The sequence below is a fragment of the Salmo salar genome, chromosome ssa26 (genome assembly GCF_905237065.1).
Source record: "Salmo salar chromosome ssa26, Ssal_v3.1, whole genome shotgun sequence".
Lineage (NCBI taxonomy): Eukaryota > Metazoa > Chordata > Actinopteri > Salmoniformes > Salmonidae > Salmo > Salmo salar.
The window spans coordinates 21,184,317-21,395,482 of NC_059467.1; the positions used below are offsets into that span (position 1 = coordinate 21,184,317).

Consider the following 211,166-nt stretch of genomic DNA (forward strand, 5'->3'; position numbering starts at 1 on the left):
GACTATAAGGAGTAAGGTTAGGCTCCTTTTGTTCATTATTGGGCTAGTGTCAGTGGTTTGTAAAATTATGCAACATTACAATATTTTAAATGGGTACATTATTTGTCCTGGTCTGCAATGGAAGTGAAGATTGACAACTATTCGTTACAACCATATGCACCAACTACCGGATTTTATGTTGATAGCTACTTTGTATCTACCTTGTTGATACATTGTACTTCATGTTCTCGTGAAATTACTACGTAGGGGGTGAGGCGTGGTAGCAGAGGGGGGAGAAGAGTCAGGATCCTGTTGGTGGAGAACGACGCACGACACACTTGAACATTTAACTAGCTATTGTGTCTGGTACAGTTCATTAGTTAGTGAAAGGTGAATTGGTGGAAGAGCACCTACAGCGTTATCATTCGGTACATTTTACTTGAATCGACCTACATAGGCTACGGCGCTGAGGATATGAGTATGGCGGCACTTCTCGAGGTCCGCGGACTTCAGACTGATGAGGTAAATATTTAGCTAACGTTAGCTAACTAGCTAGCCAATTAACTAACTGGCTACCTGGGCAGACAAATGCCGTTATATCCAAGTGTTTTAGCTAAAGTGTCATTACATTTCTTTGGGTATTGTCAACCAAGCTTTCAGTTGGACAGTAAAGTCCCACCATACCTATATCCATTTTATCAAAGCAACGTTAGCTAGCTAGCTAGTTAGCATGTGTAACAGTTGATGATCACTGAGTACGTCATCAGCAATCTGGTAGCTGTCATCGTTGAATAGGCCTACTGTTGATTAATTAGCTAGCTAACACACACTTTTTTTGACAACCACTAGATAATACAATACATTAATTGAAGGATTATTAACTAACCATGTCATTTGGCTATAAACTCAGAGCATTGCCCAAAGGAGTCATGTGAGTTATCACGTCGTTATTAATGTGGCCTAAATTGATCTTGAATGTATGAGATCAAAATAGTATCCACGTGGAAAAACACACTTTATTTCCCTGTGAGTCATTTACAGTAAGTGACATTCATGTAGCTAATATCATTAACCTGATATTTACAGTTTTGCATTTGGGAAGTATTCAGACCCCTTGACTTTTTCCACATTTTGTTATGTTAAGCCATATTCTAAAATGGATTAAATAAAAATAAATCCTCAGCAATCTACACGCAGTACCCCATAATGACAAAGCCAAAACAATTTTAGACATTTTTGCAAATGAATTAAAATAAAAAACAGAAACCTTATTTACATATGTATTAAAACCCTTTGAGCTCGAAATCAAGCTCAGGTGCATCCTGTTTCCATTGATCATCCTTGATCTTTCTACAACTTCATTGGAGTCCACCTGTGGTAAATTCAATTGATTAGACATGATTTGGAAAGGCATATACCTGTCTATATAAGGTCCCACAGTTGACAGTGCTTGTCAGAGCAAAAACCAAGCCATGAGGTCCAAGGAATTGTCCGTAGAGTTCCGAGACAGGATTGTGTCGAGGCATAGATCTGGGCAAGGGTACCAAAAAATGTCTCCCCGAGAACACAATGGCCTCCCTCATTCTTAAAAGGAAGAAGTTTGGAACCATCAAGACTTGTCCTAGAGCTGGCCCCCCTGCCAAACTGAGTAATCGGGGGAGAAGGGTCTTGTTGAGGGAGGTGACCAAGAACCCGATGGTCTCTCTGAAAGAGCTCCAGAGTTCCTCTGTGGAGATGGGAGAACCTTTCAGATGGACAACCGTCTCTGCAGCACTCCACCAATCAGGTCTTTATGGTAGAGTGGCCAGACAGAAGCCACTCCTCAGTAAAAGGCACATGACGGCTCGCTTGGAATTTGCCAAAAGGCACCTAAAGGAGTCAGACTTTGAGAAACAAGATTCTCTGGTCTGATGATACCAAGATTGAACTGTTTGCCCTAAATGCCAAGCGTCACATCTGGAGAACCTGGCACCATCCCTATGGTGAAGCTTGGTGGTGAAAGCATTCTGTGGGGATGTTTTTCTGCGGCAGGGACTGGGAGACTAGTCGAGTGCAAGGGAAAGATGAATGGCGCAAAATACAGTGAGATCCTTGATGAAAACCTGCTCAGGACCTCAGATTGGGGTGAAGGTTCACCTTCCAACAGGACAACGACCCTAAGCACACAGCCAAGATATCACAGGAGTGGCTTCGGGACAATTCTCTGAGTGGCCCGGACTTGAACCCGATCGAACATCTCTGGAGAGACCTGAAAATAGCTGCGCAGCGACACTCCCCATCCAACCGGACAGAGCTTGAGAGGATCTGCAGAGAAGAAGGGGAGAAACTCTCCAAATACAGGTGTGCCAAGCATGTAGCGTCATACCCAAGAAGACTCAAGTCTGTAATCGCTGTCAATGGTGCTTCAACATAGTCCTGAGTAAAGGGTCTGAATACCTAAGTAAATGTGATATTTCCGTTTTTTTTAATACCTTTGCAGAAATGTCTAAACCTGCTTTTGCTTTGACATTATGGGGTGTTGTGTGTAGATTGATGAGGGGGAAAAAACTATTTAATTCATTTTAGAGTAAGACTAACATAACAATGTGAAAAAAGTCAAGGGGTCTGAATACTTTCCGAATGCACTGTAAGTAGCTAATAATGTGATTTATGTCCTTATTGTGTTTTTTTTTCTTCCAGAATGAGGCTAGAATTCTGAGAGTGAAAGTCATAGCTGGAATTGGTTTGGCCAAGAAAGATATCCTTGGAGCCAGGTCAGTCTTGATTTTGAGGAAAATATGTCTTAAAATGGATAATCCAATCTATCAGTATCACTTAAACAAATTCAGGAGATTATTTTCTTATGGTATTATAGCGAACGGTGTGACAGAAGTGACCCTCATATTAGCGAGGATCGCTTCACTGCCCCCTCCGAACGCAAAATCACATCCCCGTGCTTTGACCACTCACACGTCCGGCCTTACAGTCGGATGCAATCCCAATTCTGACACCAATCTAACGAACAGCGGTACAGGGAAGCAAACCCAGGTCATTGGTGTCAAAGAAAAAACCCTATGCATCGCACCCATAGGGTTAACCCACTTGGTTGGAATTGTAACCAGGCTCATGTTGGCGAGCTTTGCTTCAGTATCTTTGTATAATTCTGGTTACCAAAATGTTAGTGTCCTGTTACAGTGTCCTGTCTTTGGTATACTCCCTTTTTAGGAAACATGCTTTTGCCCATAAAATACTCAATTCTGATTCTACATGATCCTTAGTGGGGACTGTGGACCCTTCCTAACTTATTGGACTCCTAAATCATCTATTACAGTTCTGTGTGCTGTTTTGCCCAAAACACATCTAGAGTTCATAAGCAGGTCTATTGCCCCAATCATTTTACACATCTACCCACTTCATTATAAACAGCAAACTGATTGTCAGTTTATACTGTAAACACTTGGTAATGAGCCCATGTGTGTGGAAAGTTTTTTTAATTTAGTCAACATTGTGGATCTAGTGGTGTGCATGTGTACTATACTATATGGTTGTTGAAGGCCCTGTGCATTTAGAAATACAAACTTATTTGCCTAATACTTATTGAATACTATTTATCAAACTTGAGGGCAAAAACCTCATACTTGCAAAATCATCTTCAAAATGTGCTGTTCCACTGACAGAAAATAGTTGCTGTGGTCCTGTTTTGCATTGTTGAATGGAAGGTTCAGCACCATAGCAGTGGGTTGAAAGACAGCTTTGCGTTGTCCTGCTTTGAAGATATATTCTTATTCATATTAAGTAGGCTTGCGTCATCTTCCATGCGTTCCTTAAATTGTCCACTCGCCGTAGACCGTACTGTAACTGTCCTGTGCAACCTTAAGATGGTGCTATAATCAGGAGTTCTGTGCCCTTGTATACAGTAGATGCTTCAGAATCTCCAGGCTCTTTTCCCCTAAATAGCCCACCATCATTTCCCCTCAAGTCAGCAGTGCCGAATGAACACTATTTTTCGACACATGTCTATTGTATTGGGGCGGCAGGTAACCTAGTGGTTAGAGCATTGGACTTGTAACCGAAAGGTTGCAAGATCGAATCCCTGAGCTGACAAGGTAAAAAATCTGTCGTTCTGCCCCTGAACAAGGCAGTTAACGCACTGTTCCTAGGCCGTCATTGAAAATAAGAATTTGCTCTTAACTGACTTGCCTAGTTAAATAAAGGTAAATTAAAAAATTGTAAAAGATCAGTGGTTTTTTTTCAGTGCAACTATTTATAGTTCTGATGACATCATTGGTTTGTGCTCCATATGGCCTGTGGGATAAAACTGTTACATGCTGAGATGTTCCCTCGTTTGATCTTTGTGCACACCAAGGGACAGAGACATCAAGTTGAGTTTTGTATTTTCATTTTCTACCACAGTGATCCATATACAAGAGTGTCCCTTTACGACCCTGTCAATGGAGAACTAACAAGTCTTCAGACTAAAACAATTAAAAAGGTGAGCAACTGCGACAGCAGAATAAGTACAGAGCATTTATTTATTTGTTTTGTAAGTATCCTATTTACAGTTAAATACATTGTCTTTTCCAGACATTGGACCCGAAGTGGAATGAGGAATTATTTTTCAGGGTAAGTAAAATGTATTTTAAAAGGAGCATTGTTTGTGTGTGTGTAGTTGCTGTTTTACCCAAGGCTCTTTGGACATTTAAGACTCAACCTTTCTATTTCTTTATTTGTCTCTTGATCTCATCTCTTTTTGCTGCATGCCTCCATGTCGTATGGACAATTAACTGGAGCTGTATTTCCTAGCCCTAATGGCCCAGTATATGTTCCCTATTAGTGTTTGAAGCTGCTCCAGATTCTCACTCGGAGGTTAACATTTCACAAACAGCAAGTTAAAAGTCAGAACGCGAAACTTTATGTTCATGTCTGCAGATGTGTCGTTATTTTTTTTACAATGTTTTTATGGGTGTCTGTACATAATCAGCACCAACAGGAAGTCCTCCACTGTGTTGGGCATTGTGATTGGTCAGTAAGACCCACCCAGCATCCTGTGAGTATTGTTGCCCCTGGCTCCTATCTTGGGCATGTAAACACAGCTTGATTAAATGTTGAACTGAGGCCTCAGTGAGTCAGTTGGTGTTAGCGTGAGTCCTTGCTCTGAGGTTTTTGTGTGGAAAGCTGCGTATGCCAAGGTCCTTCTGTCCTGATTGTTTTTCATTAGGTTGATCCTTTACATTGGAGGAGCAGACATAAATATTCACAACCCTTCTTTAGTAGCTATGGGAGCACAGATATGAATTTGAATTGTACGTTTACCTTGAGACCTGAAGTTCAAGGGCACAATTCAAAAGCTGGAACTTTTACTGGCGGAGGTTGAATTCTCTTTTTCAAAGTATTTTTGTTGAAATAACGTAGTTTGTTAGGGTGGTGGTTTCCTAAGCTTATTGTGGTTGCAAAAATGTAGTCTTGATGGAGAAAACCACATTTTCTGCATGTGGAGAAAAAGCATAGAGCTGGGTAACTTCTACCTGCATCTGGTTGTACAACATAGCAGGAGACTTGGCCTGTCTCGCCAGTAGACCGAGGGAGATATTTGAAATGTTTTCATTCCTCTGGCCAAGGATATTGAGCAGGAAGCTTTTGTGTGTGTTTGTATATAGTTGCACACATTCAGTAAAATATCCACTATGTTTAAGCCTTAAATGTATTAGCCATATCTAGAAATGATGGCAGTGTTGCACAATGTCTCATTGCCCTGGACAATGATTCAACACTCTCCCAGTCATATGACATTTAAAAAAAAATCACATCACCATGCCAGTTGAGATTTCTCCATCTCCTACAGTCTATTCAGGGCTTTTCTCTATCATGGTGTCTTGGTACTGTAAATCAGTACTCAGTGGATTCTCCTTAGACAGATACAGCTGTTGTAACACTAACAGCTCCCTGTACTTTGTTTTACTTGTCCCTATTGTGAATATTGTTATATTTATACCTGCCCTGGAAATCTTTAGAACCTTTTTGATAAAATAACGTGCGTTCAAACCAATATCAAAATATATTTTAAAACACCTGACTCCCTAGCCCATCTCTTATCTGTATCTTTTGATTGTTCTTTTGAAGTTAATCATATATTATAAAGTAAACAAGTTATATTTGCTGAACGCACTCTCCCATATATTCTACAGGAGTTGCGGCCCATTTGGCCCACCTTACCAATGTGGCAGTGTCAATAATGGCTTTACTTAGCAAGCGGGCCCATTTTAACAGAAACACATTTCATTTCCCAGTGGTCATGAAATTACCAGGGGGCGGTGCGCCCCTTCCCAGCTCTGTCAGGTGGTTTTCTGACGTATTTTAGTTATAGATCATTATCACTCTGTTTTAAGCATTGAGAAGAAATACACCTATATTTGAAAATATTTCAGAGTAATATTTATGTAAAATAAAAAAAGGTGTATTCTGTGTCAAATGGGATGGGTTTTGTAATTAAAGCTGGGTGTCAGCAGATAGAGGATCCAGCTAGCTTTCATTAGCCCAGTTAGCGATGGATTGAAATAATAGCCATGTTTGGTGCGAAACCTACTAGTTTTCAAGGACCTTTTTGTGTTTTGTGTTAGCACTGTTGTGTTCTGGCTGGCTGGCTGGCTGACTATCTTTGCTTATGAGTGGAGCTTGATTTTAGCTTCACAGCTGACATTGGTCACCAGCCATTTGTGGTGCTGAGGACTGTGCTATTGGGGAATGGGCTTCCTCCAAATAGAAATCAAAATATTGAAGCTAGCCTGAGTTTATCTGCGTAGACGACTCATTGTTTTACAGACCCTTCAAATCATGGGTGGGCTTGTTCTTGCTGAAATCTGATCATGACTCAGTGCACAAATACTCACCTTATTTACAGTAGGAAGTGCTTGGGATGTTTTCGCTAGTACAAATACATTTTCTGGTCCTCCTTTGCCATTTAAAAAATAATTAATGCAAAGAAGCTCCATATGCAGTCTGGTCCACTGAGCTTTTCCCTTTGTCCTATTGTACCTTCATTTTGTCTAGACCAGGTATTCCCAAACTGGGGTATGCGTAATGCCATCGGGGGTACGCCAAATAATATTTTTTCCGAAGAGTCCATTTATATTTTCCAATGAGGCTATACATTTGGATGAGGTTTTTTTTTCTCGCCTGAGTAGCCTCGTTTCACTGCCAAAAACAAAATGAAACCATCTAGTGTTCAACGAAATAACAACACAATGTCAAATACAGGTAGCCTAGTCAAATAATTAACATCCAATCACATTAACCATTACTCTCTCGTGGGAATTACACTAACGGTCCATATGTAGCCAAACGTAGCTGCTGCTCATTCTGGTTTCTCGAAAATGGTTAAAAAAAAGTAAGGCCCGCGTCCATAGAAACACATAACAGCTCTACTGATAGTACTGCTACTAACCAGCAGTACTGCACCTGTCGACAACACAAGTTCTTCTGCTTCCACAAGCACATCCAATGCTAGCATCAGTAATTCTACATTTGTTGTTAGCCCAGCTAGCATGGACACTGACAGTTGTGAATCTGATGCAGCCGAAGACCTACTGCCCCCTTACCCGGGAAAGCACAGACGAAGAAGTGCAAATATGATGAACTACATTGATTTGGGGTTCACTTATATTGGGAGTAGTGCCTGTTATATGTGCAAAAGTACTATCTCACAACTCGGTGAAACTTTCACTCTTGCGCAGACATTTAGAAACAAAACATGCCAATTTGAAAAATAAGCCACAGGAGTTTTTGGAGTGAAAATTAAGATGACTTTCGAGTAGTAAGACATGTATAAAAGCAACAGATACCATTTAATAAGAAGGGGCTAGAAGTGTCTTATATGCTGAGCTAACGAGTGGCTAGGACAGGCAAGCCCCATACTATTGTGGAGGATTTAATTCTTCCTGCTGCCACTGGGGGATAGCTGGGACAATGCTGGGGGGAAAAGGTAAAAAAAACTATACAGACAATTCCTTCATCAAACAACAGTTTCACGACGCATCAGTGACATGGCAGGAGATGTTTTGAAACAATTACTGCTTCGCATACAAGCCAGTGAATTATATGCATTACAGCTGGATGAGTCAACAGACGTGGCCTGACACAGCTCCTGGTATATGTCCGTTACGTTTATGGGGGGTCAATTAAGGAAGACATCCTCTTATGGAAACCAGGACAACAGAAGAGGATATTTTTAAAGTACTGGACAGCTTTGTGACATCAAATGAACTTTGGTGGTCAAGAAGTGTTGGTATCTGTACTGATGGTGCAAAAGCCATGACAGGGAGACATAGTGGAGTGCAAGCAGTTGCTCCCGACACCGCTTGGGTACACTGCAGCATCCTCCGAGAGGCTCTTGTTGCCAAGGGAATGCCTGACAGCTTGAAAGACGTTTTGGACACTACAGTGAAAATGGTTAACTTTGTTAAAGCAAGGCCTCTGAACTCTCGTGTATTTTCTGCACTATGCAATGATATGGGCAGTGATCATGTAGCGCTTTTACAACATACAGAAGTGCGCTGGTTATCAAGGGGCAAAGTAATGACACGTTTTTTTTATTTTTATTGATAGACGAGCTTAAAGTTTTCTATACTGACTATAATTTTCACTTGTCTGACCACTTGCATGATGACGTTTCTCACACGACTGGCCTTTCTGGGTGATGTTTTTTCTCGCCTGAATGATCTGAATCTAGGATTACAGGGACTCTCCGCAACTATATTCAATGTGCGGGACAGAATTGAGGCTCTGATTAAGAAGTTGGAGCTCTTCTCTGTCTGCATTATCCCTTTCATGCCCTGCCTCCAGTCCACTTACCGATATCTGAACGAGAGAGCCTCATCGAAATTGCAACAAGCGGTTCTGTGAAAATGTAATTTATTCCAAAGCCTCTGCCAGATTTATGGATTGGGCTGCACTCAGACTATCCTGCCTTGACAAATTGTGCTGTTAAGACACTGATGCCCTTTGCTACCACGTACCTATGTGAGAGTGGATTCTCGGCCCTAACTAGCATGAAAACTAAATACAGGCACAGGCTGTGTGTGGAAAATGATTTAAGACTGAGACTCCAATGCATCCTTTCAAGCACACCCTTCTTGTTAACCTGTGGTGAGTTAGTCACAATTTTTAATTAACAAATAAGGTTTTATATTTAAGATGGTTAAATAAAGAGCAAAATGATTATAATTTGTGCCCTGGTCCTATAAGAGCTCTGTCACTTCCCACGAGCCGGGTTGTGACACTAACTCACTCATTCTTATGTTTAATAACTGTATCGTGTGTGTGTGTGTGTGTGGGTGTTTGGCAGGCTTACAATGATGGCAAAAAACATTTGACATTGCGCTGTCCCTGGTGCTAGAGGGGGGTACTCAGATGGAGGTTGAATGTTTGAAGGGGTACGGGACTATAGAACGTTTGGGAACCACTGGTATAGACAATGTCGCTGGTGTTGATGTTCTTATTTCTATGTGGATTTCCTTTTGACTTTGTAATCACTTTGCTTTGAATGTCATCTTCACCTAGTTGTGAGACCTCTTAGGAAATTGCTCAGGGGAAGTTTCCACTACCTCTCTGTGGGTGTTTGTGACAGAACTTGCTATGCTGTGTAGCCTGACTGTTTTCATGGTATGTGAGCTCTGAGCAACATGAGGTCAAATGTCATGTTTCCACACACCAACGCTTTGTGTTGGCCACGAAAGAGATGTTTAGAAGGTACACCCAATTTTTAAAGAAAAATTCAGTTTGAACTTAGAAACCAATAGTAAACTGGTCGAGTTCTATACCTAATGAAGGTTAAGGATTTGTTGTGATTGACAGATACTGGGGGTCGACAGATACTTGATCTTCCGACTATAACATTTTGGGGAGATTTATGACCGGTCGTTGTTGATTCAATTTGTTGATGTTTTTGGACTCATTTATTGAATTCGATCTTTTCTCTTTCAGGTTCATCCCAGGAAGCATCGGCTGTTGCTGGAGGTGTTTGATGAGAATCGTCTGGTAAGTCATTACGATATTCCTTCAGTATGTCCAGGCCTGTGGCTTTGACACTGCCACAACTACTGCTGACTCACTTTACTAAAAGTGGAAATGACCTTGAAGGCACAGACATAGTGATAGTTATTATAATCCTGTACATATGTTTTACCAGTTAGAACTTTATGTATCTAGTCCCCACATTTTGGAGGTTCATAAGTATTTGGACAAATTCACTTATGTGTATTAAACTAGTCCGAAGTTAAGTATTTGGTCACATATTCCTAGCACGCAATGACTACATCAAGCTTGTGACTCTACAAACTTGTTGGCTGCATTTGCAGTTTGTTTTGGTTGGGTTTCAGATGTTGTGCCCAAAAGAAATTAATGGTAAATAATGTATTGTCATTTTGTAGATAAGAATAGAATATGTTTCTGAACACTTCTACATTAACCCCTTACACTCGTGGAAATTGTCCTATATGGATAGGGCCAAATTTAAATGAAGAACAATGAAAGCATATGCATGACCATGTTAGCAATTGAAAGAACACTTTTGGAGATTATGGGGAAATTATCAAGCCAAAGGTGAGGACACAACAGTTCACCTGACACAAGACTGAATCCAAACATTACACTTTTGATTTTATGTGCGTTTTATATTTACTGTACTTTTCTCTGGATACATTCAGTAACATAATAAGAATATTCATTGGCATTTTGGAATAGGTGCAAGATATTAAAAAACAATTACACTGGTTGGAGTGAGAGGTCATACTGGTGTTTCCAAGTGGCCACACACCTCTCCAAACTGTGCTACAGTTCCTAAGCAATTTCAATGCAGTTTTATGATATAGTTGAAGGAAAGAGCCCTCAACTATAAGGTCCTTTTTTGAGCTCTCATGGCTTTGCCATTGAGGAACTGAAGCAAGCACACTTGTAGTTTTTTGTTTGGAACACAGCCCTGTGTCCCAACCATCACACATTACTGTTGTATACGCAATCCAAAAACGTTCCATTTATAAATCGCAATCTGGGTCAGAGGGGCATCATTTGAAAGCTGATTCTGTTGCCAACATGGCTAGCTTAGTTATAAAATATGATATTAGTGTTAGGCTTTCAAAAGGCACTTCAGATGTTGTAATTTTGGTGCACAGAATGGAGTCATGAGTGCATTCAAGTGTGTGTTCTGCGGAAAATGTTCTTTACAATACGACAAACCGGCTCATTGTGTCCAGGACAACCCAGGGTATAACACATGTCATCCTTGTAACTGTGGATCAAACATAGCGATCATAAATGTTGATAATGTAAATGACATGAGTTTTCAAATATGGACATGTGAAGTGCACATTTGAACTGTTGAGTGTGTAGTTTGCTTGTATAACATCAAAAGCGGTATTCATTATAATTCTCAACAGTTCAACTTTCAGAACACTTAAACTCCTCCTGATTTACAGCATTATCCTCACTCAGACAACAAATGTGCAAAAGTAGCCCAATTAACGGGAGGGACAGGGGCATCCTCTTGTCTGTGCGGTGCTCAAGTTTATAATGTCTGTCAGTCCAAACCCATACAGCCCTGTGAACTGGAAAACCTGAGCTCTGATGTCACGTGTAGCATTGTTACTGTACAGCCACTGGTTTCCAATTTCGGCACTTATCAATTACAAAATCTGCCATTTTCAACGAGTGGAAAGGGTTAATGTGGATGAATGATGAGTGAGAAAGTTACAAAGGCTTAAATATAATATCCCCCCAAGTATGTCTTGGGGGTGTGATGTTTGTGCATCTAATGTTCTCACTAATCATTATTCATGATTCATTCATAATTATCCATAATCATGGTAGCATCCACATTAATGTTGACGTGTTCGGAAACATATTCTATTCTTACATTTACATTTAAGTCATTTAGCAGACGCTCTTATCCAGAGCGACTTACAAATTGGTGCATTCACCTTACGATATCCAGTGGAACAACCACTTTACAATAGTGCATCTAAATCTTTTAAGGGGGGGGGGACTCCAGAATGACACAATACATTATTTACCTTTTTAATTTCTATTGGGAACAACATAATCTGAAACACAACCAAAACAAATTACAAATGCATCCAACAAGTTTGAAGAGTCACAAGTGTGATGTAGTCATTGCGTGCTAGGAATATGGGACCAAATATTACACTTTTCACAAATTTAATACAGAAGTGAATTTGTCGAAATACTTGACACCTTCAAATGTGGGGACTAGATGCATAAAGTGTTTTAATTTCTAAACGGTAAAACGGATATGTATGAAGATAACCTCAAATGAAAGGTGACATTTTGTACTGTTGCCTCATATTAAACATTTGATCTCAAATCCAAAATGCTGGACTATAGAGCCAAATTTAAAAGTTTTAGCTTCACTGTCCAAATAAGTACGTAGGGGAGTGTAAATGTGCTGTGTTATCACTTGATTCATTCTGACAATGGTCAGAATAAAATTTACTCCATGAATAGGCCTAGTTTGTATTCAAGTACACCAACACTGAGTAGGCCTACCTGTTTGTATAGGCCTAATGGCTTTCATTTTAGAGGTCGACCGATTTTTTTTAAAATTTTTTTTAATGATTTTTCAATACTAATTATTGGAGGACCAAAAAAAGCCGATACCGATTAATCGTCCGATTTGTGTGTGTATATATTTGTAATAATGACAATTACAACATTACTGAATGAACACTTTTATTTTATCTTAATATAATACATCAATAAAATCAATTCAGTCTCAAATAAATAATGAAACATGTTCAATTTGGTTTAAATAATGCAAAAACAAAGTGTTGGAGAAGAAAGTAAAAGTGCAATATGTGCCATGTAAAAAAGCTAACGTTTAAGTTCCTTGCTCAGAACATATGAAGCTGGTGGTTCCTTTTAACATGAGTCTTCAATATTCCCAGATAAGAAGTTTTAGGTTGTAGTTATTATAGGACTATTTCTCTCTCTATGCCATTTGTATTTCATATACCTTTGACTATTGGATGTTCTAATAGGTACTTTAGTATTTCCAGCCTAATCTCGGGAGTTGATAGGCTTGAAGTCATAAACAGCGCAATGCTTGAAGCATTGCGAAGAGCTGCTGGCAAACGCAGTAAAGTGCTGTTTGAATGAATGCTTACGAGTGGCATCCATGAGGCATCCATGAGTCTAAATATTGCTGTTACATTGCACAACCTTCAATGTTATGTCATAATTATGTAAAATTCTGGCAAATTAGTTCGCAACGAGCCAGGCGGCCCAAACTGTTTCATATACCCTGACTCTGCATGCAATGAACGCAAGAGAAGTGACACAATTTCCCTAGTTTAATATTGCCTGCTAACATTAATTTCTTTTAACTAAATATGCAGGTTTAAAAAAATATACTTCTGTGTATTGATTTTAAGAAAGGCATTGATGTTTATGGTTAGGTACATTCATGCAACGATTGTGCTTTTTTTGCAAATGCGCTTTTGTTAACTTCTCTAGGGCCGGCGGGACGAAATTGTCCCACCTACGTAACAGCCAGTGGAATCCTGTGGCGCGTTATTCAAATACCTTACTTCAATTTCTCAAACATATGACTATTTTACACAATTTTAAAGACAAGACTCTCGTTAATCTAACCACACTGTCCGATTTCAAAAAGGCTTTACAACGAAAGCAAAACATTAGATTATGTCAGCAGAGTACCCAGCCAGAAATAATCAGACACCCATTTTTCAAGCTAGCATATAATGTCACAAAAACCCAGAAGACAGCTAAATGCAGCACTAACCTTTGATGATCTTCATCAGATGACACACCTAGGACATTATGTTATACAATACATGCATGTTTTGTTCAATCAAGTTCATATTTATATCAAAAACCAGCTTTTTACATTAGCATGTGACGTTCAGAACTAGCATACCCCCCGCAAACTTCCGGTGAATTTACTAAATTACTCACGATAAACGTTCACAAAAAGCATAACAATTATTTTAAGAATTATAGATACAGAACTCCTCTATGCACTCGATATGTCCGATTTTAAAATAGCTTTTCGGTGAAAGCACATTTTGCAATATTCTCAGTAGATAGCCCGGCATCACAGGGCTAGCTATTTAGACACCCAGCAAGTTTAGCACTCACCAAAGTCAGATTTACTATAAGAAAAATGTTATTACCTTTGGTGTTCTTCATCAGAATGCACTCCCAGGACTTCTACTTCAATAACAAATGTTGGTTTGGTCCCAAATAATCCATTGTTATATCCAAATAGCGGCGTTTTGTTCGTGCGTTCAAGACACTATCCGAAAGGGTAAAGAAGGGTGACGAGCATGGCGCATTTCGTGACAAAACAATTCTAAATATTCCATTACCGTACTTCGAAGCATGTCAACCGCTGTTTAAAATCCATTTTTATGCAATTTTTCTAATAAAAAAGCGATAATATTCCGACCGGGAATCTGCATTTAGGTAAACAGACGAAAGAAAATAAAGCATGGGGTCGACTCGGGCACGCGCCTAAGCCTATTGTCCTCTGATCGGCCACTTGCCAAAAGCGATAATGTGTTTCAGCCAGAGGCTGCCTCGATATCATTCAGCTTTTTCAAGGGCTCTGAGAGCCTATGGGAGCCGTGGAGAGTGTCACGTTACAGCAAAGATCCTCAGTCTTCAATAAAAAGAGCCAAGAAGAACAACAACTTGTCAGACAGGCCACTTCCCATATAGAATCTTCTCAGGGTTTTGCCTGCCATATGAGTTCTGTTATACTCACAGACACCATTCAAACAGTTTTAGAAACGTTAGGGTGTTTTCTATCCAAAGCCAATAATTATATGCATATTCTAGTTACTGGGCAGGAGTAGTAACCAGATTAAATCGGGTACGTTTTTTATCCGGCCGTGTAAATACTGCCCCCTATCCCCAACAGGTTAAATCATCCCCGTTTGGTGAAGTTGGCTGTGTTTGTTATGAAGAAATAGTCTTCACACAGTTCGCAACGAGCCAGGCGGCCCAAACTGCTACATATACCCTGACTCTGTTGCACAGAATGCTAGAGAAGTGACACAATTTCCCTAGTTAAAAGAAATTCATGTTAGCAGGCAATATTAACTAAATATGCAGGTTTAAAAATGTATACTTGTGTATTGATTTTAAGGAAGGTGTTTATGGTTAGGTACACATTGGTGCAACGACAGTGCTTTTTTCACGAATGCGCTTGTTAAATCACCCATTTGGCGATGTAGGCTGTGATTCAATGAGCACCGCATCGATTATATGCAACGCAGGACAAGCCAGATAAACTAGTAATATCATCAACCATGTGTAGTTAACTAGTGATTATGTTAAGATTTAATTGTTTTTTTATAAGATACGTTTAATGCTAGCAAGCAACTTACCTTGGCTCCTTGCTGCACTCGCATAACAGGTAGTCAGCCTGCCACGCAGTCTCCTCGTGGAGTGCAATGTAATCGGCCATGATCGGTGTCCAAAAATGCTGATTACCGATTGTTATGAAAACTTGAAATCGGCCATTCCGATTAATCGGTCGACCTCTATTTCATTTGTTTATTTCTGGTCTCTGTAATTGTCACATACACATATTTTGAATGACCCAGTTACCTCTATTTCATGAGGTCTACTGACCAGTATTAAGCAGTGAATGCCAGTTGCACATATGACCTACAATACATAAAGGTATGTTTGTGTGTATGTCACTGCCTCAGTAACATTTTAGTCTAGACCTAGGTTGTTAACACTGGTGTTTTGTCCAAAAGCACAGACCTATGTTTTAATTTGTCATGAATACTAGTATACCTTTTTCATAGCAATTTGTCTCCATTAAATCCAGGTATTGGAAATAGAATATCCCATTGGGTCTTATTAAGAGTGAAAGGTAGGCTATTTGGTTCTGAACACATTAAACTAACTCAAGTATGACCAAGCAGTGATTGTTTTAGTAGCGTTATTGTTTTGCCAACGGCCACATAGCTGAATACTTATGTGGGGCTAACTAGCCACGGCTCTGGCCTAGCTGCTGTTGATGGCATGGAGTGACAGGAGTACTGCTGACTGATACCCAGGATAGTCTCACATCTAAGTGTGTAAAGTTGTGCAAACACGGAGCCTCATCCAAACTTAAGACACGCCATGTAGGCCTGACTCAGACTTTCATGTAAATTATAATTAATTGATATCAATAGAAGATTTGCGCAGATCTTAACCTACTGTACATGTACACAATATATCAGTGTTGATACTTTAGTGGCTCCTGAGATTTCCTGATATGCCCATCATGGGTTGTTGTGGGAATAATCACTATGTGGCACGTGGTGTGACGTGGGCGCCCTGACTGCGTCAGTCTTAACTGGTGAGTCATTATCACATCCAGCCTGTGCCACTTTCATAGCATTACAGTATGGAACTGACCTGCTGCAGGCCAGGCTGACAGTAATGCCCCAGAATAGCCCCAGCCTCACACAATAGCTTTTGGTTGATATGGAGTGGAATGTCAATGACGCATAGCGGGAATTAAACCAACTACTGGCTGTTACATGAGGTGTCGAATGACAGGTGATTGTCACATATATCCCTTTGTTTTTCATAGCTGCTTTATACATCAAATTAAGCTCTCTATAGTTGCCTACTTATGTGCCGAGCTACTGTAGGAGTGAAGTTTGTTTGTAGTAGGTGTGAATGTTTAAACGTGAAAACGAACCTGGGATCTAACCGCTATTTCCCCCCCCCCAAAATTCAAATCACAGTGCAGTTACCACAAAACATATTATTTTTTGTAGGCTATAAAGGCCTGGGGAAAGTTAGGAAGAGTCGAGCTTTATGAATTTTGTTATCGTTTTAATGGAAAGTGACATGTTTTCCATCCCTAGTTTGTAGATAATTCTTTATTACAATTTCCAGCCCTTTGTTCTTTTTCAATTCTTCGTTTTTGTACAGTGCCATTAGCTGAAGCTTTCATGTCTTTATCTGCGCTTCAAAGTGCTGCCGAGGGACTCAAGCATTCAGTTTATGAGTTTTCTGACTTGCAGTTTGTAATAACAACCAGTATCTTCCCTACATATTTCCCCGGCCACGGTGGTTTCCCAGTATGGATGCTATTCATTTTTCTGCACCTTACATGTGGAACAATCTCCAAAACACCCTGAAATTGGGGGAATTGGTGCCTCTAGGATTTTTCAGACTGCTGTTAGGGGACCCTTGAACTTATTTGTTTTTTATGATTGCATTGGGTGTATGATTGTGTGGATTTGTTTTTTATGATGAACGTGTATATTGTGCTTTTTTTGTATAGGTATATTTTTTTATCTACAGGGCTCACCTGCCAAAATATTAATACAAAAAAAGTGTGTGTGTATTAGGACACCCATTCCTCAGTTTCATATAGAATTTGCTGAAACTCATTCCTCTTGATTTCCTGTAATTCAATACCAGTGGGTAAAAATATGTGTGGGGGCACAGCGCAGGAGAAACATTAGAAGCATAGCTGCTGCTGGGAGCCAGTAGCGCCAGAGTCTTGAGTGAGTGGCCTGAAACCGAAATGAACATTTCTCCATGCCGAAGAGACTCCTGTGTTCTTGTTTCTAGTGAGGTGACCAGGAGGAGTGGGGCTTTTGGAAGAGGCAGGGGGGTGTCGGAAACGGTCTGTCTATATTTCAGAAGGCACAGTTGCGACAAGGCTGAGGTTTGGCTGGAATGGGAGTTCTGCCCTTTAAAGCCTTTGTGCAGCTCTCTGTGACTGGGTTGAGTTCAGCTCCTTAAAGAGGCAGACCACTGGGGTTACTTCAGTCTGAGGGGCTTGTGCGTTTGGGTCGTGGCTCCACAGAAGAGCACCTGACCTCCCCTGACTGCTAGCCTTACAGAGCAGCCCTGAGAGGAATGTAGGTTGTCACCAGAGCTATTTTGGCTATGTGCAGCCGCTAATGATTGTAATCACAGAGCAGAACGGGACTCTGAGAAGTTGCCGCCGTTCGTTTTTCCTCCCCAGCAGGTCTCTTGCCATGCTCACTACTGGCTCCCAGGGATTAGAGCGTTAGACGAATGGCACGTCGGCTCCGCTTGCACTTTGCGTCGAGGAGAAGCAACACGGATCCTCTGTCAGAGAGCCTGAGCAGCCATGGTGAGGAGAGTGGTCTCTGTGTGTCAACCCGCAGCCCCACAGAGAGCCTAGCACACAGCTCTGTCCACATGAAGATGATTCCAGGGCAGCTAGCCTTGGCTTTGCCTCCCCTGTCACCGGAGTACGGTAATTTACAGCGCTATTCATCAGTATTTATACCCAAGGTGAACACCGGCAGCGGCAGCAAGAAGAGTACTCTGCAGATCTCCCTGCAGCCCCGTGGCAAGCTGAATGGAGAGCTGGAGAACAGCACTGAGGGCGGGGAGCCAGGGGTCGGTGAGGTGGGAGCGGGCAGTGGCTCAGATGGGGGCTCCTGTAGAAGCAGCACGGCCAGCGACGCAGGCTACTGCAGCAGCAGCAGCATCTTTGAGCCAGAGCTCCCAGATCAGCGTAGGGCAGCCCAGGAGAGGAGTCTGCCCCGTAGGAAAGCCAGGGTCCCCCTGAGACGCTGCTCCTCCCTAGTTATATTTCCACGGAGCCCCTGTAATACACCACCAGCCTCCCCGGTCAGCCCTGTGGCTCTACCCTCCCTGCCTCCAGTCAGGGGCTCCTACCAGACTTCTCACCAGCTCCAGTTGTCCCCCAGTGAGCCCCTGCAGGAGGACGAGACGGGTACCTCGAAAGCGTCCATCGCCACGGCGATGAACGGCCTGCGACTCTCTAAGAGCAGCTTTCCGTCAGTGGAGTTCAGAGACGCCAGGCCCATGGTGCATTTTAACGTTCTCCTTCCGGATAAACCTAAAGACAAAATGGAGGAGTGTGAGAAGACTGACCGCTCGGAAAATTTAGACCGACACTCCAGTGTGCTACTGCACTTTGCCCACCAGCGACTAATGTCTGGGAAGGCATCTACAAACAGAACAACAGTCAATGTTGAATGTCCTGAATCTCCAACCCAGACCCCTCAATCGGAGGGTGAATGTGGCCCTCGCCACATTAAGCTGTTTCGCAGCACCTCGGCTTGCTTGCTCCCCTCAGCTAAACTTTCAGAGAGGAGCCACAGTGCCGGTCGCGCAGACAATGGAAATGGACAGGAAATGCCTGAGGAAAACCATTGTCATCATGCCTTACAAAGGAGCTTTTCTCTGGAAGTCCCCTACCATAAAACTGGTATTTCATGTCACGTTTCCAACCAAAAACTAGGTAACTCTCCACATGTGCACATCCATGTGTCCCATGGCTCTGGGGCAAGGGTCTCTAGCCCTGTCATTGATGTAAACACTAACCACAAAAGGGATCACATACAAAAGAGCCCTGCAAGAAAGACCACGGTGAGTTTTTTTCCTTCACTGGGTGGGGTAGGATAGGAGCTTAGCAGGGCTGAGAATAGAGAGAAATTAGGCCTATGCTTTGGCAAAATGTAGTAGAACGGGTGGTCCGTTTATTGGTTAACTTATGGAATTGATGTTTTCAGCTGTGTAGTGTGATAGTGTATTGGCTCATTGTGGTTGGTCTGTATTTGTACCGTTCACTTCTAACCTCAATAAATAGAGATAGTGAACACCACAAAGTGGGGTATTTATGTTTTACTTGTTATGTCCGTCACCCATAAGATGGCGTATATGAAATGCTCCGTTAGTTTCCATTTTAAATATATTGTGCTGTTTAGGTCCCGTGTGGCTCAGTTGGTAGAGCATGGTGTTTGCAACGCCAGGGTTGTGGGTTCGATTCCCACGGGGGACCAGTACAGAAAGAAATGTATGCATTCACTACTGTAAGTCGCTCTGCATAAGAGCGTCTGCTAAATGACTAAAATGTAGTAAAGCACTAAACCTACTCTCTAAGAGAGATGGCTGAGAGTTTGTGTGTAACTTTCAGTGATGTCCATTTGATAATGCCTCCTCCTTAATTTCTCAACGCTACCTCTCTTAATTTCTGATGCCATATGTAGTCTGTACCCTACATGTTGCTCTGTTTACTCAACCTTTGGGCTCCCTGCGAGCAAGCAGAAGCTAAGTTCAGTAACTGAGAAGACAGCTACAGCTAAGTCATGCGATTAACAAGCCCAATGTGGACGAACATTCAAAGGTATTCAGTTGTATAACAGTAAACCATTAACATACTTGAACCCAGGAAAATGCTAAAAGAGAGAGAAAAGAAAGCCTCCCTCATGTGATACTTGTCTGCGGCGGCCTTGTGAGTGCGTGTGTTTGTGTACACACGTGCTTTGGTTAAGAGGGGTTCTCCGTTTTTATTATTCTATTAACGCTTTGAGTAATCAGTTTAAGTATTTACCCCTGGCTAAATTTAGTTGCGAGAAAATCAGCCCCCCCTCGCTATAAATAAAGCTCCTCTGAAATATTCCCCCCGACTCCAGATAGTCTGGCCCGCTGTTGCACTGACCAGTCCTATGAATTCAAATTGAACAATGTGATACTAGAGTAGCGCTCAGTTATGCCAGCTATCCGCAGGCCTGGGGATCATGTTATGTAGGTAGTGGGTGTTTGGCGACGGAGCCTTTTACAGTAAAAGGATGGTGTGTTCCCTTCCTCGTGGGTCCCCCTGCTAGACCGTGTTTGTAAAGCATCATGTGTCAGTCCTCCCCCTCTATCACTCATGCAACCCTCGCTCCATCTCCCTCTTTGCATTTACCAGCTTGTCAAGTAAGACCTGCACCAGCAATTAGCCAGAGCTGTAACCTTTTATAACAGCTGAACTCTTATATAATCTCATTTAGGACATGAGATCCCCTCCGCTCCATACCTTTTGCTTAAGCCCAGCAGGTCATAAGCATCAGTGCTCCTGTTTTTATGACTTATTTTAATCCAGTGATGGCCTCTTAGAGAAGCTCCTCTGGAAACATAATCTGAATAACAGTTGCAAAACATGTTTATTACATTTATTCCACAGGACACTTTTGACATTTTTGACTGGTATATTCAACTTTAATTAGCTCCAATCAGTACTGTTGCCTGGCAATGGCTTGTGCCATTTCAAGAGGGCTGACTGATGCCATATGTTCCTGTATTTTGACTCTGTCTCAAAGTAAGAGTTATCTCTGATGTAGGGAAAAGTAGATACTCAAAACGCTGGTGTATGTGTAGCCTGTCAGTGGAGCGTGAAGAGAAGGAAGACAAAGGCGTGCTGCCAGAATTGTGCCAGTGTGGTTTAGCCACGTGGAGAGAGCTTTGTTGTTGGAATCAGAGGCGAGCCCACATGGCCTCCACTGTGGCTACATCTCCTCCCTCCTTACTTTGTCTCTCTCGTTCTGTCTTTCCCACTCTCTTCTTCCCTCTGCCTCTGTGTCCCTTTCCCATCTCTCGTGAGCTGACCATATGCCTTTTGGACATTGACAAGGCTAAGCACCATCTTGATCTGAGCCCTGATACCTCACTGAGCCTGATAAGTGACTGATTTCTCCTGGTCAATCGATACACCTTAATCCCTATTTGGTTGTTTAAAGAGTAGCAGCCCCAGGATCAGCTCAGTGTTGTGGCCAAACACAGAGGATAAACAAGACACCAAGCACAATAATGAAGAAAAGGAGAATGAGATGAATGACAGTCTCATAATGTAAACATTGAATCTCCCTAATCATGACGATCAGTCCCCAGGCAGTGAATTTCAAGAGTTCAAAGGTCATGCTCGTTATATGCATCCCATCTGAGTGTTGTCCTGGATGATGCAAGAATTACCTGCTTTTCCTTTCGATGTCATGTGTACAGATACTCTACAGTAGCATAGCTGTTGGCAAACACTTTTCCAGGACCAAGCTGGGTTAACTACAGTAATCGGACTCCACTGAAAATGAATAGCAGGTGACCGCATGCGTTGTTCCCTCTAATTTTTGCGGCACTGAGCAAATTTCAGGTCTGATGAGCACAAACTTCAACGTTGTGAAAATTCTCTGCAACTTCCGTTGTGAACACTTAGGTTGTACCCCCTTTAATTTACTGTTTTAACAGTGACCAGGTAGGCTACTGTGACTATTTGATCATAATCTAGGCCTACCATAAACAAACCTATAGAGAAAATGCATCAGATAACATTTTAACATGGAAACAGAGGTTCTATCATTCAGCCTACAGAAGGCCTACATTCCATGAGACTTTTGGAAAAAAACATGCAGGGCTTGACATTAACCTGTTTATCCACTTGTCCTTCAAATGAGGTGGTGACTGAACATTTTGTTTGTTGCAAGAAACCACTTTACAAAATAAATGCATTATTATTCCCATACCATTATTACAGAGAATCAGACACATTATGCTACCCTCTGCCTATTGGCTACTTAGCTTATTCAAGCCTGTCTCAAAATACAACGCTGGCCCTTTAAGACATAAAAAAAAAAGCTCTTTACCTGACTTGCTTTTCAAAGATGGCTATAAATGTTCACATTTTGTGCTCTTGTAGGAAGCAATCACTTCCACATTTCTGACTACAAATTAGCTATAACTGGGCTAATAAATCACTAACTAGCAAAGAATATGAACAAATGTACACACGTGGCTACACACGTGGCTCGCTTTGATCTCAAAACAAGCGCATAATAATCGTTCATGCTGTAAAACAGTCCAGTTCAAAGTGAATGGCACAAATCCAAATATGGCAATGGTCGATTTGCATATAGGTCTACTGCAGCTCTGATTGGTTATGGCGGACCGGTCTGTATAGAGTGCAGGCCTGAGTCGTGCCTGTCAATGCAATAGAAATCCTACTCCGATGTGCTCTGCCAACAAAATCTCTTGCATAGTTAGTTTTGCATACTAATTCTTTTTGTTTTGTTATGTTGCATTGAAAGTGGCTCTTGCATTGATTCGATCACAATTCCCACAGTAAAGGGACATGTTGATATTGTTAAATAATGGGGAGAACTCTAGAAAGTTGAGTGAAGTTCAATCTCGTGCTTCTCTGCGCAGGCTGATATTTCTTCTGCTTGGCAGTTCTGGGGGCGAACGTTAGAGGGAACATTGACAACATGTATGTTTTTGTTCTTTTTTTGATGCATCAGAGCACCAGAACAGGTTTTTTTCTAAATTGCCTTAGATCACTATCAAGGTCACAAGGTTTACTATCAAAATTGTGTAATTTGTTCCCCCTGAACTCTTACCTTTTTTATCTGGCCTGTGATCTTATCGAGATCTGAGGCAAAAATACAAATGTGTATAAGACCTCTTGTCTTGATGGATTTAGCTTCAGTAGAGAGAATAAATACAAAGTGAGTAGAGCGTATGGAAACAGTTTTTAAGATGAGAAAAGATTATGTGATTCGTCTTGTTTTCCATGTTGAGAGGCACACTTAATGTCCATGGATACGTGTATGGACGTTTGAGCAGAACAGTATGCCTGGCTGACCCAGTTTTTCTGCAAGCTGAGGTTTTGGAAGCTGCTACAGGAAGGGGCTTTGTTTTGTGGCAGAGTGGCTGCAGAGCAGGTGCATCCAGACCAGAGGACCCCACATGCAGACCCAGCTTTGTCCCTCTCTGAGGTGGTTTGTTGGCAGGCAGACTCTCTCCATGGAGCAGAAAATTGTCCTCTTCTCCTGCACAGACCATTAACGAACTCCTTGCAGTTGAAACACTTGGCCAAGGCCATCCTTTCCCTTACATTACCATCACAACTGAGGCTTAAAAACAGAGGCTAATTGCAAAGCATTCTTGTACTTATAATTATTTTTTATACATACCGGTAAGTGGATGTTTTATCTGATAAACCTCATCAAAACAAATCACTCCAGCCTTTCTCTACCCTATAATGGGAAAGGTCTGTTTAGTAGGAGCTGCACTTATTCAGAATTCTACACAGCTTTTTCATTGTTTTCTATTTTCATTATTGAACTTTTCTTTTTTTTTTTGAAAGGACATTCTTTATGACAAGATAATATATCCACCACACCGGGGCTCCAGAGACCGAGAGAGAGAATTCCTCTACTTTGTGGTTTGACCTTAATTTTCAACATTTGATGTGTTTTCCTGAGAGAACCAGGGCATTGAAGAAGAGGAAGATAATGAGTAATATAGTCTAGTACTTTCACATTTTGGATGGACTGTTTACTGCTCTGTTTGTGTGGAGGCCTTCCGTACATTTGTTTTTGAAAACCAGTTCAGACATTGAGTCAGGCAAGAAATATACATTTAGAAACACTACCTTTTGAAGTGGACTAAATGTTTTAGTTTAGTTTATTAATTCGACCATTTTAGAAAAAAAGCACACACAGAACTTGAAAATGCCCTTCACAGTATGGCAGTGAAATAAAAAATAAAAAACAGAGGAACAACATCTATCTCATCATTCCAGTTACATCATAAATGTCATTCATATGGGCACAGAAGACATCAAACATATTTTTACTTTATTTTTAAAGCTGCCCAGAGAGGATGATGTTTTTATGGACAGAGGCAACTCATTCCATTCTGAGGCTCCAGTATACAAGAAAGTACCTTTCCCAGCATTACTTCTGAACCTGTATAAGCACACATCAGCTACACCTGATCTGGTGCTGTGATTGTGTACATCCCTAACACGAGGAAAGTAATCACTTAGATATCTGAGTGCAGGACCATAAATACTCCTGTATTTTTATTTTATTTCACCTTTATTTAACCAGGTAGGCTAGTTGAGAACAAGTTCTCATTTACAACTGCGACCTGGCCAAGATAAAGCATAGCAATTCGACACATACAACAGAGTTACACATGGAATAAACAAAACATAGTCATTAATACTGTAGAACCAAAATAAAACAAAAAGTCTATATACAGTGAGTGCAAATTAGGTAAGTTAAGGCAATAAATAGGCCATGGTGGCGAAGTAATTACAATATAGCAATTAAACACTGGAATGGTAGATGTGCAGAAGTTGAATGTGCAAGTAGAGATACTGGGGTGCAAAGGAGCAAGAAATAAATAAATACAGTATGGTGATGAGGTAGGTAGGTAGATGGGCTGTTTACAGATGGGCTATGTGCAGTGATCTGTGAGCTGCTCTGACAGCTGGTGCTTAAAGCTAGTGAGGGAGATATGAGTCTCCAGCTTCAGAGATTTTTGCAGTTCGTTCCAGTCATTGGCAGCAGAGAACTGGAAGGAAAGACGACCAAAGGACGAATTGGCTTTGGGCGTGACCAGTGAGATATACCTGCTGGAGCGCGTGCTACGAGTGGATGCTGTTATGGTGACCAGTGAGCTGAGATAAGGCGGGGCTTTACCTAGCAGAGACTTGTAGATAACCTGTAGCCAGTGGGTTTGGCGACGAGTATGAAGCGAGGGCCAACCAACGAGAGCGTACAGGTCGCAATGGTGGGTAGTGTATGGGGCTTTGGTGACAAAACAGATGGCACAGAGCCGTCCAGAGTAGTGATGCTGGAAGGGCAAGCAGGTGCGGGCAGTGATCGATTGAATAGCATGCATTTAGTTTTACTTGCGTTTTAAGAGCAGTTGGAGGCCACAGAAGGAGAGTTGTATGGCATTGAAGCTCGCCTGGAGGTTAGTTAACACAGTGGCCAAAGAGGGGCCAGAAGTATACAGAATGGTGTCATCTGCGTAGAGGTGGATCAGAGAATCACCAGCAGCAAGAGCAACATCATTGATGAAAACAGAGAAGAGAGTCGGCCCGAGAATTTAACCCTGTGGCACACCCATAGAGACTGCTAGAGGTCCGGACAACAGGCCCTCCGATTTGACACACTGAACTCGATGAGAGAAGTAGTTGGTAAACCAGGCGAGGCAATCATTTGAGAAACCAAGGCTGTCAACTCTGCCAATAAGAATGCGGTGATTGACAGAGTAGAAAGCCTTGGCCACGTCGATGAATGCGGCTGCACAGTAATCTCTCTTATCGATGGCGGTTATGATGTTGTTTAGGACCTTGAGCGTGGCTGAGGTGCACCCATGACCAGTTCTAAAACCAGATTGCATAGCGGAGAAGGTACGGTGGGATTCGAAATGGTCGGTAATCTGTTTTGTTAACTTGGCTTTTGAAGACCTTAGAAAGGCAGGGTAGGATAGATATAGGTCTGTAGCAGTTTGGGTCTAGAGTGTCACCCCCTTTGAAGAGGGGGATGACCGCAGCAGCTTTCCAATCTTTGGGAATCTCAGACGATACGAAAGAGAGGTTGAACAGGCTAGTAATAGGGGTTGCAACAATTTCGGCAGATCATTTTAGAAAGGGAAGGTCCAGATTGTCTAGCCCGGCTGATTTGTATGGGTCCAGATTTTGCAGCTCTTTCAGAACATCAGCTATCTGGATTTGGGTGAAGGAGAAATGGTGGGGGCTTTGGCGGGTTGCTGTGGAGGGTGCCGGGCAGTTGACCGGGGTAGCCAGGTGGAAAGCATGGCCAGCCGTAGAGAAATGCTTATTGAAATTCTCAATTATAGTGGATTTATCGGTGGTAAGTATTTCCTAGCCTCAGTGCAGTGGGCAGCTGGGAGGAGGTGCTCTTCTTCTCCATGGACTTTACAGTGTCCCAGAACTTTTTTGAGTTAGTACTACAGGATGCAAATTTCTGTTTGAAAAGGCTAGCCTTAGCTTTTCCAACTACCTGTGTATATTTGTTCCTGACTTCCCTGAAAAGTTGCATATCACGGAGGCTATTCGATGCTAATGCAGAACGCCACAGGATGTTTTTTTGTGCTGGTCAAGGGCAGACAGGTCTGGAGTGAACCAAGGACTATATCTATTCTTAGTTCTACATTTTTTTTGCGTGGGGCATGCTTATTTAAGATGGTGAGGAAGGCACTTTTAAAGAATAGCCAGGCATCATCTACTGACGGGATGTGGTCAATGTCATTCCAGGATACCCTGGCCAGGTCGATTAGAAAGGCCTGCTCGCAGAAGTGTTTTTAGGGAGCGTTTGACAGTGAAGGGTGGTCGTTTGGTCGCAGACCCATTACGGATGCAGGCAATGAGGCAGTGATCGCTGAGATCTTGATTGAAAACAGCAGAGGTGTATTTGGAGGGCGAGTTAGTTAGGATGACATCTGAGGGTGCCCGTTTTTACGGATTTGGGGTTGTACCTGGTAGGTTCATTGATAATTTGTGTGAGATTGAAGGCATCAAGCTTAGATTGTAGGATGGCCGGGGTGTTAAGCATGTCCCAGTTTAGGTCACTTAGTAGCTCAGAAGATAGATGGGGGCAATCAATTCACATATGGTATCGAGGGCACAGCTGGGGGCAGAGGGAGGTCTATAGCAAGCAGCAACAGTGAGAGACTTGTTTCTGGAAAGGTGCATTTTTAGAAGTAGAAGCTCGAATTGTTTGGGCACAGACTTGGATAGTAATACAGAACTCTGCAGACTGTCTTTGCAGTAGATTGCAACACCGCCCCCTTTGGCAGTTCTATCTTGGCGGAAGATGTTATAGTTAGTGATGGAGATTTCAGGGTTTTTGGTGGTTTTCCTAAGCCAGGATTCAGACACGGCTAAGACATCAGGGTTGGCAGAGTGTGCTAAAGCAGTGAGTAAAACAAACTTATGGAGTAGGCTTCTAATGTTAACATTCATGAAACCAAGGCTTTTACGGTTACAGAAGTCAACAAATGAGAGCACCTGGGGAGTGGGAGTGGAGCTAGGCACTGCAGTACCTGGATTAATCTCCACATCACCAGAGGAACAGAGGAGAAGTAGGATAAGGGTACGGCTAAAGGCTATACGAACTGGTCGTCTAGCACGTTCGGAACAGAGAGTAAAAGGAGCAGGTTTCTGGGCACGATAACATAGATTCAAGGCATAGTGTACAGACAAAGGTAAGGTAGGATGTGAGTACATTGGAGGCAAACCTAGGCATTGAGTAATGATGAGAGAGATATAGTCTCTAGAGACGTTTAAACCAGGTGATGTCATCGCATATGTAGGAGGTGGAACGTTCATGGTTGGTTAAGGCACATTGAGCAGGGCTAGAGGCTCTACAGTGAAATAAGACAGTAATCACTAACCAGGACAGTAATGGACGAGGCATATTGATATTAGAGAGAGGCATGTGTAGCCAAGTGAACATATGGGTCCAGTGAGTGGTTGGGCTGACTGGGGACACGGCGATTCTGACAGTTAGCTGGCCGACGCTAACAGTTAGTAGGCCGGGGCTAAACAAGCTAGCAGTTAGCAGACCCGGGGCTGGCAAGCTAGCAGTTAGCAGACCGGGTTAGCAAGCAAGCAGATGGCAGACCGGGGCTCGCGGTTGGCAGACCGGGGCTCGCGGTTGGCAGACCGGGGCTCGCAAGTTAGCCTTTGGGGGACGTTGCGATGGGGGTAAGTCTGTTTTTGCCTCTTCGTGCGGTGACGTCGATAGACCAGTCATGGAATTAGTAGGGTTCCAAGTAGCTCTAGGTAGCTAGTAGGCCGCGGTTAGCAGAATGGGCCTTCAGCGGACGTCGCGCCTGAAGGGCCTGTTGGAATCCTCGGGCAGATTGTCGGTATTGCAGTCGTAGAGGATCGGCGGGGTTCCGTGCCCCGTACCGGCAGGAGAAGGGGTCCGGATATTGTAGCCCAGGAGTGGGCTTCGGTGGTAGCACAGGAGCCCTGGCCGGGCTAGCTTCAGGCTAATTGGTGGTTGCTTCGGGATGGAAACGCTAGCCAGGAGTAGTCACCCGGGATTGCGGTTAGCTAGTTGCTTAGATTCAGATGAAAATGTTCAGAGTTTGCGGTAGGAATCCGGGGATATGGGGGGGAAAAAATAATAATAATATGTCCGTTATGCTCTGGTTTGAGTCACGTTGTTCGAACTGGCGAGAGCTTTCCGAGCTAAAGGTTGGCTGATGACTGCTAGCAATGGTTTGCTGACTGATAGCTGCTAGGTAGTTAGCTGGCTAGCTTCAGTTGAGGGATTCCAGATCCGAAGTAAATAGAAATACTTTAGAAAAAAACAGACCACGCCACATTGGGTGAGGCGGGTTGCAGGAGAGTATTTAGAAGCTGAGGTTTAGGAAAATATTTTAAAAAGATATGCGAAGAAAAAGATGTAAAAAGATATATACAAGGGGCACGAAAAGACAGACGTCTGACTGCTATGCCATCTTCGATCTGTAAACCAAACCTAGTCTAATCTGGGACACCCTAGCCTCAACAGGCAGCCAGTTTAGTTCCTGAAAGCAGCTCCTGCCTATGTGAGTATGTGGACTCACCTTCAATACTACCCTGATCAGCTTATTCTGGGCTATCTGGAGCTTCCCCTTCATAAGTTTAGATAAGCCCCCAAACAAGGAAGTACTAGCATAGTCAAAATGGCATTGAATAAGGGCAGTAGCTAGCACTTTCATGGAGTCCTTATCAAGCAGCTTGGACTTTCTAGCCAAAAACTTAGTCCTGGCATTAACCTTCCCTAGCACTTTATTGGCCATGCTCACACCTCCCAAGCTTCCATCAAGGATACATACCAAGTAGCTAACAGAGGTTTTAGTAGTCAGCACCTCACCCCCTAACTCCACTCTGATTTCAGACGACCTACACAATTTAGGTCTGGATCCAAAAATAATTTCTTCAGTTTTCCCCAAGTGCAGAGAGAGCGTATTATCTCCAAGCCATTTGCTAATGTTAGAAAGCTCTGTGCTAAGTATGCTCTCCAACATAGTTTTACTTTTGTGAGACACAAGAAGTGTAGAGTCATCCGCATAAAAAAAAAGACTGCAAGAACAAGCATCTTTCATATCATTAATATACAATAAAAACAGCAGAGGCCCAAGCACGCTCCCCTGCGCAACGCCACAAATCATTGGTTTTGCCTGAGACAGTGAACCATTAACCTCTACTACTTGCTCCCTTCCTGATAAATAGGACTTTACCCAGCCTAGAGGGATACTGCTTAACCCCATGCCTCCAGTTTGGAGATTAGGAGACAGTGGTTAACTGTATCAAAGGCCTTCTGTAGGTCAAGCAGTACCATTCCACACAGATTTCCCTCATCAATCTCTTTCCTGATGAAGTCAGTTAAGTAAAGTAGACATGAATCGGTGGAGTATGTTTTTCTAAAACCTGACTGAAAATCATACATTAGACCCTGTTTGTTAACATATTCATACATTTGCTCATGTACAACTCTCTCCAGGATTTTTGACGTTACAGAGGATAGATACAGGCCTATAATTCCCAGGGTCAGATTTGGGAAAGGTACCTTGTTCATGAGAGAGATTAACGATATGCGTAGTACAAGGGCCAATTTGCTCAGCAGAATCTATAAGAAACCTTGCAGGAATATTATCCAGGCCTGTGGCTTTGGAGCGTTTTAAACTCTGCCAGCATACTGACTATTTTGGCTGTTTCTACCTTTGCAAAAGAAAAAGAGTTTTGCTGAACCCCTACCTCTACATTATACTTCTTGACTTGGTTGCTTCCATACAAACCAGAACTGGTGGGCACCTTGCTAACCAGCTTGCTGGCAACAGAAGTAAAAAAAAAAAAAAAAAAAGAGTTGAATTAATTGTCAACCTCTGCTTTTTCATATACCATCTCCCACTTGATGTTCAGTCCAATACTGTTTTAGTTTGTTTTTGGTAGTACTACTACAGCCTAGTTCCTTAAATGATTTCCAAAGCTTTTTAGGGTATTTTTTGTTCTCAATTATTTTCTCAGCGAAGTAACCCCTCTTCGCTTCATCCATCCTGCTCTGTGCTTAATTTCTGTGACGTTTATATAGGACAAAATCATGCTGCTCTTGAGAGTTCTTACATTTTTTAATGACCTTATTCCTTGCTTGGATAGATTCTAGAATTTCATGATTAAACCAAGGGCAGATCTCTGCTTTACCCTGACCCGTCTAATGGGAGCCATCACATTCACCAGATCAAGGAATCTACATTTAAAGACTTCCCAGGCACTGTCTACCCCTACACTATCTTGCACAGGTGACCAGTCAATTTTACCCACTTCCTCCCTAAACTTTTCAACACAGTATTTTTTGAGTCCTCTGATTCAAACGGTTTTGTGACACTTAAATATATCTTTAAAAATCCTCCTTGTGCAAAATGTAATAAAATGTTCACTGATTCCATATACTATTACTCTACTGCGATATTTTAGATTTTTCAGACACCAATATTAAGTCAATCGTACTTTGCACTGTTTCACATGTCCCGTTGGGATCTTTTAGAATTTGGTAATCTACAAAAGTGCATAAATACATTGTGGGTTGGGCTATTCTTTTCGTAAACATCAGTATTGAAATCCCCTAACAAAATTATTTCCTTCAACAGAAGGAAATATGAACTTTGTTTCATCTCGTCAGTTGTAATTGTTTTATCCTTTATGTATACCATTAAATGCTGAGATATTTTAATGACTGGTCAATTGGAGTGTATTTGAGCCTAGCTCGGTAATAGCAATAACAAACGTTCATGTTTTATATTTTAGAGTGAAGAAATCCGAGCTCTTACTTGACAGTTTTAAAGTTACCCATTTTAAAATCCAGACTTATTTCACCAGCTGGAAACTGTTTTTTAAAAAAAATGGTTTTATTCCAACAACAAAACCTCTAAGTTGGCCTACTTTTGCCTGCCTTTTTGTCTGGTGGCTTTGAATCCATCATACACATACACTTCCTCTCTTTTTGAATACAATCACAATGCCGTATATCCAATATTTGGAAATAGAAATAATGATGATGACTTCGTAAAGATTCGCAAACTTGAGAAAATAACATTATCATTGCTATGACCTAGTCAGAAATACACAATATGTACAAAAGTATGTGGACATGCCTTCAAATTACTGGATTCGGCTATTTCAGCCACATCCATTACTGACAGGTGTATTAAATCGAGCACACAGCCATGCAATCTCCAGAGACAAACATTGGAAGTATATGGCCTTATTGAAGAGCTCAGTGACTTTCAACGTGGCACCGTCATAGGATGCCACCTTTCCAACAAGTCAGGACGTCAAATTTCTGCCCTGCTAGAGCTTCCCCAGTCAATTGTAAGTGCTTTTATTGTGAAGTGGAAACATCTGGGAGCAACAACGGCTCAGCCGCGAATTGGTAGGCCACACAAGCTCATAGAACGTGAATGCTGAAGCGCACAGCGCAGAAAATTGTCTGTCCTCGGTTGCAACACTCACTAACCGAGTTCCAAACTGCCTCTGGAAGCAACGTCAGCACAAGAACTGTTTGTCGGGAGCTTCATGAAATGGGTTTTCATGGCCGAGCAGCCGGAAACGAGCCTAAGATCACCATGAGCAATGCGAAGCGTCGATTGGAATGGTGTCAAGCTCACCACCATTGAACTCTGGAGCAGTGGAAATGCGTTCTCATGTGGAAATCTCGTTCTCAAGTTCTTATTTACAACTGCGACCTGGCCAAGATAAAGAAAAGCAGTGCGACAAAAACAACAGTTACACATAAACAAACGTACAGTCAATAACACAATAGATCAATCTATGTACGGTGTGTACAAATGTAGGGAGGTAAGCAATAAATAGGCTATAGAGGGGAAATAATTACAATTTAGCATTAACACTGGAGTGAAAGATGTGCAGATGATGATGTGCAAGTAGAGATACTGGGTGGAAAAGAGCAAGAGGATAAATAACAATATGGGGTTGAGGTAGTTGGGTGTGCTATTTACAGATTGGCTGTGTACAGGTACGGTGATCGGTAAGCTGCACTGACAGCTGATGCTTAAAGTTAGAGGGGGGGTTCCAGTCATTGGCAGCAGAGACCTGGAAGGAAAGGCGGCCAAAGGAAGTGTTGGCTTTGGGGATGACCAGTGGAATATTCCTGCTGGAGTGCGTGCTACGGGTGGGTGTTGCTATGGTGATCAGTGAGCTGAGATAAGGCAGGGCTTACCCTAGCAAAGACTTATAGATGACCTGGAGCCAGTGGGTTTGGCGACGAGTATGTAGTAAGGACAAGCCAACGAGAGCATACAGGTCGCAGTGGTGGGTAGTACATGGGGCTTTGGTGACAAAACGGATGGCACTGTGATAGACTACATCCAGTTTGCTGAGTAGAGTGTTGGAGGCTGTTTTGTAAATGACATCGCCGAAGTCAAGGATCGGTAGGATAGTCAGTTTTACAAGGGTATGTTTGGCAGCATGCGTGAAGGAGGCTTTGTTTGTAGTCCACATATTCTAAGTCAGAACCGTCCAGAGTAGTGATGCTAGTCGGACGGGCGGGTGCGGGCAACAATCGGTTGAAGAGCATGAATTTAGTTTTACTAGCATTTAAAAGCAGTTGGAGGCCACGGAAGGAGAGTTGTATGGCATTGAAGCTCGTTTGGAGGTTTGTTAACACAGTGTCCAAGGAAGGGCCAGATGTATACAGAATGGTGTCCTCTGCGTAGAGGTGGATCAGAGAATCGCCTGCAGCAAGAGCGACACCATTGACATCATACAAAGAAAAGAGTCAGCCCTAGAATTGAACCCTGTGGCTCCACCATAGAGACTGTCAGAGGTCCGGACAACAGGCCCTCTGATTTGACACACTGAACTCTGTCTGAGAAGTAGTTGGTGAACCAGGCGAGGCAGTCATTTGAGAAGCCAAGGCTATTGAGTCTGCCGATAAGAATGCGGTGATTGACAGAGTCGAAAGCCTTGGCCACGTCGATGAAGATGGCTGCACAGTACTGTCTTTTATCGATGGCGGTTATGATATCATTTAGGACCTTGAGCGTGGCTGAGGTGCACCGCTGACCAGCTCGGAAACCAGATTGCATAGTGGAGAAGGTACGGTGGGATTCGAAGTGGTCGGTGATCTGTTTGTTTACTTGGCTTTCGAAGATTTTAGAAAGGCCGGGCAGGATGGATATAGGTCTATAACAGTTTGGATCTAGAGTGTCTCCCTTTGAAGAGGGGGATGACCGCGGAAGCTTTCCGATCTTTGGGGATCTCAGACCATACGAAAGAGAGGATGAACAAGCTAGTAATAGGGGTTACAAAAATTTCGGCGGATAATTTTAGAAAGAGATGGTCCAGATTGTCTGGCCCAGCTGATTTGTAGGGATCCAGATTTTGCAGCTCTTTCAGAACATCAGCTGTCATGATTTGGGTGAAGGAGAAGCGGGGGCGGGGGGTTCTTGGGCAAGTTGCTGCAGTGGGTGCTGAGCTGTTGGCCGGGGTAAGGGTAGTCAGATGGAAAGCATGGCCAGCTGTAGAAAAATGCTTATTGAAATGATTGATTATGTAGATTTATCGGTGGTGACAGAGTTTCCTAGCCTCAGTGCAGTGGGCAGCTGGGAGGAGGTGCTCTTATTCTCCATGGACTTTACAGTGTCCCAAAACTTTTAGGAATTTGTACTACAGGATGCAAATTTCTGTTAGGAAAGCTAAGGCTAGCTTTTTCAAACTGACTGAGTATGTTGGTTCCTGACTTCCCTGAAAAGTTGCATATCACGGGGGCTATTCGATGACACCACAGGATGTTTTTGTGCTAATCAAGGGCAGTTAAGTCTGGGGTGAACCAAGGTCTATATCTGTTCTTAGTTCTACGTTTTTTGAATGGGGCATGCTTATTTAATATGGCAAGGAAACCACTTTTTTAAAGAGCAACCAAGCATCCTCTACTTACGGGATGAGGTCAATATCCTTCCAGGATACCCGGACCAGGTCGATTAGAAAGGCCTGCTTGTAGAAGTGTTTTAGGGAGCGTTTGACAGTGATGAGGGGTGGTCGTTTGACCCCGGACCCATCATGCACGCAGGCAATGGTCGCTGAGATCCTGGTTGAAGACAAAGAGGTGTATTTAGAGGGCAAGTTGGTCAGGATGATATCTATGAGGGTGCCCATGGTTACGGATTTAGGGTTGTACCTGGTAGGTTCCATAATCATTTGTGTGAGATTGAGGGAATCTAGTTTAGATTGTAGGATGGCTGGGGTGTTAAGCATATCCCAGTTTAGGTCACCTAACAGTACGAACTCTGAAGATAGATGGGGGCAATCCATTCATATATGGTGTCCAGGGCACAGCTGGAGACTGAAGGGGGTCTATAGCAAGCGGCAACGGTGAGAGCCTTGTTTCTGGAATGGTGGATTTTTAAAAGTAGAACCTTGAATTGTTTGGGCACAGACCTGGATAGTATGACAGAACTCTGTAGGCTATCTCTGCAGTAGATTGCAACTCCGCCCCCTTTGGCAGTTTTATCTTGTCGGAAGATGTTATAGTTCGGGATGGAAATTTCAGGATTTTTGGTGGCCTTCCTAAGGCATGATTCAGACACGGCTAGGACATCAGGGTTGGTGGAGTATGCTAAAGCAGTGAATAAAACAAACTTAGGGAGGAGGCTTCTGATGTTAACATGTATGAAACCAAGGCTTTTACGGTTACAGAAGTCGACAAATGAGAGTGCCTGGGGAATGGGAGTGGTGCTGGGGGCTGCAGGGCCTGGGTTAACATCTACATCACCAGAGGAAGAGAGGAGGAGTAGGCTAAGGGTATGGCTAAAGGCTAAAAGAGCTGGTCGTCTGGTGCGTTCAGAACAGAGTAAAAGGAGCAGATTTCTGGGTGCGGAAGAATAGATTCAAGGTATAATTTACAGACAAGGGTATGGTAGGATGTGAGTACAGTGGAGGTAAACTAAAGGCATTGACTGACAAAGAGAGGTTTTGTCTCTAGAGGCACCAGTTAAGCCAGGTTAGGTCACCGCATGTGTGGGGGGTGGAACAGAAGGGATATCTAAGGCATATTGGGCAGGGCTAGGGCCTCTACAGTGAAATAAGACAATTACTAACCAAAACCGCAATAGACAAGGCATATTGACATTAGGGAGAGGCATGTGTAGCCGAGTGATCATAGGGTACAATGAGTAGCACTCTGAGTCAGGGAGCCAATTCCGTAGTCGCTGCTACGCTAGGCGAGCTGGAGACACGGCGATTCAGACTGCTAGCGGGCCGGGGATAACAGATGGGCATCCTGCGACGTCGCAACGGAAGAGCCTGTTGAAACCACCTCGGACAGTTACGACAGACCAGTCGTGATGGATCGGCAGGGCTCCGTGTCAGCAGTAAAGGGTCCAGGCCATTTGGCAAGAGGTTTTGTAGCCCAAGAATTGGCTGGTGGATCTCTTTGGCTAGCCGGGAGATGGGCCTAGCTCGAGGCTAGCTCCAGGCTAACTGGTGCTTGCTTCGGGACTGAATGGAAGCAAGTCCCCTCAGCGATGTTCCAACATCTGGTGGAAAACCTTCCCAGAAGAGTGGAGGCTATTGTAGCAGCAAAGGGGTGGGACCAACTCCATATTATCAAATGTTATTAGTCACATGCGCCAAGTACAACAGGTGTAGACCTTACAGTGAAATGCTTACTTGCGAGCCCCTAACCAACAATGCAGTTAATAAAAGTAACAAGTAATTAAAGAGCAGCAGTAAAATAACAATAGTGAGACTATATACGGGGGGTGGTAGTAGTACAGAGTCAATGTGCATGGGCACCAGTTAGTTGAGGTAATATGTCGGTGTGTATATGTATATTTTATTAAGTGACTATGCATAGATGATAACAGAGTAGCAGCGGTGTAATGCAAAAGATCTGCGTAGCCATTTGATTAGGTGTTCAGGAGTCTTATGGCTTGGGGGTAGAAGCTGTTTAGAAGCCTCTTGGACCTAGACTTGGCGCTCTGGTACCGCTTGCCGTGCGGTAGCAGAGAGAACAGTCTATGATTAGGGTGGCTTGTGTCTTCGATTTTTAGGGCCTTCATCTGACGCAGCCTGGTGTAGAGGTCCTGGATGGCAGGAAGCTTGGCCCTGGTGATGTACTGGGCCGTACGCTCTACCCTCTGTAATGCCTTGCGGTCAGAGGCCGAGCAGTTGCCCTACCAGGCAGTGATGCAACCTGTCAGGATACTCTCGATGGTGCAGCTGTAAAACCTTTTGAGGATCTGAGGACCCACGCCAAATCTTCTCAGTCTCCTGAAGGGGAATAGGTTTTGTTGTGCCCTGTTCACGACTGTCTTGGTGTGCTTGGACCGTGTTAGTTTGTTGGTATTGTGGACACCAAGGAACTTGAAGCTCTCAACCTGTTCCAGTGCAGCCCCGTTGATGAGAATGGGGACGTGCTCGGTTCTCTTTTTTTCCTGTAGTCCACAATCATTTCCTTTGTCTTGATCACATTGAGGGAGAGGTTGTTATCCTGGCACCACACGGCCAGGTCTCTGACCTCCTCCCTGTAGCCTGTCTCGTTGTTGTCGGTGATCAGGCGTACCACTGTTGTGTCATCGGCAAACTTAATGATGGTGTTGGATTTGTGCCTGGCCGTGCAGTCATGAGTGAACAGTGAGTACAGGAGGGGACTGGGCACGCACCCCTGAGGGGCCCCTGTGTTGAGGATCAGTGTGGCGGATGTGTTGTTACCTACACTTACCACCTGGGGGCGGCCCGTCAGGAAGTCCATGATCCAGTTGCAGAGGGAGGTATTTAGTCCCAGGATCCTTAGCTTATTGATGAGCTTTGAGGGCACTATGGTGTTGAATGCTGAGCTGTAGTCAATGAATAGCGTTCTCACATAGGTGTTCCTTTTGTTCAGGTGGGAAAGGGCAGTGTGGAGTGCAATAGAGATTGCATCATCTGTGGATCTGTTGGGGTGGTATGCAAATTGGAGTGGTTCTAGGGTTTCTGGGATAATGGTGTTGATGTGTGCCATGACCAGCCTTTCAAAGCACTTTATGACTTCAGACATGAGTGCTACGCGTTGGTAGTCATTTAGGCAGGTTACCTTAGTGTTCTTGGGCACGGGCACTATGGTGGTCTTCTTAAAGCATGTTGGTATTAAAGACTCGGACAGGGAGAGGTTGAAAATGTCAGTGAAGACACTTGCCAGTTGGTCAGCGCATGCTCGCAGTACACGTCCTGGTAATCCATCTGGCCCTGCGGCCTTGTGAATGTTGACCTGTTTAAAGGTCTTACTCACATCGGCTGCGGAGAGCGTGATCAGTCTTCTGGAACAGCTTGTGCTCTCATGTCAGTGTTATTTGCCTCGAAGCGAGCGTAGAAGTAGTTTAGCTCGTCTAGTAGGCTTATGTCACTGTGTAGATTTCAACTGTGCTTCCCTTTGTATTCTGTAATGGTTTGCAAGCCCTGCCACATCCGACGAGCGTCAGAGCCGGTGTAGTATGATTCGGTCTTAGTCCTGTATTGACGCTTTGTCTGTTTGATGGTTCGTCGGTGGGCATAGCAGGATTTCTTATAAGCTTCCAGGTTAGTGTCCCGCTCCTTGAAAGCGGCAGCTCTAGCCTTTAGCTCAATGTGGATGTTGCCTGTAATCCATGGCTTCTGGTTGGGGTATGTACGTACGGTCACTGTAGGGACAACGTCATCGATGCACTTACTGATGAAGCCAATGACTGATGTGGTGTACTCCTCAATGCCATCGGAGGAATCCTGGAACATATTCCAGTCTGTGCTAGCAAAACAGTCCTGTAGCTTAGCATCTGCTTCATCTGACCAGTTTTTTTTTAATTGATCTAGTAACCGGTGCTTCCTGCTTTAATTTTTGCTTGTAAGCAGGAATCAGGAGGATAGAATTATGGTCAGATTTGCCAAATGGATGGCGAGTAGGAGCTTTGTATGCATCTCTGTGTGTGGAGTAAAGGTGGTCCAGAGGTTTTTTTCCCTCTGGTTGCACATTTAACATGCCGAAAGAAATTTGGTAAAACTGATTCAAGTTTCCCTGCATTAAAGTCATCGATTTTATTCTCCAAAGATTGCACATTTGCTAGCAGAATGGAAGGAAGTGGGGGTTTATTCTATCGCCTACGAATTCTCAGAAGGCAGCCCGCTCTCTGGCCCCTTTTTCTCCGCCTCATCTTCACACAAATCACGGGGATCTGGGCCTGTTCCCGAGAAAGCAGTATATAGTCCCCGTCGGGCTCGTCAGACTCGTTAAAGGGGATAAAAGGATTCTGCCAGTCCGTGGTGAGTAATCGCAGTCCTGATGTTCAGAAGTTATTTTCGGTCATAAGAGACGGTAGCAGCATCGTTATGTACAAAATAAGTTACAAATAAATGAACAAAAAAACACAATTGGTTGGGGACACGTAAAACGTCTGCCTTCTTCTCCGGCACCATTTTACGCAATTAATGCCCATTATTTTGGAATGAGATCTTCCACGAGCAGGTGTCCACATACTTTTGGTCTGTAGTGCAGTTAAAACCTTTTTGGGATTGGGTTGATAGATTTACATGGAAATTAAGTTTATTTTCACCAGAAACCATTCTTGCTCCCATACACCTCTGACTTGATCAATCACACACTCCACTCTTGGTCATTTTGATATGGCTGGTTTGACAGGTCTTTGAGTGATGTTAGTAAGCATGTGATTAATCCCTTAATAAGTCCCCTCTGTGATGTTCCTGAGAGAATGTCACAGAGCTCAGAGTAGCACCTTCACAGGCTGTACATTGTCCCTCAACCTGGACTCTCCAAAGCCTGCTTGTCTTGGCTTCACTGCCAAGGAAAGGCATGGGGAAGGAATGAGAGGAGGGGAACAGTCTATATCCGTTCAATTGAACCGTCTCCATACCACTGCTGGGCAGTTTGATATGCCGAGGGTGTTTATTTGGTCATGAAGCCGACCCACACAACACTGTGTTTTCAGTTGTTGATGATGTTGGGAGGTGGGTGATGTATGTTGCATAGGAACATGTTACAGTAACTGCATTATAGCAGTGGTCACGTTGGAGCCTCTCTAGAGACGTACTCAGTCAGAATCACCTTTCCTAGAAAGGACACTGCTCCACAACTACATATTAAGACATCTACTGCTCTAGCTATACTGTGGGCTGATAACCCCTGAATTATTCAATCCACATGTCTAATACAGTGGTTTCAAACCTTGGGGTGGGATCCCCTGAAATTGAAATGGGGTCCCCTGAGAAAATCTGCAATCTTATCAAACAAATAAATAACCTTTTTTCTCTTCAAATGGGTGTAAAATACAACCTTTTAGTGTCAGCCTCTTACAATAACCTTTTACACTATGTTGGGACAGCCTGCGGGATGTAAAATTGAGTGAATATGAATACACAGCATTAAAGGGCTACTTTGTGATTTTGGCAATGAAGCCCTTTATCTTTTATTTTATTGAACCTTTATTTAGCTAGGCAAGTCAGTTAAGAACAAATTTTTATTTACAATGACGGCCTAGGAACAGTGGGTTAACTGCCTTGTTCAGAAGCAGAACAACAGATTGTTACCTTGTCAGCTCGGGGATTCGATCTAGCAACCTTTCGGTTACTGGCCCAACGCTCTAACCACCAGGCTACCTGCCGCCCCTTTGTATCTGTATCCAGTATAAAGGAAGTTAGAGGTACTTTCATGAGCCAATGCCAACTAGCGTTAGCGCAATGACTGGAAGTCTTATGGTATATGCTAGCACTGCAGTTACATAGACTTCCAGTCATTGCGCAAACACTAGTTAGCAATTGCACTAACGTTAGTCAGCAACTTCCTTCAAACTGCACGCAGAGACATACAAATGCTATCCATGAGTTCATCTGACTCTGAGGAAGTAGATAAAGGGTTTCATTGCCAGAATCCTGACGTTTCGCTTTAACTAGATATCATTTTCCCAAGTGGGGTCATCTGCATTTTCTAATGTCAATTTGGGGTTGTGTGCAGTGCCATTTTTGGAACGGCTTGTCTAATAGAACTATGTGTATAATGTGCCAATGAATACATTTACAACTAAATCATCCATGAGGGCTGATGGAACATACTGTAGTGGTGCCGTAAAGGTGACTGTCATGGAAAATGATTATCTATCTAGGCCAGTCATGTGGTATAATCTGTGTGTGTGTGTGTGTGACTCATATCTTTTGCGCTTGAGCGGTGTGTGTGTGTGTGTGTGTGTGTGTGTGTGTGTGCGTGCGAGTCCACAAACATGCCAGATACATTGTAACCACTCCCTTTTTTGATGGACTCTCATGAATGACTACTGTACATGACTCCCCATTGCAATCTCTTATATCCTTCCACAGACACGTGATGACTTTCTGGGGCAGGTGGATGTACCATTACACCAGATACCGGTGAGCCTAGTGCAAGGAAATTGTTTATTTAGCACTTGTATAATGTATGTGGAAACCAATTCTCCTAAATCAACATGTTTCCAATCCCACGTCTAAAGGAGTAGGATAGTCTCTGCTGTTTGGTGTTCCATGTTCTCCTTTAGATATCATTTGTTGGAGATCTTTACATAGTTACTTATCTTCACCAATGAACTGTCATAGGCACACTCATGTAAACATAAACACCCTCATGTCAGAGTCCTTTCCACAACGTTGTCCATAGTTATGGAATTACAGTCCTCCATGTTTGTTACTTTTGCCTTCCTTTTCATAGCATTTACAGCAGACCTACCTTACATCTGTCCACTGTCTATACAGGACTTGTTTACTGTTGATATACAGTTACTGCATGCGTAGATGTTATACAGCAAATATCTTTATAGAGAATTTCAACTGTTTAAATACTTTTTATTTCAGACAGAAAATCCTAACATTGAAAGGCCATACACATTCAAGGATTTTCTACTTCACCCGAGAAGGTTTGCATTATTTCATGATTATTCAAGCCGCTTATCCTACCTGGTTGAACATGGATTTACTTTGTGACATTTTCCTTGACATTTTTATCACATTCAGTCTCTTGGCATTGCATAAATTAATTTGAATTATATCTTGAGTTCCATTCCAGTGAGTTTACCTTTCTTTCCTGAGGTGTATAAATTAAGCTCAAATAGCTACATAAAGTACATATTGATTTTTTCCTTGGAGAAAGCTCAATTTCATATTTGAGTCGGTCACAATGATATATTGTTGGAATGACATTTATTGTGTGTCTGATATTTGATACACCTAAGAGGCTCACATTACTGTTATTTAGAGAGTGCACTGTTTTCCATGTATATTTTTTGTTAAGTGTTTACTTTTTGTTTTGATGCAGTCACAAATCCAGGGTCAAAGGTCATCTCCGTCTGAAGATGACCTACCTACCCAAAAACAACTCAGAGGATGCTGCAGAACAGACTGAAGACATGGATGTAAGACCGCCACCCAACCTGCCTCCTGCCCTCTTTGCCCCCTGACCCCCTGATATTGAATATTCCCACGCCGTCACCCCCCCTTCTTTGATTATGTCTAATCTACGTGCCTTGGCTGTTGCTCAGCCGGCGTGCTTCAGTATATACATGTAACAGCATATTGGTGCTCAGAGCCAGGAGAAAAGACACCAGGCTCGTTTTACCAGTGTCAAGCCAAGATGGCTGATTGCCTGCCATCTCCATCCTGATGTAGTTATTGATAAAACCAGCCAGTCATCATTCTTGAACATGCTTAATGTAAGCAGTGGCTAGGAACACCATGTCCAAAAGGCCAATCTATATTTGTCTCACCATGGGTCCAGGGCCTTTAATGAATATGCTGACATCTTCCTTAGAATGATTTGAAGCCAAACTTCAGTAAAGTATGGGTCCCTATGCTTGCCACTGAATTTTCTGAGTAGTGGCCAAGACATTGTTTGACTTGAACAAACATGTAGAGGATTTGGGCAATGTTGACATCTGCATGTGCCATGTTGTGTAACAGTTTTTTGTTGTTGTGCAGCCTAGCTGGGAGTTTTTAGAGGGCCAGGACATGTCCGGTCCCAGGCACAACCACCTGCTGCCTGCAATGCCCCCTGGCTGGGAGGAGAGGCAGGACAACCTGGGCAGGACCTACTATGTCAACCACGAAACCAGGACCACACAGTGGCACAGGCCCATTGTACAGTAAGTCTGGGGTTCTCCTGTCATGTCTTTATTCTGACAGCTTGAACTCAATCTAGCGTTATTTTAACACATTGGTAGTATTGGAATACAGTAACACCTGGTTGGTCAAGAGATGAAAAGTTGAGTGTGTGTGTGTTTCCCTATGTAGAGACAGTCAGGTAGAGGCAGAGCAGAGGCAGAACATCCACATGGAGGCGCAGCACGCCTTCACCGCCCGCAGGCAGATCTCTGACCAAGAGGACTCCAACGACAGACAACAAGAGTCAACTGAGGTTATTTTCAAGTCAATCGAAATTCAATTAATGTATTGAAAAATTCACATTTAAAGTTAAGTCACTTTAAATTCAAATGTAATTACAGTTATTCTCCTGAATTTGATATTGAAATGGAGACGGTGTTCTGTTATATCCTTTTGCGGTCTCTGGTATATTATGAAACAACCGTATGTGGTGTGCGGTCCAACTATACGACCTACGTAAGATATATAGGTCCAGACCTATAAGGACCATATCTTACAACCATGTTTTCTGGTCCTAGCCCCTCTTTAGAGGCTGCTAACTGAGCAAATTACTAAATGTCAGAATAGTCCAGAGTGGCCCTTAACAGGATCAGGGTGTTCCTGGAAGTGTGCCCCCCCCCCCCAAAAAAAAAGATTGCCCTACTGAAATCATATCACATGTCAGTTTTATGTAATAACGTCACTCCGTGGCAGAATAAGCAGGCCAGAACTGTTTTCTTAGCTCACAACCAGATGAGAAGACAATGACTTAACACCATCAAGACATCCTTCAGAACAGATGGTAAACTCTTCATGTGTCTTGTTTCCTGTCTGCTCCAGAGCTGGGAAATCATAACAGAGGATGAGTCCACCTTCTACAACAGCCAGCGCTCCCCCCCTCCACCCCACTCCCCCCTGGAGTTTCACTCCTTCTGTGACGAGCTCAGTCGCCTCCAGGCCTCGGGTGTCACATCCGGCAACCGACGTACCTCCCTCCAGGTGAATAATTTACTGGCCAGCGCTGACTGGGCTCCCGTTACCAATCGGCCGACACCCAAAGCCAGACTGGGGATACGCTTCCTTAACAGGGTCCTTCCACAGTTCCAAGAAGGGACTGAAACACACTGTGTTAAAACAACACACTGTGTTAAAACAACACACTGTGTTAAAACAACACAGCTGTAATCAGTCCCTCCAGTATTTCGCAGGGATTTTTGGTGATATTCAAAAATGATAGATTTTGCTACGACAATTCTAACATTTTACATGGCAATATGCAAATGTTTTATCTGTGTGGCTTGATTGAACCATATTATGCAGTAAATGGGCACTGCTGATTGGTTGAAATTGCAAGCCCTTGCATAATATTAAAGAAATTTAATGCAATTACGGAATCCTTGAGGGACTGTACTATTTTAGTATTAGGCGGGTATTAGTGCCTGTCTAGAGCTGGAGAATATGTGCCTATTAACACGTGTATGGGTAATGACTGTGGTTTCTGTTGTCTTGCTCTCTTCAGCTACAGGGCCCTTCCAGTCATTCAAGTCACTCCAGTCGGAGAGGCAGTGCCCAGACTCTGACAGTAGAGGAGCACCCTGTTCATCCTGTGGTCAGTCATTCAAGTCACTCCAGTCGGAGAGGCAGTGCCCAGACTCTGACAGTAGAGGAGCACCCTGTTCATCCTGTGGTGTGTGTTACGTTCTCTGAATCCCCTGTGCCCGCCCACACACACACACACACACACACCGCATCACAGGGAAGCACAGCACTCCTGTATTACAGTAGTATTTGTGGGATAGGGTCATCTGAGCTCAGCTTCAGCATGTAAGTCTGGCTTCCATAGTTTTCCCAGGTGATATAAGAACAGTGAGAATGCAGTCATCAGGTTTGAACATGTAGCTCAGTGATTCAGAGGAAGTTATTGTTCTATTCACTTGAGGTATTGTATGGATTGTTTGATGCCTCTCTCTTTTTATGTTGTTCAATAGTTGTTAGCAACCTCAGCGGGGCTGCCTCCAGGCTGGGAGGAGAAGCAGGATAGTAAGAGCAGACCCTACTACGTCAATCACAACAGCAGGATAACCACTTGGACACGGCCACTCATCCAGGTAGGCTGCATTCCTCCTTTTGCTCTCACTTTCTCTCAAACCACAGTGCACTAAAGAAGTATTCAAAGTCATGTGAAAAGCCAATCAGGACCCACTTAACTTGTGTAGATACAGTGCCATTGGAAAGTATTCAGACCCCTTGACTTTCCACATTTTGTTACGTTACAGCCCTATTCTTCAAATGATTCGTTTTTTTCCCTCATCAATCGACACAATACCCCATAATGACGAAGCAAAAACAGGTTTCTAGAAAGTTTTGCTAATTTATAAAAAAAAAAACATATTACATTTACATAAGTATTCAGACCCCTTACTCAGTACTTTGTTGAAGCACCTTTGGCAGCGATTACAGCATTGAATACTCTTGGGTAGGACGCGACAAGCTTGGCACACCTGTATTTGGGAGGTTTCTCCCATTCTTCTCTGCAGATGCTTTCAAGCTCTGTCAGGTTGGATGGGGAGTGTCGCTGCACAGCTATTTTCAGGTCTTTCCAGATATGTTCGATCGGGTTCAAGTCCAGGCTCTGGCTGTTCCACTCAAGGACATTCAGAAACTTGTCCTGAAGCCCTATGTTGTCTTGCCTGTGTTCTTAGGGTCGTTGTTCCAGTCTGAGGTCCTGTCATGTGCCTTTTACTGAGGAGTGGCTTCTGTCTGGCCACTCTACAATAAAGGCCTGATTGGTGGAGAGATGGTTGTCCGTCTGGAAGTTTCTCCCATCTCCACAGAGGAACTCTAGAGCTCTGTCAGTGACAATCAAGGCCCTTCTCCTCTGACTGTTCAATTTGGCCTGGCGACCAGCTCTAGGAAGAGTCTTGGTGGTTCAAAACATCTTCCTTTTAAGAATGATGGAGGCCACTGTGTTCTTGGACCTTCAATGCTGTAGAAATGTTTTGGTATCCTTCCCCAAATCTGTGCCTCAATACAATCCTGTCTCTGTACTCTACGGACAATTCCTTCAACCTCATGGCTTGGTTTTTGCTTTGACATGCACTGTCAACTGTGGAGCCTTTTATATAGACAGGTGTGTGCCTTTCCAAATCATGTCCATTCAATTGAATTTACCACAGGTGGACTCCAAGTTGTAGAAACTTGAGGTCAAGGATGATCAATGGAAATGGGATGCACCTGCGCTCAATTTCGAGTCTCATAGCAAAGGGTCGAAATACTTATGTAAAAAAAGGTATTTCTGTTTTCACTTCGTCATTATGGGGTATTGTGTGTAGATTGCTGAGGATAATTTGGTATTTAATCCATTTTAGAATACGGCTGTAACGTAACAAAATGTGGAAAAAGTCAAGGGGTCTGAATACTTTCCGAAAGCACTGTAGATAATGTTGATGTAGGATCCAGTTCACCCTCCTTTCAGTATATCAATAGTGTTAATCTTCGTCTCTCCTTCCATGGTCCAGATAACCTCAGACGCAGCAGCCCAGGCTGTTCTGTCCCAGAACACCACTGTGTACCAGCCCCCCATGCTCTCTCCTGAGGGCTCCCCCCAGCACTCCCCCGGCTCACAGAGGGAGTGTGGCTTCATGCCGGCGGGCTGGGAGGTCCGCAATGCCCCCAACGGAAAACCCTTCTTCATCGACCACAACACTAAGACCACTTCCTGGGTGAGAGAGCAAGCACCTGCATACCACCACTCTTAAAAGGACATGCAGTACCAGTCAAAAGTTTGGACACACCTACTCATTAAAGGGTTTTTCTTTATTTGTATTATTTTCTACATTGTAGAATAATAATGATGTCAAAACTACGAAATAACACATATGGAATCATGTAGTGACCAAAAAAGTGTTAAACCAATCAAAATATATTTCATATTAGAGATTCTTCAAAGTATCCACCTTTGCCTTGATGAGGCACAGTCTTGGCATTCTCTCAACCAGCTTCATGAGGAATGATTTTCCAACAGTCTTGAAGGAGTTGGCGCATATGCTGAGCACTTGTTGACTACTTTTTCCTTTACTCTGCGGTCCAACTCATCCCAAACCATCTCAATTGGGTTGAGGTCGGGTGATTGTGGATGCCAGGTCATCTGATGCAGCACTTCATCACTCTCCTTCTTGGTTAAATAACCCTTACACAGCCTGGAGGTGTGTTTGGGTCATTGTCCTGTTGAAAAACAAATGATAATCCCACTAAGAGCAAACCAGATGGGATGGCGAATTGTTCCAGAATGCTGTGGTAGCCATGGTAGCCTTGAATTCTAAATAAATCACTGACAGTGTCACCAGCAAAGCACCCCCACACCATCACACCTCCTCCATGCTTCACGGTGGGAACCACACATCCGGAGATCATCCGTTCACCTATTCTGCGTCTCACAAAGACACGGAGGTTGGATCCAAAAATCTCACATTTGGACTCATCAGACTAAAGGACAGATTTCCACCGGTCTAATGTCCATTGCTCGTGTTTCTTGGCCCAAGCAAGTCTCTTCTTCTTATTGGTGTCCTTGAGTAGTAGTTTCTTTGCAGCAATTCGACCAGGAAGCTCTGATTCACACATTCTCCTCTGAACAGTTGATGTTGAGGATGTGTCTGTTACTTGAACTCTGTGAAGCATTTGTTTGGGCTGCAATTTCTGAGGGTGTTAACTCTAATGACCTTTTCTGCAGCAGAGGTAACTCTGGTTCTTTCTTTCCTGTGGCGGTCTTCATGAGAGCCAGTTTTATCATAGCGCTTGATGGTTTTTGTGACTGCACTTGAATTAGCTTTCAAAGTTCTTGACATTTTCTGTATTGACTGACCTTCATGTCTTAAATTAATGATGGCGTGTCGTTTCTCTTTGTTTATTTGAGCTGTTCTTGCTCTTGAATTTGACCAAATAGGGCTATCTTCTGTAACCACCCCTACCTTGTCACAACACAACTGATTGTCTCAAACGCATTAAGAAGTTCCACAAATTAACTTTTACCAAGGCACACCTGTTAATTGAAATGCATTCCAGGTGACTACATCATGGAGCTGGTTGAGAGAATGCCAAGAGTGTGCAAAGCTGTCATCAAGGCAAAGGGTGGCTACTTTGAAGAATCTCAAATATAAATAATATATATATATATATATATATATACTGCTCAAAAAAATAAAGGGAACACTTAAAAAACACATCCAAGATCTGAATGAAATAAATAATCTTATTAAATACTTTTTTCTTTACATAGTTGAATGTGCTGACAACAAAATCACACAAAAATAATCAATGGAAATCCAATGTATCAACCCACGGAGGTCTGGATTTGGAGTCACACTCAAAATTAAAGTGGAAAACCACACTACAGGCTGATCCAACTTTGATGTAATGTCCTTAAAACAAGTCAAAATGAGGCTCAGTAGTGTGTGTGGCCTCCACGTGCCTGTATGACCTCCCTACAATGCCTGGGCATGCTCCTGATGAGGTGGCGGATGGTCTCCTGAGGGATCTCCTCCCAGACCTGGACTAAAGCATCCGCCAACTCCTGGACAGTCTGTGGTGCAACGTGGCGTTGGTGGATGGAGCGAGACATGATGTCCCAGATGTGCTCAATTGGATTCAGGTCTGGGGAACGGGCGGGCCAGTCCATAGCATCAATGCCTTCCTCTTGCAGGAACTGCTGACACACTCCAGCCACATGAGGTCTAGCATTGTCTTGCATTAGGAGGAACCCAGGGCCAACCGCACCAGCATATGGTCTCACAAGGGGTCTGAGGATCTCATCTCGGTACCTAATGGCAGTCAGGCTACCTCTGGCGAGCACATGGAGGGCTGTGCGGCCCCCCAAAGAAATGCCACCCCACACCATGACTGACCCACCGCCAAACCGGTCATGCTGGAGGATGTTGCAGGCAGCGGAACGTTCTCCACGGCGTCTCCAGACTCTGTCACGTCTGTCACATGTACTCAGTGTGAACCTGCTTTCATCTGTGAAGAGCACAGGGCGCCAGTGGTGAATTTGCCGATCTTGGTGTTCTCTGGCAAATGCCAAACGTCCTGCATGGTGTTGGGCTGTAAGCACAACCCCCACCTGTGGACGTCGGGCCCTCATACCACCCTTATGGAGTCTGTTTCTGACCGTTTGAGCAGACACATGCACATTTGTGGCCTGCTGGAGGTCATTTTGCAGGGCTCTGGCAGTGCTTCTCCTTGCACAAAGGCGGAGGTAGCGGTCCTGCTGCTGGGTTGTTGCCCTCCTACGGCCTCCTCCACGTCTCCTGGTAGCGCCTCCATGCTCTGGACACTACGCTGACAGACACAGCAAACCTTCTTGCCACAGCTCGCATTGATGTGCCATCCTGGATGAGCTGCACTACCTGAGCCACTTGTGTGGGTTGTAGACTCCGTCTCATGCTACCACTAGAGTGAAAGCACCGCCAGCATTCAAAAGTGACCAAAACATCAGCCAGGAAGCATAGGAACTGAGAAGTGGTCTGTGGTCTCCACCTGCAGAACCACTCCTTTATTGGGGGTGTCTTGCTTATTGCCTATAATTTCCACCTGTTGTCTATTCCATTTGCACAACAGCACGTGAAATTTATTGTCAATCAGTGTTGCTTCCTAAGTGGACAGTTTGATTTCACAGAAGTGTGATTGACTTGGAGTTACATTGTGTTGTTTAAGTGTTCCCTTTATTTTTTTGAGCAGTGTAAAACATATATATATATTTTTTTTATTTTTTTTTAAATGTTTTACACTTTGTTACTACATGATTCCATATGTGTTATTTCATAGTTGTGTTGTCTTTACTATTATTCTACAATGTAGAAAATAGTACAAATAAAGAAAAACCTTGAATGATTAGGTGTGTCCAAACTTTTGACTGGTACTATATATGTAGTTTTTCTTGATCAGGTCACATGATCAAGAAATACCCCCAGGTCCTACCTATAGGGTCTAGTCACGCATCATCATGGCCAGAATGACCAATTATCCACTGGACAATACTGCCATTCTCACTGCTCCTTCCTGTTTGTGTGACTTATTTCATGTTTATCTGGCTGATAACAGGAAGACCCCAGGTTGAAGATTCCTGTGCACATGAGGAGGAGACCTTCGCTAGACCCAACTGACCTCGGGCCAATGCCGGTAAGCTTTACAATGATATCATACCCAATAATAGCATTCAAAGAAGGCAATCAGCAGCCCAGTTTCATGAGCCTCTTAAAGTTGAAAGTTGCTGAGTGAATGGTTGATTTTAAGGGAAAAAATTATGTGAGTAATGTTTGTGCTACCCTTATCTTAGCCTGGCTGGGAGGAGAGGGTCCACAGTGATGGGAGGATATTCTACATAGATCACAGTATGTATGACATGTACTACAATTTGTCAAAATGAGTGAAAAATGCATACGCCTACTACCAATGCTGAATAAATCTGATGTATTTTCAGACACGAAGAACACACAATGGGATGACCCCAGACTGCAGAATTCAGCCATAACTGGACCAGTAAGTATAGACGATATTTAAAAAAGTTATAGTTAGAGATTTTTATTTATTAGATTCCGGTAGAGTAATTTTAGGGATGCAATATGGCCCATTCTCTTTTTGGAGTCAGGTTTTCCAGGTTGGCCATAAAACCAAATAATTCATCATGTTTTCATAATTGATTTCCAGTCATTGGATCTCCCCATCCTTGTCTATTCTAGGCTGTGCCTTACTCCAGAGACTATAAACAGAAGTATGAATACTTCCGGAAGAAGCTGAAGAAACCGGTAAGCATTGTTTTTCCGAAGACAGGGAATCATTGTAATTACTGAAGGCCCTATGCTCTTAATGTTCTGTTATTACAGCTAAACCTCACAAATAGGTCAGATATACAGCATATTCACACTGTAAAAGCCTATCTTGTCTTTCTCTCAATCATCCTCAAAATATCTTCTATGACATTTAGTCCAGCTACATCCCCTGACCTGATGTCCACTCATTCAGCATGCTCTATTTCCAATTCCAGGCTGACATCCCCAACCGCTTTGAGATGAAGCTCAGGCGGAACACCGTGCTAGAGGACTCCTACAGACGAATCCTGTCAATCAAGAGGGCCGACTTCCTGAAGGCGCAGCTATGGGTGGAGTTTGAGGGAGGGAAGGGCTTGGATTACGGGGGCGTGGCCAGGGAGTGGTTCTTCCTAATCTCCAAGGAGATGTTCAACCCCTATTATGGGCTGTTTGAGTATTCTGCAACGTGAGTCTCGATTTGAATGTGTTAGAATTCCATTTTCAGGCAAGGAAAAATGGAACAGGCCCTCAATGGGGCTGTTAGTGAATAACATCTCTGACAGAATTATGAATCATTTTAATTAGGGGATATGTTCTGGAATGGATCAGAGAAGGATTTGGATGGCTTTAGAGCTGTGTTAAGTTTCTCCTCTGCATGTTCTGGGGCAGGGACAACTACACTCTGCAGATCAACCCAAACTCAGGCCTCTGCAATGAGGACCACCTGTCCTACTTCAAGTTCATTGGCCGTGTGGCAGGCATGGCTGTCTACCATGGAAAGCTGCTGGACGGTGAGTCTCACTGCTGGTGATTTCACTCATGAACTTTGTCTGTTAAAAGTTCATTAATTCGTATAATAGTAGTGTGACACGAGTGGGTGTGTGTAGAGAAACTAAGAGCTGAGGACAGCTCTATGCTAGGGCCACAAGGATTAGGTGTGTTGAACAGATCCTGACATGTTATTTTTTTTTAGCCTTCTTCATCAGGCCTTTCTACAAGATGATGTTGCAGAAGCCCATTACTCTACAGGACATGGAGTCTGTGGTAGGTACCTAATACTATCTAGATTACTCTCACATCTTCCCATCACCTAATCCGATAGTAGAGACAAGATAAATCAGACGCCTAAAACAGCAGTGTTTCACCATAAGTGGTAATGGTGTTTGTGTGTTGTTATTTCAGGACAGTGAGTACTTCAACTCTCTGAAGTGGATATTGGAGAATGACCCGATAGACCTGGATCTGAGGTTCACCATAGACGAAGAGCTCTTTGGACAGGTGGGGCCTGCTTCCTATTTGTTGATTGGCACAAGTATTTTCTATCTTGTGCCTATTGAGTGAAGGGGTTAAAATCAATGCTAAGTGGTACTCGGGTATCAGTCATGCTGACATCACATTTCCTCCTATTTAGACACACCAGCATGAGCTGAAACCCGGAGGATCTGAAATGGTAGTCACCGATGACAACAAGAAGGAATACATCCAGTAAGCACCAGAGCCCTCTGCTGGTAGAAAGAGGAAACATGCCACATACACACTGCCATGTAGTGCTGGTTACTTGTAGGTGACCCACAAGTCACATATTTGGCCTTAGAAGGGTTTGCAAATGGACAATTAAACAACCACCCACCACATAATGTCTGCATCATTAGATAAATTAGAAATTATTAGGGCTTTTGAATGCTTCCATTTAAAAATAAACATTTTCTTTCAGTCTTGTCATGCAGTGGAGGTTCGTGAACAGGATACTGAAGCAGATGACCGCATTCAAGGAGGTAAACACTAGGTTTTATTGAGATGTTGTGATAAGATTGAAAGAAATGGTTGACTTACTGCATGTTCCTCTCTCTTGTCTTAGGGATTCTATGAGTTGATACCCCAGGATCTCATCAAGATCTTTGACGAGAATGAGCTGGAGGTGGGTGTCATTCCTATCACTAAGAGATGTATAGATGACTGAGAGCCTGTCTTTCCAGATCGTTGAGTGATGTTCTGTCTGTTTTTTTCCCTCTCTAGCTCCTGATGTGTGGCCTGGGAGACGTGGATGTGAACGACTGGAGGGAGAACACCAAGTACAAGAATGGCTACTGTCCCAACCAGCCTGTCATCCTGTGGTTCTGGAAGGTAAGAGGAAACTCCACCACTAGAGCAGAAGCCTCTTGATTCTAGAGTGTTTTTGTTAGGGATGCACGGTTTATTGGTGACCATATCGGTATCGGACGATAATTGGTTAAAAATATTATGTCGATCTCTGTCTGATGTGGAGACAAAGTATCCGCAATTAGTGGCGGTGACAAACTGAGCGGTCTGTGGCATATTTTTTTAGTTGGGTGACGCAACTTGAAGAAAAACTCTTCCTTTGAATTTGGCTTTAGCGTCCAAATAGTTTGAGCTATTAGCTATTATTAGCTCATTCCTGAAAGCGAAACTCCCAGGAACACATTGGATATCAGTAAATATCTGATATCGGCCCAGAATTTCCACATCGGTGCATCCTTAGTTTTGGGGTGAATTCTCAATATTCATTCCAACTATTTGAATGATATTTTGTCATTCTCAGACTGTTCTGCTGATGGATGCAGAGAAGCGTATCCGCCTGTTGCAGTTTGTGACTGGCACCTCCAGGGTCCCAATGAATGGCTTTGCAGAGCTCTACGGTGAGTCCTCTTCTCTACTTCTCTGTATTAAGACTCATTTGTATAATACAGGGTACATTCTAGGTATGTTTTTAACCATTTCGTCATTACATAGATTGATATGAACTTTGAAACATGGATTCTGAGTTGTAACCAGAGGTGTTTGTATATGATTCTCTCCTCCTAATCTTGTTTTATGTTATGACATCACAGGGTCTAACGGACCACAGCTGTTTACCATTGAGCAGTGGGGAACACGAGACAAAATACCTAGAGCCCACACATGGTGAGTAACTAACAATACAGCAGTTTGGCTAATAGTCCTACCTGATTACTGCAACAAATGTGCATTTGAATTTGGTTCTATTTTACCGTCTTCAGCTTCAACCGGCTGGACCTGCCTCCCTATGAGTCGTTTGAGGAGCTGAGGGAGAAGCTACACATCGCCATAGAGAATGCACAAGGCTTTGATGGAGTGGATTAGGGGAGTGTGTGGCCTATGGCACAGATGTTAAAATGGCAGTTACTGCCAGTGAACTGAGGGCTAGCACCAAGTTTTGTGCCGTAGTTTTGTTTAATGCTGATAAAACACATAATATTCAGGTCCAGACCTGACCTGCCAACCGCCTGAGAAGATGGAGAACAATCACAGACAGCAAAGTCTTTGGTGCTCCTCTCTCCTGCACAGTGGAAGGGATGGATGATGAGTGAATAACTTCTTAAATCACTCTTGGTCTGTGAAGTTTACAAATAGTTTTTGTGTCTCGTAAATATGTATGTATACTTAAACCAGATCTATATACAATTTATCAAATGCATTATATCATACAGATATTATTGTTCATCTATGATAAACATTCTATCATGAGGAGATTGACATTGGACTTCGATATACATTACCGTATATACACTGGTGTCGAAAGGGTTCCACAGGGATGCTGGCCCATTACTCCAATGCTTCCCACAGTTGTGTCAAGTTGGCTGGATGTCTTTTGAGTGGTGGACCACGGGAAACTTGAGCGTGAAAAAGCAAGCAGTGTTGCAGTTCTTGACACAAACCGGTGTGCCTGGCACCTACAACAATACCACGTTCAAAGGCACATAAATCTTTTGTTTTGCCCATTCACCCTCTGAATGGCACACAGACACAATCCATGTATCAAGGCTTAAAAATCCCTCTTTTACCTGTCTCCTCCTCTTCATCTACACTGATTTGAAGTGGATTTAACAAGTGACATCAATAAGGGATAATAGCTTTCAGCTGGATTCACCTGGTCAGTCTATGTAATGGAAAGAGCAGGTGTTCCTAATGTTTTTTTTTACAATCACAGAGTATGTGTCTGAGAAATGGACAGTGAATGCACCTTTGTATAGCTTACTGGGGATATCATAGAACTGATGACTCCACATTAGACTCCATTGAAAAACCATGTTGCCATTGCGCTCTCATTCTTACACACACACTTGCAAAATATGTTTCCTCTGCTGTTTTTTTAATTCAGTGATGGATGTATCATTTTTTTTATTCCGCTATTCCAGGGCTCTCAACCCTGTTCCTGGAGCACTACCATTCTGGAGGTTTTCACCTCCAACCCCAGTTGTAACTAATTAATATAATCAGGAGCGCTAGATTAGGGTTGGACTGAACCTACAGGACAGTAGGTCTCCAGAAACAGGGTTGGAGAGCCCTGCTCTATTCATGGGTGTTATAGAGCAGTATAATACTCTATTTTTAGGAGTACATTTATTTTTTTCAAATTGCTCTATGTAATAATAACTCTATTGAATTAATATCAAGAAATTGATACTATCAATTCTCAAAGATTTCTGGGAAAAAAATTGCCTTTGATTTTCTTGAGGGAATTGACTGTACATATGCAGTGGTGTGCTCTATCAAAGAATGTATTGTATGAATGGTACAAAACATGTTTACACTATCTGGTATGTTTACAGATTGTTGATGAAGGAAAATATGGTATTTTTCATTTCTCTTAAATCAAAATGTTATACTTGTGTTTTTGTAAGGTAAAGCACTTTGTTAAAATAGTTATAAAAGTCTTAGTGTCTTGATCTTTGCCAAACTATCAATTTCAGAATGCATACGTTGAGTATGATTTCATGCTAAAAATCCTCTGCTTTTAAGTGCACATTTGACATGAGTACATTTTACTTGCCATGGAAGAAAAAATCACATTTCATTTCACTGGTAATTAAGACTTACATTACAAATGAAGGCATTGTAATTTATCATAGAATTTGATCATCCAAATCTTTGACATGCTCTTATCCTTTAGTTGAATGGATATATTGTTAACATCCGTTACTCTGTCATTCATTATTTTAAGAGATACTTAGTTTATGTATTGTGTCAGAAACGTAATTCTGACAACTAAGTGGATTTTCTATCAATGCTTTAATGAAATAAAACTTCTGTATCTTGTTGAAAACAACATGTTTTGATTGCATGCCAAAGTAAATGGCAACATATTTAGAAAAACGAATAAATGGAAAATGCCACCTAATCTTCTCCTTTCATATTATTCTGAACAAAAATATAAACACAACATGTAAAATGTTGGTCCCATGATCCATGAGCTGAAATAAAAGATCCCAAGCTTATTTCTCTCAAATCTTGGGCACAAATTAATGAGCATTTCTCCTTTGCCAAGATAATCCATCCACCTGACAGGTGTGGCATATCAAGAAGACGATTAAACAGCTTGATCACTACACAGGTGCACCTTGTGCTGGGGACAAAAGGGCACTCTAAAATGTAAAGTTTTGTCACAACACATTGCCACAGATGTCTCAAGTTTTGAGGGACCGTGCAATTGGCATGCTGACTGTAGGAATGTCCACCAGAGTTGTTGCCAGAGAATGTAATGTTAATTTCTCTACTGCCTCCAACGCCATTTTAGAGAATTTGGCAGTAGGTCCAACTGGCCTCACCACGTGTAACCCATGCCAGCCCAGGACTTCCATATCCGGCTTCTTCACCTGCGGGATCATCTGAGACTAGTCACCTGGACAGTTGATGGAACTGAGGAGTATGTATGTCCAATAAAGCCCTTTTGTGGGAAAAAACATTCTGATTGGCTGCGCCCCTGCCCAGTTGTAAAATCCATTGATTAGGGCCTAATGAATTTATTTCAATTGACAGTTTTCCTTATATGAACTGTAACTCAGTAAAATCGTTGAAATTGTTGCATGGTGCGTTTATATTTTTGTTCAGTATAGTTGTTCGATATTTGCAAGCCAGAGGATTACTTTTATTCTGCACTTTTTGATGACAGAATTTGTCTATTTTAAGACTAGTTAATTTCTCAAGACATGCAGCTCTTTTACTATTCAGTATGTGTCAGTATGTGTATTCAGTATGTCATATGCTCTTTAAGTCAACTGTGCAATAAGCACTTTTTTTTGTTATATACTTTTAAAAATAGCTTTTACCCGTCGTCACCGGGATACAGAGGTTTTGTTTGACCACAATGAACACTGCTTACATATTGGCTGTGTTCGCGCGCATCAAATCAGTGATGTAGTGTTAGTAAATTCGGACTGATTCTAACCCTAACTTCATGCACACATCCCAGTTCAACCCTAACCGTAGCTTCATGTCCACCATCCAGGTCATCCCTCAACCAAAACCCTAACACTAACCCTAGCTTCATGTCCACATCCCCAAATAAGTGAATGGAAGGCTTCCCCTCTAAAGCAGGCAGGGCTCATTCATATGATTCATCTTAACCACAACTGTCCTGTTTTCCCCCAAGCCCCAAAGTGCTGGCTAAAGACCAACCCCCCCAGACTGAAGGGTCAGGTGGTAGGTCACACAATTCAGGCCAGCCTTTTGGACGCTGCTGGGGTCAGTGAGGATGGGTCTGTATGGAAGCAGGATGACACTGGGCTTGTCCAGTAGCAGAAGGCCTTGGATGTGCCGGATACCCCCCACCCCCCTTTTAACCTATTGATCTGGCCCCAGAGCTCGACCTCCATCCATGTGCAGTTATATCTTCACTCCACCCCCTAACAGTGTCGTGTTGGCAGGTGCCCAAAACCAATTCCTAATTGAACATCCTCAAGAGACCCCCCCCCCCCCTTCCCCCGTGAGGGGTCACCATAAATGAGGCTGCATCTTCACTTTCACATTTTATGTAAGCGCAGGTTAGCCTGGGTCACAAACAAACATATTTTAATACAATGATTTGTCAGGACAGTACTGTAGTATATCTCTACGCAGCCTACTGGATGTTCAGTTTTCGTGATGGATCACATGGTTGTAGTAATATTACATAAGAGGATCATAATGTGTCCACAATGATTGTTCAGACCAACAAACAATATTAGGCTAAGTGATTTTAGAGTTATTGCAGTCATAAGGCACTATACATTGTAAATCAATGTGAGTTCAAAATTAGCAGATCATACATTTTAAAAAAACACTCGTGTCACAAAGATTTTTTTTCCAATGAAGAATCATAAGTCCTTGCACTTGCATTTTAACTTGAAATATTTCACGAGTTCAGTTATATTTCCTAAAATAGTTTTGTATCACCACTTTTACACCTTAGCTTTCATTCATTTTCTCATTGTTGAAGTACACACCTTGATCCTTGACTGTGAGAATCGACTTTTGGTTTGGTTATATTTTGGGCTGGGGACACTCAAGGACACAACAGCTGGGCCTCGAGGCCCTGTTGCTGAATGAGAGTCCGGAGCGGGGAGGAAGGTCAAACTCACTCCATAATAAAACATGGACACTGGATCAATATCTGTATTTAAGCAGCAGCTGTCCTGCTCCTACCAATGCTTCCTGGTAATTGCTGAGCCCAGTTCTCAGTGGTGGAGAGAGTGCCTCATTTCCATGAACAGTTTTTTCTCCTCCAGAGTGACCATTTGCCGGTGAAGTTGCCCTGTTTGACATGGAGTGACTTTTACTGGCCCATGTTGAAACAAACACAAATGTATCTATCTTTACCCATATGCTTTAATAAAGGTCTATGTGACCGAAACATTTTAATTTGTCAGTTATGTTTAATTATGCAAGTATACACAATGAGTTCTTCTACCAGTTCTCTATATCCATGTCGTCACTTTCAAAGTGGGAACATTAGTCAAGATGTTATATGGACCAAATTTTTCAACACCTTCTTTCCGTTGGTCAAGTGTCCCTGAGTTGTCTTAAAACGCATCATACTGGTGTTGGAATACAGCCGTGTCCTTGAGAGCCATTAAAAATAAATGCATGGTGTAAATAGTATATGGCATTGGCAACTGATAGTGTGTAAGGCCAATATGCCAAGAGCTTTTAAATGTTTTAAGATGTAAGTGTCTGAGCATTATGCAATGGAGGTTGCTATTTTAATGACACTTCAGAGTTATGTTGTGGGATATTTCACTAAGAAAGTTACTGAATTATTGAGACTAACTGGGAAGTGTTATGATGCTCTGTCAACCTAAACACTTATGATAGGTAATTATCACCACCCTCTTTATTTTCCTCTTGTTCTCTAACTGTGGCTATTAGCAGTCTTAACTGCAACTCATTTGTGTTAGAATACAGACTCGTCATTGAGGGGCATTACAAATAAATGCAGGCTTGGAAGACAACATGATAACCAGTGGTGGAAAAAGTACCCAATTGTCATACTTGAGTAAAAGTAAAGATAGCTTAATAGAAAATGACTCAAGTAAAAGTGAAAGTCATCTGGTAAAATACTACTTGAGTAAAAGTCTAAGTATTTGTTTTTCGATATACTTAAATATGAAAAGTAAATGTAATTGCTAAAATATACTTAAGTATTAAAAGTAAAAGTATCAATAATTAAAAAATCTTTATATTAAGCAAACCAGATGGCCCGATTTTTTTATTTTTTTTATTTTTTTCATTTACTGATAGCCAGGGGGACACTCCAACACTCAGACATAATGTCACGTTCTGACCAGTAAAAGGGTTATTTGTTATTGTAGTTTGGTCAGGACGTGGCAGGGGGGTATTTGTTTTATGTGGTTCGGGGTTTGTTAGTATATGTGTTTATGTAGAGGGGTGTTTGGTTAGAGCATTCCGGGGTGTTTGGGTTATGTTCTTTATTTCGTATTTCTATGCTCTGTCTATGTTGTGTTTTTCTTTGTTGGCCTGGTATGGCTCTCAATCAGGAACAGCTGTACATCATTGTTGCTGATTGAGAGTCATACTTAGGTAGCCTGTTTTCGCCTGTCCCTTTGTGGGAAGTTGTTGTTGCACTGCTGTGTTAGCCTGCAATACTGTTCGTTCGTACGTTTTCTTGTTTTGTTAATTAAGTGTTCTAAATAAAAGAGAAAATGAGCACTTAACCCGCCGCGCCTTGGTCCACTATATACGACGACCGTTACACATAATTTACAAACAAAGCATTTATGTTTAGTGAGTCCACCAGATGAGGCCGTAGGATAACCAGGTCGGTTCTCTTGATAAGTGTGTGAATTGGAACATATTCCTGTGCTGCTAAGCATTCAAAATGTAACAAGTACTTTTTGGGTGTCAGGGAAAATGTATGCTAGAGGATGGTTCTAAGTAAATCTGAATGTACTTTTGAACAGAATTGTTGATAACCTAATATGAATAAGTGCACACACACACATAAATATTAGGCACAGAATATAACACATTGCCCTGGTTCTTCTAACAGACAACATGATAAATGATTTATTGCATATCCAAACTATCCACATGAACTACAACTCCAAAGCCATTTCCACACAAACACACTTTTCCTGAGGAACTGATGCTTACCAGGAATTAAATTCTGAGTAAGCAATAGACCATAGTCACACCTTGCACATTAACAACTGAGTTTCATGGTGGGTTTCCTCTAGTCATCATTCAGCACTGCACTCAGGGCATGATAGCTGTGCATAATGCTCCCCAGATCTGAGGGCATGTGGATCATATTCTCTCAATGATACTCAATCACGTTCCATGGTTGAAACTCTATATCCTTGTTTATTTAGGTATGTGTATGTCCAGGTGAATTATCATTCTAATTCCCAGGCCTCTTATCATTGATCCTGATGAGTCATCAAAGTAAAGGTCTGCTCCAGGTTTTCAAAAGGCATACGGGAAATTAACAAACCATATGCATTAATCACACATGTGTTGTATGCATTAACTTTCGTGTAACTTTACACTAATACCAGTAACACCTGACCAAAGTATACCTATGTCACTCATAAAAAAAATAGAAGTGATCAAGATGTTGGCCTGTGTATTGATTCGCCGACTGATGGTGGCAGAGGAACTCTCCCATACATCTCCCCCATGAATTACTCAACCGTAGAACGCAGCACTGGGTGGGTGGGGTGATGTCCATCTGCTCCGAGGAAAAAGTAATCCCTGCTGCGATCAGGAGCGCAGTCACTTTCCTCTTGGATTAGCACGTAGTTCGACTGGAGGTAGTGACTGAGAGAGTTAGTATGCGAGAACAATTTGAATAAATGGAGTCTTTTAAAAGGAAATTATATCAGCGCTTCCTGTTTTTTGCGTTTTTTCTTCCAATCTCAGGTAAAACAGTTAATATTGTGTTTGAGTTTGTCAAATTGAAATTATAGTGACTGATTTAGTGGTGGGAAAATGCCGAACTGGACATTGGAAGTGTGTCCATACTCATAACGTTACTCCTATCCTAATAGGGGTTGCTATTTACACTGATAAAGAAGTTAGTTGAAGTGTTCTGTACTAACGAATATTCAACATTGAAGAGTTCAGCCTTAGTTGCGATTTCTATAGATGAATGGACGCACTGCCACTGCCCGGAGTTTAGGGGGCAATGAAATGGCCACGCTGACCACTGACTGCTTCGTCTATTGCCCTATGTAGGCTATACATTTAGATAAACACAGAACCTATACACGTTTATGCTTGGTTTTTGCTTGTGTCTTGAGTTACATGATAACCCGGGTTTCTGCATAAAATTGTATACGTGCAGCACAACACAGTAATCAGATACACGTGGATTGTGCAATATTACCAGCCCTGGTTTGAGATATTGATAAACGCAAACGACATATAGGTTAGCTATTCCCAACTCATGTTATGTTCATTCAGTACATACAAATGAATTATTATATCAATATAAAAACTGGCTACTGATTTTCTCTCCATAAATAATCCACTTTGACGTTTGACGCAGTCAATTAAAATAGGCAATTAACAATTAATATAATGTGTAAATTGCTGTGGGAAGTAGCTGTCCCCCGAACATGGTGATCAGCTCAATGTTTAATATATATATATTGAAATTGATATCCAACAATTTAATTAGTGAATGGTGTTGGATTTTTTTCTTCTTCTAGTAGCCTACATCAAACCTTTTTGACAGCTTGTATTTTCCCCCTTAAGCAAATGTGTAGGCCAATTTGATTATCAAAGTGCATGTGGTATTTCTGAAATATATATAGTAGGCTATACTGGCCTATCATTTAAATAGGACATGCTTTCATCTATTCATTTATCTAATCTCCGGTGTTGGACCATAGAGACATGGGATGGGGTCCCACAGCTCAGATGGAACTTGGCCAGATCAAGTATAGTGTTTGTTTATTAGAGAATATGTGTTATAGAAAGTATTCAAGTGTTCTAAAGTGTTATGTGAAGTCTTATACTGTTGAACATGGCTCAAAACATGTTGCCTGGGTTTATTTAGCACTAGGGAATTCTGATAAACCAAAGGTAGGCTACAAGGTTTACTGTGCTAAAGTGTTAAATTAAATGGTTACAAGCTATTTGCATACAAAAGGCATGTAAAAGGATGTGTGAAGGTAGTGTGAATCCCATAGTTATCTCAGAATGGTTCAGAATAAATTAGGAATTGTTTAACATGAAACTATTAGTAGCCAACAGAGCAATTAACATTTCCATTAGGACGTTAGATGGTTGAAGCCATCACATTTGATTTGGAAAATTATAAAGGCTTTTGCTTCCTGCCTGGATTGTTACTTTATTACAGCTGGCAGTCTTATCATTCAAAGGGGAGCTACTTATGAATTTAATGCTGGGGAGTGCAGTAAAACATTTGTGACTGAATGGAGCCATGAAATCAGTGACTTCACAGCTTTATGAGACATGAGTAATAGGATTCAATTGGAGCAGAAAGAAATGAAATAGGAGTGCTGTACCTCAGTACACCGAGACCTGCTTGCTGTTGGATGGGCTCCAAGCCCTTGCCTGCAGGCACTATGATGTTAACATGCTTTCAAGTGTAGATCCTACCAATGCAATATGCCTGTGGACAAAGTAGAGTAGTTGTAGGTCCTGGCCTAGAAATGTCGCTAATTTCATCACATTGTGTCTTCTCCCACTCCAGCCAGGCACTGACTCTGTTCTCTTCTCTTCCCCACAGGTGTTTTGTGTTTTAGTGAGTTATTTTTTATCAAAGAGCCCCAAGATGTTACTGTCATGCGGAAGGATGCCGTTATATTGGACTGTCAGGCGCACGGAGAGTCGCCTATTGCCATCAGGTGGCTTAAAAATGGAGTAAAAGTTGTAGAGAACGAGCGCGTCTATATTCTCTCCAACGGCTCACTTTCTATTTCGGAGGTGGAGAGCAGGAGAGGAGACAAATCAGATGAAGGGTTTTACCAGTGCCTCGCTCAGAACAAGTATGGAGCCATCCTGAGCCAGAAAGTCTGTCTTACAATTGCAAGTAAGTATCATACTGGAGTTGTGTATAAGCATCACATGGAATAATGGAGAAGTTATGCAGGGCCTCCAACCTTTGGGCCACAGAAGATGTACATCATTGGTCATGTTTGTGCCTGGTCATGGGGAACTTCATAAACACAGTAGAAAAGTAGACAACAGTTTACATTGGATGTACATTGTACACTTACTTACTTAAGATAAGTAACATAAACCGTCCACATTCTCTTTCGAATCTCTTAGTTACTGTGTAGTTACATATAATTACCATTTGATGTAACTGAATAGGATCTGTGTGACTTATTTTAATGTGTTTAATACTTTGAAAGGTTAACCAATCCTTACTCTGAGGATGTTATGTCATAGCATGTCATAATAACATTTACTTGATGAACAAAGGAAGTCATGAGTCACAATTGTGTTTTCATCTTGAAAGCATGGTAATGATATCCACTTTAGAGGTGAGCTTAGTACAAGCCCCACACTATCAGCACAAGTTCTTAACTTCTTAGCAGGTATACAACTGAACAAAAGGTTTCATGTACACTCTTAGAAAAAAGGGTTCCAAAAGGGTTCTTCTGCTGTGCCCATAGGAGAACCCTTTTGGGTTCCATGTAGAACCCTCTGTGGAAAGAGTTATACATGGAATCCAAAAGGATCTACCTGGAAACAAAAAAGATTCTTCAAAGGGTTCTCCTATAGGGATAGCCGAATAACCCTTTTAGGTTCTAGATAGCACCTTATTTTCTGAGTGTAGAGCAACAATCCTCTGTGTTGAAATGATGATTTAACAGAGTGAGAGATCTTGCTTGTAGTTATCTGCTAAAATGTTTCAAGCTGACATAGTCATTGGGGAGTAGATGGAGACTTTACACTCTTAACAGGCATAAAATAGGCATTTCCCAGCTCCGAAACTGAGGAAAGGGGGTATTTCTCTCATCACCAGCAGGGTGCTATCATTTTCTATGTAGTCTGGTGCATCTAATCTCTCTTCTTTCTTCACCAGTGTAATGCCCAATGTTGCGTTTTGGGCATTCCGGTTATCTAATCCACCTAATAGCTGAGGAAAGGAAGGCATTGGAGGCTTCAGTGGTGGCATTGGGGGGAAGGGGGGTTACAGCCTTCAAAGTTCGAGGGCCTTAAGCCAAAAAGATACTCTGAGTGGAGGAGAATATGTCCATTGGTGTGCAAATGAGGGAGCTGCAGGTTTGAAAGGTTAGGAGCTGTCCAGGATGCCGGTTACACCAGTGCTAAAGAGCAGATGACCCCTATTCACTGGACTGGGCTTTCATGTCGTTGCTCCACGATCACTGGGAATTGTTCTTTTGGAATGCTTTTTTTCTCTTCCAGTAGCACATATATGAGCCTGCTGCCTATTCTTGTAAAGGGCCAGTGGAGTAGCTTTAGCCAGAGCTGCTCTTTAGGGACCCTGTTCCCGGGTGTCACCACCCCCCAGGCCATGTTTCTTGCTGTGCTTCTTTTGCACAAAAGAATTTGCCTTTTTTTCCCTCCCTTGCATTCCCTTTCACAGGAAAACCTGAGCTTTTACGTGGCACTTAAGACATGCACCCGTCCAAGAATTTTGTGATGGTTACTAATTCTAATTGTACATGGAAAAGTTAAGTCCTGATCCATGTAAAATTGGGCAGGATTGTTGTGAAATGATTTAGTTGTTAAAATTGTTAAAATGATTTACCGCATGGTTCCTGAAGAGCCCACTAGTTGGAATACTATTCTTTAGGAGCACATCTCCTGTCTGATACTGTATGATCCTGACAATCCACTGACAAGTAGATGTTGAGAGACAAGAATGTGTCAGTCCTGGATCAGTTCCTGATAAAATGTTTGCTTTCCAGATAGGCCTAGATTTATATGTAAAAGAGAAAAAGTTACTATTTTTGTATTTTTGGGCCTTTACAAGCACTTTTGAAATTACTCTCAGGGTAATCTCTCATGGACAGATCTACGTAAACATAACCGGTACCATCTCATCCGTTGGGAAGTAATGGGAATTGCTGGATAATGAGCAGCAGTAGTTACAGTGTTTGGGTTTTTCGCCACTGCTTATTTGGACAAATCACGATTGTGCAAGTGTAAGCATCTTTCGTATTCCGGAAGGGGAGGGAACATTTGGCCCGTAACTTGCGAAGAGAGAGGGTGAAGCTCCTCGTTCCGGTTCCGCTCCTCGTTGTAGCATCTCTTGATCCCTTCTCTTAACTTCTATGGGCTACGTGGGACACTAGCGTCTGCGGGACACACTATTCAACAGCCAGTGAAATAGAATGGCATGAAATACAAAACAGCAAAAATCTCATCATCTCATTTTCTCAAACAATCAACTATTTTACACCATTTTAAAGATAAACTTCTCGTTAATCTAACCACATTGTCCGATTTCAAAAAGGCTTTACGGCGAAAGCATACAATTAGATTATGTTAGGACATAAACTTCACAAGAAAAACCACACAGCCATTTTCCAAGCAAGGACATGCATCACAAAAACCAAAAATACAGCTAAAATATTCACTAACCTTTGATGATCTTCATCAGATGGCACTCATAGGACTTCATGTTACACAATACATGTATGTTTTGCTCGATAAAGTTAATATTTATATCCAAAAACTCAATTTTACATTGGTGCGTGATGTTCAGAAAATGTAGTCCCACCAAAACTTCCGGTGAATGAGCACATCAATTTACAAAAATACAAGACGTTGATAAAATTTACAACAGTTATTGAAAGAATTATAGATCTACTTCTCCTTAATGCAACCGCTGTGTCAGATTTTAAAATAGCTTTACGGGGAAAGCACATTTTTCAATATTCTAAGTACATAGCTCAGCCATCAAAGCAAGCTATACAGATACCCGCCAAGTTCTAAACTCAGAATTAGTATTATAAATATTCTCTTACCTTTGCTGATCTTCGTCAGAATGCACTCCCAGGACTCCTACTTCCACAAGAAATGTTATTTTTGTTCGAAATACTCAATTTTTATGTCCAATTACCTCCGTTTTGTTCGTGCGTTAAGATCACTATCCAAAGGCATAACGCGCGAGGGTAAATCCAGACACGAAAAGTCAAATAGTTCCATTAGCATTCGTAGAAACATGTCAAATGTTGTTTACAATCAATCCTTAGGGTCTTTTTAACATAAAACGTTGATAATATTCCAACCAGACAATAGCGTATTCATTACAGAGGAAAAAGAAGGAGCGGCGCGCCAAACGTGCCCGCGCAGTAAACAACTCACTGGTCCCAGGCAGTCCACTCATTGACTGAGCTCCTATTTTCTGCCCAGTAACAGGAGAAGGATGAAACACGTTTCTAAAGGCTGTTGACAGCCAATGGAAGCCTTAGGAAGTGCAACGTGACCCCACAGACACTGTAGTTTCGATAGGGATTCAGAAGAAGAACTACAATTCTCAGATTTCCCAATTCCTGGTTGGATTTTTCTCAGGTTTTTGCCTGCCATATGAGTTCTGTTATACTCACAGACATCATTCAAACAGTTTTAGAAACTTCAGAGTGTTTTCTATCCAAATCTACTAATAATATGCAAATATTTGACTCTGGGCCCGAGTATTAGGCAGTTTACTCTGGGCACGCTTTTCATCCGAAAATGAAAATACTGCCCCCTATACCTTAAAAAGTTAACATGTATGGACCCAAAACTTAATCGAGCACCTGAACAATTACTATCAGGACAATTGAGTGCAATACAACCTCAATCTTTTTTTGTTTTGGAAGATGCCACATAGACTTGTAGATGCTACACCAATAAAATACAGAGTTAAAGAGTCTTGATTTGCATGAGGTACATGAAAATAGTGACTGCCTTAAAGCCACTTAAACGACTCTGACCCTCTCACATGCTATACAGCGAGTTTCAGTCCGGTATTACAGTGGCCTGTGTCCTTACTGTGATTTTTACAGGACACTATGTGTTTGTAGTTTTATTAATTGAGAGGGTTTGCGCTTTTATATTATGAACTTAAGAGGTGATAAAGGCTGCCAGCGGAGTTTATAGGCTTGTTTTAAAGGGACACTTAGAGACCTGCTTGACAGTCTATCTGGAAGCTCATAAAATTTGCACGTACCTGAGAAATGCTCAATGGTAGAAAACAAAGGTGGCAGTGGGGGTTGTCGAGAATCACACACACACACACACATACAGTACACACACACACAATTTTGAATTTGCCGTTCCCTCATACCACAGCCTTTCCTTGAGTGTCTAAATGGCCAAACTTTATTGCATGGCCAGCCAGTGAGGCAGAGGCTAGTGGTCTCCTCACTATGGTTTTCTGCTCTGCTACTCTGAAGAATTAATGAAAAGCTTTTCACTCTGGCCTTCTTTGTCCACCTTGCCCCCAACTGCCCCCTGACTAAAATTAGTTATTTGGGGGCATTTGTTTGTCCAGAGATCAATGGTTAGGACAGCTGGGCCTATTCACTGCTGAAAGGGTAATTATGACAATGGCACGGCAGAGTGTGATTAAACTTTTTAAATTTAGATTTTGTTTTTGGAAATCTAAAATCAAATTTGATTATCCTAACTTCAATTATGCTTTTTCAATCAACTCTTTTTAAGTTGAGAAAGTGACTTTTTGTAAATGATATGACTTTCCGACATGGCCTATTTTTTTTGTATCCTTAGGTCTTAAGATGCTTTTTATTGATGTTACTGTGCCCTAGGTGTCGTTTATGACGCCCCTGTTTGCATTGAAAAACACTCCTCATTGAATGCTGTGAAAAGATTTCAGAGTGAGCGTTACTGTGGCTCTGAGCTTTTCATGTGTTTGCATCCTTCACCAGGAAGATTGTTTGTGCAACATGTGGGGACCTTTTGTACCTTCTGCCCAGAGGCTCTTCTCACCTCTGGCCTTAATAGATATCCCTCACTATCAGTCATGCTGCCAAGTCCTTTCTGACTCTGGCCTTTAGAAAGACTGTGGCATTATTTAACAAAAAATAACACCAAATTCCGTTCATAGTTTTTTAATTGTATTTATTTCACCTTCATTTAACCAGGTAGGCCAGTTGAGAACAAGTTCTCATTTACAACTGCGACCTGGCCAAGATAAAGCAAAGCAGTGTGACAAAAACAACAACACAGAATTACACATAAGGAAACGTACAGTCAATAACACAAAAGAAAAATAGAAAAATCTATTTACAGTGTGTGCAAATGTGGAAGAGTAGGGAGGTAGACAATAAATAGGCCTTAGAGGCGAAAATAATTACAATTTAGCATTAGTACTGGAGTGATAGATGTGCAGATGATGTGCAAGTAGAGATACTGGGGTGCAAAAGAGCAAGAGGGTAAGTAATAATATGGGGATGAGGTAGTCGGGTGTGCTATTTACAGATTGGTTATGTACAGGTACAGGATCGGTAAGCTGCTCTAACAGCTGATGTTTAAAGTTAGAGAGGGAGATATAAGACTCAAGCTTCAGAGATTTTTGCAATTCGTTCCAGTCATTGGCAGCAGAGAACTGGAAGGAAAGGCGGCCAAAGGAAGTGTTGGCTTTGGGGATGACCAGTGCAATATACCTGCCGGAGTGTGTGCTACAGGTGGGTGTTGCTATGGTGACCAGTGAGCTGAGATAAGGCGGGGCTTTACCTAGCAAAGACTTATAGATGACCTGGAGCCAGTGGGTTTGGCGACGGATATGTAGTGAGGGCCAGCCAACGAGAGCATACAGGTCACAGTGGTGGGTAGTATATGGGGCTTTGGTGATAAAACAAATGGCACTGTGATAGACTACATCCAGTTTGCTGAGTAGAGTGTTGGGGACTATTTTGTAAATGACATCGCCGAAGTCAAGGATCGGTAGGATAGTCAGTTTTACGAGGGTATGTTTGGCGGCATGAGTGAAGGAGGTTTTGTTGTGAAATAGGAAGCCGATTCTGCATTTAATTTTGGATTGGAGATGCTTAATGTGAGTCTGAAAGGAGAGTTTACAGTCTAACCAGACACCTAGGTATTTGTTGTTGTCCACATATTCTAGGTCAGAACCGTCCAGAGTAGTGATGCTAGTCGGGTGGGAGGGTGCGGGCAGCAATCGGTTGAAGAGCATGAACTTAGTTTTACTAGCATTTAAAAGCAGTTGGAGGCCACGGAAGAAATGTTGTATGGCGTTAAAGCTTGTTTGGAGGTTTGTTAGCACAGTGTCCAAAGAAGGGCCAGATGTATACAGAATGGTGTCGTCTGCGTAGAGGTGGATCAGAGAATCACCAGCAGCAAGAGCGACATCATTGATATATACAGAGAAAAGAGTCGGCCCGAGAATTGAACCCTGTGGCTCCCCCATAGAGCCTGCCAGAGGTCCGGACAACAGGCCCTCCGATTTGACACACTGAACTCTATCTGAGAAGTAGTTGGTGAACCAGGCGAGGCAGTCATTTGAGAAGCCAAGGCTATTGAGTCTGCCGATAAGAATGCGGTGATTGACAGAGTCGAAAGCCTTGGCCACGTCAATGAAGACGGCTGCACAGTACGGTCTTTTATCGATGGCGGTTAGGATATCGTTTAGGACCTTGAGCGTGGCTGAGGTGCACCCATGACCATCTCGGAAACCAGATTGCATATTGGAGAAGGTACGGTGGGATTTGAAATGGTCGGTGAGATGTTTATTAACTTGGCTTTCGAAGATTTTAGAAAGGCTTTTACGTTATAAAGATTTTCGAAGATTTTTGTTTGACGATTTTAAAAAGGTTTTATGTTATAAATGTGGGAAGACCATCCCTAACACCATCTTAGGCTAGTTCTGTTTTCAGATCTGGTTTCTACTCTTTGAAAATCCCTTTGTCCTCGGAGCAGACGCTCCCACTTTGAAGCCGGGCCTCCTTTTTTTACCTGGTATTTTTCTGAACAAGTAAATGTTACAGTGTTGAGTCAGAGATAATGATTTAAGTCGACCATTACAGGCAGGAAATGGAGGGTTTGAGAAACGTTAAATGTGAGTTGCCCTGAGGGAAACGATGAGAGGGGATTGTGTCTTGATGAACGGCCATGTGACTTAGTAGCTAACCACGTGAGTGCTGTCAATAGGCCTCCTCAGATTGATGGGGTTCTCCGTAGAGACATAGTCTCATGAGTATGATCCCTCCAGGCATCCTAAACCATGTTTCCAGAGGTTCACAGGGCATTACGCAATACACAGACATTGTAAAACCATATCAGTGTCATTACTCATATCCTTATCCATCGGTTCCGATGCAAGGTCTTACTGTGAGTGTGCTGGGATGTTTTTAGTTGATTAGAAAATTAGCTCCCAGTTGTGTTTTTTCGAGGTTACAAAACCAGTGTAGAGAATATATCTCGCTCATTGATGTCATAAGAGAGAATAGATAGGAGGCATAAAATATATAACGAATCACACACACATCCCTGATGAAAAGCATAGACCAGCATAGGTTGGTTCAGCACAGGTGCTGGTTTTGTTGTGTTTTCGTGGTGCCTTCGCTGTGTTTTTGTGGTGACGAGCCTTCGCTATGTTTTTGCTGGTGACCAACTTTACCTGTATTTTTGCTGGTGACCTGCATAATCAATTAATGTACATGCAAAAAAACACAACAAACAATTCTAAAAATCAACTGCAATAGAGCATGCCGGGAAATATGATAATGATGGGCATGGTCAGACCAGCTTGACCAGCTAAAACCAGCTTGGTCACTATTATACTACACCAACATAAGCTGTTATAAGTCCAAAACACAGTGAAGGCTGGTCACCAGTGTCCAAAATACCTCGAAGGCTGATCATCAGCAAAACCTGCTAGACCATACTGGCCAACCAGCATAGCCAGCTAGACCATGCTGGCCAACCAGCATAACCAGCTATAACATGCTGGTCAAACCAGCTTGACCAACATCTGACCAGCATAGACCAACATGGACTAGCAAATACCAGCATGAACCAGCTTGAAATGTATGCTGGTCTATGTCGTTTTTTTTCAGCAGGGATTTGGGACCATTTTTGACTACCCCGAAAAATGACACGCATGTAGTGCAAAGACACTTGGTCTCTGGAGTAAGCATACAGAATACAGGTAAAAAAAAACAGAGTACATGGTTGTAAGGATTCCTAATGCTGAACAGTTTACTAACTTCATATTGTGGTCCACAATAAAGCACCCGAATGACTATTCCACAGCAGACTTCGTGACTCCCACAAAATGGTTGTTTGACCCCACCAGCTCTCTCCGTGTGTGACCACAGCCCCAATGTTTATTTTGGTTGCTAAGGAATGTATTAGACCTGCAAAGGCTCTGCAGCATTAGGACCACAATAAAGGAAAAGCAAGCCTAAAGGCACAGTAATGGATTGAAGTGAATGTTTGAAATAATTATTTAAGAGAAATAAGTCTCTGAGCCTGGCTTCTTTTCTCCCTCATCAGCATCTGGAATGGTTTCCATGGTTTCCTTGGACTGAAGTTCCAGAGGTCCAAGGTTTCTTTAGATTGCCCAATAGATGTTAGGTACTTAGAGTACTCACGATTTAAATCCTCCCTGCAATAATGCTAGACATTCCTTCTCATTTATCAATTACTTCAACAGTCCCCTATCAGTGCCCACTCAATCTACAGGTATGTCTACCCCAAAAATGTGTTATGTTTTCAAGATTTATTCCATTGGCATCATCTCCTATTGGATTTTGAGCACAAAGCCTTATTTTGTGGTGACTTGTTTTCATTTTAGAGAAACAAAGCATGACACAATAATTGATTCAGAGGGGTTGGGTTAAATGCTTAAGACACATTTCAGTTGAATGCATTCAGTTGTACAACTGACTAGGTATCCCCCTTTCCCCTATCCCCTTAATTAAGTAGAAGACTGTACTGATTTGAAAATTGACTGTTTAAAACCAGCACTCTGATGAAGAGATTAGACACAATGAAAGCACTGTCTCTGGTGGGTGAAGGGCTGATGTTGAATGATTGGAGAACTTTGACACCAGATAAGAGATGGGAGGAGGGGGCAAGTGTCCCTGTCTTAACCCCACTCCCCCACTGGCCAGGGGACTGAGAGGTCACAGTGCTCATGGGATATGTGCTTTGTTTGGCCTGGGCCAATGACCATTGGGCTGTTCTGCAGGCTCTATGGAGCTACCTCCAGTAGCCTGCTTCCCGGCCCAGCCCAGCCAAGCCCAGGTCGCCCGGCCAATGATTGATTTGTGGGGCTTTTCAGCATTGCATTCTTCCCCGCAGTTGCCAGGCTGAGCATTCTTTTTCAGGAACCCTTATTATTTATTAAAGGGGGAAAAGACAAACGCGGTGTGGGGTCTTTGCACATTATGAAGGAACTCATCACTCAAGAGTTTCTTGGGTTCTGTTCCATTGGAGGCATTTAATTTGAAACTCATTAAATAGCCTCCTTTAAAGCAACACAAGGAAACAAAGCAAAGGATCGATTGGTCAACAAGCTCCTTTTGTTTCCACTCAGAGTTAAGGTTGGAGGGAGAGAGACTAGCCTGAGCTATTCTTGTTACATTGTGTGGAATACCTAGAACTCATTCCGATGTGTGACGCTGTCACGCCCTGACCTTAGAGATGTTTCTTTTCCTCTAGTTTGGTTAGGGTCAGGGTGTGATATGGGGTGGGCAATCTAGTTTTTCTATTTCTTTGTTTTGGCTGAGTGTGGTTTCCAATCAGAGGCAGCTGTCCATCGTTGTCTCTGATTGGGAACCATACTTAGGCAGCCCTTTTTCCCTCCTTGAGTTGTGGGATCTTGTTTATGTGTAGGTGCAGGTTATGCACTCCATGACGTCACGGTTCGTTTTGTTTGTTCTGTATTGTTTTGGTGAGTTTCCTTTATTAAACATGTGGAATTTTCTGGGATTCTCAGTTCTTTGCCACCCTTTGACCTTTCATAAAATGTGAGCAGCAAGCCAAGGCAGTGCCCATTTACATGAAACCTCAACAGTTTAATATTTACTGCTTGCTTGCTAAACTGTTTCCTCTCAATCCAAGCATTAGGCCATTCATGTGTCATTTGCGTATGACGTCAGGAAAGGAGCGTTCCTCCCCACCCACTCACCCTCCCATACTGAACCCTTCCCTGCCCAGCTCTGTCCACAGCCCACAACACAGATCTGCTGTCCCTCATTTGAATGAATTGCACAAATCAATATTACCATGTCAAACATTTGTCAGATCATAGTAATTATCACTGAAAAAAATGTTTCTAGAAATTGGTTGAAATCAAAACCAAATGCTTAACAGCTTTAATTGTGTTGTCTCTCTCTGACAGGTCTGATGACGTTGAATGCTAAAGTGGTTAAATGTTCTATTGGGTTCAGTACAGAACTGTCAATATTTGGACCTTGAGGATGAGGCCAAGGATTTTTGTTGAAGTCATAAATAGCTGTTCGCTTCTTCCTCTCTCTTGTAATGCTGTCCAAAGGAATCATCCTTCAGTCCTACTGTTTAACACTTACAGTAATGTTATTTGTCCTGTCACTTATGACTCATAAGGGTGGGAGGAATCAATACTCCTTTATACTTTCACTGATTATGAGTAGGGCCCAGAGGGTTTCCTGACCACATGACCTGACCAGGACCAACTCCAGTCCCTACCTAGTCATGCGTAGTGAAGCTGCAGGCCTGGCCCAGGTCATCTGCAGGATTAGGGCCAGTGTTTCCACTCAATTGCGCTGCAGATCGCTTTTGACAAAGCTGCCAGAGCAGATCCCCCGACCAGCCACTCTGGATCTGGCCTCAGTGCTCATCCACCTTGTTCCAATCAGGAGCGAGGAGAAGCCACACACATAGCCAGGGCCTTGAAGTAGATAGAAAGCTCCAGTTCTGTCCCCTGCTTGACCACTTACTGTGTTTGTCTACTGCTAGGAACCGAGAGGCCTGGAGGAAATTAGTGCTGCAGAGCAGAGCTCAGAGCAGAGCTCAGAGCAGCCATTGACCTGTTGACAGATGCCCTGGCTAAACTCTGAGCTCCGATGCCCCTCCAAAAAAAACGTAGGAATGTTTCTGAGTTACAGCTCAGAGAACAACAAAGTAAACCCCTGACCACAGAGGGATGCATCTGAATGCACACATATTCTGACTGTGCACACTATGAACATTTGCTTTATGGTTTGCTTTGCTGTGAAGATATTCTTTGCTTTTTATTATTAGTGGATTATTCATGCTCATTGGGCATGCTCAGTGGCTGTGTTGAACATTTCCATAACAAAACCTCTCCATACAGCCCGTATAGAACACATTCTTTCCACCTCATTACAAGTATTTTTTTTACCTACACAGTAGTGAGGTAGAATTTGTGCCTGTAGTGTGATCCTTCAAGCTATAGTAATTAGAAGAGAGCAAATAGCTGCTCTGAATATTGGATTCCCATTTGTTAAAGAGCATGTCCACTGGTGGGCTGGGATGGGGAGATTTGGGTTGATAGAGCACCCCTGTACTGTGGAGAGATCAGGGGGAAGGGGGACAGAGCTGGCCCCTGAAGTTTCTAAGGGAACCTTTGTCCGGGCTTGACCTGTCCACTGATCTGCTGTTTACTGAGCTTCTGGCTTCAGCAGACCTCTCGAAAACAAAGAGATCGGCCAGCTGGGAGGCAGGGCACGGAATAATTATATAGTTTAGTTCGGACATTGGTGAATGTGTTTTCAGTGTTCACTCACAGATTTTTTTTGTTGCTGTCAAATTTGTTTCTGTTTCTTAAGATAAGGGTGCAAAGTCTGCATGCCGCAAAACCTTAGAGGTTTAAATGGTCATTACTAATAATGGAACACCCATCATTATGTTTTGTGTTAGAGATTTGATTTATTGTGAATCCCCACTTTGTTCATGATCAATAGCAACAGATTTGTTTTGCAACTCGGCACCATCATCTTCACAGTAAAGCAAACCAACATCTCCCATCTGCACAGTGACTAAATGAAGAAAAGCATTATGCAAAGCGTTGTTCTACTGTAGTATGGAATGGCAGTGGACAGGGTTTAAGAGAAAGAGCACGTTAGCGGGGGCATTTCGTATCTGTAGGAAGGCAGAGTACTACCCTCCCAGTTTTAGGAGGCTCTGAGTGATTGATTGGCAGTTTGCAGAGAGCCAGCAGGGGAACGTCAGGCCACCCCAGCAGTGCTGGTCAGGATTTGTGGAGGTTGGAGGTCAGAGGTGGGGTCACTGCAAGGGGCAGATGGCCAGATCCTCTTTTTGTGTTTCTTGGCACAGGCATTCACCCCATCATTAGAAACAAGCTGGACAAAACATCCGGGTAAACAATAAATTATTTTACAATTTAGCTAGGTGGGTTTGGTAGTTATATATTCTCCATGTGGTTGAATGAAATCTTTAAGTAACATAAACACATTGTGAAAGGTGGAGAAAAGTCAAGTCACCTTTTCATTTATGGAGGCCTTGCTCAATAACTGGACACCCAAAGCTCCAGGGGGGAGGTGCATATGATGAGCATTTGCTGGCAATGCGTTTCAAAAGTCATCTGTAAGGTGACTGGAGGAAGTAAATGGTAAATGGGCGCACAGAGATAGTTGAAGGTATAATCTAGTCATTGTAGTGTGAGCCTCAGCTCATCTGCTTTATATTTCATTTAGGAGCATTAGGTGCCGCCTCTGGCGACCATCATCACTCAAAGGAGATGGTCAATCGCATATTTTGAGCAGCCATGGCAGTGACCACAGCTCGACAAACCCTAGCAGAATAGATTTTAGACTGAGGCTTAGTATTTAATCAATAAGGATCTCTCTGTTTGTCAATCCAGCATTTTTTGTATCTGGGAAGCTCATCCTCTCATGCCCCCAGGCCCCGGGCTACTGGGATGGATGCCTCAATGTTGCATTGCTGCTGTTGTGCAACACTTAGGAATGTGTTTGATGTTGATTAGAGGTTCCACATTTTGTTCCTCCATGGGAGCGTGTTGCTGAGGGATGGGCCCCTGTATCCGTTCAAAGATGGTCCCAATCCAATGCCTGCCTGCACTTATCTCCACAGCAAATATTCCTCTGCAGAGGGCTGCACTGGGCCTGATGCACAAGAGGCCTTACAGCTCAGAACTAATTCAATTAAAAATGCCCAAAGCAAAGTGGCCAGGGGCTCAGTGAAAGGATCAGCCCCCTTGTCTTCAAAAGAACTTTACACAAATAAATGGGCCTCTACAACAACTGGTGGGACACAACCCATTAGATAAGTTAGCATTCCATTTGAAAGTCAAATACTAGAAGTAAAGCGCTCTGCAAATTAAAGTTCAATGCAAAGTGGCGCAGCTCTCTAAAACTGGTCAGGATAGACAATGTAGGTTATGGATCCCAAAATGAATTGGGTTCATTCTGGCTTTGCTCATGAACGGTACATGCTCTGTCCGTGGCCAGTGGAAAAAACAAGGAGGTCTTTACCTTGAAATGTCAGAGGGTCAGCTGCGTTAAGGAGGGACAGAATTCCCCTTGCCGCCTTCCTGAAGACGACACGGAGAAGTTGTCAGAGTGCAGTGCGCTGATCAGGATTCACAGAGAGCCCAGTCTGGCAGTTAGGGCTTTCCCGCTGTTCAACACCACGACACCTGGAAACCCAGGTTACGTCCAGCTATCCATATCGGCCGTTATAGAGGCCAGGACCCAATCCAGTGTGTTTATGACGGGGTGGAGTTTACCTTTAGGCAAGGTTTCTCGAGAGCAGTGCTTGAGATTTACGTTGATTTTAAGTAGTACTCTAAGAAAGGTTTGTTAAGGATACAGCTAGAAGCGTGTGCTGTGTGCTGATTATCAGTGAACTTTGATGAGTGGTAATAGTTCAATTATTCAGACTTAAGGTGCAAGAAGATGTTGATTGGGGTCCTCTCTGATGTCAGTGGCAACAGCTGTTTAATCAGAAACGATGAACCATGCACCTAGTGAGGATTTGCCTCGCTTTAAACCTGAGCTCCTTGTAATCTTTTTGCACAGCTCCTCGTATGTTTTCTTCATCTGTTGGCTCCCCCCCCCTCTTTTCTCCCCTAGCAAGCCTGCTGTGTTTGATGTGCGTTCAGGGTTTTTTGTGTGCAGAATTTAGAGAAGAGGGGTCATTTCTGTGATAAAGTTAGTGGGGGAGCCTCCGAAGGCAAACACTGGCTAGAGTATCTCATTGTTACACTGGGCTAGCGAGATAACTGAGCCTGGGGGGGGGGGGGGAGTTGGATGGAGAGAGAGAGAGCCCAGGAGAGGTACTCTGATGCCCCTCTCCCCTCCCCTCCCCTCAGACTACCTCTTCATCTGTGAGTGCTGATGGCTGCTCGCCCCTGCAGCACAAACAGCATCGGATGTGTGCAGAGGTCAAAGAGCACTGCAGTCTTTTGTTAATCCATTACTTAAGTGGTGCGCATTGCATTCTGAAAACATGCAGCTGTTTTGAATCTGAAGACACATGTCACGTGTATCTTTGAATTATCTGATTCCTTTTTCTCAGAGTAGTAAATGGGTGAAGAGGATTTTGTTTTGTGGTACTTGTTTTGGGTATTTCTGATGTAGTCTTCTTTATATAGTCCTTCACTGATGTAGCCTAGTACGTTGTTTGCACTGGGTCCCAGTTGTACCAGGGGTGGTTTGATTTGTTTATGATAATTATGTTGATGTTATCCAACCCTGGGGCTTTTTGGTAAATATTTGATTTATCCCAGTCCTTCCAAAAATGTGATTTAAATTGAGGTCTGTATCAAGAGCAGCACACCATCATTTATTTTAAAGTAACTGTCCAGCGTTTCCAGATTTCTATGAAATATGATGTATTATTAATTACAATATGAGTGAAATAGTTTTCTTTCCAAAATTTTTAATTAAGTGTGTTACAATACGGCTTTTCTGTGTTGGAATGGTGTGGGCGTGGGACACACTCTTTTCAAGCCACTTCGATACAAAGTGATTTTCGTAGCAGGTTTGGAGAGCATTTTCACTAACCCTAACCTTAACCCTTTTCCTAACCGTAACCTCAGTGTCCTAACATTGTTTCTTATTCAGGAGTGGCGTTTTTAAAAAAAAGTGGAAAACCCCTAAATTATCACATGATGAAAATCATGAAATCACAACCAATAACACTTTCACGTGTGTGTGTGTGTGTGTGTGTGTGTGTGTGTGTGTGTGTGTGTGTGTGTGTGTGTGTGTGTGTGTGTGTGTGTATGCGCACGTTTGGAGAGAGCAAAAGGGAGACAAAAAGGAGGAAGGAAATATGTGGTTTATAGGTTACTGAAGAGTTCATTCCTCTTGCGCCAGTCCATGGCAGGGACTTTCTTGGCTGAACGTTTCTGTTAAGTCTCCTAACCTGCTATGAAAAAGTCATTTCGGTATCGAAGTGGCATGAAAAGAGTGTTTCCAGTGTGGGCGTACCCCAACAACAGAGTAGAATTGACTGGTCATATCATCCTCCTCAGGAGGATGACATCATCCTCCATGAGGAAATAGCAAGCATTTTTGAAACAGTCTGTTTGAGATACAAATTTTATGTGGGGTTTTTTAAGTGTTTTTTCTCCAATTTATGCTTTGGCCACAAATACGAGTATAGGATCGTGAGTCAACACAATTATTTGGGTATAAATTAACATATTATTAACTTTTAAAAGTAATATTTTCACTGGACAGTAACTTTAACAAACTATTGACCTGAGGTGTCATTAGTTGAAAAGGGGGATGGGAGTGGATGACCTTAATGGCTTTTGGGTTTTTTATTGCTTAGTGACTGAAAAAGGGGTTGGGCATAATGTTCTAGATTATTTTGTATAACTTTTTTGAAACGATAAACAATTTATTCTAGACATTGAACTACTTGCAACATCATTCTTAACGGTGGATAAGGTTTAGGTGAAATCAGTAATGGGACACACGCTGTGTACATGAGGGTTCTCATGGAGTTTAGTTTCCATACAGTTCAGGTGGTGTCTGAACTGTATGGATTCCAAGCAGGATGTTGCCAGACCTCTCTACCAATCATCACCGTTCGGCTGCACTAATCCCCCTCTTTATCTCAGGGGGATTAAAGTATAAAATCAGTGGCAAATAATATGTTGGTAACAGTTATAATGATGTATTAATTGCTATAAGCATATGAGACATATTATATCTGTTGTCTCTCTAGGAATAGACCTAGAGGTAGGCTGAATTAGGAATTAGATGCTGTGTGTCTGTGAGGACTGGGTGTCTGTGAGGACTGTGTGTCTGTGAGGACTGTGTGTCTGTGAGGACTGGGTGTCTGTGAGGACTGTGTGTCTGTGAGGACTGGGTGTCTGTGAGGACTGTGTGTCTGTGAGGGTTGGTTACATGTGATGTTGTCCTTTTAGGTTCCCACTGGCTGGCCATTCATCTGGCCTGTCAAAGGCCTCACTTTCAGTATCATCTTTCACTGACTGATCTTCCCAAACTCTGCTGCTCCGTGAGCGGGAAATGAATCAATGATCTCAAACAAAATGGATCAAGCTTCCCATCTTCCTCCACATGGTCTCGTCACCAGCTTTGGGCTTAATGACTCTGTGTTCAAATATAAAGAGTTTTATAGCAAGCTTATGAGGAATTTTATTTCAGTTAAAGTATTAGCAGTAGTCATTAGGTGGGCCACTAAAAGTTTGTGTGCATGGCACACATTTGACTGATTGACCTCTGCTCATGTGCGTAGATGTGCATATTAGAGGAGCTAATTAATAAGATGAGCCTAGCAGAGATTTCCTCTGCTCTCTGATCTCCTCAGGGTTTAATGTGCTCCAGCCAGGATGAGCTGACAGGTACATGTAACATGCTGGTTTGTTTAGGTTAGTTAGGGCCTCGGGATCCCCGTCTGATATCCGATGTCTGGTGCTTGTATAACACCTCATTTGAGGGAGAACTGGAGCTTATGCATTTTCAAAGAGAAGGTGAGAGACAGGGCAAGGAGAAAAAAACAACAGCTGATTTCAATAGCGGACTAACTTACATCTCAGGGCAAAAGGGTCTTCCTGTGACTGTCTTGATTAGACGGCAATGCATCAACACATGAACTCTGTCTAGGCTGTAAGGAGAGGAGGTCAGGGAGAGAATTTGTCTTGGAGGGGTAAGGTTGGATGGATTGTGGGGCTCTTCAGATCTTGCTGTCAACAGCCCTTGTGATTATTCTTGGCAAATGTTCAATCTCAGTGCTAATGTACAGAATTTAGGTTGATTTGAATAGGATAGAGATTTCTTGTTGGGACATGGCAGCTCCATGGCAAGTAGTTTCATGGACAAATAAATGAATAAAGGGGATGGCAGTTGGGGTAGTGATCATTTCAGTATAATTGTGCACATAGATTTACCTATTTTCAATGAAAATTGTAAGAATGAGATTCAGCTTCACAGCGCAACTGTCTCACTATCAGGCAGATACTGAAGTGGGTTGGCCTTTGCTGGGTATGGGCTTTAGTGAGATGGTAACCTGAAAGTGAAGTACTGTATATTTTTAAGATATGCCTGGCAGCTCAATATATTCCCTTATTTCCATAAATGTCATTGATTTCCATTTTAACTGAACAGTTCTAAGATACAGAGGCTTAGTTTTACTGATAGAAAGACATGTAACCTTATCCACCAAGATGAGCTGCCGAGCAAGAGAGGATATTGGGCCATGAACATACATTTTTGTGATGATTGGTCTTATAGATCCAAATGGGGGAAAATACAATACTAGAAAAACATAATTTCATAGTTCTTGCTTTCTAATGGCTGCATTACTAGTAATCATCTCTTCGCAAACATGTACTGTACATTAGAGAATGTGTCTACTCTTGTGGTACACAGTGTCTCACCATTCCTTGTTTTGTTCTGTAGGTATCTCCCCCTTTACAAATCAGCCAACTTCCATTGTGGTGACAGAAGGATCAGTCGCCCGTTTCACCTGCAAAGTCACTGCAAGCCCTCCTCCCATCATCACCTGGGAGTTCAATCGGGTCATGTTACCCCTGGCAACTAAAAGGTATGCATTCTCATTATTTCATTATCATGCCATGTCATTAACTTTATCTGTAGATGGCATTTGAGAGTATTGTAGAAGTCTATTACGATTTTAAACTGTACATGTCAGAGTGATAGAAATATCAGAGCTGTGTGCTCATCCACCATTATATATGATGTCAGTTGTATTGATTGTCTTTGTGTTCTTGTCTGTCCCAGAATCACAGTCTTGCCCAGCGGCGTTTTGCAGATCCACGGGGTGGAAAAAGGGGATGCTGGGAACTATCGTTGTGTGGCGACCAACATCGCCAACCGTCGCCGGAGTACAGAGGCAACCCTCACTGTCACTCCAGGTGGGAGATAGTGGAGAATTAGCACTCTTTTCAGATTTAAACATAATATATTCACAAGCATTGCATCAAACGTTATAAGCCCAATAAAAGCCAAGTTATATTTATGTTGAGTAGTGAAGTGGGCACCCTGGTCAAATCCTGTCTCCCCTCCACAGCTCCAAGCCCCAAACTGCCTCAGAGGCCTCGTATCATCGCCGGGCCCCAGAATGCCACTGTGTCCCTGCACCAAAGCACCATCCTGGAATGCATGGCTACAGGGAACCCCCGACCCCTCATCTCCTGGAGCCGAGCCGACAGCAAGTCCATCGATGTTTTCAACACCAAGGTGCTGGGCAATGGCAACCTCATCATCTCTGACATCAAACCCCAACACGGAGGAGTGTACATGTGCAGAGCCACTACCCCTGGCACGCGCAACTATACCATCGCCACAGCCAACATCACTGTGCTAGGTAAACACATGTTAGTCGTCTGTGTAGAGCTCCTATAAGTGTCAGTTGTTATTACAGACATCATTGTTGGTGTTTGTTACATCTAAGACGTTTCCCTTATTCAGCGCCTCCGTCCTTGGTGGAGTGGCCGGAGAGCCTGACCCGTCCGCGTGCGGGCACGGCCCGCTTTGTGTGCCAGGCTGAGGGGGTTCCCCTGCCCCACATCACTTGGCTGAAGAACGGAGAGAAGGTCCACTCCAACGGACGCATCAAGATGTACAACAGGTCTGAGCTCTAACAACAGATCAACTGTAGCTAATAACTCTCTGTTCCTGTTTGTCTCCCTCTCAATTCTTTATTTATATGATCATCCCATTGTTTTATAAATCCCTGCCTCCTAAACACCAACCATATTGTATGTTCTGCTGTATGTTAATTGAAACAGAATCCCTAATTCCTTTACCCCCCAGGTAAGTTGTCTTTGTTGATTGGAAACTCAGTCCCAATTAAAAATTCATCAGCCCTTCCCTACAGAAGAAAGGAAGCTGAATAATTTACTAACGTGCTAATGGCATTTCAGTGGATTTCCCACTAATTTGCTTCCTCTGCCTTGGCTTGTTAATGGTTTCTGATTTGAAAGAGAATGATAGAGCTGGTAAGCGACTGGTTAAGTATTGGTAGGGGAAACTGGAGGAGGGACAGAAGTCTAATATGGCCATGTGTGTTTTGTCCCACAGTAAACTGGTGATCAACCAGATCATCCCTGAGGATGATGCCATCTACCAGTGCCAGGTAGAGAATGAGCAGGGCTCTGTGCTGTCCATGGCCCGGCTCATAGTGGTGATGTCAGAGGACCGGCCCAGCGCGCCCAGGAACATCCGGGCTGACACTGTATCCAGCTCCGCCATCTTGCTGGCCTGGGAGAGACCACTGTACAACTCAGACAAAGTGATCGCCTACTCTGTGCACTACATGAAGGCTGAAGGTGAGATATGATAGCCAATTCAGGGGGAGCCTCTTCTATGTCTTGTACCTTTTCAAGCAGAAACTCTTTTTGATGTTGGCAGAAAATAGTTCATGTCATATGTATTAGGGCATTCCATATTAATGGCCTTGGTAGCCCCAGGAGTTAACAGTTAACACTGTTTAGAGTCCTGAATGCTCCGCTTCCTCCTTGCCCCCAGAACGGAATGTGGGAGATTGACCATCTGTTGTTAATAGTTGGTTGCTGGGCAGAGGTCAAGGAAAAAAATGATTACTGCACCAAAGAAAGAACAGCAGCTTGCTCTGTACAAACAGGACAGGCCTTCCATAGGCGATCTCAAGCCCTGTGCATGGGTTTTAAAGGTGCAGGAGCACCCTACACTAGATGAGATGCAGGATAGACAGGAACCGATCACAAGAATACAAGGGCTGCACTGTTGTCACTAGTCACCCCAGTCATTGACTGCTGGACCTTTAGCTTTCCTGGGAACCTGTATTGTTGATGAAGAGGCACCAAGAGTCACATTCAAACAATGTAACAGTTCAGCACAAATTTTATCCAGTTCATTCAGGCACTGTTGTTCATCGCCGGCTATGGAATACCATTGTATAGGCCAAATGTACGAATTCCATGCAGCAAAAGAAACACCTGCTAGGCTATGTAAGGATAAGGACGTTAACGGAAGTAAGTTCGAAAATCTGCCCCTTTCTCCTTAAATAACTGGCGTCTGTATAGGATTTGGTGCACTTGATTAAGATTACATGAAACATTCTGTCCGGTCTCAGAGAATGGCTGGCCGTTGAGATTGACAGGAGTGGTAGCACCGAAGAATTCTGCACCTGAGGTCTCAGACACAGAGCCTTGGCACTAAATGGAGGTTCTAATGAAAGAAGGAACTAATTAGTCTGTGTGTCAGAGTGTGCTAATCCAACAGAGGAGATTCTGTCAAGGCACTGGGACAGTATGAGCTGGACTGGGAGGGAGGCTTTGTGTGTCTTTTCAGGGAGGTTTCCTGGGCCTTTCAGGCCCCTGGACAAGGCCTTTTCTGTTTACTCTCAAGGATCTTGTTTACCAGGTCAGACTTCAGGCTGGACGATTCAATACGTCCTGGCTACAAGTGAGTCTTTTGTGGGACCTTCCTAATCTGTGCTAATTAAACTGCTATTAGGCTCAGCCAGCAATGTGGGAAAATTGAATGCTGGAAATTGGCTTGAGCAATGTTGATGAAATTGTCTATAAAAGGGGAAGGAACCAGTTTGATTGAGTTGACACTTTTTGTATATTGTCCATAGTGAATGGACCAGAAGCCCACCGTTAGAGACAGATGTACACCGTAACTTTGTAAGAATCAGGTGCCTCAGACAAGGAGGTTCCTAAAGCCAAAGTGATTATGTTCTAATTGCTCTGTATACTGAGAGAAATCATTGAATGATGATTATGGACAGTTATCAAAAGTTGTCTTTGTACTCAGAATGTATGCAAATCTTCATAGACCCTTTTATGATTAGGTCCCCCTTTAGTGCCCTAAAGAGTTTGCATTGAAGGATCAGATCCCCTCTGAAATCCTTGCCTGTACATGCAGCTTACAACTCTCTGGGTGGTAATTGATTCATTGATTAAATGTGTGTCCTTTTCTTCCCTCAAACCAGGCTTGAACAACGAGGAATATCAGGTTGTCATTGGCAACGACACAACCCGGTACATTATTGATGACCTGGAGTCAGTGCGGAACTACACCTTCTACATCGTGGCCTACATGCCCATGGGAGCCAGCCGCATGTCCGACCATGTGTTCCAGCACACCCTGGAGGATGGTGAGGCCTTGTCGTTAGCTCCCACATACACAAACATACAGTCCACCCTGGCCTTTATCGAGCTGTAACCCAGGGAAACAGCCATAACTGTCACCCCAGGATGAATAAAAACACCCCCAGATGAATAGTAAAGAGAATGCTTCATATTGATCCTGTAGTCATTGTGTAAGGTCTTCTATCACTCTAATGGAGGACTCAGAGGATGTTTTCCAGTGTGTTTAAACTGTAATGAATAGGCTGTAGAGAGTGGGCAGTACTGTAGGTCCTGTAATGAATCTAGTGGGGCTGAACCCTAGCTGTCTAATTGGGGTCGTCTCTAAGAGGTGCGCCAGAGGAATAGAGGAGTCTAATAAGGAAGGATTATATGGTGGACCACTCGGCTGGTTAAACATTAGTCAGGCTGATATTTAGAGATCAGTAATGACCCTCTCTACTATAATCTAACTCTCCACAAGGGCCCTTCACAGTTCACACCCCTCCATTAAATGTTTCTGCACTGTGCAACCGTGACCACCACTTATGATCAAGGATAATTACATTTCTTTCATATTCCACAGAAAATTACTGGCCTATTGTCCTTGATTTAGGGAATATCTGTCACATGATTGCATACCAGTCTAAATCAGGTTCCATCTATTTATTGTGTACACTTGCAGACTTACTGAATTGATTTTCCAGTATGATTGAGTGTGACACACAGTGAGCTGATTTGTATCTCTGGGTTTGTTCATTATAGTCTCAGTAGTTAGCTGTTACTTTAGCAATCGCAACTCTTCCTTTGGTCCCCACCAAAACACGATACAAAACAACCATAAATATAGACAGAAACCAGAGACAGTAACACAGTAATGAACAAGTTGGTGACTGTATAAGCCTCTACATGACCACTCGGTCTCCCTCTCCACAGTGCCCCTGCGTGCCCCCGAGCTCAGCCTCACCAGCCGCAGCCCCACAGACATCCAGGTGTCCTGGCAGCCCCTTGCAGCCAAGCTAAGCCGCGGCCGGGTGTCGGCCTACCGCTTGTCCTATCGTACCAGCGCCGACCAGGCTGTCACCCAGCTGGAGCTTCCTGGGGAGAAGACCCAGTATCTCCTGGAGGGCCTGCAGCCCGACACCATCTACCTCCTCCGCATCGCTGCAGCCACTAGCGTGGGCTGGGGGGAACAGTCAGCCTGGACCTCCCACCGCACCCCTAAGGCATCCAGCGCCAAAGGTACTTACACATGCTCCTCAGTAGTAGCGATGAGTTACTGGCTGCTCCCTGATGGGCCGATGCTCCAGGCATTCAGGCATGCACATGGTATTTTTTCTAAAGTTAAACATGTGCTCTGTGTGTCCCAGTCTTATGACTAGGTTGCTGCGTGCACATATGATGTTTGTACAGATATGATTACAACTAATCACTTCCAGTCAATCAAAGTCAAAAGACATACGTAAGCCATAACATCTTTGATGAACCGGAATTTCAACCTTAGATTTGTAAAGCTACCACATCACAGAAATAAACATGTAAGGCCTTACTTCCTGCCTTACTTCCTGCACTGACTTATCATGCACACTAAAACCATCATGCCTTGCAGGCGCATAGTGAGAGCACACTTCCCTCTACACATAGTCAATATAGGAGCAAAGAGGCTGGATTATCTCTGAACCTTTCTTCTTCCCAGTCCTCTGCTGAATGTGTGAGAGAGAGCCATGAGAAGAGCTTGCTCTAATAATCTTGTTAAGGCATTGCGTTTGTTACTTCATGACCTTTGGCCCGCTCTGTCAGTAACATCGGAATGGCTTCAGTCATGGGTCATAAAAGAGAGGCCTCTGGGTGGGAGGAAGAATAGTTCTGTTTAGAGCTCCATCTGAGCCTCAGGGGTGGGGGAGGGGACTGCTGCCCTCTCTCTCTCTCTGTCCCTTTGGAAACAAACAGGATCTTTTCTAGAATTCTGCCAGGATCATGTCTGCTGAATAGGCATTCTGTCAGTAGAACTGAGGACCAGGCTCATCTCTGCTAGTGTGTGTTTGTGCCTGGCTGTGAATCTGTGTGCCAGGCTGGGGCATGGCATGGATGTGCCTCTGGTTGGGGGCTGAAGGCTGGGAGCCGGTTATTTCCATCAGATAAAGCCAGTGAGCCGCTGGGTGGAGAGCATTCCTGTTTTCAAGGAACAAGACAAGCTACAGAGTCAACTTGCTCCCAGCCTGCCACCCTGCATCTCTTACAATACAATACTTTTTGGTGACTTTGCCCCTATTTGTCCAGCAAATTATTTATGGGAAATCTAAATAAGCATGTTTCTGCCATGTTAAATGGTTTACTCTTAATAATTTGGGTATCCCAAACAAATGTGTTCCTGAACAAGTCCTTCATTTGTTGTTAAGGACTAGCTAACCTTTCTTTATAAATAGTTGTGGACTGTCAATAGTAACAAGGCTCTGAATGGTATCTGAATATGAAGCAAATTGACCTTTATGAACACATTGGTGTGGCCTGGCCATTGGGCTTAAGGTAAAGAAGGCCTGATTGGGTAGTGGGGGTTGGGAGTGGGTGAGTTTCATATACTCCCTTGACTTGGTACTATTTCAGATAAGCTGGTTAAAATAAAGACATCTGAATAAAAATGAATAGTCATGCAGGTTGAACTCTGTATATAAGTAGTACAGAGAGATTCTGTTTGAACCTTACATCCTCAGAACTGTACTCAATAAATCAAATTGTATTGGTCACATACACATATTTAGCAGATGTTATTGCAGGTGTAGCAAAATGCTTGTGATAAGAAATAACACACACACAAAAAAATATGGCAAAGTTGCTTAGGAGCTAGAAGCAGAACTGCCATCTCTTCACAAAACAATTACATTAAATAAATACTCAGATGTTTACTGTGACTCTAACCACAGATCTCTCTTTGTGTCTCCCCAAAGGGACTCAAACCACAGATCTCTCTCTCTTCGTGTCTCCCCACAGTGACTCTAACCACAGATCTCTCTCCATTTGCGTCTCCCCACAGTGACTCTAACCACAGATCTCTCTCTCTTCGTGTCTCCCCACAGTGACTCTAACCACAGATCTCTCTCTCTTCGTGTCTCCTCACAGTGCCTCTAACCACAGATCTCTCTCTCTTCGTGTCTCCTCACAGTGACTCTAACCACAGATCTCTCTCTCTTCGTGTCTCCCCACAGTGCCTCTAACCACAGATCTCTCTCTCTTCGTGTCTCCTCACATTGACTCTAACCACAGGTCTATTTCTCTTCGTGTCTCCTCACAGTGCCTCTAACCACAGATCTCTCTCTCTTCCTATCTCCTCACAGTGCCTCTGGCCCCTGAGCTTCAGTTGGAGCCTCTGAACTGCACCACCATCATAGTGCGCTGGCAGCTGGCACCAGGAAACTCTGTCAGCGTCCAGGGCTACAGGCTGTTCTACCACGAGGAGAGCCAGGCTGAGAGTTCCCCCATCCAGCTGCGTGTCCAGGACAACAGGCACACCATTGGAGGCCTGGGTGAGTAGACTCCACATATTACACCCGCCCTATGATCTCATTGTTGCTGATGACATTTGTCTTGATTTTGGATTTCAATTGCAAGATTAAGAATATGTTCTAGTCAATGCATGGTTACACAATGAAAGTTCTCCTTAAATTGGATTCGGATCAAAGATGCTCTTAAAAAACATTTTCCTTGTCCTCACCAGGCATGTTTAAGGTCTTTTTAAGATCAGAAAAGCCCATTAGTTTGGCAAGGACAAAGTCTTTTCATGTGAGTTGTGGGGGCTCATGTCCAGAGGTCCAGAAAGAAGCCAACCCCCCATGACCTTACGGACGTGGCCTGGTTTCCAATGTATGTCCCCCCAACAGATTTAGAAATAGCTGCTAGCTGGGACTGAGGAAGGGGTGTTGGGGGCATATGCTGGTTCTCTGGCCTCTGGGTCAAATTCATTTTGCCAAGTTGGAGAGTGTGGAAGGAAAGGGAGTCCCACACCACTGCAGTGGACAACTGACCATCTGTGGCCAGAGGAGGTCAGCCAGGTGGCCAGCAGCTGAATTTTGAATCAGGAAGCTCTGGCACTAGACCAGGATTAGAAAGCATAAGGGGTGGGGGTGGGGGGTTTAATACAGTATGTGTCCCCTTTTACCTTTTTGTTTTCTTGCTACAGTATGTGTTTTTGTTTTGTCATGGAGGGGTCTTACTGTGAAGGGGGCGATAAATATGACTGCAGAAACTTCCCCCATTTTGGCATCAGCTGTTGTTTAGAATGACACAAGGCTATAGTATTGAGTAGGTTTTAAAGTGCTGTACTTTATGAAATATTTGTTGTTTTGAATGGATAATTATTTTTCAATAGAGAGTATTTTTATAAAGCTTGAGGTAAAACCTATCGGAGAGATAAGAGAAAGAACATATGAAGTCTGGCTTTTTGTGTACATTCTCCTTTTCCTCATGAACCACATTTTCCTCCTGGAATAATGAACATAATGGACAAACAAGTTGTAGTAATGTGATATAGATAGATATCACTAAAACACACTTACTATGCCTTGGTTTTTCATTAGTTTCTCATTGTTTAATGTCCTCAAATGTGCTTGTTTGATAGAATAGCTGGCAGAGGTGTATTCCAGGGCTGTCTTTAGAGGAGAGGGAAGCTGTTATTGTGGAGCAGATTTATGGTGTGTTTTATGACTGCTGTGAGCAGAGCATTTGGAGGAGCATTCACATCAAAGGCTTTCATTGTGTTAGGCTTTAAGGGCCACAAAGAGACTTAATTGACCAAGAGTCAACCAAATTCAGCCCCTCACCACTGGTAACTGAGTCTTTCTGTAAATACATGTATGACATGTTGAAGAGAAGTATGCATCTCATTTATCTTCCCAAAGGTTTCCCCCCTCAAGGAAGAGCAGTTTAATTTGTCACGTATTACCGTCAGTGTGAGATAGGTTTTAGGTACGATTTCAGTGCCTGCCCATGGCACCACATTTTTACAACGTTGATTTCAGTAAGTGACGTGTTAAACAGAGAGACGGCTTCAGATAACAATACTGACTTGACTCAGTTTCCCCTTCGGATGTGCTTTGGTCATTTTGGTGTGACATTGATAATAAACCAATATGAGAAGTGTAACATTAAGTCATTTTTTTATTTTCGTGGACGTGACCCACATCTCCAAACAGGGTATTTTAATTAAAACGGGGTGTTCTCATCAATTTGAGTCTGCTTTAATGTCCATGTTTGCCCATAATTGAGTAGTCCCTGTTTCGATTTGACCTTCCAAGGACAGAACAGCAGTGGAAAAGGGCATTTCCCTATTGATTTTGTTCAATGTTGTTTGAGTGACAAACCATGACTTATGTCCTTTAATAAACTATACATATTGTTTTCTTACTGACTTTTAATCAGTCTACTTACTATTGAATTGATGAAGTGTTTTTCCATTAGAAAACACTCTGGATACTTCTAATAACAAGATTATTTACCCTCCATGGCATGTCTGAAGTAGAGAGCAAAATGGAGCTTCAATTAAAATGTTCATTGGATTTTATCCAGGATAAAGGATTACGCTGTAATGTGTCTGTTAGTAATGCAATTAATAGAGGCTTTAACTTTAACTCTTTACTTCACCCAAGGACACTTGTGACTTGTGACAGTCACACGGGTTTGGAAACATTTACATTTACATTTAAGTCATTTAGCAGACGCTCTTATCCAGAGCGACTTACAAATTGAAACCACAACCACACACAGACTAGAGAATGTGTTCGATCAGTCAGGGATTATGAACAACACCAATCTCACTGAGTGACTTGATAAGTATTTCAGATCCCTGGGACCTAAATTCACTTAGCTTTGATGTGGTAAAGACAACAAGCCAACCGTTACTGTATTATTGAGTCAATGTTGCTCTATTGTGCACAAATAACATACCTCTCTAACAGAAGAAAAGACATGAACATGGTGAGTTCTGAATCTGTAGTAGAAACAGACCAGCTCTGCTCTGGCCATTACTAAATGATCTCTTAAGACCATTCCACATGACTGAAAGGGCTCTCTAAGTTAGGAATGTGAGAGGTTGTAGCTCAGTGTATAAATGACATGGTGTTGAAATACTGAGGTCCTCCCATTCATGTTTATTCTTCCTGTGGCATAGTCACGGTTGAAATACCTCCCATACCTGTTGGTACCAGGACTGTGTGTACGGTAGTAGATTTATCTCATAGCTTGGGGCCACCTTGCCCATCGTGGAGTGGTCTTTTCTCTGGGAAAACATTAGTTATTGCATGCCTGGTGTCAGATAAAAGGTAGATGGGTATTAGTGAGCCCACTACATCAATAAACTGTGTGTGTGTGTGTGTGTGTGTGTGTGTGTGTGTGTGTGTGTGTGTGTGTGTGTGTGTGTGTGTGTGTGTGTGTGTGTGTGTGTGTGTGTGTGTGTGTGTGTGTGTGTGTGTGTGTGTGTGTGTGTGTCAGAGGGAGATATACGCTCCCCCTATGGTATATGCTGCTTTGTGGATCAGTGTGGGAGTTGACATTTATGGCCCTGGCTCAGACCCTTCTTGCTGTGGTCTGGGGGGCCATTCTCAGGGCAGAACAAAGCCTTAGGGGCCTGCAGGATCTGCAAAACGGCTGTAAAAAAAATCAGGTGACCACAAACAGCTCAAGAATTTCCCCACATATACAAACTGGCATCATAATTTATGGGGAGAGCAAAGCCTTGCAAGATTAACCCAACAGGCATGATGGGAAAATGAACCAGCTTCACTTTGGTGCATCTTTATGCAATGGCAGTAAGGGTTAGGCAGATTGTGTATTATTCTGAGGAAATTAGTTATGAACTTTTCTCAAGCAAAGTGAGTAAGGCACAATGAGTTTGAGGGATGTTAGTTTTTGTGATATCTAACAAGAAACATTTGGCCTTGAATCCACACACAGGGTGATTATTGCCCATTTTATATGTGGCAACTGAAGCATATCTTATCTTTGTGAGGGATTTGGTGTTGTTGAATGAACCAGGGCTAATACACATTTCCCTTTGACCAGGGTTTATTGTGAGTGGTGGTTAGTGCAAGCATGGTTGACTCCATACAGAGGGGGAGGTTTGTGTGGACACCTCTTATCTTCAACCATGGAGATCCCTGATAACCTTACCCAAACCATGTGTATTACTCACAGGTTTTAAATTAACACTTCAATACATTTCCATGAAGTAAAATTCCATATTTTCTCCTAAATTGCTTACAGAAAACTTTTGCAAGTTCTGAATTTATTCAGTTTTCTGAATTTATACAGAAAGCAAAGTATAACCTTAGGTCACTCCTATGTTTCAAAGAGCAGTTAAGCTGAACAATTGAGCTTGCCATATCTAATCACGTTTTCATTATATCGGCTATGAAATTGCCCATTGAAGAGTTTTGCTCTCTCGCTTCACCATTTCCTCCTATTGGCACTATTTATCATCACCTATTAAGTGACTTTTTATTTTTGTCTCTTGGTGTTTTTTCCCCCTTTTCTGCTCAGTTCCCCTGCTTGACCCTCCCCCCTAAGAGCAGTGTCCATAACCCTTCCTTTGGCAGGATTTAGCTTGCCCAGATTCCATGTCAAAGGTCATGGCCCAGATGTCAAAGCCTGCCCCCTCTCGCAGCCCCTCTCCTGCATAATTACTGCAGGCCCATTGTGCTGTGGGGCTGGGCAAGGGTGGGACTGTGAGACCCTGACTGCTCCTCTTCAGAGATTGGGGCCGAACAAAAGCCCCTGGGACTGTCCAAAGCCCGGCCAGCCTGACTGTGGACACCAGAGTGGACATGGGACAGGAGGGACAGAAGAGAGCTATGCTAGTGTATACTAATTCATTGTCTTTTCCTAGAGAAAGTAAAGATATAGGAACCTCACAAATATGTGCAATTAATTTCCTATTATTGTTTTCATCAAACAATAGCTAATTAGCATAACTAAATGTTTTCTGTAGCAAATGACAACAGTAGCCTAGTCATTGACCCATCTATAATGAAGAAATATAAAGAGAGAAGCTTCATATTTTTATGCAATCATATTATCAGTAATATTTTCTTTGATCGAAATTCTAAGTTGATGTATCTAATCTTTAGACGATACCACAGATTAAGACACTTTTAAGTATTTTTTTCTCCCCTCCTGCAAGTCACTTCTTTATCTTTCCCAATTAAGGCTTAGGGAACAGAGAAAGGGCAAGGATTCTGAGGGAGAAAAAAAGAGGCTCAACTCGTATTCCACACCCATGACCTCAGATTCCTTCTGAGTTGTATCTATGCCTGACCTGCTGGCTCCATTGAAACTCCTCAGGGCTAGGGGTCTTAGTGGCTCAAACCATACCCCTCGGACTCTACTACTGCCCATCCCCCTGCCTCCCATTGCCCTGACTCCACCCCCTGGACCCTCCCTGAGCCTCAAGGCCCTCAGATTGATCCTAGAAAAAACACAGTTGTTTTAGCTCTTGGAGCATAGTAAACCTGATGAGATGGTTGTTCAACAAAGTGGTTGGATTTTTCACAATGACTGTAATTGCTTTTTGATATGTTCAACTCTTTTGAAGACATAGAGCCTGCTCATCATTACAACATATATTTTCACACACATGCAGTGAATATGATCCTCTAGCTGTTTGTCAGATGATCAACATGGGTTACCCTTGGGTTTAGATCATCTAATTTAAGGTTTCCCAAACTCGGTCCTGGGGCCCCTCCTGGGTGCACGTTTTGGTTTTGCCCTAGCACTACACAGCTGATTCAAATAATCAAAGCTTGATGTTAAGTTGGAATAAGCTGTGTTTAAAAAAAATATATATTTCACCGTTATTTAACCAGGTAGGCCAGTTGAGAACAAGTTCTCATTTACAACTGTGTAGTGCTAGAGCAAAAAACTAAACGGGGGGCAGGTCCAAGTTTGGGAAACCCTGATCTAACTGTCTACATTTTATTTGTCTCTGAGACATGATCACAGAAACTGTTAGTAACGTAGAACTCATAAATGACTGCTTCTGTGACTGGAACTGAGGATAGGCATGACTTCAGTTTGTATCCACACTCCTGTGCTCCTCTCAACGTATGTGTCCTGGAGCACAGCCTAGTGGTCATGTTGTACACTGCATTACTGTTCCATGGCGAAAGGGAAGGGGGATACCTAGTCAGTTGTACAACTGAATACATTCAACTGAAATGTCTTCCGCATTTAACCCAACCCCTCTGAATCAGAGAGGTGCGGGGGGCTGCCTTAATCGACATCCACGTCTTCGGCGCCCGGGGAACAGTGGATTAACTGCCTTGCTCAGGGACAGAACGACAGATTTTTTACTTGTCAGCTCGGTGATTCGATCCAGCAACCTTTCGGTTACTGGTGCTCACTATTCCACTGATACTAGTGATGTTATTAGTACCTGTACATCTTCCCATGAAGTACTGCGATCTAGCTGTATAATTCTGTAAAGCATAGATGACGTTCTACACAGCCTATTACACTTACCCCTCTCTTCGGTTGGATAATGACGTGTCATCCCACAGCCTTTTACGTAGGCCTATGATGTGCTGTAAGATCTCATGTCAGGCCGTGCAGCACTTCAGTTTCCTCTAGACTAGACTGTATTTCAGTGCTATTTCGACAACTGATGACTGAAATGCAAATCAATATGTCCCAGTGTTTTCAAAAATAAACGTATTGAATTAACACTCACAGATTGAAGCTAATTTGCTTAGATTCCTCTGCTTACTCTGTGTGTAATGATGGGTGACATATTTTGAAATATTGAAGAACCTTGGAATTCCTAGGAGGCGGTAAGTCATTAGTTTGATAGATCCTCAGCTATTTCAGCAAGGTCCTCATGGTTGCAGCAGGAGCTTCCTGTAATTGCCTGTGTACTGATATTTTAATACACTGCAGCCGGTTCACCCAATACAGCTTATACTCTAGCTCAGCCAATTTTTCTGGAATGAGTTATACTATTGTTACGCACAAGACAGGGTAATAACACATTAATATGATGAAGAATTACCTTTCCAACCCAATCCTCCTTATCAGAATATGTCATGCACAGTAACCTGGTTATTCCAGGATGACAAGAGATCGTAGTCTAGGAGACAAATTAACCAATCAAAGCAGATATGAAGTGAAACATTTGGATAGTGTTTGGCCTGAACTTTTTATCAGTGGCCTGTTGGGTACAGAGAGGACATTTAACTTAGCAGCGTTTGTTCTACCTGGGGTCTGTAAGGCCACTGACTCTGGCCATGTGATTGACCGCTCTGTCTTTCCTAGGGGGGGGCATTGTCCTGTGGTTTAACCCCCACATCCTGGAGCTGAATAGGACTGACCACTGGCCAGCAGCTCTGGGTGGGGGAAGGTCTCTCCTACTCTCCCTGAAAAGGCAGAGTGATGGATAGAGGAGGCCTCTATTGTGTGCCTCAGTGCCCTGAGCAGGGCAGGAACTGACCTAGGGACTGGCCTCCCAGCACTCAGCATCTGTCGCAGAGCTCCACAGCCAAGCCTCACTGACCTCTCAGCCATGCTCTTTCTGATCCAGCCCACTGGTTGGAGAAATCACACAGCCTCTGGTTCAGTGTAATGCCCCCCAGTGGACAGACACGCTCACTTCCACTGTAGGTCACATTGGTCAATTTGAGGTGAAAGTCTATATGATGTATGCAAAAAAGTATACTATATCCATAGGCCTACAGTGAAAGACATGTAAATGTTGTTATTTTTAGACCCAAGGAAGAAGTACCATGTGAAGCTCCTGGCGTTCAGTTTCATAGGAGATGGCTACCAGGCAGACCAGACTATCAGCACCCCTGGATGTGTCTGTAAGTTCTTCACTTAAAGCAAGCAACCATTGTCTATTGAGACAGATGATAGTTATCAATCCTTCAACGCATGAGTACCTCTAACATAAAAAAAATTCTGTGTGTATCAGCGGTTCGTGATCGTATGGTGCCCCCTCCGCCACCCCCTCACCACGTGTATGCCAAGGCCAACAGCTCGTCTGCCGTGTTCCTCCACTGGGGGCGTCCAGCCTTCACCTCCAGCCAGATCGTCAACTACACCATCCGCTGTAACCCTGTGGGCCTTCAGAACGCCTCCCTGGTACTCTACCTGCAGACGTGAGTGTCCAATATAATACCTTCCTCTTCATACCCCATAGCACATAGTCATTTAACTGGATAGAGGGCGCTTAGTATGGTCATATAAATCAGGTTAGCACTTAGTACGGATTTAAGAATTTGCAGGTCAATTGCCAAAGTATTGGATCTGATTAATAATCTCCATATACAGTATATGTTCTAAATCCATTTTTATCATTGTGGTTCTCCTCTACAGTGCTGAGAAGAACATCCTGGTCCCGGACTTAGAGCCCAACACCAGGTATGAGTTTGCTGTCCGCCTGCACCTTGACCAACTGTCCAGCCCCTGGAGCCCTGTGGTCTACCAGAGCACTCTGCCTGAAGGTGAGCACCAACATGGCTTCATACAGCAGCACATGCTGTATAGATTAATAGAATATACTCTCAACCTTTTTTGGCTCCGATGGTATTTCCTAGCCTACTGAAATAGAATACTTACTGGAATTATTGTGCCTGTCTTAAAACTGCGTATCTCCCCAGGACTCTCGCAGTCACGTATCCATAAGGCTCTGCATTCTGCAAACAAATAACAACTAGAGCGCAACCACTTGACAGCGCCTTGCCAATGAGCTCTCATTTTCCCTCTAATGGGGTTTTGCTCTTCTAAGGATTAGAAAAAGACACACAGGAGCAAATTCATTGAACTGCACAGTAGTCTATATGCTCACTCTCTCACTGCATTATTACACATATCTACACATCTCTAGGGAAAAAAGGGATCATAAGCAAGGGCCATAGCTTGTGAGATGTAGTAATCCTTTTGAGTGACATCAAAGAACCTTCTCTGATTAAAATGTCGCTTTGGTCTAGGCCCTGGTTCAGACATACATTTTCAGTGTTCCTCAAAACTCATTATCAGTTACGAAGAGCAATTTTTTTTATGGCAGTTGTACATCTTCATCAGCGATTTAGCCTCAGGGTTATTAAAACTGGCATTTTTTCTTCCCCAGCACCTACTCTGCCACCGTCAGGTGTGAAAGTGACTCTGATCGAGGACGACACAGCGCTGGTGTCATGGAAACTTCCAGATGAGCCCAACTTGGCGGTGACACGTTATACCATCCTCTACGCTTCCAGGAAGGCCTGGGTAGCTGGAGAGTGGAAGGTGCTGCAGAGGGAAGGTGAGAGAGAAGAGAGAGAGAAGAGAGAGAGAGAGAAGCTGCAGGCTAAACTGGGCTGCAAAGACAGAGCCCTGCCCCAGCTCCACACCATAAAGGCCATTGAAAATCATTGGATAATTGGCCATTGGATAACCCCCTCCTGTTGTCTTACCATTCAAAGGATGGATTCCATACTTGGAGCTTTGATTTAGCACTGGGGGGAAAGAGTATGATCTGTCTTTGTGGCTTTAGGTCCAATATTCTCATTCTCCTCTTTTAAGTGAGTGAAGGACTTCAATCACTCAAGATTGTAATCATTCAACATGAAACACACTGGTCAAGAGTGCTGTAGTTACTATGGACTACTACCATATAGTTAATGTGGCCATAGCAACACACACATATGTTTTGTGTACCCAAAGGCCTGACGTGTGGCAGTAAGTATTACTGGCCGGCTGTGAGAGTGTCCAGCTCCTGGGTAAAAACACAGATTCTGGGTAGCATAGGCGTAATTGAGAGCAGATGACTCCAGGAAATGTGAGGCATCTGATCTTTCCTTCTAAGCCACAGGTGAGGGGGTCAAAAGTGAGGCTGTTCACAAAGCCATCCTGCCTTGCTCCAGCCCCCCACCACTGGAAATCAACCCTGTCGCCCCAACCGTTACTGCAGGGGAGCTGGGTGGTATTGGGAGGGGGGTTAGAGCCCTCTGATCCCTGACCCTCCGTCCTTTGCCTGACAATCTGGTCACAAATATCCCCTCATATGCCTCAGGTTTTTGTGTTTTTTTTCCCACTGAGTTGTATGAACCCCTGTTCTTCATGGGTCAGTTGAAAATGTGAGAGAGGAGCAAAAAAAATCAGGCCTGACATATTTCCTCCAGTTAATTTATTTAGAGATGAATTTGAACAGCTATATTTATTACCAAGTGGTGAATGACAACACTGCAGCGTGTTAAAACAATATTCACATTACCATGTCCTTTTATTGCTGAGGCTCAAATGGGTTGACATAGGTCACTAATCACATATTTCTCGGTGATAGGGAGCATCACCATGGCTCTACTGGAGAACCTACAGCCGGGGAACATCTACCTGGTCAAGGTGTCTGCGTCCAACGATATGGGAGACGGGCCGTTTTCACACTCCGTGGAACTGGCCGTGCAGAACGATGGCTCCACCTCCGGTCACAACCCCAGGCACTCCCATGGCTCAGCTACAGGTTAGTGACTAATGTTGACTAATGTTGTGCATACTTGGTCTGTCTTTCATTGACTTTCATGACAGGATTCCTCTTGTTGTCGTCACTTGACCTACTAGATGTAATTCAAATTCAATAGCTTGGCCTGCAGCCTTGGTCTCCTGCTAAATTATTTACACTGTAATACATCTCTGTGAATGTCAGGGGAGGTGATTGCCAGCTGTATTGATTTTGATACACAGTGTGGAGATGTAGTACCCACACAGAGCCTTGATAGGAGTGTATGTCTCCTGTGGCTGTCTCATCACTTGTGACAACTGTCTTGCAGTGTTCTCTAGTGGCTTCTACCACCTGGACCAGAAGTCGATGACAGGGATCATCGTGGGGGTTTGCATTGCACTGATCTGCATCATCATCTGTGCCTTCATCCTTGTCTGCAGAGGCAAAAACAGGTAACCATTTTAACAGATTTAGTGTGTTGTTGTAACTTGATATGAGATTACTTTTCTGACTGCCCAGTTGGTTTGGATAGAACCTCTTCTGTTATTTCTATATTCATATTGTATGATTGTTTGACAGGAAATCGTCAGCTACTAAAGCCATCAGGCAGGAGGCTGGTCAGGTCCTCTCTGCTTCGGTCCACCTGGGCTCTGAGGGCCAGGCTGAGAATGCTGATGTTATGGTGCCAATGGTGAGAGCAGACCACTTCATTGATGCCAAGGTAAGGGGATATGGCTATGTTACGCCTCTAACATTTCCTCTTGCATTATGTCTCCGAAGTACATGGAAAATAACCAATGTAGACAGATTCAGAGCACTGCAAATTTCATTTCATTTCCAGGGTGGAACAAATCTGATGATCAATAGCCTCGGACCAGTTTATCCAATCACTGAGAAGAGAAATAAGTGGTTTTCCTTCATTAATCAGAAAAAAATGAATGCTAAGAAAAGCCAGGTAAGAAAGATAACAAACAAAAGTGTTCAAGTAAAATAACATTACTTAAATAGAACATAATCGGAGGTGAGACCAGCAGATATTCCTCCCTTTATCCATTTTAATTCCCTTCTTTGTTCACCCTTTCTTACTTACTCAGATCCAGAGGAAGAGCCATGGAATCTGCTCGTACCAGCCAGGAGTAACAGTGCTGTGCTACGAGGATGAGTCTCTGTCGTCACCCAACCAGCCCACCTCCCTGCAGGTCCTGTTTGGCCCACCTTTTGACACAGAGGGCTCCTCCAACAGCGAGGGCAGCCACGAGACAGGCGACTCGGGCCGTTACTCTCATGACGAGACAGAGATGACCAACCTGTCCTCTGGTCCCAGCAGCCACCCTACGTCTCTGAGAGAGGAGAGCGGGGGGTCATTCTGCAGTCCTGCCAAGGAGAGTGAGGGGGAGCTGGGGGAGCAGTCTCACCTCGACCTGGAGATTGGAGACTCCATGGAGAAACCGTGCAACCATCACCACTATCAGGCTACAGACAATTCCCAGCCTGCACTTTCCTCTAGCAGTCTGTGTGACCTCCCATTAATCCCCCAACCCTAAACTCACTCCACTGTTTTAAAAGACAATGAGCAGAAATCCAAAAATCCAGGTTTTTGGAAGAACTGGGCTCTGATTTGGATTCTGGTGATTTCTATCAAAGAATCTTCTTCTAGTGAATGTGTACTCATTTTATTTTGATTCAATGTTTGTGTGTATGTGTTTGAAAGAAAAATCTCACCCACCATGAATGTTTCAAGAGATCGTCAAAAATGTGAAATGTGACTTACATTTCTGACATTATTTAAGAGTTTATCACTGGAGCAAAGTGTAGAGTGAGCCCTTCTTTTGCTGATTATCTACCTCAGTTTACCTCTCGGTAAACTCCAACTATATATTTAATGATAACGACTTATACCTGAACTATGTAAGGGGTCTCTTCCTTTATGGAACAACTGATACTTCCTGATGGCAATAATTAGTTTTTGCTAGGTAAGATTCGTCCCGTATTCATTTTCCTCCTTGTTTATAATGAAGTACGGGATTGTAAGGGTACTGCAGATCTCAATTAAAGCTTTGTTATTTTCTTCTTTATCACAGGTTAATTGGACTATTTCTCAGGTTACTTTACAATAAGCTTTGAGTGTTTGCCTATGGTAGATTAAGGGCCAGTACAATTTACTACATAAGTTGCTGGAATTCAATAATAAGCCAGTATGACACAATGTACTTTTCAGGTTATCCATAGTTTGTTAGTTTGTTTTCTTTGTCAATGTGCAGTTGCCCTTGCAATTCCTGTTTTATACTACCTCTTTTTAAGCATTATTTTGTTGTGTTATTATTTTCCTAAACTCAGGGAACTAGGTTTAGTACATTTGAAAAGCCATGTGTAATGTTCCATGGTTGACTGACAGGGTATCTTCTTAGTCCTGAACTGCTCATTGTAGAGGGTAGTTGCCATAGATCTGTATTGAATGTATCTCTAGAACATTGTCAGTTACGGTTCAGAGCCTTGTGATGCCCCACTCACAGGTGGAAAAACTTCAGTTTGAATTCAGTGCCTGTGGTATGGCAGGCTATCATTTTGGTTATTTTGGGAAAGAACATACCAAAAATGCTTGTGTCGATGTGTTTCAATACAGCAGACCTTAAAAGCTTTATAAATGGCCTTAATGGGGAAAGAGACCCTCAGATGTCGGAGACAAGCAGAAAGGATCATATACCAAAGTCCGATCCATCTGAGGTCCAACTCTTTTACACATTGGGATGGGAGAAGTGTGAAGAATGATTGTTGAAAACCAAAAGCGTTAAATCAGTGCGATGGAAATGAATGGAATGAACACCAAAAAAACATTTTATCTCTAAAGATATCTATATTTTTGTCGACGTTTATGTACTACTGAGTACAGATTGTAGTTACTTTTGTTCTTTAAGTAGTTGATACTTTACCATAGAGTAGGACAATAAGTTTAGCACTTGTCAGATTAGTTTGATTTGTTGATCACAGCCAATGTGCAGCGGTGACTGATGCTATCATACAAAGTAATTGTTTGCTCCCTTCGTTTGTTTTTGATCTCTCAGCGGGTCCCTGGGAAAATTACAATGAGGTTTTTCTCATGTATTAGACCAAAAATCTAACGCAGATCAGCTGAAATGCTGCTTCTAAGACATAGCCTTGCACATGTGTGCCCCCGTTCTGCGACCAACTGAGTTGAGATGCGGGTCCTCTCTCAGAAAGTGCCCCCAGGATTTTGTGCCCTTGATAATGGTTAAAATGACAATTAGAATCAATGTCATGCACACTAACCAAATCACCCTATTATTGGTTTTCTTTAGAGCTTTACTGTTGCAACTAGATGTGTACATTGTAGGGGGAAATTATATTCCGGAGCTATATACAGTATATTATATTGATTCTCATCCTACATTGCAACAGTATTTTCAATCAACGGATTTCTAACTAATAGGATGACAGTTTGCATGAAGTGTGACACAATCAGTTTTACTTTCTTTTGAATGGCAAACAATGTATACCAAAGAATTCAGTTCACTGTTGCGCATTGGCAAGAGATCCATTTAGACATTTATCTCTGCATGATATTTTCTCATTCTTTTGGTTCCAAAAGCTTTATCCCCATTTAGGTTTTGATTACTACTTAATAAATGGGTGTCTATTAGACCACAAACCAAGATGTAAGTGGTACACAATTAGTGCTTTTAAACATGCATTGTTATTTGTCATTGAAGCAAAAAATAGACAGATTTTTCTACATTCTTTTTTACTTTTTCTCACTGGAGGAGAAATATATATTATTGTTATTTCAATGGGGTTTCATATACCCCAGTTTTGGGAAAGTACCAACTGAATTTAGTTTTTTCCTAGATGCCTAAAATGTATTAATCTTTGATACGAATGTGAATACTTTAAACTGTTGTAGATGATCATTAGTCTGAAAAGCTGTGTTAAAATGTCAAGTTCATATTGTATATGGAATATTTGAGTTGTTTTTGCTTTTTATTTACATGTGTAATCCTCTGCATTGTTATAATGCCCGGTGACTGCAATCCAACTCTGATAACTAAAAACTGGAATAGACAAGTTATTATTGAGCAGTAACAGTATTGTTTTTGTCTTTTCAATTGTGATAAAGAGTAACCATAGGGTTCTCATTCTTATATATGTTTTCAGAATGTTCGAGAGGGTTCTGCATTCTCGTATTGGTTGTGAATGTCCAATAAGTGATATACCGTTGTCTACCTCAGGTTCCTCTTCCAGTTTTTGATAGAGATGTGATGGATGCTATAGTCAGAGGGGGTCAGTGTTATTCAAGAGATGGAAGAACGAGTGATGCAGATCCAGTCCTGGGTCTCTTAAATTTCAAGAGTTGTGTTCTCTTTTTTTTCTGAACATGTGAATATAAAGGGGTGAAGTGGAGGACTTCATAAATCATAATTCTCTGATGCTCTGAGTCCCCTTTTCTTCTGCAGTCACGTTTTTCTGTGAAGGCTGTGCTGCTGGCTTTAGCTGCAGTGGTGGAGCGCTGTGGGTCATTTACAGTTAAACTCAGGGGAACCCACAGCTGCTCCACAGTTGTAGTGAGAGTAGCTTTGGGACACAACATTGGGAGTCTATGTAACCAATACACACTCTCGTTGTTGTGTTTCAAAATTATAGTGAGAGCAGGCACAGGCCTTGAAATCGAATGTACCTTTTGTCATTATTTTGTATAAATGTTTTGTTTTCCTTTTTTCTGTTTGCTCTTTGATCACAACACCAACAGCTTTTCTTCAAGGTATTCAAGCAAGCCTTGGTCCTTACAACTTTCTTCATGACAAAAATGTTATAGCCTACTTGTCCAATTAAAGTAAAAAATAATTTAAACAATAAATAATTCTGAGAATGACTGATTGAGTTTAAATAAAAATAAACAATGTGAACTTTCTTGCACGTATTGGTATGTCTGTCCTCACCAATATTAGAGTACTATTATAAAACTATTAGAGACTGTATTAGAGTAACTAGTACATTTAGTACACACACATCAGCACTGATTATAGGTTAATTTGATATTGTTGTAGGTGTATGCAATAGCTAAGTTAGCTATACAAAGTACCAGATAGGTAACCATTTACAGTAACTGCTGTTACTTTTTCCTGTCAATAAACACCATCAGTCAACAAAAGATGTAGCTAATCATACCTTTCTGCAGCAGGTAGCTCTGCCCAGGCAGCTTTATCTTGTAGCAGGTTTAGGGACTAACTTACACTAACCACTACTAGCTAGTATGACTATAGCATAGCCAGTAACCAGGTACAGCTAGCTAGTCAACTTTGTTCAGTTGTTGAGTTTGTTATATTGGCATGCAAACTTTAAGTGCTGCATCTTAGCTAACATTAGTAATTTTATCTTCCTGTCACACTCACACAATCAAATCCTTTCTTTGTGCTACCGACCTAGGCTGTAAACACCCCCCTAAACAATGAATATTCTAAGAGGGGGTGTGTACATCCGGGTATGAACAAAATAAGAAACAAAAATCCCCAAATGTAATAAATTTTTTTGTTATTTGTTTTCCATTATTCCATGTCCAACTTTGACACAATAAATTAGAAAATACATTGACTTTGTTTTTCCACTCGGAAATCAAAATAAACTGTCACGCTCATCATAAGAAGGAGACCACTTAGAGTTCCACATGTTTAATAAATTTGAAACTCACCAAAAACAACACAGAAGAAAACGAAGCGTGACGTTCTGGGCTGCTCACAGGCAGCTACACAAAAACAAGATCCCACAATCACAGGTGGGAAAAAGGGCTGCCTAAGTATCATCCCCAATCAGAGACAACGATAAACAGCTGCCTCTGATTGGGAACCATACTAGGCCAACAAAGAAATAGACACATAGATATGCCCACCCAAGTCACACCCTGACCTAACAAAATAGAGAATAAAACAGGCTCTCTAAGGTCAGGGCGTGACAATAACGAAATGTACACGGACCCTGAAGTGCACTTGTAAGTTCATGTCCTTTGGTCCATGTTGTGACAATGGTTGTCTTCCACACCGAACTTTGGGTCCAAAGACTGAAGGCTTCCTCTTGTAGTCAGTAAAGGCCCCTCTGGCATTATCTTCAGTTATTACAGTCCATCCAATCATTGGTCTTCCCTTATCTGAAAAAGCAGCAGTTAATTACTGTTAATGGATGAGAAACATCAATACATAGATTGTTTAACCCCATGTGTATGACAGTAGTGCCTCTGGAGAGATCTGTAACCTACAAAAAAATGGTGTGGTGTCCACAGATGGCTGTGGATAAGAAACAAAAAAAATCTATAATGTAGCCTATACAACAACTTTATTATTTTAGTACAACATTTAAGGTTTTTGTAAATAATGTAGCCTATTCCTACAATAAAAACAACTTTTGAAGTGTGTAGAGTAGTAGTTAAGCCTATTAGGCTGCAACTCCTTATCATGACTAAGCAGATATCACTTCAGAAAATAAATAGTGCAAAACTCAACCAAAGAGAGTGGTAAATATGTAGTAAACCTCAAATAAACAGCTCTTAGACAGACAGATATTGCCTCTAAATATCCAGACTGGATTTATTAGCTTCCGCCCCAGTCGCATCATTACAGTACACCCACACTTCTGACGGAGCGGCAGTGTAGACACATTCAACATGCCAATGTGGAGGGGGTTCTGTGCTGTCACACAAAGGTTCCGTTTGTCAAAATCTAATATTAACCGTGCTTTACAAGTGCCAAACATGTGCCACGTGGAGAAATAAGTGACAATGATACAATGTTAACAATAATTTCCCTGCGTGACACAATATATCATGAAGTTGAATTTGTCTGCTCCTCCCAAACTTTGCAAACGATTGCAGCTTTCCTCGTCACACAGATAGTTGTGATTGCTGTTGGGGGAAGAGAGCGGTTGGGTACTGTTACCTTTTCAGCACAATTATGCACGTTTAAGTAATGTAAGAAGCTCTGTAATGTCAAAAGAACAGGATAAAGATACCTTCTCGCTCAAAAGAAACAGAGGTAATGCGCGTTTTTGATATTTTTCCCTTCCTGCGCGTGGTATGTTGCTGTCTGTGGGGGCACGATACGCTGCACACAAGTCTCGAGCATAATTACGACGTTGAAGGAGCTTATCGGCCTACCTCAAGGCCTTTGAAGTATTGAATGAAACTCAAAATAAATAGACAGCGCTGGCATTTTCAATTGAAAAAAAATATTGTAAACTATTAAAATCTAATTGACCTTGCTGACGTGGAAAGTTCGTCAAAACTTTCACTATCGGAATGTGTTCGCAATTGTGGAACTGCCACGAACTTAAAAAAATGTTTTTTAATGTAGCCAGCTGACTTTTTCTTATTGCCGTGAACGATATGGGAAGTGCATTTAAGTGACATCTCAGCGGTCAAAATATGACGAATCTTTTAATTTAGTTAACCGACTGTCTGAGACTTGAGTTTTACCTCTGTGGGACAAATTATGTTGCATAAACTGTAGGCCCTATTTATTTATAGTAACAAGATATAGGCTACAGAAATTGAAAACATTGATGATAATTAATCACATGCGCCAGTAGACGACTGTAGGCTATCATACAAGAGCTAGCCTACTGTTTTGCAATTATTCTTTTTTTATAACAATTACACAAACTAGCCCAGCAATGGAGATGTGGGTGGCTTTAATAGCATTGAACAACTGTTACATGTTTGACATATTTACAGAGCTGTGTGTATAGGCTAATAGATTACCAGGCCAGTATGACCCCCAGACCCAGTAGATAATAGATACCAGGCCAGTATGACCCCCCAGACCCAGTAGATAATAGATACCAGGCCAGTATGACCCCACTCCCCCAGACCCAGTAGATAATAAATACCAGGCCAGTATGACCCCCCCCCAGATCCAGTAGATAATTGTAGTGGCATAACAATCCAACACGTCTTTGTGATTGAGCCTTTAATGTACCTTTGCATCCTTGAGGAGCCTTTAGGAGGATGTTGGTTATCGACCGTGTATGAGGACTGGGAGGCTGTCAGGAGATCTATAGACCAGGGTTAGGCCCCAAATGGCATCCTATTGCCTATTTAGTGCACTACTTTAAAAGGGTTAGGTCCAGAGTTCCACTGTATTGATCTATTGTGGTAATAGACCCTGGAGAGGAGAGGAGGGGAGGCTACAGCTGAGTACTGGTAACCATACTTAGGTTACATGAATTTACAGCTTGCCGCATATCATAGGTGCAACTTGGACAACGTGATGGGGCAGCAAGCTGCCAAACATTTTAGATTCTTCTCAATGGAGAAGATTGGACCATTGAAATTGGGTTAAACTCCAAGAAAACAGTGTGCAGCCAGCCTTTCTTATAATTTAATCCTGACACTGCTTGCACATGGACTTCACGAAGGTGTAGGCAATAAGCCATTCATGAGAAAATTAAACAAATTCTGTGTTGTTCAACGTATTGGCATGCCACAAAAAAGTTTTCTATACAATGTCTGTCAGAGTGAAAAGTGTGCCTTGTAGTTTAATGGGAAACCTGCATTTTATGTGGCTGTATAACATTTTGTGTGGTTTTCTTTCTCAGGTAGAGATGGTGGGCTTGATGATCTAGGAGGGCCGGGTGTTCTGCTGGATAGCCCAGACAAGAAAAAGTGCAAGTCGAACACACAGGTAAAATACCAGCACAATAGTCTGACTTTCTGAGATTCCCTTTCTTTGTTATAGGTCGAAAATCTTGTGGTTTCCGATATTGACCAACCTCATTCAGTCAAACAATGCTATATCAAGACAAAACGAATATGCTGCTCACTTATTCATCAAACTTTTGAGAAGTTCTCTGAATGGCTGTTGATAGTCAAGTGTTTGACGCTGCTTGCATAGTTCTGTATCAACTACCTTTATCATTGCCTTTTCATGCTTGTCCCCAGGCTCCTTTCTTCGCTCCCCTATCCGAGTATGCTCCACCACCAAACCGAAGTGCCGACCACCTAGTGGCTACCAATCCTTTTGATGACAACTACAACACACCATCTTTCAAGCCTCTATCCTCTGGGAACCCATATTTTGGCCACCCGCACTACCCTAGCTGCAGTGGCTATGGCCTGCCCAGGATAGACCACCTCATGCCCAATAGGATGCCCTCTTCTTACAGGGGTCCCTACCAGATACGAAACCAGCTCCACCCTTTTGCCCAGACTCAAATGGGCATGGGGTTCAATCGACCCCCTGACTTTAACTATGGTTACCATGAAAATCCCAATTACGGTAACCATCCACCATTAAGTAACAACAACAGTAACATGCCACTTCCACCCAATCAGCCTTTTAGACCGGGTCCCCATGACAACTTGAATCAGGTGCATCTGCATAATGTGACCCAAAGCACTTCTCCTGACATGGGCCTGAGCTTTAGATCAGCAGTCAATCCAATTGGGAATCCACCTCCCCAACCCGGCATGGACTCTAGTCCTGGTTTTACTCGGCAGCAGCAAAACAACAGCTTTACCCAGTCCAATACACCCACACCTAAACAGGACATGAGTGAGGTGGTGTCAAGCAAAAGTACATCCCAGAACACATCTCCACGGAAACGAAGCCATGGCTCAGAGGAGATCATGGGTCAGAAAAACTCTGTCGACCTGAAATCAAAGAATAGAGGCGCGCTGGTCTGTCAGGGTGCAGGTCAGCCTAACACCACAGAGAAAATCAACGGCATCATCCACCCCATTAATGATTCCCTGAAGAAGTCCCCACAGTCAGGCAGGCACATGGAGGCAGCCCCCCTGGAGCGGAGTAGAAGCAATGGAGGTGGTGGTGTGGCCATCAATAAGACACTGATGCATCCCAACAGGCCTAGCCACTCCTCCACGGAGCCTGTGTTTCCATGTGGAGTATGCCTGAATGAAGTGAATGATGACCAGGAAGCTATCCTGTGTGAGGCCTCATGTCAAAAATGGTTCCACAGGGTTTGTACTGGAATGACTGAGACAGCTTATAACCTGTTGACAGCAGAGGTATCGGCAGTGTGGGGCTGTGACATCTGCATGGAGGAGAAAGGGGCACAGCTCCATAGAACAAAGGAGGTAACAGGGCAGCCAGCAGGGCAGCAGTCAACAGTTAACAGCGAGTGATATGGTCATGAATATGGGCCGACAGTAACATTATTCTATTTTACACTGGTCATTTTCTTTGGTATGCTTCCTTTGTAGGTGATTTTTCCTTATGTTTTTACGTAGGGTTTACAAAGGGTCACATTTTTACCATTTTGTTGTTTTATTTGACATTTGGTATAATTTGGATAGCAGTTCCTGTCCCGTGCTTAGACTGATGCAAAAGCTAGACTGAAGTTCTGTTTAATGTCATATGTATTCCCTATTTTTGGGCAGGTACCATTGTCAATGTTGATCACAATAATGTCATTCTCTTAATGAGGTCCTTACTGTTCCTCTCAACTTTCCTGGCTTAAGTTATTACAACATCAGTATGAGTAAGCTATCCGGAAAGGTTAACTGATTGACGGATGCAAACATATTCAACATTTTAATCAGATATTTTTTGCAACTTCTGTTATAGTTTGACAGATTTTGAGCAGTATGATTGTTTCCCAGAAAGTTGATAGTCACAGCTAGAGTGGTGTTCCAAAGCCATACACCTGTACTGTATGCTATACAACCAGAATTGGATCTGATACATTTTTTAGAAATGATTCGATACATGTGGGTTGTTCCACAAATTTGATGCCTTTTGAGATGTATAACTTGGTGAGAAAATGTTTGAAAGTAACAGGATTGAAGATGACATCTTAAAATCAGCCATAAATCCCCTTGTGACAGGGGAAATTGATGTTGTGTGTGCAACAGTGAGGGGCAATTGAATGCAAGCTTAAAAAAAAGTATAAATGTTCAAATATTTTTAGCCTGTCTAATCTATCTATGGGTAACAGGGTTGACGTGTTATGCTCGACCCACTCAGTTTCCCACCACAAAACACCAGACAATGGCCAAAAAGAGTAGAACCAGCTCACCTGCTTTTACACTAGGATTTGGCTATTAGATGTTCAATGTTTATTTTGTAAAAAAACAATTTTTAAATGGATCGTTTCACAATATTAAAACAAAAGTTCAGTTCACGTAACAGGGTTGACCTTAAAATGAGGGCCAGGTTTTTTTTTTTTACCTTAAAATGAATCACCAATCACATTAAATAAATAATCTTCAGAAATTACTTTGCCAAAGCAACAAAATAACTAGGGGTTTACAACTTGGATAAATCTTAGGGTTTAGTGGGTTAAAATCTCCCTGGAAGTCAGAGAGTGCACAGAGGAACATGTCAAAATTGTGGCACTTTAGCAAGTCTTTATTCATATTAAAAATCTGATTTGTTGAATTCTCCATGTGGTTTATATTAAAGGGCACTTTGAATATAACAAGCTTTTAAAATTCAATATTGGTGCACAATTTCTAATTAAAATATCAAAGGGATGCAAAATGCACTAATTTCGTGGAACGATCCATGTGTGTTTTTCAAACTGTTGATATTGAATGTATTTAGAGCCTTAATGAATTTAGTTTGTAAAACATTATGCAGATTAAGCTCATTTAAATGAACCTATTATATAAAAGACATGTTATACTCTAAAAATATGTTTTTAGTATGTGTGCACTTTGCTTTGCTCTAATTGTATTATTTTTGCACCAACATGATGCATTTAAATCAACATTTCTTTATATTTTGTTTTCATTTAGGAAAGGTAAAATAATATGATAATTAGTACTAAGAGATATGCTTACTGCATAAAGGGAAAATAACGTTGGTTCAAAATAAAACTTCTTTGTCAAATTATAGTTTCAAGCATGTCTTCCATTTTTGCTACTAGGGAAGGCAGTTTTAGAAGTAGTTTAAAGTAAACTAAATATATTTTCAAATTGTTTGCTTTTCTCATGTAGATTTGTCTTACTGTTTGGAGAACTTTTCATTAAGTTCGATATTGCAATATTTTGGTGATTCAACTATTTTCAAAATGTCTAATAAATCTATCCCGCCTACTTTCTATGGGAGGACATTGCTCAAGTTAGGCTTCAGCCCATCAGACATAAATATTGTTCAGAAATTCGTTTATATAGTGTCAGTCATTTGAAAAAAAAAAAAATCTAAATCTTCTATAAAACAAATCAAAACTACTGATCAAAACTACTCAACAACTTTTTAAACTACTCAATGTGGCATTGTGAATGTATACAGTACTGTGCTCAATTTTGTATAATGTAATTGTATCAATGTTTGCTTCCTTTTTTAACTGGTATGAACAAGCAGTTAATATTTACTGTTGATTCAGTGCTAACATCAGGATCAACAGCCTTACAAGTGTTTTGATACATCACTTCCAGATATTTTGCTTAATATATCAAGTGAAAAAAATGCATTTGTATGTTGTTGACTGTTAATTTATTAGCCATTTGTGATGTAGCTGAATATTGTGTGATCAAAATATTGATAATGTTTATAGGAATAATATATTATTACCCCATTCCTAATGAATTGATAATGGTTTTGAATCCGGTTTTATTCGACTTAACACAAAAATGGTCATGTACCAACAACAACAAAAATCATTTCAGAAGTACATTCCTTACAGAATAACAACTCCACTTACATATCTCGTTGTTTGCAAAGTGCAGTTAGCTTGATTTTCAAGTTCATTTTTCATAGATGATTGACAGCAGATGCCTTATTTTCTTGACAGTTTAAAATGTTGTTTATTGGTAAATGTAATGTATGAATAACCTGTATGCTCATTGTACATGCACATTAACTATTTGTACTTTTCCTACATCGATTGGCCACCAAAAAGGATATAATTTTCAGATGAGCACCTTATTATATTACCTTTAGGATATTGAATCTACCGGTACATGATATCAAATGTTAATTTCACTCGTTGTTACAACAATGTTATTGTGGGTTTTATGAAAATTATGCAGAGGTATATAAAAAAATGGCAAACAGGACTCAATTGTGAGGTCTGGTAGTAGATTAGATATGAGCCTCTGTAGCATGAACAATATGGTTTAATTTCTTCAATGACCTAAAGCTTAATTTGTTTTGTATTCTGTTCCTTATAATGAATGTATGCAATAATAGTACAGATTCCACAAACTTTTTTTCTAAATTGACAAACATTTTATTGTAAAACTTATTTTAATAAAAACAACTTTGAAATCGTGTCTTCGCTTTTATGTGTGAAATTTTGGGCTATCAGATTTACACCTTCAAAACAGACCTTCAAAAATAGCCCCTTAGAGCACTAGGAACACGACATCAGAACATTTAGAACTATCAGATATTCTTTGCTTCAACCCTTCAAGTCCAGCTGGGCTCTAGGATCTGATGGAAGGCTGGCCTGGCAGTGGCACTTTAACTGGCGCCAAACTTTGAGACAGGAAGTACACAAATCGTTCGCGGAAACAACTTTATTTCTTCTTTGGCAACCGCCAACAATGTAGCTACTACCACCACACAACAATTTAGCAAATCAAAGTTAACTATACAATTGGTTTGAAATGCCTTTGATTGTCAAAGATTACACATGGACACAGACAGAAACGATTGTTTACATAAATGTACCTTTAAAAGGAGTAAAGGTTGGGAAAGTAGACATATTTTCCACAGACGAATATCTGAAGGTAAAAGTTTTTGGGAAACACCCTAAAGCTAGCTAGCTAACGTTAGCTAGCTACCTATCTAAATGTTGTCAACAGTAGTAAATGGTCAATTGCTTTGGTTTGTCTCCTTCATTTTAGGTACATTTCCCCCCGTTTTTATTTGAAGCCAACCAGTTTGAGCCGATAGATGACAAAAGCACAGCAAAAATTGGAAATGGAGTTGCAGTTTTCACATTGCAGAAAAAGGAGACAGTGGGAGCACCTTGTGATTACTAACAGTAAGTCATTAGCTAACAGCAATATAGATATTAGTCTAGTTAGCTATGTAAGCGTTAATCGACGAGGGGCTATGTATTTGAAAATAATAAATGACATGGAGACGCTTTAGCGGAGTGGAATAAAACCTTCCATAGAGTTGCATTATTTTCCAGAGAACGCATTGAGAGCCCCGAGTTGATATCCCTTTTATACCATGGCTATACTTTTGCTGGAAATGTGTTCAACATCCACTGAAGTAGCTAGCAAGTTTACTAGATAGGCTAGCTACAGTAGTTGCCTTGGTAACCACACAAACAGACTTACTAGTTTAGCTAACCAAACCATTAGTCTTAGCATGCTATTATTGAAATCGAATTCAGCAATGCCAATAATGTTTTCAATTCGACTTTTACTTTCAAAAGCTGCTCCAACATAGAACATGTAAGAATGAACTAACGCCATTGAATTCTACCCTGCTGATATACCGTGCCTTATAGGGAAATAATGCACGCTCTAGAATGCACGCTCTAGAATGCCCCTAAAGCCTAACAGAAACAACTATTCAACATTGTCATGGACATGGGTATAAAGTAGCTGCAATACATTATGCAAAGTAGTCACAGTATTTTACAACTTAATTGTATGTATTACATTTGACCCTGATTAGTATTATTCCACAAAGAAGATATTATAATGTGTTTATCTGTGTTTATCTGTTTTAGATGACAAAGACAAATTGAGAGAGATCAGGTATCGAGCACTCCTGAAAGCCCAGATAAAGCTTGCTGCTGAGTCGAAAGCCAAAGCTACAAAAACACAAGAAGAAAGAAAATATGCACTGGAGACCATGATGATGGTGAGATACACTTGTCAAATATATTCTGTGTAATTTGTGCTAGGAATACATCTTAATTTTCAGTTCTATTATATTTTCAGCTTGAAGAAGAGGGGAGAGCCAGGATCCAGAAAATGAAGGATGATGAATATGAGAAAGCAACAGCAGAGTTGGAGGCATGGAAACTGAAGCAGGGGCAAATAGCAGAGGGGGAGGCCCAACCTAAGCTACAAAGTCAGAGAATCAAGGTTGACAAACAAAGCAAATCGGAAAAGATACATGTACCCAGAACATCAGACCGATGCAAGGTCAAGCATGGTAAATAACTCTGGTACAATCAAATTGTACATTCTGCAATCATAAGTTTGTTGACACCAGTTCACACCACGAGTGTTTCCCACAGCCCTACGAGAATCAAGAGTACCAGAGGAGGAAGAGGTATAAACTCATCTTTTCCCTTTCCACTTTCAAGTATTAACCAGGTTTTTCATCAGTGAATCTTTGGAACTGTGGTTTATTAAAGGGCAATTCCGCCACTTTTCAACCTCATATCCATTATCTGCAGCACCATACCAGTGTCTACATACTGTTTGTTAAAAGAGCACGTTTCTGTGATCTGTGGTTAAAAAGATAATAAGAACGGTCCTAAAAAATGCTTCTCTGTGACATCACAGGGTAGGATTAAAAATCAGAAAAACTGATTTTCAAATCCTGCAACGAGTTTCTTGCCAGAGGGAATGTATATTATTGCTCCCCACGTCACTGTGAATCGCAGTATTTGAAAATCACTGTTTATAAAATGTTTTAACTTTTGATTACGTCGTCGGGTAGAACATTTTCACTTAGAAACGTAGAAATGCGCCAATTTCACATATGTAAACACTGGTATTCTGCTGGAGATAATAAAACGTGATGGAATTGCCCTTTAAGTATGGGTATTGATTGCTTTGTCTTTACTGTAAACTATGGACACGGGATGCGTTTGTCCATTCTCGGTTCCATATTGGGAGGTAGCATCATGTTGTGTTTAATTTTTACATTTTATCAAGCCAACCCAATAATATACATTTTCTCTTTGGAACAGTGGCTTCAGAAGCAGGCAGAGGCCAGAAGGGCAATAAATGCAGACCTGGCAGAGCTGAAGGACCTGACAGAAGAAGAGAGGAACCCTGACTGGTTAAAGGAGAATAAGTAGGCTAATCTTGTCAAAGTCAGTGATTATCAAACAATTAAGTATGTTAATATTAAATGTCTTCCCTCCATGTTTTTCAGCAAATTATTTGCAACAGGTAACTACTTGGCTGCGATCAATACTTACAGCCTTGCCATGAAGCTTAACAGAAAGATTCCTGCCATATATTCAAGCCGTGCTGCTTGTCACTTGAAACTAAGGAATCTTCATAAAGCCATTGAGGATTCCTCTTGGGTCAGTATTCATCTTCCTTGTGTAAATGTTTTATTTTACTCAACAGCATTGGTAAAAGAGATAGTTGTATAGAACATGACATTACAATGGTTCTTCATACCCACAATCTCTGTTGATGCCACCCGTGGCTGGCAATGCAGGTGCCAGGACAAGAGCCCATGTAAGACGAGGCACAGCTTTTTGTGAACTGGAGTTCTATACTGAAGGTCTGTGCAACGTCAACAAGGGCATTTCTCAAGCCTCAAAGATACATGGCTCCCCTTGGAACTTTCTATTTTAGTTTTAGACCTCATTGTCATTCATACTTGGACATGTGAAATGCAAAAAAGAGAATACTTTAAACATTTAGTTATAGCACCTTTTGACTTTTTCTACGGATTTAAACAAAGTTCCATATTGGGCTCCGTAGTGGCGCAGCGGTCTAAGGCACTGCATCTGTGCTAGAGGTGTCACAACAGACACCCTGGTTCGAATCCAGGCTGTAACACAACCACCCGTGATTGGGAGTCCCATAGGGTGGCACACAATTGGCCCAGCGTCGTCTGGGTTTGGCTGGTGTAGGTCATCCTTGTAAATAAGAATCTGTTCTTAACTGACTTGCCTAGTTAAAGGTTAAACATATTTTATTTTTAGATTATATTTTGTTTGTTCTGCCCAGATTGAAAAGCCTACTGTCGCCTTGTGACTGAAATAATGCAGCTGTGGATATCCTAGGCCAGGAAGTAGGGACAGCTGGTTTAGCAGACTATCCCTACCATGGCATGTGCAGTCAGCTAAACTTTTAATATTCCTTGAAAAGATTGTCATAGGTCTTCAAGATTACCAGGCTGCTTTGAAGATTGATCCTCAAAATGAAGCTCTACAATCTGACACACAAAATTAGACAAATCATCCAAGGGAGTGCACCCTGTCCTGAATGAATAATACATGTTTAATACATTTGTATATTTTTTTGCAATGAGGAACACTTTCAAATGAATGCTGATAGCCCACCTGTTCAATGTGTTTATAGTGATACAATAAAAAAATAAAGTCAAACATTGTAACTTTCTCCTGCTATTAGTGTTTCTGTATAATGTCACATAACATAAGTGCAAGTAAAAATATGCTTTACTTTGTATGTAGAATGATACATGCATATTGTAGAACTTAAATGTACAGCTTTTATGTGTTTTCAGGACACCAATCATTGTCAATGGAGTGAAGGTCCACCGGGTAGTTTAATCAACACTAAGACAATGTTATACCATGTCAATCAAATCAGATAGTGTTTTGCAAATTAGGGCAGTCATATACCCTGCTTCGATCAAGACTTGTATTGAATGCATTGTCACGTAACATCCCACAGTTCCCAAGGTCTTCCGTGAATCTTTGAAAGTGGGTGGTAGGTACAGGGTAATGATTCAAATGTTGGAGGACTAACACCATAGTCACTTGAGGTGGTCTTGTGGGCTTTGCCCATGGCACAGGAGAATTGTCTTTAACCACTGAGGTCATCATACATGAGAAAACAGGGTTTGCACACAGGGCTCTGCTTTGTTCCTGCTGTTGGGGAACCGACATTGGCAACAGTCTACATAGAAGGTTAGGCGATGAAAAATAAAACACAAATATCAAATAGTCCAGGGTTTCCCAAACTCGGTTTAAGCAAAATACAACAAAGATTATGGATACTAAGAAGATACTGGTCTCTCCGCCTTAACAATGGGAGTCGATGTCCAAAAACCAGCACGCCTATCCTTTTTTTGGATCGGTTGATAGATACATCTCATTATTTTAACACTTTTTTAAATAGTCGATGAGGGTTGTTGACGTCGACCGACTGTATTCAATGTAGAGATGTTATGCTACTAGCCTCATACCATGAATATGCATAGCCATCTCGAGACAACTCCGATATAAAGTTTTTTTTTTGTCAAAGTTGCGGGGATGTCACGTGTCGTAATTATATCAGAACAACCTGAGCATTACGAAACTAATATTCATTTAAATAAACCTAATGTAGCAAATAAGCCATTCATTAATTTCCCCCCTCCGAGTTGGGCCTAACTATCTCTTTCCTTCTTCCGCTCTGAATATCAGCATGCGTTATGACTGGATTTCCTAAACTCGGTTGTGGGCCCTCCCCGCTGGGTGCACGTTTTGGGTATTGCCCTAGCACACAGCTGATTTAAATAATCAAAGCTTGATGATGAGTTGGTTATTTGAGGGGGGGGACTGAGTTTGGAAAACCCTGTTTTACGAAACACTACAAGGTTCAGACAAACTTTGTAAACTCCTAAAGTAAGACTTACCTTGATAGTTGGTTGGTGAGGACATACCTGTCATGGATTCAGAATGTTGGTTACCGTAGCTACCCTCCTTTGCAACGGTTTTGACGCGACAATTGAAGTAGATGTACTAGATCGGAAGGATCAACCTCCTTGCTTAATTTCTCTTCATTCTAAGCCTTGTGTGTATTATTATACAAACCTTACATAAAGTTGGGCGTACTGAATAAAGCCAACCCATTGACATATATTCATTGCAGTAGACTAAAATCATGAGTTTAGTATGTTTGTTTACATCTACGCATGTATTTCTCAGCTGGTCAATCACGTGATCCAGAAACCATATCATATTGGGACCTGTAGTTTCCAACTTTGGCAAACGACATGTGCTCACTTCATGCAAGCTCAAAATTAAATCTACAATTCCCCCTCGTCATTTAACACGTTGTTCAGTTTTGCAAAGGTCTGTGTTATTAGCGTCATGACAGCAGCATTCGCGTCCCGGCGGCAACATTAAGACTTCCGGTTCGACATTTTTTCTCCAAAACAAAAGTCTGCGGTAAAACGCTATCTGTGATTTTTTTCGCAGTTTTGCATTATTATAACTACATCAGATAATCTGAACTAAAGATAATTACTACTCTATATAAGATAATGTTATGTTTTTAATATGTAATTGTATATTATGTATAGGACTGGTGCTATGCTTACAAGTTTTTCTTGGTTTTTACAGATCCTATCACGGTTTGAATTTATTTCCAGTTTGCTTGAGCTGTATTCCTGGATGATTATATTGCCTAGTGGTTTATAGCCTCACGTGTTTTGTCCTAGTAGCATCCTCTAGTGGCGTAAAGCCTCGTCTTATCCTAGTTCTGTGAAACCATAACGCTATGTGCTGTACCCAGCAGTTGTCTTATTATCGTTTGCTAATAAATACGAATTATTTGGTAATTAAGAGTTTGTGACTATTTACCAATGCAACAGAACATAGCCAGCAATACAGTTCACTGTATATGGAATACATATTGAACTCTATCACTGTAGAGGAAAACGATTACTGTCTCAGCCAAAATTAGGTGCAAAAGACTCAGTAGGTTCTCTACTAACCAAATATTGTACCTAATATTTCTCTCCAAATGGACCCTCTTCCACTCATCACGAGTCAATGTAAACACAACATTATTTGGAGTGGTATGCCTGAACCATCCAAAGTTTGGCTAATTTGACAAAACACATTTCAGTGTATCCCTGCTTATTTATACATCAACCTACATCTCCAGTTACATGCTGCTCATCTGTATCAGTTGTCATAGAGCTTATGATTTCCTCATCTGTATGACAACTTGTACCACAACTTTCTATCTTTAAGTGGTAGTATTAATTCCCAATATCTTCAGTGTCTGAGATTTGATTGAGCAGCACCACTAACACTTCATCATATTAATTACTTGCTTCATCAGGATGAAACTCAGAAGCAGATTCTTGATCCTCAAAAGTGTGTACATTTTGCATATTAAGTTGGCAGTCTGAGGGTCTTCTCTGAGCAGTTGACATTCCATCATTTAAACTCTCCACAGGCAATTTGTTTTTGAACCTGAGCCTAATTTACATTCTCTGTTTGTACCATTTTGTTTAATTTCACCTTGTTGTCACTAGCAATAGAATGTATAAATGTGTTACAGTCCGCTTTAAGACTAAATCCATTTTGCAATGGCTGTACATGAACTCGACATGATTCTGAGTTGCATAGAAATGTAGCAAATTCTACATCCTTTTGACTATCTGGAGATAGTCAATTTGCACAGATATCACATGCTAGCATTGCTCATTTACTGTTATTTGGCCATTTACAGAAACAAAGTAGTGTTTTGGGTTTCTTTTAATGTGTGATACATTCTTCACCATGTTTATGTTTCACTGCATTTCTCCTTCCCACTCTTGTGTTTGATTGGTGTTTTTTTTTTTTATCAATTAGTGTACTGTCTTTGACTGTGTTGCACTGACTTAAGTTTGTGCTGTCACGCTTATCTCCTATGTCATTACATATGTGTCACAGCCTCAAAGGGTTTGTCAAATCAAGCTCTTACTCAATCTCATTAACAAGACTTTGAATTTTACTTCTATTCTTCTTCCACATATTCCTAAGAATTTTGATACTACGATTAATGACAATGGTTGTTCCAGATGGCCATTGCAAAGTTTTGTCAACTTCCTCCCAAAATTAGAACTCAAATGTATCATTATGCTGCATGACGGCATGTACTGCCATTGAACTAGCATAATAATCTAAACACGTATTGTATTTTTTCCCCCCTTTCTTTGGCAAGTCTTAACTTTCTGGTGCTCCCCAACATCACGACCACCCCCATACAATTTATGTGTCAAATTTGGGGCTTCAACAGTATTTATAATCTGTTGTGTGAAATTATTCTGATCTATGCTTTTATCAGTATGGTCAACTCCATAGTTAACTTTCTCACTACAGACAACAGCGTCACTACCAGTACAGTCAACTCCTACTATAGCACTAGGTCCACCCTTTACCACTCCTTCCGGTGACTCAATTAATTCAAGCACCTGATTAACACCAGTGTCCGGCACAGACTCCACCACTTTACTATCCCTGCCTATGCCTTCCTTTAGCTGCATAACATAAGCACATAGGCCTATATCAAAATTGTCATCTTTCCAATTAAGCCGCCCGACACAAATCCTTTCTGTATTTTTTGTAGCAGTTGGCCATTGCAGAATTGCAGAACTTCCTTAAAAAATGCATTATCAATCTTTTCACTGTGCTGCATAACATAATTAATTGCAATTGAAATAGCATAATAATCCAGAGGTCTTTGTGTCCTCTCTTTCAGTGTCTGAGCATGCCCTGAATTTACCCTGCTGCCTGTCCCCTTCTCCCCCTGACCACTCACTGATCTTACCCTGCTGCCTGCCCCCTTCTCCCCCTGAACCTTACCCTGTTGTCTGCCCCCTTCTCCCCCTTGATTTTACCCTGCTGCCTGTCCCCTTCTCCCCCTAACCACTCACTGATCTTACCCTGCTGCCTGCCCCCTTCTCCCCCTGAACCTTATCCTGCTGCCTGCCCCCTTCTCCCCCTGACCACTCACTGATTTTACCCTGCTGCCTGCCCCCTTCTCCCCCTGACCACTTACTGATCTTACCCTGCTGCCTGCCCCCTTCTCCCCCTGAACCTTATCCTGCTGCCTGCCCCCTTCTCCCCCTGACCACTCACTGATTTTACCCTGCTGCCTGCCCCCTTCTCCTCATGACCTTACCCTGCTGCCTGCCCCTTCATTGTTAATGTTTAAACAGTTATTTTTCATATATCATGAATAAATACAGGTTATTGACACTTTTATACAATTACGCGTGAGACTTTTATTTAGAACATTTTCAAAGTTCCGTGATCCGGAAGTACTATTTTTAGTGTTGCTGACGAGACGCTGATTGTGTTGTTGTTGAATTGAAATCGATGAAGCTATGAGGACGCAATTGTGACTGCAATATCAAGAATCGTTTGCAGAAACTCTTACTTTCTACGTTGGAAACTTACTGGGTAATGATATTACTGTCTGATGTTTTGTCAGGTTAGAGTGGTTTGTAAGTCATACTTCTTGACGTTACAGAGTAGGATAAGTTAGCTACTAACGTTAGTACGCCTTAGTTTATCTAACTGTGCGAGCGGCTAGCTATTACTGTTAGGTAGCTAGCAATAAACTGTTTAAATTTCAGTCTATCCAGCAGCTGTTTGCAGAAAACACCCCTCCGTTCGCATTTTCACCAGATTGTGTAATTTCTTATGATAATTGTTAGTTATGTGCATATAATAACGCTACATATGTAACGTTAGTTAGCTATATAGCCAGGTATCCATTTATTGAATAATCGATTGCGGATTGGACTCCTCATTTACTAATTGTAACGTAGTTGGCTAGCTAGCTGGCGACATCGCAGGGGCCGACGGCAGCATTGCAATCTTAGACAGTGCAGCTACGAAGGCCCCCATGCATTGAACCATGCACACCAAACTCGGTTTGTTTAAATAATATCAACACTACTCACTAGGCTTCGTTTTCGTTCACCAGTAAACTAGTTAGGTGGTAAAGTAACAGTATTCCAAAATGTTTTTGTTGTTGTGGTGGGATTGACATTTTACCCCCACAACCCACATTCTAGACAACCACTACTGTATCAACTCTTTTATCATGTTCTGCTGCAGAAAGATTATGCCTATACAGAGAAACATACAAACAGTTTTCGATCTCCACAAAAGTGGGGCATTGGTGCAATCATTACTTTAGCGTCTATTGACGATAGTATCTTCTGACCGGGGGAGTTGTGTTAAGTGCCCAGACGCTTACTCTAAACATTAACACGCATCGCTTGCGGTACTGTTTTGGAAATATAAGTAACGTGTCTTTCATATCAGTGAAACATTTTTTTTCCTATAAAAAACGGAAGGTAAATTACTACACACCTTTTCATAGGGTTAGTGTTCCCACACAGCCATATCTCCACGTTAGAGTGCTTGTTAGGATCTAGTGTGTTCAGAACACCCGTGTGTAAGCAGAGAGGAAGAGAGATGTCCAACTCGACAGAAAATCTGTCTCCCTCCTTTAGGTGGTGTTTTTTCGCATACTGAGCAAGGAGTTTTTGTATGGATGTCAATGAATTGTAGTTTACATGGAGCCAAATGTGGGCTAATGTAATGGCTGAAAAACCTCCATATGGAGAATGTTTTTTGAGAGCTAGACATTCCCCTGTCAACATGGCATGCATTATGCTGCAATGTCTGTGTACTGTTGTTGTGAACTCTCCTATCTCAACGTAATATCAGTGAACTGTGGTTTTATGCAGAATGACACATTTTGCATTTGAGTATTCAAATGTTCCTCGTGCCATTTTTTTAAAATTCCCAATGCGTTTTTTACAGTGTGCTCCATTGTTTTTACCAGCTGGCGGAGCCATGTCAGAGAGCTCAAGTGACACAGAGTCCTCCTGTGGGTGGACTATCATAAGTAATGAAGTAAGTCAAGTCTTCCTGACCCTACTTGGGTCCTTATTTGATTTCCCCATCAGCCTGAGCACCTGAGTCCCTTACAGCTAACCCTTGTAGGACCAGTAGTCCAGTACTAGGAACCAGAGCCCTTGAAATTCCTCAGTGCACTCTAATGGGACTGGCCTATGGATATGACTGTTACAGTGACTTACAAATTCAAAGTTTCATGTCATCTTAGTTACATCTTGAGTGCCTTTATGCCAGTCATTGCCATTATGCCGACTGTCTAGATTCATTTGAAAGTCTGATGGTTAATGTAGTGAACTGGAGATCATAGTATGCCTTCATGTAGGGTTGTCTGAAATGTGGTAGGCTAATATAATAGGCTTGTTTCTAAGGGTTCAGATATTGAGGCCCTGGGGCCAGAGAACGGCCTGGAATGTGGGTCTGATCTCCCAGAGAGCGCAGTGCTGGGGCCAGAGCTGCTGCAGGACCAACCCACCTCTCTCTCTGGTAGGAGTTACCATATGCCTTGTTGTGACAAATTAAAGCACTTTGAAATATCTAGGCCTATTACAAAAAAACTATTGATGACTGGGTTAAAACTGTTACAACATTGTAATATACATGTATCAGAAAAACACTACATAATTTGGTTTAACCATATGTAATGAAACACATTTATAGCGGTATTGAGATGTTATTTGCTCACAATAGATGGTGTGTACTCAACCTGTCTTCACATTTTAAATGTCCTCTAAATGTGTTTTAGCTGAGTGCACTGAGGAGAGGGGTGAGTCATCTCTTGATGCCACTCTGAAAGAAGAAACCTTAGACAAGACATTGTCTGCTTCTGAGGTGAGGGATAAAAACAAAACATTCTTCGGCTGTATATTTGTATGATTCCCATGTCGCTATGTTTCCAGTCCCTATGCCAACCATGTGGAATATCCTCTGCAGGCTGGAGGTGAGGTGGCCGGGGACGAGCATGTGACTCTGTGCTCCTCCAGCGACCACTCTGACATTGTGACTCTGGGGGACACGAGGGAGACTGAGCTCGGGCCTTGGGATGAGCAGACAGTGGAGGAGGAGGAGGAGGAGGAGGAGGGAGCAGTCAGTGAGGAGCTCTACCTGGGCACCTCCTCCAGCAGCCAGTACACCTTCAGCGCAGCAGAGACTGGTAGGGCAAACCAACACACCCTTTAGGGGATGTTTCAATGAATTCCAGTATGAGGTAATTTGGAGAATTTATATACATTTATATCTATCTTCGCTGGAGAATTTAGATACATTTGTATCTATCTTCGCTGTTCAAAGTTAGAGATGTTTGCATGCAAGGTTTGATGGTCTGGTGATGATCAAGCAGAGTAAGTGGATTAGAGAACAGATAGGGCATGACGACAAATAGAAGAAACCAACAAAGCACTCCTTCCTATCCCTTTCCCCTTGTCCTAAAGCCAGGCTGATGATGGGCCACTGGAAGCTTCCACAGAGTCTGTGGGACTTGGGCTGTCATCTGAAAGGGCAGATGTCTGGCAGCCGTTCTCTCTCAGGTGGTATAAACTGGACTGGTGTGAATATGATAGCGTGCTGCTTGTCTTGCTCAACACAGTGTAGCAGGCCTAAACCTGATAAGCTGTTGTCGGGGTAAATGCTGTCCGATGATGTAAACAAGTTCTGCTTGTTTTGAAAGGTGTTGCAATCGCCACTAAATGTGTGAAACAAAACACTTGCGTGGTATTTCGGCATGATGTGTGTTTGTTTAGACTTAACAACTGGAAGTTGCCCCAGTGATGATTTGGCAAAATCTATTTGGTTTGACAGATATACCTGATGTATAATTAGCCTATATATAATTCTTCTGAAATAAAATGTATTATCAGAATATTTGATTAGTTGTTAGTCTGGATCTCCTGTATTTATCTTTTAATTTTAGGCTAGTGGTCACCTCTGTGATCATGTAACCTAGATTAAACTTGATACTGAGGCATGTTGTTTACATGTTGCTCCTATTACCAGAGGGATGTCTTAATCAGATTTTGCAATCAATGGTTATTGTTAAGCAAAACATAAGCACATTTTTCACAGCAATGTGTGCCAGTTTTACAGGTTTGGCATTTCCTGTGGAAGACTAAAGCATTATTTTTGTTTCCCCAGTTTACTGTGCACCAACGTCATGAAGCGTAGCTTTACAACAGGGGTCTCCAACCCTGTTTCTGGAGAGCTACCGTCCTGTATGATTTTGCGTCAGTCTCAGTTGTAACTCGCCTGGTTTGGCTTTTCAACCAGCCTATTAGAATCAGGTTTGATAAACTAGGGTTGGAGTGAACCTACAGGACGATAGCTCTCCAGGAACAGGGTTGGAGAGCCCTGCTTTACAAAAAACTATGTATAGGCTTTAAAGGGGGCTTGAGCTTCCTGATTTGGCTTAGTTTTTTGGCTTGATCATTGAGAAATGCAGCAGCCATGACCGAAGCCAAATAAGAGTTGTCTTGGGGGGGGGTTAATGTGGGTGTCGTGTGTGTGTGTTCGCACGTGGCAAGCGTTTGTACATTCACTCTGCCAAAACAGTACACAATCACTCACCCTTCTAGATAACTTGAAAGGCTAACCAGGTCTTGTCTTGATGTTGCTTAGGCTAGTTACTGCTAGACAACTTATTTAGCCAATTAGCTTCAGCCGCTGGTGTGCCACTGTGGCAAAGTTGGTTTGACAATGAATAGCCTGTCTTTAGGGCTAGTTATGGGCTGTCAATAAATGACTGTGTAAATGTGCAACATGAAAATATTGGCCCATCTTTTAGTTGTCTCGTTCAATGCTTTCAATATTTGAATTTCCACAATTTATAGCTGGTTTGAGGTTTTTAAGTAAGTAAATTTGGCGCTATTGACATTTTTTTTAATGTTGTCCCATGTACAATGTGTTTTTTATTGATGGTCCCTAAATAGCCCAATAGGGGTATCAAATGTCAAACCAAATTGACCATGGGCATTACAATGGGGTCGCCAGCAGCTGAGCGCTGAATTGATGATTACTTGGGTGCTGCCAACTGTGGGCAGGATTGAAATAAACCCAACCCAAGGAAAACTGTTACGGTACCCATACATTTTTTCCCCCTATCTCACAAATCTTCATTTTGGACGACTGACTTTATGACCAAAATTATCCCATTTACACTTTGTAGTCAATTTTGACAGTAGAATAACTGTTTCTGACTCATATCGATGCCACATAGGCGTTTTCAAAATGAGAAGTATCTTTTTAGGACCCGTCTTTAATTATAATTGAATGGAAACGTGATATATTGCCATGGACTGCACTTTGCTACTAGATCAATGAGGGCAATTAAAACAATATTTTAAGCAGCAATGTGCTGTTAATTATTTTAGCAGCATAAGCATGGTTTACAAGCGTGTCAACCTTGTAATTATGGTTCAGTGCACTAATTATTCTTTGTGTGGGTGTGTGTATGTTGCAGTTTTCCCTGTGGTTGCAGACTCCAGCAGCAGTGAGGATGAGGGAGGAGAGCAGGTCACCCCAGTAGTGCGGAGGCGCAGGATGAGGAAGAGCACCACTAGCTCTGTGGCTGACCATGGAGAGGAGGTGCAGGAGTCTGGCCACAGTGACCGAGAGGAGACTCTAGAGGAGGAGCAGAAGGAGGTACAGGAGGAGGTACAGGAGGAGGAGGTGCAGCAGGAACCTCACATTGCTCCCCCACCTCAAGGCCATGTCAGCGGCACCCTTAACAAATGTATCCTACTAGCCCTCATCATCGCCATCAGCATGGGCTTTGGTCACTTCTATGGTATGCATCATGGGAAAGTATTGGGAAATATGTGATGAAGAATTTCAATGTTTCTAATTATGAGTATGGAATCATTGGTAAAAGTAATTCACAAGGAAGGCTGTTTTAGCAGTTTTAACATGTTGGTTTTGTGTTCTAGGAAAATTTGAAGGTACAGTATGGAGTGGATTGTTTGAGGGTAATTGTCAAACTCAACTTGCTTAGGCGCATATGTCATGATAATGTCATGTGAATGTCATGTGTCATCACCGCATCCGTAGTTTTGAATAGCACAAACTAAACCTATGTGTGTTTAGTGGGATTATGCAAAGCATGTCAAGTGCCTACATTAAGATATATTTGATCATATTGAAAGGATACACATGGATACACATCCTATTAAGATAGTGAAAATAGAATTACAGTGCTTCTGTTGACCTCTTGAATCCATCCTCATCAGAATGTTTATGTGTAGAAAAAAATAATTTTGTCATAGGGCGACAGGTAGCCTAGCAGTTAAGAGGGTTGATGTGCCCTTGAGCAAGGCACTTAACCCTGATTGCTCCTGTAAGTCACTCTGGATGAGAGTGTCTGCTAAATGATTCAAATGTAATACAGTATCTGGGTTGTGGTCAATAAGCAATCAGTTTTCCAATGTTATTGGCAGCTCAGAGCTGGCTAAAAGGTGACATGCTGAATATCACTGATAAACTTAATCATAGAGGGGTGCCACATTTTGTGAGTTGATTACAAACCAGATGCTCATGATTGGTCACTTGTTGAATGTAAGTCAATTTATTTTCTGTTTTTGTGTGTGGTAGTATATCACTTTCTTGTGCCGTCTTCTTTGGTAAGGTGAGGTAACAGTGGGTTCCCAATTTCCCAAGGGTCAGGGAATTCAACACCTACATCCCACACATGGAATGTCGGGGGTTTTCTAATTTGCCAGCGAGTGTGGTCATAAGTCAATAACAATACACACAATAACAAATTGCTGTTATTGAGTTCATTTTGCCACTGCTGACCAATGTCACCAAATAGTTTTGAATCTTGGAAACTAATTGGTCTGCATGGATAAGTCTTGACATTTTGGTTTGTCCAAGAATGGGAACCATTTTTATTGCACCTAACATGACGTAGACATTTCCCCCAACTTTTTCTGCTTCTGTGTTACTATTCTTGAATGTGTGTTATCATCTGGTGAATCATGTCTATGCTTATGCAAAATGAAGGGAATGCCTAATATTTCATTCTAACACAGGCACAGTACAGGTTCAGGAGAGACAGAAGATTGTGGAGAAGATCTGTGGAGTGAACGACCTTGGTAATTCGAAAGATCTGCAGCCTCAGTGTCATAAAGGACCAAATGTCATCAACAAGGTCTGTAAAGAGTTCTTGATACATACAGTTAGGTATCATAAGCCACCTCCCTCTATTATCCTTCTCAAATAAACTAGCTTAATAAAACAAAATACATGTTATTTTTCTGTCTTAAAAACTGTTTCCTAACTTTTCTGTTTCTTTTTGTTTTTATTTATATCTTTGGTGAACTTTGTTTCAGCTATAGAATTCTCTCTTTTTTGACCTAACACATGCAGATTTCAGGCATTCAAGTGCCAGTAGTCCTAATATCACATTTGGAACTATCAGTATCATATTTTAGGAAGAACTTTAAGCGTTTCAATATCAAATTGATCTATCCACAACTTTTACAGCAATGCTCAGTGAGTACTCATTTCACTATTATTTTTCAAGAAAATCGAACTTATATGGTAAGTATGATTATGCCTCAACTAAAGCACACTATTGCTCCTTCCAGAGAGAAAAATAATGTATCTTCACCCCCAACCACATGGAAGGATGTTTTTTTAATATATATTTAATATAACTGTGGCTCAGTTGGTAGAGCATGGTGTGTGCAACGCCAGGGTTGTGGGTTCGATTCCCACGGGGGGCCAGTACAAAAAAATATATAAATAAATGAAATGTATGCTCTGGAAAAGAGCGTCTACTAAATGACAATTTTTTTTTACTAATTATGTCTCAAGTGGTCAAACACTATCTAGCTTTGTTACATTTTCCACTAATCTCAAATAGTTTTTGATATGACACACAGTAGCAAAATGTTTCTTTAGGCAATGAGGTCCTTGTATTGAAATGCATTGCAAGCCCCCTATATTATACTGTGTAACCTATCCTTGTTTTTGTGGTTTATATTTCGGGGTTCACAGCAACGCTGTGAAATCTATTGTTATGCTTAGATTTTTTTTCTTGACCTGGTCAAATAATTTAAGCATCGATTGGTAACATTTTTTGTAATTTGGCACACAGAATCTAGAGGACATGAGTAACTTAGACAAAAATAATTGCACCGATTGGCCTAAAGGTGGTAGTGTTATAAGCTATCTCACTTAAACCCTCATCTGCCGCCCTGTTTAACCTAGATACTTGAAACTTTGTATGTAGGTGTCTTTCTTTATGCCCTCACAAATTTGCCTCAAGGACCCATAAAGTCTGTCAGGATATATTTTGCTCCATCTTGAACATTTTGTAAAACTTTTAGGACCAAATTCAGCATGTCCGCCCATGGTACATCTCTTAACTTTGTTTGAGAAAAGCTAAGGGATTGGTTACAAGATGGCTGAGTTATTGATAATCAGGAAATCAGATTTTACGTATCCATTTTAATCCTTTGCAAATCCACTTCACAATCGCCTATCAACTTAACTTTTAGGGTCATCAAAGACAGCTTGGCATTGATATCTTTAAAAATAAGAAAACTTAACAATTAACTTTTGACTATGTAAAATAATCATAAAAAATCTCATAGACTAAAAGTCAGATTCACTCCAAATGTGGTCTTTGGACTCATCAAAATAGTCCCTAAAGAGTAAATAACACTGATGCATTCAAAGATGGCCACACTATACCAGTAGATGCGTATATGCTAAAATAGATTTAAAATACTTCAAAAATCTTCTCGTGAACCATAGGAACAAATGACACCAAATTTGGAAAGTAAGCCCATGGTACATGTCTTAAATTAGTTTGAGAAAGATGAGGTGATTGGTCAAAATCTGATTTTACGTGTCCATTTAAACCAGTGTAAATATACTCCATAGTGGCCTAGCAACTTGAAATTTGTCATCGCTATCATGGACATCCCTAAGATGAACCACATTGAATTTGGTTTTGATATCTCAAAAACTCGGAAACTATTAACAAGTCATGTAATGCTAATGCTCAAAATCATCTGCAGGCATATTCTCCTCATGAACCATACATCAGATTCACTCCAGATGATGTGTTTACTCATTACATAAGGCTTTTAATAGTTTTTTCTTCTTCTCTGCATTCAAATATGACCACACTGTACCTATAGATGCACGTTGGCACATATGCTAAAAATACTTTTATAATTATCTTCAATGCTTTAACTGATTGCACATAAAGGAAGATTGTTCATACATGATAAAGTGCTTGCTTTGTTATCCAACTGATATTTTCTTCTTTGTCATCCTGTGAACCCTGTTCATATTGCTGCTCGCAGCTATATTTTTGTGATTTCACATTTAAACTATTCATCTTCAATATTTTTATATGCAAGGATTCTCTACGACTTGTTTTTGATGGCTTTTTGCCCCCTTGAGAAACATTTGACACTCCACTTAACTGTGGTGTGAGATGAGGCTTAAGAGTGTATTCTCATTTTATAGCAATGCATTTGCTCACTTTGGTGATGCTGTTTCCACACGTTTAGGACGTGGTTAAGAGTCTGAGAGAAGACCTAAAGGACAAGAGTGACATGATGCTGTCTCTCACAGGGATTATCGACAAGCTTACTAAAGAGAACCAGGATCTCAGATCCAAACAGGCCCAGCTACAGGTAACATGCAAGTACAGGTTAAGGTTCAAATTTAACACTAGTGGTGGGTCTTTCCATATAAATTGAAGGTGGACTAATATCTAAATAAAGATTCAAATACTGCAACAAAATTCACCATTAATTGATTTGTCGTTTATTCGTGAGACTGAAAAAATAGTATTTTGTCATCGTTTCACTTTTAACCATCTTCATTATTAATTTAAGCCTAACTGTTCCCCTTGTTGTTCATATGTTAAGCGTTTTGCTAATACTCCTTTGTGGATGCATAACAAATGTATTTTTGTTTTGAAACAAGGCCCAGAAAGAAGACTTGGTCGTGAAACTGAAGCAGACTGGCGAGGAGAGGGTTAAGATTGAGTCTCAGCAGAATCACCTGATGGTGGAGAACCAGCTGCTGAAGAGCTCCCTGGAGCGTGAGGAGGAGTCCCTGTCCACCCTTCAGGAGGAGCTGAGGAACCTGCGCTCCCAGATCCGAGACCTGGAGGAAACTGGGGCCGGGGCCGACTTCATACTGTCTGAGAACCAGAGGCTGAAGGACCACCTGGAGGAGGAGACGCAGCGCCTCCGTAGCTTCCTGAGCCAGAGGGAGGCCCTGATGGCTGAGGCCCAGACGCTGAGGAGGGAGCTGGATAATGAGCGGAGGGTGACTGACCAGCTAAGGGAGCAGCTGAGCAGCCGCAACACCAGGGCCGGAGGAGAGGCCGACTTGGAGACAAAGGAGCTGCAGTCACGGCTCATGGAGTTGCAGAAGAAGCTGAGCTTTGAGCAGCAGCGCTCCGACCTTTGGTTGAGGCTCTATGTGGAAACCAAAGAGGACCGGGCAAAGGGAGACAAGCAGGCCAAAGTCAAGAAGTCCAAGGACGGCGTGATAGGGAAGGTTAAAGATACTTTTGATGCGGTGAAGAACTCCACCAAGGAGTTTGTGCACCATCACAAAGAGCAGATAACGAAAGCCAAAGAGGCTGTGAAAGAGAATCTGAGGAAGTTCTCAGATTCTGTAAAATCCACCTTCCGCCACTTCAAGGACTCTGCTTCGCGTATGATGGACAAGACTTACCGGCCTCACAATCGGAGGTTTCACGAGAGGAAGGATGCCAAGACTGAGCAGCAGGAGCATCATAGAGATCATGGAAACAAGCACTCAGAGGAGGAACCATGGCAGCCCAGAACCCACAAGCCCCTGCATCGTCACCCTCGTAAATCCACTGACGACTCTTTCCAGGCACACCGTAACACCCGGAAGTCAGGGAGTAAAGTTGAGGAGGACCCAGACGCTGAGCAACAACAAAGAGGAGTGCCCAAAGGTTGCTCTGGGGTTTTCGACTGTGCCTACCAAGAATCCATGAGCCTCTTCAACAAAGCCATGGACCCCATAAGAGCAGATGAGTTCAACCAGCTGCTTCACAGCTACCTCCAGCAGGAGGTTGACCACTTCCACCACTGGACTGAGCTGGAGAGCTTTATTAAAAATTTCTTTCACAACGGCGTCTTCATCCACGATCAGATGCTGTTCACAGACTTTGTTAGTGGTGTGGAAGACTACCTGGAGGACATGGATGAGTATCATGGCCACAACGATGACGTCTTTGAAGATCTTGACGAGTATGTCTACAGGCACTTCTTTGGAGATACCTACTCAAAACGTTATGGGTCAAGGTAAGTTTATAGTTTTCATAACTGTTTTTTCAATAGGATGTTGTGTATTACCATATTCTGACATTTCTGTTCGCCAACTCACAGTAGACCCTTTGAGGGGCCAGATACGGATACTAAAGAAGAAAGACTAGCAAAGCACCAGCAGCGCAATCAGAGGGCCCGGCCACAAAGAGAGAGGAAGTGGAGCAGAGCAGGACGGAACACAGACAGACACATGGCTGATGTAAAAATAGAGTTGGGTCCTATGCCCTTTGATCCCAAATATTGAGAATAATCTTACCTAACAAATCCGTTTTTATGATGGCTGATATTGTAGTTGCAAAGTCTATTTAGGATGTGTTTGATGGAAAGCCTTCTTATTCTTCTGTTTTTGTGATTTTGCACAATGTTCTTTTAACGCTGCCTGAATGTCCCCTTGCTTCCTGTGTTGTGTAAGCAATCCTTAGGTTAGTAGCAATGGTGGTGTATCTGACTGCATCTAATCTCATGCGCACAAAGAAAATGATTGCTGCAATATTTTAGCCATGAATTGTCTTTAAATATGACTAACTAGAGCAATTAAACATGGGAATACAGTAAGTAAATCTGACAGTAGCTAACTCTGTAGTACACATTCATTGTCATCAGGTCATTTGTTACATGTTCATGTTCTTTTTAAGAGCCATCACTGACTGTAATTTGCACAACATTTCTTCTCTTTGGGCCTTGTTTAAAAAATATATTTTTTAAAGCTTACCATTTTAATAGTCTACATTTAGGCCTATTGTGAATGAATAATGATTCATTGGATGGATCCAACAATGGAAAGAAATAGTATTTTTGTCAGTGGCATTGAAGAGTTATGAACTGACAGATACACTTTAATTTCAATTCCAAATTGTCATTAGGTGACATTGGTAATTGTGAGATAATGGCCAAAACAATTGCTGACATTGATACTGTTGTGTGCAGTAAAACTTTAAGTAGCAAAACCACTGAGAAATACTTTTTTTCACATAATATTGAATAATGCAAGAAGCCGGTTCCACAGTTGATTTCTATACTTTGCTGCTACGTTACATATTTGTTTAAAATGGTGAGATAAAGTGCAACTGTGTTCAGTAACATTCCAACTATGGCTTGTATTACTAAGGCTGATTATTTCCTTTCATTTACAGATGTGCTGTTAAAAATGAATTGCAGCTTCCCAATAAAATAAAAGTGAATATTGACTGCTTCTTTCCCCCCCCTACTATAGTAAACTGTCTGGCCAGGTGTTGCATTATTTTCACTGTTTAAAAGATCAATCTGTTCTTCAGTTTTAATTATAATTTATTCCTTTACAATACAGATCCATTTTGATTAACTTCCCAATGGCTCGTGCCAATGGTCAAGATGGTTCTGTTCAGTGCATTTTGTAAACTAGGATGCTTCTTCAAACTCGTCCTTGAGATACATGAGTATGGGAAAATCTTTGTGCTTCTTACAAATGTATTCTCATTCTCTTCAGTGTTTTGCGTTCAGTGCCTTTGATAAACTAGGATGCTTTTTCCAACTCGTCCTTCAGGAACGTGAGTGTGGAATATTTCTGTACTTCTCATAAATCTATTCCCGTCCAAGAATGTGGAGAGCTCCTGAGGACAGAAAAAGATAATACAAATGATTGTAACAGTGAAGGAGCCATTAGTCATTATTAGTCTTGAATTACAAAATGCAGAGTTTCTAACCATCTCCAGAACATCAAAGAACACCAGGTGGGTTGGCAGCATTGACTTATAAGGAAATGAGGTCCTCAACCAATGATGAGGATCAGCGAAGAATCTCTCAGCTTCATCGACATAGCTCTCGTCTCCTGTGAGATCTGGTGGACATTCTAGGAAACGCATCTTCATTGGACAGTGGATGTGACTACAAAAATAATGTATATTGATTATTTACTGCACTGCCTCAGCTATAAGCTTGTCACAGTTCTTACTCATGCAAATGGAACATTAGTAAATAAGCCCCAAAAAATGTACTGCCTACCTGTAGAAAGGTGTAGAGTGACAGGGCATTAGAAAGAGGACTTCAGGCAGTGGAGGTGTTGAAGGATCGCTGTCGTCACACAGGGTCTGGAGGTGACCTATGACATCCAGTGTGCCTCGCTGGTGAAGCAGACCTGTGTACAGGGCTGGGACTAGGTTGGAGACCAATAAGGCGCATGCGGCAGGCCGTCTCCAGGTTCTCAGATTCACCAAAGCTATCCCTGCAATAAACAAGGACCCCGTGTCGTGTATAGGGTATGACTGTACGTTGCTAGTTTGGTTACTTGCAGTCATTGGAATCTTTCAGGAAATTTTAGCACTCACCACAAAATACCATGCAGAAAGGCAAAACAGGGTAGATGAATCTGAACTCCTTGTGCGCCAGACAACTGCATTGAAAAGAAAAACGTGCAAATTCTGAAATTCCCTATGATTTGAATGGTCTAATATAAAGATGTTTTTGGCCCATAAATTACAGTAAGTGCATTTTACACAACACAGAAAGACAAGAGAAAAAATCCATACCTGTAAACCATTACTGTCCAGACTATTGTTATTAACAATATTCTGTATCTTTTTGAAGCCAGTGTGCATCCATACAGGAAGAAAGGAAGATGAGGGCCAATGACAACCACAAAGCCCTGAGTAAAGTACCAGTGCCATGGATGAGAGCCATAGAACTCAGCCACGTTGTGAAAAACATTAAACTTAAGGAAGTTGTACTGCACCAGGGTCCACTGCAAGAGAAAATGGTTTAAGGAAAGTGTTAATTAACACAGACATTACAGCTTGTGATTTATAATTACCTTTAATTTATTATTTGTTAAACAATGCTTTTCCTACCTTTCCATAGAAAATGCAGTCAATCAGTGTTGAAATCCCAAGAGTTAAAGCCCTATATGAAGGAGAGGCTCATTCAATAATTTAAGAATACATAATGTATGGCATGAAAACCTCACTCTGCAGCTGAGGCACAATGGTCTTTCTCAAATCAAAGCACTCACCCAATGGGAAGGCAAAGGTGAGTTATGAGTTTCAGCTTGTTATCTTCCTGCCAGAAGTGGTAAACCAACAGAGGAAGCCACACAATCAAGGCTGTCGGACGAACAATGACTGCCAAAGCAACCAGGATCAAATATTTTGTACTGCGAAAGAAAACAAGAAAAGTCTGTTTTAAACAGAATGTTATTAATGGAGCGTCATTAAAAGGTATAATTTTTGTAAAGGTATTTTGTAACTTGCCGTGTAGTGGGAAATACTTATAGATGCACAGGAAGTGAAATGGTTTTATGTTTGAGTTGTGTAGAGGTGTAGGTTGTGTAGGTCCAACCTGCTGTGTGTTTTAGAGCCAGGCAGAGGATAGTAATAGAGAGCCAGAGTTGTGAGTGTGGTCTCCATGGTGTTGGTCAGGGTCCTGGTGCAGCAGTACCATGTGAACCAAGAACAGAGCTGGCAGAGGTACTAGTAACAAAAAGAGAGAAAGGCTTTGTCACATGGTTTCAGCCCACATTACCCAGGATTGGAATAAGTGAAAAGGTTATAAGAAACAAAGTAGTCCATGTTTTTTTTACCGTCCATTTGGCAACGTCAGAATGCTCCAGTGATTGGATAAGACAGTAGAGTTTAATATCAGCCAATGCAGAAAGCAGTGCCTGCACAACTCGAGGTAGCCATACCTGCAGAATCCACAATATATACTGTACAGATTTTGACAATGGGGTCACATGCAATGCATTTCGCATCAGCACTATAAATTGCTGCAAAAGATGAAGATGTACTCAATATGACTTACCAAGAGTTGAACTGCGTCACAGGTGAAGAAGTGCAATATCTTATATATAGCTGCAAAGAAGAGAGGGTAGGAGAACCCTCTTATACCTGCTGTCCACTCCCACGTCAAATAGCCATAGGTAAAGTTATTAAGGATTTAGCAGAATACACAGACTTGTCCACAAAAAGGTTATTAGAAGGGTACTGCTTAAAGTTTTATATGATTTTTTTGTTGCAAGGATATTCAAAAACCATAAGATGAGCGACTTCAAGGGACTGCCAGTATTCATCTGGGACAAAGCTGGTCTGGACCAGGAAGCAGTTGATGAGACGAAATACCACAGTGAAGACAGTGAAATGGACCCCCAATACACCTGAGGAGAAGAATAAAAAACAAAAACACGTCAGATATCTATCTCTCCACCAGTTAGGCTGCCTGTGTTAGATGTGCATTGGTAATTACATCCATTATCAACTAGTCATTTGAAAGACTCAAGCATTCTGAAACTGCAAGTACCATTGCATGCTCCTAGATCACCTGTTGCCTACTTCAATTTAATTTGTATTTATTTATTTAACCTTTATTTAACTAGGCAAGTCAGTTAAGAACACATTCTTATTTATGTTGATGTAGCTAGCTAAACTAGCTTTTTTCAAAATAAGCGATGTAAACTTTACTTCCATTCTTTCTTTTATCATCAACAGCAGTTTGACATTTGCTCAGTCTGCTAGAAATATGATAGCTGCTATACCAAACAGGGCACATACTGTACCATTATCAAGAGGACATGTTTCTTCTTTACTATATAGTTGGGATTTTCGTTTCCTCAGTTTAACAGGCTCTGCTTTACTTCCGATATTTAAGCGTGCACGAATCTTTTCCATTACTTAGATAAACTATAACTAACTACATATATTGTAGCTAATTCGAGCAGCACCAAAATCCACGTTAGTTCCGTGTTTGTGCTTGTAGGTAGATGACGTCAGACGTTTCCTAGGAAAGTAAATGCGATTGTCAAGGTATCATTATTGTGTTACATATCGGTGATGTAAAGTTATACAGCTTACAATGTTATCTGTAGCACTTATAGAACATATAATTGATTTAATAAATTATTATATACATTTTATGGGGATGAATCGTACAAGTCCCAAATCGAATTTTAAGTTTATTCTTGTCGTTTATCATGTCCCCTTTCATTCGCCGTAGGTGTTCAACCTTTGTACTCAAACCAAATGTCGCTTTCTATCCAACATTAGTTGTTTAATTGTTGGAATTGCTAGACATTTTGGTCTACACAGACTTCATAAAAGATCGTGGTGAGTTATGTTAAAGCAAGAAAAATTATGAAACCAATATAAGATTTGTGTGTCCTTTGTCTCTCACTAGCTAGCTATGGCTAACGACCCACGGTTTTGTCTAGAGGTGGATACAGCTTTTGTGAAAATTTTGTAGTAGGTTAGAATTTACACAGCAGGTTGGGATAACCAATTAGCATTCGTGTAAGTGTAGTAGAGCAGGATCTGGTTGAGTATGAGTGGAGAGTTCTGCAATGTCACAAAGAATCTGGCATACAACAATTCATGTCATTATTATGTCATATGCTGTATCTAGCTGAGGTTCGCGTTTACATCACTAATGCTGTATCATGCACACAATGTTTTACAAATGCTTACATTTCCTTCTCTGTATATGTAGCAGCTTGGTAATGTCACATGTGATTTAAAATGTTGATTTAAAAAAATCTACAGCACAATTGAGCCCCATGAAGAAAGCTTTGTGTGCTTCCTGTAAAAACTTAATGTACAACATCAGTGTGACAATACAAGGCAAAGCTTTTGGGTAATCTCTTCTATTCTTACAGGATCAACGATGCAAGTGTAGGTGGGACTCCTGATCCAGAGAGAACATGTTTCGACGAAGGATACCCTTTGCACAGATAGCCTTTGCCACTGTGCTAGGAGTTGCTGGGGGAGTTTATATACAGTGGGGAGAACAAGTATTTGATACACTGCCGATTTTGCAGGTTTTCCTACTTACAAAGCATGTAGAGGTCTGTCATTTTTATCATAGGTACACTTCAACTGTGAGAGACGGTATCTAAAACAAAAATCCAGAAAATCACATTGTATGATTTTTAAGTAAATAATTTGCATTTTATTGCATGACATAAGTTTTTGATCACCTACCAACCAGTAAGAATTCCAGCTCTCACAGACCTGTTAGTTTTTCTTTAAGAAGCCCTCCTGTTCTCCACTCATTACCTGTATTAACTGCACCTGTTTGAACTCATTACCTGTATAAAAGACACCTGTCCACACACTCAATCAAACAGACGCCAACCTCTCCACAATGGCCAAGACCAGAGAGCTGTGTAAGGACATCAGGGATAAAATTGTAGACCTGCACAAGGCTGGGATGGGCTACAGGACAATAGGCAAGCAGCTTGGTGAGAAGGCAACAACTGTTGGCGCAATTATTAGAAAATGGAAGAAGTTCAAGATGACGGTCAATCACCCTCGGTCTGGGGCTCCATGCAAGATCTCACCTCGTGGGGCATCAATGATCATGAGGAAGGTGAGGGATCAGCCCAGAACTACACGGCAGGACCTGGTCAATGACCTGAAGAGAGCTGGGACCACAGTCTCAAAGAAAACCATTAGTAACACACTATGCCGTCATGGATTAAAATCCTGCAGCGCACGCAAGGTCCCCCTGCTCAAGCCAGCGCATGTCCAGGCCCGTCTGAAGTTTGCCAATGACCATCTGGATGATCCAGAGGAGGAATGGGAGAAAGTCATGTGGTCTGATGAGACAAAAATAGAGCTTTTTGGTCTAAACTCCACTCGCCGTGTTTGGAGGAAGAAGGATGAGTACAACCCCAAGAACATCATCCCAACCGTGAAGCATGGAGGTGGAAAAAATCATTCTTTGGGGATGCTTTTCTGCAAAGGGGACAGGACGACTGCACCGTATTGAGGGGAGGATGGATGGGGCCATGTATTGCGAGATCTTGGCCAACAACATCCTTCCCTCAGTAAGAGCATTGAAGATGGGTCGTGGCTGGGTCTTCCAGCATGACAACGACCCGAAACACACAGCCAGGGCAACTAAAGAGTGGCTCCGTAAGAAGCATCTCAAGGTCCTGGAGTGGCCTAGCCAGTCTCCAGACCTGAACCCAATAGAAAATCTTTGGAGGGAGCTGAAAGTCCGTATTGCCCAGTGACAGCCCCGAAACCTGAAGGATCTGGAGAAGGTCTGTATGGAGGAGTGGGCCAAAATCCCTGCTGCAGTGTGTGCAAACCTGGTCAAGAACTACAGGAAACGTATGATCTCTGTAATTGCAAACAAAGGTTTCTGTACCAAATATTAAGTTCTGCTTTTCTGATGTATCAAATACTTGTCATGCAATAAAATGCAAATAATTTACTTAAAAATCATACAATGTGATTTTCTGGATTTTTGTTTTAGATTCCGTCTCTCACAGTTGAAGTGTACCTATGATAAAAATTACAGCCCTCTACATGCTTTGTAAGTAGGAAAATCGGCAGTGTATCAAATACTTGTTCTCCCCACTGTATATTTATATAGACCCATGTTTGTGCCTCAGCACAATAACACTGTTCCAGGGACTTTGAGTCAAACTGAGGACAATTGGATGCCTGAGAGCCAAGGACAGTCTAGAGATGGTAACAATGTGCCTGAGAGTCCTGGACAGTATGAAGTCAATAGAACTGTGTAGGAGAATGTGGGACAGTCAGCGGCTTAAGCAGAAGTGGCCGTCAAGGAATAATTTCAGTTGATTTGTGGTTTGGTGTGTAAATTAGACATGTGAATTAAGTGTCAAATAAAATCCCTTTGGCTACTGAAAGATCTCACAAATCCAGTAATGTCTGCAGGGTTGGGTAGGTTACTTTCTAAATGTAATCCGTTAGTTACTAGTTACGTGTCCAATTGTAATCAGTGACGTAACTTTTGGATTTCCCAAACTCAGTAACATAATCTGATTCCATTCCGTTTAAGATTACTTTCCCCTTACGAGGCATTAGAAGAAGACAAATGTATGTTACCAATTGAACGACATCTATTGCAGGATAAATTAATGTTAAAGTTTACATAGCTGGCCATATATGGATGTTACATTTTACTTTATGGGTTGGTTATGTAGGCTTCTTCTAACCCATCACTTTCTACTACATATAATAATACAATGAAATTATATCTTTACATTAAAAACCAAAGTCTATCAGAAATCCAGTCATTCCAATAAATGTTATACCCCTTGATCTTCAAGAATAGGACTTGGAAGTATAAATTAGCCAAATTGTTTTACCTGAGCAAGACCCCAAAACGAAGGACTTATTAGCCAGCCCTACTCTGTTTATGATTTTGTCGTCATGGAGAACTGATTGGGCTCATTGATTCGAGTTGAAAAAGAAAATCTGCGCTCCTAGAATGGCATGCTTTGAGCACTACTGAAAAGTGCTATGTTCATGGAAAAAATGAATGTCATATGCTGCATTTGCTATAGGCCTATTGTTTACCTTTTTGTTGGTGACACTTTATCTTGATAATATGCAGCAGTTTAAAGGGCAAATCAACAGATGAAACAATAACAAAACAGTCGCCCTGCCTCTGTTTTGGTAAAAAGCTGAGGGATGGATCTGGAGAAATGTAACCACTCTCAGATTAATAGACAGAGCTATGGATGCACGGACTGACCAAAAATAAAAATGATAGTTTTAACCATGTTATGTTATGAGGCTATACAGTGTTTGTTTACATTGACAATGTTTACAAACACTGGAGTAAAACAAGCTTATATTTTGGGTTCTCATTGAGTGTGACAGTTAAACTAAGCTCATGAGGCATTTATAAATGATACTCTTCAAGAATCACTGGAGATGTGTGTGTATATATATATATATATATATATATATACATCAATTTTTGGACTTACATCCATTTTTGGACTTATATATATATATAAGTCCAAAAATGGATGTATCAACTACAGATTGCCCCTTTTTAAGTCTATCAAAAGTGTGCGAGCTTGAAAATGTGTCCATTTAGGCCTATGATTATTTATTTTTTATCAGCATGAATTAGATTGAGCAATACAAAATAAAAACTTTTAGTCGCAAGAGTGCATTTTTCACTGGCTGTCCACTGGTTTCAAAAACAATGATTGATAGGCAACTTCTTGAATTCCACTATTATTGGGTTCAAATACAGATTTAGATTTGTTTACAAGTATCCACAACAACCACAATATGTAAGGCGCAAATAGCTAAATGAGAGAGCAGCAGTGTGATTCACATCAATGTGCTATGTAGATATCAATAATAAGTGATATCCGTATTGCCGTAGACTACACCACTGCTGTCATCCTTACCTCCAAGTGTTTATTCAAATTGGATAATCTTTGAATGCTGACAGCAGTCGCACCTTTGGAAGACATAGTTTGGACTGTAGCCTACAAAATCTGATTCCTGCTCTTTTCCCGCGATCCATGAAACACATTTGGTGTGTCATCATAGTGGTCTCTGACTTGTGGTCAGATTCGCTCAGGTGGAACAAACTTCAATTTGCTCCATTTTTCAATGCTGATTTGAATGTCTTTCTGAAAATGTTCATGAATTTAAAAGTAATCATCTAGTTTTTCAAAAGTATCTGTAATCTGATTACAATATTTTTGCTGGTAACGGATTACAGTTACCGTTTTTTGTAATCCCTTAATTCATTACATTTTGGTACACCAGAATTACATCATTATTTTCAAATGAAACGGTGCGTTTGCCTTGCAGCATTGCGTTGCAGAGGCATTTGCAGTGCGTTCGGTGTGGTGCATAAATTGGATTTATCAACATATGCGTCAAACTGTATGTAAACGGCTTGACAGAAATGGTAGCAAAAGATGAATGTTGAATTTTTGTTGCATACATATCCATATGATGCTGCATACTATTTTGGCAATGACCTGTTGGTGTGTTCGAAGTGACACACAGGGTTGGGAAGTAATGCTTAGAACACACCGACAGTGTTTTACGCAAAATAGTATGCAGCATCATCAGGATATGTATGCAACAAAAGTTCAACATTCACCTTCTGCTACAATTTCTGTCAAGCCTTTGACGCATACGTTAGATAAATCCAACGTATGCACAACAACTGCCTCTGCAGCGCAATGCTGCAAGGCAAACGCAGCGTTTCATTGGAAAAGTATGTAATTATGGTGTACCAAAATGCAAATACGCTGTGGGTGTGATCGAAGCGTAGTTCCAAAAGAATACTCCTGCGCGGGAAGGGTCGTTTTCCGTTCAGAACTCCCACTGAGGTCTATTACTGTTTGGCGAGAGAGGGAGGGGCTGGCTCACTGCAACTGGACGGGAAGTGATGTTACATTGATTGTGAAGAGGGTTAATGCAACAAATGGATCGAAAGGACTTAGTAAACCCAATTTAGTGAGTTTCTTTTTTGTTAATCAACCAATTGTCATCGCTTTTGAGAGGGCGCTTCTACACGAAACACCAATAAGAAAGTGACGCATATACGCTGGTAAGTTGAATTTCTCGAAATAAAGTTAGCGTAATAAAGTGTGTCTCGGCATATGGAGCTGTTTAGCGGACTTGTTTCTATCGACAGCTATAACTGCAACATGTTACATTTTTTTCAGGACGGGGTTACTTTATCGTATAACGACCACCTGCATTTCCACTGAGCTGAGGCTGCAGTGAAACTAAGTTATTTCCTGCTCACATTTACTACGCCTACTTGAAGCCAAGGCTACTGAAAGTGCAATGACATTTTTTGTTTTTGTTTTTACATAATGCGATGTGTCCGGTTTTATAGTTGTCTTGAAGTGAACTCTTAAATTGGATACACCTACGTTGTAACACAGGATAGGCTACGTGTAGCCTGTACTTAATAGGGTAGGAATGCTACACTTTCATTGGGAATTGAAGTAACATTTTCCTGATCACATTAGTTTTAACCTTATACTGCAATGGGCTAAATCAGGGTCACAGTGTTTGGTAGTCTAAAACAAATCTACTTTAAAACAAATGAGTACACCTCACACACATGGTTATGGGCTTTCAAAAAAATAAGAGACTGTACCATGTCAGATATAGAGTTAAAATGTTGAGTTTACTTCCCAATATTATACTTTCTATACATCACAGAAGACTGGTAACAAAACCGTCTGACATAGAAACAATCGGATTTCGGTGTTAATTGTTTAAAATGTTAATTAATTATGAAAAATATGAATAACATTCCACCCATGAGGCAACTTGACTGTCGGAAAGGTTTTAAGCAAAGCATTCTGGCATCAGTGAGAACGGTAAGACTTATCTCCTGGTGGTATACGTGGCTTTCTCTACGTTGTCTTGTTGTGTATCAATGTAATTATTTATTTGATCACAGTTTGAGAGCGCAATACCATTTGGTATAGTAGGCTTATATAACCTACACAGGTCTATGCCAATTTGAACTAGCAAATCGTTTTTCTCATAACAATATATAAAAACAAGGTGACGTCATCAGAGTTGAACGTAGCACACCTTACAGTATTTAATAGTTTTCCCTCCCTCTTTGTTCCAGTGGAAGGAATAATGAAGAGGGAAACTGTTCAAGTGTAATGGGACCTCATAATTACAACCCTTGTATTGGGTACATTTATCTAGGTTTATCTACCCATAAACCTGCATCCATTTGACTGGTGAAACATCACAAGGTGTCTACCTCACTAACTTGGTATGGTATCTTAAGGATACCAGTCTGGCATTTTGTCTGGAGACATGCCATGCAGAAAAAACATCAGCTCAGACCAAACTAAAAATGGAAACGTTTTTAATTAGGTGTATGTCTTTGTGTTAATACATTTTTATTTTCTCAAGGTTTAAACACATTCTGGACATGATAAACCAATTTATTCCAAATTAACTTTTAGATCGTCTTTAGTTTACTTTACATCTGTCAGCTATTCAAGGATAGACGTCTGTCTAGTCTGAGATTTGAGAAATTGAGTTTGTGAACAAACTGTGAGATATGGTTATTAAACAGGGTCAATGATGGAGTAAAACATGACCAGTCACGACAACCACATGATGACCAACTGTGTTGGGGGTTATTAGATGTTGTTTTAAGTTTCATGTAGGGTTTGTGTCAGCTAATCAATTGTTTTCTTCTTCTGTGTGTCCGCGCCTGCGTGTGTGTGCACGCAGGTATGTGTGTTTTCTGAAATGTTTCTAATGATAACCGCAAACATCATCAGATAATATTTTTGGTCCTATTTCACACATGCACAAGTGTGTTTTTAAATATCCCAACTCCACCTGAAGACACCCTTGGCGAGTGGGGTCATGGCCAGGGTCACCATTGTCCAACGCCCCTGGAACAATAAGGCTTAAATGTCTTCAAACTAGCAACCTTTCGGTTACTGGACCAACGCCATAAACCACTAGGCTAGCCGCTGCCCATAATAATCTGTAAACCACTTCTCATCATCAGAATAATCTCTCTTGACCTTCACTTACAGATATATATAACATATTCATACTCAGAATGTTACAAAATAGTGCTTCCATCCCTGAACATGATGAAACCTGATGATATTTCAGATGCATATTGGCAAGTCATTCTGTCAAGACATATCTGAGATGAGTGCTGTAGTATTGTGGTGCTGCAACACCCTTCATCTTGTGCAGTTTAAGTTCATGTCATCTGCATATCCGCCTCCTCCTTCGAGGAGTTCGCCATTATAGTTGGCCAACTGCCCAGGGTGGGTACTTCAGCTCTGCTGCTCTCAGAATGTCTCAAAGGCTTTGTTCTACTTGCTGGCACAATCTGAGTTGCCATTCCTCCAACTAGTGTGAAATTCGCACCACCAGAGAACAGGGCTTTGCCTAAAGCCTTCTCTTTTAATCACTTTCACTTGAAGTTTAGGAAAGTAAACATACAATAACAACTTTGAAACACCTTTTGGGAAGAAGACTTTAGCTGATCCTTGTTTGTGTACGAGCTCAGTTTGGATCTTCTGTTTTAGAAATGGGCAGGGGTAGCGATGTGAATCAAATCATTTGTGAAGTATGAGCAAATTCATGAACAAATGTGTAGGGATTCTGAATGAATGTTTACCAGATATCAGTGATAGGCAGTGAGGTAGAACTAGCCAGTCAGTGCATAGCTGGGATTTCACTAAAAAATACGTGCAGAAGGCCTACTCAAGATACTCTAATGTCTAACTTGCAAGGTTGTATTTCACACCTTAAAATATTTCATACTGCAGTCACCATAGTGGGCTTCCTCAAACAACCTTATTTTGCTGCACATCTGCAACACATGTAATCACAGCTGTTCAGGTTTCCTTGTAGAAGCTGTGATAAGATTTAGTCTCATGACATTTCATAAAATGTGTTAATTTGTATTTATTTTTTAAACCACTTTCTTTGTCCTATGCTACCTATTTTTCCAAGCCTACTACTTGTTATCCCACTATTAAAAAAAGAAGTAAAAAAATGAATTTAGCATAATTAGATTGTTTTTGTTAATTCTCAACAGGCTGTAGCTTAGGGAAGGGTAGGCAGTTCAATGATACAGTGCCTAGTGAAAGTCTACACATCCCTTGCACAGTCTTCACATTTTGCGGCCTTAAAATGAAAGGAATTAAATTAGATTTTTTCCCCCCCTACCGATCTACACAATCTTTTCCACGTTTTTAAAGTAAATACAAATTATTAAACATTTTCCAAATTGTAAAAAAAGATGTATTGATTGCGTATGTCTTCACACACCAGAGTTAATGCTTGGCAGAAGTCCCTTTGGCAGCCATTACAGCTGTGAATAAGATTCTACCAACTTTACCCAACTCTTATGGCATCATACCTGTAACTGCCAAAATAATGAAAACACTTGCGTAAATAAGGGATACAAAGTATTGAAAGCAGGTGATTCCACACAGGTGTGGTTCCTGAGATAATTAAGCAATTAACATCCCATCATGCTTAGGATCATGTATAAAAATGCTGGGCAGGCCCCAATGTTTTCTATTGAGTTGGTACAGTTATAATTTTTCTTTCACTTTGAGAATGTGGAGTAGGTTGTGTAGACCGGTAAGATGTTTTAAACATTTGTTATTCCTTCTTAGATTTTTTTTTTTTAAGTAGCTAATTGTGAAGACCGTGCAAAGGGTCTGTAGACTTTCACTAGGGACTGTAAGTCTTTGGCCTACATGATTAGCGTCCTCTGTAGCAGCCTGCTTTCACATGAACTTTTGCAGTTAATCTGATTACCATTGGGGGCGACTGGTGCCACCTCAGTGATCCTAACCTATGAAAGAGCAGGGCTGCCCGCAAGCCTGGGGGCCTGTTTCTCTGGAGAAAGCCTCTGTGAATGTGTCCCTGCTGGTCAGATGGTGTACACTTATACCAGCATGAACTGCCTGGCGACCAAGAGATTTGAGACATATCATTTACTTGTACAATAACAGTTTACTGTCTTTTTTGCTTTGACGAGGTCAATCGATTAGGGTGTGCAGTGAACCTAATAAGTCGGTCCATATACAAGCCTTTAGAATGTAAGCTGTGAGGCTGAAGATGGGGTGCTGCTAGTCCAGTCACAGTGTGTTCATCACAGAACTTGATTTTGCTCCAGACTTTTAAACAGCTTATTGCTCAGGATGAGAGTTTTAGTGCTGGACAGAGTGAAATAATGCCCTTTCATACCTTGGTCATATGATGGGCTCTGCTTTCAGTGGGAATCACATCCAGCCTGTTCCCTTGAATATAATTTGATGGATACCTGTATTCGGCTCATCTTATGTCCACCACATTCTTTCTCATTCACAGGCCTCAACTCCCTACCTATGATATAATAACTCTGTAGTAATGCATGGCACTATAGCTTTGTGTAATACATATTTTGTATCTATAAAAAACACACAGATTAATAATGATTTATTTACATAAACTATTTATGGACCAGGACCGATCATGCCAGTGAAAATTCCAGATGCCCAGACAAAGCTCAATACAATTTGAACTCAATTTTGTCAACTCAATGGAAGAACTTGTTTTTCTTGTGAATTTTTACAGGCCGTTGATCAATTGCGTAATTCTTAGTCTTATTTGCCTAATTACCCCCAATTAATCCTCTCGTGTAGAGTTTCAATCTGTAACAGTTGCCCCAAATAGGAGATTATCCACTTTTACCAAGCAAACAGTTCACTGCGGATGGGGTTATAGCAGGATCTATGTTTGAGTATTTCCTTACTGAACATGCGTGGAGGCGAATGTAGTTTCTTTCTTTCGCATAACACATTTGTGTTTCCTGTTACTATGTCAGCATACTTACATGACCATGAGAGCTGTAGGCTAGACTCTCAAGACAGACATAGGTCTAAAACTTTTGTCCTCGGGTCAACTATTTCGTAGGCACTACCCTGGTAGCAAAAGGCACTGGGAACCAAAATCATGGGCATTAATATGGAGTTGACCCCCCCCCCTGCTGCTTAACAGCCTCCACTCTTCTGGGAAGGCTTTCCACTAGATGTTGGAATGGAACATTGCTGCAGGGACTTGCTTCCATTCAGCCACAAGAGCATTAGTGAGCTCAGGCACTGATGTTGGGCGATTAGGCCTGGCTCAGTCGGCGTTCCAATTCATCCCAAATGTATTCGATGGGGTTTAGGTCGTGGCTCTGTGCAGGCCAGTCAAGTTCTTCCACACACGATCTCGACAAACCATTTCTGTATGGACCTCGCTTTGTACACGAGGGCATTGTCATACTAAAACAGGAAGAGCCTTACCCAAACTGTTGCCACAAAGTTGGAACCACAGAATCGTCTAGAATGTCATCGTAAGCTGTAGCGTTAAGATTTCCCTTCACTGAAACTAAGGGGCATAGCCCAAACCATGAAAAACAACCCCAGACCATTATTCCCCCTCCACCAAACTTTACAATTGGACCTATGCATTGGGGCAGGTAGCGTTCTCCTGGCATCCGCCAAACCCGTATTCGTCTGACGGACTGCCAGATGGTGAAGCTTGATTCATCACTCCAGAGAATGTGTTTCTACTGCTCCAGAGTCCAATGGCGGCAAGCTGTACACCACTCCAGCCGACGCTTGGCATTGTGCATGGTGATCTTAGGCTTGTGTGTGGCTGCTCTGCCATGGAAACCCATTTCATGAAGCTCCCAACGTTGCTTCCAGAGACAGTTTGGAACTCGGTAATGAGTGTTAAAAGGACAGACTATTTTTACGGTCCCGTTCTTTGAGCTTGTGTGGCCTACCACTTCGCGGCTGGGTCATTGTTGCTCCTAGGTGTTTCCACTTCACAATAACAGCACTTATAGTTGACCGGGCAGCTCTAGCAGGGCAGAAATCTGATAAACTGACTTGTTGGAATGGTGGAATTCTATGACGGGTTCATGTTGAAAGTCACTGAGCTCTTCAGTAAGGTCATTCTACTGCCAATGTTTGTTTATGGAGATTACATGGCTGTGTGCTCGATTTTATACACCTGTCAGCAACGGGTGTGGCTGAAATGGCTGTATCCACTAATTTGAAGGGGTGTCCACATACTTTTGTATGTAGTGTAGTTTACAAATTATTATCTACAGTCTCGTTTGAGCACAGTTTTTACATTGCTTTCTTCAATGTTTGGTGTTGTCTGGTTTTCAGGTCTGAAATAAGCACTCACTATGTCTGATGGGGACTATGATTACCTCATCAAATTCCTAGCCCTTGGTGATTCTGGAGTGGGGAAAACCAGCTTTCTGTACCAGTACACAGACAAAAAGTTTAACTCAAAATTCATCACTACAGTGGGCATTGATTTCAGAGAAAAACGAGTGGTAAGTTGATTGCCCTAGTCATACAATTTGTCACTTATTGTGTCTGTGTGTGTGTGTCCGTGTGTGTGTCCGTGTGTGAAAACCATGAATTTTATTATTTACATACAGGTACTCCCCTACCACCCGTAGTGACTAATTAGTATGCTGCTTGGTTGAAAGAGTTAACATTTGAAATAGCCAATTATTCCATTCCATGTGAACGTTTTTTATAGTGCAGGTTTTACTGTTGACCATGGAAAGTAAGTAGTAGCTTTAAAAGCATTACTCCTCATAGTAAAGAGAGAGAGGTAGAACTCTGTTTAGGAATCTGAGGAACTCCCAGACCAGGAAAGGATGACTAATATCACTTGAGTTCAGCAGCACCCTCCTAGAAAATAAACACTTCACACCACATAACCAAACACCAGGGTCATTTAAGCATAATCACTCATGCTGTGTATATTGTAGAGATTATCAGGGCAAACATTTTCCATCTAAATGTTTAGGTTCACTTTGGGTTGCAAGATAGTATATGTAGGATGACCAATAGGAAAGTATATTTTTAGGGCCTCATAGCCAGAGTGACCTCACACTGCTTTATATGGGTATGGGTATAATAACGCTCTCTCTGTCTGACAGGTATACAAATCAAATGGTCCAGAAGGGGCAGCAGGCAGAGGACAGAGGATTCATGTTCAGCTGTGGGACACGGCGGGGCAGGAGAGGTAAGCCAATCCAAAACTCATCTCCCACTGACACTCTTGCTCAAGCCCTCACTGGCTCTCAGGTAGTTGTTGGCAGCTTTCAAATGCTAACTTTCTCCAAGCTGAATTAAACTCTGTACAAGGTGTTTTTTCTTGTGTGGTGTCAGGTTTCGGAGTTTGACAACAGCTTTCTTCCGAGATGCGATGGGCTTCCTCCTCCTCTTTGACCTCACCAATGAGCAGAGTTTCCTTAATGTCAGAAATTGGATGAGTAAGTCTTCTGTGGTTGTCAGAATCTACATGTACAATCTCATGTTGACTTCCAAAGAAATGTGCAGTGTCTTAACCACTATCTTTCAATCACGACTGGTGGGCTGATGACGGGCTTATTCTCTTTTTCAGGTCAATTACAGATGCACGCTTACTGCGAGAATCCAGACATTGTACTCTGTGGCAACAAGTGTGACCTGCAGGAGCAGAGGGCAGTCCGTGAAGATGAGGCCCGTGAGTTGGCAGATAAGTATGGGTATGTGTCCCTTACCTATGACTAACCCTCCCTGAAACATTTGCCAAGAAGGCAGTGGCCGATGTGTGTTTACTCAAGGCTGTGCAGGGGAATCTCGAACGATACTAAACGTTAGGCTAGGTTGGTCCTTCTAGAAAGGCAAATATTTACACACATATATCAAGTATCCTGCTTGTGGCTTGAAATTACACATTTAATGAATATAAAGGGATTAGATATTGACCTCCTATGTTTTACTAAAACTAACAAATGCACCATATTTGGGGTCAAACACCATGCCGTAAGAGACTATGGGCTCTATTTTAACAAGCCGAACGCAATAGTAAATATAAGCGCTGGCGGTAGCTCTGTAGGTCGAGGGGTGTGTCAGTAATATTTTTGCTGTTTTCACAGCCGTTATTATGAGCGCAATAGCTGGAGGTGGCGCAAAATGGCCATTTATTTTTTTATGAATAAACAAGTTGTAGGTGGGAGGAAGACTTGACCACTCACTGGCCAATCAAGGTTGCATGTGTTCTGTAGGTTATTGAAGGTCTTTGCATTGTCATCAACTCCAATTTGGCTGGGGGCACGGAATATTCTGTCCTAGACCATTCTAGATTGATAATACAGTTTATTCAATAGCATAGGCTACGGTAATAAGTGATAACAAGAGTTTAAAAAAAACATCCAGTGTTTGCTCTATCTGGAGTGTTGACAGTCAACATTGTTATAATTGGCTTCAATCAGTATAGGCCTTTTGGATATCATACTTAAAAAATAGTCTGCCTTAAATTGTATTGTTTGTGAGGCACATTCTCATTAAGAAAGATACAGCCTAGGCCTACCGTTGATACTGCATAATAGGACTGAATCGTTTAAATACATTTGGAGGAGTGTCTTTTTGAAAGTAACAGCAAATCAATACAAAAAGTATATGGGGAACACTAAAGCACATATCTCTTGTTCCATGTGCATATGGGCAATGTGTGTCACTGCTGGATAGGCTGTGCTTCCGGTGTCAAAATCCATGCCGTATCCAACCGCGTTACCTACGGCCAGCTTTCGGTTTCTCTTAAATATCTCCACCAGTACTGAAATTGCCAATTTGGTGCATGTTTTTAAGGACACAACTTGGATATTGCCACCCCTCCCACCTCATCGCAAGAGAGCTCATACGACAGGTAAATTGCCAATCCTGGCACTAGGGTTTGAAAATAGAACAGCACCGGCTTTAACAGGTCTAAAATGCAAATGAGCGTGGGTTTTGACAATTGCACGAGCTTAAGGCCAGCCGAAAATAGAGCCCCCAGTGCTTAGAGTTATGATCATGTTATGTTCAAAGGCTGTTATGGTGAGCTGAATGGCCATCTTGTGTGCGGAAAATATCTAAGTGACAACAAATTTAGGATGGGTAATCAGATTTACATAGCCCAGTAATAATGTTATTGCCGAATATTATACAGATAGCCATCTGAATCTCCTAACTCAACAAAAGAGTCTGAAGTCTCTCTTCCAGACGCACATCATATTGAGTTGTCATGGTTGACTAGATACGACTCAAATCAGATTGTTAAAGTGTTCATATTTTTTTACGTTATGTGAACCGATGACTCCACCAGTCTGAAATCCAATGTGGTTTTTAGAGAGCCATGGTCCTCTACTATTTCAAAGATGCATCTTCCACTGCTATAGCACAAGTGCAGGTTTCATGACGAAAACAAAGGACACCCAAACAATTCATTTTTTTCAACCTTGATTTCTTTTCAACTGCTGAGAACTATATTCTGTCTTAGTGTAAAGCTTCCAGTTATATCCAAACTTATTCAGGTTGTAGGTAGATAGTTTGCCTCATTCAGAGATGTATCAGTCAATGTTAATCTTATAATCTGTTGCTCTCCTTCCTGTGCAGAATCCCTTACTTTGAAACAAGTGCAGCTAACGGGCAGTTTGTTAGCCAGGCTGTGGATGTCCTGCTGGACCTCATCATGAAGAGGATGGAGCGCTGCGTGGACAAGTCCTGGATCCCTGATGGAACCGTGCGATCAAACGGACACAGTGGTCACACAGACATCACAGAGCCCAAGACCCAGGAGAAGGGCAAATGTGCTTGTTAGGGTCCACATACAGATAATGGTTACACCTTCAGTGATGTTTTGGTAGGACAGGGCTCTATGGCATGTGATGAAAGGCATGTAACATTTGTAAATCAATGGTGTCATAGGAAGTTTTGGCAAGGTTGGGGGGTGGGGGGTGTGTGTGTATGACGTGCAAAGCTGAAAGTAACCACTAACCCCTGCCAAATGTACCAGAGCATTATTATGTTTTGTTAATTTGATTATGCCATTTGGAGTGGTGCCTCTCCATTCACTTGTCAATACAGTGTCAATTAAGTGCCTTTTGTGTTTTCATTTCAGATAATATTATATGTATTTTACGTTGTAAAACAAAAGTGTATTGTAACTATTTTCTAAGATCCAGTAGAAAAGTGAGAAGCCACTGAAAGTTGTATTAGTTGAGAACACTTCCCTGTTTATTAAAAGGGAACCCATTCTTATTACATTGAACTTTTTGACACAGGATATTTTTGTCACAATACACTTCCATTTATTCTTGTACAATGTTAAAGTCCTGAGCACATGCAATCTAGTGAATATAGTGATTTATTGAGTAGGCCTGCTCTAGTATCTGAGTAGCAGAGTCATTTGGTGTCTTTCTTTTTATCACGATGTCGGGATCTTGGGTCTATCAGTAATGTTTGAGGTTCCACGTAAATCAATGCTGATTTTGTTCATATCATACAATCTGCTGTATTCTGTCAAACACTGTTTTTATGCCAAATATGTTACCAAATCCTTTATTCCAGAAAATAAATATATTTATTTAAAGCTCTGTCTCTATTGTCACCTTGGCTACCTCTGAAACTATATTATTATTTAGTGGCAATCTTGTTCTAGTCAATATGTAACATAGTGAAAACATTTTTACAAACAGAATCTGCATTTCCAAGCTTTAAGGTTTAGAAACTTCTCTAGTTACACACTAGGGGGCAGTTTGTAACGATGAAAATATAGGTATTTACCGGAAATAGTACATCGTAACTTCCTTTTAAAATCCTGCCACTCGCATTCCACCACGGATAACACATGGGCAATAAATAATCCAGAAATCTAACGATGCGAATTGAAAAATGTTACTTTTGCTCGGGACCTGTGTATCCCGGGCACGGTACGATGTTTGTGCGGAACGATTGCAAGGTATGATTTTTTTTTTTGTGTCCTACTTTCTGGATTGATGGCTTCCATGCTAATATGTTAGCTGTTTTGCTAACTTCCTACTGTAGCTAGCTAGCTTGTTTTGTCTGCTGGGATGTTTTTTTTCTTCCAAATGTCTGTAGCTATGTAACAACAGACCGTATAAGCCCAGGTGCCCAACTATGCCATAGATAACCTATTTGTTTTTCACCTCTTAGCTGTCTTTCAACGTTTTAGTGCAGTTTCATAGCCAGCCAGGCCTGTTATTGTTGCCAAGTGAAGTCTGTCTCACTCAGCAGTGAAGGAGATATTGGCTTTGCTAAAGCTGTAGTAGTGTTGTTTCCTGTACATTGACCAGACATAGACCAGTTCTTGTTGCTGCTACCATGAGTATAAATTAAGTAATGACTAAAATGTCTTCTCAGACGTTCAGGTTTTGTAAATCAAAATGCCTCAAAAACTTCAAGAAGAAGCGTAACCCAAGAAAGACCAGATGGACCAAGGCTTTCAGGAAAGCATCTGGCAAGGAATTGACAGTGGTGAGTTCCCACATTCACCCATGCAAGTTGTAGAAAGTGATATGATTGATAAACCATCATAAACGATTTGCCCCTGAGTCTCTGACTGAATTATTTCCAACACAGGATAACTGCCTGGAGTTCGAGAAGCGCAGAAATGTGGCCGTCAAATACCAGAGGGAATTGTGGAGCAAGACAGGTACTTGTTATGGCTAAAGTCCAGGGGTGTATTTATTAGTGCAAACCGTAGTGAAACGTGTTGCAATGAAAATTAGTGTTTCTTATTGGACAAGTCAGGGCTGTATTCAGTACTTCCTGCAATGGAAACGGTTTACCGTTTTAAGAACCAAACAAAAAGAATGAAACCGGGATGGACCTACCTCAATTTCTCCAATATAAATTCTAGTTTTTGTTGCAAATCGTTTTCCGCTTGGAGTAAACAGTTTCTGATCCAAAATGTTTCGCAACAGACTTAATTTACATTTTGCAACACAATCGGGTGTAATGAATACACCCCTGATAGGTGCCTCTGCTTCGGCTCATTTGGTTCTTACTAATTACATCCCTGCCCTCACTTTCATCTTTCAATTGTTTTCATACTCTATTCAAGTCAATTCTCACATGACAGATTGAGATCATGCCCTCCGCACATTTAAATGACAAACGTTACAGTACATTCCATGATGGTGTATGTTACTACTATAGCATAACATCAAGACAACGGTAGCTAACTTATAAGGTTTTGTTAATAGCCTTGTTGATCTGTTAAATCCAACTAATTTTGTTATTTTCAGTGGAGGCAATGAGGAAGGTGGAAGGAATAAAACGGAAACGACAGGCACAGTTCATCTTCAACAGGTGAGCCCTAGCTTTCCCCCCACAGATAAGAGCCTGGCTCAATTTGAAATTGTTGGCCACACTAGGAAGGCATGGGACTTCCAACTTTATAATGGTAATATTAGTATTCTGTAGAGTGAGTTAAACTTTAATTGCACAGTCCCTGCTTCATAACATTACTATGAGTTAGAGGAAAATAACTAGGCTAACATAAGGCCAGTTTCGCCAAGTATTGGAGTCTGATATGCCTTTAAGCACTGTTTTCAAATTGATTTTGCCATATTTCCTCTATCCCTTTCTTGATCAGACTGAAGAAGGGCAAGCAGTTAGAAAAGGAGGAAGCCATCAGCGAAGTGAAGAAGAACATTCACCTCATCAAAGCCCCACATGCAGGTGAGTTCACTGATTTCCCTTGTTGCTGTTAGTATTTTACATTGTATGTGTGTGTATGTATGTTATATATATATATATATATATATATAAATAATTTGAGAAATTATGTGATGGCATTCATTCCACTGAGTTTGCATAATGAAATATAGAATTTTGCTAATCATTTTTTCCCCCCATGTGTAGGCAAAGCCAAGGTTATGGAGGAGAAGATGGTGCAGAAGTTACAAGAAGATGTGGAAATGGGTGACAATTAGCTAGTCCTTATTGGGGCTCTGCTGAAATGGAGACCTACAAAGCAACCACTGGCTCTATTCATAACATCAATAGACTTTCCTTTACCATAATCTGGACAACTTTCTGGGAAGAAACAAGCATGTATAGCACTGTAACCCAGTGCAGTTATGGGGTGCTAACACAATATTAAACACTTTGAAAATAATTTCGGGGTGTGTTGTCAAATGACGGATTTAATCAAGTATTGTGTCCTGACATATTTGTTTTGTTATTCATCCACATGAACTTTGAAATGGCACGTTGTCGAATATGTTTGAAGTTAATTGCAGTTATTTGGAGTTTGGTGGAGACATGCAGAATTCCAGTACTTCCTTGTGGCTCAGTTGGTAGAGCATGGTGTTTGCAACGCCAGGGTTGTGGGTTCGATTCCCACGGGGGGCCAGTACAGAGGAAAAAGAAAATACAAAATTTTTATGAAATGTATGCATTCACTACTGTAAGTCGCTCTGGATAAGAGCGTCTGCTAAATGACTAAAATGTAAGTACAGACATGGCACATAGGGAATTGAATTGCAATATATTTGTTTAGAATGAATGCATACAAAAATCATCAAACAAAAATCCCAATTGCTAAATCCTGCTAAAATAGCGACGCTTAGCGGTTCTAGGAAATGTGCCCGTGCACTTACTGCGCGAGCGAACACGGAAGTGACACGTTTTCTGTTTGTGAGAAAAAGATGGCAGAGAGCAGCCCCATAGCAGTGAAGAGATGCGATTCTGCATGTGTATATGCCGTGAGCATGGAGGCTATCTCAGCTCTGACGGAGTTGGATGATCTGGAGCGGGTCTACCAGCAGCTCTGCACTGAGGAGGTGAGAATTCTTCCAGCGGACAGCTGTAGGGATGCAAAGATGTACCCATAGACTGTGTTAGCATAGCTAGCTAAACCAGAAGCAGTCATCTCTTGGCGTTATATAAACTGGGTGGTTCAAGCCCTGAATGCTGATTGGCCGTATACCACGGGCATGATAAAAAATGCTTGTTTACTGTTCTAATTACGTTGGTAACCAGTTTATAATAGCAATAAGGGACCTCGGGGGTTTGTGGTATATGGCCAATATAACACGGCTAAGGACTGTGTACAGGTACTCTGCGTTCTTAAGAACAGCTCTTAGCCGTGGTATGTTGCTTATATACCACACCTCCTCGGGCCTTATTGCGTAATTACCCATCGCCTTTATCTATTGAGGAGGAATTACCCATTAAAGCTATAATGCCGTGTGTGTGTGTGTGTGAGAGAGAAAAAGAGATGTTCACACGTGTTCATCTACCACAGAAAAAGGTGGAGACTGAGCTGGAGAAGTTGGTTGGACAGCAGGGGAACATTGACACCAAGATGCTCGCTCTTCAAAGGATGGGGTAAGTGTGTGTACTTTAGAGAGGGAGAGAAGTTTCACTGTCTGAGTACATCCCAATAATCTAGAGGTTTCCATTCCTTATCTCCTTTTCTTCATTTGCACTGGTGTGATGGACTCTGGGGAAAGCGATATCTGGTAGACATTCACCACTGTGATTTCAACAATTTCAGATCATTATAGATGAAGGAAAGGAGATTAGTTGTGAAAGCTATTGTAGACTATTGTGATAAATACCATGTCTAATCCAATATCAATTCTCCTGTCACATTGTCCCCCAGGCCCAACCTGCAGCTGATAGGAGGAGATGCCAGTCAGCTGTCTGGCATGATTACCTTCACCTGCAGCCTGGCAGAGAATGTCAGCAGCAAAGTCCGCCAGCTAGACCTGGCAAAGGTACTACCTACAGACATGCTATTTACACCCTCATAGACTCACTCGCAGAAAGCACTTTTCCGTCCACAGTTTTTATACGAGTAAAGTCATACCGTATAAAGAAAATCACGACAGCTGTGATGGAAACAGGAAGTTTTAAAAATGCAAACGGATAATTTGTTCATTCGACATGGTGGATCTTTTTGTTTCTGTAAAAAAAAAATGTGAGAAATGACGGTGGAAATGCCTTTATGTGCAAATATTGACATATTTTTATTTGTATTTATTATGGATCCCCATTAGTTGCTGTGGCCTATGTGCCCTCAGGCCACTTCTCTACTACCACATCTACAACACAAAATCCATGTGCACGTGTGTGCATAGTGCGTATGTTATCATGTGTGTGTATGCATGTGTATGTCTCTTCACAGTCCCCGCTGTTCCATAAGGTGTTTTTATTTGTTTTTTAAATCAAATTTTACTGCTTGCGTCAGTTACTTGATGTGGAATAGAGTTCCATGTAGTCATGGCTCTATGTAGTACTGTGCACCTCCCATAGTCTGTTTTTGACTTCGGGACTGTGAAGAGACCTCTGGTGCCATGTCTTGTGGGGTATGCAAGGGTGTCCGAGCTGTGTGCCAGTAGTTTAAACAGACAGCTCAATGCATTCAACATGTCAATACCTCTCACAAATATAAATAGTGATGAAGTCAATATCTCCTCCACTTTGAGCCAGGAGAGATTGACATGCATATTGTTAATGTTAGCTCTCTGTGTACATCCAAGGGCTAGCCGTGCTACCCTGTTCTGAGCCAATTGCAATTTTCCTAAGTCCCTCTTTGTGCACCTGACTACATGACTGAACAGTAGTCCAGGTGCGACAAAACTAGGTCCTGTAGGACCTGCCTTATTGATAGTACTGTTAAGAAGGCAGAAAAGAGCTTTATTATGGATAGACTTCTCCCCATCTTAGCTACTGTTGTATCAACATGTTTTGACCATGACGGTTTACAATCCAGGGATACTCCAAACAGTTTAGTCACCTCAACTTGCTCAATTTCCATATTATTTATTACAAGATTTAGTTGAGGTTTAGTGAATGATTTGTCCCAAATACAATGCTTTTAGTTTTTGAAATATTTAGCACTAACTTATTCCTTGCCACCCTTTCTGAAACTAACTGCAGCTCTTTAAGTGTTGCAGTCATTTCAGTTGCTGTAGTAGCTGACGTGTATAGTGTTGAGTCATCTGCATACATAGACACACTTGCTTTACTCAAAGCCACTGGCATGTCATTAGTAAAGGTTGAAAAAAGTAAGGGGCCTAGACAGCTGCCCTGATTCCTGATTCTACCTGGATTATGTTGGGGAGGCTTCCATTAAAGAACACCCTCTGTGTTCTGTTAGACCGGTAACTCTTTATCCACAATATAGCAGGGGTTGTAAAGCCATAACGCATACATTTTTCCAGCAGACTATGATCGATAATGTCAAAAGCCGCACTGAAGTATAACAGAACAGCCCCCACAATATTTTTATTATCAATTTCTCTCAGCCAATCATCAGTCATTTGTGTAAGTGCTGTGCTTGTTGAATGTTCTTCCCTATAAGCGTGCTGAACGTCTGTTGTCAATTTGTTTACTGGAAAATAGTATTGTATCTGGTCAAACACCATTTTTTCCCCAAAAGTTTACTGAGGGTTGGTAACAGGCTGATTAGTCAGCTATTTGAGCCAATAAACAGGGCTTTACCATTCTTATGTAGCGGAATGACTTTTACTTCCCTCCGGGCCTGAGGGAACACACTTTCTAGTAAGCCTAAATTGAAGATGTGGCAATATCATCCGCTATTATCCTCAGTAATTTTCACTCGAAGTTGTCAGATCCCGGTGGCTTGTAATTTTTGATTGACAACAATAATTTTTCAACTCTTCCACACTCACTTTATGGATTTCAAGGCTTCTCTTTAATAATTTTTTCAGATATACTTGGATGTGTAGTGTCAGTGTTTGTTGCTGGCATGTCATGCCTTAGTTTGCAAATCTTGCCAATGAGAAAATCGTTAAAGTAGTCGGCAATATCAGTGGGTTTTGAGATGAATGAGCCATCTGATTAAATGAATGATGGAGCTGAGTTAGCCCTTTTGCCCAAAATTTCATTTAAGGTTCTCCAAAACTTTTTACTATCATTCTTTGCAATTTATCTTTGTTTCAGTGTAGTTTCTTCTTTTTATTCAGTTTAGTCACATGATTTCTCAATTTGCAATACATTTGCCAATCGGTTGTGCAGCCAGACTTATTTGCCATTCCTTTTGCCTCATCCCCCTCAACCATACAATTGTTCAATTCCTCATCAATCCATGGAGATTTAATTTTTTACAGTCATTTTCTTAATGGGTGCATGCTTATTAGTAACTGAGATGAGCAATTTCATAAATGTGTCAAGTGCAGCATCTGGTTGCTCCTCATTACACACCACGGACCAATAAATATTATTTACATCAACAACATAGTAATCACGACAAAACTTCTTGTATGACCTCTTACACACTATATTATGCCCAGTCTTTGGAACTTTGGTATTCTTAGATATGGCGTCTATATTGTGATAACTACATCTGATGGATTTGGATACGGCTTTAAAGCTAATTTCTGCAGCATTAGTAAAGATGTGATCAATACATGTTGATGATTTCATTCCTGTGCTGTTTGTATCTACCGTGGTAGGTTGACTGATAACCTGAACCAGGTTGCAGGCACTAGTTACAGTTTAAGCTTTCTCTTGAGTGGGCAGCCTGATGAAATCCAGTCAATATTTAAATCACACAGAAAATAAACCCCTCTGTTGATATCACATACATTATCAAGCATTTCACAAATGTTATCCAGATACTGACTGCACTTGGTCTATAGCAGCTTCCCACCAAAATGAGGTGAGGCAGATGAACCTGTAGTCATATTACTTAAACAGTATTTAACATGAGATCCTCTCGAAGCTTTACAACAATGTGGTTCTGAATATAAATGGCAACACCTCCACCTTTGTCATTTCTGTCTTTTCTGTAAATGACCATGTATTGCTACCACTGTATCATCAAAGGTATTATCTAAGTGAAAATGAATGTCATCTGTTACAAGCAAATTATTGATTTTGTTGGGGTTCGTTTCTTGTTCCTTGTCAATCATTGGGTCATTGGTGAAATTAGCATTCTGACAATATCTTTAATTAAATCATTCAAAAACCTTTATTAATGCAATTGCAGACAGAAGTTGACAACAGGAACATAGCACGCATGTTTCCGAGTAAGTTCTGCAAAATAGAAAAAGGTCCGAGTTGTTTTATTATTCCTACAGTCATATATCTTAGTGATGTCACTGCCTACGTCCTTAAGTTATACTCATGAGACCAAAACCATGCCTACACAGCTATATAAACAAGAGTTTTAGTGTTATCTAAAATAGCAGTAAATGTCCACTCCCCAAGTTGATTTATAGTGGATGTCTGACTAGTCTCTTATCTCTTACACTCCCCTGCAGAGTTCTGTCTCAGTCACACATTTCTCAGACAGTTTCTTTATAAGAGGCAGAGATTTAGAAAAGACTGTGGAACAATATATTAAACCTTTATAATGAATATATATTGTTAATCTGTAGTCTAGGACCCCATAAATGTAAGGGGGAGTGGTCTTATAACCCCTCCCCTTCTATTAATACAACATAAGCATAATCAATTATTATAATACATCAAACATTTGGTACAGCCCCTATCATGACCCCGAGGTGAACCCCTGACATTTCCCCCTTTTGAGACTAATTAGTCTCACAGCTTCAATCATAATATTCTCCTCTGAAATCAAATAGATTAGGCAAATCCCCCGCATCCATTTGATCCCAGGGATGGCCTGCTAAAGGGAGAAACAACTTCTGAGGTTCCTGGAATGCTGATGGGGTGAGTCTGTCTATACTCCCATTCCTCCTGAGTCCTGGGAAGAACCACACGAGTTGAATAAACAATGGGATTAAGAGAAACCAGAAATGTACCAGTCTCACCTTCAGCACGATTTGTTTCAGCTTCCACTAACACCATCACTCCAGCATGTTCAAGAGCAGTTTCAGTCATTCTCTTACAAATATAAACAGTAGCCAAAATCACCAAACCTCCTACAAGTATAGGAGTAAACAATGAAAACAAAGTCAACATAACTTTTCCCATTACATTTACAAATGTAGTATTAAACCAGTCACCAATTTTGTCAAAAACAGATTTTTCAGATTTTGAGAGTTTTACTAGATCAGCAATCTTATCAATTGTTGCAGTCATATTCTCAGAGGAGTCAGGGAGGAGCGTAACACAATTTTCCTTCGCCAAAAGATCATCTAAAACCAACTCATGGCGGCTGATGACTGCTTTCAGATTGGGACATCTAATGAGAGTTGGCTAAATCCTCGGATTGTTAGATTCATATGGGCCTATAAAGAGTAGGTTAAATTGTTAGGACAGCCACACCCCAGGAGGGTATGATTGACATATCAAAATCTCACCCGGGTGTAGGACAAGACCAATAGGCTTCCTGATTATCTGGGATGAGTCGTTTGGCACGCTGCAGTTCCCCAGAGTTGGTTTTACCTGTCTCGTTGAAAAGATCAGTGACTGGGATTCTTAACATGTACATTTTTCTGTTCTCCCCAAATAACAACCCCCCCCCCCCCCCCATCCAGGAGGTAAAGTGAGATACCCCTTGTCACTGCATACCCACATCCATCCAAAAGGTGCTCCCATGCCTTCCTCTATCCTGGAAAGGTTTACACCTGTTACTGTAAGTCTAACACACTTAAATCCCCTTTAGCGTAGTTTCTCCTATCACTATACTCTTCTCTCAGTTGGCCCATATACATGACAAGCTCTAGTATCTCCCATATCTTCCCTCTACCACATTAGGTAAGTTTGTTACCTTCTTGTCGCCACCCCAACATACGTGTCCCATAATCCCCAAATGTTCAACAGTCTTTTTAGCCAAGCACTTTATTATACATAAAGCAACAGCAAAACACAGTAGTCCTACCAGAAGTGGAACAATTATGACAGACAGGAACACCATTACCTTACCCATCACATTTCCAAGTACACCATTAAACCAGTGTCCAGTGTGGTGGTTCATTTCTGTATTATCAAATTAGGAGAGACAAACTTCACACCCAAGTCAGAGTTATACTTAAACTACTTCTTTAATAATAAGAGCTTTGCAATAGCAATGACTTTCAACGATTCACCATTTTCTAATGATCCGTTGAGTGACAACACAATGGCTACTGAGATCTTTTATAGCAAAGATCCACCACCCTAATCGACATAACAATCCACAGATATTAGGAACAGCTCACAAAGTGAGACTTTATAAATGAGAAAGGAGTATCCCGTAGCCAGATAGCATTCGCTATAAATTATCGTTCAGTTTGGTCCCTAAGACGAGGTTCTAATCTCGTTCCTGGTACTTCATAGCACAAAAACACCAACTCATCCAATGGCATAAATAAATTGTCAACTCTAGATACTCCCATCTCAAGTAAAACCCCTTCTTGACCCCACTCCTGGACAAGCTCACTGAGGGGAGTGAGCCTCTAGGTCATACACTATCCCAGGATAAGTGCAACATCAGAGAGGACATACAATGGTTCCAGCAACACTGCCATACACCTCCCCCCAATGCCAAAGGAGGTAGTGACTTGCGCACAGACATTGTGGAGACAAGTAATTGGTTCCCCATTAATCACGCCTTCCCTTCACATGGTTTAAGAAAAGGTAAAGACACATTCACATATGAAGACAATGTTCCATCTTGTCCTCTTCCCTTTCTGATATTCTGCATAGCACCAGAGACATGTAAAAGACAAGCCTGACCTCTCCCCTCTCTGGGCCCCAGGTGACTGAGCCCCAGCTGAGGGAAGAAGTGCAACTGCCAACACCAGAGTCCAAAGGGATACATTCTAATAACAAGTATATCACATATGCATATTATGCAGATAAGACATCTTAATTATCTATGTTACCCAACTAATTCTGATTCATCCACCACACCAGTTTGGTCAAAGATGTGTTGTCAGCTTTTCACAGAGTACCTCCTAATTTAGCCATGTCATTAATAACAGCTGTCATGTTGTCAGAGGAGTCAGGAAGCAACATGACACAGTAAACCTCATCGTCTATTCCAAGGGACGTGTAGGCCCCTCTGTCTTTAGCCAATATGTGCCATTTTGTCTCTGGTCACTACTGCCTTCAAATTCTGCACATTTAGTGACAACTGAGTGAAACCCTGTACTATGAAATTAGTAAGGGCCTGCATGGAGTATGTCAAATTGTTAATCCCCTTACCCTTAACTACAACTCCTGCACCTGGAAAGATTACTAGGGCTGCCATCTCTACCTGAGAAAGCACATGTCCATAAGCTTCATTATTTTGAGCCACTGCTCTTTTAGCTCTGCCATTCGATCTGAAACTAATTTGCAAATAACTGTTCAGCAACTCAGAAGCAAGTAATGTTGCTACTGTCCGTTCAGTTTTCCCCAGATAACACCCTTTCCATCCCATGGGGAGGAACATGTAGCCATTTCCCCCACAGATCCAGAGATGATCCAGAGGTGTCTCCATGCCTTTGCCTATGTTTGACACATTTACCCTAGTTATCAATTGTTGCCCATCCAGTACACCAAAACTACTAGTATCTGTTTTTAGGCCTGTGTAAGACAGGCAATTAGTCGTGTTTCCTACATCCACATTCCATGAGTTGCAGATACAAACAGGGGGAGTTATTGTGGGTTTTAATCCTGTGAACACAACATCTCCTTCATCATTTAGGGGCTTTACACTACCAGTCAGATACACTCCCCATTGTACTTTTGGAGGTCCTATGCATTTACTCAGCTGGGAATTGTTACCTGGTTGTACCTTCTTCCACCTTGGCCATTTAGTCTCAATTGGCCCACCCTCCTTAAATTCTTTAGCTGCATCTGAACTATTACCTTTTGTCTTATTGGATAATCCACCTTCCCATGCTGCTTCCTTCCCCCTAGTGACCAACATCAGAGTTGTATAATTGCTGTTACTTTGTCGAACCCTGGTATTGTTCCTTTGCATAAAATGGAGTAATCCACATCCAAAATCATTCTTTCCAATTGGTTCCCCACAGTAAGGCTGTGGAGGTGGGTTTCTGGAAAATCATTACCCGTGTGCCAGATGTGTTCCCCTTCCCCTGTAATCCTATGTCTGTCACTGCTTCCACCCATTTATTATTCTCCACATCCCTGTCCACAAAGGGAACGAGTAGGATTTGGAAAGCAATAATTACCCTGCATGTGTGTTTCCATGGTTGCGATTTTCTTGTTTCACAACCATAGTGTGTGTGTATGATGGTGTCCTCGACATCTGATGACTCTTCAGGTTCTATGGCTGAACCCTCTGTTGGTTCTTCTGGCCTTTGGTCTCGGCCCTCTGCTTCTGTCCTTTGGCTCACACCTTCTTCCTCCTTCAGATGTTCTCGGGGCCCTGCTCTCCCTCCCGGGTCTTCACCTGGGATTGGTTCTGCTGCTTTCCTAGTTTGAGAGTGGGGAAGACTTACAACAGAAGTTAGTTCCTTCATGTACTCAAGAAACAACTTGAGCAGATGTCTAGGGTCTTCCAGTCTGTTCCTTTTTGTGGAGTGAGTTGGGGTGGCGAGGGAAAACTCCCTCCAGGAACTGTGCCTTGTTTTTTTTCTTCATCCAATTCTATTGTTCTCATGTCGCTTGTTGCTGCTGTTGTGTCATCCACCTCCTTCAGAGTTTCCTTGAGGATAATTGTGGTTGCTTCTCCATTTTCTTCTGTCAGTGGTATGAGAGGGTAGATCTGTGTATATTCTCCCAGGGGTCCTCTGGGTTTATTCTCATACGGCAGCGGGGCGGTGGGGAGTACTCCGGTTCTGCCTCTGTCCTAATACTTTTATATTTTCTCCTGCCATCTCTGTCCATACATGCCATTTCTTAAAAGTGAATGTAAATTCCACAGCAGGAAACTTATTTTGCATATATTCAACAGGCGTGACAGGCTTCATTGCTCCTATCTCCTCATTCTGGTTTGACTGTGCCATGGTGCTCTGGCTTTTTATTTAGATAGTCTGCGTGTAATGTGTTTTCCAATTTCTATAGGGTTATCCTAAAGTGGGTGTAATATGTATCAATATGCCTATAGAGAGGAATTGATATCTATTTTCAGTGTGTGTGTTAACCTGTTTAGGATAGGGGGCAGTATTTTCACGGCCGGATAAAAAACGTACCCGATTTAATCTGGTTATTACTCCTGCCCAGAAACTAGAATATGCAAATAATTGTTTGATTTGGATAGAAAACACCATAAAGTTTCTACAACTGTTTGAATGGTGTCTGTGAGTATAACAGAACTCATATGGCAGGCCAAAACCTGAGAAGATTGCATACAGGAAGTGCCCTCTCTGACCATTTCTTGGCCTTCTATAGCCTCTTTATGGAAAATAGAGGATCTCTGCTGTAACGTGACATTTTCTAAGGCTCCCATAGGCTCTCAGAAGGCACCAGAACGGGGAATGATGACTCTGCAGTCCCTGGCTGAAAAACAGTAGCGCATTTGGATAGTGGTCGATCTGAGAACAATGAAACGGGTGCGCACGTGCACGTGAAGAGTCCATTTTACATTTTCAGTCTTTGAACGAAAACAACATTACATTACATTTACATTACATTTAAGTCATTTAGCAGACGCTCTTATCCAGAGCGACTTACAAAATGGTGCATTCACCTTATGATATCCAGTGGACAACGTCGCCCGGTCGGAATATTATCGCTATTTTACGAGAAAAATCGCATAAAAATTGATTTTAAACAGCGTTTGACATGCTTCGAAGTACGGTAATGGAATATTTTGAATTTTTTTTGTCACGATACGCGCCGGCGCATCACCCTTCGGATAGTGTCTTGAACGCAAGAACAAACGCAGCTATTTGGATATAACTATGGATTATTTGGAACCAAACCAACATTTGTTGTTGAAGTAGAAGTCCTGGGAGTGCATTCTGACGAAGAACAGCAAAGGTAATCCAATTTTTCTTATAGTAAATCTGAGTTTGGTGAGTGCCAAACTTGGTGGGTGTCAAAATACCTAGCCATGATGGCCGGGCTATCTACTCAGAATATTGCAAAATGTGCTTTCACCGAAAAGTTATTTTAAAATTGGACATAGCGATTGCATAAAGGAGTTCTGTATCTATAATTCTTAAAATAATTATGTTTTTTGTGAACGTTTATCGTGAGTAATTTAGTAAATTCACCGGAAGTTTCGGTGGGTATGCTAGTTCTGAACATCACATGCTAATGTAAAAAGCTGGTTTTTGATATAAATGTGAACTTGATTGAACAAAACATGCATGTATTGTATAACATAATGTCCTAGGAGTGTCATCTGATGAAGATCATCAAAGGTTAGTGCTGCATTTAGCTGTGGTTTTGGTTTTTGTGACATTATATGCTAGCTTGAAAAATGGGTGTCTGATTATTTCTGGCTCGGTACTCTCCTGACATAATCTAATGTTTTGCTTTCGTTGTAAAGCCTTTTTGAAATCGGACAATGTGGTTAGATAAAGGAGAGTCTTGTCTTTAAAATGGTGTAAAATAGTCATATGTTTGAAAAATGGAAGTTTTGGGATTTTTGAGGAGTTTGTAATTCGCGCCACGTCCTATCATTGGATATTGGAGCGGTGTTTTGCTAGCGGAACATCTAGATGTAAGAGGTTAATTAAACAACAGTGGGTGATACTGAAATCCTAATTCTACTCTCACTTACTCCAGGCTATAGTAAATGGTTCTACTAAACTCAAATATATTTCACACATGGGCCTCAGAGACAACCGCATGCTAGACTTCAATTCCTAATATTATATCTTAAGGGTGTAGAGTAACAGTAAGACGTTATACACCAGTGCCACCTGGTGGGGAGAGAATCACAAAGTAACTTTCTATGAAAATCTTTACAGGACTTCCCTTTAATACTTTTACTGGTATACTAAGGGTTGTACATTTCCAATACTGTCCTATGGTAGGAAAGTGTCACTAACAAATACGTTCAACCTTTTATTCAAATAACTTCTCTCCTACTCCTCACTTTTTATTCCACCATTGGGCCATTACCCAATAAACCCCGCCATAATCCACAGACAAAAAAACAATGAAACATACAACGCACTATTCATAACAACTCAATTCATTCACTTGGTAAATTTCACACAAAATGACCACTATTCATAACCAACTCAACTCATTCACTGGGTAAATTTCACACAAAATTACCACTATTCATAACCAACTCATTCACTGGTTACCTCTTCAAAATAAAAAATAACTAGTATTCAGTAATGGTCGCCCGCATTACAACCCGAAATAAAAATTGATAATTTAACTCTCAATCAAATAATACCGGCCACGCTCGTAGGATAGGGTAGCCTCAGACAGCCTCGTCAAGCCACCTCTCCAAAATACAATAACTAGTAAGGGGTAATTGTCGCTGAATTACCTCTAACAAATAAAATAAAAATCATCAATCATTCATTTCATTCATCCTATATTGACATCATGCATTTCACCAAGAGCCCGTTATGTAATTTCTCCAATCTAAAATCCGACTGTCATATTCAAAGTGTATGTCTATATTTTAGAGTGAGTGAGGTGCCACTTACTTGTTAGAGGTAAACCACACCAGTGAATGCCAATTAATTACACACTTAGATTAAACAGGTGTCTGCTTACCTTGTTTAATTTGGAGCTCTGGCACCATGGTGTGTAATCTCCTCCAACCGGATTGGACACTCACTCCTGGCTAGCTCACCAAATGTTGGGGTTCATTCCTTGTTCCTTGTCAATCATTGGCTCATTGGTGAAATTAGCATTCTGACAATATCTTTAATTAAATCATTCAAAAACCTTTATTAATGCAATTGCAGACAGAAGTTGACAACAGGAACATAGCACGCATGTTTCCGAGTAAGTTCTGCAAAATAGAAAAGGGTCAGAGTTGTTTTATTATTCCTACAGTCATATATCTTAGTGATGTTACTGCCTACGTCATTACCTTCTACTCATGAGACCAAAACCATGCCTACACAGCTATATAAACAATCATTTTTGTGTTATCTAAAATAGCAGTAAATGTCCACTCCCCAAGTTGATTTTAGAGGTCGACCGATTATGATTTTTCAACGCCGATACTGATTATTGGAGGACCCCAAAAAAAGCCGATACCGATTAATCGGCCGATTTATTTGTAATAATGACAATTACAACAATACTGAATGAACACTTATTTTAACGTAATATAATACATCAATAAAATCTATTTAGCCTCAAATAAATAATGAAACATGTTCAATTTGGTTTAAATAATGCAAAAACAAAGTGTTGGAGAAGAAAGTAGAAGTGCATTATGTGCCCTATAAGAAAGCTAACGTTTAAGTTCCTTGCTCAGAACATGAGAACATATGAAAGCTGGTGGTTCCTTTTAACATGAGTCTTCAATATTCCCAGGTAAGAAGTTTTAGGTTGTAGTTATTATAGTACTATTTCTCTCTATACGATTTGTATTTCATATACCTTTGACTATTGGATGTTCTTATAGGCACTTTAGTATTGCCAGTGTAACAGTATAGCTTCCGTCCCTCTCCTCGCTCCTACCTGGGCTCAAACCAGGAACACATCGACAACAGCCACCCTCGAAGCATCGTTACCCATGCAGAGCAAGGGGAACAACCACTCCCAAGTCTCAGAGCGAGTGACGTTTGAAACGCTATTAGCGCGCACCCGGCTAACTAGCTAGCCATTTCACATCGGTTACACCAGCCTAATCTTGGGAGTTGACAGGCTTGAAGTCATAAACAGTGCAATGCATTGCAAAGGGCTGCTGGCAAAATGCACAGAAGTGCTGTTTGAATGAATGCTTACGAGCCTGCTGGTGCCTACCATCGCTCAGTCAGACTACTCTATCAAATCATAGACTTAATTATAACATAATAACACACAGAAACACGAGCCTTAGGTCATTAATGTGGTCGAATCCGGAAACTATCACGTTTATTCTTTCAGTGAAATACGGAACCGTTTCGTATTTTATCTAACGGGTGGCATCCATAAGTCTAAATATTCCTGTTACATTGCACAACCTTCAATGTTATGTCATAATTACGTAAAATTCTGGCAAATTAGTTCGCAACGAGCCAGGCGGCCCAAACTGTTGCATATACCCTGACTCTGCGTGCAATGAACGGAAGAGAAGTGAGACAATTTCACCTGGTTAATATTGCCTGCTAACCTGGATTTCTTTTAGCTAAATATGCAGGTTTAAAAATATATACTTCTGTGTATTGATTTTAAGAAGGGCATTGATGTTTATGGTTAGGTACAGTCGTGCAACGATTGTGCTTTTTTCGCAAATGCGCTTTTGTTAAATCATCCCCCGTTTGGCGAAGTTGGCTGTCTTTGTTAGGAAGAAATAGTATTCACACAGTTTGCAACGAGCCAGGCGGCCCAAACTGCTGCATATACCCTGACTTTGTTGCAGAGGTGACACATTTTCCCTAGTTAAAAGAAATTCATGTTAGCAGGCAATATTAACTAAATATGCAGGTCTAAAAATATATACTTGTGTATTGATTTTAAGAAAGACATTGATGTTTATGGTTAGGTACAAGTTGGAACAACGACAGTCCTCTTTCGCGAATGCGCACCGCATCAATTATATGCAACGCAGGACAGGCTAGATAAACTAGTAATATCATCAACCATGTGTAGTTAACTAGTGATTATGATTGATTGCTTGTTTTTTATAAGATAAGTTTAATGCTAGCTAGCAACTTACCTTGGCTTCTTACTGTATTTGCGTAACAGGCAGGCTCCTCGTGGAGTGCAATGTAAAGCAGGTGGTTAGAGCGTTGGACTAGTTAACCGTAAGGTTGCAAGATTGAATCCCCAAGCTGACAAGGTAAAAATCTGTCGTTCTGCCCCTGAACAAGGCAGTTAACCCACCGTTCCTAGGCCGTCATTAACTGACTTGCCTAGTTAAAAAATATTTATAAAATAAATAAATAATCGGTGGCCAAAAATACCGATTTGTTATGAAAACTTGAAATCGGCCCTAATTAATCGGCCATTCCGATTAATCGGTCAACCTCTAGTTGATTTATAGTGGAATGTCTGACTAGTCTCTTATCTCTTATACTCCCCTGCAGAGTTCTGTCTCAGTCATTCATTTCTCAGACAGTTTCTTTATAAGAGGCAGAGATTTAGAAAAGACTGTGGAACAATATTAAACCTTTTTATAATGAATATATATTGTTTCATCTGTAGTCTAGGACCCCATAAATGTAAGCGGGAGGGGTCTTATTAATACAACATAAACATTGTTTTCATTGCTTTACTGGTAAGCTTAGCAGATGTATACATGCTCATGTTATTTATGTTAGTGCAGGGTGAGCTTCACACAGTGGACTTCCTACTAGGGCACACCGGCTCAGTAGGTAACAGTAGAACTCTGGTTCATAGGCACATGATTACTGCATACAATAGTTGTGGGATCAGCAGAAGCAGTAAGAGGGAAATACATTTGGTTACCTACATTGTGTCTTCCAACGTCCCTGGGATAATGTTAGTTTGCTGAAGAATTTTGACAACTCATTGACACAATGGTAGGGATTAACTGAGCTGGGCTTTGAGTCATTGATAAGTCATTGTCTTTGTAATGCTTTGGGTCATTGTAATGCTGTGAAAGGATCCAGGAACCCAAACTATTTGGCTGGGTCTCATCCTCCTTATAAAAAGGGCTTTGTTTCCAGAAGGTATACAAATTGTCAATAAATGTTACACTCACAGAGCTGCAGTAGTCTCGTAGCCAGATATGGAGGGCTAAAAGTCTGCTGAACCGTTCAATGCCACGATTTAGGGAGGGCAGAGGGCCAGATATTATGGGGTGTTTGTTGGTAGTGGTGACCATCATATCGGGGTAAACTTGGAGTCACACAATGATATATGGTGTGTGGAAATAAATTATGATGAACTTCACAGGGTGATAAAAGTACTGATGAGCTTGATACTCCTTTCCAATAAATATTGAGGGTCTTATTCTGGTGACATGATGATCGATGCTTAGCTGCTATTTGACAAATAAAAATATTCTCGCTCTTATCCAAAATAATCTCATGTAGACTAGCCTAGATGTATCTGCAAACTGTTGGCCAAGACCAGAGTAGGCACATTTGCTATTTAACGCAACAGTTTTTGTGACAAAACTAGTTGGAAATGCGATGGAATTACACATTGAACTTTCAATTTTTTTATTCAGTACATTACAACTTAAGCGAATATGTACATTTTGTGTGCACTACATCATCACGTACTGATTTTTATCTGCAATAAGTCCGTTTCCCACTGGTGGGAAAATGCATATATCTTCTTAATGCAGATTTTTGAACATTCGCATCAAAACCAAGCTAATCACACACTTACTGTATGTGTGTAGACATAGTTGAGAGAGGTATTAGGATATAAAAATTATGTTCCTATCAGCTCCAATGAGTGATGTAATGACGCGCTGTTTGTATGTGTTCACAGACCCGGCTTTATAAGGTTATCCAGCGGGCTGATGACATCCTGGACCTGAAGTTCTGCACAGACGGCGTTCAGACGGCGCTACACAATGAGGACTACGAACAGGCTGCCGCCCACATCCACCGCTACCTTTCTCTCGACCAATCAGTCATTGAGCTAAGTCGCCAGGGAGAAGAGAGTAAGGGTGCCCCTATGTTCTACCACAACTCACAACTAGGGTTGTAAAATTCCGGGAACTTTCAATAATTTCCCTGGTTTTCCAGGAAACCTGTTTGGACTGAGCTGGAATCTCCAAATAGGATTTCTGGAAATCCAGGGAATTTATTGAACGTTCCTATAATCACTCTTCCTGATAGCGCAGGGGTGGGTAATCATTTTGTATCGAGGGCCGCATTGGGATTTCTAAATTCAACCGAGGGCTGCAGTTTTTTTGGGATCGATTTTTGTTTTGTCAAAATTAATGATTATTAGTTATTTAAAAATAGGAAGGTACATTATCATTTCTACATACTTTCTAACGGATTTTAGACGTTAATATTTTGTAGAGATGCACCGATGTGGGATTTTTTATTTGATGACCTTTTTAACCATTCTAGCACAGATTCAAGTTTCTATGTTCATAAGGGTAATAAGAAAATATGTCAAATTACTTTAATACGGGAAAGGTGAAAAACATTATTGAATTTGGATCACAGTTACTGAAATGCATTGGAAAGTTCAGGAAATCAGGGAAGCTCATCAGGTAATGTGCAGAAAGTAAGATCTGCATTGCGTTTCAGTTTTTGTCACAGTCCCTTCTAACGTGTTCTGTGCGGTCTTTCATACTATTTTCTGCTCAGGCAGTGCTGTGGACGCTAGCCTGGCCATGCTTCAAGAGGCAGAGCAGCGATTGAAAGTCCTGGTTGCGGAGAGACTGGATGAGGCTGTTACCAGGGGTGATCTGGCGCAGGTGGAAAGATTCTTTAAAATCTTCCCTCTGCTTGGCCTCCACGAGCAAGGCCTGGCTCGCTTTGGCCAGTACCTCTGCAGCCAAGTGAGTGGGGTTGTCCATGCAATAGTGTGTGTGTGAGCGTTAATGCTTGTGCATTTGTTTATCTTCACGGTTGTCTTTTTCTCTCTCTCAGCTGGCCTCTAAAGCAGATGAGAACCTGCTCTTGGCTGTGGGAGGAGAGCTGGGAGAGAGGAGAGCTGCTCTGGTCTTTGCTGACACCCTGACTTTGCTGCTGGAGGGTGAGAGACTGACCATAATGATGATGTATCTCTTTAGACATGTCTGTAAACGTGTTGGTTTGTGTGTATGTATAGGAAAATAGAATTGGTGGAAAATATTTAATGTGTGTTTCAGGCATAGCTCGTGTTGTGGAGACCCACCAGCCCATCGTTGAGACGTACTACGGTCCAGGCTACCTGTATACTCTCATCACTCACCTGCAGCAGGAGTGTGACCGACAGGCCCAGAAAGTAGTTGACAAGTTCATCCAACAGAGAGACTACCACAACAAGGTCTGTGTGTCAATTGCATTCAATTAATTAGATCTTTAAATTACAGACTATATTAAGAAAGCGTTATTAAATTGAATGTCTCTGCCTGCAGTTTCAGATCGTCCAGAGCAGCATGATGAAGAGTGTGCCCACTGAGAAGATTGAACCCAGGTCAGTGTGACAGTTCAGCCTACTTTATTTCAACAGCATTACTCAATGTCATCTTTTGGTGTGGAGGGCAATGCATGTGTACTATGCGTATTTATGATGCGTTTCACCTGTGTTTCACCTGTGTGTGTAGGGAGCTGGATCCTGTATTACTGGAAGTCACTCTGATGAATGCCAGGTCGGAGCTTTACTTAAGATTCCTGCGCCGTCGCATGATGGCCGACTTCGAGGTTGGAGATGCTACGGCAACACCTGGCATCGTCCAAGGTAAGACACCCAACACACACACTTATAAAACCCTGTACACATGTTGTTGACTGTGTTAGTAAGTTTGGTTGTCTTTGTTTCTTGCTACAGAGCACAAGCATAATGTGGAGAAACTGCTGAAACACTGCATGCTGGGCCAGCTCATGCAGGAGCTGATTGGCTACTACATTCCAATGGAGGAGTACTACATGAGGGAGACTGTCAGCAAGGTTAGTCACCACTTCTAAATATACAGCAGGGGTTTCATTTTATCCCTGAATCAGCCCCTCATTAGAAGGAAAATAATGAAAACCAGCAATGCTGTCGTCATCCTCAAACCCGGATCTGAATACCCTTGATACACAGTATACATATACAGTGAGGGGAAAAAAGTATTTGATCCCCTGCTGATTTTGTACGTTTGCCCACTGACAAAGAAATTATCAGTCTATAATTTTAATGGCAAGTATTTGAACAGTGAGAGACAGAATAACAACAAAAAAATCCAGAAAAACGCATGTAAAAAATGTTATAAAATGATTTGCATTTTAATGAGGGAAATAAGTAATTGACCCCTCTGCAAAACATGACTTAGTACTTGGTGGCAAAACCCTTGTTGGCAATCACAAAGGTCAGACGTTTCTTGTAGTTGGCCACCAGGTTTGCACACATCTCAGGAGGGATTTTGTCCCACTCCTCTTTGCAGATCTTCTCCAAGTCATTAAGGTTTCGAGGCTGACGTTTGGCAACTCGAACCTTCAGCTCCCTCCACAGATTTTCTATGGGATTAAGGTCTGGAGACTGGCTAGGCCACTCCAGGACCTTAATGTGCTTCTTCTTGAGCCACTCCTTTGTTGCCTTGGCCGTGTGTTTTGGGTCATTGTCATGCTGGAATACCCATCCACGACCCATTTTCAATGCCCTGGCTGAGGGAAGGAGGTTCTCACCCAAGATTTGATGGTACATGGCCCCGTCCATCGTCCTTTTGATGCGGTGAAGTTGTCCTATCCCCTTAGCAGAAAAACATCCCCAAAGCATAATGTTTCTACCTCCATGTTTGACGGTGGGGATGGTGTTCTTGGGGTCATAGGCAGCATTCCTCCTCCTCCAAACACGGCGAGTTGAGTTGATGCCGAAGAGCTCCATTTTGGTCTCATCTGACCACACCACTTTCACCCAGTGTTCCTCTGAATCATTCAGATGTTCATTGGCAAACTTCAGACGGGCATGTATATGTGCTTTCTTGAGCAGGGGGACCTTGCGGGCGCTGCAGGATTTCAGTCCTTCACGGCGTAGTGTGTTGCTTCTGTGGACAGGTATCTTTTATACAGGTAACAAGCTGAGATTAGGAGCACTCCCTTTAAGAGTGTGCTCCTAATCTCAGCTCGTTACCTGTATAAAAAACACCTGGGAGCCAGAAATCTTTCTGATTGAGAGGGGGTCAAATACTTATTTCCCTCATTAAAATGCAAATCAATTTATAACATTTTTGACATGCGTTTTTCTGGATTTTTTTGTTATTCTGTCTCTTACTGTTCAAATAAAATTATAGACTGATCATTTCTTTGTCAGTGGGCAAACGTACAAAATCAGCAAGGGATCAAATACTTTTTTCCCTCACTGTATAACCACATAATAGTAATAATGATTATATTAATTCCCTTTGCCCCTCTCTTCTTAGGCTGTAGCTATGGATACATATGAGAAGGGTCAGCTGACATCCAGCATGGTGGATGACTGTTTCTACATTGTGAAGAAGTGCATCAGCAGAGCTCTGTCCAGCTCCAGCATTGACTGCCTGTGTGCCATGATCAATCACTCAACCTCAGTGCTAGAGTCTGACTTCCGGTAGACAGTAGTTAGACACACACTCAATCAATCATTTGAACACTCATTTGAATCTCCTTCCAGCTCTCACACCCTCCTTTTTCTCTCTGTCTTCCACCAACCCATGCTTCTCTCCCCACCTTTCTGTCTCGCTCTCTCAGGGAGGTGTTGTATAATAAGCTGAGGCAGGGCTTCCCTGCGACCACGCTGCAGGACATCCAGCGTGGGGTGAGCAGTGCAGTGAGTCTGATGCAGAGCAGCTTGCAGCAGGGCAAGTTCAACAACCTGGGCATTGACAGCGCAGAGGTCGCCAAGGCTGCCTTCCTGGTGAGGGACTTGTGAACACACACAAACACTTACCGCCAAACTGAACATTGAATGCACAGAATCGTTGGCATCGTTCCTGGTAAGAAACACACAGTCTAAAACACAAACGGGTCACAGAGAGCACACTAAGGCAGCATTCCTGATGATAAACACATAACAGACAACAGACACACATTCACTCACACCCGTCTTTCTTTCTATCCCAGGTGACTCTGAATAACGTGGAGGTGTGTAGTGAGAACATCACCACTCTGAAGAGGAACTTGGAGGTGAGTTAGCTTACTGCTTATATCATCTCTTTAGTTTTCTAAAGAGTAACATTTCAATAAGACACACTATGTGTAGTATACCACAGATAATGACGTTTTCCTCCTCTCTTTTTCTCAGAGTGATTGCTCCAAGTTGTTCACTCAGGGGGCGGGATCAGGAGAGCAAGCTAAGATTGACAGCTGTCTGTCAGACCTCGTCAACACGTCCAGCAAGTTCAAGGATCTCTTGCAGGTTGAAGGACGCAGAAATATACTCAGATCAGAGTCACACATGATCTGTCTCTGTGCAGTTGTGTTAAGGGGGTCTTTGACCTCATTGTGCAAGAAATACTAGTAACAGTAGTAGTACTAGCAGCAACATTTATTTGTAAGTCACAGTGATAAACTGAATTGTGTACCAATTTACATGGATAGGCAATATACAACTACAAAACGTCACCAGTGTGTCTAATCTGTATGGACTAGAACTAACTCAGTTGTGACCCTCAGGAGGGCCTGACGGAGCTGAACACCACAGCCATCAAGCCTCAGGTCAAACCGTGGATCAGCAGCTTCCTGTCCATCTCACACAACATAGAGGAGGTACGAACACACACACTAGGCCACACCCTTTCCCCCCAGTGTGTGACTGTACTGTTTTTTTTTTTGTGCAGGAGGAGTTTAATGAGTACGAGGCCAACGACCCCTGGGTCCAGCAGCTCATCGTCAACCTCGAGCAGCTCATGGCAGAGTTCAAGGTAACCTTACTTTTGCTTAGCCTCAGGAATACATCTCCCACATTAGCATTTTACAAACTCTTTCTCTTCTCCCCCTCTCTATAATCTCTCTCTCTCTCTTGTTCTCTCAGGCGGGGCTCTCTTCAGTTATCTACGACACACTGACCAGCCTCATGACCAGTTTGGTCTCCATGGAGATGGAGAAGACTGTCCTGAAGTGCACCTTCAGCAGGGTGAGATATCCCAGGCCTGGCCACAGGGTGGCATCACACCTACCGCATGCACATCTGTGACGTAATGATAAGAGGCCCTCTTTTAATGTTTTATTTATGATTCCAGAAGGATGGTAGATTAAGCTTCTTTCCCCTTGGCATCTGCCTCTTTAGGCGGTGTGTGTGCTGTAATTTAGTGCAAGGATACTAAAGCATTTTATTGCAGGCCGCGTATCCCCTCTTTCTTTTTTTGGGATGTTCTCCGTTTGATCCTTTGATCCTTTTTGATGTGGTCTATGTTTAAATATTTAATTGCTGGTCTGGATACCTTTTTTCTGTTTCATGCTCATGATTTTAACCCCTTATTGCACCTGTCTCTTAGCTGGGAGGGCTTCAGTTTGATAAGGAGCTGCGTTCTCTGGTGGCCTACCTCACTACTGTCACCACCTGGACTATTAGGGACAAGTTTGCTCGGCTCACTCAGATGGCCACCATCCTCAACCTGGAGCGGGTAATCTGCAGTATACACACACATTTCTCAACCCACACACAATCACATAGATGGGGTCACATACAGTGCATTCAGAAAGTATTCAGACCCCTTTACTTTTTCCACATTTTGTTACGTTATAGCCTTATTCTAAAATTGATTAAATAATTTTTTTCCCTTATTAATCTACACATGATACCCCATAATGACGAAGTGAAAACAGGTTTTTAGAAATGTTTACACATTTATTAAGAATAAAAAACAGACCCTTTGCTATGAGATTTGAAATTGAGCTCAGGTGCATCCTGTTTCCATTGATCATACTTGAGATGTTTCTACAACTTGATTGGAGTCCACCTGTGGTAAATTCAATTGATTGGATATGATTTGGAAAGGCACACACCTGTCTATATAAGATCCCACAGTTGACAGTGCATGTCAGAGCAAAAACCAAGCCATGAGGTTAAAGGAATTATCCGTAGAGCTCCGAGACAGGATTGTGTCAAGGCACAGATCTGGGGAAGGGTACCAAACCATTTCTGCAGCATTGAAGGTCCCCAAAAACACAGTGGCCTCCATCATTCTTAATTGGAAGAAGTTTGGAACCACCAAGACTCTTCCTAGAGCTGACCTTCCGGCCGAACTGTGCAATCGGTGGATAAGGGCCTTGGTCATGGAGGTGACCAAGAACCTGATGGTCACTGTGACAGAGCTCCTCTGTGGAGATGGGAGAACCTTCCAGAAGGAAAACCATCTCTGCAGGACTTCACCAATCAGGCCTTTATGGTAGAGTGTCCAGACGGAAGCCATTCAACAGTAAAAGGCACATGACAGCCTGCTTAGAGTTTGCCAAAAGGCACCTAAAGGACTCCCAGGCCATGAGAAACAAGATTCTCTGGTCTGATGAAACCAAGATTGAAATCTTTGGCCTGCATGCCAAGTGTCACGTCTGGAGGAAACCTTGCACCATCCCTACGGTGAAGCATGGTGGTGGCGGCATCATGCTGTGGGAATGTCCAGAGAAAGTCCAGAGCCCGGACTTAAGCTCAATCGAACATCTCTGGAGAGACCTGAAAATTGCTGTGCAGCGACACTCAGTATCCAACCTGATACAGCTTGAGGTTCTGCAGAGAAGAATGGGAGAAACTCCTCAAATACAGGTGTGCCAAGCTTGTAGTGTCATACCTAATAAGACTCGAGGCTGTAACCCTGCCAAAGGTGCTTCAAAAAGTACTACGGGTCTGAATACTTATGTAAATGTTATTTGTATTATTTTACTTTTGTAAATGTTTCTGTTTTTTATTTTTTATAAATGTGCAAAAAAACTAAACCTGTTTTTGCTTTGTCATTATGGGGTATTGTGGGTAGTTTGATAAGGGGAAGAAAAAAAACATTTAATCAATTTTAGAATAAGGCTGTATCGTAACAAAAGGTGGAAAAAGTCAAGGGGTCTGAATACTTTTCGAATGCACTGTATCTATTTACCACTGACCCTCTCACTTTGTAGACTTTCATGTCTCTGTATACACAGGCCTGTTCTCAGAACTGTGTGTATGTTTTTGTGTTTCTAGGTAACAGAGATCCTGGATTACTGGGGCCCGAACTCTGGTCCTCTAACTTGGCGTCTCACCCCAGCGGAGGTCCGGCAGGTTCTGGCACTCCGCATCGATTTCCGCAGTGAGGACATCAAGAGGCTCCGCCTCTAACCCTGCGACCCAGAAAATGTGCTGGTGCACATGTTACATGGGACTAGACTCATGCTGATTGGTCTTTGAGGAAAAAGAGGAGTGTGCAGGTGGATCCCCTGAGAGGAAGTCCCTGCTGCTCCTAACCTCTGCTGGCCTCATAGGAGGTGGAGGAAGAGGTTGCCCCTAACTACAGATACAGTGATGGATATTTGTTTAACCCCCAAATGGTTACAGTTAGGTTTGAGGTAGGGTGATCTGATCCTAGATCTGTAGTTAATGCTACTTCATACAGCCAATCAGAGCCAGGAGTAACAGCAGTAATGGAACTATGGGATTGTGGAACAGTGGGATTATGGATTTGAGCCTTTTGGCTTGGATTAATAAATATTATGTAACATATTAAAGTGTTCTCTCGAAGATGTCTTTTTTTGTCATTAATTTATATTGAAAGCCCTTTAACGGAATCCATCATATTGAAACGGGCACGCAGGGACAGACGAGCTCTATACTCTCTGGTGGAGAGTGGTGTGCCTATGTTTTCTGACACTGAAATGACCCAGTAATGAACATAGAATCCATCAAACTAACAGAACCAGGTCAGATGGCTGATCTAGACTCATCATTCAATATATAAATAACACATTTTAACTGATGACAAAGTCTAATCTAGAAGATAGACCACGATCTTAGAAAATGGAGTTCTGTTGATAGCTGCTACTTTCCAATATTTCCTGACATGATGTTCCATACATATGTAGATGGCAAAGTCTTAGGGCTAGATTCAATCCGATCTGCCATTTTGGCCATGCACTTTTAAAGGCAATGTTTTCGTGGAGACCGCATTCACTGTAAACGCTGTATATGTCGGCTCAATCGGAAATGATCTTTAAATGTCAATGGCGCTATAACGCAGATCGGATTGAATCTAAGCCTTATGCTCTCATGAGGCATAGAAGACCTGTTTTCAGTCTGAAATCTACCCCTGGACACTTCTGGTAGATCTGAGAGGATTAGACATGTAGGCAGTATGGAGGAAAGTCCACCGATCCAACCATAAGAGTCATTGGAGCTATTACCATATTGCACCCATCCGATCATTTCAGATCAATGAGAATATGAGAAGAGCTTTGGGTTGATTTCAAACTAAGCACTGGGAGAAAGACAGACATGGAAAAAGATACTCAATATGGCTGCGGGAATAGTTAGGAAAAGTGTGGCTTTAATGTAAACACAACATTCGATTGGCTCAGCACAAACATTCCACATGAGAGAGCAACCAATAAACTACGGAGAAGGAAGGGGTGCAGAACAAAAGCATTCACAGTAAAAAAAAAAGAAATCTGGTATAATCATATATATACAGTACGGTGTTTAAGATGAAAATGGAAAGGGGGATTGAGAGAAATGAGGAACGACACGTGATAGAGGGATAGGATGCATCTTCAGGTGCACAGGTGAATGAGTGGAGAGCAGTACTTTTCCTCTGTGAAAAGAGAGAACTTGACAGCCGGGGTTTGACTGTGGCCTGCTCAGGGTTGAGGTCAGGGGGTATGGGTTAGGGTTAACCCAAACTCCCCACTGAGAGACTGCTGCTGAATTCCAACTCTACCCCAGCCCCTGCCGCTTGGGCACGCCTGTAGATCTAAAACGATTGTATATATATATATATAAGCAATTTGGCAAAAATACCACCCACTCTATCAGAAGAGAAGGTGACACAATTACCATATTGTCTAACCCATTCACCTCCATGTACTATATTTAGTACAATATCAAAATGTGCCACTGAACAAATTCTATTTGGTGTAAATGCATTACATTTGGTGATAACATAGTTAGTACAAGTGTCTAGACAGGCCACATTGATGTTTTAAGATTGTCATTATCTATCATACCTCCAAAATTGGGATTTTGTGACAATAATAATCATTAAAATGACTTCAGCATATGTATTTTGAAATACATTTCAGAATTATATAGTTTAAAAGCTTAAAGTATTGTTCTTTGACCTGTTTAAGCCCAAATCTGCCAAATAGATGATTCAACTTGTTGTTTGTGAACTACAGCCATTTCTGTATCGTACTATATTTAGTCTTTGGACACATGGGGTAACTGTGTTTTACACATTACCTGAATCATGTCATGTGAATACATGTTCAAATGATCAGATCTTAATCATTTTTGGTAAATAGATTGTCCGGACCAATATAAATATGAAAACAATATCGAAAGAAATCCACTCACTCTCTCACACACACACCTCTAGAATACATGCAGTATTTACAAATCCAATGAAGACTGCAGAGAGAGACATTTTACAACATGTTCTCTCTTTCTCAGATCTTAAACATGTTCAGATCATAATGTTTGCTATATAGAGTTTCTAGACCAATATATGAATATAAAAACAATATATAAATAAATCCACATGCAGTATAAGCAAATTCAATGGAGTAATTTTATCACACACACACACATAGCACAGACATACACACACACATACCACAGACATACACACACACATACCACAGACATACACACACACAGGTGTGCATTGATGTCTGTGGTGTGTATACACACGCGTGTGCTTGTGAGAGAGGGAGAGAAAGAGGGAGAATGCTGTAGCAGGCCTCACTCACCATTGACTTACATTGGATTTGCTTATGCTGTATAATATACTATAGGAGTGTGTGTGGATTTCTTTAGATATTGTTTTCATATTTATATTGGTCCAGACAATCTATATACCAAAAAAGATTAAGATGTGAACATGTTTAAGATCTGAGAAAGAGGGACAATGCTGTAAAATCACTCACTCTCCAGTCTCTATTGACTTGCATTTGATGGGATTATACTGCATGCACTCTAGGAGTGTGTGTGTGGATTCTTTAGGTATTGTTTTCATATATATATATATATTGGTCCGGACAATCTATATGTCAAAAATGTAAAAGATCTGATAATTTGAACATGTATTTACAGGACTTGATTCATGAAATGTGTAAAAAAAAACAGTAACCCCATGTGTCCAAAGACTAAATATAGTACAATATCAAAAGCGTACATTGTAGACAAACTCTTTGACCAATGTAAAATAATTCTTCACATTTGTCCATCAGTAAACTCAGAGAACATGTGTACTAAAGGATATTATACATTTCCGTTATGGACATGAAAAGGTTAAACCAATCAAATCCTTTCAAATCTACAGGACTGCCTAGAGAGGGTAGTATGAATGGATTTGGAATTCAGCATGCTTGCTTACAAGGGTCATCCTGAGCTAAGCACTGTGTGGCTTATCTAATCTACAAATTACCTCAACTTCCAAATAACTGAGCATTCACATATTCATGTTTTATTACATAAAGAGCACCTAGGATGACCCTTTTGAACAAGCAGAGAGACTGGTCAGTGGTCTGTGGCTGTCCTCTCCTAAAACTACAAATCTGTAAGGACTAGTGAGTGAAAACAACACGGTGGAAACCTATCCAGTCCTTTCATCTCAGTGATAAGTGATAAGTGAGAGGAGACCAGGAGACAACCATATGATACATCACTGACCAGTGGACTTGAGTGTGCAAGTCTAAAATGATAACCTATTCCCCATATGATGTACTACTTTTGAAGAAGTAGTACACTACATGGGAGGTGACATTTGAGACGGTCCATCAGAGCAGCTCTAGACCCTCTGAGACTGAGACAGGAAGTGGTGTTCCACCGGTCTGACAGGACAGGAAATAAATATGTGGCACGGGATTCTAGGAGGTAGGAGGAAGCATGGAGGGCATGAGGTTGAAATAAAACCCATAAATAATTTGATGATAATAAAGCGTACGCGTCCCTTCAATTACATTATATTGTAAAGATAGTGTGAAAGTGATCAATGATCTCTAATTCTATTCCCCTATCTGTCATGCTCAGAAGGTTGGCACTGATATCACACTTTCCCGACACAGATATATCATTGGCTGACAGGCATTTCATCACACTGCAGGAGGCCAATGGCAGAGCCTGCCACACAAACATAACCGCCCCCCCTTCTGGATGTTTGAAAGAGAGAGAAATAAAACAGAGCAGAAGGAGCTCATGTAGAGCAGCCCTGTGTGAGTCCAACAGAGAGGGGGGTTCTATCCAACGCTGGACAGAACCCCCACTACGCGCCCCAGCTACCAGTACCTCCCCTATTACATCATCAACTAGAGCACAACATCACCTCTGCAAACGGAGCACCAAGGGGTACATTCATTGGGGCTCAATGTTCTGGATGTTGCAGATAGAGATGTTATGTTTAGAACTGACACAAATCTCTATCACAAGGAAAAGAGGACCTTCTCCGCTCTATGCATAGCATTTCTATCTAATTTGCTGCGAAACATGGCACGAAAACAGAATATACCCCTTGGACCTTCCCTTTTCTGATTCACATCTTACAGTTGTTCATACAATCAACAACAAAACATGAAAGACATTCAGTAGGAAACACATGTTGATAACAAATAAACAAAAGAGGGGTGGTGGAATTCTGAAATTAAAAAAAGGAATAGAGGAACAGAACATGGCAAAGAATCCGTCGTGGTGTCTGGCGGCAGCTCTTTGGGTCCCTTTGGACGTGTAGATTTACATAATTATGCCTTTTAATATCATCAAAATTATTATTATTATTAACCACCTCACACCCTCCAATGCAACCTCTGTGCAGGGCTAGGCCTCAGTATAAGCCACACCCCCTCAGGTTGTTGGCGATGATGATGTCAGTGACTGCGTCAAACACTACCTGGATGTTTCCTGTGTCAGTGGCACAGGTCAGGTGACAGTAGATCTCCTTGTTGGGCGAACGGCTCTTACTCTCAAATTGCACCTGAATGTATGCGGTAGCATCATCATAAGTGTTAGCACCTATGGGGGGATTGGGAGGAAAGGTGGGTGAGGGCGAGAGAGAGGAGAAAGAAGAGTGGGAGAGGAAGAGATATACAGTGCCAGAGAGTGAGAGAGACGTACGACCATCTGTTGTGCATGTATGTCTGTCTGAGTTTGTGTATATGCGGACCGGAGGGAAGTCTTACCTGTATATTCAGGGAAACAGATACTCAGTGGTGACTTCTTAATCTTCTCCTCGAACAGATCCTTCTTGTTGAGGAAGAGGATGATGGAGGTGTCGATGAAGAACTTGTTGTTACAGATAGAGTCGAAGAGCATGAGGGACTCGTGCATGCGATTCTGCAGAAAATACCAAATAAGACAGATGAGATGCATGTTTGAGAATATGTGTGGTGTGTTTGTGAGTAGTATGAAGTGTGTGTGAAGTACTTACAGTGGTTTCATCCTCATGCAGAACCTGATCATAGCCACTTAGCGCCACACAGAAGATAATGGCCGTCACATCCTCAAAGCAGTGAATCCACTTCTTTCTCTCTGACCTCTGACCTCCAACATCAAACAGCCTAAAAGAAACATAAGAGTTATAAACGTACCATAACATACACTACAAATATGCTACAAACAAATATACTGGACTGGTTGTGTACTGTATGTGTAAATCTATGTGTGTGTGGTGGGTGTAACCTAAAGTGCAGGTTTTTGAAGGTGAAATGGGTCTCCACGATGCCAGTGGTCTTGACTCGGGTTCTCAGGATGTCCTGCTCGGTGGGCTGGTAGTCAGCAGCACCAATACGGTCTAAACTGTCCAGGTAGCTAATGAGAGAAAGAAGGAAGGAGAGGGGGAAATGGGGGAAAAGGTACCATCTAGAACCTAAAAGGGTTCTTTGGCTGTCCTCATAGGAAAACCCTTTGAAGAACCCTTTTTGGTTGCAGGTAAAACTCTTTTGGTTCCAAGTAGAACCCTTTCCACAGAGGGCTCTACATGGAACCCAAAAGTGTTCTACCTGGAACCAAAAAAGGTTGTATCAAGAACCAAAAAGGGTTCGCCTATGGGGACAGCCGAAGAACCCTTTTGGAACGCTTTTTTCTAAGAGTGTAGAGCTTCAAAAATACAGTGCGAAGACTAACCTTTGCACTGTAAAGACTAACCAACGCAGTCACTTCAAAGACTAACCTTTGCACTGTGTTACTGTTCAAGAACAGGTAGCTAATTCCAATTTTCAGTTTATGTGAGTATGTTATGTAAGTGGAACTTTCTCACAAATCTCTCATTGACGTCAAAGCATGAATTGTGCTTAATTAAAAGTCTCATGCATTCTGATATGTTTGGTCCCTTAGTGTGTACTCACTAGGCAGCAGAATCATTGAGCTGGTACTCCCTGGCCCTGTTGAAACACTCCTGGGTCCCGGCATCGGCCCACAGACGCTTCATAGCTGTCAGCAGCTCTGCTGAGTAGGGCTCTGTGTCCTCCATACGAGTGACCACATCACACACCAGCTTAGCATCCGCCTGGACACACACATACATAACATATTATGTACAAAAGATATGTGTAAGCACACACTTACACAAGCACACATACACAAACAAAAACACATGCATAGATTTATTAAGACACATATGAGCTGAAGACTGTATAGCTGAATTCCTGGATGTGTACCACCATACCCCACTGGAATCCTCATTGAGGTCTGCTTTGCAGTGCACTTTGAAGTAAGGTTTTGAAAGGGCCATTGGTTGTACACTATGATGAACCCTACCCGGTGCAGGGAGCATGTACCCACCTTTCTGTCCTTGTCTGCGTACTCGATGCCCAGAGAGTCCATAGCTCGGAGGACGGCAGCCAAACTCTGGATGGTGTTGCTGTAGACCACAGGCTTATACTGCTTCACATCATCCCCAGAGAAGCCATCCTCATGGATAATCCTGCATACACACACACACACACACATCAGAACACATACAAAATAACACACACACACGTACTGTACGTAGGCTAAGTGTGCATGCATGAGCGCACACACACAAACATTCATACTTCAGTGAACCCATGTTTCAGCATACGCTTTAGTGTATGTGCATGTGTACGCGCGTGCATGTGACCAAGAACAGGGTTGTCTCTGAGCTCTGAGTATCGAGCAGCACCTGCTCCTTAGCACACACCCAGATACACGCAGCACATCACTGGCTGCTACCCCTCTTCTCTTTTCTTCTCTCTTTCACACACAAACACTCACTCACACCTCAGCAGCATCAGCAGCAGCCAATATAGCCACTTAAGGTTTCAGATTTGTAATGGCAAAAGTGGTCTGTACATTTAAACCACTCTTAACAACATTGACGTGAAATGCTCTGATATTGAGGATCGGATTATAAATCCATTACACCAGCCTAGTGTGGAATACACTAAAGAAGTATACCATCGACTTCAAAAGGTGAATAATCCATAGGTATGAAAATCTTATTCTTACAAAGTAAGGTGGTTCACACATTATGTAACACATTTTTCAATGACCTTTTCTTATATTTTTTTATTTTCACAGATGTTCAAGCTGTATAGCCTTCCTCAGTATGTGCCTTTCTTAAATGTGTGTGTACCACTTTGCCAGTCTGTACTAGTACACTATGATTAAATTCTATTAAAACATTATTGTTTTTTTAATAATTAAGGTGTTGGTTTTAAATAATACAGATTGTTGTATACCATTATCAATTTACCTTGCTACATACAAACATACACACACACACACACTTTTTTTCTAATTTGGCACACAGAAAAATGAGTCCATGATTAACTTGGTCAAAGAAAATGGTGTAACCGGTGTGAAATGGCTAGCTAGTTAGCAGGGTGCGCGCTAATAGCGTTTCAATCGGTGACGTCACTCGCTCTGAGACCTTGAAGTAGTTGTTCCCCTTGCTCTGCAAGGGCCGCGCCTTTTGTGGAGCGATGGGTAACAATGCTTCGTGGGAGGCAGTTGTTAATGTGTGCAGAGGAGCCCGGGTTGGGGCGAGGAGAGGGACGGAAGCTACACTGTTACATTGGTGCCGTGACCCGGATCACTGGTTGCTGCGGAAAAGGAGGAGGTCAAAAGGGGGTGAGTGTAACCGGTGTGAAATGGCTAGCTAGTTAGCGGGGTGCACGCTAATAGCATTTCAATCAGTTACGTCACTCGCTCTGAGACCTTGAAGTAGTTGTTCCCCTTGCTCTGCAAGGGCTGCGGCTTTTGTGGAGCGATGGTTAACGATGCTTCGTGGGAGGCAGTTGTTGATGTGTGCAGGTTCGAGCCCAGGTAGGGGCGAGGAGAGGGACGGAAGCTACACTGTTAGGTGGCCTGTAGGTGACGTTGTTATAAGCAGTCTCACTTAAACCCTCATATCCGCAGCCCGTTTGACCTCAACACTTGAATCTTTGCATGTAGGTGTCTTTCCGCAAGCTGAACAAATTTGCCACAAGGACCCATAAGGTCCTTCGGGATAGATTTTCCTCCATCTTGGAAATTTGTGAAAACCTTTTTAAAAAAGTACTCTTGCGTTTCCTTAGTTTGAGAAAAACTAAGGGATTGGTTAAGTGATGGCTGAGTTATAAATAAATCCACTTCACTTCAGTTTGAAACTTTTATAGTCAGCAAAGACATTAACATGATGAACCATGTTAACTTTGGCATTGAGATCTTTAAAAAAAGAAGGAAACTATTAACAATTCACTTTTTTGACTATGTAATGCTAATGCTTAAAATAATCACAAAAATAATCTTCTCATGGACTAAAAGTCAAATTCACTCCAAATGTGGTCTTTGTACTCATCACAATAGTCCCTAACGAGTTTGAGAAAATAACACTGATGAATTCAAAGACGGCCACCTGTAGATGCATATTAGCACATACACTAACTAAAATGCTAAAATATGCTCAAAATACTTCAAACATCTTCTATTTATGAACCATAAGACCAAATGACACCAAATTTGAAATGTAGGCCCACAGTACTTGCTTTAACTTAGTTTGAGAAAAGATCAAAAGATGGCTGAGTTATTGACAAATCAAAAATCTGTTTTTATTTGTGTATTTAAACCACTGTAAATCCACTCTGATCTTGTGTCCTTTCTGTCATCCTGAGAACCCCATTCATTGCTGCTCGCAGCTACACTACATGGCCAAAAGTATGTGGACATCCCTTCAAATTAGTGAATTTACCTATTTCAGCCACACCCATTGCTGACAGGTGTATAAAATCGAACACACTGCCATGCAATCTCCATAGACAAACATTGGCAATAGATTGGCCCGTACTGATGAGCTCAGTGACTTTCTACAGGGCACCATCATAGGATCCCACCTTTCCAACAAGTCAGTTTCGTCAAATTTCTTCTGCCCTGGTCAACTGTAAGTGCTGTTATTGTGAAGTGAAAACGTCTAGGAGCAACAACGGCTCAGCCGCGAAGTGGTAGGCCTCACAACCTCACAGAATGGGACCACCGAGTGGTGAAGCGCGTAACGCGTAAAAATCATCTGTCCTCGGTTGCAACACTCACTGCTGAGTTCCAAACAGTCTCTGGAAGAAACGTCAGCACAATAACTGTTTGTCATGAGCTTCATGAAATGGGTTTCCATGGCCGAGCACCCGCACACAAGCCTAAGATCACCATGTACAATGCCAAGCATTGGCTGGAGTGGTGTAAAAATCACCGACATTGGACTCTGGAGCAGTGGAAATGCGTTCTCTGGAGAGATAAATCACTCTTCACCATTTGGCAGAACACTATCTGCCCCAATGCATAGTGCCAACTGTAAAGTTTGGTGGAGGAGGAATAATGGTCTGGAGCTGTTTTTCATGGTTCGGGCTAGGCCCCTTAGTACCAGTGAAGGGAAATCTTAACGCTACATCATACAATGACATTCTAGACAATTCTGTGGTTCCAACTTTGTGGCAACAGTTTGGGGAAGATATTTTCCTGTTTCAGCATGACAATGCCCCCATGCACAAAGCTAGGTCCATACATAAATGGTTTGTTCAGATCAGTGTGGAAGAACTTGACTGGCCTGCACAGAGCCCTGACCTCAACCCCACCGAACACCTTTGGGATGAATTGGAACGCCGACTGCGAGCCAGGCCTAATCGCCCAACCTCACTAATGCTTGTGGCTGAATGGAAGCAAGTCCCCACAGCAATGTTCCAACTTCTAGTGGAAAGCCTTCCCAGAAGAGTGGAGGCTGTTATAGCAGCAAAGGGGGGAAACCAACTCCATATTAATGCCCATGATTTTTGAATGAGATATTTATTATTATTATTATTATTACACTCTTTTGTAAAACATGATAGGGAATCTCAAGGGGTTTATCGTGTCAATAAAATTCTAGCAAATAAACGTATGGATGTAAGCACATCCACACACACACCATTATCAATATACATACATACAAAAGTACACAAATGCACACACATATGTACACACACAAGGAGCCAATGCTATCTCAGCTCCAGGATCAGTTTTCCCTTTCCTGATCCTGGCATTATGTAATATAACCAATGTAACATATGTAGTTCACAACAGAAGCCGCTCCTGAGCGATGCTTTTGGGTAACTGTCTGTACCGCTAGGGAGAACCCCCAGGATAATTAAATATGGAGAGAGTGCTAGAATGGAAGGAAACAGAGTGGAGTAGAGGGAGTAGTGTGTGTGATGGAAAAAGCAGGGTGTGTGTGGGGCAGATGAGACTGAGCTGAGGTACAGTGAATGCACTGAACCCAACATTTTTTAAATTTTGAAAGGATGTCTGCATAGCAACAGTCATGTTTTATTATGTGCATGAAAATATTATATAATGTGCTTTTCCGGTTGGGCCCTGGATACAGAGGTCTTCTTTAAAGAAGAAATCTAGTAACAGGGTTTAGAAAAAGAACAGTGATTTAGATGAGAGAGTGGTTTAGACGAGAAAGGGAAAGGTTTAGATGAGGTTTTAGATGCCACATTTTCTGAGTAAATCCGCTTTATAGGCAAAGTACTCTCAGCGATATCAGGCACTTAAAGCCATTAAGATTAAAGCAGAGATATTTGCTAATGGAACTGTAGTGTAGTGACCACACTAATACACACATACACACACATTGGCTGCACACAAACACACACAAACACACACACACAGTCACAAACACCCATGTATTCGCCCTCCCTCTTTTTCGATAAGACACATAAAAAACCTCTGGGTAAATTTCAGCACCGTATCAGTGGACAGCACCCCTGTGGCCTGCTACTGACCGTGAGCACCGCCTCCGATTACCGTCTACAGGAGGTGCTCGAATCACTGACAGAGGTACGGTCTCTGAGGAAACATGGCGGAGCTAGCGGCTCAGCCTCACTATGGGCAGGGGAGGCGCAATCTCAGGCCTCGTCAAAGACGCCTATGTCAGAAAAAAACTGCACTTACTTCATCTGTTTGACGATGGTGCTTTTGCCCGATTCTCCTCCCCCTAAAGGGAATAGAGAGCAGAGTGAGAGTCGGTCGTCTTTAGGTGACATGACATCAGGACCACGGAGAGCGCTTGCCGCCCCGGCCCGGCTCTCTGCAATCTACATCAACATCAACCGAACTGTGTAGAACGGGCAGCCCCGTTATAAACGGTGTCTTACCAAGCAGTAGCAGTTTCACCTCCTTTGCGGCAGTGACTCCATCATCCTTCAGGTTTTTCTCGATGGCTTTGCTCCTGTCCAGAGCAGCGCGCTCCTCAGCGCTGAGTGTACATCCCATGTCTAGAGCCGAATGAACAATCCCTTCTTCTCCTCTATTCCGCCCTGTCCCTCGCCGACTCAATCTGTATGTTTGTCTCTCTCTCTCGCTCGTTCAGTCTGCTACAGCATGAGGCCCGGATTGAGGGCAAGTGAAGCCGGCTCCGAACAGGGTTTTTTCTCCGTGGCTCTATGGATTGCGCTCCGTCCCTCTTGGAGCGGGGGGTGGGGTCGTTGTGTTCGAGCCTCGGGGCTGAGGGGTCTCTATAGGGCGGCACTGATGACAGCGAGCGCGAGCGATCTCATCGTTCAATCTCTTCACAATAACCGACAGAGAGCGGAGGGGAAGGGAAGGCAGTGTGCGCGAGACTCACCTAGCGCAGACAATCTCGTTGACGTCAGAGCCAAGGCAAGCGCTAATCGTCAGATGCGACCACATTCAAAGGGGGATTTTATAGACACATTTTGCTTTCGTGGAATAATTTCGCTGAATATACAATGTATAATATGCCTTTTTATTATACAAGGGGCGTGGTCTCGCACGATACTGGAAGTGGGCTATTCTTGTCTTCCGTGTCCTTATAAATAGACTGTATAATCCACTAGGAGTGGGTAAACATTAGCCTATAACGTTAGCCTTTTTATATTAGACATTTTAGTCATTTAGCAGACACTCTTATCCAGAGCGATTTACAGGAGCAATTAGGGTTAAGGGCCTTGCTCATGTAATGTCAACAGCAACAATAGGCTACACAAGGTAGTACAACACAATATCATTACATTTCAATTGTATTAATTATTAATCTAGCAATTGCTTTTATCCTGTGTGTGTGTGTTATGTTGCTTGCATGTATGTATTATGGGTGTGTGTGCGTGTGTTTATGTCTGCAGTGCAGTATGTGTAAAAGTGAATGTGTGTGTATCTGTGTGTGTCTCTGTGTCTGTGTCTCTCTGTGCATGTGTGTGTAACTCTATGTGTGTATGTGTGTGCACATTAAAAGCTTCTAATCCACATGCGGAAAAAGTGGAGTGGTAAGGTGTGAGGGTTTTTACAATGGACTATACTGACACCAAAAGCCTGAATTACCATTTAAACCTACAGCCTTACAAGTACATTCTGCAAAAACCTTCGCCAGGTCAATCCTATAGCCTTCATAAACTATGCCCCAAGCTCTTACCATAATGCAACAGGACATACAGTGAGCTCTAAAAGTATTGGGACAGTGACACGTTTTGTTGTTTTGGCTCTGTACACTACTCCAGCACTTTGGAATTATACAATGACTATGAGGTTAAAGTGCAGACTGTCAGCTTTAATTTGAGGGTATTTTCATCCATATCGGGTGAACCGTTCGGTTGAGAAATAATCCCATATTCCTAGCACGCAATGATTACATTAAGCTTGAGACTCTAGAAAACTTGTTGGATGCATTTGCTGTTTGTTTTGGTTGTGTTTCAGATTATTTTGTGTCCAATAGAAATTAATGGTAAATAATGTATTGTGTCATTTTGGAGTCACTTTTATTGTAAATAAGAATAGAATATGTTTCTAAACATTTCTACATTAATGTGGATGCTACCATGATTACGGATTGTCCTGAATAAATCGTGAATAAAATGACTGAGAAAGTTACAGACGCACAAATGTCACCCCCCCCCCCCCCCAAAATACTAACCTCCCCTGTTATTGAAATGCTGAGAGTTTGGTATGTCTTGGGGGTATGATATTTGTGCCTCTGTAACTTTCTCAGTCATCATTATTCACAATTTATTACACACTGTGTGTATACACACACATACACACATAGTTGCACACACACGCATAGAGACACAGACACAGTGACATACACAGATTAACTTTTACAAATACTGCACTGCAGACATAAACATACACACACACGCTCACCAATGCATACATGTAAGCAACATAAGACACACAAATGCATTCAACAAGTTTGTAGTCACAAGCTTGATGTAATCATTGTGTGCTAGGAATATGGGACCTATACTATTCTTTTGACTACTTTAATACACGTAAGTGAATTTGTCCCAATCATTTTGGTCCCCTAAAATGGGGGGACTACAGTATGTACAAAAAGTGCTGTAATTTCTAAACAGCTCACCTGATATGACCCTCAAATTAAAGCTGACAGTGTGCACCTTAACCTCATAGGTTTAACCTACATCCAAAGTGCTGGAGAACAGAGCCAAAACAACACTAAATGTGTCACAGTGTGTGTGTGGGCTCGTATTACTATCCTCGTGGCTACCGGAAATCCCCAAAAGTCCCCACAAGGATAGCAAAACAAGGAAAATTCTCCCTTGTGGGAATATCTCCCAGGTCCCCATGAGGACAAAGGCTGTTTTGAACGTAGGGGTCAGGTTTAAGGTTAGAATTAGGGTTAGAATTTAGGTTTAGGGGTTAGGGAAAATAGGATTTTGAATGGAAATACATTTTAGGTCTCCACAAGGATCCACAAGGATCGTAAAACATTTACTATGTGTGTGTGTACATGGATTAGACACTGCCCATTTCCCAAAGTTGACACAAATTTTTTACCTGGGTGATATTTCCGTAGACTGTAGGGTATTTCAGAAAGCAGGATCAAAGGGTTTCCTAAAGATTCTACGTAGTAATCCATAGTAAAACATTTTATCAGGATCTTGGAAGTGGAAGTGAAATACAACTCTCAACGTGAATGGAAGCAATGGGCAATTCGTTTTTATAAATCCAACACTTTATTTGGAATTCGGAACAAATATTCCACAATCCCATTGCAAATTGTTCAATATCAATCTAGTTTTTGTAATAACTAATGTTTATTGGTAGAATGATCGAATACATCAATGGTCCAGTCTGTGGTGGAGAAAGGGGGTTGGGTTTAAAGCGGAAGAAGAAAAGGCCCGCAGTGATTTCAGTTTGCTCTCCAACCAGAGACAACAATGACGTGACATAGCAATTATGAGAACTATTGGTTTTGTAACACAAGACATTTTTACTCAAATAAAAAAAAACATACAATCAAGCTCACAGACACGAAGCTCACACAGAACTGACACAGGAAGCACCTAGGTAAGTTAGTGCACACACGTTTGCGCTCACACAAACAATGCCACCCACACGTTACCACTCTTTCACACAGACACAGATGCACACACACAGACCAACACACATCCCCAGACAGTGTGACAGACAGTGTCACTCCCGGGGCTGGATGTCCAAAATGTTCTCAGCCAGGCTGGTGAGTTTGCTGTCTTCCAGTGCTCTGACCAGCCGGCCCAGTCGTGCCGCCCTCCCCTCCGCCTGGATGAAGCGGCTCAGCAGCTGATAGGCCTGCTCGTACAGCCCCTCCCTCTCATACTCGTAGGCCAGGTTGTCTATGGCCGGCCCCTTCAGAGCACGGCAGTTCTTGCCCAAAGCCCGCCCCACTTTCCTCCAGTCCCGCCCAACGCCGTTGGAGAACCGCTGCAGGTCCCCCGCCGCCAGCATGCGGTCCTCTGATAGGTCAGGAGACAGAGTGGGAGGGGCTGTTAGAGACATGCATCCAGAATCTATATGTAAGACGTGGTGTAAGTAAGTAAAATACAACAGCAACCTTCCAGGTACTGGCCCTCCTCTCTTACCTCTAGGCTACCCTGCCGTCCCGGGTGTAGTAGATGACCCATAATGAGTGTCCTCTATACCAGAGATTGGGCAAGCTATAATGGTCCTCTTCCTCAAAGGACCACTTAGATTAAAACCAGCACTTGAGCCGACTAAAAGTGTCATCAAACTATTTGAGGCACAGGTCAATATCCTTCCATAGAACAGTGGTGGTTTACTGACCGAGAGGTGAGAAACACTGTTCTATCCCAGTGTATGAATGTAGAGGACCCTGGGGACAGCTCCCTGCTGAACCCCCACTGATGATAAGAAGCAGCCATGGAAGCCAGAGCCAACTCACCAAACACCCTCTTCTGGAACAGGAAACAGTTGCTGGGCACGGGGGGCTCTTCCTGTGTGAGGGTGGGTGGCTGGGGGATGTGACCCAAGGCCTGGCTCTGCAGCTGCTGGTCCAGCTCAGCAATCTCATCATCCCGTAGGCGCTCCGGCTGACAGGAAGTGACATCAACATTTAGAACACCTCATAGTGAGTCATAAGGCACAGCAGAGCACCTGTCAGGTATAGATTGGTGAATTATTACTTGTGATCTGTTTATCATATATTACCAGTAACAACACCACTATATATGGATTCTAACTGGTATATAGTATATTACCTGTGACTGGTGGATGTGCTGCAGACAGAGTTCCAGGTCGTCCAGACAAAAGTCCAAAGTGTGCGTCCCGGCTTTGAGCTGGGTTTCCAAGGCAAGCTCCTGTGGGACGTGGAGGAGGCGGCAGGTGTGCTGGGAGAGAAACTGTTGTACGGCACCGGAGCCATAGCTCTGCAGGAACCTGCGGCACGCCGCCACATCCACAAACTTCACCTCCACACCCAGCAGAGGATCTGCATCGTGCAGCTTCAGGATCTCGTACCCCTCCAGCCCACCAGCTGAGTCTGGGACACAGGCCAGGTAAGGTCAAAGGTTAGAGGTAACCATAGCGAATCACTGGCACAATTGTAATATTTTTCACTGTGACCATAAAATAAATATAACCTGACTGTCTGCCTCCACTACTCTGGTCCAGGCAGAGCTCTGAGCTCAACCGTGTTATGACTTCCTAAAAGATCTCCCAGCGTTTATCTGACAGCAGTTTTTCATAAGCTTTTAACTATATTCATCCCCTCAGGAGATAAGCAGGTCACACTGCAACACTAGCCCTTTTTCACTCCCCATGACCACCAAGCTAAGCCTTTCTTTCTATCAATAATACATCTGCCTCACCCAATGCTCAGCATGCTCCCTACGCTAGCTGGAGACCGGATGGCCTGATGTGGCTCACCTGTGAGTGTCAGCTTGAGGACTTTGAAGACGCTGAACTTGCCCTGCTGGTCTTTGTAGAGAGAGAGCAGGTTCACTGCGGGACAGGAGCGCAGGAAGAGAACCACACATCCTGTCCACGGGCCAACCTCCACACTCAGTGCCACCATTTTCTAAAATATCATATGGAACAACATCCCATATAAGATTAAAGTTCATAATGTCTCTGCTCTGTATGCTACTATTCAGACATTATGCTGAATTTTGTACAGCACAGGAGCTTGTACTTACATTCTTACATACACAGTACACAGTACACAGTACACACAGACTCCCCACTTGACATTATCACACGCATGCGCACTAACAGAAACAGACATGCATGTTGTCCTATAAATAGTTAATGGGAACTGTCTCTGTCCCGGCCTCGTTCCCCTTTTCCCTCTCATACACATCACACCTCCTCTCTCCTGCCTCTCTCAACTAAACATACAGTACCTTTTCATCCATTATGTCCATTGTTTGGGCATTCCCGTCATCTGACCTCAGCTGTCACAAGTTTCTTCTGTGTTCCCTTCAAGCCTCTTCCTTCCTGCAGAGATAGAACAGATATATTACTCAGGCAATCAACAGTCTGAGTTCAAAGGCCAAGACACATCAATCAAATCCATCCTGGTATTAAAAAGAGTCAGGATCCAGATGCAGTCACAATACAATGCAACCTCTCTCTCACTATATATTATCTCACTCCACTATTCTTATCTTACCCTATCTTATCCCCTATATGTTATTACATTAATTTACTATTTTATGTCCCTTTACTACCCAGGGGCGTTTCTAGGATTTGAAGACATTAGGGGCTTAGCCCAAAGCCAGTAGGGGGGTAGAGGGGCATTATCCCCCAGCAAAAATCGAAGGAATTTCAACAGCTAAATGCATTAATTTGGTGCACTTTGAGATTAATATTGAGAGATTAGAATGTTGAGAGAATATATATTTTTCTGGTAACTTGCACCTTCCCACCTGCCACAGGGTCTCTCTACTCTGGAACACATACATCTACAGTGTATTGCCAAAAACCACTAAGACAAAACTGACTAAAGTCCCACAGTACCCAAACAGCCTTTCTATCTACACACACACAGTAATTAGAATCCATAGGGAAGCTTTAAATGATAGTCTACTGTGTGCTCACCCCTCCTCTAGCTCTCTCCATCACTTTCTATGTGTCGTCTGTTGCTGTCTCTTAGTATTCTATGTTGCTGTATTTTGTCTACCCTCCTCTCTCATCCTGTACTGGTTGTAAAAAGTGTTAAAGTAAATAATTATTTTAATAGTAATTTCACATGACTTTTCACCTTACCTGCAAATTCTTTATAAGCCATGTTTAATTTTTTCACTGTCTGAATTTCACTTCTTATAATTTGTGCAAATAAATAAAACAAATTAGATTCTTTAGAGCAGCTTGAAGTGATACAGTCTATTGTGTGCTCAATCCACCTGCCCTCTTCTGTTACTTTCTATGTGTCTTGCCTGTTGCTGTCTGTGTCTTGTTTGTTACCATCTCCCTTGTCTATCCTCTTCTGTTATGGCCTGTTCTGTTCTTCTGGTGTCTCTCTTCATCATATCCTATTCTTCTGTTGCTGTCTCTGTGTCTTGTCTGGTGTCTCGCTGCACCATCTACATTTATGTTGCTGTCTCTGTGTCTTGTTTGGTGTGTTTCTTTAGTTTTGCAATCCAAAACGGTCAAGGGGATACTGGGGTAGCTTAACTTGTTTTGGACCTGTGCCCAGGTCACCTAAATCATCCTCTTCCCTACCATTTGCCACTGGCTGCTGCTGTTCTAATTGCTCCACTGGCCTGCCGTTCTCATCTGTCCTCCTCCTCCTATCTAAAAGGTAGCAAGGTGCAGCATGTCATTAGTTCGTTTTGAAGGGCGACTGCACTTCCTGATTTGGCCTTGTTTTAGATTTGGTTCAATAAGAAATGCTAGCGGCCATGACTGAATTCAAATGTGAGTTGCTTTTGGGGTGTGGTTTGATGTGGGTGTATCGTGTGTATGTTCACAGGCAAGAAGAATTAGCCAAATTATATTGCCAATTAGCTTCAGCCGGTTGGTGTGTGACCTGACTTTGGATAGCCTATCTCCAGGGCTAGTTATGGACAGTAAATAAATTACACAACGTAAATGAGAGAATATTTTCATGCTTAAAATCTAAAACAAGACCTTCTAGTTTTCTCATGGAATGCTTTTAACATTTGTATTTGAAATACTAGAATTTATAGTTGGTTTGAGGTTTTTAAGTCATTGAAATTTGGAGCTATTGGAATTTTAACATATTGTCCCATGTACATTGTGTAATTTACAGAGCCCCATAGGGATATCCAAAGTCAAATTGAATTTACCACAGGCATTATGATCGGGTCGCATGCAGCTGCACTCCGAATTGATTTTTACTTGTGTCCTGCCAGCTGTGGGCAGGATTGAAACAAACCCAACCTTCATTTACGTTGTGATGCAGTCACAACCACAAGTCTCACAAAACTCAGTTTTGGACAAGACTGACTTTATGACCAAAATTATCCTATTTACACTTTGTAGTTCATTTTGACAGTAGAATAAATGTTTCCGACTCATATATTTTTAGGGGCAGTTGCTATTTAAAGTTAGTTTAAAGTTATGACCGGGCAACTGTAAATAAAAATTCAAGTGTCCACATAACAGCACAACACAACTCCAAACATGACAGGTAAGAAACTACATAGCCCCTATGCCAGGGATGGGCAACTCCAGTCCCACCCCATCCCAGGCAAACACAGCTGATTAAACTAATTACATTCTAAACTGAAGATCATGATTAGTTGATTATTGGAGTCAGTTTTTTTTGCCGAGGCAAAAGTTTTACACCAATCAGGCCTCCGAGGACTGGAGTTGCCCATCCCTGCCCTAGGCTATATGACTATAAAGAGACATGAGCCAAAAATATTGACCTGTAGAAGTTGTAAAACCTCTATGAATAATTTAAGTCAGTTCTACCAGCTAATGTAAATGAAATCCAAATAAAAATCCATTTAAATTACAGGTTGTAATGCAACAAAATAGGAAAAACGCCAAGGGGGTGAATAGTTTTGCAAGCACTGTATACACATGGTATACATGGAGTACTCAGTGCAATTAAATGCTGACTTGCAGGTTAACCTGTCGACAATGCAACAACAATAGAAAAGGTAAGTAGCTAAGTGAATAAAAAGACTAATAAAAATAAAAGCTCAATTAAATAATTTCCACAATTTAATGTTTTTTTTTTTACAAATAGTTACATAGCCTATATGGAAGTAACAGACATGAGCCAAGCATTTTTACTTGTAGAATGGAATAGGTTATAAGACTTCTATGATTCATTTCATTTTGTCAGTTCTATCACCTCATCATTGCTTATCTTAAACAAGATTAAATATAATGTTGTAGTAAAGTTCAGCTTCAGTTCACAGGGAGGCACTGTCACTTTCAGAAGATATGGGGCGCGTTTCAGTTGTAAGGCTAAAGCAAATGACTGTAGACTAAAGTCGAGGAGTGAAGTTGGGGGGATGTGCATCTGCAACAGCCGAAAATGGGACACTAATGTGGTTTTCCAACCGCAAGCCTCAGATCAACATGGCAGTGTTGCCATTGTTAATAAAAGTTTTTCTTTATAATGTCAAAATAAACATGGCTCCAACCCCCATATTACAAACTCACAAACTGAAATCATATAGTGTGTATAGTATAGTATGTATAGTGTGTATAGTATATATATAGTGTGTATAGTATGTATAATATAGTATGTATAGTATAGTATGTAAAGTGAGTAAGGTATAGTATATGTATAGTGTGTACAGTATAGTATGTATAGTATAGTATGTATAGTATGTATAGTGCATATAGTATAGTATGTATACTGTGTGTAGTATGTATAGTGTGTATACTATAGCATGTATAGTATGTATAGTTAGGAACAGGCAGTTAGGAAAGCAAAGGCTAGCTTTTTCAAACATAAATTTGCATCCTGTAGCACAAACTCCAAAAAGTTCTGGGACACTGTAAAGTCCATGAAGAATAAGAGCACCTCCTCCCAGCTGCCCACTGCACTGAGGCTAGGAAACACTGTCACCACCGATAAATCTACGAAAATCGAAAATTTCAATAAGCATTTTTCTACGGCTGGCCATGCTTTCCACCTGGCTACCCTTACCCCGGTCAACAGCTCAGCACCCCCCACAGCAACTTGCCCAAGCCTCCCCCACTTCTCCTTCACCCAAATCCAGACAGCTGATGTTCTGAAAGAGCTGCAAAATCTGGACCCCTACAAATCAGCTGGGCTAGACAATCTGGACCCTCTCTTTCTAAAATTATCGGCCGTAATTGTTGCAACCCCTATTACTAGCCTGTTCAACCTCTCTTTCGTATCGTCTGAGATCCCTAAAGATTGGAAAGCTGCCGCGGTCACCCCCCTCTTCAAAGGGGGAGACACTCTAGACCCAAACAGTTACAGACCTATATATATCCTGCCCTTTCTAAAGTCTTCGAAAGCCAAGTTAACAAAAAGATCACTGACCATTTCGAATCCCACCGTAGCTTCTCCGCTATGCAATCTGGTTTCCGAGCTGGTCATGGGTGAACCTCAGCCACGCTCAAGGTCCTAAACGATATCATAACCGCCATCAATAAAAGATAATACTGTGCAGCCGCATTCATCGACGTGGCCAAGGCTTTCGACTCTGTCAATCACCGCATTCTTATCGGCAGACTCAACAGCCTTGGTTTCTCAAATGACTGTCTCGCCTGGCTCACCAACAACTTTTCAGATAGAGTTCAGTGTGTCAAATCGGAGGGCCTGTTGTCCGGACCTCTAGCAGTCTCTATGGGTGTGCCACAGGGTTCAATTCTCGGGGCCGACTCTTTTCTCTGTATACATCAGTGATGTCGCTCTTGCTGCTGGTGATTCTCTGATCCACCTGTACGCAGACGACACCATTCTGTATACTTCTGGCCCTTCATTGGACACTGTGTTAACAAACCTCCAGACAAGCTTCAATGCCATACAACTCTCCTTCTGTGGCCTCCAACTGCTCTTAAATGCTAGTAAAACTAAGTGCATGCTCTTCAACCGATTGCTGCCCGCACCTGCCCACCCGCCCGCCCGTCTAGCATCACTATTCTGGACGGTTCTGACTTAGAATATGTGGACAACTACAAATACCTAGGTGTCTGGTTAGACTGTAAACTCTCCTTCCAGACCCGCATTAAGCATCTCCAATCCAAAATTAAATCTAGAACCGGCTTCCTATTTCGCAACAAAGCATCCTTCACTCATGCTGCCAAACATACCCTCGTAAAACTGACTATCCTACTGATCCTTGACTTTGGCGATGTCATTTACAAATTAGCCTCCAACACTCTACTCAGCAAATTGGATGTAGTCTATCACAGTGCCACCCGTTTTGTCACCAAAGCCCCATATACTACCCACAACTGCGACCTGTATGCTCTCGTTGGCTGGCCCTCGCTTCATATTCGTCGCCAAACCCACTGGCTCCAGGTCATCTATAAGTCTTTGCTAGGTAAAGCCCCGCCTTATCTCAGCTCACTGGTCACCATAGCAGCACTCACCCGTAGCACGCGCTCCAGCAGGTATATTTCATTGGTCATCCCCAAAGCCAACTACTCCTTTGGTTGCCTTTCCTTACAGTTCTCTGCTGCCAGTGACTGGAACGAATTGCAAAAATCACTGAAGCTGGAGTCTTATATCTCCCTCACTAACTTTAAGCATCAGCTGTCAGAGCAGCTTACCGATCATTGCACCTGTACACAGCCCATCTGTAAATAGCACACCCAACAATCTCATCCCCATATTGTTATTTTTTTGTTGTTGCTCCTTCGCACCCCAGTATCTTTACTTGCACATTCATCTGATGCTCATCTATCACTCCAGTGTTAATGTTAAATTGTAACTATTTCGCCACTATGGCCTATTTATTGCCTTACCTCCCTAATCTTACGACATTTGCACACACTGTATATAGATTTTTCTATTGTGTTATTGACTGTACGTTTGTTTATCCCATGTGTAACTCTGTGTTGTTTGTATCGCACTGCTTTGCTTTATCTTGGCCAGGTCGCAGTTGTAAATGAGAACTTGTTCTCAACTGGCCTACCTAGTTAATAACGGTGAAATATATACACTGCTCAAAAAAATAAAGGGAACACTTAAACAACACAATGTAACTCCAAGTCAATCACACTTCTGTGAAATCAAACTGTCCACTTAGGAAGCAACACTGATTGACAATAAATTTCACATGCTGTTGTGCAAATGGAATAGACAACAGGTGGAAATTATAGGCAATTAGCAAGACACCCCCAATAAAGGAGTGGTTCTGCAGGTGGTGACCACAGACCACTTCTCAGTTCCTATGCTTCCTGGCTGATGTTTTGGTCACTTTTAATGCTGGCAGTGCTTTCACTCTAGTGGTAGCATGAGACAGTCTACAACCCACACAAGTGGCTCATGTAGTGCAGCTCATCCAGGATGGCACATCAATGCGAGCTGTGGCAAGAAGGTTTGCTGTGTCTGTCAGCGTAGTGTCCAGAGCATGGAGGCACTACCAGGAGACAGGCCAGTACATCAGGAGATGTGGAGGAGGCCGTAGGAGGGCAACAACCCAGCAGCAGGACCGCTACCTCCGCCTTTGTGCAAGGAGGAGCAGGAGGAGCACTGCCAGAGCCCTGCAAAATGACCTCCAGCAGGCCACAAATGTGCATGTGTCTGCTCAAACGGTCAGAAACAGACTCCATGAGGGTGGTATGAGGGCCCGACGTCCACAGGTGGGGGTTGTGCTTACAGCCCAACACCGTGCAGGACGTTTGGCATTTGCCAGAGAACACCAAGATTGGCAAATTCGCCACTGGCGCCCTGTGCTCTTCACAGATGAAAGCAGGTTCACACTGAGCACATGTGACAGACGTGACAGAGTCTGGAGACGCCGTGGAGAACGTTCTGCTGCCTGCAACATCCTCCAGCATGACCGGTTTGGCGGTGGGTCAGTCATGGTGTGGGGTGGCATTTCTTTGGGGGGCCACACAGCCCTCCATGTGCTCGCCAGAGGTAGCCTGACTGCCATTAGGTACCGAGATGAGATCCTCAGACCCCTTGTGAGACCATATGCTGGTGCGGTTGGCCCTGGGTTCCTCCTAATGCAAGAAAATGCTAGACCTCATGTGGCTGGAGTGTGTCAGCAGTTCCTGCAAGAGGAAGGCATTGATGCTATGGACTGGCCCGCCCGTTCCCCAGACCTGAATCCAATTGAGCACATCTGGGACATCATGTCTCGCTCCATCCACCAACGCCACGTTACACCACAGACTGTCCAGGAGTTGGCGGATGCTTTAGTCCAGGTCTGGGAGGAGATCCCTCAGGAGACCATCCGTCACCTCATCAGGAGCATGCCCAGGCATTGTAGGGAGGTCATACAGGCACGTGGAGGCCACACACACTACTGAGCCTCATTTTGACTTGTTTTAAGGACATTACATCAAAGTTGGATCAGCCTGTAGTGTGGTTTTCCACTTTAATTTTGAGTGTGACTCCAAATCCAGACCTCCATGGGTTGATAAATTGGATTTCCATTGATTATTTTTGTGTGATTTTGTTGTCAGCACATTCAACTATGTAAAGAAAAAAGTATTTAAGAAGATTATTTCATTCATTCAGATCTAGGATGTGTTTGAGCAGTGTATATATTTTTAAATAGTATAGTATGTATAGTGTGTAGGCCTACATTGTACAATCAATCAGTGAGAGCCTCAAATATCACATTCATATCCACTCTATACATGAAATGCGGCAAAGTTGGTTCCCTTTTCAGTTGTGTCTTTGGTCAAGTTTGCGTGGTCAAACAAAAAAACCCTAATGATTGGTTGACAATAGATCCTCCCACAAGGCAGGCGATGACTGGAGGATGAAGTTGATAAAGAGCAACTGCAAAAAATTGCAGTCATGACCTTTGATCAAATAATTTTTGTAAAGTTCATGCAGTAGACATGTAGTCGCAAGTTGGAAAACTTTTTATTAACCCCATAATGCAGCACACTTTGAAAGGCTGTGACCAACGATGGTCACCAACTTTAGAAAAGTGATCCTCTCGAACGCACTCATATGCTTTAATCAGAAAATCTTTTTCTCATGTCTTCTGTCTCAGCTAGCTAGCTAGCCAGCCAGTAGCTAACGAAGTGGCTAGCTAGCCAAGATAGCTACAGAAACGAAACCCATCAAATACACTCACTAGAAATAAACACTTTTCCTGATATCATTTTTTTAGCTTGCCCATTCACTAAATATACTGTTAAATAACTCTGACTGACAGCGTAAGGATGCTGAGTGCTAATGCTAGCTTATTAGTATTAGCAAACCCTTATGCTGAGGGAGACTAGCTAGTAAGCTACCACCAACCCTGCACAAACCTGTGGTTAACTCTGCTGCTGCTGCTTTGACTTTCTGGCTGTTCTGCCCTCTCCACCTGCTCGCTTTTTCTGCCACTCTTTTGAAAGAAGTTCTGAATATCCAGACTCTAACTGAGTGACAGGCATTTTGCTGAGTAATGACATCGACATCTACCAGTGCTGTAAGGGTGGGGGAGGGGTCAAAGGACATGAGCGGTCCACTGCGCTGTGAAATCTCAATCAATCACAGCAGGCACTGCGTCACTCCAGGGTCTTCTTGCAGTGCCTAGCGCAGTATATTGTATTGTTTATTTTTGTAATAAAAATGTGTAGTGATGTGTGTTTATGGAAACTTATATCAGACTGAAATGTGAAAAACAATGTTTGGGGCTGAATCCTAAACATCCGGGGCTAAGGCCCCAGAAGCCCAGACCTAATGATGCCACTGCTACTACCCCAACCTACTCACTCACACACACAGTCCACCCTCTCTTAATGCCTGACCTCAACCTAACCCCTATCTCTGGTTAGACTTCTTTCAATGTGACTTGGGTCTGGTTTAGGGTCAAGTAAATGCTTGATGTGCTTGACCTGGGAGAGGGATAAATAAAGGGAAAATAGTATCTGAGCTGGATTATGCCCATATCCTCATATTATACTATTCATTTTGTATTTTATTTAACTAGGCAAGTCATTAAATAACAAATTCTTATTTACAATGACGGCCTACCCCGGCCAAGCTCTAACCTGGACGACTCGGGAGCCCAAAAGAATACATATACAAATCTAACTAACATGTGCATAACTTAGCCTACAATTCAGGGTTTAGAATTTGGCCTGCGGGTGATTTTATTTGGCCCAAGTGTTCTGAGCAAAGCAAAAAATATATATTTTTAAATTGCCGCCTATTGGGGAAGATAAAAGACTGTAAAATCACCAGGAAATCATCTCAAAGTAATTTTAATTTAGGAAATCTGTTCCCAAGTATTCCCACGCATAAATAGAGGCACATACAGTGCCTTCAGAAAGTATTCATACCCCTTGACTTATTTCACATTTTGTTTTGTTACAGCCTGAATTCAAAAATGATTTTTTTTTAAATGATGTCTTACCCATCTACACACAATACCCCATAATGACAAAGTGAAAACATCTTTTAAGACATTTTAGTATATTTATTGAAAATGAAATACATTAATATCATATTTACATAAGTATTCACACCCCTGAGTCAATACATTAGAATCACCTTTGGCAGCAATTACAGCTGTGAGTCTTTCTGGGTAAGTCTAACAGTTTTTAATTGTTTTATTCTTCAAGGTCTGTCAAGTTGGTTGTTGATCACTGCTAGTCAGACATTTTCAAGTCTTGCCATATATTTTCAAGCCGATTTAAGTCAAAACTGTAACTAGGCCACTCAGGAACATTCAATGTCATCTTGGTAAGCAACTCCAGTGTATATTTGGCCTTGTGTTTTAGGTTATTGTCCTGCTGAAAGGTAGATTCGCCTCCCAGTGTCTGTTGGAAAGCAGACTGAACCAGGTTTTCCTCTAAGATTTTGCCTTTGCTTAGCTCCATTCTGTTTCTTTTTATCCTAAAAAACTTCCTAGTCCTGGCCGGTGACAAGCATACCCATAATGACGCAGCCATCATCATGTTTGAAAATATGTAGAGTGATATGCATGTTTTGGAATATTTTTTATTCTGTACAGGCTTCCTTCTTTTCACTCTTCCATATAGGCTTATATTGTGGAGTAACTACAATGTTGTTGATCCATCCTCAGTTTTCTCCTATCACAGCAATTAAACTGTATAACTCTTTGAAAGTCACCATTGTGGCCTCATGGTGAAATCCCTGAACGGTTTCCTTCCTCTACGGCAACTGAGTTAGGAAGGACACCTGTATCTTTGTTGTGACTGGGTGTATTGATACACAATGCAAAGTGTAATTAATAACTTCACCATGCTCAAAGGGATATTCAATGTCTGCATTTTTTCTTTTTACCTATGCCCTTCTTTGCAAGGCATTGGAAAACCTCCCTGGCCTTTGTGGTTGAATTAGTGTTTGAAATTCTGAGAGACCTTACAGATAATTGTACAGTGCCTTCAGAAAGTATTCAGACCCCTTGACTTTTTCCACATTGTTACATTACAACCTTATTCTAAAATATTATTGTCCCGAAGCCACTCCTGCGTTGTCTTGGCTGTGTGCTTAGGGTCGTTGTCCTGTTAGATGGTGAACCTTCGCCCCCAGTCTGAGGTCCTGAGCTCTCTGGAGCAGGTTTTCATCAAGGATCTCTCTATACTTTGCTCCTTTCATCTTTGCCTCGATCCTGACTAGTCTCCCAGTCCCTGCCACTGAAAAACATTCCCACAGCATGGTGCCACAACCATGCTTCACTGTAGGGATGGTGCCAGGTTTCCTCCAGACGTGACGCTTGTCATTCAGGCAAAATAGTTCAATCTTGGTTTCATCAAACCAGAGAATCTTCTTTCTCATGGTCTGCGAGTCTTTAGATGCCTCTTGGCAAAGCGGGCTGTCATGTGCTTTTTACTGAGGAGTGGCTTCTGTCTGGCCACTCTACCATAAGGGCCTGATTGGTGGAGTGCTGCAGAGATGGTTGTTCTTCTGGAAGGTTCTCCCATCTCCATAGAGGAACTCTGGAGCTCTGTCAGAGTGACAAATCGGGTTCTTGGTCACCTCCCAGATCAAGGCCCTTCTCCCCCGATTGCTCAGTTTAAGAACGATGGAGGCCACTGTGTTCTTGGGGGCCTTCAATGCTGCAGAAATATTTTGGTACCCTTCCACAGATCTGTGCCTCGACACAATCCTGTCTCTGAGCTCTACGGACAATTCCTTCGACCTCATGGCTTGGTTTTTGCTCTGAGATGCACTGTCAACTGTGGGACCTTATATACACACAGGTGTGTGCCTTTCCAAATCATGTCCAATCATTGTAATTTACCACAGGTGGACTCTAATCAAGTTGTAGAAACATCAAGGATGATCAGTAGAAACAGGATGCACCTGAGCTTGATTTTGAGTCTCATAGCAAAGGGTCTGAATACTTGTGTAAATAAGGTATTTCAGTTTTTTATTTTTAATACATTTGAAAGAATTTCTACAAACCTCTTTTCACTTTGTCATTATGGGGTATTGTGTGTAGATTGCTGAAAAAAGTATAATATTTCATCAATTTTAGAATAAGGCTGTAACGTAACAAAATGTGGAAAAAGTCAAGGGGTCTGAATACTTTCCCAAGGCACCGTATGTGTGAGGTACAGAGATGAGGTAGTCATTCAAAAATCATGTTAAATTATTATTGCACACAGAGTGAGTCCATACTGTGACTTGTTAAGCACATTTTTACTCTTAAACTTATTAAGGCTTGCCATAACAAAAGGGGCTGAATACACAAAATACACATTTAATACATTTTGAATTCATGCTGTAATACAACAAAATGTAGAATAAATCAAGGGGTGTGAATACTCTCTGGAGGCACGGTATGTGATCGTTTCTCAATGTAATCAAGGTTTGAAATGATTCTGTTTTTGTCAAATACTATATGTTTGGGATTCTTGCTGTCAATTTGCAGTGTACAAATTATTTATAACTATGTTCCGGCCCCCCGCTCAAGGAAAAATCGGTCCACGGCTGAATGTAATTCTGGACCCCTGGCCTACATGTAATCATAAGCCATCATTACATTCATAGACCGGTAGTGTCATACATTACTAAAACTGAAAGTGTGCTGGATTAATTCACCAGATGTAGCCTAGAATACCATAGAGTGTATGAGGATTATGTCATCATCAAGAGTTTATTAATGCAACATTTAACATCCACCACCGCAGCGTCAAATACTAAAATCATCCTGCCAAGTGCCAACCAAAGGATTCCCTGGACATTGGGTCAATTCAGTGAATGCCATTCCTTAGATTAGGATGAAAACGAGAATCAGTCTACACGGTATAGACTGCCAAACAAGTTGAATTGGTCGGTTTCATTTTTGTAGTGAATACTTATATTGTAGTCTATAGAGAGCAATAGTAATGATTCATTGGGCAAAGCTTACGAGAAAATTGAGTTTTTGTAGGGTTTTTTCAATAAACGCAGAAAATAAGGCCTGTGGTAAACACAGGCTTAGAAGATTTTATAAGTTTTATTCTATGAGATAAATCTCTCTTTTTGTGAATTTTGAATCATGTACATTATAAACAAATACATTCATAAAGGTCATGTTAACTGACGAATAAATCAAATCAAATTGTATTGGTCACATGCACATGGTTAGCAGATGTTAATGCGAGTGTAGCAAAATGTTTGTGCTTGTAGTTCCAACAGTGCAGTAATATCTAACAAGTAATATCTAACAATTCCCCAACAACTACCTAATACACTCAGATCTAACAAGTAATCTAACAATTCCCCAACAACTACCTAATACACTCAGATCTAACAAGTAATCTAACAATTCCCCAACAACTACCTAATACACACAAATCTAAAGGGGTGAATGAGAATATGTACATATAAGTATATAGAACAAAATATATAAGATCTCTTAAGCCTGTGTTACCTCAGACCTTATTTTTGGTGTTTATTATTACAAACTGGTGAGCTCTATGACGGGTTAGACTAATGATTTAAATATACACTAGATGACTGACAGGGGGGGCGCTGTTTTGACGATACAAATATTTTGGAATATTTTATAATGCATTTCTTTGTTTTTGCCACGTTAATTCTATTACAGACACCTTAACGCATACTTTTGAATCATATTATGTGAGCTAAGCATACAAATAAAAATATATAAAAACATTTTCCTTAAAAGTATAATTTTATGTGTCTAATATGTCACTGTCCCCACTGCAACAAAATACTTAAATACATGTAAATTTGTCCTCGAAAGATTTAAATGAAATACTGAAGAATTCTATTCATAACTATGGAACTACTGCTTTTCTGAAGAGTGCCAATATGGCTTCAAAGTCTTTCATTGGCCAACACATAGCATCAGAAATCCAGGGTTTATATAAATCATTGGTTTAAACTACTGAGCCTACAAGACAGGTAGCACTGTGTGGTATGCAGTTCTGTGAAAACGCCAGTCCCGTGAGTCACATGTACATGATGACAGGAATTTCACTACATTCTCTCCTGCTATGAGGCAAGAATATGACACAGCAGACTGGTCTCATAGACTAGACGTAACATAGTAAATGTAAATCTGGGTCACTCAAATCAATATGATATGTTACGTTTGGTATAGTGAAAGAGATGGAGACCCGCACACTGTCGAAAAAAGGAATAATTCCAAAACGGAGGATTGAATGCAAAATAAAGACGTTTATTAGAACATCATGGTTCCCAAATAAATTAAAGGTATATTTACACTGAGAATGGCCTAAGGCTGAAACTTTGGTGTTTTGTTTTCCCTTTTCATTTATGCACTATGAATAACATCAACCAGGAAAAAACTAAAGGAGGGTGGTTGGTAGGGGTGGATGGGTGGGAATATAATGTGAATGTGTTCGAATCTCATCACGGACAACTTTAGCATTTTAGCTAATTAGCAACTTCCCCTAACCTTAACACTTTTAGCGAACCCTTCCCCTAACATAACTCTTCCCTAACCCTTTAACCTAACTTCAACCTTATCCCTAGAGCTAGCTAACGTTAGCCACAATAAAATAAATATTGTGTAACATATAATATGTTTTGGAAATTCAGAACATATTGTATGAATCACAATTTGTAACATATTGTAACGACCCTGGGTTTATAAGCCCGTCTATCGACTCTGCCGCTTGAGCATGCTTTTGTGGCACAGTCGATAGCGCGCTGGACTTCGGGCTAGAAGGTCGAGGGTTCGAGACCTGTGCCCTGCCTGTTTCATTACATTGGTGTCAGAAGTGGTCGAACCTTGCATCCACGACAGTACATGTGCTTGGCCGGTGAGCGCGTTCCTGTAAGACGTAGAGTCGCAAGCTAGCATGAGGACGCGCTCTTTGAAAGGAGGGAGTAGTGTAACGACCCTGGGTTTATAAGCGTGAATATCAACTCTGCCGCTTGAGCATGCTTTTGTGGCATAGTCAATGGCGCGCTGGCTTTTGGGCTAGAAGGTCGAGGGTTCGAGACCTGCGCCCTGCCTGTTTCATTACAATATGGTACAAATTGCAATTTGTAATGTCATATTAACAGTAATTTATAACATATCATACGAAATGGATGATGGACATCCACAAATTAATACTTCCCATACGAAATGTAACATGTCATACTAAATTAAGAAATGTCTTGCGTTTACGTACAGAATAATACGAAATGCTCTGAGACCACGTTGGACACAGTGCGGTTCAGACTTTTAGGAAATTAGAAAAGTAGACCTACTTTATAGTAAATTAAGCTGCACCAAACACCGCCTACTGACCTTCAATAATAATACAAAACTACTGGTGAAGTTTTAATCATACATTGAAGTTGTTACTAAACAGTAGCCTAATCAACAATAGAAAGGAATCATAGCAACTTGAATACATTTTCTTTCATGATTGACGTACTGTTATGCATTTGTTTAATGTCATTTGTGGCATTAACTGTTGTATAGGCTATAATTTCGTTTTGGGTTTAAAGTAAAATCATAATTGTATTGTTAACTTACCTTAAAAGAAAAACGTTGTAAGGACGGCAACACGACCTGACCACAGGAAAACACAGATACAGTAATAATTTCCCGACAGGCAATTGGTTACAGGGAAACCTGAGGCACTGTGATTGGTGAGAAAGAACATGCCGCTTCCCTATTGGTTAGAATCACGTATCTTTACAGGAAGGAAGTAGTTGACTGTTTTTTGTTGCTTGATTGGAAGGAAATATTTGTCGGAACTGATCCTTTACTGCTGTAGCCATTTGCTTGCAACTGTGTAGCTGTCGACAATGTTGAAATTATATAATTGCATGTACCCACTGAACATGACACTAAAGGCAAAATGAATTGACTGAGAAGCAACATACCAAATAAGAAACAGGTTATTTTGTTTTGGCCTATATAGATATATTTACTGTTATTTTATGTTTTTGGAACCAGGGCCGTGGGTGATGTTATTCATTTGCCTGGTTTAAATGTTGTAAACATGTATATTCCTTCCTCGAAGTAATCACTTGAATGTATGGGGGGTTCCTTACGTGCACATCCACATTGTCAGACAAGTGATTATTTCAGAGAAGGTAGGCCACATTTATTAAGCCATTTTGCCACAACTGTGGAAATATGCTCGAGGTCATTGTCCATTTGCGACCAAGCTTTAACTTCCTGACTGATGTTGCTTCAATATATCACTTTCAAAGGAAATACCTATGTTACAGACTGAAACTATGGCAACTGCTTGGGGACAAAAACAGGCCAGATGGAGCCTGTAAACAGAATAGAAAGGATTCACATAAAAAAAACAAAAATGATGTGAGCAAGGCCCGACAGTAAACTGTCGGTCTTATCTAAGCATGACAGGAAATGGCCTCACTATTAATCAGAGAGCACCTTCCAAGAAAATTCGGACAGGTGAAGTCAAGACTGACTTGAGCCCTCTCTTCCTCTCTCAGAATCTTATATGCCAGCGCTTCAAAGTGTGCAAAGCTAAAATATCACTATCGATTAATAAACCCTAGTGCTGAAATATATCTGTAGTGCTGTGTTACTGTCAAACACCCACACACATTAAACATGTTAGACTACTGTTCATCCCCAAGTATCCTCTTTGATCACAGCAGCAAGATTGTAATCATCACAAACACATTCTCTCTACTTCACTGCTGGGGGGGTTCCATTAACAATTGTGATTACCTTTGTGCAAAGGAAGGAACAAATTATTTTCAATAATTTTTATGATAAAGACCATTTTTACTTTGTGGTTGTGGAATGTAGTGAAAACCGTTTATCGTCCACACGTGCTAAAAAATAACTGCACCGCCTTCGCCCAATCTTGATTCGTCCAAATAATCAATGATGAAAACTCAAAACCAGGAACTACCGCTGCTAGTAATAACACATTCTATGTGAGCCTTGACAGTTTGACAGAGATTATGCCGCTTTTACATGCTAGTTGGATTTATGAAACTCATACATTTCCGATTTGCCAATTCGTAGAAAAAAGTTTCCATGATGACACACCTACCTCGATCGATGGGAGAATATTTGAAATAGACAAGACGGCAAAGTGCACATCGTTGGATTACTTAATGGAGCAAAACATTTATTTTAATAATGGAGCATTTTCGCACCACTTGCAATTGGACACAGACATTTTAGAAGATACGTTTGTTCGAATCGAGAACGAAGATAGTGTCGCCAAGTTAAAGTTGCTCGAAAATTCTGTGCTACACCAAACAGTACCCAACCTGTAACTCCCAGTAATGGATACCAAAAGCCTCTGGTTAAATCACAATATCTGGTGTAACAATCTATAGTTACAGTATGTAGCTCCATCCTTTGTCGAAATGTAACAGTCAGACTGCAACCATTGTTTCAATATTTTCACTAAGATGACTAAAAACTAAATAATGTATACCGATGTGTTTAAGTACTATGCAATGTATTTAAATAACTATATTTTGCTATGTAACTACTGTGTAAAAAAAGTGCCTTCTATGTAAAATATGAGTCATACGTAAATATAACAACAAATGCTGTAAGAAGAGGGGTTGGGACAATA

General features: G+C 41.8%; 11 protein-coding genes and 1 long non-coding RNA gene across 31 annotated transcripts; 9 read left to right on the plus strand and 3 right to left on the minus strand.

Annotated features, from left to right (window-relative positions):
* The first annotated feature begins 229 nt into the window (after positions 1-229).
* Positions 230-55,684, plus strand: LOC106587433 (E3 ubiquitin-protein ligase NEDD4-like). 6 transcript variants are annotated; one of them, XM_014175825.2, is made up of 29 exons: positions 230-501; positions 2,659-2,732; positions 4,372-4,450; positions 4,543-4,581; positions 9,937-9,990; positions 40,937-40,987; positions 41,444-41,505; positions 41,904-42,000; positions 42,563-42,726; positions 42,875-42,998; positions 43,565-43,723; positions 44,244-44,411; positions 44,713-44,832; positions 46,243-46,446; positions 49,820-49,897; positions 50,055-50,109; positions 50,199-50,257; positions 50,458-50,523; positions 50,763-50,992; positions 51,196-51,317; positions 51,500-51,570; positions 51,709-51,804; positions 51,938-52,011; positions 52,241-52,301; positions 52,385-52,444; positions 52,543-52,650; positions 53,087-53,183; positions 53,376-53,448; positions 53,544-55,684. In XM_014175825.2, the coding sequence occupies exons 1-29, from the start codon at positions 454-456 to the stop codon at positions 53,644-53,646; spliced, it is 2,796 nt and encodes a 931-aa protein (XP_014031300.1). In that variant the 5' UTR covers positions 230-453; the 3' UTR covers positions 53,647-55,684. The 6 variants fall into 6 exon arrangements, 5 of the variants coding, with proteins under 5 accessions (XP_014031300.1, XP_045565062.1, XP_014031301.1 ...); XM_045709106.1 differs by having other exon boundaries at positions 44,244-44,333; XM_014175822.2 differs by lacking the exons at positions 230-501; positions 2,659-2,732; positions 4,372-4,450; positions 4,543-4,581; positions 9,937-9,990 and adding an exon at positions 16,754-19,383.
* Positions 55,685-60,524: 4,840 nt separating this feature from the next.
* Positions 60,525-102,669, plus strand: LOC106587432 (protogenin A). Its single transcript, XM_014175821.2, has 19 exons — positions 60,525-60,702; positions 62,540-62,842; positions 80,616-80,760; positions 80,958-81,091; positions 81,247-81,543; positions 81,648-81,807; positions 82,260-82,507; positions 84,157-84,321; positions 85,229-85,534; positions 87,625-87,813; positions 95,035-95,130; positions 95,241-95,427; positions 95,645-95,772; positions 96,399-96,569; positions 97,590-97,766; positions 98,074-98,197; positions 98,325-98,466; positions 98,587-98,700; positions 98,840-102,669. The coding sequence occupies exons 1-19, from the start codon at positions 60,636-60,638 to the stop codon at positions 99,287-99,289; spliced, it is 3,603 nt and encodes a 1,200-aa protein (XP_014031296.1). The 5' UTR covers positions 60,525-60,635; the 3' UTR covers positions 99,290-102,669.
* Positions 102,670-104,626: 1,957 nt separating this feature from the next.
* On the plus strand, positions 104,627-110,979 carry LOC106587430 (pygopus homolog 1-like). The gene is made up of 3 exons (XM_014175817.2): positions 104,627-104,779; positions 106,341-106,426; positions 106,684-110,979. The coding sequence occupies exons 1-3, from the start codon at positions 104,731-104,733 to the stop codon at positions 107,884-107,886; spliced, it is 1,338 nt and encodes a 445-aa protein (XP_014031292.1). The 5' UTR covers positions 104,627-104,730; the 3' UTR covers positions 107,887-110,979.
* Positions 110,980-111,190: 211 nt separating this feature from the next.
* On the plus strand, positions 111,191-114,986 carry LOC106587431 (dynein axonemal assembly factor 4). Of its 3 annotated transcripts, none has more exons than XM_014175818.2 (8): positions 111,191-111,438; positions 111,556-111,695; positions 112,398-112,531; positions 112,612-112,828; positions 112,914-112,948; positions 113,595-113,701; positions 113,783-113,936; positions 114,736-114,986. In XM_014175818.2, exons 2-8 carry the CDS (start codon positions 111,605-111,607, stop codon positions 114,817-114,819), a joined length of 822 nt encoding a protein of 273 aa, XP_014031293.1. In that variant the 5' UTR covers positions 111,191-111,438; positions 111,556-111,604; the 3' UTR covers positions 114,820-114,986. The 3 variants fall into 3 exon arrangements, with proteins under 3 accessions (XP_014031293.1, XP_045564095.1, XP_045564094.1); XM_045708139.1 differs by adding an exon at positions 114,077-114,142 and having other exon boundaries at positions 111,221-111,695; XM_045708138.1 differs by having other exon boundaries at positions 111,221-111,695; positions 114,077-114,986.
* Positions 114,987-119,488: 4,502 nt separating this feature from the next.
* On the plus strand, positions 119,489-131,754 carry LOC106587427 (cell cycle progression protein 1). 9 transcript variants are annotated; one of them, XM_014175805.2, is made up of 12 exons: positions 119,489-119,774; positions 121,152-121,244; positions 121,616-121,730; positions 121,990-122,075; positions 122,178-122,397; positions 122,675-122,770; positions 124,696-125,022; positions 125,162-125,200; positions 126,263-126,381; positions 128,762-128,887; positions 129,183-130,543; positions 130,628-131,754. In XM_014175805.2, exons 2-12 carry the CDS (start codon positions 121,185-121,187, stop codon positions 130,809-130,811), a joined length of 2,733 nt encoding a protein of 910 aa, XP_014031280.1. In that variant the 5' UTR covers positions 119,489-119,774; positions 121,152-121,184; the 3' UTR covers positions 130,812-131,754. The 9 variants fall into 9 exon arrangements, with proteins under 9 accessions (XP_014031280.1, XP_014031285.1, XP_045564851.1 ...); XM_014175807.2 differs by having other exon boundaries at positions 119,580-119,774; positions 125,162-125,173; XM_014175806.2 differs by having other exon boundaries at positions 119,623-119,774; positions 121,174-121,244.
* An 82-nt stretch (positions 131,755-131,836) lies between these two features.
* On the minus strand, positions 131,837-135,297 carry pigb (phosphatidylinositol glycan anchor biosynthesis, class B). Of its 2 annotated transcripts, XM_014175814.2 has the most exons (12): positions 135,090-135,297; positions 134,561-134,690; positions 134,339-134,456; positions 134,118-134,222; positions 133,877-134,007; positions 133,551-133,691; positions 133,390-133,441; positions 133,072-133,283; positions 132,871-132,935; positions 132,548-132,767; positions 132,250-132,430; positions 131,837-132,156 (listed from the first exon to the last, which is right to left on the minus strand). In XM_014175814.2, the coding sequence occupies exons 1-12, from the start codon at positions 135,199-135,201 to the stop codon at positions 132,043-132,045; spliced, it is 1,581 nt and encodes a 526-aa protein (XP_014031289.1). In that variant the 5' UTR covers positions 135,202-135,297; the 3' UTR covers positions 131,837-132,042. The 2 variants fall into 2 exon arrangements, with proteins under 2 accessions (XP_014031289.1, XP_014031290.1); XM_014175815.2 differs by lacking the exon at positions 131,837-132,156 and having other exon boundaries at positions 132,250-132,395.
* Positions 135,278-136,453, plus strand: LOC106587429 (uncharacterized). Its single transcript, XR_001324443.2, has 3 exons — positions 135,278-135,336; positions 135,527-135,636; positions 136,182-136,453. It is a non-coding gene; the product is annotated as an uncharacterized lncRNA (long non-coding RNA).
* A 4,145-nt stretch (positions 136,454-140,598) lies between these two features.
* Positions 140,599-151,251, plus strand: LOC106587426 (ras-related protein Rab-27A). 2 transcript variants are annotated; one of them, XM_045708898.1, is made up of 6 exons: positions 140,599-140,875; positions 147,003-147,175; positions 147,794-147,879; positions 148,002-148,129; positions 148,261-148,384; positions 150,276-151,251. In XM_045708898.1, the coding sequence occupies exons 2-6, from the start codon at positions 147,023-147,025 to the stop codon at positions 150,478-150,480; spliced, it is 696 nt and encodes a 231-aa protein (XP_045564854.1). In that variant the 5' UTR covers positions 140,599-140,875; positions 147,003-147,022; the 3' UTR covers positions 150,481-151,251. The 2 variants fall into 2 exon arrangements, with proteins under 2 accessions (XP_045564854.1, XP_014031279.1); XM_014175804.2 differs by having other exon boundaries at positions 140,600-140,875; positions 148,026-148,129.
* Positions 151,252-151,435: 184 nt separating this feature from the next.
* On the plus strand, positions 151,436-153,804 carry LOC106587425 (probable ribosome biogenesis protein RLP24). The gene is made up of 6 exons (XM_014175803.2): positions 151,436-151,620; positions 152,043-152,156; positions 152,262-152,334; positions 152,930-152,993; positions 153,280-153,365; positions 153,549-153,804. The coding sequence occupies exons 1-6, from the start codon at positions 151,540-151,542 to the stop codon at positions 153,617-153,619; spliced, it is 489 nt and encodes a 162-aa protein (XP_014031278.1). The 5' UTR covers positions 151,436-151,539; the 3' UTR covers positions 153,620-153,804.
* A 329-nt stretch (positions 153,805-154,133) lies between these two features.
* Positions 154,134-177,878, plus strand: LOC106587423 (conserved oligomeric Golgi complex subunit 4). Of its 2 annotated transcripts, XM_045708896.1 has the most exons (20): positions 154,134-154,471; positions 154,936-155,018; positions 155,296-155,410; positions 160,106-160,203; positions 170,040-170,214; positions 170,876-171,069; positions 171,161-171,266; positions 171,382-171,539; positions 171,631-171,689; positions 171,820-171,953; positions 172,044-172,162; positions 173,614-173,780; positions 173,921-174,086; positions 174,293-174,355; positions 174,474-174,587; positions 174,845-174,937; positions 175,009-175,092; positions 175,203-175,304; positions 175,666-175,794; positions 177,345-177,878. In XM_045708896.1, exons 4-20 carry the CDS (start codon positions 160,165-160,167, stop codon positions 177,477-177,479), a joined length of 2,037 nt encoding a protein of 678 aa, XP_045564852.1. In that variant the 5' UTR covers positions 154,134-154,471; positions 154,936-155,018; positions 155,296-155,410; positions 160,106-160,164; the 3' UTR covers positions 177,480-177,878. The 2 variants fall into 2 exon arrangements, with proteins under 2 accessions (XP_045564852.1, XP_014031275.1); XM_014175800.2 differs by lacking the exon at positions 160,106-160,203 and having other exon boundaries at positions 154,142-154,471.
* A 782-nt stretch (positions 177,879-178,660) lies between these two features.
* Positions 178,661-189,500, minus strand: LOC106587424 (guanine nucleotide-binding protein G(o) subunit alpha). The gene is made up of 8 exons (XM_014175801.2): positions 188,969-189,500; positions 188,766-188,808; positions 184,125-184,266; positions 183,689-183,849; positions 183,024-183,152; positions 182,773-182,902; positions 182,525-182,678; positions 178,661-182,357 (listed from the first exon to the last, which is right to left on the minus strand). The coding sequence occupies exons 1-8, from the start codon at positions 189,084-189,086 to the stop codon at positions 182,170-182,172; spliced, it is 1,065 nt and encodes a 354-aa protein (XP_014031276.1). The 5' UTR covers positions 189,087-189,500; the 3' UTR covers positions 178,661-182,169.
* A 2,280-nt stretch (positions 189,501-191,780) lies between these two features.
* LOC106587422 (tumor necrosis factor receptor type 1-associated DEATH domain protein) lies at positions 191,781-209,204 on the minus strand. 2 transcript variants are annotated; one of them, XM_014175798.2, is made up of 6 exons: positions 209,120-209,204; positions 194,468-194,561; positions 193,992-194,142; positions 193,325-193,605; positions 193,009-193,156; positions 191,781-192,562 (listed from the first exon to the last, which is right to left on the minus strand). In XM_014175798.2, exons 2-6 carry the CDS (start codon positions 194,486-194,488, stop codon positions 192,264-192,266), a joined length of 900 nt encoding a protein of 299 aa, XP_014031273.1. In that variant the 5' UTR covers positions 194,489-194,561; positions 209,120-209,204; the 3' UTR covers positions 191,781-192,263. The 2 variants fall into 2 exon arrangements, with proteins under 2 accessions (XP_014031273.1, XP_014031274.1); XM_014175799.2 differs by lacking the exon at positions 209,120-209,204 and adding an exon at positions 198,565-198,583.
* Between the last annotated feature and the right edge of the window lie 1,962 nt (positions 209,205-211,166).

Excerpts from the sequence above, each read along its gene's own strand:
- LOC106587430 (XM_014175817.2), top strand. The coding sequence starts at position 104,731 with ATGTCAAAAGAACAGGATAAAGATACCTTCTCGCTCAAAAGAAACAGA. Across the intron at positions 104,780-106,340 it reads CTCGCTCAAAAGAAACAGAG|GTAGAGATGGTGGGCTTGAT; the intron begins GTAATGCGCGTT and ends TTTCTTTCTCAG. Across the intron at positions 106,427-106,683 it reads AGTGCAAGTCGAACACACAG|GCTCCTTTCTTCGCTCCCCT; the intron begins GTAAAATACCAG and ends GCTTGTCCCCAG.
- LOC106587425 (XM_014175803.2), top strand. The coding sequence starts at position 151,540 with ATGCGAATTGAAAAATGTTACTTTTGCTCGGGACCTGTGTATCCCGGG. Across the intron at positions 152,994-153,279 it reads GCACAGTTCATCTTCAACAG|ACTGAAGAAGGGCAAGCAGT; the intron begins GTGAGCCCTAGC and ends TTTCTTGATCAG. Across the intron at positions 153,366-153,548 it reads CATCAAAGCCCCACATGCAG|GCAAAGCCAAGGTTATGGAG; the intron begins GTGAGTTCACTG and ends CCCCATGTGTAG.
- LOC106587426 (XM_045708898.1), top strand. The coding sequence starts at position 147,023 with ATGTCTGATGGGGACTATGATTACCTCATCAAATTCCTAGCCCTTGGT. Across the intron at positions 148,130-148,260 it reads TAATGTCAGAAATTGGATGA|GTCAATTACAGATGCACGCT; the intron begins GTAAGTCTTCTG and ends TCTCTTTTTCAG. Across the intron at positions 148,385-150,275 it reads GAGTTGGCAGATAAGTATGG|AATCCCTTACTTTGAAACAA; the intron begins GTATGTGTCCCT and ends CTTCCTGTGCAG.
- LOC106587422 (XM_014175798.2), bottom strand. The coding sequence starts at position 194,488 with ATGGACATAATGGATGAAAAG. Across the intron at positions 193,606-193,991 it reads CCTCAAGCTGACACTCACAG|ACTCAGCTGGTGGGCTGGAG; the intron begins GTGAGCCACATC and ends CCTGTGTCCCAG. Across the intron at positions 192,563-193,008 it reads GTTCCAGAAGAGGGTGTTTG|AGGACCGCATGCTGGCGGCG; the intron begins GTGAGTTGGCTC and ends CTGACCTATCAG.
- LOC106587423 (XM_014175800.2), top strand. The coding sequence starts at position 154,271 with ATGTGCCCGTGCACTTACTGCGCGAGCGAACACGGAAGTGACACGTTT. Across the intron at positions 171,540-171,630 it reads AGAGAGACTACCACAACAAG|TTTCAGATCGTCCAGAGCAG; the intron begins GTCTGTGTGTCA and ends CTCTGCCTGCAG. Across the intron at positions 171,954-172,043 it reads AACACCTGGCATCGTCCAAG|AGCACAAGCATAATGTGGAG; the intron begins GTAAGACACCCA and ends TTCTTGCTACAG.
- LOC106587432 (XM_014175821.2), top strand. The coding sequence starts at position 60,636 with ATGGAGTCTTTTAAAAGGAAATTATATCAGCGCTTCCTGTTTTTTGCG. Across the intron at positions 87,814-95,034 it reads GCACACCATTGGAGGCCTGG|ACCCAAGGAAGAAGTACCAT; the intron begins GTGAGTAGACTC and ends TGTTATTTTTAG. Across the intron at positions 96,570-97,589 it reads GAAGGTGCTGCAGAGGGAAG|GGAGCATCACCATGGCTCTA; the intron begins GTGAGAGAGAAG and ends TCTCGGTGATAG.
- LOC106587427 (XM_014175805.2), top strand. The coding sequence starts at position 121,185 with ATGTCAGAGAGCTCAAGTGACACAGAGTCCTCCTGTGGGTGGACTATC. Across the intron at positions 121,731-121,989 it reads CCAACCCACCTCTCTCTCTG|CTGAGTGCACTGAGGAGAGG; the intron begins GTAGGAGTTACC and ends AATGTGTTTTAG. Across the intron at positions 122,076-122,177 it reads AGACATTGTCTGCTTCTGAG|GCTGGAGGTGAGGTGGCCGG; the intron begins GTGAGGGATAAA and ends TATCCTCTGCAG.
- LOC106587424 (XM_014175801.2), bottom strand. The coding sequence starts at position 189,086 with ATGGGATGTACACTCAGCGCTGAGGAGCGCGCTGCTCTGGACAGGAGC. Across the intron at positions 183,850-184,124 it reads ACGCAGACAAGGACAGAAAG|GCGGATGCTAAGCTGGTGTG; the intron begins GTGGGTACATGC and ends GTGTGTGTCCAG. Across the intron at positions 182,358-182,524 it reads CTGTTTCCCTGAATATACAG|GTGCTAACACTTATGATGAT; the intron begins GTAAGACTTCCC and ends ATCCCCCCATAG.
- LOC106587431 (XM_014175818.2), top strand. The coding sequence starts at position 111,605 with ATGACAAAAGCACAGCAAAAATTGGAAATGGAGTTGCAGTTTTCACAT. Across the intron at positions 112,532-112,611 it reads CACTGGAGACCATGATGATG|CTTGAAGAAGAGGGGAGAGC; the intron begins GTGAGATACACT and ends TTATATTTTCAG. Across the intron at positions 113,702-113,782 it reads GACTGGTTAAAGGAGAATAA|CAAATTATTTGCAACAGGTA; the intron begins GTAGGCTAATCT and ends CATGTTTTTCAG.
- LOC106587433 (XM_014175822.2), top strand. The coding sequence starts at position 18,034 with ATGGCACGTCGGCTCCGCTTGCACTTTGCGTCGAGGAGAAGCAACACG. Across the intron at positions 50,524-50,762 it reads GGAAGAAGCTGAAGAAACCG|GCTGACATCCCCAACCGCTT; the intron begins GTAAGCATTGTT and ends TTCCAATTCCAG. Across the intron at positions 52,651-53,086 it reads TCATCCTGTGGTTCTGGAAG|ACTGTTCTGCTGATGGATGC; the intron begins GTAAGAGGAAAC and ends TGTCATTCTCAG.
- pigb (XM_014175814.2), bottom strand. The coding sequence starts at position 135,201 with ATGGAAAAGATTCGTGCACGCTTAAATATCGGAAGTAAAGCAGAGCCT. Across the intron at positions 134,691-135,089 it reads AACATGTCCTCTTGATAATG|GTGTATTGGGGGTCCATTTC; the intron begins GTACAGTATGTG and ends TCTTCTCCTCAG. Across the intron at positions 132,157-132,249 it reads TCTTTGATGTTCTGGAGATG|GAGCTCTCCACATTCTTGGA; the intron begins GTTAGAAACTCT and ends TTCTGTCCTCAG.